Below are 288358 nucleotides of genomic sequence, written 5' to 3'. Positions count from 1 at the left end.
ATGATAAACCCGTGAAAGTTGACCTAACCACAATTGCTTCTCCGATTATCGTCTTTTCTATTTACCCGCGAAAATGACGACAAAATGATAAAAACGAAACAGTCGCTCAGCAGATACTTTTCCAAATGAAATAATTCTAGAATGTAACCGAACCTAATGCGATTTAAAATGCTAAACAAAAGATCTAACCATACCTCTAATTTATGCAAAGTTAAATATCGATTCGCCACCTCAGCCTGGATATTATATGTGTATTTGAGAATTTGGATGAGTTCGTGATTACTCTTGGCGAGTCATTACTAGACATTTTCATTAATCTTATGACATAACAAACGAACAACTGGTTACCTGCTGTCAACGTGACTACTGTAACTGTTTATTCACTTTGCATATTGCCATGCCCGACATGTAGGCTACTGACGATTGGACAAAAGAATGTTGTTCGCCATTTATTCAAACAGTCTTGTCTCATTCTCTCTCCTATGAAACACATAACGTATCCTACCATGGGTAATAAAATCTGCGATCTCTACAGTTCACGATACTAAAATAGTGATTTATGTCGGAGGGCAGTATCGCAGAGCTTAGGTTTAGCCCGATTGGGTCGAATCAGACTACTGCAGTACTGTGTCTCGAAACATAGCTAATTTTAATAACAACCAAATCTCTTCTGTCATTCCTCACTACATATACCAGTGCGAGACAATCACTTCAACCACTTTCCGTTTCGAACCAACCACCGTCGCCTGAAAATAAAATCAGGTGTGCTTTTACTCACAATCAACGACCTTAGAATCAATTTTGAAAAAGTTTTAATAAGTAGTTCATGGACGAGGTTGTTACCAAATTTGCGGATGCGAACGGTAAATGCATGGGTATAAATTGAGCTGATAATGAACCTTCGACAATATTAGCAATTTCACGTTTCTTATATAAAAATCTCGCGAATTTGTTCTGGATTTAATATTATCGGAAAACATAAAATTTTGGAAACTCTGCAATATATTTTGATACCAGACTGTAAAATGACCTAATTGCTTACTTGGTCGAACAAAATTTTAAAAGTTTTTACAAATTTTCATGACCATGCTGCAACCAGAAATACTAAACGAATGTTTAATGCATCCTAATGCCATATTTTCTACCTTTATGGACATTTAAAACATTTGTTTTCCCGGTCACTAGTGATCGTCTACTCACTGACTCATGGTCTGTCATTTAAGTAGTCGCCTCATGCTTAATATGGAGTCAAAATCAACCCTTTTTCTGGGAAACCGTAATACACGAGCGAAGATTGTAGTGGATTTCTCAAGTTACGTGAATAGAATTTACTTATTTGTCCCCGAGTAGAGGAAAGTCAATAAGATGGCTCAATCAATTGATCGAAGGAGCTGTAACTAACCAGCGCTTTCAGCAATATTTTTGAACAAAAGTATCCATTAGATTTGATCCTGCTGAGCTGGGCAGTGATTTCTTAACCCCCCCCCTCCTCTCTGAACCATAAACTGGAACGATTATCTGGTTAGCTATACCTATACACCCAGATTGGAAACCGTTTACTCCTGTAGTGTGTTTACCAGGTTAGGGCATAATTTGGACCTCCTGAAGTATGCGCAAAATGGCGCACAACACGAACTCAGGTTGTGTACTAGGTTAGGAGTCAGGTTGTGTGACATCTTGGTGTGCATACTTCAGGAGTACCCATAATTTTATCCCGATTTTAGTTCTATATACCCCATGGCCATAGATTTCAGTTATTTTACACAACTTGATGTAAAGTAGGCAAACAAAATGAACTACCTACATATTGGTACACACGCTTTTGGAGCGCTTCCGAACAACAGACTTTGATTCATGGTATAAACAAGCTGTTTTATTATAAATCTCTGAAAAAACATCTCTAAGTCTGGCCCTTCCCATACAAATTCTTTTTACCACAATTACAGAACTGAAAGCGACAAGGGAATCATTTAATATCAAAATGCATCAAATCACTACCAGCTAATATGAGAATACACACACTAAAATATTTACAATTTTAGTAAAAACTTACAAAAATGGTTAAGAAGAGTAAAAAATTACAGACACCATTACAGATATGGAAGGTTTGTTGAGAGGCAACAATAGACGGATTGGCTTCTCTTGCAGTGTTAACTTGTAGCATCGAAATTATATAAATCAAATGAAAGCATCAAAATTAACATAGTGGCATAGATTGATAACTAACGAGTTCACAGTGCATGAGAAAACAGAAATTCAAATACCCACCAGGGCTAGGTAGTTATACGCATAGTAATATTCCCAAATTAGCTATGAGCAAAGCCTGCCATGTAAATAAAAGGTACTATTGTATTAGATAGATAGATAGTTTATTTCGAAAACTCCATAACAAACCTAAATTTAAAATGGAGAATTCTGGAGGGCAAGCAAAACCTACAAAAAAGTTTAAAACATGAAGTATCTCATGTGCCTGCCCACCAGCACGCACACAAAAACACAAGCCCAATTAAATGAGGCTTGGGCCAAACTTAAAAAACAAAATACACGATAGTGATAAACTTTCGGGCTGTTGTACTCTCTTTCAACAATTATTATCAACAAGTATTATCTTAAACAGGGCTATAACGCAATAGATCGTACAAATGAGACTTTGCCTGTCGAACCAAGTAAAGCAGACATGCATCAAGCTGAACCATTCTATCTGATTGACTGAAATAAAGTTAGTCTTGAATAGTGCGACCCCGTCCTTAGTGTATTCGAACAATTTGTATAATCAACAGCATGGGTTTTCCGTATTTAAACATCAGTTAATGTTTCAGCATATGGCTTAATCTGTTGTATATGACAAAATTTCTCACAATCATCTGAAAGGAAAGTCAAAGAGACAGCTTATACGAATGACAGCCGGTTCATTTTTTTACATTTCGCTTTCCCAACTTTTTTCACCAAACGAGGCCCGTCTAGGTGTCGCTATCTTTGAAAGGTCCAGAACCTCTCAGATTCAGCCCCAGCCCCCCCTCCCCCAATTCATTACACATTGGGTTAGGTGGGAGGCATGGGATTCTAACCCAGATGTGTAACCTGTGTTTGCCAACACAGCCCAGTCGTTGCTCCAGAAGTACCAAGATGGTGGACACCGGAACGTAGTATGTGTACCAGGGAAGAGTTAGGCCATAATTTGATTTCAAATATTAGTTTTATTACGAGTTCGGGGACTAGCCAAGTGACTCCCGTAGTATTTGTACCTGAAACTATGCCCTAACCCCAACCTGGTACACATATTATGTTCCGATATCTGCCATCACGACCAGTTAACCAGGTTATTGGTGAGGAGCATATGCATATGTTGTTTCATACAAGAGATTTTTTTCATTGATAATCAGTTGTGTTGTACATTTGGATTGCTACAGTAGATCAAGGAAAATGCATATAGGGTGTGTTAAAAAACTAATTTTGTCAGAATAAAACATTTGGTGAACTCATGAATTAAAAAATACAGTGAAATAATAATGAATTGTCAAAAATTCTATGAAAATGGAAGATAATAGGTGAATTAAACAATGTTATAAAAATATTAAAGATCGGGGAAATTTACTATTTTAATCCAATTCATAACCAGTGGGCACACTAGTAGGACATGCATAGATATCTCCAGATTAAAGATTAAGCTGGGAAAGATTACTGGCATAGAATGGTTTACTTCACTGAGGATACTTTATACAAGCCACACAAGCCCACTCTTTTACCAATTTTACCTATTCAGATTATTGAGCTTTTGGCCACGGGGAATTCTTTATACCAGGGGTGTGCAAGGAAAAATTGTGTAGAAGTGCCAATTTTGAATGATATGCGGCCTGCAAAATGCCTTTCGCTTCAAACAAGGCACTATACATGCAGTCACTGATATTTAGCAGATATTTGTGGAATGAAATGTGAGGAAGTTACTTGTTATTTGAATGACAGTAATCTTTTATGTTCAGAATTTTCTACCCGATTTGAGAGAAAAATTTGATATCGGATGCTGTCTTGACCTCTCAGCATAAATTGGTAAGGGGTTAAGTATTATGGGCTCAAGAATATTCAACTAAAAAAGTTTTCTTTATTTCTTCACATATCTTCAACCTTTTTCCCTGTAATTAAAAAGAAGTAATTAATTTCCTCTCGCGGCGCAGGCGCAGCACTTGACCAAAAACTTGACTATTGCAGCTCGGTCGAAATCAGGTAAATTCAAAGAGCACAATAAAACTACAACCACGGCCAATTAAAAAACATGCTGTGAAATAAATGTACCACCAGGGTGATCTCAAATAAAACCGAACCCATATATTTCATAATCACTTCGACAAATATTTAACACTTGAACTTCTGTTTGTGTATGATTGTAACCTAGGACGCTTTGAACAAAAGTTATGTTCTCTCTAGAATGTAATTAATCACAAAACCCGATGAAAAGTTCAGTCAACTCACTTCAATAATACTAGTCAGAATCGTCAGAATCCTCATCTCCTGTACAATATGAAGATATAGATAAAGGCAACTTTAAAAAAAATAATAGTAAAATAGGTGTCTAGGAGTCACTGATTTTTCGAATGTAAAGAAGAAAGAGGATTATTGGAACCATGAATATCTGACTCATGTCTAGTTGTGGCAAAAAAACTATTAAAATTGGAAAATGTTTTTGAGCAGCGAAGTTCATTATTTTCTGACAATGAAATTAAAAAGCACCAACAATTTCACCACCAAAGGAGATGACTCGTCATGAAGGGAATGAATAGCAGTCGTAGAAGTTTATTTGAATGTATCAAGTTGAAACATTTGAATACAATCTCCTTAATAATATCTATATATTACGATAATCAATATTTCTGAATTACGATCAACTTTACGAACTAAATATAAATTGCTACAGTCCTTCATGACATTTTAGTCATCTGGAATACGACCCAAAAATTTAAAGGGAACACCGCCTAAGCGTATTTGCTCAGAGGTGTGGCGATCGATCAAACTTGCACCTGGTCGGAAATTGTAGCTATATGCTATTTTGTGAAATTATTATGTGGTTTCCAATTTTATTTTGTATGATCGAAAATGGAAGTATCCACTATGTCAGGGTTTCCCAAACTTTTTGGGCAGCGGACCCCTATTTGTGAATGTTAGTTTTGACGGAGACCCATTCTATGCCTTTCACTGCATAATTCTGGGAGCCATTTGTGACAAGCAATCTCGTAGGTATGACTCTACAGGCAAGTCCCGAGCTGTATTTTGTCATCATATTGACAAAAACTGAATAAGCTGCCTCTCGCATGTGGGTCGTTGCGAAAGGCAATGAAATTTCAATTGCCTTTTCTGACAATAATAGATATTCGTCCGCAATGCTCAACAAAAAAATGAAATGGTTTTTTATTAATTGAATCAATCATTAGAGATCGATCAGACTCTTTTCATTTCGTTTTTTTCAGAATGCCTAATACTTTTGATAGCAATGGGAGTTTTGCCAAAACCATGATGTATTTGTACACCCTTACAGACATTTCCTAATTTGTCAATTTTTTCTTTATGGAGCAAAAAGATGGAATCACTTAATTGGAGAGAATCTGAAAAATAAAAATATTGTTAACCATTCGTCAATTTGCATTATTTATTGGGTGAATATTTTTTTATATACAAGACGCTTGTGTACATTATTTGCTCCAAACCAGACCCAGTACAACATCCACTGATATATAGTTCTGCAATTCCAAGGTGTCCCGACATTCAGGTTAAACAATTCACTATACCCTGAGTGGCCGTGGTGGGCAGGGAATTTGAACAGAGACGCGTAACTTGCGATATCAACAAATTACAGGCCACCATGAAATTCAGAAACCAAAGTAACCAACTCAGACACTAGATCGGTGGTGGCAACTTACGGCCCGCGACGAATTTTGACCGGCCCGCCGACTGTATCCAACCACACTCTGTAATGTGGTCCGACGCATCATTCCTGAAAGATGCCGATCGCTCTACTCTCATCGCACTGTCAGTGCCAGCTGGGGAGCGTTGTAAACATTCCCCACTACTGTTATCAGGTATATTTATATTCTAAATATAAATAGATTTTAGAAATTAGATTTTATATCAGTATTAGGTTTTATTAACCATGAAATATCCCAAGAAACTGGCCCGCCGACTATAGAAGTTGCCCACCCCTTCACTAAATCAAACTTTGAAACCAGAAATATACTAAAAGGAAACCTGGGATTTGATTTGGATCGTCGGTTTTAGAGTCTGCTTCTGTTGAACCCTCTTGATTCACAACCTTGATGTCGGAGGAACGTGATATATAATTCCTTGCTGTTACTTGATCTGAAATAGAGGAACAGGCAGGCTTAATAAGATCGAAAATAAAATTGGAAGTTGTTTAAATATTCTCATCCTAAAACAAATCTACTTCTGCCCCTACATGGGGGAGGCCATGGACACTAATGAACGCACCTTTTGTCAAATAAAAGTACATAAAGTTAATAAACTGCAGCTATTTTTCACATCACCTGTTTGCAGTTCAGATGAGGATAAAAGTATGAGTAAATGTAGGGTTAACCTCCCAGAGAACCCTAAAAGTAGTAAATATGGCTGAGTGATGATGTTATGAACGTTCATTATACTGCTGTACCGCCAATCAGGTCCTATCGAACGTTCAAATTTCGGATCTGATATAGTTTTGTAAAATTACATCACTATGATGTCACAATCACGTCATAAAGCTTGCCAAAGTATAGTTACAATCCCCCTATCCCTGCTATGAACCTTTCCCCAACCTTTAACCCACGAAAAATTCTTCCTATACTTTACCATTGCAAAATTTTCGTGGCTTACTTTCAAAGAGTAGTTTCGCGAGTTGGCGCCTGTAACATGGGGTATGTGTTTCAAACAATCATTATGATTCATCGCATACAACAATCTATTTTTAAAATTACCGGTACAAAATAGTAGCCTAGGGTATCACAGCTATTTCTACACTAATTTTTTATAACTGCAATTAAATTAAAACTCCCAAGTAGACAGAGTGACCATTGAATTATCTGATTTATATTCAAATTTCCGAAACATAACTGAAAACTAACGAATAGAGTTCAAAAACGCGAAATCGAGGTAATGTTTACGACCGCGCCTGAAAATCTGTCTGAGTGAGAAAAGTGTCCGAGCGGATGCGAAAAGGGAGCATTGTTACGTCACTTTTTGCATCTTGCTGATTGGCCAATGTCACGAAGTAAACAAGGAAGTCGATGCTCGGGGAAAGGTCCATTGCAGATGATCTCTCTCATATTGTGATCATTGCAACAAGAGAAATAGCTTGCTCAATTTCAAGTGATCGGTCGCATTTGGGACAACCATCCGCATACTTTGGAGGGCCTTATTACACCACTGTAATGTCGCAATGACAGACTTTTACAGTTTTATGATGACATACCAGCATACCGGTACCGGTAGTCAGGTGGGGATGAGGAATGAGTGACATAGGCTATTCAAATATTTTTAAGCCAGGCAAACTAGAAGTGCATGCGATACTAATCTATACGAGGCCCCAAATTTCAAACATGAAAATGAACGTTTATTATAGCCTACTGCTGTACCGGTACCGTAAAACCGGCTAACTTCGGATGCCTTGTAACTTCGGATGAAATTTTCAATCATTCATATCTCAACTAAATTTCGTCGTATTGCGCTTCTGTCGGTTTCTATAGTAAGGCCTTACATATCTGAATCTGCCGTAGCCTCCAATCGCTCGATTTGATTTTTTATCATTCAAGAAATCATATTTTACCAAAAAAATGACACCGTTTTTTCGAGCGGCTCAAATCGTGACTTCTACAGACGCTACCTTCGTCAAATCACCGCCAAGCGCTAGAGAGCGTACACAATGTATACAAAAAAATACAGTGATCACAAGGTGTCGTACGAGATTCGAGTGAAATCGATTATTTTGATTTAAAAATTACATCAAAATATCGACGTTTTGATGATTACGTACAGCGTGACGTCAACGACGCAAATCCCGTTCTCTCTCTTCGTAGCCGACGTCACTTTGCGTAGCTCGTGCGTTACTCGCTGCGACATTTGAACGCCAGACATCGCGGCGCCCAGTTTTGTGAAATTTAAAAATTATGCTTATCCATGATCCTAGTCACTAAATCCTACAAAAACATCACTATCGTCTCAGTCATATGTTGTTTATTTAAAAATATGGGTATGCATACGCTTAATGCATATGAAATTTGTCGATTTTTGTTTTTGCATACTTCCTCGGACACCGATAGATACCGTAGCAATTGGTAATACGTTAGGCCTGAAACATGTATCTATACGATCATAATGATTAGATATGTCTGTTTACGATCAGCAGATGATAATAATATCTTTAACAGGTGAGCGTAGAACTCTACATACATGCACACAGCAGGAGGTTGGACCACATACAGGTGAGGCGCAAAATGAAAAAAAGTGGCAAAGTTTCTTTTTGCCGTTTTTATCCGTTTATTGTCATTTGACTTTATTAAGTGAAACGAAAGCGAGGATCGAAAGTCACACCGGGCAGGAACCTCTGCCGAGCCGATAAACGGGGAGCTCTGAGAAAATCAGAAAATATGAAAAGTGATAATCAAGACGAAACCTGCTCTGCTTGTGGATTATGGAATGATCCAAATGGAAGTACGGAAATTGAGGATGAATGGGTCGGTTGCGAAAGCTGCAGCGAAACACATTGGTTCCACAAGAACTGTTGCAAAGACCCGTCTAACCCATGTGGAAATGATTACAATTCTTGATTTTGCCAGCGTTTCCTTCAATTCATCTGTTTATTTTTAACTGTCGATTTTTTGTTTATACCTTACTTGTTCCATATTGCTTTTTGATTTCAATTTTTACTTTTGCCAGTGTTTCATTCGATTCATCCGTTTTTTTTTTTGTTAATCCTTTTCTTGCATTGAAAATAAACGATCATAAAAGAATGAACTAGCATTTTGCAATAGATTAGGAGTAGTTAGTGAAATATATACGAGTTATAATAAAGGACACAAGAATAAATAGTTAAGCTTCGCGAAGCGGCAAGAGTAACGTCACGTAGTAACGTCACGTACAAACGTCAGTATTCAACACGCAAGACAGGTCGTGGCGGCGTAAGGTCTATTCAGCGACGTTGTCACGCGTCATTGCTTACGCAGACATTTCTCTCTCACGACGAGTTGACGCAAAGAGAAAAGTGGCCATCCGAAGTTAGATAATTTTAGAATAGACGAATAAAGACAATAATTTCAATGAAAAAAGGCTTTGATGGATATGGAACCGACTTTATCAAGACGAGAATAGCCACAATGTATTATATTCCAAATTTGGCTTCAGTTGAACAACATGCGGCGGAGATATTGTTCAAAATATAGTGAAATCATCCGAAGTTAGCCGGTTTTACGGTACCGTACTGCTATATACATTCCAAACATAAAAAACTGACTCCCACCTCCTTTGTTGACAACGACAAGATTTTGCTTAACAAATGTTACATTAGCTCCTTTCATGCTCGAAGCTGGTAAAGACTGAAGAGCTTTTTCGTCAATATTTTGCAATGCTTCAAAGACTGCAAGTGCGCCTTGGGCATTCTCACCCGATGTCCCCGCCTTTGCCGGCCTGTCTGGCCCTTCTGACAAATTCTCGTCACTTGGTTTTCTCTTTCTGGATTCATCCATTAGGTATATCGAGTTATTAATCTATTCTAAAGCATTTGAAAAATGAAAACAGCAATCACTGCATTAAAACTCATTAACAATACCGTACAGCACCCGATTAACGTACCCAAATAGAGGAAGTAAAGGGCTAGGTTATACTTCATGACCTATAACCCCTGCCAACGGCTACCACGTCCGTCAAATCCGTTCCGTATGGGGCAAAAGTAAATTATGTATTACCGGTATTACGCAATTTCCTAAAAAAGGGAAATCTTTAATAAAAATAAAAAAGGTTATTTTAAATAAATGCCTTAGCAAGATCGCGCACGTAAGAACTGAAGGGCGTCGATTTGTGCATGGTGTTAAACCAAACCGTAAATATATACTACTACGTTAAACCGTAAATATATACTGTTGAACGTTAGGTAGGACCACGCTTGCTATCGCACCCCTCAGTAGTTCCGTGGTTCGGCATATTATTAAGCCTTCTTAACGGTTTTCCTCTTGCCACGGATAAATATGTAAAATCGTATCATAAAAATGCAAAGAGCTATTGAATCAATCCATAATTGCAGCAGTGTATCAGAGACTTTAAACACCTCAAACCAATACGATCGGGAAAACAGGTTTCAATCGGTAAGTTTTCCGTTCTTTCACGCTGGACTTTCAATTGACAACCTCCAAGCTGCATTACTACACAATGATGTGACATAAAAACTCATAATAAATGGCAGCAAGTATTACCTTGACCGTACAAGGACAATTTTTGAAGCCAGGGTATGTGGTATACTGCCTGGACCGGAGGAAGTTAGGGAAGTTAATCTCTGTTTTCACGGAAGCTCAAACGGAATTGCAGAGAGAATGCCTTTATTGCGCCAATTGCGGTAATAGTGAAGAGAGAGTTGTCTTAACCAGGTGTGTCCAACCAGCGGGCCGCATGCAGCCCAGTTATAGTTTTCATACAAATACGGATGTATAAACATGTTGAACATAAAAATTTGCTGGTGTGATATACGCGGCTCTGGCTTGAGAAAAGCGTTGTAAAGCGCCACAGACTCTTTTATTCAAGTGAAAGACAACGCTGTGTATGCCTAACAGAATGTATGTCTGCTCAGAAATCCGCAAAGGTGTTGTGCGTTCCAGGAGTTTGATTCAACGACGCTCAAATTCTAACGTAAATTGGAACTAGGCTGGTATTTAGGTTTGGTAAAAACGTTTGCGGCCCGCAACGAATTTTCTATGGTGAAATTGGTCCGCAACACTAAAAAGGTTGGACATGCCTGGTCTTAACCACAGTTGCCTCTACGATTATTTTATTTTCTATTTTCCCGCAAAACAATAACAAATTAAACAGTCGCTTAAACACTATTTCAAAAAAAAAAAACACTCTATAAAGATATCTATTCCTACGTCGAAATAAAAGTTGAAAGTCGATTAGCCGCCTTAGCCTAGCCCTAGATAACGGTGACAGCACATTTGAACCTACGTACATTTGAACCCGTACATCTGAACCCGTAATTTGAACCCAGGACAATTGCACCTGTATACTATTGCACCTATGGACATTTGCACCTACGGACATTTGAACCCATACATTTCCACCCATGGATTTTAGCACTCGCATATAGATTGAACCCGCGGACATTTGAACCCGTGTACGTTTGCACCCGCGTACATTTGAACCCATGTACATTTGAACCCGCGTACATTTGAACCTACATACATTTACACCAGCGTACTTTTACACCCGCGTACAATTGTACCCACAGACATTCGCACCCATGAACATCTACGCCCATGGGCATTTGCATTTAGAATATTAGCGTCTTTACATATACAGCCTTATCCTTCCATGCTATATACCAGGGCTACTCAACTGGCGGACCGCGGTCCGAATCCGGACTTTCCAAGTATTCGATTCGGACCGCGTATGATATTTTTATTCCGGAAGATTGTCTCCACCTAATTTTGGATATGTATAAGGATGTGGAATATTTCGCGGTTACTCAGTTTTCCACAACTCGCTTTTCCTTGACTTTGTAACCGAAAAGATCGAGTCACTAAAATATTGTTGGGCGCAGTATGAAGTACATTATTTGGCCAGACCGGACCCCAGGAATTTTCAAGTTTTGTATATGGACCTTTAGCAAAGATAGTTGAGTAGCCCTGCTATATACTATAGTATATAGGATTGGAAGGTACACTTAGGATTCTTTCTCCAAATGCATACGTTGTGAAAACACCATGGAATTCTCGATTATATACTCGAAGGCTTTATTACAACTATTTTCTATATATTTAAATTATATTATATATTTATATTATACTCCGTCTGTCATTGTCATCGCAATTGTCGATATCATAAGACTCAATGGACAAAATGTTCCGCTGTAGAATGCGAGCCAAAATCGGGGAGTATGATTTGTGCTTTGAACGGTCGACGACTCTTGAAGAGCGCGATCAAGAATTTTAATTGATGTGTTAGTTCGATCCCGCGCAATGTTTTTCCTCGCATCAATGCCATTTTCCCTCGCAGATAGTTCGATCCCGCGAAAAGTTTTTCCTTGCATCAATGACCTTTTTCCCTCGCAGACAATTCCAAACTGTTTCTTCAGGACGTTGCAGCTGCGAAGATGACAAGTCCCTTTGCGAAAATAAGTTGGAAACATGGCGCCTACATTTTCCAAGACCACAAGAGGAAACGACTTACTGATTTACAAAGTCCACGAATATTGTAAGCGAAATGATTGGGTTTCAGATGCTACTCATTGGCGATGCCGTCAGTTTAGGAAATTTCGATGTAAATTGACTGTTGTTACGATCGGTGAAAATGTAATAAAAGAACTAGGAAATCACAGTCATTCTGGCGACAGCATTAAGACTGAAGTTGGGATCATCCGTGCAACATTAAAAGAAGCAGCATCAACACCATCAAATACATCGACAAGATATATTTTAGGTGAAGTATTGAATAATAGATCAACAGATGTACTAATGCTCTTGCCAGGCAAGTCGACTCTGGAGGCCGATATATGCAGAGTAAGGCGACAGAAAAATTGGTTACGTACGAATCCTACAAGTGCAAGCTTTGATATTCCGAGCCAATATTTAGATATCATTTTGCATGGCACTGGCCCGGAGGATCGTCATCGGATAATGGCCATTGGAGATCGATCACTACTTGCACATCTAGATAGTGACACATATCTTTACGACGGTACATTTGATGTGGGCCCGATATTTTCTTCCAGTTGTATACAATTCACTGTAAAGTGGGAGCATCCTATCTACCATGCGTATATTTCCTATTACGAGACAAGCGACAAGAAACATACGTTCAGATGTTGGAAGTGTTGAAAATCATTTTCCCAAATGCTAACCCCACCAAAATCATTGTTGATTTTGAAATAGCAGCTATCAATGCATTCCATGCACAATTTCCTCTGGCCGATATTAAAGGTTGTTATTTTCACCTGTCACAAGCTATAATTCGAAATGTTGGTTCTATCGGATTAAAAGAGAAGTTTGAATGTTTACCCTCTTTCAATCTGAAAATTAGAAGTTTGGCAGCTCTGGCTTTTGTTCCCATTAACGAGGTTGCCGAAGTCTTCCCCTTGCTTTGCGACACCTTCGACGATGCGCCCGAAGCCCCGAATGCAATCAACTTTTGCAATATTTTGAATCTACCTACATTCGTGGACCTCAAGTGGGTTCACGTCCAAGAGAAGCAAGATTTCCCCCTCGATTGTGGAACTATGCCAAAGAGATTGAAATCATGCCTTCGGCCCCAAGAACAACAAACGCTGTAGAAGGATTTCACAACGCCTTACAAGAATGTTCCGATGCAAACATCCGAGTATATGGGGTTTGCTGAATGGCCTACGAAAAGACATTGCAGTCCACAAACTGACTGCGGCAAATGCTCATGTAGGAGTTACGGCCCACCAAAGATCAAAGTATGTACAACTTGCTGTTAGGTTGTCAGTTAAAGTTTTTCATATGGAACTGAAACCGACAAGCCTTAGGTATCTCCACTCAATAGCTCAAATGCAGTCTATTTGATTTTGACTTTGATCGTGATATCGTAAAATTTCGTTTATCGTCATTATTTTGATTTGTTGTTTAACTATTGTATCATAATTGATAAATTCCTATTTGTAAAACGTCAATAGCTACTCTATCTCAAAATTGATCGCCCATTCGACACAAATTTGTGAGTGATAACTTTATTGATATATTAAAATAAATGTAATCCGTAACTTATGACGTCGTTTGTAAATTGCAATATCATATTTAACAGACCTGACCTGATATGCTGAATATGTTCGATTTACTCTAAATAGTGTAAACAGCAAAAACCATTTTTGGCCACGATAATGATTTTAAAACTTCTTCACTTTCGAATATTCAACATATTTACATGACTTACGATTTCTATGTATAGTTTTGTTCTGACATTCTAACGAAACAATACTTCAATAAAACTGGCATTTGGCTATGAACATGTTGTTACAAAAATGGCATAGTTTCATTATCTTAATTTCATATTTTCTTAGAAACGAAGAATCTGTGCGTTTATTTATTTATATACAGACAATAGTATTCAATTTATAGATTGATTTTAGGAAAAATGGCAAAACCTGATTTGAGACAACACTCATTTTCAACAGTAAAGCGTGGTCGTGTATGCATACATATAACAATTTTGTAAACATGCTAGCAAGAAAACATGAAGTGGCCACAGAGCTCCCAAATCTCATGCTGGGCGGGATATCATAGTAGGCGTTTTCGGTGCAATAATTTCAGAACAAATTTATAGGAGTTGACCACTAAAAATATTACTGTAAAGCTAGTTTTAGTAAGACCCTCATTTAAGACTTCATTGGTCTGTGAGATATTTGTTCCGTATTAGCCCTGGTTTCAGGTATTCCAAAGAAGTACCGCTTTCTAGGTCATCGTCTGTTTTGGAGATCGCGGCTAACGAATGAGATAAGGATTTACAAATGTCAATGTAAAAAAAACAGCAAAAGAAAAAAGACCTTGGCAGAACAATGTTGTTTATATCGTTAAGAGACGTTTATCCCTCGGACTACAATGACACTCAAAAATGCTTGCTTCGTAGAAGCGGGTAAATGCATACACACCAAAACTAACTATAAGGGAAACAGTGTTGAAATTTAGAATATTGAGCTTGCGCCTGTAACATGAAAATTATTTGCGACTGGAAATTGCCGTTGGGGCAAACATTTTTTGTGAAAATGTACGTGGGTTCAAATGTACGCGGGTTCAAATGTACGCGAGTTCAAATATAATATACGTTGGTTCAAATATACGTGGGTTCAAATGTCCGCGGGTGCAAATGTTCGTGGGTTCAAATGTCTGCAGGTGCAAATGTACATGGGTTTAAATGTACGCGGGTGCAAACGTACACGCGTTCAAATGTCCGCGGGTGCAAATGTACATGGGTTCAGATGTACGCGGGTGCAAACGTACACGGGTTCAAATGTCCGCGGGTTCAATCTATATGCGGGTGCTAAAATCCATGGGTGGAAATGTATGGGTTCAAATGTCCGTAGGTGCAAATGTCCATAGGTGCAATAGTATACAGGTGCAATTGTTCGGGGTTCAAATTACGGGTTCAAATGTACGCGGGTTCAAAGATAATGGAACCCTAGATAACATATGTCTATTTCAGAATTTGAATGCGTTCGCGAAGACTCTTGACGAGTTAATACTGGACATTTTTTAATAATTTTATGACGTGACAGACGAACAACTGGTTGATTATTGCCATGCTCGACATGTACTGACAACCTAACGGCAGAATGCTGTTCGCCGTATGGCTACAACGTCTTATCGTATTTCCTCTCCTGGGGATAAAAATGAAACTCATTATCTAGAATAGATGATCATGGGTAAGAATATGCGATCTTTACCATTCACGATACTATAATAGTTATTTATGTCGGAGGACAGTATCGCAGAGCTTAGATTTAGCCACACATTCTGTTGAATCAGACCACTGTGTTTCAGCACATTTAGTTAATCTTAATTACAGTAAATTCTCCTATATCATTTCCAAATACATATATCAGTGCGGGACAATTTCTTCAACAGAATGTGGCTAATAATCAATCAACTATTCGTTTTGAACCGTCGCCTGAAAACAAAATCCGATGTGCTTTTACTTGCAGTCAATTTTGAAAAAACTTCAAGAAGTTCATGGACGAGGTTGTTACCAAATTTGCGAATGCAAAAGGTTAATGTTAAGCTGATAATACACCTTCGACATTATTAGCAATTTCACATTTCTTATATAAAAATCTCGTGAATTTGTTTTGGTATCAATATTAAGAGTTTGGGAAACGCAGTATCAAATTTTTCTACCAGAGTGCAATGGCCTAATTGCTACCGTGTTTCCCCGAAAATAAGCCTTCCCCTTCAAATAAGACCTAGTGAATACCGCGATTTTTTTTTACCTAGTCGATAGCAGGAATCTTTCCTAATCGTTTTAAATGATTGATAATCTATGTTTTGCAGTTGTTTTCAATAAAAAAAAACATCATCACATTTTGTATATTTGAAAATCTCGTAATTCTCTACTTTGTGATTTCGTTTTTTGATAAAGGAAAATATAAGACATCCCCCGAAAATAAGCTCTAGAGTTAAATTTCGGAAGAAAATTCTTATTATTCCAGTCTTATTTTCGGGAAAACACACTACTTGGTCGAACAAACGGTTATAATTTTGGTCATAAACACGTTCATGCAGGGCCTGCTTTAGGCCACTGAAACCTCCATACACCACGCTCATTCTGACTTCTATTTTAAACTATTATAAGTTATAATTACTTTAATCACCATGCTCAACAAAGTGAAAACGTCCCGTGAAAATACTTTATCAAGCAATGCAATAGGAAGAAGGACGAGTTTTTTGTAAAGGGAAAAGTAAAATGAGTGGCCCGCCTCAAATGCTATGTGGACTCCTTAGGGCAGGGGTCGGGAACCTATGGCTCGCGAGCCATATATGGCTCTTTTGGTGACGGAATATGGCTCTCAGAACAATCTAATATCCCAAGACTAAGCTTACTATTGTTACGAGATTTCAAACTCTTTTATAGCCAAATTTGGCAGGAAATTCCCAATACGTTTGAGAACGCGCGTCCAGCACATGTCTATGTTATGTAAGATAATTACCAGACAGGCATTGTGACAAACAAGGGGATTCTGGAACATATATTGTGACATCACAGAGCGATAGAGTTTTAAAAACACTATGGAGATGCCTAAACGAAAAAGGGTGATGAGTATCGTAGATTTCAACTTGGGCTGCATGTGAGCAACCGTTCAAGGCCCGCAGCGACAACATGCAGCATCAGAAATCACATTAAACGTATATTGACATTGTATGTGTTGACTTTTGAGTGAACATTTCAGGCCTGATTAACTGAAGAAATGTGATATGGCTCGCACGGAAATGCAATTGAAAATATGTATATTTTATGGCTCTCTTGACCAAAAAGGTTCCCGACCCCTGCCTTAGGGGATCGGGAACAGCTGGCTTATAGCTTCGAAATATTTTGAGTATGGGTTTCATGCTAAATATTTCGGTGAACGACACTTTACTAATAATATTTCAGTTTTACGACAAAGTTGGAAATAGAGAAATGTAAAATTCAGGCTTTTGAAATTCACTGAATGTTAGAATTAATGGAAAAGAATATTTCAGGGCTAAAAATTGTAATCACCCGTCGTGGAAGACGTTAATATGGCATTTCGGGGTATTCTACTTCAAAATTTCAATTTTTGCTCTGTAAGATTTTTTCCTTTTCCACCCGCATAACCCATATACAACAAAAAAACTTCTTTCTGTCGCCAATGCCATTGTGGCACAACAATGGTCGTTCCGTCACAATGTATTGGAATCTAAGATTACGCCATAATGGTCATTGTGGTTCTTAGTTTGTTCGAAAACCCCCGAATATTTGCGAGCATATTTCAAAAGATATATCAACTAAGAAATGAACTCCCTCGGATATCTATGTACAGTTACGTTACAATTCATGTTGTTATACCCAATGGTCACTAAGTGGATTGGGCTTGATAGTCCTCGAAAAGCATGTCCTTCAAATAAAAATCCATTCTATGTTTAACAGTGGATCTCCAGAAGTATGTGTACCAATATGGAGGTAACTATATTGGTTTGCCTATTGAACATCAAGTTGTGTAAAATGACTCAATCCTACAGGCCTAACACTAACCTAGTACACATACTACGGGAGTACTTTAACAGTAACGCAACGAATTCATACTCATACATCAATTGAACACTGTTGCAATTTCTATCACCTTGCAAAAATAAGCTTCCTCTGTATAATGTTTTATTTGCGCCCTTTGTGTCAATAGTTTCAAGCATTGAGGTTCCCCGGAAGCTTGCAGAATTGCGGAAGAACTCGTACAGTTTGAACACCCTAACTAGACTAGGCCGCGCACAATCCGTTTTACGTATTGCCCGCGATAGTTAAGGTCGACCGTGTATACATCATAACTTGGAGATAGCCATGTTGGAAAAAATCGTCAGATCCTTGAATACAGAGCGCAGAATGTCTTTGTTAAGTATATTGTAGGCCTACCTGCAACTCAACGACGAGTTTTTAATTACTAATAAATACCGAACTCACAATGCTCATAAAATTTTTGCTATAGGTTGCTTCGTCAAGGTAGGCACGAAAATTAGAATTTGTATTTTTGTCAGTTTTTGTAGAATTCTAAGGCGCCAACCGACTAAGAACAACTTTATTGATCTTTGCTGGGACAACTGAATGATTCTTTTCGGAGATTGTTTTGGTTGGTTTGATATATTGTGACAAAACAACGATTGCTTTTATTGAATCATAATGTTATTTCGAGGCCTTGAACTGAAAGGGTCGAAACATTAAAAAAAAAACGTGTAGAGAAAATGAGGTGGACATACGTTTTTAATTTTTAAACTCCTTCAACTTATATACTTTACTATATATACTCTGGTAAATATTGCTAACAATATTGTCTAACAATATCTTAAAGATCGTATCGAAAAACTTACTTCGCTGTCGGAGTTATCCAAGCTAAATAAGCGCGCAATTTCATCTATCTTGGTTCAAATGGAGAAAGAACTTTGTTAGTAAATCAGGAAACGTTCGGTTTTTAGTAAATCATTCGAGAATCGAGCAAAATAGTTTCAAAAAAGACGTAAAAATTTATGTACCACTGCAAATGCGCAAAATTTAACTTCTAAAAAATAAAACGTTGGGAATTTGGGGGCCACGGCGTCTCAGGCTACGCCTGTGGGACTATCGCGTCGACGAGTCAACAATTCTAGGTGACTAAATTTACTGTAAGATATACATGTCATAATTTCGCAAATGTATCTAACAACGCAACTAGAATATTTACCACAAGACTCCATATATATATTTTCGTTGATGCTAACCTCGGGGAGAAAAGTTGGGTGCTCCCGTAGTATGTGTGACAAGATGGCGCCCAGCCTGTATATAGAATGTGTACCAGGTTAGGGTTATCAGGTTGTGCGCCATCCTGGTACACATACCACGGGAGCGCCAAAAAATGGCCTGTCGGGCGGTACTAAGATGCCGATATCGCCGTTATTTCTTGACCGTTTTTCACTAACTTGGTTTCCCTTTAGATCCATCCACTGGCTCAATTTTTGTTTAAATCGGATGGACTTCAGTTCTTTGTAACAGACCAATTCCCGGCGTTTGAGCAAGACAACTTGAGTTTTGCGGGCTAAAAGTTAGAACTAATTTTTTTTTAAATCAATGATGTGGGTAATACGAAATATTTGCCCAATGCATTAACGTTATAGCATATTTTATCTATCCAGAACATAACAATTTTAGTCGTGGCTGTGATCGCTGGGTTGCCTTAACGCAAATGGACGGCGCGATCGTCTAGTTCCTAGTACAGTAGTTCTGAAATTTTTTAAACGCGCCCCCTTTTTAGTATATATTTGTCAAGTCTCGCGCCTCACCTCAAAAATAACCAGCTGACAATAACTACAAGTAACAGATAATAGGGCGAAAGCGTGTTTTAATCAAAAATCAAAATACGTGGATGAAACGTAAATAATAACTGAGAGAGATGTAAATATCCAAGATAAAATTAAACAAATATTTTTATTTTTGATTAGCTTCACGCCTCCACAAAAAATGTTTACGCCCTTTCTGTGGGGCGCCCCACCGTTTGAGAACCACTGGTATAGACCAGTGCCCCGCAACCGGTGTGCCGCGAGACGATGCCAGGTGTGCCGCACAGGAATTGCAACTTTTCTCTTCTTTTTACAAATTATTTTTTTATCTTTTGTCAATTTTGCGTTAGTCCACTACTCTGCTCTACTAACATAAAGTTAACTTGCTTTTACGTTGGCTGAGCGACACCAATTCAAATTCCTGACACCCATCTCTCATTGTTATATGAACATAAAACAAAGTTACACCTTGTATTGTTCGTTTGTTGTGGTGTGCCGTCAAATTTGGCAAATTTTATAAGTGTGGCCGAATGTTAAAAAAGGTTGCGGAGCACTGGTATAGACTCTAGCTTGACTGGAGGTTAAACTGTTAGACTTAACTGTGTTAGAATCGCAGATTTCACGTCTCAGAATTAAATGCCTGGTCGCGCACATAAAAAGTAACTCCTCACATATCGTGCATTGGCTTCTTGTATATATATGAGATTGTTCGTGACAAAGGCTTGAACGGCGTCTTCTTGGTGTTCCACATTTCGCGAACGATATTGGAAGATGATACTGGTAACAAACCACTATGATATGTAATGAATGATGTATCCTCAAATGTAAGCTTTAATAATTTAACTAATGTTTTGCGGTGCGCTGTAATTCGCTGCAATTTTGCCGCGAATGACACAAATTTTTATAATCTTATACAGGGGTGTGCAACCTTTTTCGCAGGCGGGCCAAATATCAATAACCGGGTTAAACCGCGGACCGCACCTTCATTTCACATAGGCTTTCTATAGTTGCAGGCATAAAATGGTGTCTTTTTGTTGTTGATCTCATGGTCTTTACAGAAATGATGAGGTAAAACGCATTAAGTTCTTAGAACTGTAATTTAAAGATATATATATATTGTTGCACCCAATTTAAACGAATTCAGTGAGAAATTTGCTGCTGGATTCTTTTCCCGACTACTTTTATCCAAATTTGCTTAAATGGAAGTGCTAGCAATTCGATGCGACGCCCATTTTAGAACAAAAATATATTACCGAAAAGTACCATATTTGAAGCCATAACTTTTTCAAATGTGGGAAGTAACTTGATTGAGAAGTTTTCAGTAAAATGCGCCAAGTTTCATTTCCAAATAATTTGCTGTCAAATCTTATTCTAGGTTCGATTTAGACAACATCAACTGATAGGCTGGAACCAAAACTCATTTAGCTATTTTATCTTATATGTATATATTGTATTTATTGTCTCATTTAATGGGATTCCCATTGAAATACAATTCAATAAAAATTACTAAATTTATGGAAATTCAGGTTTAGTGCACTGTCTATAAATATGACAAGGCCTACATGCAAAACGACAAAATTCATTGACTTTGTTAACTTTATAATTCCGAAGTATTGTCTAACTGTGGAAACTCATCATCATTTTCTTGACCTATAGTTGATAAAGAAAATTTGTTATTTATAGGTAAAGGTGTAATTTATAAGTAAATGAATATCCTTTTTCATATTTTGTATATTTGAAAATCTTGTTATTCTATACTTTGTTATTTTGTTCTCGTTAGAGAAAAATGAAAAAAACATCGCCCCCAAATAATCCCTAATGTTATTTTTCAAGAGAAATTCAATTAGGACACAGTCTTATTTTCGGTAACACGGTACGGTATATACGATTGGCCCAATTGTTTTTAGAGGGCCCACTTGTCCCATGAGTCGACTTGTCCCACCTGTCTCATGGGAAATACAAAATTCTATCGTTTTAACCCGTTTGCCCTTCACATTTGAGGTGGTAACTACATAGTAACGGAATATCGGCTTTTTTGAGATGTCGGTGTATTGATATCGGCGTTTTGGTTGGTATCGGTATCAGCCTTGGTTATAATTATGCCATCTTATCCGCTCGTCCCTCCTCCGGATAAATATGTAAATCCTAATCCTAAACGTCCATGGTTGAAGAAGGCGGAACGGTGGCGAGCGTATTCGATGCGCCAGACGCCGAGCCCATGGACCTTTCCCCGACCTTTGACTCCCGAAAAATTCTTCCTATACTTTACCACTGCAAAATTTTCGGGGCTATTTTAAGAGTGCTTTTGCGAGTTGGCGCCTGTAAAATGGGGTATGTGTTTCAAACCATCATTATGATTCATCGCATACAACAATCTCTTTTTTAAAAGTACCGGTAAAGAATTTCAGGCTAGTCTATTACAGCTATTTCAACACTAATTTTTATTACTGCAATTAAATTAAAACTCCTAGGAAGACAGAGTGATTATTGAATTATCTGATTTATATTTAAGTTTCCGAAACACAACTGAAAACTAACGAATAGAGTTCCAAAACGCGAAAACGAGGTAATGTTTACAACCACGCTTGAAAATCTGTCTGAGTGAGAAAAATGTCTGAGCGGATGCGAAAAGGGGGCATTGTTACGTCACGTTTTGCATCTTGGGGATTGGCCAATGTCACGAAGTAAACAAGGAAGTCGATGCTCGGGGAAAGGTCCATACGAAACGCATGAATGATTATTGTAAATCGTCGCCAAGCAACCAACGCCGTTTTCCCGCCAACGCCTGTATCATGCCTTGGCTTACGGGTACTTCACTGGTCGCCTTTATTATTGTCCTGTTGCTATTTCTGTTTTGTTAGATTTTAAATACACTGCCAAATATTGCAGTCAATGTTCAGTTCCGTAACCTACGCTACTGCCGTATGATGGTTCGCGTAATCGCTGGGACGGTCACGGCTCCCGTTATCATCAAGTTCATGAATTCGAAACAGTTACGGTAACTGACGAACTAATCCCATACCTACCCGACATATCACATAGGCCAGTAGACTGGTAACCGTACAAGAGGCCGTGGTTCTCCATGATATGATTAAGCCCTCTTTGAGTATGTAAATTATATTTTATGGACCACCAGACTTGTTAAACAAACAAACTCAACCTGCTATTAAATTTTACAATATTTTCTGAAGCCTAGCCACCGCCATAGTAAAATATTTTTTTTCAATGTCAGAATTTCGGGATAATTTCAGTAAATTGACAGTCAAGTTAAGCATCAAAATGCAGACAATTTCATAAACACTATTTGGATTTAACTTAATAATCATCATCTGGAACCGTGACACCTAGAAGACTCTAAGGTGATTCTTTATTTTCATATTCTATCTCTGGAATTTACTATAGCTAGAATTTGATTGTATACCAGTATGTATATGTGTTCTTGGTTACGAAGTTTTTGGTCACTTTTTAAGTCACTAGTGCTAGATTCAAACATTTGGCCCAAGCACCAAGTCACCTCTATTTTTTTTTCAGTCAGTAAATAAAAAACAGAACAAATGAAAATCACACAGTATTACAGGGGAAAGGAAGTCTCATATTTTCTGGTGTTCTATTGATATTTCTTTTTTTTTCTGGTCGATAAAAATATTGATATTGAATTAATAGATCTAATAAGATTAGCCATAACACGAATAAGGACGAAATCTTTTAAATTACAATGTACTATTTACATTGCAACATAACTTAAAGTTATAAGGTGGCTACAATTTAATATTTTATTACCATTATTACAAATAAAATTACTATTTTAGCGAGAAGTCCAGTGATCCTCTGGCACATACGATCCCCCACGTAAGTTTATCAGCGAATAACGGTTGTTATGAAGTGCAAACCACCATGCCATACCATATTTATATGATTTTCGTCGATGGAGAGAAATCCAAACTAACAAGTAACAGCAGGAAAGTAGAGCAGTTTGGGTATGGACAAAACCTCAAATAATTTGTGTGCTCACTATATTTTTAAGAAGTATGCGCATCAAGATGGCGCACAACCTGAACATAGTATGTGTTTATCGGTTAGTATCAAGGTTATGCGACATCTTGGTGCGCATACTTCTGGAGCACTCTTTTTTAATTTACTGGTCATTTACTGCGAGTACTTTTATAACAGGGCACTCTATTTCTTTGGTGTAACTTAGGGTTGTGAAGTTGAAGTGAAGCTCCTTCTAAGTGTGACTTTTTTATATAACACTTATTCTCATTTTTTGCTACGAAGAAGGCAGCCAGTAATATCTCACTATATTTACTTCCTGATTGGCATTTCGTACCCAATTTATTACATCCTGTTTTAGTTGTGACAATTTGAACCTGAGATTTTTGAACTGTGAAGCCAACAAAGTTAAGTCTAAGCTGTACCTTCTAGGCCAGTGGTTGTCAAACTCTTTAAGCCACGCCCTCGTTTTTCAAAATTTGTCAGGTCTCGCGTCCCACCTCACAAATAATTAGTTAACAATATACTACAAATAACACATTTTAGCGCGAAAGCATGTTTTATTCAAAAAATAAGGGGATTGAACAAAAATGTTCAAAATAAGGAGGCAAGATCAAATCTAACAAATATTTTTATTTCATACTAGCTTTACGTCCCCTCAAAAAATTGGCTAGGCCCCCAAGTGGGGTGCGCCCAGCCTTTTGAAAACCACTGCTCTTGATTGAAAAATTAAATCTTCTCGATAAAAATGTGGTCATTGCAAGACTCTTCTTAGATTACCCCGGGGGTATGAAAAGAGACTCTGGCTGCAGTTTTTTGTATAAAAAGCGAACTCCAACTTCACAGCCATTAGACTTTAAAACTATTTATTGTACAATGAGATGATTTGATTATTTGAGGCAATTTATTTTTAGTATAAGACTAATAAGACTATATCTATTCTTGGCTGTAGTGTTTTAAGAAAATTACACTACATTTGTGGTTGTTTTGAAATGCTTAAATATATGATGTGGGAAGAAGGGATATTATACGCATATTTTTATGAATCCATAAGAAATTTGTTAAGATTAAAAATCTAATTTTCATAGAAAACTTAGGAAAATTTTGGAGACTGTTTTTGTGTGTGTGTGAGTGATTTAATAATTTGATTCAAATAAGGTTCTTTTCTTGTAGCCATGAATACATACTATTCCTGTAGGTAGTACCAGAATGGTATGATCTTTTTCAGTTAAGATGAACTTGTTGTTTGAAAAATGAGCTCTTGGGAAGTATAGTACCATGTACCACCCAAGATGTTTCCTCCAAAAAGGCTTTGCATAAGCAGTCTGTGTTTCATAGAGAGTTACTAGGTTTTTTTCAAGGGCAGAATATGTCAGGTTAGGCACAGTTTATAACAACATGGAAGATATCATCATGGACTTGAAACTAAATTTAAAAAATGACTGAGATACACACTTGAATTAGATATAAACAAATATGCTTTAGAACAGGGCTGTGCAACAATGTGGCCCGCAAGGAAAGTTTTGTGTCCCGCGGAAAAGTGCTAATTTTAAATAGTGTGCGGTCCGCGAAACTAGTTTTTAATTTAGTATAATATGGTATGTGCGAGTAATCCCAATCCCTTTGCGGTGCAAAGTCTATACCTGAATCCAATTTATTATCTACGCCTGTGACGTTACAATGCCCTGCAACTGCTCGAAGGCCTATGTTGAATGAAGGTGCGGCCCGCAGTTTCACCCAGTTATTTGTATCTGGCCCTCTCGTAATAAAAGGTTGCACACCCCTGATCTAGAAGATAATATTTCAGCCTTTTCAAAAAAACTAGCACCACTAAAAATAGAGCATGGAGAAATAATTGTAATACATAAGCAAAGGCATGTTGTGGAAATATCATAATACTATTTTGTGAATTATAGATATAGACATTAGTACATTATGTACTCCATTGTCAATTGGTAACCTGTATACTTTAACTTGAAATTTTAAATCAGAAGACTTGCCAGTAGCCTCATCCAAATGGTTGTATTAGTTCAGTTACTTAATCTGTGGTTGGTTCAACCCTTATTAAAACTCAGTGAATTTTAGTTCACGAATGTTCGTATCTACAAAGCTTGTTTTGAGCAAAGTTGTATACATTACATGACAATTGGATACACATGAGAATTAATGTGGAGCTGGTAAAAAAAGCTGGAGACCATAATACAGAAAACAGTTTTGACTCTGAGGAAATTATGAGCGCGTAGATGCCTTTAAACCAAAACAACTACGAGAGTGCCTTGGTTGTTTTCAACAAGATAGTGCCTTACCTCTCGTTTTAATAACACTTTTTAAATATTATAGGCGTACGAAAAAGCGCTCAACTCGTTAAACCTAGAACATCTTGAAAGTTGTGACCAGGGTCAGCGAAAAGTGGTGTGACTCATGATGCCATAGCATAGGGGCCCTTCCGTTTAAAGAGGTAAAAATGCTTGTTGTTAAATACCCCAGTTTAACTCATTAGTCACTCAAGAAAATTTACACAAATCATTCTTAATAATACAATGAAAAAAATCAAGATTACCAAAATTGAACCATACTCAAGTATATAACCTTCTAAAAACATAAAACACAGAATTATGAAATATTAAAATTAAAGAATGAAAATATACATATATATATATAAAAGTATTACAGCTTGTGTAAAAATTGGGCTGAAGTGAGTTATTCTAGGAGCCAAAATTTTCAAATAAAACTCTTGCATATGCCGATGCTAAAATTTTATGGCATATATCTAAAGTTGGGACCTCAAGCCTTTCCTTTGAAATTAATTGGAAGTCATCACAAAATAAACCAAGTCAAATCAACTTGTGTACAAGACACATATTATCAGGAGCTGGAAATGATGTCATAAATGGGCTTATGTATGGACTTTCCTCCCCACCAGGGTTATATATGACAATTTATTTTTCATCTTTTTTCATGGATATATGTCGACTTACTCACTCAGGGATTGAAGTATACATATTTTTATATTATTAAAAACCTAACAATAACCAAAATTTAAACGAATTTTTTCAGAAATATAGAACTTGATTTAAATTTGGTGATGTTTAATACTTAATAATTTTTTTGTGAATAAGTTATCTGATATATTTTTTATTTATGGTAAATATTAAATTTATTCGAAACACCAGCCTTGCAAAAAATCTCCAAGATCAACAAATACTGTTATATCCAAAATTGCCACAAACGGTAGATATGAACATTTCTATGCTGCACAAAAAAAAAGATTTTTTATGTTATTATGATTACCAGAAAAGATTTTTATTTTCAGTTGAAATTTGAAAAAATTAGATCAATCAACAGAATTTTATAAAGGTTGAAGACAGGGATGGCCAATACCGAATAGTTCACTATTTCGAATACATTCAAAATTATTATTTTCGAATATGAAATTTCGAATACATTCCAAAATAAATTCCAAGTAAAAAAGCATATTTTAGGGCATGAAGGAATTTGCATACAATAAACAAGGGAATAACTGTTATCTACAACCTGCCTATTTACTAGACATTTTATTTATTTTTTTGCAAGTAGGAAAATGCGAAACAAAGATTAGGTATAATCGGGCAGTTTACCACACATTTTATGCCCACAGATTGTCATGATACTTTAGTATACGATAGCAATGCTTTTATTTTTTCATAAGTCAAAGCAACCACAGGTTATGTTAAACAGAATTAAATTAATACGGCAAGGTATTTTTATTGCTAGTATCTAAATATTTTCTGGACTTTTAACTATCATAATTAAAATCGGTTGCCAAAAAGCGAAAAAAAATATAAACTGCTTTTCTTAATAATTCCGACTAATTTATTGGGTATCATAACAATTGTGGCTTTGAATAATTTTAAATTTTTCGACGTAAAGGAAATAAATGTATAAATTAGAAGCCTTGCAGCGCAGGGTAATACCGTCGATGCCAATCACGCAATTGTGCAACAGTATGAGGCGCACGCTCGCACAGAAGATCACAAATAAATATAGTGCCGATTCTATTTTATTGTGATTACAATATGTTATAAAGTGCGTAGAATCGTTGGTAGATTTTGCTTAGAAGCGAAACACCTTGCTGACGGCGAAAAGTAGCTACTATTCGGAATTATTCGAAAATCAGCCAAAAAGGTATTCGAATAGTTTGATATTCGAATGTTTTCGAATATTCGATTCGTTTTGGACAACCCTGGTTGAAGAATATGGAAGATATGTTATAAGGCAGTCTCACTCATTTGCGCAACAAAGCTTCATTTTTTTTCAAATTGTTTCTGGTGATTTCAATAGATTCATTCTTTTCTTTATCACTCCGATAATCTTCAGCTTTCATCTTTGCTTCCAACGCCATTTTATACAATTCAACAGTTTTCTCTATATTTCCCATTCTCTTGTGAGCGATTCCCGCATGATTAAGACAATGTCCATAAATTCGATACATTTGCGCTTCTTCTTTAAACTCTGTTCTTGAGTTTGACCACAAGTTGGTTTAGGTTCGCATATTCATGATATTCATTGCAGTAAGAGTAACAACGGTCGATGTGACATAAGCACCAAGCCTCATTTTCTACTCTAACTTTATGACTCGAAGCCTTAATTGATTGAAGATAACTCACCATCTCCTGCATGAGTGGTATCACAGTGTTTTTAATGATTTTTCTCATTTTTTCTGATAATCCAGTTCTAATTGATCTCACAACAATTTTTATTTTAAAAACACACCCACTTATACTCTCAACTGAGATAGGCCTATCGATGTTGAGTTCGTAAATTTTTGCTATGGTGTAAAATGAAACAATGGCATGTAAGCTCTGGCCATTTTCCTTCAACTTATTACCCAAATTTTGCATCTTCCCAAGTTTTGGGATACAGGATATTAATGTAGATAAATCATTTTTTGATAAGTTAAGCTTTGCCAAATCTTGGAAACTTTTAACACACATTGCTTCTGTGTTTTCAACATTAGGGAGAAGTTGTTCACAGACAGTAACAACCGATCGGTTGACTATACGCTGCCATGAGTTTTCGACCAGATCAAGCATATCCTTGTATTCTCTCCGAAAATCTTCCGAAATGAGGGATTCTGAAACGATAAGATAAAATAGTGAATCAATATTTGATCTCATATAAACACTAAATGCAATTTTATGGAAATTATGTTTAATCGGTAATTTATTTGGCTTCCTCCTTTTAAACGGGGCTCTGTACAGGCAGCCACTGACAGGTAAAAAAGCTTCTATTTCTGGGAAGGATGGAATCTTTCCAATCTGGGTTTCTTGATTTGGAATAGGATCTACATATTTATCCAGGGGAGAAGAAAACCGGCTTCTCGATCGGTTACCAGTCCATGTTGGGTATGGGGTCAGTAAGCCAGTTATTTGTTTTGATAAGCATGGATTTGACAATTTGGTCAATCTTATGGTATTATTACAGTTTTTCAGTTTGATCTCGAATTCAATTGATGTGTTCAATAATTTGTTTAAAATGTTGGTAATCATTACCTTCTTTTTTATATTCTGCTATCAGATCAGCTGGAAAAATCAGTGATGAAATATCTTCTGTTTTGTCTGTTTGTGTTCCATCTTCTGCTATTTCTTTTGGATCGGTTTGGAATTCATTTTCAGCAAAAGTTTTAATGGTGGTTTGGGTTGGGGCGTGCGATAATTGTTTCTCCTCTGTTTGGATCTCATTTTCAATAACATCTGGCTCGGCCATTTGAGAAAAGTCTTGGACTATTTTTCTATCTGGTTGAGGGAGAATGCTTGGTTCATCCGGTGAAGTTTGGGTGTCAATGTCAGTTGTGAAATCAGCTTGGCAGCGTCTGTTTCTTCGTTCCGGCTTCTCAGTTTGCACTTCCATCTCATATGTTCGTTCTTCTTCTGTTTGAATTGTTCGTTCCCGTTTCAGCAAGACATTTGTCTGTGATTCCGTGTTACAAGTAGCTGCAGTTTCAGTTTGGCTCAGGGCAGCTGATAAAAGCATTTTATAATAATTAAAAATAGGTTTTGTAAAGCCGAAGTAGCTTGCTGAGGTTACTTTCACAGAGCCCAGAGAGAATTTTTCATGTGACGCCTTGCTCTCTGAATAGGGCCCTATATAAGCAGCCACTAATACATTTATCAAAAAAACAACAATAAACACCTCTGAAATACGCTGCTCGTCTTCTATGAGGAGAAGTTCGCTTTTTGTGGCTTCGTTGCCTTCTTCTTTGAGATTTTGAGTCATTTTCCTCATCACTGCTTCCTAGAAAACCAGAAAAAATATTCCTCCTTCTAATTAGAACTGATTCAACATGCATATGAAATACATCATAATGAGCTGGATTGTGTTTACCAAGTAACACATGACTTTATTGGCTTCACAATGCAAATGCATGAGCTATGTGGAACCAATCTTTTGAAAAATAGTAGCTTCCATTTCAGAGGCTGCTTTGATACATTTTTAAAGTTTCAAGAGTGGAAATCTCCTGCTTATTCCTCAATCTCATAACAATTATCAATCCTTCTCAATTAACATGGTGCGTAAATAAAGTTGAATCATTTCCTTTTTCGAAGAACAAAATGTCACCTGAAGTTTTCGAAGCTTCGCTTCCAAACCTTTGATATCCAGAGGCCTCTCCTTCACTTTCATGCTCTCCTCCAACTTGTCTTGAAGGCACTGAAAAATTAGGAATTTTGTATTTGTTCAACAATGTACCGTACTTATGCTTCCTTGTCTATCTATGCAACGGTGAATATTCGATGACAGTTGACTGCGATAAGACCAGCCAAATTACCAAATTTTGACACTGTAGAATCCTATTTTTCACTCATTTCACCATTCTCAAAATCATTTGTTTGTTTTAAAGAAGATACTGTATATAACTGAGTATAACATGAATTTCAAACTTGCTATTTATTTTTACTGAGGTCAACCCTTTATGGTCAACTTTATTGTCCATATTTAATTATTAAAAAAAAATTTTTGACCATTTGTTTCATCTGCGGACGACACATCAATAAAATTTGAGGAATTGTCACATCAAGAGCAATCATCTCAGAAGCTTTTTTATGTCGGTTGCAATTGAAGATTTTGATGAGTTTTTGGAATTTATAGAAAAATGTGACTCATGCCTAGAAGAGGCATGGAGCGTTTTTAGGGTCATTTATGAGTTAAGTTAGGGTGGCCCATCGCTTTTCATCACATCTCTGATTACCCTGAGCAAGTTCGAGTCCTATGGGGAATATTTCGGTGAGGATTCTGAGAGGATTGTTGGATTTCCACCACTATTGGGTGTAACCACTGGTCAGTTACATCAAGTACGAACATCTAAAACAAATACCTGATTACCTACGATAATTCCCTACCCGGCATAAACTGGTATCCGGACGAGATGCTGATGATTAAACCGTCGTATTGACTTTCCTCTCCCATGGGATAAAAGTGATACCTTATCCTTGAATTACCTGAATCTCGAATATTTTGTTCACCGGTCAGTGTTCCAGTTAACATCGTGTCTTCTGGTATGCTACCGCTTGTGAAGGGCTCTACTTCAATGGTTGCCAAATCTAAAAATGTTGTTAGTTAATGAGTAATCATTCCAGATTTTGCTCAGTAAACAGGTAAAATAATACTTTTCCATACATTTAGATTGAAGGGAAGGGAAGCTGAGTGGCCTAATTGTGTGATAGGCCTTCTTATCAGATGAGTCGTCCTTCTAAATTTTACCCCAGGGGCGCATCCAGGAATTTATAAAGGGGGGTTCTGACTGTGACAGCTCACATGGGTTTCAAGAGTCTTGAGAGTCTGAAGAACGTTCCAAGCTACGAACATTGGCATAAGTAGGCCTTGTCTTGTGTAACTGTTTTAAATTTGTTTTATATCTTTGGATACACAGCACTTATACCAAGTTTACTGCCTTATACTAGATCACTGAGTCATGCCCAAAAAATCTTGCATTGAAATATTTTTTGGGTGTATGTGGGCCATCTCAAGATTCCCATAATATTATTTATCCCTTCTTTTTTCAGTATTTTATGACTTGCAACTGGAATTGGGAGTTCAGATATTTCTTGGTTTGTAGGCTCAGTTATACTGCAAAAATTTACATATGAATTTTTTGTTTACAGTTTTCAGATAACTAGTAATAGTATATTCAAATTGAACATGCCACTTGAATTTCAATTGAAAAATACAACGAGATATATTCTTTTTTCTATTTCAAAAAGGGGCTTCCGACCCATAACTAACGACTATTCCCCTGCTTCAGTAATTAGTAAAAATTATATACCTTCATTATGATCTAAATCTTCTTCACTTCCCAAATCCGCAAAACTGTAAGTAGTATCATCAAAACTGTCTTCATCGCTGAGCATCACATCTTCATTATCTTTCGACGATGTGCCTAGAAGTTTTGTTTTAATCGTTTAAATCAGGGTTCCCAAATTCTCTTGTGTACCACCAAAATTCTCTCATATTTTTGACTATTAAACTCAGCTTGCTCTGATACATCCTATATCAGCAGTTTTTATCGCATGCTGTGATTGGACGAAATTTGTCACATGTGACTGTGGAAGCAGAATTGGTAGTTTCTGTAGTTAAAGGTAAATCTTTTACTGGGATGAAATTTGACCCTTAAAAAGTCAAAATGTACCTCTGGAGTCTGGGGTTACATGTACATCACATTTACCCCAATTTTGGGGACCCCTGGTTTAAATAAAATTTTGAATATTGAAAATATTGAATGTACTCCTTTGGAGCAGAATATTTGTTAGAGAGCAAAACTCAGCAGAGAAAATATATTTTTTTAGTTGAAATTTCGATTAGTCATTTCGAATCTCAATATACCATCACGTTCATTACGTAGTTATTCACACATTTTGCTCTAAACATGGTCGTGTGCAATCAGCCGCGGATATGAAAAAATTTAGGCTACTAGTATTTTGCAAGGACCAACATCTCTATAGTTGGTAGTTGGTACGATTATGAATGAAGAGGGAGTGGGCGGATTTAGGGGCATTGAACTCAAGATGTGACATCTGTGAAGCTAATACAGTTGAATCTACTGCTTCTACCGCTTTAGACTCTATGGTGATGTATCATAAGAACTCGTTTGCCATGGCACTGTTAATACCATAGTGGAGTCTGTGGTCAAATTCTTGTCAGAAATTTATTATATGTAAGAGTAAAGCTGGGTTCCCCTCGATCACAAGGTAAATCACCATCTTTCTCTATGAAACTAGAATCATTAAACAGACCAGGGTCTCCGAAACTGAGGGTCGCTACTTCGCAGGGAGGCACACAACAGATTTTAGGGTTCGCAAAGAGTACACCAATTTCACACAAAGCCTACTACTGTATATCTATTATACTTTTTTTAGTTGTTGGATTCGAAGCACAATTACAGTATTAAAACTAGTGCAAAATATGAATCTCGCGATTTGGAGAGAATACGCGACCGGGTCGCGACCTTAAAGTTTGAAAAGTCATGAAATAGACTTACACCTGACGTGGACTGGTGACCCTATGGAAAGTTGTGATGAATCCACTTGATTGACTTTTCTCTTCCATGAAAACAATGCTATCCTAAATCATAGCCTTCTTACTCACCAATACTTTTTGGAGTTGTTTCTTCATCACTTGCTTGACTGAATGCACGATTCGAGACAGATTGGTTCTGAGTGCTCCCTGTACTTCCAGCTCGTCTTGGCCTTGGCTCATTTGGCCCTGTTTTTGAAGTACAAATTTGTTATGGTGTAACTTGGTTAAGAAAAAGTAGTTTATAGGTTTCTCATATAAGGGAGATTCTGCTATTTTGACAATTAGTGTGATATAATATCTTAAATAACAATTGAGTCATTCTCAACTCTCTGTCAATGTGTAATAGATTGTGTTGCTTGCGCATGACTTTAATGCTTCAAGGGTTTACAGATACAAACTCTGAAAATAACCCCGTTGAAGCAAATTCATTCTTCCAAAAATGCTTAAATTCATCTTTGAAATTGCAGCATTGCATACAAAATTCACTGTGTCGCTTTTTATGTCACACCAACTTTGTCCTGCGCTCATTCGAATTTATATTTGTTATACTAACCAATGCTTTCAAATGTTGTCTTGAGCCTCCCTGGAGTTACTGAACTTCCAGTTTCTCTGTCTTGTGGTGTGCCGACACTGACTGCTCTTCTTGTCTTTCTTCTTGTTGATAGCTGATATGGTTCTGAAGAATGAATGTCACGATGCTCTGAAAGAGATAATTAAGAAGTTAGGAATGGTTACTGTAAAATTACAGTATATTTTATCTTTTTTCACAATAATTTATTGTTGAAGAGTTTGTACTTTTTAAAGATTTTGGCAGGGTAAAAATTACAGATTCCTGCTCAGTTACTTCCTAAGCATGAGTGAACTTATTTTTTCCATAGTGCCTGAGATATTATAGGTCATAGATTACACATGATAATAAACTGGAGGATTGCTGGACTCCTCGTCACTGTAGGATGGTTCATGTAACTGCTGGTTGGATACCGCTTCCTCCGCCACCAAATCCATGCTTCCGGATAAAAAACAAGAACTGGTAACCAGACGAGAGGCCGTGGTTCGCCATATGATTAAGCTGTCTTATCGGTTTTGCTCTCCTACTGAGATAAATATGTAAATCCTATCCTGACTGTAGATTATGCTCACCAATGTCTTCTGGTGTTGCCTCAATCCTTCTGGGTGAGATTGAAATATGTTCTGTTGATGTTTGTGGTCTTCCAGTTTGAACTTGTGTTGTCTTTCTTCTTGTTGAAGCTTGATAGGGTTCTGTAACAGTTTTGCAAATTTTTCATACTTGGGTGTGAATTGAGCAAATTTGAAAACTATGTCAAATTTGAAAACTATGTATGTCGATTCTTGACTTTGTCAATATTTCTGTGACAAGCTATTTTCACTACAAATCTAATTTCAAAAACGTAGTATTGTATGTAAGTAATTATGCTAGCCTCTGTCCTTTCATTCATAGTTTTATGTAGAACTACTACTGGATACTTGTCTAGAGCTTTGTTGGGAATAAATATGGACTGAGTTACAGAACTCAGTACTCCTGAAGTATGCGTACCAAGATGGCGGTCACCGGAGCATAGTATGTATATCTGGTTAGGGTTAGGCTGTAATTTTATTACAATTTTCCTTATTTTAGTTCTATTACGAGTTCGGGGACTAGCCAAATGACTCTTGTAGTATTTGTACCTGAAATTCTGGCCTAACCCTAACCTGGTACAAAAAACACATTCAGGTGCTCGCCATCTTGGTACATATACTTCATGAGCGCCAAAAATATTAGTAATATAGATCGAAATAAGTTCCACATAGCATTTCTTGGTAAGCCAGCTACAATGGCTTAGGTGTGGCCAACGCATTTGGCAGAATTAACTAAGAAGACATTGCAGGTCAAAGATCAAAAGTTATTCCCACCACTTCACCTAGGTTCTGATTAAGTTATTATGTGTTTAGAGCCTTGTTCAGAGTCAGGGCATGAAAGTATTTTCAAATCAGTGATATAATTTTTGGTGTTTGTACAAGGCTTATAGCAAGGCAGATGTATATGGCATTTTGTTTGGAAAATAATTTGTTGCCTGCTAGCATATCGGTCATTATTACTGAGGTATTTTTTGTAGCCATATCAGCTCTACATATCAGTGATCAAAACACAGCTCGGTCTATCTCACCTGAACTCTGTCGTGTAATGTTTCTATCTTCTGCTACTTGATCCCGAGATTCGGTCATTGATGACAAAGCTGATGCTTGTACTGGTTCATTTGCTGAAGAACCTGGCAGACATGTAAATGTGAAAGTGTAAATACTGGTGCTATGTCTTAGTCTCAAGCTTTGTCACACTTTTCAAGTCTTGTTACTATATTTCTCAATTAGGTCATTATTTGTCTGATTGTAAATATCCTAGAAATTATTACAATCTGAGTGGAAGGGCATAATTTTGTGTATAGATTGTTTCAGTTATGTTTTCTTGTCTGCCAGACTGTCTCAACTAATTTTTGAATTGAATTGTGAATACCTGCTTGATTTGATCCATTGTCGATATCTCCTGTTTGTTGAGTTTCAGCTGGCAGAGGTGGAGCTGGCAAAGCAATAGGAATATTTGTTGGTTGTTCCTCACTTAGTTCCTCTCTTGGCTGGTGAGCTGGAATTTAATAAATATAGTTATTTGATAATGGGCATCCAGTATACCTCACTTACAGATTTCCATGTATGTTCTGTCTGTTTCCCAATTAATTCAAATGTCATAATAATTACATAGTGCATATACCGTAGTAATTCTTTGATATCAAAGTATTCATCAAAACTGGTATTGCCGGTATCACCACACTTAGGGCTCTATTACTCTGCTCTATTGAAATTAAATCCACAATTAATGGGAAACTAAGGGTCCCCATACAACAGGGGTCGACAACCTCTGGCCCACTGGTCGCATCCGGCGCTTCGCTGAATCATAGTATTAGTAATAAAACAACTATTTTCATGATTATATTCTTTACGTCACAGAATTTATAGTGAGAAACGGGTAGACTAAATTATATTATAATCTATCAAGTATAAAATTCACAATTACTTGTTTAAGGAGCCTATAAGCTATAATTCAATTATAATTAGACTAATGGCAACAAAACTCAGAAAAGTTGATGCTAAGTGCAAAGGGTTCAATGGCGCCGGTAATATTCGAATGGAATTTTTTGAGATGCAATGCAGCGAGGAAATATATCTATATTCAATTCGAGAAATGTATCACTGCTTGAGTTTTATTATAAAAAATGTGATCCGTTTGGTTTTCAACTTTCTGAAAATATGTGCGACCCGCCAATGACTTGCAACCCTTAATTTTGGCCCGCAAGCGACAAAAGGTCGCCGACTCCTGCCATAAAAGAACATTGCCAAATGTTGGCCTCTTGTTTCACAATGTAACATCAGAGAGGAAGACCAAAAATAGAACTATTTTGTGATTATCATTGATAAGTGGCATTATTTGTAGGTTTTCTCACTTTGTTCATTCGTCGCTCCCGGATCCCCTGGCCACTCCAGGGCTGCTGGTACACGTGATGCAGGCAACATTGGCATTCCAAATCCTGAAAGATCAAATACATCCAATTATAGACATAGATTTTGTAGAGACATTTCAATAAGAAAATATATATGCAGCTTGTCCAAAACATCATTGGAACAAAAGCCCCGTTGGTAGATGGTTCTAGTGTAATTCCATTAGTTCTGAATTGTTTTATTCTCTAGTTCTCAATATATTTTACTTTTGAACGATTCACAGTATTAGAAAACTTTGCACTTAAAAACTTAAAATTTATTTCTGATTTGCTCACTTTGCATTGGAGACTGTTGACCTGGCCATGGTAAAGCCATTTGCTGAGCAGCTGCCCCCAGAGCTGGAAATCGGATTGGTGGCGTTGGCATCGGTGTTTGTGAAGCACCTTCAAAATTTATCACAATATGAACACAATTGTATTTTGATCTATAACAAAATACATAAACTAAACAGCACAAACAAAGCTGTCGGGAGATTGGAAACAAAGGCATAACAAATAGGATGTTTTAATACTGCGCTAATACTCCTCCATGCACACAAGTCAAAAACTACAACAATCTAATTGTGAATAATAAGTCATGAAAAACACACATAAACACAAGAATATCAATATTACTGGAGGTTTACTTGTATGTTGGTAACACTGGCAAGTGCAAAATGTAAGCTTCTGGTAAATTTCTCACAGAAGAAATCAATGCCTTACCCAGTGCCTTGCGCAAAGCCGAAAAATTCTTTAAACAATTGATACCAGACTATAAAAAACGGCATGTATCATAATTTATCTCCTGTTACTGAAGCTTCGGTATTATGTAAGAATTTCGTTGACATTTCAGCATTTTCACAACTTACCTTCAATATTACGAAACTTTGAATCTTTTATTTCATGCTTTGATCTAAAAGTAGATTAAATACCAAATATCAAAATTAGAGTTTCCTTTATAATGGCAGTGTGATGTTGTTTTTTCACGTTCATAATATTAGCGATCTTCGCTTGCAACATTTTCTATCAGTAATCATTCCATTTTGGCTTATTATGATTGCTTCATACCGTCTTTTCTGCATTGTCAGTTTGCATATTAACACGTGAAGTAATGATTTGTCGCATAATGAGACAATTCGTGGTTCGGGTATAACTTATTCACACATATATGTTTAAAGCGATGCTATTTCAAAAACATAATTTCATGTTGGTTACGTTTAACAATATTGTAGATCAAAGCAACACTTACGTCATCACGTCCCCCTTTACTGTCCCGGTATAAACTGGCGCATAGTAAAAGTTGTATGTAACGCTTTTACTTAGGACAACTTCTTCTTGGGAAGCTGCACTGCTGGTTTGCTGATTTGGGTTATTTGCCTGGGACGCTATTGGTTGATTTTGTGCAAGTCCTTCCGCCCCTCCCTGCTGGGCTTGCGCGTGCTCTTCCCCTTCTTGTTCTTGTTGTTGATGCGGTTGCCTCTCATTGTCATCATCTCCCGACTCCGGCGGGCCATCTTTCTCCATTATGAAAATTATTCACTGTAAGTCTGTAACGCTTTTTTTTTTATCTTCGACTGCGTCGTCAATCACAAGGCAACTAACTAGTTTAATTGAAATAACTGGTAAAATCCGTACGTGTATTCGGTTAGGATATTTCACGAGTTAATTTATATTACTGTATCAGAGAAATTTGTAGTGGACTGACAAATCATCTCTTTATCTGATAAACCAGTTCGTTCGTCGGTTATCATGGGTTCACTGTACTGTCAACACAATATTCAACCGATCGCTAGCACCTATAACCTGCTTTAAATTTTATGGCGTCGCGAATATTCGCGATGTTTGTAAAAATAAAATTTCATTTGTCAATAACCGCGCAAGGATATTTATTTGCTAGTGCTATGAATTATGCGCCAAAACGAGTATTGATAGTATCACTTTTCCATATTCTTACTTGGTTGCTTCCTTATGTTACCCTTGCCTGAAGTATCTAACTGAAGCGTCTACGCCCTAAATAAAAATGCGTTGTATGGCTTGTTACTAGACAAGTTGCATCGTACATATAACGAGTCGTTACAAGTTAATCTTTAACTCAGTGCCAGGCAGTGTAAAAGTTTTGAGTTGGCGAAATTGATAGCATCGGCTGATAAAATATTGGCTTAGCAGAGACCTGTTGAATTCATTTACGCATCAAGTATGACTACTTGTCTAATTCGAACTCTGCTAAACTATTTTAGTTCAGCCCTAACATAATTCACGAATCAAATTGTGTTCCTCGTACAATATCAAAATGGTTTATTTTATGTGCATTTTTATCCAATAGATTATAGTAAAAGGACAGAAGCCTATGGCAGGGGGTGTATTCACTTATCTAACACAGACAGTCCCCGAACTCGTAATAGAACTAAAATAAGAAAAATCGGAATAAAATTATGGCCTAACGCTAACCTGGTACACATACTACGGGAGTACCTAACCGATAGAGTCAGAATACTGTTTAACGTGTATTTGATAAACCTATTTGTGAAATTCAGAGTCTAAATCGATACTGTTTTGTTTGTATGGAGGGAGCTTGTTATATTAAATCCAAACTTTGGATGTAATATAATGGATGTTCCATGTAATACTACTAAATCATCAGAAAGGTAAATTCTGATCTTTCACCTAGATTATGCGAGGATTATGCAAGGTGAATAGTTGATCATTAAAACAACTTGTTCAAAAGTTCGTAATACTGTCATGCAGTCTCTTTTTCTCCCATGAATTCGCTGTTCCTTATATATTATATACCGATATGTATTTTACATGCGCCCTCCCCAGACGCGGTTTATCACTGAGTAAATTTTCTAGTTATGGTTGTTTACATGTTCGTAATTACTTTTAGGGCTATTTTTCTAAGCCTCGCACTGATATTTTATTTTCTTTCTCTGAAAATATCATCCCAATCGAAGGGCCTCGGCTTTATATTCTTCAATAGTGTGGTGTTTTTCAAAATATCAGGTAATTTTTGTCGTCAATCTTAAATTTAGAGTTGTCGTGAATGACGCGTGATTGCATTTTGCACATCGTTAAGGCTCGCCTGGTCTGTGCCATGATCGAGGCAAAGTACAGAAATTACGTGGTGGTGCCAAAGAGCTGTAAATTATTGAATTGCTGAAATGCTACCATCAGCAACGAGTCGCCACGCCAGCACGGTTTAGTAACTCAGAAAATAAATGAATTGTGGACGGAAACATCTAATGCGAGACAAGCATTTCGTGAACAATGTCGCGATTTTTGATTAATTTTTAATCCAATCAGAGGAATTCCAATATTACCGCTGTTGAAAAAATGCCAGAAGAATAGTCAGTCATTGCCAATTAGGTTAACTTTATATAAATACAAATTTTAATTTAACTAGACATCGTGCGTGCTGAACATTCGATACACTCCATCAGGGATGGTCAATACCAAATAATTCAAAGCGGGAAATGTATAAATTTATGTCCGTAATAAATCATCTCGTTTTTTTTTCGAGATGAAATAATTTGTTGATTATCGTAGTAAAGCTCAGGAACACAACTTATTTATTATCTGAGCTTGGAACCGCCTCCATGTTCGAATTACTCCCACTAAGTGAGGAAGTGACTATGGATCATGTCGTCGTTGGATATATTTGTTATCAGTTATATCAATTATTATTTTCAACATATAAATACTATTCAATACTAGTACGTATATCAGCACATTGTGGGGCAAAAACATTTGATTTAAAATGTGGCATTTTTTTGCCTCACTCTATATATACACTACTACCCATTAGATTGATTCAAATCCAATATATTAATCACCTCAGCGTGTTTTTCCCCCTATTTTCATACGCGAGCGTTTGGGGGAAATTGTTTGATATCTAAACACAAAACTTAGCGCTACACGATCTCATATAATGAATGTTTATCATACTCCGTTGTATATTAAAAAGTTAAAGTTAGAATATTGTATAGGTTAAAAATGGTATTTTGTACTGTTGTTATTTTTCGAGAAAAAGGTTTCCTCTGTCGTTAAACGACATTGAATAGCAACGGTCGACTGCGGTTATTTGAATTTATAATGTGCAGCGCGAAAACAAGTTTTGGTGGTTTCGAATTTTAAGAAAGTCTTATTAACAGGTTGGACTTGGTAAAATTCCTAATAATTCGTGGGAACATATTGTTACCTTTGTCGAAATTCATAAAAACCGCGGTACTTCTTCACGTGCCTATCAGTTGGGATTTCGCGATACTAACTTTTTATCTATGATCTCACGCATATGTGCTTGCGGATCTGTATGCAATTATGCTTCATCGGGAATAAACATAACTATACTTAAGTAAGTTCTTTCTATATGGGCTATTCCAAGTGACACTACAGGACAATTCCAGAAATTTTGCATGTTGTTAAATTCAATATATTTTCACATTTTCAGCTACATGTTTTGTTTCATTGTCCAATCAGTTGCTTTATTGCATATGTAAAAAATTGCACCAAAAGTTACACCTAACCTTACTTAGTAGATAAAAAAAATATAGTGAAATATAGCGTGACACTACAGGACGGCAAATCCACCATGCACTAACATACGTTGTGTTGAGCTGTAAATTTTTGCGATGGTACAGTAGGAGACCATAATATTTTCTGGTGCAGTAGCTGAACTACCCCTCTATGTGTTGCTCAAGTTACTCAATGTAACACTGAAAATCCATGCAAATAATGTGCATATTGTATGTGACACTACACGACGTGACACTACAGGACATTTTTCCACTTCGGAATAGCGGCCTCTATCATCTCTTAAAATTCTGGTAATAAATCGTTAAATGGGTGAAGAAATGTCCTACAGCACCGCAAACATTCAAACTTTATTAACTTAAATCCAGTGCGTCAATTTCATATGAAATAACTGTTCCACACAATCAAACACTTTGTGTCAGAAATCATCACAAAATATGTCAATTATACTAAAATTTCTACATTTCAGGCCATTTTTTATAAACCATCAAAATCCTGGGTGAAATTTTAAATTGTTCGATGAAATGAATGCAGTCCAATAAAATTCCAAAGCCTTTGATATCAAAAATAAAAATAAATTACTTTCACTACACTTTTTAAAAAATTGATGGAATTCAACTTTTGCTTGGAATGGCCCATATTTGCACGTTATTTGTTGAATATTTATTTACATGGTTGGCTGTGGGACACAATAGTGATAATCCGTAATATATTGACTTTTGTTAAAACCAATAACAATTTTGTTTTAGTATTTGTATCTATTGTACGGTATAGTAATTTAGATTGGAACCCGCTTACAGATTACAATTGCTGTACTTTGTGATATCGCTTGTTTAGTAACTACGCATATTGAGTAAACTTTCTTCGAAAGGTTAATCGCATTTACTGCTATCCGGCGAGTTGTCTGTCGTCCAGACATTACGGCGCCATGGATACCGGTATGTGCAACCAATATTTATTCTGTTACCGAGTTCATATAACATTTGTTATTTATTTCGATGTACCGGTATATATAATTATCTGCTCGTTAAATTGGAATTTTTTTATGACATAATATCTGGTCTGTATGCTATACATTATGAAGCCAATCGCCTTTTGAATAATCTCAATCTATTGGGCTGCCATGGAGTACAGGTTAGTTGTAGTATGTATGGATATAATGTCCCAAATGCCATTTGAATAACTCTCCTCCTCGTTATCCCATAATTTTCTTTATTTACTGCTATAAAAATGAAGAAAATCTATTTCGCACTTGAACTTTATTTTTTAAAATTATACAAATATATTCCACCGCGCGAGTAGTGAGGTTTGCGTGAATAATTGTTTCTTTGTCACGATCACATTACGAAATTAAAGTATATTTCAAAAATCGTCCATTCAAATTTAGCAGACAAATATTTTCTTCAGTATGACACATCGTGAAATAAATATTTTCCTTTATATTCGAAGGATAATTTTAACGTCATTTCGTTATTTGAAAGCTTTATGGACTTGATAATTCATTCGCTCCATCAGGAATTATACATTCATTCTGTTGCACCAATTTGATATCATTGCAGGAGGCCACAGATAATACAAACAGAAATGCGGCAATAATTCAAGTGAATCTATTTTGCCCTAAAATCATGTTGTTAATTTGACACCAAAAATAGTAATCTTGATAGTCTGAATTTTTGAAACACCTTGTCAGTTCGCAAATAAATTGAATTCCGACTAAATTCTCCTCATTCCTCATTAAAATTCCCAATATTGAGGTTTAAATTAGAACATATTTCATCTTTGCCTATATTATTCTCATTATATATTTCATATATGATTATCCCAAATGCGTTTTTAGGACAACGATGTAACGCAATTGTATTGTATATGCCGCCCCCACATTTTAAAAGCAATTTTATCAAATTGACACCCAGACTTTGTAGCGTCATGGTTATTAGGCTTACCATATTTCTGGAGCAAAACACCGGGACGCCGCGGATTGTACAAGCTAACCTTGGTCGGATTCCAGGGGCTTAGTAATAGTTTAAACGTTTTCCATACCAATGTGGGAAGATTACGGGCATCAAAATTAGCTGTAAATCCTGTTCAAATATTCATTGGTCTTTGCTTCAAATAATGAAAATCGTTCAACTCATCAGAAAACTTGCACTTCGTTTCCGGCATTTTGATGATTCAACGAGAGTACAGTTGGGTGTTGAATTACCGCATGAGTCATACTTCAGTTAGTTGGGATCAGGAATGATTTGAATATTTTGAATTTCTAGCGCGATCTAACCCTAACTAAGATAATTACTAGTTTTTATTTTCTTTTGATCGGCGGAGAAGGTGTTTTTTTTCGCCGGGGGCTTTCTACTATAGACAATTGGGTGCTCCCGAAGTATGCGAACCAAGATGGCGGTCATCGGAACGTAACATGGGTAACAGGTTAGGGTTAGGCGATAATTTTTTTCCATTTTTCCTTATTTTAGTCCTATTATCAGTTCGAAGACTAGCCAAGGGCCTCCCGTAGTATTTATACCTAAAATTATGGCCTAACCCTAACCTAGTACACATATTACATTCCGATGTCCGCCATTTTGGTTCGCATACTTCGGGAGCCCCATTTTTTAAAATCCAAACTGACAGCCAGACGGCATGGCGCCATCGACTAAGGCGTCGTGTTCATGTTGTTTGTTCAGTATTTTCTTTGTTCGATGTTTAAACCTGATACCACGTGGAGGAAGGATTATGTTGTTATTTTTTACCGAGTACGAGGTGATCTTTCGGCCCGGTTTATAACAAATAGCTTACCAAATTGACGCCTGTCAATTTGTGTTATGGTTGCCTAGCAACGTAGCTGATTTACTATGGAAAGTCATTTACTGGTTGGATAACATTTTTGGATTTTGTAAAAAAAAAACGCCACAAAAATGTGAGGTTTGGGACCCCCCCCCCCCCCCTCGTCACATTTTAAAACTAGTAATTATCCAGTTAGCATTAGGAATGATTTGAAAATTTGAATTTCCAGCGCAATCTACATTCTCAGCACTAACTGGATAAATACTATTTTTTTTCGGCGGGGAATTTCTACAAAATATCCAATTGTGTTTACTTCTTCGGGGGCGTAGCCAGGGGTTAGGGGCCGAAATCCCCGAAAATGTAAAATCCCCCCCCCCCCTTTTTTTACGAATCAGAATTAAAATCCCCCTTTTGAAATGTAAAAAAAGCATTTTTCTGTATAACAGAGAGCACGTATTCGTAGCTTTAAATATGCCTATGGCTTTTAGACCCGAAACCCGTAGCTGTTACGGTCTAACTTATTACAAATTTCGGTCCACTTACAAATTTCAGCTCCCCTCCCCCCCACCCCTTTTTGAAATTGGTTTTCTAAACTGGCAGCCAGACGGTATGGCGCCGTCGACTGAGACGTGTTCATGTTGGTTGTATTTGCTTTGTATAGTGTGTAAAACAGGTACAACAATGCCGCCCTTTTCAAGTAAATAGTAACTATAGTAGTTTGATATATCGATTGATTATGGCGACCGCAGTATAACTAAATCAACATGGCATGACTCCGCATTATGTTGGTATTTCCGCCGAGTTTGAGGTGATCTTTGGGTCGCGTTCAAAATTAAAGCCTCTCCAAATCCCGTTGACAAAGTCAGCTTTTAAATAATTATCCTGCCTTTCGCCGTCCCATGAAGTCCACAAACGAACAAAAATTTTTTTTTCAATCAGCATAATTTTTAATCTCGTATCAATTAGTTGTATTGATTAAACTTTTAACCCTAATACATTTTATGCATAAAAGTAAAACATTAGTGAAATAACATGATTGATGGAACTGTCATTGGAATTCCGTCGTTTTCGAACTTTGGTCCACTGGTTTTTGGTCTTAAGAATGGCAAATTTGCTAGGCCAAATCAGTGTTACAAATACTTGAGTCCTACAAATACTGAAAAATAGTTTCAGATGAAAAGGGAAAGTCGTCAGACAAATATAAATATCTCATGAATTAGGATTCATTGTAAAGTTGTCGCAAAGATTTTCCCTCTAATAGCGCTGATGATAATGAAATACTAACATGTATGTGGCTAAATAATAAATAATCGCTAGGGATGGGCAAATATGCGCAAATTAAAATACAGTATTCGAATGGAACTTTGCTATTTGCATATTTGATGACCTTCGATTCACTTTGACACGAACTTACACGATGGTTGATTCAAACACTTGAACAGCGCGAAATTTTTCCCACGCGAAGAGACCAGCTGTCAAAATCGAGAAGTCGCCAAATTTGTGGAATTCCCATTTGAAAATTTTTTGTTGCCTGCTTTGTGAATTAAGAAACACCACACAAGGGCATTCGCTATTCTAATTACAGGGAATATATAAATATATCCGAGGCTTTTTCACGTAAAAGATCATTATGGCTTTGTAAAAAATCATCATTGTCGATTTAATCACTATTTAAATTTTAAACAGAGATGTCGTAGGACGTGGTAATTGCGAACTTTGCCGTGAGTCTTGCGTAACGCCCACTTTCAAGTATTAAATAGAAAATAAAGTTTGATGTCCACGAAGCGCGGGAATTAATTAATACTTTTGAAACTGGCCAAAGGATATATCCAGAGGAAATATTGAAATCTTACCATTGCTGTGTATGAACACAAGGTATCGACCCTCAAAGTCCGAAGTACGGCTCTCATTATATATTAAAAGTTTAGAACTATTCGCATTCGTTAAAAAAAATTTTAATTACTCGATTCGATGAAAATATTTATTTTGCCCATCCCTAGTAATACAGGATGACTCATAAAAACAGACCCAAGGCAATTTGGAACATATTCTATGGGTTTCGTTTTTTGGGGTCTTGATATAGTTTATAATGCAATGGATATATAATAAAAAGTTCGAGGCAACTTCTGTATTGGCAGACTTGGAAGTTGGAAGAATTCAAATGTTGTCTAATTAGATACGATGAGCTGTATCCCAATCTGAAAAGAGAGTATATATTGTCAAACTCGTAAATGTGGGGTCATAGACTATAAGTTTTCTTTAACATAACGGAGTTCTTTCAAATTTCAGTGTCAGTGAGTAGAAATTCGTCACTATGACGGTGACGAAATCCATCTTGAGTGCTTTTGAGAAGATGAAGGGGGTTTCGACATCACCGGAAAATTCCTATTTGTGGCCTAAATTGAGACTCGAGGTCTGAATGTGCTAATTAATTTACAGTATTTACCACAATGAGATACATGGTAAATCTATTATGCGGAAAACTCTTTTTTCAGTCTTGCCGGCGTCTTACTCACATAGATTTATATATATTTCACTATCAACAAATATATTCATGAAATATTTTGAAATACTTACCCCGAGTGGCCTTTGGTTTGCCTCGCGAATATGTCTTGTGATTGGCGGTGCCGCGGATCCATTTTCCCCGTAACGAAGTCTCGGAAGAATCCGAACGCTTTTAAAAAACGGTATTACCATTAGCAATCAATTCAGTATTGTGAAGTAAAAGTTGTGTCGTTATTAGTGGTTGTGAGGCCGCAGCCGTATCTCGCAGTAACTATTTTTGTTTTTCAGACGTAATTTTTAATGAGAAAGAAGGACAATTACAAAGTTTTTGTTGTCAAAATATGGTTTTCTCTGTGGTCAAAATTTAGATTTTGTCCGCTTCGAGTCCGTTTTCCCCGACGTCACAGCTATACTTAGTTAGAATATCATCGTTAGTGAAGGTTAAAAACTAATTATTAATTTTTCAAATTTATTGAGCAGTTATCATCTCGATCTGGTTATAGTTACTATTTATTATCGCCCACATGCATTTAGATTTATTCATAATCAAGGAGGAACCTTGGGTGTCTGATCAGGTTATGAAATGTCCTAGTTTTTTATACACCACCAAGACTTGACCTTACAAACCTTTTGATTACATGTCTGGACCCCATTAAAACCCAATTTGTTGGATTTAACTGTTTTGGTCAGTTTGCTTTTGCATATTCGCCCTGTATGATATGGTCAATATAGTATGAACGAGAAATTTTCTAAGCAGAAATGCAGTTTACCTTAACAGATCGATAGTCACCGTCTCTATACCATCATCGTCCTGAAAAATAAAAACATTTTTTATTGGTAAGCTTTACCTTTTATAGCTTGTTCTTACTAATAAATACGGGGTTTGACCAATTGGGTTATCTATACCAACTGGGAACTTTGCCGTTTAAAAAAAAAGAAATATAACAGTCAAGTATAGATCTGGACACTTGTTGTAAAGTAGCGCTAATACAGATGTAGAAATAGCAATTTTGGTATAATAATTACCCATTCAACATTCATCCGAATATATTCATCTCTTGAAAGCTCAGTCGGACCATATATGTGGTAGCCAGATTCCACCCTATTGTTGCGCGGATTATCGTCGTCAACAGGCGAAGATAAAACTGTCTCGCGACGTTGCACCTGTGATGAATTATTGGATGGTTTTTTTCACTAGTATAGAAAATACACCTGTGATTATTGTTTTGCATGTTTCCGTATAAAGTTTATGATTCATTTGATTAAAAGTTACACTCTCAATTGAATTACATTCGAAGTTTTGTTTTTTTTGTTACTAGGATTAGCTTATAAGCTTATTTGACGGGTTTCTGTTTTACGGATAATATTCCTGACATTAAGGCAATGAAGTGCGAATGGATTCGGTTAATGTTACAACCAATATGTCAAATCGCCTTCACAAAAAGAATCAGCGATTGTGACAAATTGTATGAAACACTATCCTAATTCATTCACATACCATTTCCTTGATGTCAGGGATATTATCCGTAAAACAGAAACCCTGTTAACAAAAACGTGTATCAACCACTGCCTTCTGGACTGTTGTGCCATATATTAAAAATATTAGGTATTTGGTATTCGTTAAAAATATTTGAATTGTTTGCTTTGATAAAAATGTCTGATTTTTCCAATCCCTAATTATAAGTTGCATCGGATGGTACGTTGAAGCACGTCTGACTTGAGTAATAGGTTGTCGCAAATACCAATTTTTATTTATCCGCATTGGATTGTTGTTTGAATAAATACTGACACGATGGAATTCCCGCTATTAATTTGTGCTGCCTCAAATACGACAAGAAAAATATCGAAATTAGAATCATTCTCTCACCATTGAAATAATTAACACGCTCATTCGTGATATGCTGTTATGTGCCGTTGATTTTAAAACTTTCCCATGAAATATTAATGGCTGAACAATTTGATATTGGTGCCAAACAATTTGTATTATTGTTCATCATATTCGTGGATTCGGGTATCTTTCCGCCATTTAAATATATATATTTTAATACAGTGTCCGCACTTTACAGTGCACTTTATCACCAACTAAGCGGCACCGACATGAAAATCGGGTCATCTTAGTTGTTAGTGCTTCCATCTTTGGTATAAACATAATTATGAGTTTCATCGCAAGATCTTCGCGCAGAAGTTTGGTCATTTCAAGATCGGTTTTGTAACCGAAGAATTTTATGAAAGTCTCGTTATGTACACATAAATGAAGAATGAATGGAAAGAAAGAAAGAATGCGATGGAAATTCAATTAGTGTTGGGGACTTTGTACAAAAGATGCATTTGGATTACCACTAGCTATAGTTAATTGAAGTAATTATAGGAATACTTTGGATATCTACTAGGAACTTTGATATCGCTGAATTTTGCCATTAAAATCGGGTTGGCCCGAACGCGTCCAATGGAATTCCAAGATAATCTGCGAACTGTGCTGGACTGCTGGTTAGCTTTTGTTTTGTTTTAGCTGCCAAAACTCGCTCGAATACAATAAATTTTTAGATAACACTAAAATATGATTACGCATCTATTCAAAAATTTTGATACAAAATGATGACAGTTATCATTAGAAAGAATACTAGATAAGTCTTCTCATGATATATTTCAGACCGTCTGATATATATAAGGGTTTAGATTCAGAGGTTACATTAATTAATTTCTAACGCGTCAAATCGATGCGATGTCTGTGGGAGTTCAATGTGAGAGAGAAGCGTTGTTCAAAGAGGTAAAAACTTAAAGTTATATTTGGCGTTTTGATATTTATGTTTTATATTTATGTATTTAATTTATTTATTGACATACGATAGTACATATGATATTTGAGTTGTACTTATCATGTAATCATATGATACGTTCTTGTTTTGTTACAGAGTATACATTAGTAAATATGAAGTTTGAGTTGTTCCTATCATGAAATCTTATCTTATGCTGAGGTTATGTAGTGTGTTAGATTCATGTAATCGGTAAACCACAAAATCGGTACATATAAAAATTGTTATCATGTAATTACGTTATTGTACTGTATTGTTCATTCAAAGTTCCGAATGGTTTTCTGGAATAAGAGAACCTGTTGTTAGTGAGTTCGATTCGAAACTGATCTTGAAGTTTGAATCATGTCGCTGTTTATATAAAAAACGCTTACTTGATCGTTATCTTCGTCCTGTCCGAATGCGCCTCCAAACTCTTGGTCCAACTCTTGAACAGCTATTACTTCTTGAATCAGTGGCCGAGAAATGTTTTGTCTGACAACAGGTTGCGATGCAACTTCAGGCGCTGCAGGAGTTTCATTGATTATTTGCTCCAATTCGGACGAATTACCCTGGTCAACCGGACTCTCCCTATTTCTGATAAATGTAATAGTAGAGTTAATGGATGACAGAGGTTATTTTGATCTTAGCGTGGTTTAAATTGTAGTTGTTGGAATTAAGGTAACATAATGTCTTCGATCAGAGTTATGCTCGTATAAGCCGCAGTTGAAGTTTTTAAACTTCGCTTATATTCGGAAATATACGGCTTGTATAGACTAGATCACTAGAGTGTCTTTAACATATCTTGTCCATTGTCCAGGTAAAGTTTTATTGTAATTGGTATCTGAAACTTTCAATAAAACAATTCAACAATGTATCCTCAACCTACTGCCAATACCAGGTGGTTTTTGGATGGCTTGGAGAAGATTCATTGTAATTTATACTCCACGGACCTCACTCTAAATCAGCGTCTGGCGACTGTAGTTTTACTAAATAGAGTGTTTTGATTTTTCCAACATATCTGAGGTGCACATTTAAATGCCCCATTACGCTACAGCTGAAAGCTCTTGTGTAAGAGACGCTATGGTTTTCTTTGGAATATTTCACATTACTTCGAAATAAGTTTGTAATAATGCGGTGGAAGTTAAAATACACTTACGCTTGACTTGAGCTTGCTTGTTCCTCGTTGTCTCGGAAAGGAACACGGCGAAAGTTCTGTCGGGCCTTCTTTTGTTCATGCCATGACAGTTTCTTGTTCTTTTTTGATCTTCTGCTGCTTCGTTTTCTGGGCTTCGTATGCTCCGGCTGCATAGGAAGTACTTGGCCAGAGTCATCAGTTGACCCACGGGCAGCCGCCACGTTTGCATTATCTGCAACACTGTTGCCAGATTCTCTAGACTTTCCTCCATTGCCCACGACGTTAGAACTTTCTACCCTAGGTTCCCCAGTCAAAGGTTCTGTCAAAGCACCGTTGTCCACTGACACCGAGGCCATCAGTGACTGATTACCATTCACCGTACTGGTAGCGTTACTGTCACTAAATGCTCCAGCCATTTTAAATAGGTTTAGTGATTCTGTGAAGTGCAAATGAAAACAACATGAAACTACTTCGTTCCGAAATGAAATAGACTACCAGGAAAATTGACAATACTTCATTTCTATATTGAGTTTTGACAATGTCTCGAAACGACATTAATATCAATATTGCCAAATAAAACTACACCCTAAGTATTTTTAAGTGACTGTCCGGTATATTCAATCGACAACAAATTTTATCTCTGCATCCGGATACATACAGAATGAATCGCAGAAGAGTCTCTTCAGTGAAATATTCGTGATTATCGTAAAATTCACTTCCTCGTAATTTGTATTATCATATATATGAAAATCCAACACTATTGAAGTATGTTAGTGTCCCGCCAGTATCTAAGGTCAGTCCAGAATATCATAGATTAATTAAGTTTAGTGAAAGGTCGTACATTTGCTTAACTTGTCTCAAAATAAACAGAATCAGACAACTCAGATAAAACAATAAGTGATAAGGGCAATATTATAATAGTACAATCAATCTAACGAAAGTATAAAAACTATCTTCACAAGTAAACTACGCCATTTAAAAACAAAGATAACCCGTGCCCAATAAACGTCTTTTGTCCATGCGAAACTGCCCGTGACCAGTTCATATTTTTGCGTGATTCAAGAGTCTCACTGCGCACTGACACAAATGTATTTCTGTAATGTTTTGTCTGATCGAGGTCAGAAATTTTTAATTTGGCAAGTTAGATCGAAACAGCTAGCGGGTCCAATCGAATGCAGGAATACGCGTGTTTTCATTAGTCTTGAGGTCTAAAAATCATTTCAAGCTACGAAAAATTGTTATCTATGATACAGTAAAATGATTTTATTTTTTTACATTTCAAAAAGGGGGGGTTTCGACCCGCAAAACCACCCCCCTGACCAGTGTTCCCTCTAAGGTGTGCGCGTGTGCACGCGCACACAGCTTTCAGAGGCCGCGCACACGCATAGATTTACTGCGCACAGACGTATTTGGATGTAATCTATCAATGTTCTCGATTGGCAGGTTGAGAAAGTTTGTTATTGGATTTGCTAAAAGGATGCATTTCTTTGAAAGTTAAGATGGCATCATGTGCGAAGAAGGTACCAGCAGTAACTGTAGCGGCCATGATCATGGGCATTGACCGCTGTTATAGTAACTTAACTGGCAACGATATCATGGGGTCATTGAACCTTGACCATTTTGGCATTGGCGGGATCTCTTTCGGCGTGAGTCGCTTGGAGGTAGGACGTATAAATTTGTATCCTATTCAATCGGAGGGGTTTTAGCATTATTAATTAGGCGTCGTTGAAATTTACATCATATAATTCTGTTTTTCCTATTTTGTATAGTTATTATTGGTCCCTCCTGTGTAATAGCACTGTATTTTACCGGATTTGTGTTTGACAACTATTTCATCATTATTTGACTCATATTTCACCAACTTTTAACTCAGCAATAAACGTATTTGGACAATCATTTCGAGACTTTGAAAGAAACTCAGACAGAACCGCGTCATCAAAAATAAAGTGCCTGTACAACTATTTATTCCAGTCGCCCTAACGAGCACGTCGCCATCGTATGGTTCTGAGCCGTTATAGTAACATAATCAATAGCTGCCATAACCTAGCTGCTGTATCTATTGCATGTTTGTCCACTTATGCTGTAGTTGAAATAAGCTTGAGATAGCCTACTAACAGAACTGTTACTACTAATTGTATTGTTAAGTAGCCTGAGGTTGTAGGCTACATTGAAATCCGTTAATTTGTCCGTTACTCATTGAGCCATTTTTCAACCAGGTTAGTTTTATTAGGCTGTTAGTTACCGTGAATCCTGCAACAGAATAGGCTAGAAAAAACCAGCTTACGTTTAAAAGAGGCTAAGTAAACAGTTCTGAGCCTCGCTTATGCTTTTTGGGAACTGATGCGATTGTGCTGTATTCTGCACATTGCATTACTTTAAGCAAAATGTCAACTTTGATTAAAAAAACCTGTGAGATGTTTTTCTATTCATTCAATTGAATACTTAGATCAACGAAGCCAATAAAAAACTGTCATATCTGAATCATTTTCACAGAATATTACTTTTTGTTTCATGGCTCAACATACTGATAAAGTATTATCCTGTAGCTGTAAAGACTAACTTTTCTGCTCTGTATGTCAGCCGAACCAAAACGTAAAAGGACTGCTAACTCGTTCAAAAAAGATTGGTTGGATGAAGCAGTGATAACGGCAACTCCCACGGCTCATGATGATCAACGTGTATATTTACGTGATGTATTTGTATATGATGAAAATGAAGGCATTATTACATGTCTTTATTGTCATGATGCCATGGTTTCTGGTGAATTTTCAAATGGCAAAAAGTGGTACAATAATGTATGGAAGCTTGACTTTTTAAAACGGCATTTAAAAAGTAAGACCCACCTATATGGTGTACAAAAGCTCAGAAACAAGAATCCTTTATTACCAGCCCATGGAATATTAAAAATGCTAAGTGAAACCCCAGAGGAACGTAATCGGAAGCGTGCATGTAAGGAAGAGATTGTAATTCTTATTGACAACATTCTATTGGCAGTAAAGATGAACAGTTCTTTACTTTCTGTACAAGATATCAACGACCACATGGCTAAGTATGTTCGAATACCTGAAAGTTGGCGAAGCAAAAATTACGCTTTTGAATTTTTGGAATCTATTGATGTGGTTATTAGCCAGGAAATAATGGAAGAAATAGCTTCTGCCGATTTTCACACTCTAACTGTAGATGAAAGTACAGATATATCCGTAAGCAAATGTCTGATTTTATATTTTAAATACAGAGTCTCTTTTGAATATAAAACTAGATTTGGTGGAATCATACAACTAAAGTCGTGTGATGCTCCATCTATTGTCACTGCAATTGAAGAGTTTTACAAAAAATATAGACTGGAGCTGGATAAAATGGTTATGTTTACATCCGATGGTGCAGCAGTAATGCTAGGTAGAAGAAATGGTGTGGCGGCGAAGCTCAAAGAGCGTATACCACATTTAGTACAACAACACTGCGTTGCACATCGGGAAGATTTGGGCATAGCTGATACATGGAAAGAAGTGAAGCTATTGCAAGATATCGAAACGTTAATGCGAACTATTTATTCCATGTTTTCTCGTTCTACAATCAACCGCTGTAAATTTCAAAATATTGCTGCAGCTTGTGAAAACGAAGCGATTGCTTTTAAACCACTTAATGAAGTTCGATGGTTGTCACGTCACTTTGCTCTGCAGGCCATCATTAAAAACTATGATAGCTTGATTGCATATTTTGAAGAGATGAAATCTAATGACCCAATTTCTAAATATTGTTTTAAAAAATTGAAAAGTAATGGAGTTCGTATAGCTTTGGAAGTTTTAAATGCGGTTTTTGAGCAACTAGCTGCTTTGTGTAAAATTTTCCAAAGACAAGGATTGACACCGATTGATGCACAGAATTTTGCACATGCAAAAATAAATAAACTACGGCAGAAGTATCTTGGTGACACAACATTTTGGGGTGAAAGAGTGGATAATTTGTTAGCTAGAATATCGGAAGAAGAAATTGCCACTTTTGACTCTGAAGGACTGCTGGATTTTATAAAGCTTTTATGTGATCATCTGATAGAAAGATTCCCAGAAGGAGAGGTACAAGACTGGGTAGCTTTTGATTGTGCTGCATTGAAATCCCCTTGCTATACTTTTGTTATCACCGAAATTAAAGCTCTGTGTTCTAAATATGAGTTTGTTTTGCCAGAACGAAGTATAAATAATTATTGATCAATACACAGATTTTAAATACGCAATAGCTGAAAAAATTAAGGCTGGAGTTGTTAGCACTTTTGCTGATTTGATAAACTTTATGTTTCAGCATGAACAGTTTAGAGAATTGGCAAAGCTTGTAGATATCGGTGGGACTTTTCTTGCATCCAGCGTTGAATGTGAGCGCGGGTTTAGTTTGATGAATTCCATCAAAACCAAGCTAAGGAACAGACTGGGAGAAAGGCATTTGGACATGATAATGAGGATCAAGTCTTATCAGCGAGATGGATGTGTTATAGACAAGATGAAGGTTTATGAAGAATGGGTCAGCAATAAGGATAGACGTGAGAAAGTTGGTCAATGAAAGTAAAGAAATACTGTAAAACATAGATCCTCGACTCTTTATAGCATATTGTCCCCTGACACGAGATAGAGCTAACGTTTCTTTTTGAAAAACATTGCTCCAATTGTTTCGTTTTCTTTTGTTCTTTTTTCACTCTTTATTTGAATTCAAATAAAACCATCTTTTACAATCAATTTCATTTGTTATTTTCCATGTATGATAACATATAGCCTTCACTAAAGCATTTACAATCTATAGAAAAACTTATTAAGCTTAATAAGCCCACTTATTACCCGGTTAAAGCGCCAAAATTTCTTCATTGTTTTTTTTGCACAAATATTAGTCATTTCCAAAAAAGTGCGCACACACCAAAATTTCTGCGCACACATACTACAAAAAATTAGAGGGAACATTGCCCCTGACTACGCCACTGTGACATATCTCCGGTCTCGGGTATTTTATGGCATCGCCAGCCCTACTTCTTTTTTTGCTACAAATTCTGGTAAAACAGCTCTTTCAACTTGATTAAAGCAGGCACGAACCTACAACATGCTTGAAGACTTTTACGGAAATAGTTATCTTAATATCACCAGTGAAGCTGAAGTCTGATGCGTAATCCTAAAATATGATTTACTACGCCAATACACACTTATACTTGTATATCGCCTTGACCGTGTATTTTTGTACCGTCCATTTCCGTCAAGGATTAGGTCACTCAGATTATTAATGTTGCAATATCTACTCATTTTATTCATTGCCCGCCCGTCATTCACACTTTACTATCTGAATTCATCTCTCCAACAAAAAGCTAAGCTGCTGGATCTATCGTCTGAGAATATAGTACGCCGACCTCACGCACTGGGTTTTTCTGTGTTTAATGTACAGCAGCGTCGATGTAAGAATAGACGAGCGATTCAACTGATATTTGAAAATAAGCATTGACGTAACTTGGAGAGAGGAAGCGATGATTGACAATGTTGGCCAAGTATGTTATGGCCTGAATAAGATATGGTTTTGTACTATATTGGTATTTCAGAATTATAAATTAAGACGATTTAATCACATAACGAACCACCTCTTGTCTGGTTCTACTGTTATTAAATCATTCACATAAATTAAGTTTTAACATATATGGAATTAGATATTTGAGCGCGTATTCAGGCGTAGCAACTCCCGAAGAAAGTTGGTAAACAACCTGGATAAATCTTTAATATGTAAAACTGAACTTTATAACATGTTAAAAGCGATTAGTAAACAAAGTTTTTTTTTTGTTTCGATAAAATTTGCCGAGCGTATGACAAATTTAACCGAGCGTCGGAATTCGATATTGCTCTGGAATAGAACGACAATATTTTTATTCGATTTATATGAAATTATTGCAAAGGGCTCTAACTATCTATCTAATATATATATATATATACGCCAGACAATGTTTCTTGCAAGCCCTGTAGCGCGAGGCCGCACGTAAGATAAACGCTTGTGGCGTTTGCTTCATTACTATCTGAATGTATCTCTCCATACATTAATGATTCCGCGTGCCATAAATACGGCCACATCACGAGAAGAAGTATTTGAACTTTAACAGTTAATATTATAGTCCTAGTACACAGAGTCTCAGTATACGGATAATGTTGTTATTTTGGTAAGATTTTACTGTTCTTTATATTAATCGGAGTCAAACTAGTTAATTTAGATTTCTTAAAGTTATAAACCGCCATAACGTTTTTTACTGGACATAATCGAGTTAAATAGCACCAAGCCATCTCTTAATGACTAACTAGTTTAATACAATATATCTTTGTAACAGACTTGATTAGGGTATTCCGTGCATGCTATTTTACCATGTAAGATACACTATTATTTACTATTTGATTAACCTTTCGGATCATATCGTACTGCGGTCGCATTGTACTGTACTGGTAAACTGACAATAAAGACATTATCTTGTTGAAGTGTGTCTGACAGACTGGGAAATTGGTGCAGGGGCTACGGTTGGAATTCGTCGTCATCTGACGTGAGAGGAAACGCCCTCCAACAAACGAAAATAAGCCACGAGATACTTTCCTGGCTGTACAAGTACTACCCTTCCGCGTTTACGTGGATCTTTCGTTAATTCTTTTCTATTGTATTCTGTAAACTGTATATAATGTAACACACAAATGTATGTAAAATTAGTTGAATAAATAATTAGTTGCAGTTGACAAAAGAATCGCTACAATTGGCGACCCCGTGTAAAGGTAGCAAAGAGGTTGGAAAGTTCCGTGACGTTGTTATGCGGATTTTAAAACGTTACTGAAGGATTTTGTTTCCTTCAAATTTGTCTCCTTTGTATATCGAGACAATCCAGACAATCAACATATTGTATCGTAATATAGACTGTAAGTGGTTTGGTACTTCTTTTGTTTGAAACAACAATCAGATTTGAAAGTGATACAGGTTGGCGACAATCCCCGTTGATGAATAAAGCTGAATACGCTAAATATAAAAACGTGCCCCCCCTTTATTTTCAGAAACGATAATAAACATTTCTTTTAAGCAATTTCCTATTTTCTATGCTTGTATTCGGTTGTTCACGATACATTGTTTGGCCAACCTGAGCCTTCATTATAATTCGACATGGGTTGTTCGTTTTGTGTGGCGGGGGTGATTCTTTATTGTTGAAGCGTGTGTTATTTGTTGTTTAACGCCTTGAAATAATAATCAGATTTGAATGAGATACAATATTGGCAACAATCCATATTTCATTGGTTTTGTAGTAAAAACACTTAGATTATTTACACACGATGAACTAAAAAAACATAAAGTTCTTTATTACTTCTACGAAAATGAAGGAAATTTTTCTCAACATTTCAACACCTCTGTTTATGTATGGTTGTAACCAAAAGTTTCAGTAATCTAAAACGCTTTGCACAAAATTATGTTTTTTTCTAGAATACGTTAACCTTAGTTTTTTATTCATCTGCCAATTCGTACGATCGTAATTCAACTAACTTTTATACCCCGTCGAGCGCACTTGATCATATATATTCGTATCTTTTACATTTAAATCGAAATACACTCACTATTTCTTCATTATTCCTTCCAGCCTGAGTATAAAAAACACCGTGTACATCTAAAACGAACGCTTTATAGTCCTAGTGCTTGTACACTGCGCGCTTTTCGCGGTTGCATTGATTTCTTTTGTATTCTGTAAATTGTATCTAATATAACACACCATTGTATTTTGAATTACTGTAGTTGAATAATTGAAATTGACACCAATTTGCGACCACGCTTATGTAATGTAAGCAAAGGGGTTGAATGGTTCCGTGGATTTTCAAAACGTTGATAAAAGATTTTGTTTCTTTAAATTCGACTCTTTTGTATGTCGAGACGACTCAGATAATCAACTTAACATATTGTTTTGTCGGATTCGAAAGTGATACATATTGACAACAATTTCCCTTGTCAACCTTCGGGTGAGCAGAATCAATCTGCCCATGTAAGGAGGCGGACTAAAAAATCCTTTAAACCCTTTGAAAATCCGCATAACAGTCAGGGAACCTTTCGGCCTCTCTGCTTACATTACATATCGCAAATTGTAACCTATATAATATGACAATTCTTTTGTCAATTTCAACTATGCAACTACAGTAATAAGGGCTGTACGTCGTTTGTTTGAAACAATAGTCCCATTTGAAAGTGATACATATTGGAAACAATCCCCGTTGCCAAGCCGTGATGAACACAGCCGATGTACGCTAGATTATATATTTGTTTTATAAACATTCCCTTTTAGTAACTCCGTTCTATTAACTCCGGTATTTGTATTGGGTTGCTTACGATGTATTGTTTGGCCAACCTGAGCGTTCATTATAATTCTATATGGGTTGTTCGTTTTGTGTGGGGTGATACTTTATTGTTGCAGCATGTATTATTTGCTGTTCAACGCCTTGAAATAATAATCAGATTTAAAAGGGAAACAATATTGACAACAACTTATATTTCATTCGTTAGGTTGTAAAAACACTGTTTTTTTTACACAGTGAACTAAAAAACATACGGTAAAGTTCTTTTTACTTCTACGAATTTTTTCAACATTTCAACACTTCTGTTCATGTATGGTTGTAACCAAAAGTTTCAGTAATCTAGGACACTTTATCCATCGAATCCACAAAGGTTCGGCTCGCCCGAATCCCGAGTATTTGCGCTGGACTCGTGGACTCACCGAAATAAATACCTAAAGTGATGCTGTTGTTCGCGTATATTCATTCTGTATGATAAGACTATGTAATTAAAAACGTTGCACATAAACACTATTGCTTTCGAGACAATCATTCGCTGAGCGGCTAGTTTAAATTAGTATATAAATAGGTCCTATTCCCCGTCGAAGGAATAAATACTTTGTTACGTAACTCTAATCTACCGCCGCGTCGACTGCTGACGACGCCGCGCTCGTGTCCTGTCACGATAAATATGGGACATAACCCACACGTTTGAAACAAATTTTTTATGGGAAATTTTTACTTATATGTTATCTTTTTTAGTCGGCACTGATACAGACGCCCATCTCCGTGATAATTGAGATATTAATAAAGAATTGCCAACTGTGGAAACATCGAATATATGTATCTTATAAATATATCGTAACAAAATAGCTAGCTATTCTTCGTTTGAAAACCATCAATAGCGATTGTCGAATCCGCGGAATTTAGGAATGTGTAATTGTTGATTATAATTCAATAAGAGAGACGCAAAAGGCGAAATGTGTTATATGCTAAGTTACGGCTGTCTGTTCAAACTCGTGGTCATAACGCAATCATTTTCATTAATACAAATAACGGCGCTTTGAAAAGCAAAACCGAATTTATTAACATTAATTCAGAAGTAAAAGTTACGAGTAAGATTTAAGCCACAATAGGTATTGTTCGCTTAAAATAGGGACCGTAATTTACAAACTGTGATATGGAAGATCAAATCCAGAAGATGAGACCAGAATAAAATTAATATGTTTATGAATTCACTAATTAATAGCTGTCTTTTATATCTTCGCCGATTTGTACTCACACTTCTGCCTGAAATATAAAAACGAAACTTCGATGTCCGGCGTTGCGTGAGAGCTGATGGTGAAAAAAGTGCTTTAAAAATATAGTTTACTAACAATAATTAGGATGTCGGTCGCCGAAACAATCGCGGTGACAAAAAAACAATTCGCGATTGTGATAAAATTACGGATAAGAAGTAAAGGCGCCGCTTTTTTATCGAGATTCAGTCTTCTAGTAATTTTCTACTATCGGTAAATAAAAAGAAATAGTCAAATTATTCGATCAGGAAAAATTCGATTTTGCCCGTCACTAATCGCGGTGTATGTAAATACTTGTTGAATAAAAATAAAAAGTCGGCCCGATTAACATCTAATTACCACGAGTAATAGTTTCCAAATTTATGCACATTTATGGTGGCCCATCGTTGTCACGCGTAAAATTAAAAAAAAAAATTAAAAATAAAAACGAAAAAAAAAAAAATTTGAAAAAAAAAAATTGGATAAAAAGAAAATAAAAAGTTTGACAACGATGGCCCGCCTCGTGGCCCATCGTTGTCACGCGTTTTTTATTTTTAGAAAATTTGATGCTGCTTGGGACCAACGTTGTCAGGCTTAATCCTACACGCACAAATGTGTTTCCTGGGTTTCTAACTCACTACTGATTTTCATGAGCAATATCCAATAAATTCAAAACGAAAATGTTCTATAAATTCTCCATGCTACAAGTTCAACCACAAGCAATATATTTATAATAATTATAAGAGAATATAGAATTGAATACGAAAATTTGTTTTTACGTGTAGAAGCCATAGCTTGAGAAATCCTTTAGTTAGGGAATAATGAGTGACGTTTATTGCGTCATTATTCTATTGACTTCAATGAAACTACAGCAATTGCTGCATTAGAAGCCTTATTATGCTTGGAGTTGGAGAAGGCATAATAACTTTCATTTGGTTTTGTTTGAGTCATATTATGCTGAAAGTAATCTAGAACTTGAGATTCTGTGGAGTAATGCAATATTAAATCTTATAAATATAAATTTGCCAAGATCAGGCCTTCGGCCTTTCGTCCAGTTATTTCATTCATAGTTTTGGGTTTGTCCCGGATTATGCCCAAGAAATTATGGTAAGTCTATCTATACATGTATTAAATATCACCTTTATTTCACTATCAATTATCTTTTAATTTTGCTTGCCCTTTTGTCTCTCTCTAACACACTGTTTTTATCCACATGTTCGTTTTTCACGTTACTTTCTAGAAATCCTCGCACCTTGAATAACTAACTGCTTGATATACCTGAAGTTCACCACATTATAAAGTCGTTCATTAACTCCCAGCGCTATATTGTGAACAGTGAGAATCTACCCGAGTCATATTAATCTGTTAACTTGAATTTCTTATTCGCCTTTCTGTTGCAATTGAACCTGCCCGACCCGCTTACCAAAGCGTTTAAGCGATATCTGAATCATGATGTGTATTAGAATCAGAAAACCAGTTTGTTTCCCCACCCGAGTCCGTGGTCTCAAATGAGTCCGCGGAGCGTTTGAATGAGTCCGCAACGAGCTGGAATTCACTGCGGGTCGCAAACGTTTTTGCGAAACTTAACCATCAGCCACGATTTACGTTAAAATCTACACAAAACATAAAAAGCAAGTTTATTCATATAACATTAATCGAGTCAATAATTTCCGGATACTGAATGAGTAGGGCTTGGCATATATTCGAATATTCAATTATTAGAATAGCAATTTATTATTCGAAAATTTGGTAACAAGTGACGCGACAGGTCACTTGCGCGTCGTTTAATCAAACGATTGGATTTAGTCGTTATTGTTCGAGGAATAATTTTTCTGGTAGGTGTCAATAGTGGCAACCTAAATTTTCTAAATTGAATAGCGGCAATACAAAATACTGAAAAAATAAATCTAAAAACGCTTTTTTAGATAAGTTGCAAATTGCAAAATTTCGGGTGCTAATCTAGTATTCGTATCAGGGCATTTCCCTCAGAATTCTTTGCTTTACTGCAGTGTCTGCAACCCACGGCCAGCGGAGCAATATAATCAGGCCCGCGACGTTTCTCTGAATTATAGTTACAAAACAGCTGTTTTTTGCGATTATATTCTTTACGTGACAGAATTTATTTTGTGGCACGTTTAGACTAAATTATATTATAACCTAACAAGTATTTAATTCACAATTACACGTTGAATGAGCCTATAATTCAATTATAATTAGGCATTCAATGGCAACAAAACGCAGAAAAGTTGAACGCTAAGTGCAATTGGTTCAATATTCAAATGGCCAGTCTTTGGGCGCTGCTTAAAATTTAACTTCTGATCTGTATGAAAATATGTGATTCATTGGCCATACGCCCGGCTTTTAACTTTCTAAAAATATGCGCGGCCCACTAATGACTTGCAACCTTTAATTTTGGCCTGCGAGCGACAAAATGTTGCCGACTCCTGGCTCTACTGTTGTACGAACAGCTCATATTTGTCGAATTCACAAAGAAACGAATCGCAGAGTAAAATGATCACAATTGAATTAATATTAAAGCAAGGCGATGAATATTTTTTATTTTTATTTACTAATATACTAATTATATTTTTAATAAGTACTAAATCAAGTTGTACTTTCTAGAAATTTATAGCAGATAGTAGGATTTTTCTAACGGCGATAACAAATTCGCAGGATCGCAAATAATTTAAATCAAAACTAAATATAACCGGGCAATACATTCTCACATTATTATGTTGGAAGATTGCCGTGGCATTTAAAAGAAGTAATGCTTTCATCTTGTCATAAGTCAACGCAACCGCGAGTGACCATGAACACAATTAAATAAAAATTCTATTGTGTTAGGTTTTATTACTTCTTCACACAGAGTACGGTTGCAAAAAACTCACGTTGAGTCCGCAAAGGTTTTCGCCAGTGAGAAAATAGTCCGCGACCAAAAAAAGTTGGGAAACGCTGACTTAATCGTATGAAAAATCGCGGCCTCTCACCATGTCCGGATATGGGGGAAGTCAGTCTTTACAAAATTAAATGCTCCATGGGCATGAACTTAGATAAGGGTGATAATTATGAATATTATCGAGTTGGTTAGTGTTAGGAATGATATGGAGCATTTGAATTCCCTGCGCAATCTGCATTCCTAACCGCGGCCCTAATTCTGACTGGTTCTTAATTTGAGTGTTGGCGGGACTTATAGCTTACCCCGTAGTAACCTATATCTTAAAACTTGAAGGAAATTTGAAAAAAAAAGAAACCCTATTCCTAACCAATAATGAACAATAATTTAGCAAAACAGTATGTATACTTCGCGTGTCTAATAATATATTGCAGAAGCGATAGGTAAACGGTGAATTCTCTCACTGTTTAAAACGTTGCCAAGAAAATTCATTCCCAATCTTTATGCTTCTCTGATCCTATATATTCTATCGAAATTGTGAGATTTATGTTTTGCACTAGTTTTAGTTATTGTGTCTCGAATCAAAAGTCTAAAAATGTACACTATGTTTAGTACTATGTGATAGACTTTGTACCTTGGTGTACTCTTTGCGACCCCTAAAATTTGTTGCGCGTTTGGAAAGAACTGCTCTGAGTAATATTGAAACCATTTAGTAAATTAAATAACCATCGTTTCAAAAGGTCACATTGTTGTGATATCAGAAAATAGATTATATTTTATTTCCACAAACTCGTGATCTGACGCCGGAAATTGGAGTGAAATATGCCGCTTATGACTTCCAAGTTGTTTTTAGAAGTCGGCACATTCTGATAAACAAACAATGTATTTTATGTTTGCGATATTTTAACGTCAAAGATTTGTTACCACTGAGTTTTTCTGTCTCATTTACAATGCGAAATCGGGAGTTACCAGTTGTTGGATTTATTTTTTGAACTCGCTCTTTCTCGTTCGACGACTACGGCATCTCACATCTAGCGTTATGTTTAGCATTTTGAAAGTTATGCATTGAACCGTTTCCCAACCTTTTTTGGTCGCGGACTAATTTCTCATCGGCGAAAACCTTTGCGGACTCAAAGTTCGTTTATTGCAACCGTACTCTGTGTGAAGAAGTAATATAACCAAACACAACGGAATTTGAACGAATTTCGCACTATATTCAATCTAATACAACGACGAAAATTTAAAATGTCTTTCTATTTTAATTGTGTTCATGGTAACTCGCGATTGCGTCGACTTACGACAAGATGATAGCAATACTTCTTTAAAATGCCACAGCAATCTGCTAAAATATTGCCCGATTATATTAAGTTTTGAAACGTATTTTTAGAAATCTTGCAAATTTGTTATCGTCGTTAGAAAAATCCCAGTATCTGCTATAAATTTCCAGAAAGTACAACTTGATTTAGTACTTATTAAAAATATATTTGAAGTATATTAGTAAATCAAAAATACATATTCCCGGCCTTGCCTCATTATTAATTTAATGGTGATTATTTTAATCTGCGGTTGTGTTGACGAAATAAAAGCAATACTAATCAGAAAATATCATGACAATCCGTCGACACAAAAATGCGAGGTAAAGTGCCCGATTATATTTTGTTCTGATTCGTATTTTTGTGAATTTGACAAATCTGAGCTGTTCGTACAACACGTTCGGCGCTACATTACTACTGTACGTACCAATGTGGAGGCAGTGAAGCAAAGAATCCTGAAGGAAAATGCCCTGGTATGTATACTACGATAGCACTTGAAATTTTGCGAAAACGTCTTTAATCGGTCGCGGACCGCTTTTCAATTTAAAAAATTTGGGTCGCCGCCATTTACACCTACCAGAAAAAAAATCTATTCCTCGTTGTTCGAACTCGCGAAAAACACCTATTACGTATCTATCGGAGCATGTACATTGTACAGACTCTTGTTTTGGTCAGAAATCCGCAAGTGAGTTGTGAAATCCAATCGTTTGTTTAAGCGACTCGCAAGTGACCTGTCGCGTCACGTGTTACCAAATTTTCGAATAGTAAACCGCTATTCTAATAGTTGAAAATTCGAATGTATGCCAAGCCCTACTCAGTAACCAGTAATTATTGACTCGATTAATGTTATGTGAATAAACTGGCTTGTTATGTTTTATGTAAATTCTAACGTAAATTGTAACTTGGCTGATAGTTATTTAAGTTTCACAAAAACGTTTACGGCCCGCCGTGAATTTATGGTCTAACTCTTTTGTAAACACCGCTCACGCACCTTAGATACCTGGCGAACAAAATGTACCACATTGCGTCAGTCCTATAAATAAATATAGATGAAATATACATGTCGCATAGCCGGCCTCACTATTTTTGCTTTGTGATAGTAATCAATTACTTTGACAAAGCGTATGCGCGTAAGATCGTAAGTCAACTGACTTTTATACTTTGCCGAGCGCGCTTCATCATAAATTCGTATCTCTTTCATTTAAATCGAAATACACTAACGACTTATACTCAATATTTCCTTAATATTCCTTCCAAGCCAAGTAAAAAACAAACCGCGAACATCTGAATCAAACGCGGAATACAGAGAGGGCTCTTCAGTATTGCGATTTCACGAATAGACAAAATAATGACGCGAAGCAAGTGTTAACATCGAAAGCAGACACTTGGAATCGGAAAATCGGAAACCAAATTAATGATTCTTAGAAAATATACCAAATGCGAATTGGTAAAATAATGTGGTTTACGTTGTGCAATATCACTAAAATTAAATAGTTCGAAGTGTTTTTCATTATATTTCAGTCACATATTTTCTAAAATCCAGCACGAAATGGTATTTTGCAAAGTGCTTTGTAATTCTCATAATGTTAGAAAAATTGCCAAATGACAAAGTAAGAACATCATATGATACAAGTCACAAGTTGATTTCATGAAAAAAAACTCATTCATTTCATGACTTTAATCGAGTTGGAAAAAATTTCCATAGCTTTCTACAAAAGCCGGGACCGTATTTTGTCTGTTATTTTTGCCTATCTTGCTTATCTATAAATTTAAATGCTGTCTTACTGCGGTAATTATTCTAAAGTACACTTGATATTCACACGTATTTACTCAGAGCGCACTTTCTAAAGAAGTGGGACTTCTGCCAACAATAGAATTATTGCAGAACAAATAAACGATTTTAAAGCAAGTGTGATGTCATATTACTATATAAATGACAGGTGTTTTAAGAATTTTAAACTGAGAAATGTTATGGACTTTCAACATTGTGATATACAATTCACAGTTAATTTTACGCTTCTCACTCCGGAAAAGTGGAACACTACGAGTAGTACAAACGCATAGTTTGGTTTCGTGGTATCACCGTTAACGTAGCGCATAACATTCTTGTTGCCAATTAGTTATCGGAAGGCAAACAAAGACAATAGCAATATGCATGGAAATTATATTATATGGGGTATACTAGAATATTAGTTTTTTAGTAGAAGATTTTTCGCCTCGTTTGCTTCCCACTTCGGATGCGTTATGTGTTACAAGGATGCTTGAACGAGATAGAAAAATAAAAATAGCATAATCTCGTTCCATGAAATATTCTTCACTGGGATATTGTGCGCTAAACTGCAAGTCCTATCTCTTTGTCTGTTTCCTCTACTTCCTACTTCGGATCCGTATGTGTTAGTTGCCACAAGGATGCTTGAACGAGGTAAATTAAAAAAGATAAATAGGAATAACATAATCTCTTTCTACAAAATATTTCGTGGGAAGAGATTATGCTATTCTTATAAAAATATATTATGATTAAAATAAATACAATTTTTGATTTATGATGATAAATTGGTTTCCGACATGACTCACCACTGCCACTGCGTATATTCATGCCAAGGGTAATTAAAAGACGACGGCTGTATAGCAAAGCGTTGTAATTTGCGACGTTCCGAATTTCCATCCAGAAAATATATCGTATATATATATAGACACTTTTTAGATTTTACGCCGTGATATGTTTCTCCCTTTTCTTTCTCTGCTTTTGTTCGATAGTATGCTTTTCATGCCCAGATCAGGTTTTTCTGCATAGAAATTCGAAACGTTTACACCGGTTGTGCTTTATTTATCCTTGAATTGACTGACCTGTTGTTCGTAATATCTTGCCCAGCCGTCTAAATGAAATTTCAGGTTCTATTAACGCAGCAAACTAGTGTAGTGGAGTCGCTAAACGTTTCATACACGCTGCGACAAAATATATATTTATTTTTGACCTCCTTGAATTCTAGTTCTAGAAAAATAAGTCATCAACTCTGAGTTAAAAGTAAATTTCCCTCTGGGACAGAACATTTAGGTTTAGGGATAGCAAAGGTGCGACCGACTACGTATTCGTATTTTGCATTGCAGATCTTCCCGTCCTTTTATTTCATAAAAAATCATGATTGAATATACCAATGTTGCGCAGTCGTGTCCGACTTATTGTAGTTGCCCTGTTTAGTAAAATTTGCAGACAAGTGATAGATGGCTCTGACATAGTATACCGGTATCTTTCCATACATAGAGGTATAAATAAGACTTGACACAACTGAGTACCTAGTCGGTCATGTGGCATATTACCTACTTAGTCAAGTAAGGGTGAGAAATAAATGATATCCATTAGAGATGGGAAATGCAGCGGTAGACGATGTAACACAAGCTTGAGTTGGATCTGACGCTGCCGTACTATTTCGTGGTAGATCTCACTCTATAACAGGGGTCGGCAACCTTTCGGACGCCGAGTGCCAGTTTATGAATAATAAGCAACTTTGCGTGCCAAACATTTCTATGTGTTTGACTTGCATAGTCAACTACCTGATTTGAATAGTAAGCGGATAAAGGACAAATTTATTTTATCGGATGATGTCTAATACAGTCAAAATACTCGCTTTTAATGAGACTCTTAACCATGAAATCCGAAATTTGTCGTACAGGATTCCTTGAAATATATGATTTAATTTAAATATCATAAGAGAGGCCTACAACGATAAAGTTAGTCCGACTCATATGGAAATTAGCCTACGAAAGATTTCGGCATACAGCATTTCTACCTTTGACCTCTCTTTGCACGACTCCATTTACAGGTGAACGTTTCCCCAAGCTTTGACCCCTGAGAGATTCTCCCTATACCTCATCCTAGCGAAACTTTCCACACTGATTTTGAGAATGGTTTGGAAAGTTGACGCTTACAAACTGGCTCACATGTTCAAAACTATCATTTTTATTCAAAACAATAAACAAAGTGTCGCTTATAGGCACTGATAGCTAATTTTAGGCTAGTCTATCGCAGCCTTTGCGTTACCAATTTTTGAATATTGTAAGTAAACCAAAGGTCTTCAGAAGACACAATGACGATGTGGGTATTTTATTTACAACTATTTTTTTGAAAACACAACTGAAAACCGAAAAATAACACGCAAAATTACCAAAATGAGGTCGCTTGAATACTTCTGAACGGCAGCATAAAATCCAATTGTTACGTCATTGTTAACTTATTGCTGATTTGTAATTGTTATGGAAATAAACAAGAAAATCAATGATCGGAGAAACATTCATACGAAGGCCACTTGCAATTAGTTTTGTAGCCAGAAACAACGTGAACACAATGTGAGCGCATCAAATCACTTGGCGTGCCATGAAAAATACTCTCGCGTGCCAAGAGTGGCACGCGTGCCGGGGGTTGCCAACCCCTGCTCTATAAGGTACTCGCAAAGTATGTGAACCAAGATGGCGGGCATTGGAACGTAGTATGTGTACCAGGTTAGGGTCAGACCATAATTTTATTCAAATTTCCTTATTTGAGTTCTATTACGATTTCGGAGACTAGCCAAGTGACTCCCGTAGTATTTGTACCTTAAATTATGGCCTAACTCCAACCTGGTACACATACTACGTTCCGGTGTCCGCCATCTTGGTTCACATACTTCGGGAGTACCCTCAATTCTAGCCTTTACCTAAAGCTTTTGATTGCCGCAAATACGAATATAAAATCCGGCATACACGCGCGCGATTATGTCAGGGCTTGATGATTGTCGTTATGTATACACGTAATAAAGATCACCTTTATTTTATTTTTAAGTATCTTTTAATTTTTCTTTTTCTTTTGTCCCTCTCAAACAAACTGATTTTATCCATGAGTTAGTTCTCCACGTTACTTTCTCGAAATGCTCACACCTTGAATAACTAACTACTTGCACTTGGTATACCTGAGGTTCACCACATGATCAAGTCATTCATTAACTTCCAGCGCTACATTGTGAACTTTGGGAATCCACCACAAGACATATTATTCTGTTGACTTAAATTTGTAAATTCTCCAGTTGCAATTGGACCTGTCAGACCCGCACGCCAATGCGTTCCTGAGCTATCTGAGCGCGATGTGTATTAGAGTAAGAGTATCGATGTATAAAAATTCTTTTCTCTCGCGTATTCTCTCGTTGGTAACAAGAGCTCACGCACAATCGTATCATATTTACTTACACTTATCATACGAGAAATCGCTGGCGAAAAAATTTATGCTCGAAAATTTCATGTCGGCATGTGCATACGGTATGGCATACCGTACAGCCGTAACGTACCGATCCAGACGAATGATGAATCGCGCGGGCTCAACCATTTATTCTTCGAAATTTATTCTTCGAACAAAATGTACCACATTGCGTCAGTCCTATAAATAAATATAGATGAAGGTATTAATGTATGGCAAAGTATTCCACAGAGTATGAAACAGTGTTCCCCACAATTATTTGATCGCAAACTAAAACAATATTTATTAGCGAATTATAATGTGATGCAGTGACGTTCAAATCTCAGTGTATGCTATCAGATTCATAAAATCAGATTCATAAAATGGATAGGAAATCACCATTTTATAGATGTATGTCTCTGTGAAAATTATTGAAGATACTATTATATATAGTCTGAAGTGTTCATATGTACTATATGTCTATATAGCTTTGGAAATATGGTATTTTAAATTTTTCACCCATTCATAGAAACTGCCTCATTTCCTCATTTTCACTATTTGATTTTTGTCGAACATAAAGTAAAATTAAACTTGAGGAAATTATAATTGGGCTTACGCCCTTCTTAATTTTTCACTTCTCTTCGCATTTTATTTACTATTAAAAAAAAGTATAACCTGCATAATCATGCGATGTTCTTTTTTCTTGTAATTTTCAATCTTTGATTGATACCACCCTATTTGCAAATTAAAACAGCATTTCAGCGGATCATAATATGATGCAATATCATGCAAATCTCAGTGTATGCTATCAGATTTATAAAATGGATAGAAATTCACAATCTTATATATGGATTCTTCATATGTCTCTGTGAAAATTATTGAAGATACTATTATATATAGTCTGAAGTAATAATTATATGTACTATATAGCTTGGGAAGTATGGTATTTTTAATTTTTCACCGATTCATAGAAATTGCCTCATTCTCACGATTTGATTCTTGTTTAACATAAAGTATAATTAATTGTAATTAGCCCGACGCCCTTCTTATTCTTTCTCGCATTTTTAATTACTATTAAAAACATGATCTGCGTAATCATGTGATGTTCTTGTTCCTTGTAATTTTTATTTCTATTCCAATACTTTCGGGGAATTGATTTCTGGGGCCTCTTAACCGGGCTTAAAACTCAAAAATTTATATTTCTTCTATTGTAATTATGATGCCTGCTTTAGAGTGTCCTGTCTTGGTAGAATCTTACCTCAGGGGTCGGTCGACCTTGTTGACCTTGGAAGTCTTGCCCGTCCCCTTCCGTATACATTTTTATGCTTATTGTTATTTGCTCATGCTTATTGTATTATGTACTTGTATCGGAAATAAATCATTATCTATCTATCTATGAAATATACATGTCGCATAGCCGGCCTCACTATTTTTGCTTTGTGACAGTAATCAATTACTTTGACAAAGCGTATGCGCGTAATATCGTAAGTCAACTGACTTTTATACTTTGCCGAGCGCGCTTCATCATAAATTCGTATCTCTTTCATTTAAATCGAAATACACTAACGACTCATACTCACTATTTCTTCAATATTCCTTCCAAGCCAAGTATAAAACAAACCGCGAACATCTGAATCAAATATTTAGCTGCACTTATGCTCAATATGACTCAACAAAACGCAACCTGTATCGGCATAGAATTTCACGCAAGAAATTCTAACAATATGATCCCTTTCAGAGACGACTTATTATCTCATATGATTTTGAATAATTTTGCGATGTACCATAAAAATACGACCTCCTCTAAAGCCTTCATTCGAGGTAGAGCTCGGTTTCAACCACTTTTCTTTATAGATAGATAATATAATCTGCCAATAATATCACGAATATTGCCCAAACAAAATACATTATTACTACAACAATTTTATAACATAAACCTTGGCATAACATTGCTTAGAATACCGAAGAAATGTCTTTCTTCGCGTGCGCAAATAACCGCGCACAAATAGTGAGTATTTATCCCACACATCAATCAGTTATTTTTTTTGACAGACAGTGCAAAAGCAATATTATCGCACACGAAAAAGTGCGCCGATACGTCGAACAATGTGCCACTCCCTCATCCACCTCCTATCACACGGCGTATTTAGTTAAGTGACTTAAAAAGAAACATGAAACACGTGCCTCGATCCGACGAAGCAGAAATTTGTTGATCACCAGCGCCCTCAATACCGGTACCAGTTGAACAAAATATACAGTGGATGTGGAAGATCGGTTGTTTTGGACACGGACAATTTTTATCATAAAATATTATCAAACCAAGATGGCACATAAACAATCATCTCGGAGCAATAGTCAGGCAACGATAGAAATATCAAAAGCGATCGAAACTATATAGAACAGGGTGGTCCAAGATTACGAGGTTGAAGAACCGCAAAAACTTTTGATGAGGTCTCGCGGGCCGGCCGCATTCGGAAAAAAAAAAGAATTTGATCAAAATATCGCGAATTTATGTACTTTAAATATATCAAAGAATGAGAGTTTACCGTTCTAATCATTATGTTGCATGGATGGCGTTTTTAAAGGAAGATATATAAAGCAGATACTTGTTTTTAAAAGGCTTCTCGAGAAGCACCATAGTATTTTCGGTATCTTTTTTCGTGTTTGGCTTTGTAATGTCCACTGTGGTTTTCCGTTGTGATGGGCATAGAAATACGTTTCCTCCCAGTTTTCCTCTGTCACCTTTCTTTTGACACTCATTCTATGATGAATTGTTATATTTACCAACATTAATAACGTGCAGCGTGAGGACGGCTTAGTGCGGGGTCGTCTAACCCGTGGCCCGCCAAAAGTTTTCGAGTGGCCGGCGCGGTATTATTCGAACCCAAATTTTTTTTACAAATCTGGACCATTATTGAAGGCTCTAATAAAAAAATTATTCCTCGTCATTCAAACGCGCGAGAAGCACCGCCCAGCTATAGAAAGCTTATTTATGTCCCATTGTGAGCGTTATTGCTGGAGAGAGATGTTTGAATTTATTTTTATCGTCTGCCATGTATTTCAATCTGTTTTCTGTATTTTTTCTGTGAAGCTAGAAGAGGCAATATTTATGACCTCAATATTTGACAGCATTTAGTCTACTGTACGAACAAGGCTTTTCGCGGCTGAACCATGTCAAATCCTCCGTGAGATCACTTATTTCTGACAGTCATATGAAAAATTCGTTAGGCATTGCTACATCGTACTGAATATTGACAAACTTATTGGATAAAAGCGGTGTCATACTTGACCTTAAAATATCTATGTGTGGTAAAAACTTTTGACTTAACTGTAAATTCGTATTTTCATTGTTTTTATAATTTTGGTATGAAGGTTTATTTTTTATTTTTATTAATCTGTAGTCGGTGTAGTGAAAACTAGAACGTAACTACCATGTCAGGTGGCCCGCGCAATCATTCGTAAACTAAATGTGACCAAAAAGAGTGGACAACCCTAGCTTAGTGCTATCGTTAAAGAACAACCAAGTCCGTCTAAGTTGGGATTCCGGTACCTAACTAAAAAAAAACTGAGGAGCTCTGCGTTTTGTCACTTCTGTAACATGGCCCAAAATAGAGGAGTGTTTTCACTAAAATATAGGCACAAAACTTCTTTCCAAATAAGAAGTTCCTTGATGCAAGCTTGAGGTGCGAAGTTGAGGTGAAAAGCGCGACTCATCTCATCGGCTGGGTCTTGTCTGCATAAGACAATTCATTCTCTTTGTACCAATAAGAGGACATCATTTCCCTATTGGCACCGCCTCGAACTTTATAGATGCAAGATTGAAATTCCGTTATTGGACACGTAGTGGACATAGCGATCGTTTCAATATTATGTTGTTATTGTTATTTGTCTCCGTCATTTTTAAAAAATTGCTTTTCTCTTCGAAAACTGGACCAATTGCTTTGAAATTTTCAGTGGTTAAAGATAAAATTTTTCTCCAGAAGGCTATTACTTTTTTTTCGCTATGACGTCATCAAAATTATTGCCATTGGGTGGCGTGTCCATATATTTGAGCATAGCTCTCTTGTTTTAACGAACATCATTCCCGACATCGCGTGCCAGGCTTTGGATCACCCTGATATAGAATGATGGGGCATTACGCAATAATAAATGGCCGAGAATCGAATTTCTCAATGAAGTCTGGCGGACCATTTCTTCGAATCCGTAAAAAATGTTGGGAAAGCAGGCCTGTGGTTTTTTTTGGATCGTATTTGATAGAAATTTAATTGAATTGAAACCTTATTTTAGATACGAATCAAATTACTTCTGCTTTGCATTCGAAATCAGTTATAAGCAGTGGTGGGATTGATAGAACCGGTGCGAACCGGCTGAATCCCACCACTGGTTATAAGTAGTAAAATGCTATGTCAATAATGGCTGATATAAATAATATCTCTGTATGCTTATTTACCGGTATCGGCGGTATCGTTGCTCATTTATTATTTTATATTTCTGAATTTTGATTTGTCACGGTTTGTCATTATAATATATATGTCATTAAGTCAACTCTGAAACTTTGGTAAAATTGCTGGGAGTCATTGGGGCATGGGTGTTTGTAATCTGATCCTAACTGCTGAACTGACTGTCTCAAGTCATTCATCGCTTTTCAGCTTTTTTGGATGGCTGAATTGAAGTCTTTCTCAATTCTTGCAGTCTTCAGGTCTTGAATTTTGCTGAAAAATGACTGCCAGCTATTCAACGGCGCTGCGCTTCGCTACTACTGAAGTTATTCTTTTTAAAATACCATCATTCGGTAGAGGACGTTAACAATGTGTGAAATGTGAATGTACATAGTTTATTAGAGTAATTGCATGATTTTGTACGAGATTTAAGTAAAACCTCAAATTCTGCTTTGACGATTTCGTACAATTTTTGAGATATTAGCTGCGTTAATAGTTGTGTCAACCTCACAGTCACATAGATCATTTTTCGCTAAATTCAGTGAAGACTTCACACTTTGCCTCGGAAGTAAATTTGACACCCCACACCACCTTAAAAATTTCTTTGGATAAAGATGGTGTTCCAGTGCAATATCTTTGGCATATTTCAATATTTTGTTTGATCTAAATATAGGTGAATAATATATAACGAGATTACGTTCATGAACATACGTGTCTTACCTAATCAATGACGTCAAAAAACAATTTTACAAATAAATGGCCGATGATAAAATCACTAGATCTTGACGATTTTAAAATTGAACCTGTTTCTGAAATTAGTTTTCATCATATTCAAAATACACTTCATACTAACAATGTAACGAAGAATTGTAAACACAGTATTTCAGGGTAAAGCGAGGCGCGTTAAGTCAATACACATATATATTTATATATTATTTATTATCCATCTTATGCCATCTCACGATCAAGGTAACAATCGAAAAATTGTCAAAATTTATACTAATCTGATGTCTCGAATTTTCATGATATCAATTAAAAAACAAGATTCTGGTATATTTGAATTTTTACCATTGAATTCCGGTCTTTGTTATTTGCAGATGAAAAAAGGAGCCGATTGGGTGTATAGTTCAGTTTTAGTAGTCGAAATTAGTATACCTTGATTCTTGCCTCCTATTGCAATATGGAGAACTGGACGTACACGCGCTCGCATCTATGTCTTTCATATTAATCCCTAGGACTAGTTGTTCGATAAGGCGACTCGTTTGCATATTGCCCAATTACTGATGATGTCGGCAATATGCGCCCTGAGTAACCCAATAGTGCGCACCTTTTTTTCGCATGGAGTCATATCTACGCCGGGTAAGCAGACGTGTAATACCACACGCATTTCTAATCTATTACATGACATTTGATAAGAAAACTGATGGACGACTTAGTCGTATGGCAAAATTTATTATCCGGGAAATTTGGATGGCGAGGAAGCCGTGACCGACCAGCGATACGTGAGGCGGCGAAGAGTCCGTCGATATTCTTCTACATATTATTTATCCCTCACGACAAGAATAACCAGCAGCGATGTCGGTGTTTGACTGGGCCAATGTTATATTTTCAAATTCCTTAAAGTCGGAATTTTATACCTTTAAAAGTCGTCAATATTTTCGTCAGAAAATCACAAATCATTTAGTTTACTATAATTTCTTTAAACGACGCTAGCATACGCCAGATTTTTTGTTATCAAAATTAGATTCTCGAGGTTTGGGATCGGAATCGATTGTAAATTATCCCCGACCCCAGGATCTCTGGTGCGATAGCAAGTATGTATCTTTATTCTTTATACGATGAGCATAGAGCGCCAGCCACCGGGCACGTTTTACAGTATAGTTTAATAGAGTATCGCATGCTACGCGTTTGAACGTATCATTTTTTTGTTCAATGCACTACGAGCCCCCACCTTTTGCCTAATAAAGTAATGACGCAACGTGATCTCGACAATACTGTACCTACCTTGTTTTCGCTGTAGGGGATTCCCCCAATGTGCGTAATTACTCTTCCGCAATCGTCCTGTGTCGTAATAATAATAATAAGTCACTTCGTCTTCTGCGTTCGTCGTCGAGGTTGTCTGTTATGAAAGACGCTGATTTTACGTTTGCAATGAGCCTTATTATTAATAATAATTTATATGGCAGAATTCATTAGTTAGTTAGTTAAAGAGAATTTACTGGCTACATACCTAAATCTACTATTGTATTGTATAATATACAGATCTAATTATTCTATGAAATTGGTGAATCAGTTAGGTTTCAAATTAATATTACTGTACCGCTTCTGAATAGTTTCTGATTAGTTTTGCATAGTGATCCTTAGTATTGAAACTAATAAATTTTTTATGTTTTCATGATTATAATTAATGCTAATGAAGAAATATTGTACTAATGATTAATGTCTGGATATACCAATGGACTATTATATGGAAAAATGGACTATTATGGAACAACTACTCTGCTGATGATGTATTTGTTTTGTCCCTGTATACACTTATTTATTGATATTCCTATATTATTTTATTTATTCTTTAATTATTGATTAATCCACATTGTGGAAACATTAAAAAAATATATATATATATTACTGTATTACTGTACCAGTATTATGATGAAAATGTACTCCTAATTGACTGTATTTACAAAAAAAAATTAGATAGTTCCAGTTGAAATATCTATAGTGTATTTATATAAGTTTATTAGTATAACAGTAGAATCAGAGGTAATAGAACAGAAAATAAGTACTTATTGAAACAGTTACTTTATTTTTCCTGGTTTAGCATGTAGTTATATTTTATGCTTCCATGGCTGTCCATATGCAGTTTTTCATCTTTCATGTGTTACTTTTATGCTGTATATCATAGTGCTGAAATAAGCTTACTTGCTTGACAAACAGTATTTGGGTGATGGAGATAAGATTGGATGGGGACATTTAATGCAAATGTGATGAATATTATTGTTTTAACACAAAAAAACAGCATTTGGTTCATCAGGTAGTGATAAATATCATTGTCAAAAAATGAAATTAATAAATATTAAATTCTTATCCTACAAGTTCTGACTTTGAACCGGAGTGGTAATCATAGAGATGAGAGGCTGCCACAAGATTGAGCTAGCTTATTGACTTTCGATTCTTCAAGAGGGTTAGGTTCATGTACAAACATCTCACATGTTTTTGAGTATTGCCCAAACCTCTGACTTGAAAAATTCTGGAGTTTATTTTTACGGAATTTGTACTTGGAATTCAGTCATTTATATGTAATGAAATAATATGTTCAAGATATAAATTTGGAAATATTGTGCTTTTGGATATAATGGCAGAATCTAAAGAAGAATCTCTTGGTGAAATATATGGTGAGATATAATGAAAAGGCTTGTAAATTAGTGGTGTTTGTAGGCATGCGAATATTGGACGTGGAATTTTATGTCTGATAGATCCGTGCAAGTTAGAATAACCACAAATAATACATAGGCTATAAGTTATGATCTTGTTCAAAGTATAGAATCTTTGAATAAAACATGCGCTACTTCTTTCTGCAATGCCATTCAATTCAAATGCTTGATTTCAATGTTTGAACCTTTACTTAGGATTTTGTTTGCTCTGCCGATTCTGTGATCTGTTTTTTTATTTTTATCAATTATTTTATCGCTTGCTATGCTGATTATGGAATCAGAATGAACTAAAAACAGTACTTAAAATCAATACTAATGAATTTATGTAACAAATCGATGCTACTTTAATGAGAGGTCAACTGCTTGTCACCCCAGTTAGGGTTAGAAATATGTGATACCCGGAAAGAATGGAAAACACATTAGACCTTATGCTCCAGCACTAGCATATGGTATATCTCATGCTATCTTATCACTAGGGCAGGGCATTTCGAATCGAATAGTAAATTATTCGAATTTGTTCGGATGGGAATTTTGAATTGTCATCATGTTGGTTTTTTTATCCACCTGTAGTTCGAGATCAATCCCTCCCTTCTTTTAATTCATGACAAATTTTTGAAATGCAATTGTAGCATATGACTTTTTTCTTCCGAGTGAGTTATTGGTAAAACATGTTTCTTACTGTCAGTCAGTCAACTGAGTGATAAATTATGTGTTTTCACTAATTTATGTGTCTGGAGGACCCATTATGATAAAACAATGCAACTACATATCTTCCAAGTATTCGATATACGATTCGAAAAAAATAGTTGATTAGATTCTGAAATCATAAGATATTCGAAAATGATTTGGTACTTATCACCAAGAAATCATTCTCATGTAGTAGTTATTGTGACGTTGAACTAACCAAATTCCTTAGATAACACTAGTCATTCGCCTTGTATTTCCTGATAATTTCATTTGCTTGTTCGATTCGCTTTTGTTACTTTCATTCTGCATCAAGGATCTGCATTTATTATTTTCTTATATCTATAAGTTTCTGAGCAAATTCAAAACTCTTAGTTGATATTAGCAAGTTTTTTGCTTTGACTTCAATTGGCTTCTGCTTTTTGCATGGTAAACTTTTATGATAATTTATATTCACATCATCCTTTACTTGATTTTTATTAGCTGGTTGTATTTTAATCTGCATGAAGTGTAGAATTGGGATCGCTTGGTCATCAACAATACTTAATTTCCAATATTTTATGCATAACATTTATTGTTATCCTAACAATCACTAAATTTATTTTAGCATGCGACTTAACCTAAATTAATCGTAAAAAGCATGAAAAATTATGATTGTTGAATACCTTCGAATAATTTATTCAATATGTGCTTCGTTAATCGCTGGTTCTATAAAAGTTCAGGTCAAATTCAGCGGGATTCAGAAGGATGAACTGGATTGTACTGGAAAGGTTTTGCAAATCGGTAAATTAAAGGTGAGTTTCCTCTGGATTCTGTGTTCTGAATTGCTCATCCCTAAACATAAATTCTCTTGCATTCTTTTGCCATTTTCTCGCTTCTTGTTCAATGAGAAAAACATGAATGAGTGACATTTAAAAATTACTCTGCAGGTTCCAATATCTAGATTTGGATCATGGGTTTTCCATTTCATCTCGGATCAGAATGAGATTGATGGTTTGTTGGAGACTGGGATTCCTGCTGTTCTCTTCATCTGGGCCTTGTACAAGTCTTATCCAGAGGTAAGCACAATGGTTGGACTTCATACACAGAATAAACTTGAATACCTACAATGGCGGTTGATGCTTTCCATTCCATCTCTTTTTATGATGCGGGGTCCCCAGTTTCAAATCCTGTATGGAATAATTAATTACAAAAGTATTGCTATACGCTACTTCTTTTCCCTGAATACCTACAATGACGGTTGGTGCATTCCATTCTGCACCAGTTTACGATATCTTTCGGGGGGATATTCATTTACGAAAGAATTGCTGGACTCTTCGACGTAGACTCTTGGACTCCTCGGTTCATGTAACCACTAGTCAGTTACGACTTCCTCCACCATCAAGTCCAGGCGCGCAGCTAGAATTTTTAAAAGGGGGAGGTTTCAAAATCGGAAATTACTAATTCCGTCTGTAACTGTCACAGCGATCACGCGCTCGTTAATAGAGCCGCCTTTTCAGCTTCTATCGCGTAAAATATTCAATTCATGACAACTACGAGATTCTAAAATGTCCTTACGTATATATTAATTTTATTGTTCCCCACGCAACTCGCGGTCTCGACTTTCTACGTCAAAATAAAAACATTACTGCCCTGGACATAAAACAATGAGATAAGCTGCCTGATATATTTAATTTTGATACGTATTTTTGCAATCTTGTGACCTCGTTATCGCCGTTAGTAAAATCTCGATATCTGATATAAAATCACGTTTAGTACAATTTTACTTCATACAATGAAAATAGATATAAAGTATACCAATAAATCAAAAATACAAATTCACCGCCTCGAAATTCACGCCGAACAGTCGCCGCGATTACGTCACTTGTTAAAAGAGCCGACTTTTCTAACGAAAAATGATTTTTCTCTTGCGCAAGGTAACCAATCCATGACCGATAAGGGCATATTTAAAATGTCCTGCTTTATTAATTTAATTGTCTTCAATTTAACCTGCGGTTGCGCCGACAAAACAAGAGCCACTCTAAAACACCACGGAATTCCGCATAAAATTGTGTGGTAAACTGCCCTATTATATATTGTGTGGTAAACTGCCCTATTATATATTGTTTTGATCCGTATTTTTTATATTTTGCGAATTCGACAAATTTGAGATGTGCTTGTAACATTGACTCCGTTCAATCGCAATGCTGCTACTCTGATTATTTTTAAAGATAAAAGCTTTCGAAAAATCCGTAAATCTGCTGTAAATTCTCATGGAGTAAAATTTATTTCAGTAGAATAAAAATTGATGGATATACTTCCGATTAATTATCTTATACATCATCACTAACAGGGAAAAAAATCGCGTTTTCAACCTTGTTTAATGATAACACTAAAATTTTCGACGACAATTTTAAAGTAATGGATCCCACCCACAATTAACCGTGTTTCGATTTTAATGGCGGTATGTTCCTAAACAGCGAGGAAATATAATGTGTGCCGTGGGCACACGAAATTTTGCGATTTTCAAAAGCGTTTTTAGACTAGAAAAGCGTTTTTAGACTGTCGCGGGACTCAACAAATCTTATAGCCTATTGTTTACGGTTTTGTTTTCAGTATTTTATATTGTCGATTTTCAGTCAAATTTAGATCGCGGGTTTACTCCTTCATTTGTCTTTAGAACCTCGCCGCCGATGAACGTATAATAACTCTCACCGAATTCACAATTCCTTGCAAAGTACAAAAATAATCATCATGTTTATCGTGGCACAAATTTGTGATTTAGAGAGAATAAATACCGACGTAAAGGCGTTTACGGCCTAAATAACACACTGATGAAAACAATCGGCGATTTTAGCAGAAGGCAATTGCACGCTTTTTCAGTTTTCACAATTCCATGTGAGTACAAAAATAAAATAATTATAATTGTTCCCGTGGCACAAATTTGTGATTTAGAGAGAATAAATACCAACGAGAAGGCGTTTACGGCCTAAATAACACGCCGCCTTGATGAAAACATACGGCGATTTTAGCAGAAAGCAATTGCACGCGTTATCGGCGACTTTTTCTGTTTTCAAAAAAATTCAAAAGGGGGGGTTTCGACCCCGAACCCCCCCCCCCCTGGCTGCGCCACTGATCAAGTCCATGCATCTGAAACAAATACCTGCTTAACTATTCCCATATCTAACATAAACTAGTAACTGGATGAGAGGGAGTTGGGAAAGCGACTCTTTCCCCCAGGGATAAACGTGTGAACTTCATCTTCGACTGAAACATCCAATTTTCAGATCACAGCCTGGGTTTTGGATCCTAAAGATTGTTCCTTTGTATTTGATGTTGAAAGGAAAGATAAACGAAGAATTTTGGATGAAATTATTGGAAAAATGAAGGAAAATATTCAGAAATTCCTCCCAGAAATTCAGGGAAAGAACTTGAAAATTACTCTGATCAGACTATTGTGAGTTTTGTTTTATAAATGTTAAATAAACAGACGCCTAGTGGAGCATGTACAGCTGTTGAGATAGTAATTGACTGATTTATTTAGCTCCTCAACCGTAATGCATATATCGAATTCTTTTGCCTTTTTTTTGTTGGCTTTGTTAAACATTGAGAGCTGACTCTGATGAGCGTATCGCTCCCCCCAGTCTATACCGAATTAACTTGTGTATTTTGTATAAATTTTATTGTCCTATTGCTTGTTTTCTTGTTGACGAAATAATTAATCTCTCCCTCTCTGTTAGTATTAAGAAACCAGGCGCATAAAATGGCTGAAACCCAATAAAAGTAATGATGGTCATCCCAGCCATTTAAAATTTTATACTTTAATCATTTTATTTGTACTACCACTTATGGTGCATAGGCATGTAGATAGTTGATTCCATTTCTTATACAATCAGTACAAGTAAGACTCTTATCACAGGTGTCGCTGCTCGATAACCAACTTTGGTTTTTCGCGTTCACCATGAAATGTCATTTTCAACTTTTTTTAAGTTTATGTTCACTGTGAGTGCATTTTCATTTTGGTAAAAAATAAACTACTGACTGAGTTCACTCTATCCTGTGACTGAACTGGCTGTTTTATCCACCAGAACACAGAAACCAGCCCTACTTTCATCACCTGCTATCTCAACTTCTTCTTCCAGCATGAAATCAAAATCTAATAAAAAGAAGAAAAAATCGGACAGAGCTAATGGAAATCTGGCAACAGGTAAAATTCTCAGCCATTGGGTGTTATTGGTGAGACTGTGATAAATTTTTCGATAAATATCCAGGGGAAAAAAAATGCCGACAAGACGGTCTAACCACTTCGTGAACCCCCAACAGTTGGGTTGCTATAAACTTGGGGGGACTTAGGATAGAATTTACATATTTATCCCGGAGAAGAGAAAAGCCAGTAAGAGGGCGAACCGTGGCCTCTTGCCCGCTTATCAGTCAAGGCTGGGTATGGGATTAGTTGGCCAGTTATTTGTTTTCGGAAGCATGGACTTGATGGTGGAGGAAGCCGTACGGCGGCGAGGAGTCCATCAATCCTCTCGCGCATAAACTTGGTTGTGGTAAAAGATGCTGTTACTAACCTGTAGTTGCTATATGAACCACTCTGTGGCGGTTGGGAGTCCAGCAATCATCTGCCCATGGTATTTGTATCATCATACTCCAAGAAAAACTTTGGCATTTGCTAGCTTTCTGTTTCTTGAAAATATCAGCTACAAGTGCAGAGGTTGAGGTCACACCCTTGCTTTGGGAAGCCCTGGCCTAGGGCATCCAGCTGATCCAAACAAAATCGTTAAGTAATTAATTAGTGATGTATGATAAGCTAGTTTCTAACATTAAACGTAAGGAGCCAACATGAGGCCATATCATAGCTGAAGACATTTTTTTTCAAATGGCTTATAGTTTAGGGCAGCGGTTCCCAAACTATGGGTCGCAAAAGGAATCTTAGTGTGTCGTGAAAAGATGTAGGAAGCTTTGGTTAATTATACTGGTTATTAGGATCGGTAGCGACTCGAATACCTAAATCTTCAAAAAAAAACAAAATAAATTAAATTGAATCTGAATTCTAATCTGTGAAAGTTTCCTTTTTACGATCTTCTCAAAGGAACAAAAATTTGCTACACAAAGAATGACCATGTGTCATTTTTACGCATAGCAGTTTTGTACACTGTATAGCACTTCTTACCGTGTTTCCCCAAAATTTAGACAGGATTTAGATTTATTTTCTTTTGAAGAATAATATTATGGTTTTTTTGGAAGAGGTCTTTTGTGTTCCTTTTTTCAAAAATAAAATTACATTGTAGAAAATCACAAGATTTTTTACTAAACATTATATAAAAACCGACATCCATTGTTTTTATTTATACAAAAATCAAGTGACAAATATCATCATTGTGATATCACACAATCTTGAATAGTGGTGTGAACCGTGTGATCTTCACCTTACCTCAGGCCAATGAACCTTTCCTCTCCCACACATTTCAAATTGATTTTAAGGGTAGGGTTTAATTAAAATCATTTTGAAAATTCAAATCGTTATCTTATTATTTATCAGGCCAGGTCTTCATTTCGAGGAAGCACGGTAGTTGAATTTAAGTGGGTTGCCATAAGCTGTGGTAATAAATAGTGGGTCCCAACTCTGAAAAGTTTGAAAACCACTGGTTTAGGATTTAACGTTCCAGAAGTTCTCTCTCCCCCCCAAACTTCAAAACTTTGAAACTTAGGGGAGTAGTTAAAGGTTTATGTTTTTTTATACCTTTCTAGGTCCCTGCTCTAAAAGCACTGAAACATGGAGGCTGATAAAACTGCGGAATGAAATCCAAACTTCAGCAGACAACAACGCAAAGCTGTGGAAGCTTCTTGAGTTCTGTGTTTCTGCTTATGAGATGAAGGAATTTGATCAAGGTTTGTTATGTATAACTGTTATATACTTTTGTGTTGAATTTGCTTGGAAATTGATGGTAGAAATTCTTTCTCATTGTTTACTCGATCTGTTTGTGCTGTACCACATGGATCCTTAAACGAGATAGTATTCTAAAGATAATTAAGAATAGCATATAATCTTCACAAAATAGCAAGTACCATAATTGGAAAGAATTGCGATTTCATTGCAGCATTTGCAGTGAGACCCAAATTCTTACGCTTTTTCCAACACTATTTTGTTCTATTCTTGAACAATTTACTGAAAACTGACTTTTCATGGCCTGCTATCAATAATCCTTACACCAAATGAACCAACCAATATGAAAATGCGCTCTTGTATACCTTGGATAACTTCCACAGCGGAGTGAGTCTCTTGAGAGATCTTCAAGATATTCTTAGGTATCATTCAGTTTTCAGAGCAGAAGTCCTGAGTAAGCGTAATATTACGTAATTATACAAAAAAAAATTTGGTCTTCCTTAAAGTTCTGGGCTGGCTATGTTCATAGTCAGAGGTCATCAGACACTCGTGTGGAGTTTGAATCAGAAATAGAGTGGCAACCTTGATAAATGGTGAATTATTGACTTCGTCAACTCTCTTAACTGCAAAGTTTGTGTTTTTTCTCATTCAGCTGAAGAATTTCTGACAGAATTGAATCAATTGTTGCCAAATGTACAGATTCCGTCAGAAGATGTACCAACTTTACTACAGGAAATTAAGTGAGTGTTTTTAGATGCATCTAAATTCAACGGAGTGTGTCTGAATAGTCCTATCCTGTTTTGATAAGATTGTTGATATGTAGGTCTGAGGAATAAAAGCAAAATGTCAACTCTTCTTCCTCATCTCTGCCTGATTTTTCTTTGAAATACTAACAAATCACTCATGTTTGCTAAGCTGGCAAATTTGTAGCAAGTAGGTCGATCTTTATTGTTATGTAACAATAAAGGCGGATACTATGTAACAGAAAGTAAGATCTAAGATATTTTCCCATCTATATTTTTGAAATCAATGAAGCGTGACTGTGCAGAATTATCTTATATTTATTCGTGTCCCATAATTTGTTCGCTTTTCATTATTAAACTTGGCGCTTGAATTAACTGATGAAAACACACTCAAAGTAAAGGTATTTTAAATCTAAAGTATTCACACAGGAAACTTCAGCAACAACTCTTTGACGACTCAAATTTTACTCGTTCCGTTGAATTGATCATTGCATCAGCAGAATTTGTGAAGGAGATCAAAAATGAGGATGAACGATTAGAAAATATAAATTTTGATTTGAGAAAAGTTTGTGATGGTGTTGCAAGGACTTACGGAGTGAAATCAAGCTGTTTTGAGGTCTCAGTAGGGTGAGTGATTTTTCAGGAAGTGTTCACATCCCGTGCAAGACTCTGAACAAGCAGCTTTCTTCTCGCCGACTCCAAGATTTTTCCTTATTTTATTCTGTGTGTAAAAGAAATCTAATAAGACGGCCTAATCTTATGGCGAACCACGGCCTCTTATCCGGTTACCAGTCCATGTCGAGTATGGGATTATTTGACCAGTTAATTGCTTTAGATGTAGTGGATTATTATTAGCATTGTGCATTTCTTTATGTACCGTATATAATTATTAGTATTCATAAATTTCCTTTCACATAGTGGGTAATTTATTGTTTAATAATTAACTAATATCCTAACGAGAATATCGGTCAGAGATTGAAGACTTATCGATCGAAAGTTAGGGGATCCCCCAAAACAGCGCTTTAACTCCATAGTGACACCGTGTGTCCCATCACTAATTAATTAATAACTCGCTAATTATACGACATAATTCATCGAAAATCAATAGGCTACTGATCCGAGCTATGATAAATGCAAAATTTGGAGCGGATTCGACCTCGCTTTCGTGAGATATCGCGTGCATCTAACAGACAAACATACAGACAAATACCTATCAACATACTTACCGATCTTAAGATCGATAAGTAATTAGCAAATAGTGATTTTTACTCATCTAAGATGCATGTACTTGATGGTGTACCCCAGGGCGGTCCAAACCCAGGCCCACCGCTTCATTATCTGTGGCCCGCGTCAAATTCGGAGAGTAATCAATAAATAACATTCCGTGTTGTTTCGTAATAAAATTATTCAGGAAAATCTTTTGACATATTGTTACATCACTAATGTCACTGGATTGACTAGTGTTATGGCTGGCTGAGGCAACTAGCGAAGTTGAATGATGTGCTTGGCAACCTAAATTATTATCTGGCTTTCTATCTTTGGTCAGGAATATATGCTAATAATATAGGCATCATAGAGAACTAAAAATCGAATGCGGATTCTATTAGCCTAGAATGGTCATGTCTGATAACTATGGTTTTGCACAATAAAAGTGTTGTTTTTCATTGCACTATTTACCTATTCTTGGCACTATTGTAACCCGCGAACAATGCAAAAACAATTTTGTGGCCCGCGGAGCTGACAGCCTTGGACCCCCCTGGTGTACCCTATAGCAGGGCTACTCAACTGGCGGACCGCGGGCCTGAATCTGGCCCTTTCGACTATTTAATTTGGACCGCGTCTGCTTGTTTGTTTTGGCAGCAAAAGCCCCGTTAGGTACTTTCAGATGATTTTGATACAATTTATATACACAGCTATACAGTTTGTCGTACTGGTGCTAATATGCGACATTTGTGTTTATATTTGCGAGCCATTATTTAACGTTTCGTTTATTTAATGGAAAAATATTCTGTAATGTCCGGACCCCATTCACTTCAATTCTCCCCCACAAAGTTGAATCCTACTAACCCGCGCAGGATAATAAAAGCGTCGAGCTTGAATAAATCTATTTTTTTGATTAACAGTGTCAACGATGAAGTTGGAAGATCGAGGCCAGATAGAGGATCACAGACACTCTATGCCCAGGTAGTTATCATTGTCAATCTAATCTAATTTCTCTCATTTTGGCGCTATCAGAAGGCAGACCAATATGCTCCCTAGCTCACTTTAGGGCGCACCAGAAGTATGTGTACCAATATGGAGGTAACTAGCTAACTTTAGTTTGCCTTCTTTACATCAAGTTGTGTAAAGGGTCCGAAACCTATGGGCATGAATATATTCACTTGGCTAACATAGACAGTCCCCGAGCTCATAATAGAACTTAATAAGGAAAATCGGGATAAAATTATGACCTAACCCTAACCTGGTACACATACTACAGGAGTATCCATTATTTTAAAGGGTGGTAGTTATTGTGCTATTAGCGATGAAACTATTTGTAACTTATGAATATATGTTATGTAATTGATTGATCAGCTTCACTGGTATATTCACTAATTTATGAATATTCAAATACAATTATATTCAAGTTAGGAATTTAAAGTGTGGTGTCGCACCTCAAGATTCGTGGATGAGGGATGTTTGAAATTTTAGGGGGTGGAGAGGTGTGGGTGAAATCACGGAGGCAGACTTTAGCCATATGGCCAGGCCTTCATATATACAGCACTCAGTAAGTCATCAATGAATTTTAATTTATGGCTGTAAAATACACCAATTACATACATGCCTGCCACATACTAGCGGATAATTATTGCTGCATTCTCACATAGATAAAGCTGGCTGTGATTGTGTTTCTACCTACGACGTAACACCCAAACCTGTGTTTTTATAGGCAACGAAAGTTCAACAATCTGGAAAACGTGCATTCAAGCGTTACGAGTTCGGTGATGCATTGCGATGCTATGAGTCGGCGATAAAACTTGAGCCAAAGAAAATGCTGTATCATCTTGACATAGCTGAGGTTTTCTTCGCACAAGGAGAGTTAGAAAAATGCAAAGCAGAGTGCAATGAAGCGTTACGACTGGCAGAGGAAGGAGAGGAAAGACTCAAATCAAGGTAAGCTTGCGAGATCTTAATAAAAGTCAATTTCGACTTTTTTTGAAAGAGCTTTGTTTCCCATCTTCATGTCAAACCAACCAGGACTTGTCTGAATCTTTGGGAAGTAAGAAATTTCATCACTGTATAGATCAGGGTTTCCCAAACCAGGTGTCGCGACCCCAAATTGGGTCGGAGTGATAAGTAGGTAGGGTCGCAAACAGGTCATGACTCATGGGGTCGGTGGTGTCGCTGAGGTATGGTAGAGGATGGATGTACAAATCATCTAAGATTTGACAAACTATGTTAAATTTAGCAGTTTGTACCATGGCTTACTGTAAAACAGGCCCATAGGCATCGCTCTATGCTTAAGCTATAGAAAATGTAGGTGCTTATTGTGACATCACTGTTTGATTGTACATTATGGAATGGCACGGTCAGACGTCGTTGATTTGCAGAGTAGAATTGTTTGTACTCTGCAGTAAAGATATTTTGTTATCAGTTAATGGTGTTCATTAAAAATGATTATCGGTACCACATACCAAACATTAACTTGTAAAATTCTTTGGTATGTGGTTAGATATCATATATCCCCAGATACAGGAAATTGATTAAAATTAAACAGTGACCATTCCCAATAAAAGAATTTTTAAACAGTTTTTGTTTTGTTTTGTAATTTCTTTATTTTTCAATTAAATATATATCGATCTGTGTAATGCATGAGAAATGTAGTATATAAGGTTTTATTGAACTTAAATCTAAAGCACACTTAGAATGAATCTAAATTCAAATATAACACAAGTAAATGTTATTAAACAAGAAAATTCACAGAGAATTGTTAAATGAATAAAGTTGAAAGAATTTTTGGTGCTCCCGAAGTATGCGAACCAAGATGGCGGACATCGGAACGTAACAGGTTAGGGTTAGGCGATAATTTTTTTCAAATTTTCCTTATTTTAGTCCTATTATCAGTTCGAAGACTAGCCAAGAGCCTCCCGTAGTATTTATACCTAAAATTATGGCCTAACCCTAACCTAGTACACATATTACATTCCGATGTCCGCCATCTTGGTTCGCATACTTCGGGAGCCCCGAATTTACACTACATCTACAGCACAGCAATGATTGATGTCTGATTCAAAACGCTCTAGCAATCATCGCTGGTCTGTAGCTGTATGAACAAATAGATGCATTGAGTTACGTTTACAAGTTATTACAATCTGGAGTCGCACTGGATACTTGAAAGTTGTCTTTGGGTTCGTCCTGAGAAAAGCTTGGGAACCCCTGGTATAGATATTGACTGCTGGTCTGTTTCCCTATAGGGGAAGTTTCAGGGGTGGTTCAGGGTATACTTGCAAACCGTAAATAGCATGAGTGATGTTAATGTGGACTACGGTACTTGGAAATGTCAAAACTTCAGGAGTACTATCTTTGAACGAGAGTATATATATACCTTACATAGGAAAACTACAGCCCGTTATGTAATTCAATCTGGCCCGCTTGATGCTGCCACAGCCATATTTTGATGTTTAGCTTTGATGACTTGTTGGCTATGAAATCTATAACCGACTGCAGGTTTCATAAACACCCTACAATGCGTAGGAATCCAGTAATCCTCTCGCACTTAATTATCCTCCATGGGATTCGAACCTATGAAGGGGAGGTGCAGTGGCAAGCGTGTGATCCTAACTCCAATCAATATTTTGTCCTAAACAAACATAATTCTATATTTTCAGAGCATTTGCACAGCTGGGAGAAGTCGAATTACGAATGTGCCGACCAGTAGAAGCATTATGGTGTTTTGGAGAATCTCAGAAACTGAAGCACAACCAAGATATTACCAACAAGATATCCAAACTCCGAGCTGAGTTCGACCGAGGTTGCAACAACATGATGCGAAATCGTAATGAAGTAAATGGCAATTCACAGCTACAAACTGTTCCCAACCTATTTGCTCCTTTCTTTCAGCCTCATTTACCTCTGCCCCTGCTAGGGTTAGATAATGGGTTTGGGGGCTTGATGTATGACGATGATGATGATTATGATGATGATGATGATACTAGTGATGATGGCTATTTAGATGAGTAAATTATTTGTTCCCTCGTCCCCCCTATTTGGGCAACTATGCAGAACTATCCCATTTAGGGGGGTGGATGATGATGATGTCTATTTAGATGAGTAAATTATTTGTTCCCCCGTCCCCCCTTTTTGGGCCACTTTGCGGAGTTATCCTATTTAGAGGGTGGATGATGGCTATTTAGAAGAGTAAATCATTTAACTAGTCCCCCCCCCCCCTTTTTTTCGGGCCTGCCTCTATGCAGAATTATCCTATTTAGAGGGTGGATGATGATGACGATGGCTATTTGGATGAGTAAATTATTTGTTCCCTCGTCCCCCCTTTTCGAATCACTATGCAGAATTATCCCATTTAGGGGGTTGGATGATAATGATGGCTATTTAGATGAGTAAATTATTTGTCCCCTCGTCCCCCATTTTTGAGCCACTGTGCAGAATTATCCCATTTATTGGGGGGTGGATGATGATGATGGCTATTTAGATGAGTAAATCATTCAACTAGTTCCCCCCTTTTTTTTCGGGCCTGCCTCTATGCAGAATTATCCTATTTAGAGGGTGGATGATGGCTATTTAGATGAGTAAATCATTTAACTAGTTCCTCCTCTTTTTTTCGGGCCTGCCTCTATGCAGAATTATACTATTTCTAGACCTATCTGTTTTTCATATACATGCACAATACCTGTACCAACTTTATAATCAATAATCAATTATAAATCAATCCTTGTTCTATGAAGGTGTTACCATTCATGGCTATTTATAAAAGTAAAACTAATTTTTCCGCGTATTACCCACTCACAAGGCTGTTGGTTATAAATCCAGTTTAAAGTGAACCTATGGATCGATTTGTTCTTGCATCCTCCCCAACCAATGGATCAATTACTACGTTAAAGCTTGTTGTTGTCGCTAGATGGCCATTACTTTTATTTATTTCAAAAATATCTGTGATCTCCATGTAATTCGTTTTTCACTTCAAAGTTTTGTGTGATGACGTCATCCTAAGTTACCTGCCGCGGTTCCATCACATGGTCTGACTGCTGGTACTGTGAAAGATATCCATACAACTTCGTTTTGGCCTTCTTGATCACCAATCTCTTGTTTATATATTATATGACAACATTTATCGGACCTCCAGAAGTATGCCCACCAAGATGGCACACAACCTGAATATAGTATGTGTGTACAGGTTAGGATTCAGGTTGTGCGACATCTTGCACATACTTCCGGAGCACCCATTTATCATTAGTTTCTGATGAAGACAGACTCGGGGCCCAGGAGAGTCTTCTATTATGCTACCATTGATTGAACTAATAATTTATCTTCAGATCATGTTCCCTATGCAATATTATCCTGCTCCTTAGACCTGCCTATACTGAGGATGAATTTTGTATGATTACATTAATACAGGGTGCCCCAAGTTAAATAAAACCCTTCACTTAGATTTGGGTGGGTTTCACTTATTTTTGGACACCCTGTACGCTGTACTATTATGGGCGACGGTTACTAGGGCTTGTCTATTATACGAATTAACTCTTGAACAATACCTATTTATACCTTGATTTTTAATTAAAATGAGTTCCCGTCCTGTGACATCCTTTTTCAGTGGCTATTTAGGTGAATATAGCCACTGTGCACTTTAGGGCTTATTTATCATAGATTTGCTATTGATAATAATGGTTGTTTGGGAAATCTGGGCCTAATATTGAAAAAACAAGCTTTTGTATGTACGTGGAGTACAAACTGACTTTCGATTATGAACCTACTATGTCCTGGTCGTCAAAAGGCCTATGGGGACAGCAATGACTAGTTAATTCCCTCCCTCATTATGCCGTCTAAAGATGAATGCCTCTTCATATGAATAAATTTTATTTCAATTTGAGCAACAGTAACTATAGCTATTTTTGATTAACGCTATAGTGCATTGAAGCCTCCCAGTAAACCTAATGAATCAACGGGGCTGCAGAACTGTGAATGAATTTTTCGCGAATGCGTACTTCATAATAGCAAATTACTCACTTTTTTGCCTCTTCGAGACGTCTCACTAACTCTGCGGACCTGTGTGATCTGCTCAATCACTCAAAACTCGCTCAACAAAGTAATAATAATGCAGGTGATCAAATATCTGGGCTTTATTAATAATTGAATTAGATACAACAAACTTTCACAATTAGCTAGCTGGCGATCAAGGCCGTTTGATGCAAATCCAGGGTCACAGTTGAAAGTCATTTAGCTTGATAGTGTAATAAGTCTCAGACTACACTGAGGCGCGAAGTATAAAAAATTAAACCAAAGCTGTACCGGTTTCAGTTTTGGATAATCTGGAAATTACAAGAATAATTTTCCCAGTTGAGGGCGCTCAACATCTAAACTTAGATACGGCACATTGTATAAAAATTGTCATTTTCCTTTCCCATTTGAGCTCTTTTCTTAGTCGAAATGTTGGGGTCGAGTGTATGAGATTCTCTAAGAAATTACATATATATGCACAATTACTGGATGACCCACATAGTCTAAATTAGTTTGTCTCTTAGATGGTACACGCACAGTATAAAAATTGTCTTCCGATATTTTGAACTTTGTTTGTCCCGTATGACCTCATCGAATTGTTAGCAATCCAACATCCATCAGTTTTTGGATTCGTTTCCTGATCTCTGGATTCTTCAGATGCCTGCGAATAGAATCAATTTTGGTTTGGGTCTTGCATGCCTGTGGCAAACTAATGAATGATAATAATGACTAACAAACTTGGAAATGCAAAAAATTTATTTAACACCTTTTAATTTCTGTTTCTGTATGATTGCATCCAACAAGTTTTAGTAATTAAGGAAGCTAGAATGATTATGAATGTGGTTGTTTTTTGGGGTAACCCTGTAAAATATAGCTGATGCTATCTTACTTCTCTATTAATGCTGATGGCAACTAAACAGTTATACTACCTTGGTGTACCTTTGCAAATTTAATTATTTACTATTCTTATTGGCTTGATGCAAAATTATTGTATTTAATCTACAGCAGCGGCCACAGAGCACAAAACTCCTCGTTCTTCCTAGTTTCATTGCTTGATAAGGTTATTTCACAGGGTGTTTTCAACTTTGTTGAGCACGAATTGTTTGAACATAATGGTATTTGAAATCTACCAATCAAAACAACACTGGAATGAAACCAGATTTAGAATTCTACTTTTTCCAGTTCGTTAAGATGTGCTGTGCCCCCAGCCCACACTCTGGATTAGGCTGATAATGAATGGCATTGTTAGAATCATCTGAATGCTCTCACACAAGTGGCTTTATCGGCTTTTCTATCCTAATCATTAAACTGCTTGCTTAATTCCATTATCCCTATAATCCTTTAGGAACTTACTCTGATGCAGCAGTTGGGTCGTTTTGCATTTGGTCCAAAATCATCTTCATGGCCGGATCAGACATGATTTCTTGAACTTCAGGATCGGCCATCGCTCGTCGGCGAACTGATTCTGGGTCATGTCGAGTCTGCATGTCATTCTGAAAATTAGAATTATATTTTAAATGATCGCTAGTACCTGCTAGAAATGATAGGGGTGACAATTTTTTTTTGATACTCCCGTAGTTAGGGGTATGCCATAATTTTTTTCAGATTTACCTTATTTTAGTCCTATTACGCGAGTTCGGGAACTGTCTCTGTTAATCAAGTGAATATACCTCCTGCCCACAGGTTTCAGTCCCTTTACACAACTCGATGTCGAGTAGGTGAACAAAATTAGTTACCTCCATATTGGTACACATACTTCTGGAGCGCTCTTTTTTGTACCTTTGCTTCTAACAAGTATGAGCATGTTGTGATATGAGCTTTATTCGGATAGACAAGAATGTTTGCGGTTCGGATTTGAAACAGAGATTTTGATTGCGATGCGATTTAAGGCCATCTTGCCCACTGATCGAATTGTTTTTTTCACATTTATAATACTTATTTTATTACAAATAATGAAATATATCCTTTTGAGTAATTATTTTCTTCTTCAATTTCTATTATTAATATCAATGTTCAGAGTATTTATTAATACTCTAAATAGTAGATGTGGGCTCAGTAAAAATTTTCATCAGACATTTTGAGATATCTGTAATAGAATTTGATCCTAGATGAAATTTTCCTGGTTTTCTGTCCTGATTTTTGACTTTTTTTGATATATATTCATACCTTTACCATTAGACCTTTACCAGTTTTGAATTCACTCACTAAATATAGAACTCCTTATTAAAGAAGACTTGGCTGGAAGCTGTAACGAAGTCTCTGCTCAATTACTAATCATTTGCCATGGTGCCTCTATTGCATATGCCACCACTGTCATTAATTTCTAATGTATTTCAACTATGCACGCCCTGTATGTATACTCACTGCATATGTGACAAATATATATATCCCCTCCACCCATGTTAAGAGCTTTGAGGGACCCAAGAACTATTTGGAGTAAATGAGGAAAACGCATAGTTTTTTTTTATTTTTGAACTCCTGTTAACTTTTAATTGAATAACTTGGGTGAATTTTACTTCCAACTATGATTAGATAAGAGCAACTATTTTTCCAAGTAATTTTTTTGTCTTAGAATTTTGTACTGTACTGTAATTTTATGCACTTACCAATATATATTCTTGTTTTTTCACCGTAGCAATAATATATATCTCATATGATTAGTGTATCACTACCAACATAAAATGTTTATTATTCTGGTAGGTTGAGGAGCCATTTTATTAACCTTCACCCCCGCAGAGATAAATATGAATTTCCTACACCATGATTAAGTCGTCTCAATGGCTCTCCTCTTCTCAGTACAAATATACAAATCTTACTCCGTGATTAAGCCATTTTATTGGCTCTCCTTCTCTCTAAATATGGAGATCCTATCCGATATAGGCCCACATTACCCAGCTATTCCTATACAAAAAAGATGATTCAATTGTTTCAATGTCTTTACTCACTCTATGATTAAGCCATTTTATCAGCTTCCCTCTCTTGACATGAATAACTTACCCTATAAAGCAGGGCTACTCAACTGGCGAACCGCGGCCCGAATCCGGACTTTTCGGGTATTCGATTCGAACCGCGCATAATTCTTTATTTTGGATCATTAGCCCCAATTTTGAAGCTTCCTTTTATTAAATCACTTTTATAGATCTCAAAATATATATGAAAACTATAACACCATAACAAACAATCTTGATTAGCTAATAATCATTAGTCGGCCGAGGAATTACGTGTTTAGGAGAGGCCGAAATATAATTTCTGGAAAGTCCGCACCTAAATATTTTTGAATTTTTATGTGCGGACCTTCGGTAAAAATAGTTGAGTAGCTCTGCTATAAAGGCCCACATAACTTTCACATTACCCAGGACCAGGTATTCCTTTACCAAAGGGGTTTGGTCCACAATATGATTGACCCATCTTATCATTTTTCCTCTCTCAAATACAAAAACGCTACTTACATTCAAGCATCTGATATATCCCTCTGAAGCCTCCTTAGCATTAGGATCCAGATCTGTAGCTTTCTGATAAGCATCCATCGCCTTGGTTGTCTCCTTCATTGCTTCCAGTGCAGCTCCTTTTCGAATGTGACCTTTGACTGGGGAAGAAAAGTAGGAAGTGGTGATAATTAAATTTTAAATTTTCGGTCTTGTAAATGAGACTCTCAGGGATTAGAAATAATTTGGAATACTATATTCATTTTAAGCAATTCACGTTGCAGATTAGAAGCAAAATGGCCTTCATTCATTAGTGCTAATTAAATGGATATAACAATAATAATTATATATATTTTATAGTAATACCAAAGAAAAAATCATTTGTCTTTGTTTATAAATAGTTCTTATTGTACTTGTAGTTCTCATTTATCATACAATGAAATTTAAACTTACAATTGTTATTACCATAAAATCGGGAGAAATATTTTGGACACCACTATTTGGTTTCGGCTGTTATTGAGTCCGAGTGCTTTTTAACTGCCCGGAGGTGGAAATTAGAGTTTTATATTACAGAAACGCACTAAGTTTGTGAAATGTTCTTGGCAGTTTATTAAAGAAAGCTTGCGTACGCAGGTACGCTGTTATAGGAATTTGATTTCCTCAACAAAATTTTTCTCGGTTTTTCCGCTATGACTGGTAACCAAATAAGAGGTGGTCGATATGAGATAACATCAATAAATTTTATCCCATTTCCACAAATTGGCAAGTATAAATTACCAAAAGTTGGATCCTTCTTGATGCATTCTTCACTGTCTTTCAATGCCAGACTGAATTCCATCAATTTCATGTAGGCTGCGGCGCGATTCGAGTATAACTTAGCATCGTCAGGGTTACGCTTGACTGCCTCTGTGTAAAATTTAACGGCATCCGGGAATTTACCTGAAAAGAAAACAAAGATATGTGAATCCTTTGAGGCAGTGGTTTCTAAATCCTGTGCCCCAGTTTAGGCCCTGCATAACAATTTATATGGCCCGCCGGAATTGAGTTGAATTAGAAATTTCGTAACCCCTCTTCAATATTACCTGACCGCCGCCCCTTGTGTGGAATTGGAAATTTCTGCCCCTGCGTTCCTATTTAATTTATTACAACCTGGGTGAGGTGGGGGGGCATGCAATTCGGAAACTGTGTTGCCAACACAGTCCAGTCTTAACCAGTGATGACCATCGGAACGCAACTAATTCGCGAAAATTAATTTATATCTATCCTCGAAATTATATTTACATGATTTGTCTGCTGCGATGTATAAACAATTATGACGTTACAAAAGGAACAGTTGTTCTTTAAGTTCACCGGAGAAACTAAACTTTCCATAACAAATTTTATTTGAACAACATGAACGCAGTTGCAATGCAATATTTATCAACCGGAACGTCGTTCCGGCTACGGCCTACCACTGGTCTCAACGCTTTAACTGGTAGGACACTCCGTCTTACATAGAACAGCAGGCAGTAAGATCTGCTCTAGTGTCAATTCCCACCTTTCTGGAAAGCTTCATTTCCTTTAGTCTTCTCTTCGAGGGATAAATCAGGATTAATATACGCCAATCTTTCCGCTTCCTTGACGGCTTTTTGACAAGCTTGTAGTTTTTCTAACGTATCCTTGGTTCTGTGCTCAGTTAAAGACTTGTTCAAGTACTTTATGGCTTCGGAAAAATTCTTCTCTTTCATGTGAGAGGTTCCAATCCTTGCGAACGCTCTGGAAAACAGTAATATAAACATTATAGTGCTGCAGGTTTTGGTCCAGCCCCGTGCTATAACGGAAAGATTCTGGTCTTTCCGGAAATGATAGCACATTAGACCAAGGGCGTGGCCATTATTTTTAAATGGGGAAGTCCTTAAATTTCTTCTTAAATTGCCAAGTTTGGCCGGAGACAGAAACCTAGGTTTTCAAGAGTCCCGATCATCTAAAAAGCGTTTAAATTCTGAAAATTGCTTGTTATGTATGATACAGAGAGATGATTATTATTTTTTACATTTTAAATGGGGGGCTACGCTACTGCCCCAGACACAAGATGCTGTCTGTTTATAGCCTTGATCAAATTGTGGGAATGGAATATGCTTTCGGGATCTCTGAGAAATTATAAGCCATTGTACTCGTTTGGCTGTGAGCTCGGTTTACTGTCAGTAAACCCTCTGAGAGAATGCTTAGCAATAGAGGCAATTGGGCAAAAGACAGAAGATTTTATGCAGCAACAAGAGCAAAAAAAAAACATTTTTAACCATGTGAATGACTTTTTAAACATAAACTGTCTTATTACTATTTTATACTTGATGTGGAAAAATCTGATTGATGTGAAAAAAACTGAGTGTTTAAAAGGGTCACACTAAATGACTTGGTGGGCCAGGTTGGGGCCCGGGGGCCGTCTATTGCACTCCCCTGCTCTAATAACTCACTTTGCCACAAGTTTATAATCAGCTCTGTGGTCTCGTCCAACATCAACGGCCTTGAAACAGGTTTCGCGACATTTATCATAATCTCCTTGTTCAAAATAGACAGCAGCTTTGTTTGTGTAAAAGGTTATGTTTGTGCCGTCCAATTCGATCGCTTTATCGTAATGCTCCAGTGCTTTTTCAAATTCCTTTTTCTTGTAGAACGAATTTCCAAGAGCTTTTTCTTCTAATGACTGAAAAACAAAAAATCCTTGTTATACAAATAAACCAGGGCTTCAAAAATTTTCCGCAACCCCTGTTAAATCGGCATTGTTACGCAAGCGCTTTTAGATTATTACGATAGTACAGAAATTGACATACTCTTTACGACCCCTAAAATTCGCTGCGCGTCCTCTGGGAAGGTCGTGACCCACAGTTTGGGGAACCCTGAAATAAACGCCATGCGGTGTCAGACGAGTGAATTCCTTGGGATAGGTTCGTATTGTCAACCCCGCCACCCAACCTAAACTGAGCATTGCCAAACTGGAGAAATTATTCTTTCCAAAAATAGAGGCCCCATTCACCCATTTATTACTTGTCTATACCTTTCTCTCAACCTTTTTTTCATGCAACCCTAGGATGCTGCTTTTATAATCGTAAACAAATTACTGATACAAAAGAATTAATTTTACCAGAAATTATCTTAAAATATTTTACGCTGCGATATTACCCCACATACAATTACTAATATGTAACACTTCAATATAAAACAAGTGACCCAGTTTTAAGCTCGTGACCAGTTGGTTGGGAAACACTAGTACAGACTCCTGGTCAAAGTGAAATTATAAATCGAACGCAAACACTTACTTTTTTAACTTCATCGGATTCCTCCGTTTCCATACTTTCTTGTTTTTGTTCCGGTTCAGCGGGTTTTGACGTCGATTCGCTTGGTGTTGACATATTCGGTTGTGGTGGTTGAAACGCATCGGGGCTCATTATATCAACCCCCAAAATAACCCCGATTGTTTCAGTCATTCTGGGGTCTGTCAGGTACCTGGGGATAAAATTATTATTTATTCAAGCGGGAGGAGTAAGCATTTAATCACGGTTGGCCAAAACTGAATTAGTATTTTTCAAAAACTTCGTATACCTTACAATTACCAATGTATATTTAAGGCTTAAATAAACATTAAATTTCAAGCACATATTGTATTGCAATATCATCATGCAATCTAATAGGCTATGACATTTTATATTTCATGTGCGCCACGTTTGCATTGTCTCCGCTTGAATATTTTATAATTTATTATATTAGAGTTTAGAATCCCTGATTTAGGCTGCCTACCCTCCGTATACCCTTTATCAGTTGTATACTTGGGTATACCGTATACCCGGTTGAAGAGCACTGATTGAAACTATATATGTAATATACTATTCATTTTTAACAAAGAACCAATGGACGTCAATATATAGGCTATTTAATGAGAATGAATCTTGAATTGCAGATAGTTTATTACATTCGGTATCATCACATCACCAAAAGTGTAATAAATTGGGTAGTTTATGCATAAATGGAAAGATTCTGATCCTTATAACTCTTTACATGTCGTTAGATATCAATGGATGTCATTACATGCTTTTTTCAGAGAAAAATAGGTGAATAGGCATTCGCTATATAAAAAAGGTAAATTTTGGGTCCAGTAACAATATTATACCTTAAATTCTGTTTATTCAAAGGGTAGGGGAAGGTCACCAACGCCCGGGCCTATACAGCTCGCTTAAATAGAAAAACAGAACAATATATTATACTCACCTTGTTAAAGACTTTGGATTGGCTTCTAAATCTTTTAGCATCGCCATGTAAGTCGGGTCGGACAAATGTTTCGCTGTTTTTGGATTTGCCCGAAGTCTCGGAAGTATGGAGCTGATATTCGCAAAAGGATTTCCAATCGGACTGCTTTGGTCAAAGTTTTTTCCTGAAAAATGGAAAATGTTATTTTGTATACGGTCTTTCAAAATAATAAACATGACCTGGTTCTAATCATATTAGCGCTTACTAACTGACCAACAGAGAAACAACTTTTCTCTGCATCTCTGCTGTCTTATTCAAGGTTTATATGAAAAAAAAAACTTAGTGATAAAAATAATCTTCCTATTTTACGGGTTGACCTTTTAGTCGGTGGATACGTTAATAATAAACCTGAAACACTTGACATGAAAATGGCATTCCATGGTGAAAGGTGAGGGGAAAAACCATATGTTGGTTATTGAGCAGCTAAACCTGTGATAAATGTCTAACTATGAATACAGGTTGAAAAGAAAGAAAGTTTAACAAATATATGTGATTATAAAGATCAATGTCCAAAAACCAAAACCGTTACAAGTGAAAGGCACTTCAGGCACTGGCGGTGAAGTAGCCATGGGCAACTGTGCATAGCAACGCACAGTAAACTGAGTACACTCAGCATAGGATAGCTATTCAGGAACAAAATAAACTGCAATTCAATCTTACAACACACTGTTACTCACTAGAAATTTCATCTTCACATTCCTTCAGTCCTTTCTTTAGTTGTTCATTGTTTGAATCAATTTTCAAACCTTCTTCGAAAGTATTCTTGGCTTCGTCATATCTTGTAAGAAATTGTAATGCTGATCCCTTACGTGAGTAGCCCTGGAAATTAAAAGATTTGAAAATGTGTATATACTTTATTTGAAAAATTCCTAAATGCGAGCCCGTCGTAATAAAGTAAGCTAAATGAAATAATATCTAATCCACTGTCTATCCTTAGTCATAGAGTGGTTCACGTAATTACTGCCTCCTTCCACACTCGACATGGACTGGTAACCGTACAAGAGGTCATGGTTCGTCATATGATTAGGCCGTCCTATCGGCTTCTCCCTTCCCATTATAAATCCTATCCTGAATCCAATCATCATTACTTATCGACTTCAATCGATAAGTATGTTGATAGGTATCTGTCTGTTAGATACACGCGATATCTCACGAAATCGAGGTTGAATCTGCTCCAAATTTTGCATGTGCATTCATCATAGCTCGGATCAGAAGCCTATTGATTTTCGATGAATTATGTCGTATAATTGGCGAGTTATCATTTAATTAGTAATAGGACACACGGTGTCACTATGGAGTAAGAGCGCTGTTTTGGGGGATCCCCTAACCTTCGATCGATGAGTCTTCGGTCTCCGACCGATATTCTCGTTTTACCTTTGGCCATTTAGGCTGCAGTTCAATAACTTTCTCTGCATCAGTCAATGCTTCCGAATATTTTTCATCCTTGGCATAAGCTGCTGAGCGATTACTGTACAGTATATGATTGTCTTTATCAATTTCAATTCCCTGAAATTAAATCAACACATTCAAGATTAATTATATTTGATATTATTTGCACTGCACTCTGAACGAGGCCCTGTGCAAGCATTTACTGGTATAAAAGGAGCTAGTATTTATTGAAAGCCTGGAATCATCCATTGTCAGAATCATTCCACTGCAGACCCCATTTATTACACCCATAGTGAGGGAGTTGGAAAGGAATATTTTTTTAATATTCCCATTTGCTGTCAAGTTCACTTCCTTATAATGCATGGGTAGTTTAAAATAACTCTGATGCAAACTTCGTACCAAATGTCAGAATGTTTGCCATATAAATTTGAGCATATGCCTTTTTCGATTGTCTGTTTAAAATGATTAATCAATTTAGGGTGCTCCCGAAGTATGCGAACCAAGATGGCGGACATCGGAGCGTAACAGGTTAGGGTTAGGCGATAATTTTTATCCAATTTTCCTTATTTTAGTCCTATTATCAGTTTGAAGACTAGCCAAGAGCCTCCCGTAGTATTTATACCTAAAATTATGGCCCAACCCTAACCTAGTACACATATTACATTCCAATGTCCGCCATCTTGGTTTGCATACTTCGGGAGCCCCCAATTTAGTGCTTTTTGGATTATCACAAGTTGAAGTCTGAGATTGCTTTTCAGAGCCTTAACGGCAGCTCCAAGAAATTAAGAAATTTTTGCATATGTACGGTAGGCTGTTAATGAGTTAGCCTATCAACTTGTCCTGTTAGCACATCTTTGCTCAGAAAGTCATCATGCAAGCAATACTACAAATACAAAAGCTTCGAAACTAGGAAAGTAATTTCACTTTTGTATAAGCTTCGATTGCGTCCGCTATTCTTCCTTCTGTTAATGCTTTGTTTCCTGTGGCTTTGAATTCGTCAGACATTGTCTGAACAGAAAACAAATGCAATAAAAACTCACAAAACAGCTAAGTGTTTTTCAATATTTAAGCATTTTGAAAAATATAATAAAAAAGGAGCCAAACCAAATAGTCTACTATGAAACATATTCAGAATACTGGAATGCATGTTCAGATGTTACCGTGCTTTTTGACGCCTAAAATTTGTTAAAAATAACTGTATGTTGGTTTACTTGGCTTACATATACATTTTAATATTTCGGCAGAAAAGAAAAGATGAAAACACGGCTAATCATGATATATTGTCAAGCTAACCAATAAAACCAGTTGATTCAGTAATTGTCCCATACAACGAGTGGGAGTGGTGACTCTTCTACGGCCCATGAGCCGGGGCCACGGCCCATCGAAATGGGCCTCGGCCCATCAGGCTATGGGCCGCGGCCCATCAAGTTGTGTAATGGGGTGAAATAATAAAGACTAACAAATATGTAGTTCCTACCTAAATCCTACCCACACCCCGAACTTGTAATAGAACTATAATGTGAAAAATCTGAACAAAGTTTTGTCCTAACCCTAACCTGGTACACATACTTCAGGTGTATCATTTTCTGTAGCTTAGTGTTTTTCTTTATTTTTATGTAAAGGCTTTTCATAAGAAAAAGCTTTGGTGGCATCCCGCGATTTTTTTTGGTTCGAAAATTGACAATTTTGTAAGAATTGAAAATTTTGGCAAGATAATTGAATTTTTTTCTGATGGGCCACGGCCCATGTGGCCCAATTAGATGGGCCGTGGCCCCGGCCCATGGGCCTTACAGGAGTCACCACCCCTGTACTGCTGTAGCATACAACTGTCAGACTGTAGTCTACAACCATATGCATGGCAGCTCAGACTCAATTGTTGAAACTAAGTTCCGAAATAACCAGCGGTTGTAGACTATCAGTCAAACAGTATTCAATGCCGATCTAGACAATAAATTTTTCTTAGAATAGTTACCTTATTTTCGGCCATTTCCACTTCCCAACAAACAAAGATGGGATGTTACACCTTTATTTCTCAACCAGTTTGTCTTCAAGTCGACTCTACCGGACACAGCTTGCAATTAAGAAATTATACACAGATTTATATGTTTAAAATACCTAATTTGATCTCTAAAAATTGAAATTTAATACAAAATATAGATGAAAGACCAAATTCACTTCTAATGACCAGACTTTCTTTAGAAAATTCCCGAATTCACACATGTGAATACGCTTGACTGCACTTCATTCGAGAAGGATCATTCTGGCTGTGGTTCCGTGATTTCTTTTGTTGCAAATTTATATCCGCGATATAGGATTTTATATTTATCCCGAGGGAGAAATGAGCTGAAGAGTCCACCTAATTATATGGAAAACCAGCAATTCTTTTGCACATAATTATCAACTACGGGATTCGACCCCGCGAGCCGAAGCAGGGTAATTATAGATGCGCCATAAGCGCGGCGCGGTTCTTGGGGTCAACTTTAGTCTTCAACTAAATTGAAAACTCGTTTTGCGCGCCGTACTATTTTTCCTTTCCACTAGTTTCAGCAGCGGTGCATGAAGCCTATTCTTTGAGGTCATCTAACCGAGAAGTGAGCCCATACTGGTGGGCCATGTAGGCTATGTATATATGACATAATAAGTTACATTTCAGGAACAATATTTACAGCGAAAGTGTGAAACAATAAGCCTTGTGTCAAAACTACTTTAGTGGTTCGCTCGTAATTTCTTCGTAAGAGATCACGTCCTCTGCTTCTGAGTAAGATGAACTAAGTAAATAGCTGACACCAAGTTAAATAAGCGACTTCCATCTGATGGGGTTATTTGGGTCTCTTTTCTGATCCTAGTCACCGTACACCATCATTTCGCGTTCCTCTCTTTGCCTGGGCCTGACAACACCTTTCTTTCAACCATTCTAGCCAGCTCCTGCATATGACCCCTTTTCGGGTCTCTTTCCCGACCCCAGTCACCCTGTGCTCGACTTGTCTGCACCTCTCTTGCAACCAGATCAGGCTGACTTCTGCCTATCTTTCTTTCCCCTTTCTGCCTGTACCTTTTTTTCTTGACTTATCCTCTTAATTAACCCTGTTTACGCTCTAGATAACTTTCTACACATGAATCCAGTGGAATTCGAACCCAATCTTGTACCTGGTCTTATGTTTACAACACCTCTACGCTTCCTTTACGTCACGGATATTTACGATGACCAAAAGGTTTAAAATCTTATTTAATTAACAACCTGACATGGACCGGTAACCGGAAGAGAGGTCATGGTACGTCATATGATTTTTTATTCGTGTCGGCACCCCTCTCCTCGAGAATAATATTAAAAGATTTTGTCTTATCCCTAAATTTGGTTTTGAAATTCTGGGTATCTTTCAAAGCGTGAGGAATATTTTTAAAGAACCACAACTACATGGTCGCCAGTCGGATGAACAGCCTTCTCCTACTGGGCTCTGAATTGGTATCATTCTTCCAGAGACAGAACTGTGTTTGTAGAACAGGGGTTCCCAAACTGGGGTACATGTAGTGGTGGGATTCAGCCGGTACAGTTAGCATTATTGGTTACTGGCAATGACTATTGTGAAGGAACCGGCTGGCAAAATATTTGAATCCCACCACTTAGAGGTAGGCTACAATGAGACTTTTCAACAGTTTCATTTTATAAAGTAGAGACCAATATGTTTTCCGGCTTTTCAAATTTAGAGGGGTGTTTCCAAATTTGGGGATGGTAGATGTTCTACATATTTTGGTAGATATCGGCGTATATTGTAATCCACTTTCTGAATAATCAAATACAATTTTATTTAAGTTAGGAATTAAAGTGTGATGTCACGTCTGAAAATTAGGAGATTGTTTAAAATTTTTAGCGGGAGTGTTCATCCCCTATATATGGGCATGTAGTTAGATCAATGGTCGAGAGTGCTAAGCATAAGAGATGCACGCTCGCCACCGCAGGCGGGATAAATATGTAAATCCTAGTCGTTATCGAGTGCTGTGATGGAACATTTTTAATTGCAGAGCCATCGCTGTGTATTCAGATTGTCCACATTCCATTTACTTCGGGAAAAGTCAAAGTTTTTGTTGCACGCTAACACAGCAATCACTTTGGTAATTGACTCCTCTTTAATCATCTTTACAGTGCACGGCCAAAACCGTCTATGTATGAGATCAGGGCTTCCCGAAATTTCGCGCCCGATCCCTTCCAATATATTGAATCTTCTGCGACCCCTGTTAAGTCGGCATTGTAATGCAAGCGCGCCACTTCTCTAATCCTATATTTTCTCTCGAAATCGTGAGATTTATGTTTTGAACTGGTTTCAATAATTATGTTTCGGGTTAAAAGCCTAAAATGGTGCAATAGATATAGTACTGTGTTTGAAATTGGTGTACCCTTTGCGACCCCTAAGATTCATTGCGTGCTCTGTAGTTTGTGAATCATACTGTTTTGTGATCGTTAGGTTTCGTTTTAACATTTGAGTGTTTTATTTTGTGACTAATTGTTATTACTAGTTGTTTGACAAATGCGTCCATATACGGTGTGGCTCCGAAGTAGGCTAGATTTTTTTCAAACTTTGGGCATGGTATTCTTTTAACATTTGACTTTTTTTAATATACTAGTTGTTTGACTAGGTGTGGCTAAGAAGGCTGCATTTTTTTATGGATTTGGTTTTATAATTGAATGACGGTGATCCTGAGTTTACGCCACCTTGTATGTAAAAATACAGGGTGTCCATAAAGTCGCTTTGATATTTCAATTTTGTTATGAAGTCAGTTCTCAATATACAGGGTGTCCAATCACATAATCGTCCGCACAAGATTCAAAAGCGCGCACGGTAATTAAGAGATGCGGTGGCTATCGCGCTCTTAACATTTATCACGGTGCGTCGACCGCCAGAGTTAAAGAACACCAAGTAACATGCAGTTTGGGCCGAAGTGAGGTATTATTGGAAATACTATTTATTGCAACAAATCGGTTAGTTAAACTCGCTTAGATTACTATTTATTTATTCAAGAGTAGGCCTCGATCCACCGATACTTTTTTTATATTCACATGTTGCAGAGAAGATTTAAAGATCTGGTTTCCTTTATGTGAGAAAGCAAAAGGCAAAATAAAAACACCAAGAGAGAACAGATGTCTAGACTTGACGAACATTTCCGTGATGAAAGATGATTTGGAATAACGCACCTTGCTGTAGGCTACACACGTGGCTTTTGCTTGGTAAGCTAAGTATTCATTACATTCGAAAATAGTAGATCCTACCATATCCATGACTGCTTTTAATCAGTGGCGTAAATACATAAAATAGTGCCCATGGCAAAGCAAAAAGATTCGCTGCTTGATCGTTGACTGGCAACCTTCAAATATCGTTTTTGAATTGAGATATGTGTACGTCGGTGACCGTACATTTGAACCCACGTACATTTGAACCTATGTGTATATCCACGGGTTCAATCTATATGCGGGTGCTAAAACCCATGGGTTAGGGTTAGTGGGGGTTTAACTATTCGTTAAACAAAAAAAATTCCGTAGGTGCAATAGCATACAGGTGCAATTGTCATGGGTTCAAATGTACGTGGGTTCAAATGTAATGGAACCGTGTACGTCAGTATCTAAGTAAAAAGGTGAGTTTCAATAATTTCCAATTTGAGATTATTTTGATGTCTATTGCTTGAGAAGCTAAGTATTTATTTCCTTTATAAATAGTAGATCGTTGAATAAAACAGGCCGATATAAATGCACAGGTTTGTCGTTTATTCTTATTTGTTGGGTCGTCGAATCGGGTCCGTTAATTTAAGTTAGCCCGCATGATGCTGCAACCACCAAACTAAAACCAAATTTGAATGTTTAAGATAAATAATATAGCTCAAAAAATTTGTTGAAATTGAAATAAAATTTAGTTCCACTTTTGCTTTTGTAACACTGTAAATATTGTTCATAAAATGTAACTTTTCCCGCTACACTCTAGGTCAGGGGTGACGAACCTGCGGCCCGCGGGCCACATGCTGCCCGTCAAGGAATTTCGTGCGGCCCGCGAAGCATTCAGGCGATTTAGTGTATTTAGTGGCGTGAAGTCATAAATTCTTATGAATACATATCTGATGATTTGCCATGAAATTTCCATGAAACTGTCCGCGCAATTAGACAGGCCACTTGTGAAAAAAAGTATTCAATTGACAACTAATCCCAGTCTATTTATATTCCTAGCGTTATCAATTTAAAGGTGTGCTTAATGTAACCTGCGGCTGCGTCGACAAAATGACACAATACTATGAAATATCACGGCGATCCACGACCATAAAAAGTGTTTCCAACCGCCCGAATATATTTAGTTTTTATTCGTATTTTTGCAAAGTTACTAATTATACAAATTTGATTGGTTCTATCAATACTGAGTACTGACTTCGTTTTGTCACAATGCTACCACCCAAGTTTTATTTCGAGATATCAACGTTAGGACGATCCTTTGATCCGCGATAAAATATCAAAGACTACAATTTATTTTGGTACAATATAAATTGGTTGTACAGTGATGCCTCAGTAGTCGATCAAAACATTCAAGAGTAAAAATGCTGCGGAACGGAAATTCGGATCCCGAACCGGAACTCGCGGTCCAGTGAAGTGACGATTGTATGCGGTTGAAAGTTTCCCAAATCGTCAATTCGTCCTAATATGAAGCGCTTGGTAAAGCATAAAAGTTGCCAAATATCTCACTAAGAAAAACATGCATTAGTTGTTCTTTTATTTTATGCTGTAATATATCATCAAATAACTACAGCTGTATGGATGCAGTTGTTCGCTTTCGTTGATGAAAATTAAAAGGTATAGTATGACTCAAAAGTTGTGTGGCCCGTTTACTCAGCGGTGACTGATAAATGGCCCGCGATAGCAAATGGGTTCGTCATCCCTGCTCTAGGTGGACAAAATTGTTGGCCCCTGATCCAAAAACCCGAATAGCGCAGTACGGCTTCTTGTACACGTTACATGTAAACCCCCAGAAGAATCTTTTAATCTGAATAATTTACTGCTGTGAAGTTTAGTAGAGTTATTAAAAAATTAAAACATTCAAATAATGGAAGTGCTGATTTTTATAATAGTGTTTGCGAGTACGAAAACGGTCAAATGCCATTTAAAAAGAAACGTCTGCCACTTTTTAACAGTGTGCATTGATTTGAAATGGGGCTAAATACTGGTAATGATAGTTAACGATTAACGTATAAAAGAATGTTCAATCGGTTTACCGTTGTTAGATAGAGAAAGATCACAAATAGGGCCACAATCGAATGTGTGAAATGACTAACAACATGTCACCGTACATTAGACTAGTCTTACTTTCCGATAAATAACGGTAGACCCGTTTTCAATTGGAAGAGTCTATCATGAATGTACAATCACCGAATACAAATCAATTCGCATATTTTAAGCGGCTGACCGTTTTTTTATTCATGAAACAGCGCGAAATAAATCAGAAATACCGTTAACAAGTCGGTCGCTTACGTGAACCTCTGTGTGTGGGCTTTATACCACACGATTATCTTTACCGTTTAAGTTTTAACCGTTGTTGTATAGTTAACGGTTTCCAAACAACCGTGATTGATTAAACCAGTATTACTTTATTTCCTCTGTATTCTTTCGCTTAAAGATGGGCGACCGCAGTGCCGAGATATTCGATCTCCATTTCTTCGAATTATAAAAGTTTCTGAGTATTTTCATAACTTTATACCCCGATGTTGCAGGACCATAAGTGCTCAGAAAAGTGGCGCGGATACGGGGGAGGAGTATGGTGTGAAGACGGTTTTGCACCAGAGTCAAATTTGGCAAATTTTTGTTTGAAGTGCAAGAAAACACGTTCTACCGTTGCATCAATATATAAATGCCTTTAGCCTTGCGTACAGTTATTGTAATATGTACTTGTATATCAATATGCATATATATATGGATTGATTCGCTTGCCGATGCGCGACCGTAGTGTTGAGTTATTAGACAAGCACGTTCAAAATTCCATGATACGGAGTATTTGCATAACCTTTATATTCTGATGTTGCAGGACCATGAGTCTCCACCATGAAAATGACGTGATACTACAACATCTTGACACCTTGGTGATGGAAAGGTAACTCTACTAAACTTCACAGCAGTAAATTATTCAGAAATTTTGTTGTTGTCAAGTTTTTGGTGGTTTTCTGTTTTTATCTTTGCACCAGAGTCGAATTCACTTTTCTTCTTTCGATTTTTTTTATTAAAGTGCGAGAAAACACGTAGTACCACTGCATTAATATATGAATGCCTTTAGCATTTGTACGGTTATTATAAAATGTACTTGTATACAGATTCGCACCACTTCATTGTTTTGTATTAGTTAGTGAGTATTTGCATAACTAATATCCCCCGTAATGTTGCAGGATCGTGAATCTTAAGACAAATGGCCTGGAGACGAAAGAGGATGGTTATGGTGGCCTTTGGTTGGACTATTGGGAGGTGAGTCTACGTTACCGAACTACGTTATTCCGGTACTTTGCTGATCAAAAAATGATGAGTCTACGTTACTTTAAAAATGATGGGTCTTTAAGCGAATTCTGTTTGAAAAAAATAAAAATAACGCGTGTTAGTACCATCACAATTTTTAAATGCTTTCGCTTTACGTACTGGTCGCTAGAAAAATAGAATTTGCCAAACAGCTTTATTTTTACAAAAATAACTTTCGTTTATATTCGTGATCGTAACTTTTTATTTGTGATCTTGGACCTTCAAATTTAACTTTTCTGCTTTTCTAACGACCATCCTGTATCACTGCAAAATGTACTCCTAGATCGATTTGTACATGTATAGATCTTTTTGTTGGATAGAAGGGGTTATTCTATCTGGCCCATCTGCGGATATAACCGGACTCTTATCGAATAAATAGCTTGAAAATTTTGTAAAGATTGCGATTAAATTTAGGTATTGTTTTTCACTCTCATTGTATTGTCGGTTACTGTTTAAAACTTCTCACGAGTGTCGCGACTCGATAAAAAGTATTGTTTTCTCGCGATCTTTTTCACCCCGAATTATCCGTTTTTGATTTTCGTATTTGCAGTGACACGTTCCGTAATGAGGTTTAACATTGAATCTCTTAATAACTGCGACGCTGACTTCCAAACTAGTTTCGGAATGCCCATGAAAGTTCAAGCACGACCCATCATCCCAAATTTCCCTCAGTTTCCGAACGTTATTATATTTTTGAAATTTAAAATAAACTCCACCAACATCAAGTAAACGAGAAACAACTGATGCCACTCACTACAAAAAACCTCTTTACATCAGCACTTGTTAGCACGTACATTCGTGTCGAGACAATATTAATTTTATAATCAAATTTTTGTTTTGTACATTAAAGTCTGGACGTTCGAGAGCCGCAAAAATTAGTTCGCGAGCCGCATTTAGCTCGCGGGCCGCAGTTTGCGACTCCCTTCTTTAACTGGTATACCGATGTGCAACATTTGTGTTGTTATATTTCTAGATAGTTCTCTTGTTTAAATAATTAAATTAACAAACTATGTTGCCATGTAATGTTTCGGGCCATGAATGGGCGAATGATGCAGAAGCGGAGGAAGGTGTGTGGGCTATTCGTAGCTGGACATCCAAGACGATGTAAAAAATAAGCAGGCGCTCCAGAGGTATGTAACGATATGGAGATACTAATTCTGTTCGCCTATTTTACATAAAGTTGTGTAAAGAGACTGAAGCCTATGGGCAGGGTGCATATTCACTTGGCTAACACAGACAGTTCCCGAACTCGTAATAGAACCAAAATGAGGGAAAATCGGAACAATAATATGGCCTGAACCTAACCTGGTGCTACAGGGGCGCAGCCAGATTTTTTCAACGTAGGGGGTTAGGGTAAAATAAAACAGTGCACCTAAAGGGCAATTCACGACGACGTGACGCGTTTAATAAACTAAAAAGTATAAGTCGTTCACATCGAAATTCGTCAGTTACGCGTAGCCCGCCTCTCTTTGCTTGACGGTTTTGGTGAATAATTTGCAAGTCCTATTTCAAACACTTAGTAATTAAACATCGATAACTAATCCGTAGTCAAGGGCTACCCGCATTTAAAATAAATAAATAAAAATCGTGAAAATTAATTTTGAAGAGCAGTATAACTCGCGAATGTCAGTGGCGTTGTAATCGTTTATATGTACAAAAACACGCTCGCATGTAGCGCCGACCAAATGCATGAAATGTGAAACTATTACTTGTAATTTAATGTTAATCGAGTCGATTTTTATTACCATTCACCATTCAATGAGTATTTGTACCATGTACCATGATTAGTCAAAATCGATTTTTTCCCAATCGACTTATTCGAATTGTTTTAACGATCACCAAATAATGAGTATTGTCAATGTTACTTACCAACATTAATTGGGATGTCGGCCGCCGAAACGATAGCCATGAAGAAAAAAATTTTTTCCGGAATTTCGCTAGACTAACTGGAAGACTGAAAACTCTGTAACAATGATGCGTCTTTTATTTCATAATTTTTTTATATATAATCGAAACCCGCAGAATTTTTTTTGCCACCGCTATCGTTTCGGCGGCCGACATTCTAATTAATGTTGGTGCATTTTTTTATTCACTAGTAAATATTGATTCTCGCGCAACTGCGGACATCGTAGTTTGATTTTTATATTTCGTGAAGAATTGTGAGTTCACGTCGGCGAAGATGTTAAAGACAGCTATTTAAGGAGTGAATTCACAACACAAATTAATTTTATTTTAATTTTTATCTTCTGTGTAGGGTATATCATATATATATATATATTTATATCACAATTTACAAATTGCGATCCCAGTTTTAAGCGAACAATATTATCATTACTGACTCCGGGATGCGATATTTGTGAAGCTCAGTTGATTTATTATGCTTTTACTTTTATATCGTGACCGTGTTACTTTCATATTAAATAATAATGTATAGCTCTGCATATTGGTAATCTCTTGAATACTCGGTGTTAAGTATTCCCGTAACTCAGCTTTGGCTTAAACTGATATTAAAAAATTTATTAAAAGAACTTAAATAAATAGGCAAAAATGGCATTTTTACGTGATCGAAACAAAAATAATATTTCTCTCTAAAATCTCGGATAATTTTCATAAAATACATTATTCACTTGTCTTATATGGATTAACGTTTTTAACCACTTTCAGGCCGCAAAACACAATCTACAACCTATTCCAAGATATGTCACCACCTAGTGGAGAAAGTGAACGGGATTCCCTTGTGGTAAGTACATTATATCATACTATCTATTATTTTTCCAAATTATCTTCAAAATTGCTACAGATGCGTCAGAAGTTATTATTTTTCTGAAAGTATGATGCGAATCAGTCTAGATTCGTCAAGTGAATTTTCAATTAATACAAGAAAATAACTTTACTTGTACCTCTGTCACTCTTCAAAAATCGAATAGTCTGAAAGAATATCTAATCTTTGTTAAAATTATCTTGGGAATTGTCAACTGTAAGACATATGTTGAAAGACAAACAGCGCGATGTTTCCGATCGTTAAACCTCATAGTAGCATTCCAAGTTTCAATGGATTCCAATTTCAATGAATTCCCCCGAAGTATATTGGGTGGAATGGATTAGATGAAACTAGCCCTTCTTATAGCTGGTTATTAATTTATCATAGAAACAAATTTCAGATTTACAAATGATTATTAATCTAATATGAAATAATTCTGTTCTATTAGGAAATTCTACAAATATATCAAGTCGCGGAAAACAAATTGTTAAAAAATTATACGGAATAATTGTAACGAAAATATTTATTTTTAAAATCTTGGAAACATCTGATGAAAATATCAAATCCCGTGTTTTTTAGCTCAACGGGCGGAGAACGAACCTTGACGTACGTTATTGGACTAAAAAAACGGCACATTATTAAACTTAAAAAAAACAAACTACAAATTAATTATTATAAATAATTACCACGTAAATAATAAACGGTAAAAATGTGAAAAATATCTGAAAACCGCGCAATAACCGTGTAAAGCAAATTTTCATTCCTGGACTGGCATCATTATTTGCGAGGGGCGTGTTTGGGGAGGTGGCCGCCACTTGGCAGGACGTTATAGGGGTGAGTTTGAGGATTTCAGTAATGGAAAAATTCGCTATTTTCACCTTTAATTACTATGAACATCTATAATTCGTTTATCCCCAAATAATTCTCGAAGTTGTGTATAAGGGAATAATATTCTGTTTGAGATAATAAATCAAATGGATATGACAAACTAATGTTGACCTTTGATTCCAGACACTAAGAACCAGGTCTTCAATCCACGGTCTGTATTTTTAAATGTTTCCCTTGAAGTGTTTGATTTGGAAATTTCTGAAGTCTGTTCTGTTCTGAAATCTATTTGTTCCATTTCAAGTTTCTTTTTTGCACAAGAGCAAGTGTCATTCATATATATACCTATTTTATTTTGTGAAATGAATATTAAAAAGTTAAATTGTTCTAAACTGAAACAGGACCGGTTTATAAAGTTAAGAATTAGAAGCGCAGACGACATGCGTGGTCGACATGGTGGAAGAACCCTGTATCACAATAGCGATAACTAAATGCGAGAGAAACGTAAATACTAAAAATATACGCCCATTTTCCCAGAAAGGTATGATAAAATAAATTTCGAATTGAAAAACAAATATTGGCCTCGAAAAAAAATGTTATTATGTTTTGAAATTATTGAATTGACAAAAGCGCTTTCATGTTCGGAGATCGGTTACGGTATGACACTCGCACTACGCAGTCCACCTATATACGTATACACAACACAGTCTGCAGATAGATACAGTTTGTAGTTGCATATATACAGCGCAGTGTATTATTAAGATCACATAGAAAGTACACACATAATATACAACACATTACGACGCCGCGTTTCGAACAGCTCATAATCGCGACACGATAGCCCGCACATTATCGCTACTTTCACATTTGATCGTATTAACTATTCGTTTTGATCTCTGATATCTCTTGATTACTCCGAAACAACTGGAAAAGTAATCTTTTCATTTAATAAATACCAAAATTAAATCGCCGAGCGTTGCACGGTGCAATGGCGCATCGGACTAAACGCCGTCAAGTTGCGCCGAACGTTACAGGTTCGATTACAACATGCAGTGGATCTCGAGAGTCCACGGATTCGTAGTAGTTAAAGTTATTTTTCGTATAAAAGTTCAGCTCCTCGTGAGATGAATACCCGGGTTACATCACCGTGTTCGAGATGGTGCGGTGGCGCACTGCGTTAGGCGTGAGAAGATTGCGCCGAAGACCAGAAGGCTCGAATCCACCAAGCGATAGCTCTTCACGCAAGACGCAAAGAGAGTGCGCCAACAGAACAGAGGCACAGTGTAAAATATCGATCGGCTCGATACATCCTTCACGCAGGCAAAGAGAGTGCGCCAAGAGAACAGAGGCACAATCTAAAATATCGTTCGACTCGAAACATAAAATCCTCCCGGCTTTTTACTGTTGCTAATAATATTATATATTTCACAAAAAGACCACCCGTTGCGTCCATCGCACTGACTCTGCAGGATCATTGGGGTTTGGGGAGTCACATTTGAATGGCAACTACCCCGAGTTCCGTACATCGCCGTCTCTCTCCCGGACCACGAGACAAGTCCCGTAGGTCAAAGTAGAGGACGCCTTCATCGGCAACTCGGACCTGGGTTTTGAGCCCAAGTCCAGGTGAACACCTCACCTGCGTCATTATCAATGCGCCACGCTAGTGGTCGGGGAATATGTTCTAACCTCTAATACTTATCTCTCGATTACTCCAAGACAACTGAAAAAGAAGTGCATGAGGCCGGCTTTGAACTTGGGCGATGAGATCACTTAGAAGCGACAGATTCCCTGCGCCACAGCGGTCGATGAAGGTAAGGTTCTAGCCTCTGATACTTATCTTACGATTATTCCAAAACAACTGAAGAAAAAAGTGCATGGGTCTGGTATTGAACTCAAACGACAGGATTACTTCTTGGTCGTCTTACTGACTACGCCATATCGGATGACGAAAGAATAATTCGTAGTAGTTAAAGTTATTTTTCGTATACAAGTTCAGCTCATCGTGAGATGAATACCCGGGTTAAATCTCTGTGTTTGAGATGGTGCGGTGGCGCACTGGGTTAGGCGTGAGAAGATTGCACCGAAGACTAGAAGGTTCGAATCCCCCAAGCTACAGCTCTTCACGCAAGGCGCAAAGGGAGTGCGCCAACAGAACAGAGGCACAGTGTAAAATATCGATCGGCTCGAAACATCCTTCACGCAGGCAAAGAGAGTGTGCCAAGAGAACAGAGGCACAATCTAAAATATCGTTCGACTCGAAACATAAAATCCTCCCGGCTTTTTACTGTTGCTAATAATATTAAATATTTCACAAAAAGACCACCCGTTGCGTCCATCGCACTGACTCTGCAGGATCATTGGGGTTTGGGGAGTCACCGATACATCACCGTCCTCCCCGGACCACGAGACAAGTCCCGTAGGTCAAAGTAGAGGACGCCTTCATCGGCAACTCGGACCTGGGTTTTGAGCCCAAGTCCAGGTGAACACCTCACCTGCGTCATTGTCAGTGCGCCACGCTAGTGGTCGGGGAATATGTTCTAACCTCTAATACTTATCTCTCGATTACTCCAAGACAACTGAAAAAGAAGTGCATGAGGCCGGCTTTGAACTTGGGCGATGAGATCACTTAGAAGCGACAGATTCCCTGCGCCACAGCGGCCGATGAAGGTAAGGTTCTAGCCTCTGATACTTATCTTTCGATTACTCCAAAACAACTGAAGAAAAAAGTGCATGGGTCTGGTATTGAACTCAAACGACAGGATTACTTCTTGGTCGTCTTACTGACTACGCCATATCGGATGACGAAAGAATAATTCGTAGTAGTTAAAGTTATTTTTCGTATACAAGTTCAGCTCATCGTGTGATGAATACCCGGGTTAAATCTCTGTGTTTGAGATGGTGCGGTGGCGCACTGGGTTAGGCGTGAGAAGATTGCGCCGAAGACTAGAAGGTTCGAATCCCCCAAGCTACAGCTCTTCACGCAAGGCGCAAAGGGAGTGCGCCAACAGAACAGAGGCACAGTGTAAAATATCGATCGGCTCGAAACATCCTTCACGCAGGCAAAGAGAGTGTGCCAAGAGAACAGTGGCACAATCTAAAATATCGTTCGACTCGAAACATAAAATCCTCCCGGCTTTTTACTGTTGCTAATAATATTAAATATTTCACAAAAAGACCACCCGTTGCGTCCATTGCACTGACTCTGCAGGATCATTGGGGTTTGGGGAGTCACCGATACATCACCGTCCTCCCCGGACCACGAGACAAGTCCCGTAGGTCAAAGTAGAGGACGCCTTCATCGGCAACTCGGACCTGGGTTTTGAGCCCAAGTCCAGGTGAACACCTCACCTGCGTCATTGTCAGTGCGCCACGCTAGTGGTCGGGGAATATGTTCTAACCTCTAATACTTATCTCTCGATTACTCCAAGACAACTGAAAAAGAAGTGCATGAGGCCGGCTTTGAACTTGGGCGATGAGATCACTTAGAAGCGACAGATTCCCTGCGCCACAGCGGCCGATGAAGGTAAGGTTCTAGCCTCTGATACTTATCTTTCGATTACTCCAAAACAACTGAAGAAAAAAGTGCATGGGTCTGGTATTGAACTCAAACGACAGGATTACTTCTTGGTCGTCTTACTGACTACGCCATATCGGATGACGAAAGAATAATTCGTAGTAGTTAAAGTTATTTTTCGTATACAAGTTCAGCTCATCGTGAGATGAATACCCGGGTTAAATCTCTGTGTTTGAGATGGTGCGGTGGCGCACTGGGTTAGGCGTGAGAAGATTGCGCCGAAGACTAGAAGGTTCGAATCCCCCAAGCTACAGCTCTTCACGCAAGGCGCAAAGGGAGTGCGCCAACAGAACAGAGGCACAATCTAAAATATCGTTCGACTCGAAACATAAAATCCTCCCGGCTTTTTACTGTTGCTAATAATATTAAATACTTCACAAAAAGACCACCCGTTGCGTCCATCGCACTGACTCTGCAGGATCATTGGGGTTTGGGGAGTCACCGATACATCACCGTCCTCCCCAGACCACGAGACAAGTCCCGTAGGTCAAAGTAGAGGACGCCTTCATCGGCAACTCGGACCTGGGTTTTGAGCCCAAGTCCAGGTGAACACCTCACCTGCGTCATTGTCAGTGCGCCACGCTAGTGGTCGGGGAATATGTTCTAACCTCTAATACTTATCTCTCGATTACTCCAAGACAACTGAAAAAGAAGCGTATGTGGCCGGCTTTTAACTTGGGCGATGAGATCACTTAGAAGCGACAGATTCCCTGCGCCACAGCGGCCTATGAAGGTAAGGTTCTAGCCTCTGATACTTATCTTTCGATTACTCCAAAACAACTGAAGAAAAAAGTGCATGGGTCTGGTATTGAACTCAAACGACAGGATTACTTCTTGGTCGTCTTACTGACTACGCCATATCGGATGACGAAGGAATAATTCGTAGTAGTTAAAGTTATTTTTCGTATACAAGTTCAGCTCATCGTGAGATGAATACCCGGGTTAAATCTCTGTGTTTGAGATGGTGCGGTGGCGCACTGGGTTAGGCGTGAGAAGATTGCGCCGAAGACTAGAAGGTTCGAATCCCCCAAGCTACAGCTCTTCACGCAAGGCGCAAAGGGAGTGCGCCTACAGAACAGAGGCACAGTGTAAAATATCGATCGGCTCGAAACATCCTTCACGCAGGCAAAGAGAGTGTGCCAAGAGAACAAAGGCACAATCTAAAATATCGTTCGACTCGAAACATAAAATCCTCCCGGCTTTTTACTGTTGCTAATAATATTAAATATTTCACAAAAAGACCACCCGTTGCGTCCATCGCACTGACTCTGCAGGATCATTGGGGTTTGGGGAGTCACCGATACATCACCGTCCTCCCCGGACCACGGGACAAGTCCCGTAGGTCAAAGTAGAGGACGCCTTCATCGGCAACTCGGACCTGGGTTTTGAGCCCAAGTCCAGGTGAACACCTCACCTGCGTCATTGTCAGTGCGCCACGCTAGTGGTCGGGGAATATGTTCTAACCTCTAATACTTATCTCTCGATTACTCCAAGACAACTGAAAAAGAAGCGTATGGGGCCGGCTTTGAACTTGGGCGATGAGATCACTTAGAAGCGACAGATTCCCTGCGCCACAGCGGCCGATGAAGGTAAGGTTCTAGCCTCTGATACTTATCTTCGATTACTCCAAAACAACTGAAGAAAAAAGTGCATGGGTCTGGTATTGAACTCAAACGACAGGATTACTTCTTGGTCGTCTTACTGACTACGCCATATTGGATGACGAAGGAATAATTCGTAGTAGTTAAAGTTATTTTTAGTATACAAGTTCAGCTCATCGTGAGATGAATACCCGGGTTAAATCTCTGTTTTTGAGATGGTGCGGTGGCGCACTGGGTTAGGCGTGAGAAGATTGCGCCGAAGACTAGAAGGTTCGAATCCCCCAAGCTACAGCTCTTCACGCAAGGCGCAAAGGGAGTGCGCCTACAGAACAGAGGCACAGTGTAAAATATCGATCGGCTCGAAACATCCTTCACGCAGGCAAAGAGAGTGTGCCAAGAGAACAAAGGCACAATCTAAAATATCGTTCGACTCGAAACATAAAATCCTCCCGGCTTTTTACTGTTGCTAATAATATTAAATATTTCACAAAAAGACCACCCGTTGCGTCCATCGCACTGACTCTGCAGGATCATTGGGGTTTGGGGAGTCACCGATACATCACCGTCCTCCCTGGACCACGAGACAAGTCCCGTAGGTCAAAGTAGAGGACGCCTTCATCGGCAACTCGGACCTGGGTTTTGAGCCCAAGTCCAGGTGAACACCTCACCTGCGTCATTGTCAGTGCGCCACGCTAGTGGTCGGGGAATATGTTCTAACCTCTAATACTTATCTCTCGATTACTCCAAGACAACTGAAAAAGAAGTGCATGAGGCCGGCTTTGAACTTGGGCGATGAGATCACTTAGAAGCGACAGATTCCCTGCGCCACAGCGGCCGATGAAGGTAAGGTTCTAGCCTCTGATACTTATCTTTCGATTACTCCAAAACAACTGAAGAAAAAAGTGCATGGGTCTGGTATTGAACTCAAACGACAGGATTACTTCTTGGTCGTCTTACTGACTACGCCATATCGGATGACGAAAGAATAATTCGTAGTAGTTAAAGTTATTTTTCGTATACAAGTTCAGCTCATCGTGAGATGAATACCCGGGTTAAATCTCTGTGTTTGAGATGGTGCGGTGGCGCACTGGGTTAGGCGTGAGAAGATTGCGCCGAAGACTAGAAGGTTCGAATCCCCCAAGCTACAGCTCTTCACGCAAGGCGCAAAGGGAGTGCGCCTACAGAACAGAGGCACAGTGTAAAATATCGATCGGCTCGAAACATCCTTCACGCAGGCAAAGAGAGTGTGCCAAGAGAACAAAGGCACAATCTAAAATATCGTTCGACTCGAAACATAAAATCCTCCCGGCTTTTTACTGTTGCTAATAATATTAAATATTTCACAAAAAGACCACCCGTTGCGTCCATCGCACTGACTCTGCAGGATCATTGGGGTTTGGGGAGTCACCGATACATCACCGTCCTCCCCGGACCACGGGACAAGTCCCGTAGGTCAAAGTAGAGGACGCCTTCATCGGCAACTCGGACCTGGGTTTTGAGCCCAAGTCCAGGTGAACACCTCACCTGCGTCATTGTCAGTGCGCCACGCTAGTGGTCGGGGAATATGTTCTAACCTCTAATACTTATCTCTCGATTACTCCAAGACAACTGAAAAAGAAGCGTATGGGGCCGGCTTTGAACTTGGGCGATGAGATCACTTAGAAGCGACAGATTCCCTGCGCCACAGCGGCCGATGAAGGTAAGGTTCTAGCCTCTGATACTTATCTTCGATTACTCCAAAACAACTGAAGAAAAAAGTGCATGGGTCTGGTATTGAACTCAAACGACAGGATTACTTCTTGGTCGTCTTACTGACTACGCCATATTGGATGACGAAGGAATAATTCGTAGTAGTTAAAGTTATTTTTAGTATACAAGTTCAGCTCATCGTGAGATGAATACCCGGGTTAAATCTCTGTTTTTGAGATGGTGCGGTGGCGCACTGGGTTAGGCGTGAGAAGATTGCGCCGAAGACTAGAAGGTTCGAATCCCCCAAGCTACAGCTCTTCACGCAAGGCGCAAAGGGAGTGCGCCTACAGAACAGAGGCACAGTGTAAAATATCGATCGGCTCGAAACATCCTTCACGCAGGCAAAGAGAGTGTGCCAAGAGAACAAAGGCACAATCTAAAATATCGTTCGACTCGAAACATAAAATCCTCCCGGCTTTTTACTGTTGCTAATAATATTAAATATTTCACAAAAAGACCACCCGTTGCGTCCATCGCACTGACTCTGCAGGATCATTGGGGTTTGGGGAGTCACCGATACATCACCGTCCTCCCTGGACCACGAGACAAGTCCCGTAGGTCAAAGTAGAGGACGCCTTCATCGGCAACTCGGACCTGGGTTTTGAGCCCAAGTCCAGGTGAACACCTCACCTGCGTCATTGTCAGTGCGCCACGCTAGTGGTCGGGGAATATGTTCTAACCTCTAATACTTATCTCTCGATTACTCCAAGACAACTGAAAAAGAAGTGCATGAGGCCGGCTTTGAACTTGGGCGATGAGATCACTTAGAAGCGACAGATTCCCTGCGCCACAGCGGCCGATGAAGGTAAGGTTCTAGCCTCTGATACTTATCTTTCGATTACTCCAAAACAACTGAAGAAAAAAGTGCATGGGTCTGGTATTGAACTCAAACGACAGGATTACTTCTTGGTCGTCTTACTGACTACGCCATATCGGATGACGAAAGAATAATTCGTAGTAGTTAAAGGTATTTTTCGTATACAAGTTCAGCTCATCGTGAGATGAATACCCGGGTTAAATCTCTGTGTTTGAGATGGTGCGGTGGCGCACTGGGTTAGGCGTGAGAAGATTGCGCCGAAGACTAGAAGGTTCGAATCCCCCAAGCTACAGCTCTTCACGCAAGGCGCAAAGGGAGTGCGCCAACAGAACAGAGGCACAGTGTAAAATATCGATCGGCTCGAAACATCCTTCACGCAGGCAAAGAGAGTGCGCCAAGAGAACAGAGGCACAATGTAAAATATCATTCGACTCGAAACATAAAATCCTCCCGGCTTTTTACTGTTGCTAATAATATTAAATATTTCCCAAAAAGACCACCCGTTGCGTCCATCGCACTGACTCTGCAGGATCATTGGGGTTTGGGGAGTCACCGATACATCACCGTCCTCCCCGGACCACGAGACAAGTCACGTAGGTCAAAGTAGAGGACGCCTTCATCGGCAACTCGGACCTGGGTTTTGAGCCCAAGTCCAGGTGAACACCTCACCTGCGTCATTGTCAGTGCGCCACGCTAGTGGTCGGGGAATATGTTCTAACCTCTAATACTTATCTCTCGATTACTCCAAGACAACTGAAAAAGAAGCGTATGGGGCCGGCTTTGAACTCGGGCGATGAGATCACTTAGAAGCGACAGATTCCCTGCGCCACAGCGGCCGATGAAGGTAAGGTTCTAGCCTCTGATACTTATCTTTCGATTACTCCAAAACAACTGAAGAAAAAAGTGCATGGGTCTGGTATTGAACTCAAACGACAGGATTACTTCTTGGTCGTCTTACTGACTACGCCATATCGGATGACGATGGAATAATTCGTAGTAGGTAAAGTTATTTTTCGTATACAAGTTCAGCTCATCGTGAGATGAATACCCGGGTTAAATCTCAGTGTTTGAGATGGTGCGGTGGCGCACTGGGTTAGGCGTAAGAAGATTGCGCCGAAGACTTGAAGGTTCGAATCCCCCAAGCTACAGCTCTTCACGCAAGGCGCAAAGAGAGTGTGCCAAGAGAACAGAGGCACAATCTAAAATATCGTTCGACTCGAAACATAAAATCCTCCCGGCTTTTTACTGTTGCTAATAATATTAAATATTTCACAAAAAGACCACCCGTTGCGTCCATCGCACTGACTCTGCAGGATCATTGGGGTTTGGGGAGTCACCGATACATCACCGTCCTCCCCGGACCACGAGACAAGTCCCGTAGGTCAAAGTAGAGGACGCCTTCATCGGCAACTCGGACCTGGGTTTTGAGCCCAAGTCCAGGTGAACACCTCACCTGCGTCATTGTCAGTGCGCCACGCTAGTGGTCGGGGAATATGTTCTAACCTCTAATACTTATCTCTCGATTACTCCAAGACAACTGAAAAAGAAGCGTATGGGGCCGGCTTTGAACTCGGGCGATGAGATCACTTAGAAGCGACAGATTCCCTGCGCCACAGCGACCGATGAAGGTAAGGTTCTAGCCTCTGATACTTAACTTTCGATTACTCCAAAACAACTGAAGAAAAAAGTGCATGGGTCTGGTATTGAACTCAAACGACAGGATTACTTCTTGGTCGTCTTACTGACTACGCCATATCGGATGACGAAAGAATAATTCGTAGTAGTTAAAGTTATTTTTCGTATACAAGTTCAGCTCATCGTGAGATGAATACCCGGGTTAAATCTCCGTGTTTGAGATGGTGCGGTGGCGCACTGGGTTAGGCGTGAGAAGATTGCGCCGAAGACTAGAAGGTTCGAATCCCCCAAGCTACAGCTCTTCACGCAAGGCGCAAAGGGAGTGCGCCAACAGAACAGAGGCACAGTGTAAAATATCGATCGGCTCGAAACATCCTTCACGCAGGCAGAGAGAGTGCGCCAAGAGAACAGAGGCACAATGTAAAATATCATTCGACTCGAAACATAAAATCCTCCCGGCTTTTTACTGTTGCTAATAATATTAAATATTTCACAAAAAGACCATCCGTTGCGTCCATCGCACTGACTCTGCAGGATCATTGGGGTTTGGGGAGTCACCGATACATCACCGTCCTCCCCGGACCACGAGACAAGTCCCGTAGGTCAAAGTAGAGGACGCCTTCATCGGCAACTCGGACCTGGGTTTTGAGCCCAAGTCCAGGTGAACACCTCACCTGCGTCATTGTCAGTGCGCCACGCTAGTGGTCGGGGAATATGTTCTAACCTCTAATACTTATCTCTCGATTACTCCAAGACAACTGAAAAAGAAGCGTATGGGGCCGGCTTTGAACTCGGGCGATGAGATCACTTAGAAGCGACAGATTCCCTGCGACACAGCGGCCGATGAAGGTAAGGTTCTAGCCTCTGATACTTATCTTTCGATTACTCCAAAACAACTGAAGAAAAAAGTGCATGGGTCTGGTATTGAACTCAAACGACAGGATTACTTCTTGGTCGTCTTACTGACTACGCCATATCGGATGACGATGGAATAATTCGTAGTAGGTAAAGTTATTTTTCGTATACAAGTTCAGCTCATCGTGAGATGAATACCCGGGTTAAATCTCAGTGTTTGAGATGGTGCGGTGGCGCACTGGGTTAGGCGTAAGAAGATTGCGCCGAAGACTTGAAGGTTCGAATCCCCCAAGCTACAGCTCTTCATGCAAGGCGCAAAGAGAGTGTGCCAAGAGAACAGAGGCACAATCTAAAATATCGTTCGACTCGAAACATAAAATCCTCCCGGCTTTTTACTGTTGCTAATAATATTAAATATTTCACAAAAAGACCACCCGTTGCGTCCATCGCACTGACTCTGCAGGATCATTGGGGTTTGGGGAGTCACCGATACATCACCGTCCTCCCCGGACCACGAGACAAGTCCCGTAGGTCAAAGTAGAGGACGCCTTCATCGGCAACTCGGACCTGGGTTTTGAGCCCAAGTCCAGGTGAACACCTCACCTGCGTCATTGTCAGTGCGCCACGCTAGTGGTCGGGGAATATGTTCTAACCTCTAATACTTATCTCTCGATTACTCCAAGACAACTGAAAAAGAAGCGTATGGGGCCGGCTTTGAACTCGGGCGATGAGATCACTTAGAAGCGACAGATTCCCTGCGCCACAGCGACCGATGAAGGTAAGGTTCTAGCCTCTGATACTTAACTTTCGATTACTCCAAAACAACTGAAGAAAAAAGTGCATGGGTCTGGTATTGAACTCAAACGACAGGATTACTTCTTGGTCGTCTTACTGACTACGCCATATCGGATGACGAAAGAATAATTCGTAGTAGTTAAAGTTATTTTTCGTATACAAGTTCAGCTCATCGTGAGATGAATACCCGGGTTAAATCTCCGTGTTTGAGATGGTGCGGTGGCGCACTGGGTTAGGCGTGAGAAGATTGCGCCGAAGACTAGAAGGTTCGAATCCCCCAAGCTACAGCTCTTCACGCAAGGCGCAAAGGGAGTGCGCCAACAGAACAGAGGCACAGTGTAAAATATCGATCGGCTCGAAACATCCTTCACGCAGGCAGAGAGAGTGCGCCAAGAGAACAGAGGCACAATGTAAAATATCATTCGACTCGAAACATAAAATCCTCCCGGCTTTTTACTGTTGCTAATAATATTAAATATTTCACAAAAAGACCATCCGTTGCGTCCATCGCACTGACTCTGCAGGATCATTGGGGTTTGGGGAGTCACCGATACATCACCGTCCTCCCCGGACCACGAGACAAGTCCCGTAGGTCAAAGTAGAGGACGCCTTCATCGGCAACTCGGACCTGGGTTTTGAGCCCAAGTCCAGGTGAACACCTCACCTGCGTCATTGTCAGTGCGCCACGCTAGTGGTCGGGGAATATGTTCTAACCTCTAATACTTATCTCTCGATTACTCCAAGACAACTGAAAAAGAAGCGTATGGGGCCGGCTTTGAACTCGGGCGATGAGATCACTTAGAAGCGACAGATTCCCTGCGACACAGCGGCCGATGAAGGTAAGGTTCTAGCCTCTGATACTTATCTTTCGATTACTCCAAAACAACTGAAGAAAAAAGTGCATGGGTCTGGTATTGAACTCAAACGACAGGATTACTTCTTGGTCGTCTTACTGACTACGCCATATCGGATGACGATGGAATAATTCGTAGTAGGTAAAGTTATTTTTCGTATACAAGTTCAGCTCATCGTGAGATGAATACCCGGGTTAAATCTCCGTGTTTGAGATGGTGCGGTGGCGCACTGGGTTAGGCGTAAGAAGATTGCGCCGAAGACTAGAAGGTTCGAATCCCCCAAGCTACAGCTCTTCACGCAAGGCGCAAAGAGAGTGTGCCAAGAGAACAGAGGCACAATCTAAAATATCGTTCGACTCGAAACATAAAATCCTCCCGGCTTTTTACTGTTGCTAATAATATTAAATATTTCACAAAAAGACCACCCGTTGCGTCCATCGCACTGACTCTGCAGGATCATTGGGGTTTGGGGAGTCACCGATACATCACCGTCCTCCCCGGACCACGAGACAAGTCCCGTAGGTCAAAGTAGAGGACGCCTTCATCGGCAACTCGGACCTGGGTTTTGAGCCCAAGTCCAGGTGAACACCTCACCTGCGTCATTGTCAGTGCGCCACGCTAGTGGTCGGGGAATATGTTCTAACCTCTAATACTTATCTCTCGATTACTCCAAGACAACTGAAAAAGAAGCGTATGGGGCCGGCTTTGAACTCGGGCGATGAGATCACTTAGAAGCGACAGATTCCCTGCGCCACAGCGGCCGATGAAGGTAAGGTTCTAGCCTCTGATACTTATCTTTCGATTACTCCAAAACAACTGAAGAAAAAAGTGCATGGGTCTGGTATTGAACTCAAACGACAGGATTACTTCTTGGTCGTCTTACTGACTACGCCATATCGGATGACGAAAGAATAATTCGTAGTAGTTAAAGTTATTTTTCGTATACAAGTTCAGCTCATCGTGAGATGAATACCCGGGTTAAATCTCTGTGTTTGAGATGGTGCGGTGGCGCACTGGGTTAGGCGTGAGAAGATTGCGCCGAAGACTAGAAGGTTCGAATCCCCCAAGCTACAGCTCTTCACGCAAGGCGCAAAGGGAGTGCGCCAACAGAACAGAGGCACAGTGTAAAATATCGATCGGCTCGAAACATCCTTCACGCAGGCAAAGAGAGTGCGCCAAGAGAACAGAGGCACAATGTAAAATATCATTCGACTCGAAACATAAAATCCTCCCGGCTTTTTACTGTTGCTAATAATATTAAATATTTCCCAAAAAGACCACCCGTTGCGTCCATCGCACTGACTCTGCAGGATCATTGGGGTTTGGGGAGTCACCGATACATCACCGTCCTCCCCGGACCACGAGACAAGTCACGTAGGTCAAAGTAGAGGACGCCTTCATCGGCAACTCGGACCTGGGTTTTGAGCCCAAGTCCAGGTGAACACCTCACCTGCGTCATTGTCAGTGCGCCACGCTAGTGGTCGGGGAATATGTTCTAACCTCTAATACTTATCTCTCGATTACTCCAAGACAACTGAAAAAGAAGCGTATGGGGCCGGCTTTGAACTTGGGCGATGAGATCACTTAGAAGCGACAGAATCCCTGCGCCACAGCGGCCAATGAAGGTAAGGTTCTAGCCTCTGATACTTATCTTTCGATTACTCCAAAACAACTGAAGAAAAAAGTGCACGGGTCTGGTATTGAACTCAAACGACAGGATTACTTCTTGGTCGTCTTACTGACTACGCCATATCGGATGACGAAAGAATAATTCGTAGTAGTTAAAGTTATTTTTCGTATACAAGTTCAGCTCATCGTGAGATGAATACCCGGGTTAAATCTCTGTGTTTGAGATGGTGCGGTGGCGCACTGGGTTAGGCGTGAGAAGATTGCGCCGAAGACTAGAAGGTTCGAATCCACCAAGCGATAGCTCTTCACGCAAGGCGCATAGGGAGTGCGCCAAAAGAACAGTGACACAATTGTAAAATATCGTTCCGTTCGAAACATACTTCACGCAAGCAAAGACCGTGCGCCAAGAGAACAGAGGCACAATGTAAAATATCGTTCGGCTCGAAACATAAAATCCTCCCGGCTTTTTACTGTTGCTAATAATATTAAATATTTCACAAAATGACCACCCGTTACGTCCATCGCACTGACTCTGCAGGATCATTGGGGTTTGGGGAGTCACATTTGAATGGCGACTACCCCGAGTTCCGTACATCGCCGTCTCTCTCCCGGACCGCGAGACAAGTCCCGTAGGTCAAAGTAGAGGACGCCTTCATCGGCAACTCGGACCTGGGTTTTGAGCCCATGTCTAGGTGAACACCTCACCTGCGTCATTGTCAGTGCGCCACGCTAGTGGTCGGGGAATATGTTCTAACCTCTAATACTTATCTCTCGATTATTCCAAGACAACTGAAAAAGAAGCGTATGGGGCCGGCGTTGAACTCGGGCGACGAGATTACTCGGAAGCGACAGATTCCCTGCGCTACAGCGGTCGACGAAGATAGTGTTCTAACCTCTGATACTTATCTTTCGATTACTCCAAAACAACTGAGGAAAAGAGTGCATGGGTCTGGTATCGAACTCGAACGACAGGATTACTTCTTGGTCGTCTTACTGACTACGCCAGATCGGAAGACGAGAATCTTCGTCTTTGTCCTTGTACTTGTTTCAAGAATTTCAACTTTGTATGTTATAGCTTCGTGTGCTATTTCAATTGGCTCAGAGTTATCCAATGAGAAAATTTCAAAGCCATGTGACATGCCAGACTTCTAGAATCCATTTTCAAAAATATCTGGCAACGATCGTTTTTCAAGAAATCTTGCGCATGGCAAGTAGATGGCCGGTAATCTACTGCGCATGTTGCGAAATTTTAAATTGGCCAATCAAATCTCGGTATTTTCTTGCGCATGGCAAGTAGATGGCTGGTGATCTACTGCGCAGGTTGAGAAATATTCAATCAGCCAATCAAATCTCGTTTTTTTTGCGCATGGCAAGTAGAACTTCCGGTTAGGATGTCTGTCTGCGCATGGCAGCAACATGGCAGATGCCATTCTGCGCAGATCACGTGATCAGGTATTCGAGATATGATTGGCTGTCAGTTTGGCAGGTTTTATTTGGTCATTATTATGTCCGTAAGATATTTATGTTTTGTTCTCATAATGGCGGCAGTATTATGCTCAACTTCCTAATTGGAACTAATTGCTGAAATGGACTTTATTTCTTTTACAATGATAGTTGTTCTCCTAGCTTCTCCCTTGTGTTCACCATGCTTCCTTATACGCGAACATTGAAACATCTACTCGCAGATTGTTTTTTTAGCTTTACAACGACCAAAAACTTACACTCAAAACCTCGATTCATACATCCTTGGCTAAACGCCTAGTAATTAATACTCTATGCAAAAACCCGCAACAGATACCTGTACACATTACATATAACAATAATTATCGTTCCTAGTATCCACGGCAACGAATTAACCGATAATTATGAATATATTGACAACGAATCTAAAAATAGTTTCGTCATAAAATATTGGAAATTCTAGGGCTTTCTTTTATTGCATTTCGACGCCAGCCGTAACAAATTGAATAATTCCCTACGATTATTAGCGCTGTGACTTATTCATCCTGTTTTACATGAATTTTTTCGTCATGAGAATTGTCTGGAAATAATTGAGCAGGAGCAAAATCCCACTTTTTTGAAACGAATGTTTCTAAGATAAAGAAGAGAAAGACGATTTTAACGAGTGATGTGAAATATGTGTGCACTTTTTCAAGGTGATTATCGAGAAAGAATTGTTCAATCTATGCTTATAATTTCAACTGTCAATAATAATAACTTGGAAGTGTGACTTTGTTAATATGAAGCATTGCTCAAACTCAAAAATAATAACTTTTCTTAGAAATAAGCACATCTTCACTTAATATGATGCAGGCTAGAAATAAGCACGAATCTTGAAACAAGCATGATATGAGCACTCAAGCACTCGGCCTATAGCCCTCAATTTAACCATGGACCCAGGTCATCTTATCAGACACAAACAAAAGCATATGTTGATATTTTCTTATTTTTCACTCATTTATACAAAACGTTGTGATGTCACAATAATACATTGCAGATTTAATTATGATGTAACAACAAACACTAATCTCAGTACAAAGATTTTTACAAAAATGACATTTTCAAAAAAATCTATTTTTTTTGCTCAAAAATTCCGCATAATCTTAGCATGCTGTGTGGCAACATTTAAAAAGCACTATAATTCTATAAAAAGATGACAATTTTTAAATACTCATTGAAAATACTTTTTAGTATGGATCGGCATTAATCAGAAATTGGGATGGGATCAAAGGTCAAAATATTTTCTTGGAAACAAAATGGCAACACTGACAAGGTCGAGATGGATATTTTAGACACTAATTGAACTCGAAATTGGGTCTTTTCAGCAGTGATTCTCAAACGGTGTGGCGCACCGCTTAATTTTTTGAGGGGGCAATAAGCTGATTAAAAATATTTGCTGAATTTTGCTTGTTTTGAAAACTTTTATTTATTTTATTATTACATTCCATCAAGTAATTTCGACTTTTTTGAATAAAACATACTTTCGTTTACTATCTGTTATTTGTAGCTTATCGTTAGCTAGCCGGCGAGGCGCTAGATTAGACAAATTCTCAAAAAAGGGGCGTGGCTCAAACAGTTTGAGGAAGGTATTACTTGGCTAATTCATTACCTGGGTAAGATATTGGACACAGGGTTAAATTTAAAACTTTATTTAACCGGGAAACTGAACGTAGCTGAGTCCAATACACATTTATTATCGGGTCATCTAATTCCCACAAATATATATAGTTCGAATTTCCAGTAAATATAATAAATAAATAAACAGACACATTACATTAGTACAATAGATACATGATTGTGGTTAATTACGACAAAAAAACATTTTTCAAAACTGGACGAAGACAAAATCAACGCAGAGAGTTAGATTATTGGTGAAAATAATGTTAAAACAAAGTAAAACTATACAGCAGTGGTTGCCAACCGGGGGGCCTGTGGCCCTCCAAATGGGCCACAGAGCAGTTAGAAGGGGCCACCATGCCAGGAGAAAACTGATTTTACTTTTCCCTTTCTTCCTAGTTTCATTTCCTGATAAGGTTATGTTATTCCAAAGGATTTTTCACTTTGTTGAGCATGAATTGTTTGAACATAATGGGATTTGGAATCTACCAATCAAAATAACACTATAAATACCACTGGAAAGATAAACGGGGGCCATGACTACTAAAATCCTTTCAAGGGGGCACGAGGCGTAAAAGGTTGGGAACCACTGCTATACAGCAATTATACGGCTCATTGGAAAGCCCCCTCCCTATCATGAATATTTTACATGAATAGACATTAAATTTCTATATCAAAAGCCAGCGCAAATATTCTTTACACTTTTTGAACAACCAACATCTTTTTCTGACGCTAAATGTTTGATGCATTGCCACAATTTCAATTATTTCACATTCCATACTTCAAAGTTCCGTAACAGTTTGAGATTTCAATACTCTGAATGGCAACTAATTTAATTTCTCATAAATTTATCACTGTAGTGTTGAACTTTGAACTTCCTCAAAATTTATAAAACTCACTACAAAGCTAAAAAATTGGTATCAAAAAGCAGAAATAGTTCTCAGAAAAATTGTAGACTAACGGAACTCACAAAACTATGACAGAAAAATCAATATTTAATTATGAGGAGATTCTCAAAAATTGGAAGAAAGTTTAGTTACAATATAGTGCATTGTAGTCATTTTGTTTATTTGTGATTCAACAATAGTTTTTGTTTTATCACAATATTTGTTTTGTGTCATCACAAACCAACATTAATTGATTCTCTGCCAATAGTACTGCACAAAATAGTGTGACATCATACTGCTTGATTGTTACATCACATTGGTTGATTATGACATCATAAGTGCTGATTATGACACAACAATCTTAAACATTACTTGTCTTCTTCATCATCCGTTTCAGCTTCCCGAAGCCAGGCTAACCATTTATTCACCTGAAAATAGAAATTAAAAGATTGAATGTTTAATCAAAATGAAGCTTTCAACCAGAAGTGGGAGGATTGAACAAAATTGTGTGACATGGGTAACAGTATTAAGGCACCAACCTCACACAGTATGGCATGTGTTGAAAAGTTAAGCACCAAACTGAAACAAACCATGACATATAATAGAAAAGCAAGTCAACAACCTGACACACACCATGCCACAAACCATGGTATATGCCACCAAACCGAAACAAACCATGTCATACACCTGACGAACCATGACATATGTCAAATACAAGGCATCGATCAGACATACCATGGCATACATCTAAGAAACTGAAATGTTCCAAAAAGCAAGACAATAAAAAGACGAAAACCATGGCATATGCCAAATAAAACAGGGCACCAACTCAATGAAACTGATGGTACATGCCAAAAAACTAGGCACTGACGGGTCTAAACAGAAATAAACTAAGACATGTGTTTAAAAAAAATGAAGCACCTCAAACAACGTGACATATGCCACAAGTACAAGGCACCAACCGCACTTAACATGGCATATACCACAAATACAAGACACCAACCTCACATAACAAGACATATGTCACACATACAAGGCACCAACCTGAAACAATGCCTTTCCTTTTCCACAATACTTTTCATTGACATCTTCCTTCCACACATAGTAAGTCTCCTCGTCAACAACATCTTCTTCATACAAACCATTGAACAATCGGAGCAGAAGACCTTAAATCACAAGAAAAGGTTTCAGTTAAAGTAGGGATACCATATTTTCGTGACCCCAAAGCGGGACGCCTCCAAAGACCTGTGATTCATCTTTGAATTTACTGATTTTACATAAGAGGCCTAAATTTAAAACTATCCCGGCTGTCTTCATTGACAATATTGTCATCGTGAGTTCATGCGATGTCTGTCTAAATATCGGTTTCAGTTTGAAAAATAGAAAGAAATTTACATTAACGTTAAGCACCCTTTTGGCGTACAGGGCTTACGTGTAACAAATTGTAGCAATTATCCTCTAACAATAAACTATGCATCCACCTTCAGTAAGTAGGCTATCGGTACGCTACACAGCAACAACAGTATCGAGAACATGATAATTGGTGAATGTCTGTGTATTAAGTCGGCTGCAGGGACAAGACGCTAAAATGTGGGACTGTCCCGTCTAAAACGGAACGTATGGTAAGCCTAAGTTAAAGGCTTCTCAAACTGGGCCCTCGACCCTCTATACAGGGTCACAGATTAGTTCCTCTGGGCATACTTTTACTTTAATAGTGAGGTCACACAGAGCTACAAATTTTTGGAACCTGTAACCACAAGAAAAGGTCTCAGTTCAGGACTTCTCAAACTGAGCACAGATTAATTCCTCTGGGGAAACAAGCAAATGCCTTCACTGGGGCTTTAAACTTTAATTTCGCTTTCATACAGTAGTAGGGGCCATTGAACAATTTAAGCAGGAGACCTTGGAATCACAAGGAAGGTTTTTAGCCGTTATTTCCTGACATATTTCATATTTTTGCTATCAACAAGATACTGAGCAACTGTTTACTAGTTGGGAATGCTTTGAACAAGGCTAAGAGGTAACAAGAGACCTGGAATAACAAGAAAGATTTTCAATTCCCACGTCTTGGCTCAAAACAAGGCTGTTAACAAGTGGTAACTAATATGCAAAGGGATACTATTTTCGAAAATATCGAATATTTCAAATTAAGCCGTTTTTGATATAGGCTTCACTTCCCTCCATCACAATGTGCTCACTTTTCCGGGGCCGTGAGTCGATATTCTAGGGGTCACAAGCAAGAGCACAAGCAAAAGACCTTGCAAAGTTATATAAAAAAGTCGCATACCTTTCGGAAACTCTTTGTTACAGCAGAAGACTTGAGCAGCATACAAAGCATGCAATTGTAACTTAGGCTTGTCGTGAAGAAATTTCTGCAAAACTGGTTTTATTTCGACCAGTAGTTGGCGCTCTTTCTCTTTAATCTCTCTCAATGGATTTTGTGTTCGTTCTACGCCCTCTGCCAGACTGCTATGCTTGGTGATATGATCAAGAGAGCTAAAATAAGTAAAATTATTATTTATTGCTTTGTCTTCAAGACCCGAATGTGAAGAGTTCGCAGAAAGTTCTGGAATACGCCTGGTAATTAAAGTGTTACTACATTGGCACATCTATCAGTTCATCTTGGGAGTAATGGCAGGGCAAAGTGGAATCCGAAAAATTCAAGTTCTTCTAAAAAAAAACAGAAAAACAGAACAAGCTCGACGGTGTTACACATCGTGCCAAGAGTTAGAAATACGCTCGTCCCATACCCTCGCTCGTATGTGAACCAAGATGGCGGACACCGGAACGTACTATTTGTGCCAGGTTAGGGTCAGGCAATAATTTAATTCCAATTTTCCTTATTTTAGTTCTATTACGAGTTCGGGGACTAGCCAAGTGTCTCCCGTAGTATTTGTAACTGAAATCATGGTCTAACCCTAGCCTAGTACACATACTACGGGAGTACTCGCCACAGCACTCCTGATCATCCTGCATAGGTACAAAAGGATTTCTGGACTCCTCGCGATGTAGGATGAAAACGTAAGAAATACCTACCATGAAACAAGAACGTTGATGAACCCAGGGTCAGTGTAGAGGTCAAGGGTCACATTTTCTTTTATCCATTTGTAGATAGAGGAAGGGTTTGGATTCTCTGCAATCTGATTGGATAGTTTGGATTCAATATGGACCAATGGGAACAGGAATTGCAGTTGTTTTCCTTCTAGGATTGTAATCATTGCTGATTTTGTCTGGGAGGCTTCTGAAAAGGGAAAAATAACCAAAGTAATGGTAAGAAAATGGAAGAGTACAGATAATTATATCATATGAGCATTATGACACTTAGGTCAGGGTTTACCAAACTTTTTTGGGCCATGGAACCCCCTATTCGTAAATCTTGGTTTTTACGAACCCCCATCCTATGCCGTATCAATTTCTGTGGCAAACCAACGAGGAAGGATGATGTTTCATTTACTCTACAAGATGCAATGGCTATTTGATTGAAATCAATTATTAAAGATCGATCAGACTCTTTTCATATTGTTGCAGACTTTCTGTGTAGTCATCACGATCCCCCAAAGGACTCCAGTTGACCTTGGTAACAGCTTGACAGTTGGCACATCATTCCAAGAATTTAAATCTCATAGGGGATAAGAGAAGACTTCTGGACATCCAACACAGAATGGTTTAGGTTACCTCTGGTCAGATACTGTCCCATCCACAATTAAGCCCAATGATGGAGTAACTTGCCAACTATTCGGCGCTCCAGAAGTGTGTGTACCAATATGGCGGTAACTAATTTTGTTCGCCTAGTTTACATCAAGTTGTGTAAAGGGACTGAAGCCTATGGGCAGGTGGTATATTCACTTGGATAACACAGACAGTCCCCGAACTCGTAATAGGACTAAAATAAGGAAAATCGGAATAAAATTATGGCCTAACCCTAACCTGGCACATATTCTATGGAAGTGCCCTAAATATTACATGTAACCTCTGGCCAGTAACAGTCTCATACACAATTATGTGCCCAACTTGCTAACTATTCCCCATATCCAAGGTAGACAGACTGGTGACAGAAAGGTCTACCACATAATTTACTGGTCTTCTCCTCTTTTCCTTCCACAAGGTAAATATTTAAATTTCATCATAAACTGAAAACCCAAGTAACATACCTGGAAGCATTTCAATCATTTTGATTTTACTTTCTTGAAACTCATGAGTGATCCGATCTTCACCCTTGACCTTCGACAATTGTTGAAGGGTCAACAGAAAGAGAGGAAAATGGTAGCCTCCGACCAGCATCTCTCCAAGATCAGACAAGGCTAAAAGCTCGAATATTACTACTTTTGAGAGAAGGTTCCCCATTGAGGATTTAATCAGGGGGATTTCTGACTCAAGATCTGAGAGTTTCTCCAATGTTGTCTGCATACCCTGCAACGAAAAAATGTTTAAATTGGAGTATTTAGGGGGCGCTTTCACTCAGAACAAGGCTCCAAAAAAGCAGTCACAGATTTATAACTAACAGTTTTTGATGAGCCAGTCTAATATATTATCTATGACTATGACGTTACAATGTCCTAATAGCTAGCTTGTGCGAAGCAAACAACACATGTCCTAGGATCAATAACCAAAATTTTTCTGAATAAGAATCTGCAACTACCAGAAAGCCTATGTTAAATAAAGGTGCGGCCAGCGATTTCACCCAGTTATTTGTATCTGGCTTCCTTGAATTAGGAGGTACACACCCCTGACTTAGACGACCAACAGTTACGCGAACCAAAATGCCATGTTGCCACCCGTCTGGCCATCAAACCATGGCGCGTATAAGAACAGTTACTTAGTTTCAGATTCATGGACTTCATAACAGAAGAAGCTTTATTTGTGATGATAACTTGACACACACTAGTCCATGACTTCAATTCATCTCAACAAGAAAACACTAAATAAGAAGCAACAAACCTGCAAGACAAGCTCCTTAGTGAAGATTTTCATCTCGATAAGATAGAGCAATAATTTGCATATTCTGTCCTTATCATGATCTGATTTGTTTAGTGATTTTATCAGTAGTTTACTGATAAAGACTGGGATGAGTCTGTGGAAAATAAGATTAGGCAATGCAATGAAAGAGAAGAATTATTGCAAATTCTATATTAATACAAAATTTTGATAATCTCGGTGAGATGTTGCGCATCAGGTGTTTCATGGTCATAGGCTTACTTCGCTAACTTACGACACCGGGCTAACGATAGAACCTGCTATTGTATATTGCAAGTACAGGTTATCAAACCAGTAACAGAGATATTACAATCTTGATTGCAATGTGATCATAAGTTAGTCTAACTCTCTTAACTAAAATCCTACTTTCTCTGCAGCTTCAATTCATTCACAATTTTCCCAATCTGATCTTTATTTTTGATTTTCGCAAAATATTTCTCCGCTGTATCGTCAGAGATTTTCTCCACCTCAGATTTACTCATGGAAGATTTTTTTGGTTTTGTTTTTTCAGCGACCACTGGATTCTTTTTGCTGAGTGGTACCTAGAAATTTATAGAATAAGGATTAGCTGAAACGAGGACAGTATTAGTAGCTAGTGCTACAGCCTTATATGGATAGGTCAGAAGTGGGCAAGTTACAGCCCACCAAAGGGTTTCATCCTGCCCTATTGTGTCTGCTGAAATTATGACTATAGTTTTTATGAATATGCCTTTCGTATTTAGAAACATCTTTCATTGTTCGGAGAAATAGTTATACGAAAAAAATAGGATTTACATATTTATCCCCGGGAAGAGGAAAGCCGATAAAACGACATAACCATATGGCGAACCGCGGCCTCTCTCCGGTTACCATTCCATGTTGGGTATGGGATTAGTTAGTTATTTGTTTTCATAAGCATGGACTTGATGGTGGAGAGAGCCGAAAGCGACCAGTGGTTACGTGAACCACCCTACGGTGACGAGGAGTCCAGCAATCCTCTCGCACATAACCATCCCCGCATGGGATTCGAACCTGCGAACCCACGCAGAATAATCAGAGGTGCGGTGGAGAGCGAATTCCTAACGCTTAACACAATGAGCCACACTGTTGCGCCAAAGACGTTTTGTAACCTAAAAATTTTGTATCCAAGGTCTTTCGTTAGTGGAGGTCTGACTGGACTTCAATATCAGTGACTACCTATTCAGTAACATGATGGGAGAAAAAGACGTTAAGAAGTGTCTTTTGAGAAACAAACATCCCACCTGCTGGCTAGCATTGTCAATAGCATGTTGGAACGGAGCCTGTATCGCGTCAATGTTGGTCTCATGTATAGTGGGAGAAGGATGGCGCTGGTTTTGTGTCGGGCGACGCTGAGAAGGGAGTCCAGCGTTCGAAGTTGGATGATTTCTGTAAAAAAATAAAGTTTTATAAATAATCGTGATTACGGTGACCGTCGCTTTGGCAAGCTCTATTTCGTGATTGTGACTCTTGCAGTGACGTAATTTTTGGATGACATAGTTAGATAGGGGTCAGGAATGATATATGCAAAAATCGTTACGCCACGCCCACTAGAAGTTATTGAGGTAAGAAACTACACGAGATCCAAGGGGCATTTGGAAACTTTTTTTATGTGACACTAATGAGACAACATTTCAGGAATTATTCATGAAATTATAATTGTATTATTTATGCCCTTCCTGACGGTACCAACTTAAATAAACAAGGTGTACTCAAAGTCCCTTCAATATATCAATTTTGTTATGAAGTTCTCAATATATCTTAACCAGGTTTGTTGTTTTTAATCAGTAATTGTTTAAGTATTTTTACTTCATTTATTACATCTGTCATAATTGCATTGAAAAAAGATGGCTCCGATGAATAAAGTTAAGAAATTCACGTAGACCATTGGCGGTAAGAAAAAAAACAAGATGGCGGCGATTCAAAATATTGCTCTGAATCGATTCGAGTAATTTACTATTCGATTTGAAATGCCCAGCCCTACTTCTAAGTATCCGAGATTCGATTCGAAAAAAATATTCGATTCGATTCTGAAATCAGAAATCCCTAGCTACATTCCTTTCTGAAGTATCAATTTATAACAAAATTTGGTGCTCCCGAAGTATGCGTACCAACATGGCGGACATCGGAACGTAACATGGGTAACAGGTTAGGGTGAGGCGATAATTTTTTTCCAATTTTCCTTATTTTAGTCCTATTATCAGTTCGAAGACTAGCCAAGAGCCTCCCGTAGTATTTATACCTAAAATTATGGCCTAACCCTAACCTAGTACACATATTACATTCCGATGTCCGCCATCTTGGTTCGCATACTTCGGGAGCCCCCAAAATTTCATACCTTGGAGATTTGGCTACTGCTTGTACCGGTGTCTTCAATCCTTTACTCACTGCCCCAAGTGGGGTACCTTGGGTGAATTGGACGGTAGGTTGGGGGTAAGGTCTTGATTGTGGGGGCTCAGTTTGGCGATGTATAATTGGGGGTTCAGGATTACTGTTTAGAGCTGTGAACACTGGGGGTTTCCTGGGTCTAGTAGATGCGTTTCCGGTACCGTTGCGTTGAGAATGGATAGGCTTAGTACCAGTAGCTTGCTCTGAAATAGTAATAATATTATTTTAGTTGGTTATGTTTATTCTGCTAATCTACAACAGTGGTGGTTCCTACATTAAAAGCTCTAACACTTGTGTCTATATGTTCTTTTAAAAATATATCGTATTTGCTCGTTTTGTAGCCCGGGCCCATATTTTTTTTAATTAAACTCACTAACCGGGCCCTTATTCAAGCACGGGCACTTGTTATTTTTAAAGTAAAGTTATACACAAAATCTTCTTATTTCCCATTGTTCTCTACCACAGGAAAATCAGCTTTTACATCGGGCGGGTATTCAAGCACCGGCCCTTTTTTATTTTTATGTTCTGTTCACACGGGGGCTATTCAAACGGGCTCTTAATCGAGATCGGGCGGTAAAACGAGCATATACGGTACTTAGTTCTGCTTTTAACAGGTCACCATTAGTTATTTTATGTGCCACATTTAAAAATGAAAAATCCAACAAATGAAGGAAAAAGAGTAAATGCATTCAAATTCAAACCGAAGAAATAAATCAATGTGGTTATAATGGAATGTATCTTGTGAAGGTCTTCCATCATAGCCCATAGAGAACCGTTTTATGGCCCCGTAAGGAGGACAAGAGCCAAAGTGTATGAAGTCGTGCCCAACAGTCCAGCCCTTCCTTACTTACCTGTATTTTGATTCTCAGCAGCTGCCATTTCCATTTTCTGTTGCTTTTGTTTCTGGAATCGAGGAGGTATTTCTTTGGCTGGTTCTGGAAAAGAAAGAATTTCATATTTATCTGAAGAAAATGCCGCTCCAGAGGTGTGTGTACCAATATGAAGTGACTAATTTTGTTCGCCTACTTTACATCAAGTTGTGTAAAGGGACTGAAACCTATGGACGGGGGATATTCACTTGGCTAACACAGACAGTCCCCGAACTTGTAATTGAACTAAAATAAAGAAAATCTAAATAAAATAAAGGCCTAATCCTAACCTAATTATGTGGAGAAAACAGCGCTCCTGAAGTATATGTACCACTATGAAGATAACTTATTTTTTTAGCCTACTTTACATTAAGTTGCGTAAAGGGACTGAAACCTATAGGCAGTGGGCATATTCACTTGGCTAACACAGACAGTCCCCGAACTTGTAAATTATGTTCTAACCCTAACCTGGTACACACACTACTGAAGTACAGAGAAAAGTATTCATTCTACTTTTGTTGTGAGTTATAAACCTTGCTTCGACCAAACTTTAAAAAAACTGATTATTAAATTTGAAACTCTGGTTCAAATAGTAAATACCATATAACCAAATTTATTCCTGCAGAACTGAGCGCATATTTTCAGTCGCCTGAACTCATGACATCACAGGAAGTAAAAAAGAAACTTGACTGTGACTGTGATTATGCTCAGCTATCTGGGGAAACACCAGTTGCCAGAAATACAAAATGAAAATACAATTGATAGCGAGACCTCGCTTCAAGCTAACTTGGGTTATAAAAAAAAAAAATAGAAATACTAACATTAAATTATCACTCACTCTGGTCAGATTTGTGATTCCCTTGTTTCGCAGACGAATCTCTTTGAGGCGGCTGAGAATCTTGAATACGCTGGGCAGGTTGGGGGCTATTGGGGTCCTGCATGGGGCTATGGTACCCAGGGCTCATTTGAGAAGGCCTAGGGGGCCGGTACATGGGGTTTGGAGCAGTTGGGTAACCATTGTACATATGTGGAGGTGGGGCAAACCTTGCCTGCTGGCCTGGGTACATGGGTCTTGTCGGGGGTAAACTCTGGGCCAAATTAGGGGTGGGTTTTGGGGCAGCCGGTCGAATTGGTTGAGGCTTGACTGGCCCAAAGAAATCGAAAGCCTGTGAATTGCTTGTCTTGTCACTAGAGGTAGCATTGAGCACTGAAGGAGGTGAAGTACCTGAAAAGCCACCTGGAATGAATAAACTGAATGTTAAAAATGGTGTAATTTAAATTTAATAAAAAATTAATTTATTACTATTAGTAAAAAACAGGAATGGTCAAAGTTTGCCAATTTTGAGAAAATAAAATTTGATTCGTCAGAAAATCCTAAAATAAAGTAATACCCTCATACTTGTAATCATTACAGTTTTTGGCCCTTCAAGTCTTTCTTAGTCCATTTTGTTATTTTTTTTCTATTTATTATTTTTTTACGGTCATCATATCAAACTTTCAGGAGACTTGCTTTGCACGTAAATAACGGCATGTGATTTTTAACAGCTGGTGTTACTTGAAACTAATTACCTTTTCTTGTTCTATGCCTATATGCTGGTGGATCAGCATACGTATAGCGCAAGCATGCTGTAGCAGGAATAAACATGACCATATTATTCAATTCAAGAGTCCAGCTGCACACTAACACAAATATATTTCTGTAATGTTTCAACTGACCAAATTCAGACTGCCTCAGACAAGCAGTTTACAACTGCGGCAAGAAACGTAATGCACATAAATAATGATATCAAATGTTGGGTTTGTTTATGATAGAGAAAAATAAATAAGATCGGGACAGTGCCAGGCAAGTTTGAATTACAATCAATAAATATCCCACAGTGTAGTGAGTGACAATTAAAAAGTAAACGAAACATTTCATGCTGTTATCCCTTAACACCATCCTTGGTTAAGTTCAGAAACATTACAGAAATACATCTGTGTTATTGTGCAGCAAGACTCTTGAATTAAATATAATAATATTTATTTCATTTAACCTGGATATTGTGGTGACTGAGAAAAACGACTGCTTCCAGGATAATTCATCTGAAATCCAGAATTTGAACCGAATCCTGTAGTCGATGTCTGAAATCGTGGATTTCCACCTATTAGGAAATATCAATGCAAAAATGTCATTTAGGTATGTCAAAACTTTGGCACTCTGAAAGTATGTGTAGCAAGATGACGCACAACCTGAACCCAACCTGGTACACATACTATGTTCAGGTTGTGCGCCATCTTGGTACACATACCTCGAGAGCGCCAAAACATCTCCACTAACAGTAAAATATCAAACACGCTAGCTTATAACCAGCATAAAAAAGAAAAACATTTGAAGAAGATTTTTATGAGACAATGGGCATTAATAACGTAATGCAAAAGTATGCCAGAAGAATTAAATACTGCAACCCCTCTGTAAGTTTAGTAGTCTGTTTAGGACATATATTTTTTCTGTCAGACTTTTGGAAATCTATAAATATGACTTTCTCCACTTTTGCGGTCTGTATAAAACTCGGGGGTGCTACTGACACATAATACTAGCTAAATTTCCATTAAAGATTGAATAAATAATTACGTTTTATGCGTAGTGAAAGAGGCATAAAGAGTTCCAGAATAGGCGAAGAAAGAAATTATTTATATACCTAATTTCAGAAATGTACAAAGGAAAAATGGCATCAGATTTAACACAGCGACAAGGGCAAAAAAACAATGTCTTTTTACCCATGTGAGCGACTTTTTAAACAAAAGTGTAGGATTCAGATTTTATGCTTGACATGGAAAAATCGAAGTGTTGGTAAGGGCCACACTGAATGGCTTGGTGGGCCAGGTTGTGGCCCGTGGGCAGTCTGTCTAAAGAGGGTACTCCTGTAGTATGTGTACTAAATTAGGGTTAGGCCATAACTTTATTCTGATTTTTCTTATTTCAGTTCTTTTACAAGTTTGGGACTGTCTGTGTTAGCCAAGTGGATATACCCCCTGCCCATAGGTTTCAATCTGAAGAGTACATCAACATTGAGTTTGGAAACCCTTCATTAGATGATTCAACTTACCAAATCCTTCACCGTTACTCTGATTATATATGGCTGATGGTGAGAGATATAGTTCTTCAATTTCCTTTCTGATCTGACGTAAAGGCCGAGGTCCAGTATCCCTCTGTGCCCGTCGTGGGAACCACTAGCGAAAGAATAAAGGTTAGATCAGCAGTTCTCAAACTTTTTAGGTCGCGCCCACTTTTTACAATTTGTCAAGTCTTGTGCCCAAGCTCAAATATAACTAGCTAACAATAAGCTACAAATACCAGATAGGGACCTCCTGAAGTATGCGCACCAAGATGGCGCACAACCAGGTTGTGTACCAGGTTAGGGTTCAGGTTGTGTGACATCTCGGTGCGCATACTTCAGGAGTACCACAGATAGTAAGGCGAAAGTGTGTTTTAATCAAAAACACATTGAAAATTTGTGGATGGGACGTGAATATCCAAATGAGTACGTTGATAGGTATTTGTCTGTCTGTCTGTTAATTTGTCTGTTAGATACACGCGATATCTCACGAAAGCGAGATTGAATCTGCTGCAGATTTTGCATGTGCATTCATCATATGTCGTACCAGAAGCCTATTGATTTTGGATGAATTATATCGTATAATTAGCGAGTTATTAATTAATTAGTGATGGAACACAAGGTGTCACTTTGAAGTAAGAGCACTGTTTTGGGGATCCCCTAACTTTCGATCGATAAGTCTTCGGTCTCTGACCGATATTCTCGTTTTTATTCTTAATTAGCTTCACGACTTCTCAAAAATTTTCCTACTTACATTATTCCCTCTTAGCTCAGCGACGTCCTGCAGTTTGAATCTTATTCTCGATGGAAGCTCTGTGTGTTTCCGACGCAACACTTCCATACGTTCAAAATATTGATCCATTAGAGACTGAATTATGAAGTAAATAATGAGAAATTAAATGAATATACAACATTGATTTTCAGAAAATGCGAAAATTAATTGAATATTTCAACACATTTAGAAACAAAAATGTTCAAAACGTATCGAATAATCTAATCAAGTCGTTAGTGTATGTGACAATACAATTCACCGTGGTATGTTACTATTGACAAAAATCTTATTGTATTCGATTGCTGTTACTGGCGGTAAAAGTTAAACTTAACTGTAACAGTTCAAAGCAGATGATTCATGTTTTAATGAATCAGCAATATTGCTTGTATAAATGCTGCTTAGTTAAATCATCAACTATTGTGATTCACAATTATAGGAAACTGACTCAAAGGCTGGTAATCTCATTTATAGGCTGAAACAGACATGATCCAGCGAACAACATAAATTAGTTATGGGATATAAAATAAACCAAAGACCAAAAGTCAAAGGCATTTAATAATGTACAACAAATTACAAAGTTATTCAGGTAATGGAACTACCGAGAACAAAGTATTTTCTTTTAAAGGGATAAGTATGCAAACAAAATATGGAGCTCCAGAAGTATGTGCACCAAGATGGCGCACAACCTGAACACAGTATGTGTGTACTGGTTAGGATGCAGGTTGTGCAACATCTTGGTGCACATACTTCTGGAGCACCCAAAATATCATTGAGAATCAATTTGTCATATAGTATTGTGCCACCCCTACGACTGCCACAGGCCCCCAGTTGGGAGCTACTGGTCTATAATAAATATCATTACAATCATACAAAACAGTCTACTGCACTGAATACGATGCTCCCGTAGTATGTAAACCAAGATCGCGGACACCGGAACGTAGTATGTGTACCAGATTAGGGTTAGGCCATAATTTTATTCCAATTTTATTTATTTTAGTTCTATTATGAATTTGGGGACTAGCCAAGTGACTCTCGTAGTATTTGTACCTGAAATTACAACCTAACCCTAACCTGGTACACATACTACGTTCCGCTGTCCGCCATCTTGGGTTACATACTACGGAAGTACCCTGAATACAAATAATAGTTCTGTATGTCATATCCAAAAACAACAAATCCCAGCATGGATAGAAAACGCAGCACTAACCTTAGCCTTTGGATGGTCGAGTCTCTTCCCGCAAGTTGTCATGATTTGACTGAGGCATTCCAAGTCTTCCGCCATGTCGTCCAACGTACCTTTCTTCTTTTTATTAATGAGTTGTTTAATGCATTTATGCATGATGCTCTCCTGGAGAATTCCGAGGCTGTAGAGTTCACCTAGTGGCGAAAAAAGTATGCCCGTATTAGCCGTGCTTGCAATTAAGGCAATAAAAAAACTAGTGATCTCCTGAAGTATGTGCACCAAAATGTTGCACAACCTGAACATAGTAATGTATCAGGTTTGACTTATCAGGGTGTGCGCCATCTTGGTGCACATACTTCAGGAGCACCATCGATTAAATATTCAATAGTTTGGACAGCCATTACATAAAAAATCATGAAAAAATGAGAGTTACAAAAATTACTTGTCCAACCAATTATTTGATATGTTATCAATTATTTGATACATTAATGAGGTTTTTTACAGACTACCTCAAAACGAAAATTGGTAAAATTTATTGCTTCTTACATATCAGAGTTCAAATCAGAGATTTTTATCAAAGTGAAATCAATCGAAAGTGAAAAAATATTTCAATAAGGACACCCTAATGGCCCCCTCATAAAACAGAAAAATAATATGAATTCTGATAATTTATTTCCTTACCAATAAATTTGATATTCCCGAGCATGTGATGTTTCGAAAGTAATCTTTGCTCCTCTTCGTCGGCATCGAGTGGCCCAACTTTCGAATCGAACGCCTCAAGTTTACAATTCCGATTCTCGAACTCATCTTGGAGTTTTGCGATCAACAAACGGCGAAAAGTCTGGAAAAAAAATAATATTAGTAGACGCTGAACAAGTCCATTTTTCGGTAACAAATAACTGGTCAACTGATCCCATATTGTACTTGTGCCAGGACAAGAGGCTGTGGTTGGTCATATGATAGAGCCATCTTATTGTCTTCCTTACTCAAATAGTATATCCTGTATCAGCTACTGCTTGTAATTGTACAAAGTCTAAATGTCTACACCAGTGGTTCCCAAACTTTCTATGGCACATGGTCCCCTTATAATACCCCCCTGTTCATCATTCCAGTGTTGTTTTGATTGGTAAATTTCAAATCCCATTATGTTCAAACAATTCATGCTCAATAAAGTGAAAACATCCCGTGAAATAACCTTATCGAGCAACGAAACTAGAAAGAACGAGTTTTTTTGTAAAGTGAAAAGTAAAATCAGTTTTGCGCCGTGGTGGCCCCCATCCAACTGCTCTGTGACCCATTTAGGAGGTCAGAAGCCCCCAGTTGGAAACACTGGTCTACATAGACACACTACTTGAAGAATCCAAACCCTAGGTTAATATCTTTTTGGCACTAGTCGGGCTTGTTCTACTATGAATGAACTTTTGCTACTCTGCAGATTGTAAATTTAAAAGCTACAACTGAAGCTTAACAATACATGGTATCAATAAATTCCCTTTGCAATTTAAAATTTTGGGACTTTATGGACATCCCATATCGCTTATCGCTTGCTTTTTAATAATTGTGTGTATTTCATAATGGAAAAAGACAAAACTAATCCATATGGTTTCCACATTTTTTGTAGTTTCCAGAAATAACATCAAGACCACTTGCTACTTACGTTAGGTCTTAGTGTTGATCCGTGTGGTGCTTTTATTGGTTGAGAAGGAGGAGGGTCAAAGTTCGGGGCCTCATGATAAAGACGATAACATAGGTTTGCATATAATGTGCTGTATCTCGGCTCGTCAATAGATTTGTCGAAAATCTGGAGAAAAATTTGCAAGTTATCTTTTTTCAACCAGTAAAGAAAATGAAATGAGAAAATGATAATTACAGTTTTGCTCAGTAGGGAACCAAAGCCGGTTTTGCAACTAAAATAAAGCTCCTCAGAGAACAAAATGGCAATTAAGTTATTTGGTTCACAACTAATTTCCGGAATCACAACTGAAAACTGGCAAATATCACACAAAACAACAAAAACGAGGCAATGTTTACAACCATGATTGAATATCTGTCGGAGCGAAAGAAGTGTATGAGAAGCCATAAATTCCAATTGTTATGTCATTATTGATATATCGCTGATTGGCCATTGTTACGGAAATAAACAAGGAAATCGATGCTTTGGAAAACATCCATTATTCGATGATCGCTGAATTCCAATCATTCAAATATTTGATTTGTTATTGGCATTACTTGGAACAAAACAAGCCCCCCCCTCCAAAAAAAAAACTTTAAAATCTTACCAAAATAACAATTCCTTTTAAAATAACTTTTGAAGTGATTCCAACATTGAGTAGACTGGTACTGAGTGTGCTGAAGTTTTCTGGTGTGAGTTTGTTCAGAATGCTGAAAATAAAGGTATGTTTAGACTAGAGGTTTGAATATCAGATTAATTATATTATATATCGCTATCAAACTTTTAAGAGGCCATTTTAGAATTTGTCAACTCTAGGTCTCACCTAAAAAATAACTAGCTATGAGCTACAAATGAGGCGAAAGATGAATGTTTTATTCAAATAACATGTTAAGAATGTAAATATTTGAATAAATATCCAAATATAAATAACAATCAATAATAACAAATATAAATATCCGAAATAAGGCACACAAAATCAAATCAAACAAATATTTTTGTTTTTTTATTAGCTTCACACTCTCTCAAGAAATCATGACCTCCTGAAGTATGGGCACCAAGATGGCGCACAACCTGAACTCAGGTTGTGTACCAGGTTAGGGTTCAGGTTGTGCGACATCTTGGTGCGCATACTTCAGGAGTACCGAAAATTGTTTGAAAACAACCGATATAGTAGGATGTGGCCTATTGTTCCGTGTAGCGGTAGGTAATCATCTAATAATGCCAGATGCATGAGATCACTAATGAAAGAAGTTGCGCACATGTCAACAACCTATTGCAGGTGTGGGCAACCCCTGGAAACCATGTTTAATTTTCGTCGGCACGCGGAAGAATTTTGTCGTTCAATTCAGCCGATTTTGGCCCGCGAGCCGAAAAAGGTTGCCCACCTCTGACCTATTGAGATTGAGTTCAGCAGTACTATTGCACCAAATATCCCTGCACAAGACTCTAACACTTGTGCTCAATTAGCAAACCGTTTGAAAACGACTTCTTTTCGATGCTATTTATGTCAAAAGAAAAGCACTTTTTCCGCCCCAACAATAACAGCAATTTCTTTGAGCATCGACTCCATGTCAAAAACTAGGTGGTATGTACACACATTTAATCCAAAAGTTAAAAATGACGAGACACCCACCTTCTAACAGTTCTAAATATAATCTCTGTTCTGTCATGGCCTGATTTTCCTGCATCTCGTTGTAATTTACTCGAAGGAATCCATCTCTGCTGGCTGGAATGCAGACCAACTGTGGGGCTGATAAAAAATATATAACAACATAAAAAATAGAACAATTTTATGATGTGGATCAAATATCACTGAAACATGATGGGATTTACATATTCGTATGGCGAACCACGGATACCAGTCCATGTCAGGTATGGGATTAGTTAGCCAATTATATGTTTCCGGAAGCATGAACTTGATAGTGAAGGAAGAGTCCCCCATCAGATTCCAGCTTTTCCCGTTACCCCTCACTAATTTTAACCCACATTATTTTTTTGGGTGAGCTAACACCTACTACTTCTTTTATCAATAACTTCCCATCTAAAATCTGTAGGTTATAACTGGAAAAGGCCCCTCTTATCGTTACAGAGTCGAAACATATGTGATGTATCTCACTGCAAATTCTCTTAAAACGTAATTCGGAGGAATTTTGATAAAGCACTGTGTAATGTGGTTGTATTATGGTGGTATATGTGATGTAATACCACTAGGTGAAGTTATAATACAGAAGAAAACATTACCAACCTGGAATTTCCTGCAGCCGATGATGGGCTGTTTCTACCTTCTTTTATCCGAGACGACGACAAGCCGACGTTGATTGTTGATTCTGCGTGTCCGTCCACTTTGTCCGACTCATTCAATGAATATGGAGGAAAAATCGTGAATGTAGGAAAAGAAAAAGAGGAAAGAAAGATTTTTGCTGAAAATAAAACAACAAAAAGTTAAATAGTCGTCGATTCACATTTTTATATTGATTTTGGGAGAAAAAAAATTGACCTTTTGTATGTATGTTTATTCGTCTCGTAAAAGCAATATAAAAGAATTGGTAATTATTAATACTGAAGACGAGATGTATGCACAAAACCATACTGGCCTTAAACACGAATGTGCGGCATACACCCCTTTTGATATGTATAAATTATAATAAGGTAAATCAAATATAGTTATCCACTAATTCCGGTTATCCACCCAGTAATATTACCCGGCATGATTCAAAATACCAAATAAGTAATCATTCGGTTAGGGCTTGGATTAGCGTTAGGAATGATTTGAAATTTGGATTTCCAGCCTAATCTGCATTTCTAACCCTAATTGGATAATGTGAGTATTATTATATTAGTGGGGGGAAGGGGAGTAGATAACTGGTAAAGGTCCGAAAATCCAATGTAATGACATGAGATAGATAGAAGTTTATTCATAATTCAGTCATTACTGCATTATTCAACAAATCAAACAAAAAACACAAATAATAACTCTAATTAGGTAAAATATACAACTAACAACGGAATTGATGAGGCTGAAAGGACTATGCCGTCAATAAACCAAAATATACCAGGTCTCATGTAGTTTCGTACCTAACATACTTCTAGTGGGCGTAGCATGACAATTTTTTCACGTATCAATCCTAACCCCCACTTGACTACACCATTCAAAAATTACGTCAACACAACGTCACAGTGCGTAATAGAGCCCTTCAAACTATACAAACTGCCATCTAAGACGTGCAATGAGCACCTGAAATCGAACAGTTATTTCGCTCGTTGTCTCGTCGCAACGATTCCAATAGGAGAGAGATCGATAATGTCAGTCAGTTCTTTATCTTTGACGCACCAATGCCATTTCGGGCGATTGTACGTATATTTAGCAAGCGCTATGACGTGATTGTGATGTCGTAGTGACGTAATTTTTGGATGGCGTAGTCAGATGGGGGTTAGGATTGACATATCAAAAAATTTTTATGCTACGCCCACTAGAACTACGTAGAAGGTACGAAACTACACGAGACCCAAAAAATCTCCCGGCATGAATAACATTTGGTATTACACCAATTATAAATCATGTCAATTTGTTGTAACTAACAACCAAGAATAATGTGATACTTATAAGACAAAATTTAAAGCAATGGCAGAATGGTAGCAAGGAAAGGCGTTTTCTATCCTTCAAACTGTCAAATAAAAACGCTTTAATTTTTGGATGGCGTAGTCAGATGGGGGTTAGAATTGACATATCAAAAAATTGTTATGCTACGCCCACTAGAAGTACGTTAGGTACGAAACTACATGAGTGGGGCCACTGTGACAACGGAATGACGTAATTTTTCGGTGACGTAGTCAGGTGGGGGTTAGGATTGACATTTGCAAAAATTGTTGAGCCAGGCCAACTAGAAGTTGATGTGGTAATAAACTATACCAGACGCTGGGTTTTAATAAAACTGTAAAGCTCTAAGAAAATAAAAGGGGGTGGGTGACACACCCTCCCTTCTGCAATTACGCAACTTTACTACCGGTACTGTACGGTACAGCGGTACGTCTGTTGTATTCCTATTACTGTATTAACAGTTCTTTCTACATTTAGAATCAACAAAACTAACACAAACACCCTTTAATTTGAGGTTAGTTTAGAGTTTAAGATATTACAGTATTAAATTATCAAAATTCTAAAAATTGATTTTCCTGTTTCCGTTATTCCTGTATATTTACTTCTGTACTTCAAAACTTAGGTACCAAACTATAATTGTAATAAATTGAATTTTCACATAAATTGGCATAAATATAACTAATTAAAACACCTACCTTTAGTCCAGTTTTGTCGGAAATAATAAGCAGAATACACAAAGAGAAAACAAATTTACAAAGCTAACGATCAAGTGAAATTCAACGATCGATTCTTGAACTACTGATGCATGAAATAATGACGTCAATTGTCACGAGAATGGCTCTTTATCCTGAAACGACGTTTTTATATAAGAAAAAATCTCTTATGCTTGGTATTTTCTAAGTATGGAAGAACTGTGGAATTTTATCTTATATATTCGTTATTTATCGCGATATCCTGTTAAGTTATAACCCGGCGAGGTGAGATTTCACATCGGCTCTTTATTTTTTCAATGTCTTCTCTACTAACTTGTTTGAAACTAGCGATTAAATAATTTTCCTCGCCGTATCCCGTGGATATACTTAATCTACGGATGCAGGACATTATGATATTGGTATTGTTTTATACCAGCATGTAATAAATCATCTTTTCGAATTCCATAACCGAGTTGTGGAATTCGTGGCCTAATTACCGTACTTGAATGAACTACGAACCTCAAAATCGCGATTTGGGCCAAAAAGCAAGAAAATTGAACACCCAAAAGTTGACCCTTGAATACATGCATTTTAACGAACCCACAAATAAGAAAATTGGGACCTCCTTAAGTATGTGCACCAAGATGGCGCACAACCTGAACATTGTACGTGTACCAGGTTAGGGTTCAGGTTGTGCGCCATCTTGGTGAACACACTTCGGGAACGACGCTTCCGAAAACAAACAATATAACTAATCCCATACCCGACTTGGAATGGTAACCGGACGAGAGGTCGTGGTTCGCCATATGGATAAGCCGTCTTATCGGCTTTCCTCTCCCCCGGGATAAATATGTAAATCCTATCCTATCCTAGGTATCAGTGAATGTTTGTCTAGGGCCATGACTCATAGAGAAGGCGCATAAAAACACTTTTGGTAAACTGCATGAACCCCATATTGGATCTCCTCTCTTTAAAATTGACATGGAATCTCCCCCAACATGCCAAATTATCTCCTCACCTCCAAATCACTCCCTAGGTACATAAAACCCAAACACCAAATTTCCTGTACATGTTTTATATTTCTTCATCATTCTGTACAAAAATTGGTGGAAAGCATAATTAATCTTAAAATTCATCTAAAATTATAGCCCACAAAAAATTGAAACCATGATCATCAGAAGTAATATTAGTCATGCTGTAATGTAAACTAACACAAAATTACTTCAATATTCTCATATAATTAAACTATCTTAATATCTAAACAATTTTTCTCTCCGCCAGGAAGTAAATGAAAGTGGCGACTCGTACCATATTATCTGGTACAAAAACAAAACAAAAAATATCCATTTTTGACAACCTTTTATCTGCACTTTGATCAAACTTTGGCAAATTAAAAAAAAAATTAAAAACAATGGCTCCAGTAAAATAAGATTGTTTGAAACTATTTTGACAATTATATTTGGTTTGGAACTTTAAATTGAGGAACTTTATGACTTGAAATTAATTGTATTAATTAATAATTGTAGAGCAGTAGAGCAAGGTTTCAAAATCGGGGAAGAATTTCTGATTAGTACATTGTTTATTTTTTCACCATATTGAAAGCACACTTGATATACAAATTACAATAAATAATGAAAAAGCTTTCCATGGTGGGGGGAGGCCATGGAACCAAATTTGAAAAAAAGAGTTTCATTAGGCACTCAAGGTAAAATGTATGTCAGCTGCCAATTAATAGACTCAGTTTTTTTATTGTTTTCATCAATTATGTTATTGCTTATTATGGAGTTGAAATAACCTAAAAAAATTGTTGAAAACAACTCGGAAATCAGTATTATATTGATATCAGTATATGCTATACCAGGAGACGGCCAATACAGAATAACTTTAATTTTACAAAACATTTTTGCATATTAAATATTGAGTATATTATTTTATTATAATCAGTGTTTTCTCAAGCTTTTTGATTTTGTCTCATTTATTAATCTCTGTTATGTCCACCTCTAGTAGTATGAAGCATATCAAAGTTCTTTTTACATAGTGGCTTTATGAATCGTGTAACACCACACCTTTACCAAATGCTGAGGTTATTTATATCTATAAAAAAATTATAGAAAATAGTTAGTAATTTTTGTTTTTTTTGTTTGAAAATATATCCAATATAGAAAATAGAACTTCATATTTGATTTGTCGTTAAAAAAAAAATTCACTCTTGATTTTTTTTTTTCAAAAACAATTATATCTATAAAATGAACTTATAGATAGGTTTTTTCATTTCATTTGCAACAAGTAAACGATTGAACTTGTTATCAGATTGCACACACCTTGGAGGCGATCAAATTTTCAGACAAAAAAATTTTTTTTTACAATAATCTAAATATAAGGACGTGAACCAATTTTCATTTGAAATAATCATAAGGAGGCCCCTCGGAAAAGCATATCATATGGCTAGAATATCATTATTTTTTGCCCGAATGGGGTCTATGACTGGAACAGGTCTACGACCTATTTCACCTTCTTGCTAAGTGAGATGAAAGCTGGTTAACGGATAAAATGACAAATAAATAAAAAAACATGCAAGATTTTTTTTACAGGGAAAGGCAAGTTGACAGATGGGACCTAAATCTATCAAGTAACTCTATCTAAAAGGTTAAATTTAGCACTATGCACGTCAATAGACACATAAAATGAGCATAAGAATTTCTAATTGTCAAATTAGACCGTAACAGCTAGTCTTGAGGGTCTAAAAAGCGTTTCAAGCTATGGATGATACAAAATAATGTTTGTTTTCTACATTTCAAATGGGGTTCTGACCCTCAAACTCCACCCCTTTTCGTCTACACCCATGGCTAAAGGCAAGGTTACTAAAGGGTCTTAGCTGGGACTATGTTTAAGGTAACTCCAATGTAGGTATAACAGAACCTAGGTAAAAAAAATTTGGACAAACTAGGTATATATAAGGACATAAACTCTGACTCGTTTCAACTAAATGGTGGACGTATTTGTGAGCAACGTTACCTCTAAGAGCTTGCTTAGTTGCGCGGAATAGAAGGCCATGTGAGCTCCAAACAAAAAGGTCTGCGTGGAAAATTAGAAAAAAAAACAATATTTTGAACGACACAGTGCGTGGCGAAACGAAAGTACTGCGCGGGGTTCCTCGGCCAGCTGCGCAGCTTAGAGGAAACATTGTTTGTGAGTATACTGAACCTAAGTGTATGATGGGCTTTATACAAAAATTTAAATTAGAGGGGAGGGTAAATGGGTGTACAATGATTACGAAAGAACGTAAAAATAATGAATAAAAACTACGAAGGTATGTTTGTTCACCTTTTGTGGTGGTCAGGCCACAATTTTATTCCAATTTTCCCTATTTTAGTTCTATTACGAGTTTCGGGACTAGCCAAATGACATCCGTAGTATTGATACCTGAAATTATGGCCTAACTTTAAACTGGTACACATACTACGTTCAGATGTCCGCCATCTTTGTGCACGGAAGTATCATTTCAACAAGTGGCAAAAGCAAAAATATACTTCAATGGAGACATATAACTGTGAAGTAAAAAGCAGTTCAAATTGAAGAACTTGAACTAATGACAAAAAAAATACAGAGGCTATGTAAAGATATAATATATATACAAAGCACAGGAGCGCAGTCAGGATTTTATAAAGGGGGGATCTAAAATTCAGACAGCATTAAAAAAAATTAGTTTGTGAAAATCACACACATTATTAGCGAATATTTAAAGTTAGGAGATCCAGAAAATTCTAAAAGTTAGGAGGGACCAAAACCTTCCTGACTACGCAACTGACAAAGCACAACAGTTCTTTTTATAAAAGTTTATGAAATTAAAATCCCAAGCACCTATTTAAGATGAGACATTTCATGATGAACCACTCAACAATGAAAGCTGCAAAAAAGATACAGAGGCATAACATACATACGAATACAGATATATATATATATAGCACAAATTATTTTTAATAATATCTGCTGAAATTAAAGTCCCAAGAATTCGCTTAAAATAGCAAAATAGTTGATTTTTAGAAAACCAAACAGCACAGAAATAGCTGATATGTCTGGATAGTTACTGTGGACAGTTATTGAGTTCTGTTTTATCTTCCTATCTTCAGCCTAATATGCCTTCTGAAAATGATATAAAAAGAAAATGTTATAAATAAGATGTATCTTTTTAAAACATCGTATTTATACGCCTTTGGGTCTGAATAAGGGTTTGCTCAAGCAGTAGGTAAAAAGGTACTATAGAACGTATTATAAGTTGGGCTTCGTGAGACTAACTCCCAATCCTTTGGCACAATGAAACAAATAAAATTGAGTCCTGAAATTTCACCAGGAGAGCATTTTGCTGTGAAACAAGTATTTGTGATAAAAACAGTCAGGTTTATAGGGTTAGGGTATGCTCTCAAATAGGGCTGGGCAAAATATTCGAATATCGAATCGAATATCAAAATATTCGAATGGCATTTTACTATTCGAATACCCAGTACCACGTGACCTGCGTCGCTTTGCTTTAACACGGAATTCGTGCGTCGATAAAAAAAAATCGTGAATTGCGCGAGAGTTCATGAACAGCGCTCGCTAACCGACAAAAGCGACAAATTTTTATTGCGTTATAATGTTTTTTGTTTTCTTTTCACATCTAACGTCTCGTTTCATTTCCTTATTTTGCAAAATACGCAACCACCATTCCGTAAATTTATGAACGTTTTGTAAATTATAAACGTATGAGATTTTGTACTCCGTATGCCCAGTGAAATGTTGTTAGCCATAACTCCATCCTTGGACAAGTTGTGTTTCGAAAATGTGAACATTTTACTCGACCATGCATGGCCGGGAGGGTGTTGAATTGTAAACAAGAGTAGAACGTAAATTCAATAGTGAATTTCGCCCCCAACAATGCTTACTAGCTCGTTTACGAATTGTTGCGCCTATTATCATCTTAAATTATTACATGTGTTGTATTTTGAAGCGTGAATTACTCGGTAACGATTTTGGCTATAATAATCGTCGGGGTATTGTTTTGTTGAAAAAAAAAAAACGTTGAAACTTGAGAGAATTAGGTATAATTAGCGTCTGAACCTATATCAGGCCCAAAAGCCTTATGAACATGTATAAATGCCCATTTAATATAGTCAAACGTAACTCGCGGTTGCTTCTTAAGTCGAAATTAAAACATTACTTCTCTGAAATGCCATTCCGATCTGTGGACATGAAAATATGAGATAAATTGCCGGGTGTATTTAATTTTAATACGTATATTTGAAATCTTGCGAACTCGTTATCGCCGTTAGAAAAATCTCAATACCTGATATGAAATCCCGTGGAGTACAATTTTATTTCGTACAATGAAAATACATCGTTAAATCAAAATACATATTCATCGCCGCGATTGGGCCACCTGTTAAAAGAGCTTACAATGAATAATGAGGTTTCTGTTGTGCAAAGTAATCAATTCGTGACCGATAAGGGCATATTTATATTGCCTTGCTTTATTATTGTCTTCAATGTAACCAGCGGTTGAGTCAACAAAATAAAACCTTCACAATTTTGAAATACCACGGCAATCTGCGATCATAAAGTGTGGTAAACTGCCCGAATATATAAAGCTTTGATTCTTATTTTCAGGACTTGTAACATCAAAAAAATCCGTAAATCTGCCGTAAAATCTCAGGTTAAAATTTATTTTAGCACAATAATTCTGATTGAATATACATTAGACTGATTATCTTATATATATCATCACAACCCGGGGAAAATTGTCCCGTTTCAAACCTTGTATAATGTTGAAAAGGGAATTTTCGACGGCAATTTGAAGTAATGGATAATAAGGCTAATCCTGCCCACAATTAACAGTGCTTCGATTCCAGTGACGATATGTTCTAAAAGCCGACCCAACATAATGTGTGCGAGAGGCACAGGAGATTTTGCGATTTTCAATGTCTAAAAATTTGTTTTTAAATTGACGCAGGCCTCAATAAAACTCATATTGTTTTATTTTCAGTATTTTATATTGCCGCTTTTCAATCAAAAAATTTGCGTTGTCTTCAGAAACTCGCCGCCGATGAACGTATATTGATTAAACTATCGCCGGATTCGCAATTCAGTGCGTGTACACAAATAAAATAATTACAATCGTTAACGTCCCAAAACGTTGTGGAAAATTTTTGATTTAGAGAAAATAAAACCAACGTAAAGTTGTTTACGGCCTAATTACCACGTACCGCTGATAAGAACAATCGGCGATTATAGCAAAATGCTATTGCACGCATTATTGGCGACTTTTTCAGTTTTAAAAAAATTTCAAAGGCAACGCACGGGTATACCTAATATAGAAAACTTGACGATGTCCGCCGACCCGCAAGAATTAATACTTTCAAAAAAATCATTCGGGCGGGAATACAGATTACGAACTTTAGGATCACAGCGACAAAAACAATTAGCGATTTCGATGAATTTAACCAGTAAAAAAAAACGCTTTGTTGCCGACTTTTCAAAGTTTCTTCTAATTTTCGAAGTGAGTATCGATTTACGAAGGTCCCCCGTTGTATTTAAAAAAACATATTCGTTATTCAACTATTCGGTATTTGTAAAAAATATTCGAACTATTCGATTCAAAAAAAATATTCGATTTTGCCCACCCCTACTCTTAATAAATGACGAATCCTTTTTAAATAAAAAGGTACAAATACTTGTTTTACAGCAAAATGCTCTTGCGGAAATGTGCGAAATTTCCTGGAACCAAATAAAATTACCCTGGATCTGATATGAAATATCAATAGGCCAGTGGTGTCCAGCCTTTTATAGCTAGTGTACCCCTTCGAGAGAGCACTCACATGCCCCTGTTTATCATTCTAGTAGTATTTATAGCGCTATTATGATTGGTAGATTCCAAATCCCATTATGTTCAAACAATTCATGCATAACAAAGCGAAAACACCCTTTGAATTAACCTTATTAATGCAATAAAACCAGGAAGAACAGAGAGTTTTCTTGTAAAGTGAAATCAGTTTTTCGCCTGACATTGTGGCACCCCTCCGATTGGGAATGACTTCTATAGCTTCTAACGCTCTCCTCATAACAAACAAATTGTTTCTAATATCTCACCCGTTGAGGAGGCCCATCCAAACAAAACGCACGACAGGTATGTCCATTAAGGCATTCAGGTGAACAGCAATGAAAATCACAAAGTTCACAAACGACGAATGGATTAGCTATGAACACTCCGCCACATCCAGGGCAATGGCTGTTAAGTAAAAGAAAGTAAAATGGTTACAGACGGCCACTAGAATCCCAAGAGGCCGTTCCCGAAGTATGTGTACCAAGATGGCACACAACCTGAGAACCCCAACCTGTTACATATACTATGTTCAGGTTGTGTGCCATCATGGTACACATACTTCGGGAGCACCCCCAAGAGTTGTATGTATGTATGTTAATTTGCCTCAAAAATGGAACAGTATCTGCATAATAAATAAACAATATAACAGTGGCGGAATACATGTTGAAATTTTCGAGACCTCAAGATATTAATGTGCGACTTGCATCCCTAACAAGTATAACAGCAGTTTTGGACCGCTGCGTTATAGTAGGACAACAGACAAAAAATATACAAATAAAACTCCAGTGCATTATACAAGACAATTCGGTATGGCACAACGACGATATGTACAATAGTCAGTTTATGACAGTCATGTCCTAAGTTCCGGTGTTAGGATGGAAATATTGACAGTATAAAAAATTTTGGTACTCCCGAAGTATGCGTACCAGGTTGGGTTAGCTCATAATTTTATTCCGATTTTCATTATTTTGGTTCTATTACAAGTTCGGGGACTGTCTGTGTTAGCCTAGTGAATATACCCCTGTCCATAGGTTTCAGTCCCTTTATACAAATTGATGTAAAATACCCGTACAAAATTAGTTAGCGCTATATTGATACTCATACTTTGGGAGCGCCAAAATTTTAGCAAAGAATCACAGGTTAGTAATTAGCGATCGATGCAAGACTTGAAGAAGGATCCTCAACTAAAGGGGGGGGAAAAAAGCTGTAAAAGAGTTGCAATTTTGGCTTGAAGCAAGTAATAATGGTAAGAGGTGCAAGTTTGCTCAAAGTGAAGTCTTGAGTCCTCGCAGCGGCGTAGTCAGGGGGTTGAAACCCCCCCCCCCCCCCCCTATTTGAAATGTGAAAAATATAAAAGCAAATTAATAGCAATTTATCGTAGCTTGAAATGGTTTTTAAACCCCAAGACTCACGAAAACACACATGTTCTGGCTACACTACTGGGCCCTCGTTTGAATATGGGAAAGAAAGATGATGAAAGAGTTGAAAGTAAGTTTTTTTAAAGCTGATCAAATGAGTTTATAAAAACGTACTTCTGTATTCTTCCGGAGTCCCCAGGAATATGCTGAAAAGTTCTATGTTGTATAGCACCAATCTAAAATAAGAAAGGAAATTTAAGAAAAAGCTGCTGTCGCATCGTGCTAAGCGTTAGGAACACGCTTGTGTCGACTTGACTTGCCATCGTAGGGTGGTTCACGTAACCGCTGGTTTGTTACGGCTTCCTTCACCATCAAGTCCATGCTTTCGAAAACAATTAACAACTAATCCCATACCCGACTTGGACTTGCAACCGGACGAGAGGCCGTGGTTCTCCATATGATTGAGCCGTCTTATCATCTTTCTCTCCCTCAGAATAAATATGTAAATCCTATCCTTATTGTTACATTACCTCATGAAGCAGTCTACGAAGTGGGTTATCTTGTCTTGGTCGAAAGTTAGGATCTTCTACACGGCTGGAAAAGAAAGTTTCATGAACACTTTGACACTTAACCCTGAACAAGGCTCTATACAAGCAGCAACTATTTTCGCAACCATTGGGATCTGTTTTGTAAAAATATTAATTTGCTGTAAACTTGACATTTAAAAAATTAGGCCAAAAGTTAATAACAATATTGAATGGTTAAAAAAACTTCCATGCTTCCCAGACTGGCACGAGGCTTGTCCACCTGTTTGTCACCAGTTGGGAGACAAATTTACGACCCAGAGTAGAGATCGCCATGGCGACCAATTAATTTCCTGTAGTGGAACGCTAAGAAGAAGCTCACAAGAACAGCAGTTTGAGAAATGTTGCTTTAATCATTCGGCTACAGCAATATCTCACCAATGCAGACCAGCTACTGGCCAGAATTGGCGCTGGGAATATATAACCAGTTCAATGCTGTTCAGTAGGAGGTCAGAATCGAGAATGGATTAGCTAATTAATTCAATGCCGCCCAGCTACTGGTCAGAATCGGCTATATGAATAGCTTATCATTTCAAAGCCGTCCAGGTACTGGTTAGAATCAGCTACCTAAAAATCCAAGCAATTCCATGCTTTCCAGTTACTAGTCAGATTAGCCATATAGTTTAATGCCTTCAAGCTACAGTACTGGCTAATTATTCCAATGCTGTCTAGTTTCCGGACAGAATTGACTACAATACTAGCAAACCAGTTTGATGCTGCTCAGATACTGGTCCGAAACGGTTTTATTAACGGCTAATCAGTCCATGTCAAAATTGACTACGGAAAATACCCTGATAACCGGTTCAAAGTTCATCAAGTTTGGCCTTTTCATGTTTGTGACAATAACATATTAAACTGTATAAAGATAAAAATTAAATATTTAAATTCATTTTTGATCGGGTTTATTCGGTATTCACACTTCAGATTTCAGGCATAATTTACCCTATATTCTCGCATCTAAGCTTTTAAAACTCAAAAAGATTTCCAAACCAAGGTGTCGGCTGATACTCGTAACTAAGATCACACTCACTAAAAATACGGCTCATATGCGCATACACCATATTCAGGGATTACTTATATGCGAGTATATACCGTAGTTTATTTTCATTAGAAAATTTGACATTTTGAGTGTCAATATCTGACGATTGGACTTAATTTATCTTTTGACAAACCCATGATATCTCTCATATCGGGATGAGGAAATGAGAGGAATAGCTTTCTCGACTTTGGTTAATTGTTCGTGCATTTTGCACGACTTTATGATGTCACTGTGACGTCGTAATGACACAATTTTTGGATAGTCAGGTGTAGGGGTTAGGAATGACATATGGAAAAAATTGTTGCACCACACCCACTAGAAGTTATTGTGTTATGAAACTACACAAGACCCATAAATCTACCATTTTTACAATGCCCCGAGTCATTCTTAACTTGCTTACCTGTTTTGAGGATGGAAATGAACTTCTTCACTATATGGTTCAGTATATGGAGAAATGGATGTCATGATCTGATACCTGTGAAGTTCAGTAACTTTTAGTTTATTGCCATAGTAAAAAAATACATAGGAACGTGCCAAGCCTTGGGAATATGTTCGCCACCATGTCTTTGATTACCCTGCGTTTGCAGGTCCAAATCTCATGGGATAGTTATGTGCAGAAAGGTCTTGGACATAACTTGGATAGGGTGGTTCACATAACCGCTGGTCCAATACAGCTTCCTCCAATATCAAGTTGTGGGGGCATGAATTAGTAACCAGACGAGAGTCCTTGGTTTGCCATATGATTAAGTCCATGTCAGTTATGGGATTAGTTAGCCAGTTATTTGATTTCAGACTTGAAGCTGTAATCAACCAACAGTTATGTCAATTACCCTACAGTGGCGTGAATTCTAGAAATCCTCTCGCACATAATTATCTCCACTGGAAACCGTAACCGATGGTCAGATACGTTTTCCTCCAAGATCGAGTACACGCATCTGGAAACAAATAACTTGCTGAAGAATCCCATACCCAACATGAACTGATACCGAACAAGAGGCTGCGGTTCTCCATATGATTATGCCATTATATCGACTTCACCCTCAATAGGATAAAAATATTAAAAGCTATCCTGTAGGCAAGTTGGTGTAACGCAAAATAGCACAGTAAAATATAAAAAAATGATGAAAAAGTGTCGGAGTTGGTTTCATTAAAAGTGACATACTTGGCAAAGCCTAGCACAGTGGTTCTCAACCTGTGGTACATGAGAGCATTTCTAGTGATATATGGCCTAACCCGAACTTGGTACACATACTACGTTCCGGTGTCCGCCATCTTGGTTCACATACTTCTGGAGTACCATGTTCCACTGTTCCCCACCAAAAATGAAGGTGATACGCGAGTTGTAAATGATTGGACCACTGGTCTAGTAGAATGCAATGGTAAATGGAGATATATGGAACTAGATGAAAAAAAAAACGAGAATATCGGTCAGAGACCGAATACTTATCGATCGGAAGTTAGGGGATCCCCCAAAACAGCGCTCTCATTCCATAGTGACACCTTGTGTCCCATCACTAATTAATCAATAACTCGCTAATTATACGACAGAATTCATCCAAAATCAATAGGCTTCTGGTACTACATATGATGAATGCACATGCAAAATCTGGAGCAGATTCAATCTTTCGTGAGATATCGCGTAAATCTAACAGACAAACAAACAGACAGACAAATACCTATCAACATACCAATTAAAATCGATAAGTAATAATTATATTTACCTTCCTTCGTGAGCAGTCTGCGCTTGGCCATGAGCCTAAAAAAAAAATACATTTTCATTCATATGAAAAACTAAATTTGGGTCTAGTGTAGTTTAGTTTAGTACCACAAGTACTTTTAGGGGGCTTAGTATAATCATTTTTGCATATATTATTCCTGAACCCAACTGACTATGTCATCCAAAAATTAGGTCCATAGGAATATGAAACTATTTTTATATGGAAGCCATACATAATTGAGCAAATGAGTTTGCCAACTCAAAGCAAACATAGAAATAGAAAACAAGACAGAGAGTGAGAGAGAGAGAATAAGAGAGCATCATAGGCAGACAGGTTTGGGCAAGTTCAGACTGGATTGGGCTTGTCCAGGACATGTCTGTGCTTGCCTGGGTGTTTGCACAAATGAAGAAGGGATACATCTTGTTCATGCCTTAACACTCATGGTTATGACTAACTAAGCTGTGAGCCTGTGACCAACATCAATTCACTAAAACTAGATTCATAGTAATGGCACCCAAAGTTGACAAAATTGAATAAGTATCTTTGAAAATTAATTCAAATTTATGGCGCTCCATAAACCTGTGACCAACATTAATTTCACTGACACTAAATACATAGTAGTGACGGTTCCATTACATTTGAACCCACGTACATTTGAACCCATGACAATTGCACCTGTATGCTATTGCACCTATGGAATTTTTTTTGTTTCACGGATAGTTAAACCCATACTAACCCTAACCCATGGGTTTTAGCACCCGCATATAGATTGAACCCGTGGATATACGCATGGGTTCAAATGTACATGGGTTCAAATGTACTATAAACTTATAAACTATACTTTTAATCGCACTAAAAATTTGGCTTATACGCTTATAAATCTGGACTGGAACGATCTCTTCGGGGAGTTTAGCAGTGATAGCGAGGATGAATTTGAAGGATTTTCAGACACTTCTTACTGTCATTAATAAAAGTAAAACATAAAAATAAGGACCTCTTGAAGTATGCGCACCAAGATGGTGCACAACCTGAACTCATGTTGTGTATCAGGTTAGGGTTCAGGTTATGCGACATCTTGGTGCGCATACTTCAAGAGCACCAACAATAATGGTTATCATTTTCATTCATTCTCTTCTGCAACCATTTGCTGTTGATGGGTGTTACGGCATGTTACAATTGGTAGGGTCAGCTTATATGCAAATTTTTATAATTTCATCGTTTTAGGGCCGTTTTTGGGGGTCGACTTGTAAGAGAGGAAATACATACAAATTCATTTCGCTGGAAGGAAATTCCTCATATATACATAGGAACAAACTTAAGAAGCCTTACCCAAAGTTCGAAACATAGGACTCCATATATACAGGTTCAAATTCCTCCTCATTTCATTGTGATAACAATTTCAAGTTTAAATAAATTTCATTCAATGATAAATGGGAACTACAAGCACAATAAGATCTATTAATAAACAAAGACAAAGAAATTGTTTATTGTTTAATTCTATACACGGTGCATACATACAAGGTGTCCATAAAGTTCCTTTACGATTTCAATTTTGTTATAAAATCAGTTCTCAATATATCTTAACCAGGTTTGTTGTTTTTAATCAGTAATTGTTCAAGTATTTTTTCTTCATTTAATACATTTTTGAAAACCAAAATAATATATGGTATCGATAAATTTCCTTTGCCATTTTGAAAATTTTAAGACTTTATGGATACCCTATTTAATCATGCATACAAGTGGCAGTGCTCAACATATCTATAACCAACAACCATTATATTCGGTTAACCATCCAACCGGTAAACCATTTAACCGGTTAAATCTTTACCATCCCACAAATTAAAAAGACTGTATGTGGGGTTTTCTCTATAATATTCAGAGATAAAATATACTTTTATTTCAAAACATTATGTTTTTTAATGATCTTCTCTAGTGAAAACAAAGCAAAGTTGATTTACAACCCTGTATTTACTTTCTTTGGGGTTGTAATATTGCACCATCATAATAAAATTAAATGAACACTGATATTTAGTAAGAATGACACCCAATGTTATTCGAATAGTACAGTACCACTTCTTTTGACAACACCTTTCAATCTAAAATCTGTACGTTTTAAACCTTACTTGAGATTTTGTTCGTTTTCCTGATTCTATAATTAGCTTAATTTATTTTGTTTTTATCGATTATTATACGTCTATTTTGCAGATTATGGAGTCAAAATAATCTTATACTTATACTTGTCAATATCAAATTAGACTTGGGATAGCTGCAACTTCACATTTATAGATGTGATTGTAAACGGCCAATGAAATTCCTACCGGAAATCCATTATTATAGGATTATCAAATACCCATTCAAACTTTCACCAGCCCCCAAATTAAATGGGTTAAATATGTTGTTGTCTCTCTCCCTTATGGCCTTAATATTAACAGAATAAATTCAGAGATGGAATGAACTTTTAATTTCTAATTATTCTGTAATCATGTACTCAAAACACATTGTACAATATAACATGTTGATTTACAACCCTGTACTAGATATCTGTTTAAGATTGCACCATAATAGCGTAAGTTACACAGAATAAATTCAGAGATGGAATGAACTTTTAATTTCTAATTATTCTGTAATCATGTACTCAAAACACATTGTACAATATAACATGTTGATTTACAACCCTGTACTGGATATTTGTCTAAGATTGCACCATAATAGCATAAGTTACACCTGTCTGGTTTATATTTAAGCAAACAAATATAGGAGATAACAGGGTTAATGGCCAAAGAAGCCATGAAGCAACCTAGTTTAAATGAATTTGAATTCAAAACTAATTGCAAAACAACAAAAAGGTGCAAACTGTAAAGGCTGTTTTGAGAAGATTTTTTATTCTCAAACTCCTGTAAGTTTATTGAAATACTTTGATTTGGTTTGGACATTGCCTCAAACAATGATTAATACCAGCTTGAAGAGCACATATTTTGGCGCTCCAGAAGTGTGTGTACCAGTATGGAAGTAATTCAATTTTTTTAGCCTACTTTACATTGAGTTGTGTAAATGGACAGAAACCTATGAGCAGGGGTATATCCACTTGGCTAACACAGATAGTCCCTGAACTCGTGATAAAACTAAAATAAGGAAAATCCGGACTAAATTATCGACTAATCTGGTACACATATTTCTTTGTGATATTTTCAATATTGAAATTTTTTAAACTTTAACATTAGCCTTTTAGCATGAAAAGTTTGAAACACCCGAAATGCTATTTGAAAAAGCTGTTTACAAATTCGTATACTCGAAATAACTATTTTTATGCAAAATATTCAATTTTTGCCTTAATACAATGAGTTTTGTTGAATTAATTGAAATCAGTTATGGCATGATAATATAAATACAAGATCGATCTTCCGCAAAAAAAAATAGGAATTAATTAATTAATTGATTAATTAATTGATTAATTAATTAATGCTTCGCTAATCATAATAAAAAAAATGAATAAAAATTAGTTATTTAATTAATTAATAACTCGCTGATTATACGAGATAATTCACCTAAAATCAATAGGCTTCTGGTCCGAGATATGATGAATGCACATGCAAAACTTGGAGCAGATTCAACCTCGCTTTCATGAGATATCGCGTAAAATACAAAAGTGTCTAACAGACAAACAAATAGCTATCAACATACTTAACGATCAAGATCGATAAGTGAAAATATGAGGAGTTCCGTATCTGCAACAGAACCCCCATCTGTATTTTAAACAATGTAAAAAAACATTTTTCATGTAGTTACCCCTGATCCACACCCACCTCGACTAGGGTAACACCTCCTTCCTGTCGGCGAAGAGGCAGCTCCGATTCTCGACGGACATGCTCTAGTGGAGAAATTGAACGCTCACTCTGAGTGCCTTGAACACCAAGATGGGGCCGAGCCTCTCGAACACTTGCAACCTGAAAAGCAAACAAAACAGGGGTTAAGATTATTATTTTAACATTTCTTCCCAGTTTTACAAGGCAATATTTACGACTCGTCCTTTTCACTGTTTAGACAGGATAGGATTTGCATATTTATTCCTGAGAAGAGGATAAATGATAAAACAACAATTTCTCGTTTGGTTACCAGTCCATGTCAGGTATGGGGTCAGGTATAATAAGTCTAGAACTAATTTTGTTTTGGCGGTAAAAGGCAAGCCGCTCAAGGGTCACAATAAAGTTGTTTGCAGCCGCAGGATGATTCACTTTACCGAAGGTCGGTTATGGTTTCCTCCAACATCGAAAAAAACTGGCAAACTAATCCCATACCCGACATGGACTGGTAACCTGACACAAGGCCGTGGCTCGCCATATAATTAGGCCTCTTATCTGCTTTGTAAATCCCATCCTACTTCAAGGAATAAACGAGAATATCGGTCGGAGACCGAAGACTTATCGATCTTAGATCGGTAATTAGTTAATAACTCGCTAATTATACGACATAATTAACCCAAAATCTATAGGCTACTGGTCCGAGGTAAGATGCATGCACATGCAAAATTTGGAGCAGATTCAACCACGCGTTCGTGAGATATCGCGTTCATCTAACAGACACACACACAGACAGACAGACATACATACAGACAAATACCTATCAATATACTGACCGATCTTAAGATCGATAAGTAATAACTTACGCTGTTATTTTCTTCATTGCCCTCAGGTTGATGCGAAGTATTTCCCAAACTCTGAACAGGAATCTCTGGGATTGCAATTTGTTCCTGAAATAATGAAGCACATGGTAACCCAACTTCCACTCAAAGACTTTTTGTTATATTTGATAATGTTCAGAGAAATTTATGGCAGACTTTGTCTTTATTTTGTGTGCCAGCGGTTCACAAGAGGTAAGCCTAATTTTGTTGTTAGGTGCGCCGCACGAATTAACATAATTGTGAAAATAAAAACATAAACATCAACTAAAATATATAATTATTAAATATATAGTATATTTCACATATTGACTTCATCATAAATGTTTTATTGTTTCATACTTTAAAAGCTGTGTACATGTATCAATGAATTCATTTCATTTAGCTTTCTATGTCTTTTACTTTCTGTTACATAGTGTCTGTTTGACTCTATCATTACGTAACAATAGATATAGACACCTTGCTGCAATTTATTTATTCTTTATGTTTACTAGTTCTAGAACTGCTGCTCTATGCAATAAAGATTTTCAGAATTTCAGTTAGTTTTGATCGCTGCACTTAGAGGTGACATGAAAAATAACTGACCTGAGACCTAACCACTGTAATAGTACTGCTAACACGACTTTGCTCGATAGATATCTCGTCCGATCTCTGTCAGAGATCAGGATCTATGCCTCGGTCCCAGGGAAATTATTCTCGTTTTTAAAACTTTTCATTCATTTCATTAGTTACCTTCCATCTATGTATTTTTGAATAAAAAATACTTTCTTCTTGCTATTTGTTATTTAAAACTTATTGTTAGCTACCGAAGTTATTTTCGAGGTGAGACGAGACTTGAGAAATTCTAAAAAGGAGCGAGGCTTAAAAAGTTTGAGAACCACTGAAATCGAAAAAGTTCAATCAATATTTAAAACGAGAATATCGGTTGGAAACCGAATACTTATCGATCGATAGTTAGGGGATCCCCCAAAACAGAAACTGCAGTTTCGATTCATCCGCTCGTGTAACTTGCGCACTGCGCATCGCACACACACACTCGGCGGGTCTCAAAATTCTCTCGCTTTACAAAAATCTAGATCACTTAATCAATAATTGATTGATAACTCGCTAATTATACGACATAATTCGCCCAAAATCAATAGGAATCTGGTCCGAGATAAGATGAATGCACATGCAAAATCTGGAGCAGATTCAATCTCGCTTTCGTGAGATATCGCGTGCATCTAACAGACACACACACACACAGACATACATACAAATACCTATCAATATACTTACCGATCTTAAGATCGATAAGTAAAAATGATTCTTGTGAAAAATTTGTCAGTGAAATTGAGCTTTGTGCGGTCAATGACATTCGGATATATTTAAAAAAGATAATTAAAATCCTATTTTTCTAAATATTCAAAGACCGACTTACACTTTTTAACAAGTATCATGATCCCTTAACATATTTTATCTAACTAACATTTTTGACAGCATCTTCCTGCCCGGTATCCAATGTTATCTGTGGTTGTCCGTCTCTAGCACGGTTCTCTATGTTTTGCCTGAAATAAGAATACATAATGGGATAAATGATAATTATTATTATCAAATATTAAAATACACCTGGCAATTTAATATATTATTATCAATTAATCAAAATAATATTATTTTCAAAACAGAATCCTGAACTATTCGGATAAATACTTCCCAACTCTAAACACAACAAAACCTGTTACCTGGGATCGATCAGGTTTTGCACGGTTACTATTGGCGATGGTCTAACTCTAATTTTGGTTTCTCCAGTGGCTCCACCTAGTGGCTCCGGATTAGCAGGAAAATGTTTCGGATTGTTGGGAACACCGAGTGGCAGTGCAAAATCGACAACTTCATTCTGCACATCCCCAAGTTTTTGAGTTCCGGACGTTTCCGCTATATTCCCTGAATGTTCCCGTTCCAGTATCTCAAATCCTTGATTCGAACTGTCTAGCCTTGAGTCACCAGTGGGGGATATAGGATTTCGCACATCATCAGGAGGTGATAACTCCGCAGTAGGAATTGCAAGCTGGTGCAAAGAACTTGGGCGAGCAAGTCTTTTTCTTGGAATTGTGGAAGTTAAACTCGTCAAATTTGGAGGATTTACTGTTGTCTCTCCATTCTCAAAAGGGGTTGTCTTGACTTCCTTAGGCCGTGCACCCTGGTTTTCCTGACTGTTTCCACAGCCCCCTATTCTATCTGTTTTTGGCTTCCTATTTGGCTCATTAGGATCTTCCCCGTCCCCAGTTGGGTGGTTTTGATTCGGACCAGAGGGTATATTATTTCCACCAGTTCCGAGACGAACACCATTTTCTTCGCCTTGTTGGCCATTGTTTTTCTTTTTTGCTCCCCCATTATTCCCCTCATTTCCATTGCAATCAACGCAAGGATCAAGCCAATACCAATCCGAAGTTAGGTTGGACGAAAATTTCCAGGTGATCGAAAACAATTTTCCATCCCAATTTTTCATCTCTAGATAATATTTCATTCTCAATTCACTCAATTTCTGATCATATTCAGCGAGACAACGTAGCAGACCTATTTCCGCATAAAATTCAAGGACATGTGAATTGCCAAGGTCACACAGAGCATCAGGATGAAGATTGAATGCCCATTCAAGGTCATGTGAAGCCTTAGGGTTGTGACATGAAGATCCAAGGACACAAGTTTCTTCCAAATTTTCAACCGTGACCTCAGGGTTGTGACATGAAGATCCAAGGACACAAGTTTCTTCCAAATTTTCAACCGTGACCTCGGCGTTGTCACATGAAGATCCAAGGTCACAAGTTTCTTCCAAATTTTCAACCGTGACCTCGGCGTTGTCACATGAAGACCCAAGGTCACAAGTTTCTTCCAAATTTTTAACCGTGACCTCGGCGTTGTCACAGGAAGACCCAAGGTCACAAGTTTCTTCTAAATTTTCAACCGTGACCTCAGGGTTGTGACATGAAGACCCAATGTCACAAGTTTCTTCCAAATTTTCAACCGTGACCTTGGCGTTGTCACATGAAGACCCAAGGTCACAAGTTTCTTCCAAATTTTCAACCGTGACCTTGGCGTTGTCACATGAAGACCCAGGGTCACAAGTTTCTTCCAAATTTTCAACCGTGACCTCGGCATTGTCACATGAAGACCCAAGGTCACAAGTTTCTTCCAAATTTTCAACCGTGACCTCGGCATTGTCACATGAAGACCCAAGGTCACAAGTTTTTTCCAAATTTTCAATCCTTACTTGATAGTTTTCATTGACAGTTTCACTTTGCTCTATGGAGCATTCGGTGCCCTTTTTCATGCTTTCTTCATAACAGCTAGCTTCACAATCTATGTTTTCAATATCCGCTTTATCCAGATCCGAATCCTCTAAAAATTCGTCAACGCCGCTACTTCCTCCCACCAAGTGTTCAATTTCGTCCAATGCCTCGGTAATATTCTGATCTTCAACATTTATACGCAAGTCCTTGTCACAGGATTTCATGTCCACGTCTTCATTTGGGAGAGAAAAGTTGTCATCTTCAAATTTTAGCCCCATAGAACTTTTGCTGTTTGTTCCAATTTTTTCCGTTGCGAAATGATCGAGAAGTGTATCGATGTTAAACTTTTCAATGTGTAAATCAGATTTGTTACAATTTTTTTCTGTAGTCTCCACTTCGGGTGTTTTAAGAAAGCTTATTTCCAATTTATTGTATTCGATTTGTTCATTACTCTCAACTTCAGAGTTAGTATTTATTTGCAACTCTTTGCAACCCGATTCCATTTTGACATTAGAGGTATAATTATCCACTATTTTAGCTTCCTTGTGCTGTGAGGCCTCTTCTGAATAATAAAGAAAATTACATACATAAGTGATTGCTTGTTCCAATTCCAGCATTCCTTTCGGTACGTATTCTTCCCCTTCTACCAGTTGTTGTAAAAATGCCTGAAGTTCGAGTAACTTTGTCATCGCAACGAGTTTGTCACCAATTTTGAGTGCTAGGTGCAACTCTGTTACTAGTTTACTGAGAGCATTTTGAGACCTTTTATCCAGGTTCAGAATAAAATCCAAGTTCAAATTTCGAGAGTTTTCGATTTCCTCTTTCGTACAGCCATCTTTGTGATTTTTCGACTTGTAACCCCCTGTTTTATATTTATCTTTGGAAGCAAAATTACTCCCATGGTCCAGTCCAAAAATACTCAGCATAGTGCCGTCTGATGGTTGATCATTCTCTGTAGAATTGATCAAAGGAGCAAGCTCACACAACTCTTTTTTGAGTTTGTAAACGACTGTTGTAGGCACGGTCATTAATGCCTTTAATCCCCCGCTTATTTTCTGAGATAAACATATTTTCAAATACATCATGTTTGAAATTAAAAAACTCTAAAAATTAAATGCTAAATCAATGGCAGTCTGTTAAAATAAAAAAACAATATTAAGAATATACCAACAAAATTCACTACGTACTAGGCTTTAGACAAGAAGATACTGATACATGCCATGTTTCCTCAAAAATACTACCTCAATTTTCTCTCGAAAAATAGCAGTAGGGCACTATATAACAGTTTTTCGGGGGATGTCTTTTATTTCCATTTATCAAACAAAATAACAAAGTAGAGAATTACGATATTTTCAAATATGGAAGCCAATATCCATTTAATTATTTTATGTCCTATTTTAAGTGGGGGGATTATACTAGAATCGTTTTTTAAAATTCAGGTTAGAGATTACTATTATTAGAAAGAAACTAGAATATTTTCATTGCTGAACTCCTCTCTGTTTTAATGTGGTAACACTGTTCGGATATGGCTTCCTCCATCGCCATTAAGTCAATTCATCTGAAAACAAATGACTGGTTGACTAAGGCTATATTCGATACGGACTGGTAACCATATTTATGATTGCTGAATTGAGCCATCTTTACGACTTTCTATGCAAATCCAACAGTGTTTTTCAAGAAAAGAAAATCAAATCTTTCTAAAATCTCTACAAAATTTGTTATGAATTAGGCAGGCATAGAAATTTTCACTGAAGGCAGTTCACTTGCATACGAAGGGGTTGTCGTGGTTCGCTACCAGTATCTGATATAGTCATATCAGCTTTCCTCTCCCAGTCTCTCCTGGCATAGGATAGGATTTACATATTTATCCGGCCGATAAGACGGCTCCATCCCATGGCAAACTACAACTCCTTGTCCGGTTAACAGTCCATGTCCAATAGCCTAAGCCAGTGGTTCCTAAACTTTTTAGAGTTGCGACCCACTATTTATTACCACAGCTTATGGCGACCCATTTAACTTTTTATGACATAACACAGAAGCCAGCAATGGCTAATCATCGTAAAACTACTGTGTTACCTCGAAAATAAGACCTGGCCTGAAAATAAGACTTAATTTGAATTTTAAAAATGATTTTAATTAAACCCTACCATTGAAATAAATTTAAAATGTGTGGAAAAGAAAAAGTTCATTGGCCTGAGGTAAGGTGAAGATCACACTACTATTCAAGATTGTGTGATGTCACAATCACAATATTTGTCACTTGATTTTTGTATAGGAATTACAAATAAAAACAAAGGATGTCGGTTTTTGTATAATGTTTATTAAAAAATCTCGTGATTTTCTACAATGTAATTTTATTTTTGATAAATGAACTCAAAAGACATCTTTTAAAAAAACACCATAGTGTTATTCTTCAGAAGAAAATAAATCTAAATCCTGTCTAAATTTCTAGGAAACAAGATTGCTGTACAGTGTACAAAAACTGCTATGTGTAAAAAAGCCGCATGGTTAGTCTTTGTGTAGCAAATTTTTGTTCCTTTGAGAAGATCGTAAAAAGGAAACTTTGACAGATTAGAATTTAAATTCAATTTAATTTCTTTGGTTTTTTTGAAGATTTACGTATTCGAGTCGCCACCGATCCTAATAACTAGTATAATTAATCAAAGCTTTCTACATCTATTCACGACCCACTAAGATACCTTTTGCGACCCACCAGTGGGTCGCGACCCATAGTTTGGGAACTGCTCGCTTAAGCGATTAGTCAAACAGTTATTGGAATTGAAGGCGGGGAAGCCATAATGATAACCCTACACTGCCATAAAATTTCAAACACCCCCCTTCAGTACAGCACACTATCCAAATTCCAAGAATTGCCCTCCATTTGGCTCAATAAAACAAACACTCTATGTGTCTCACAAACAGGGGACGTCTGGACCATGTCAGATGCTTCATATCGCGCCATGCTTGTCTCAATAATAATCTTAATTAATCGCGGCCGGCACCTGACCAAAGTTGCCGTTTTTTGCTAAAAACTCTCGAATGCTACGGTAAATTTCTTCGGTAAATCGGTTTATTTTTTCTCGAGGAATTCAATGATGACTTTATTAGATTGCGCTTTTTTGTAGTATTTTGCGCAACTTCATTATACTGTATTATTACCGATATTGAGGGACAACAATGTCCAGACGTCTCCCAAAGGAGGGGTGTCTGATCATCTGTAATATGGGTTTCTCTGAAACGGGACAATGTCATTCGATTTGTATAGTGTGCCTTACTGCCCTTTTTTTAGGTGTGACACCATACTTACCTAACTTCTAAACTTGAATAAAAAAGTTTTTAAATATTCAGAGAGTGGCTCATATGCCTGTATGCCTCTAACAGTTTGAAGACAGGAAGATGATCAGTCAAATACGTAACACATTTCTATAGGGTACAAAATATTTACCACCCCTAAATTCAAAAATTTACAATTTTCTGCGATCATTTCTAAAACAGTGAAACTCTCACCTTCCACTTCAACTCTTTCTATTTAATTAGAATTTTTTATCGTCCTGACTCTCTTAGCAACACTTTTAATCATGTTATTACAGTATCAGAGACAAACTGAGATGACCGGATGCCGAAATAAGCTTTCTTTGTTATGAATCTGTACTTCGACCCTCGATTAGTTCCTCATTTACTCAACCGAATTTAGGTATACCTAATCGTTTATAGTTAGCGCCAAGGATTGCCGCCTATTATTGCCGCACATAAAACTTAGCAACCGGTATAATAATCCGTGTTAAACATTCCAGAAACGAATAATTTAACGGTGAATCCTTACAGGGAAAGTGGCGAAACCGATCATTATCGACGTACTAGCATCATGTGATAGCGAAAATGACGTATGTTTACACAAGTTTACCAAAAAACATAGCCACCGACGGCCACCTAGCTTCTAAGTATTCGCAGCAGGGGTGTTCAACCTGCGGCCCTACAAAAGTCTTATACGGCACACGGAGAAGTGCCAATTTTAGGATAGGATTAACATATTTATCCCGGGAGAGAGGAAAGTTTTTCTTTTTTTTTTCTCTATTATATGATTTTAGTAAAGTTGCGTTTGCTGCGAATTTTTTCAATGATTCAAAATATTTCATCATAACGACTATTGCATAGTCGATGTTTGTAGCAAATGTAGTTATTTTTTTTACACTGAACCAGTAACAGCGCTTTAGGTGTCGCTGCTTGAAGACCTAATATGGTCCCTCGCGACTCCTGTCGCAGAAATATCATTATTATAATATTTATTTATTGTACCAATTTTTTGTGCATTTGATGTTTTTGTGACGACGAATAAATGATTGATTGATTGATTGATTGAAAGCCGATAAGATTATCCGTATGGCGAACCACGGCCTCTCGTCTGGTTATCATTCCAAGTCGGGTATGGGATTAGTTATATTGTTTGTTTTCGGAAGCATGGACTTGGTGGTAGAGGAAGCCGTAACCGACCAGCGGTCACGTGAATCACCCAACGACGGCGAGGAGTCCTGCAATCCTCTCGAACATAACCATCCCTGAATGGGATTCAAACCTGCGAACCCACGCAGAGTAATTAGAGAAGCGGTGGCGAGCGTATTCCTTAACGCTTAGCCCATTGAGCCACACCGACGCGCCGCCAATTTTGAATGATGTGCGGCCCGTGAAACGAATTATTAACTTAATTTGGTACGTCCGAGTATTTCCAATCCTTTGCGTTGCGAAGCCTATACCTAAGCCAAATTTATTATCCATGCCCATGACTTTACAATGCCTTAACAGCTATCCTGTGCGAAGCGAACAACTACTGTAATAAGATCTATACCCAAAGTTTTTGTGCCTGTAAGTACTAGAAAGCTTATGGTAAGAAAAGGTGCAGCCCGCGCTGTATTAAAGGTTGCACACCAATGATTTCCAGTACAAAAGACCTTAGCCTACATAGCTCCACAAATCACGAGTTTGGATTTTTATTATATTTACGCTAATCGAGGAGGTCAGATATTTTCTAATTACCCCGGAGGAGAGAAAATATGTTAAGCCGGCTTTTTTTATTATATGGCAAGCCACGGCCGCTCGTCCGATTTTTGTTTTACTAGATTTATTATTATTTTTGGTTTACAATGTTTCATGCACGGCGGAGATGAAATATCTTAATTTTAACCATTCGGGTGTGGTAGTAGTTGACCATTCATTTGTTTTAGAATTAGATGCATGGACTTGTTGGTAAGGAAAGCCGTAACCGACCAGCGGTCACATGAACCACTCGGCGGCGGCGAGGAGTCCAGCAATCTTCTCGCAATTAGTCATTAAACATAGGATTTGAACCTGGAAATCCACGCAGGGTAATCAAAACTTTATAAGCAAGCAAAAGGAAGAAGAATAAGTACGGCTATCTCTGATAATAATGAGTACCGCGACACCCGTTGAGCCCCTTCTAGCAAAACATAGAAGAATAATATATTAGAATCCTCTTATAGCGAGAGTTTCCGGTTGAATATGGAGACAGGATGTGAGCCAAGGGTCGGCAAACTACGGCCCGCGGAACAGTATAATCCGGCCCGCGACGCTCCACTGAATTATATTAACAAAACAAATGTATTGACGATTATATTCTACGTAACAGAATTCGTTTTGAGACGCAAAATTGTATTATAACCTAACAAGTATACAATTCACAATCACTTGTTTAATGAGCCTATAAATTGACCATGACCAAACAAATGGCAGCAGAACGTAAAAAGTTGATGCTGAGTGCAAATGGTTTGATGGCGCAGAAAATATTCAAATGATCAGTCTTCGCGCGCTGCTTGAAATTTAACTGAAATCCGAGTGAAAAAATGTTATTCATTGGCCATTCCCTCGGTTTTTAACTTTCTCAAAATATGTGCGTCCCGGCAATGACTTGCAACCTTTAATCCATAAAAGCCCGCGAACGACAAAAGTGTGCCGACCCATGATGTAAGCACAAGATACAATGGTGATCTGCAATAAAGTTGTGCGCGATGCTCCCTCGAATAAATAACGTACAGAATGAAATACATATAGCACTGTCATTTGTGCAGTCTGGCCGCAAATTTTGAACCTGACTGTTGGATTCTTTCTATATCAAAGGGCTTTTCGCCATAAATAATCTATCGAAAAGTAAACGAGAATATCGGTCGGAGACCGGAGACTTCTGATAATGACGTAAAAAAGTAAATTTTAGTTCGGTGGGGCATATTAAATTGTTACGCGGGTCGTAATCGGCCCGTGGTTCGCGATTTGGGAACCACTGAATTAAATTACAATAAAATATATGACCAACCTGTACATCGATCAGTTGCGGCCAACAACAGATACGACACATCAAAAAATCGGTCTGTTTTTATCATTTTTTCTCCGCTGTTTAGCGCTGTAACAAGATTTGAGCGTGACAAATACTCGGGGAATTTATTAGCAAATAATGAGTAATGCTTTTGTATGAAAGACCCGACCCCGTGGATATGAGAGAAATTTTGAAAAATAAAAAGTAACGCCGTTCTGGCGATTCTTCGACTATTCTAATTATTGAAAATTTGAACTTTATTCGCCCTCCAGTTTCGTTGACAAAACGAAACAAGAATCGGTCAGAGACCGAAGACTTATCGATCGAAAGTTAGGGGATCCCCCAAAACAGCGCTCTTACTCCATAGTGACACCTTGTGTCCCATCACTAATTTATTAATAACTCACTAATTACACGACATAATTCATCCAAAATCAATAGACGTCTGGTACGACATATGATGAATGCACATGCAAAATCTGGAGCAGATGCAATCTCGCTTTCGTGAGATATCGCGTGCATCTAACAGACAAACAGACAGACAAATACATATCAACATACTTACCGGTTAAAATCGATAAGTAACAATCCATAGAATCACATCCAATCAAATTATAATAAATATATAAAACATGAAACAACCGACCTACTCGCACATTCACATCGACTAGCGCGGCCACCACCCAGCTGTCTCAATACCTGAGATCGAAGTTCTCTTCGCTTTCTTCTCCGCCCTTTGAGTCTTATAATTAGATTTCTGAAGTTCATTAACTTACTCTTTTACAGTGTTTATATCACGGTTATTTGCTCCTTTCGCTCTGAACAAGGAAAAAAAGTCTTATTCAGTGCGAAAGACTATAAATAAAGGGAGTCGGGAGGTCGTAAGGTCTAAAAATTGCGAAGGTAATTTATCGATACCATATATTATTTTGACCCTCACAGATGTATTAGATGAAGTAAAAATGTTTGAGCAATTACTGACTAAAAAACAACAAACCTAGAGATATATCGAAAACTGATTTCATACCAAAATTGAAACTGTAAAGGAACTTCATGGACACCCTGCATAAAAAATTTAGAATAATCTGAGAGAGATACATTCACTGGTTTGATGTTGCTCGAAAACGAAAAATAGTAATATTACCTTACTTCAATATTAGATTGCATGTTTTTGCTCACCATTCAGACAATGGCTCCCATGCCAGAGAAAATGATCTATTAAAATTAAATCAATCAAATACATAACACATTTTTATTAGTTACAAATAGTTTCATCACCAATACCAAAATTTCTCCCCCCCCCCTCAATTTGGACACCCCCTTCCTCCTAAAATAAAAAGCTGTGAGACATATCGTTCCACTCTTCCGTCTACTACCCTACTCGATGTCCACTATGCGCCGCAGATAACCCAAAAAGCTCTTCGCCGACTTACTTTGCTGTCGAAGTTATCCAAGCATTCGCTCGAAGGAAGAATTGATGGTAAGATAAAAAATGGCAGGGTGTCAGTTGATTAATAACAAACAGAGCAAAATGTTGTTGAAAAGGACCTCCTGAAGTATGTGCACCAAGATGGCGCACAACCTAAGCATAGCATGTATAACAGGTTAGGGTTCAGGTTATGCGACATCCTGGTGCACATACTTCAGGAGCAACGTTGAAAAAGCCCCCAACCCCCCCGGCTCAAACTAAAATGCGATGTGCGCCATGTTGCTAACAGGGGCGACTAATAATTGACGCTACAAAACAAACACCCTACAAAATCCATTGTTACCTCCTTTTAATGTAAAATCAATCATTTTATTTCGATATTCTGACATAAAACAGAACAAAACAAAAAATAAACGGACAAAAAAAATGCAGAGATACCTGGAAGGCAAACATAACCCAAAATGAAGGTAAAAAAGTACAAATACGCGCCCAACCAGTTATTAGTTTTTGAAAGTATCGACTTGGTGGTGGATGAAGCCCTAACCGATCGACCAGCGGTGGCAGCAAACCTGCTTGAGCGCGATTCTGCAATTCCTAAATCCATAAAAAGTTGCCCAAAATACAAGTTCGTGGACTACAAAAAATAAAAAAGAATGCCGTGCAAAATCGGGCAATACTTTAACTCAATTAAAAAAAATAAAATAAAGTTGGATCAAAATTAAATGTAATAAACTTCTACCAGTCTCTGTTCGTATCTAATTATGGTTTATTGAGGAATCACTAGAATTAGTATCACATCCAACCAAACCAGACTAAGATGCAGTTGAAAGGAATAACTAGTTAACTAGCTGGAACATTGACTGGAAACAAGATGGAGGGGGGTTCGCCATATGAATAAGCCACCATACTGCCATTAATCTTGAATAGGATGAATATGTCGACCAGAAACAAAGAAAAACCAAGGTTAATATACTAACACAGTGGTTCCAACCTTTTTTTAAGCGACCCAAATATTAAAAAAATAATATTCAAAAAATTCATAAAACAATGAAAACTCCCCAGAAAACTTGTAAAGTCACTGGAAAAGACGTGAAAAACTTACAGAAACAGCGAAAACCATTAGAAATCTTGCAAAAACAATGAAAATACATGAAAAACCACAAAAATCATTGTTAACCTTTTTTTTTGATCAAAAATGCTAATTTTTCTTGAGGCTTCATATACCTTTTATTAGTCTATGAAAATTTTATTTGCCCTCAAAACTGACACATTTACAGGTCTTTCAGCGAGCCTGTCACAAACTGTAATGCACCATCAACAAAGCAGCACCTTCAAACAAACATGTAAACAAATAAAAATATCTGAGTAACAATGAGTATTGGCAGAATGACAAGTGTGTGGTAAAGATAGATAGTTTATTTCGAAAACTCCAGAATAGGATACAAATAAAATAAAAAATGGAGAATTCTGGAAAGCGATCGAAACCTTTAAAAAAAGTTTAAAACATGATGAGTATCATGTGCCCGATCACCAACACGCATTCACAACAAAAAACACAAATCTTGTTAAACAAGGCTTGGGCCAAAAATGACAGAACATTCAAAGATGACAAACAATTCTAAATTAGGAGGCCCACTTCCCATATCTTAAAGTCCGTTGCATAACCTTTGGCAGGGAACAATTGGCGATTGTCTGTCTCATATATATTTACAGTTGCATATTAAACTCAATCATCGATGCTCCCGAAGTATTTGTACCAAAATGAACTTGAACATTGTATGTGTACTAGGTTACAGTTCAGGTTGTGCGTCATCTTGGTATGAATACTTTGGAGCGCCCAATCATATAGCAAAACATTAGAAGGCACAAATTAATAAAAAAAACTGTGAAATGGACAAACTTTCCCAAACTGGGCCCCCCAACGGGGCACTATTCTCGATGGTGGGGCGTGTAAAACAACTGATAGAAACCTGATGAAAAGAAATTAGCTATTACTATTCGAGCCCAGAGGGCCACTGAGTGTCAGGTTTGGGAACAACTGGGATATGGCTTTTAAAATTGTTCATTCTATGAATACAAAAAATAGAACAACCATGGGATCTAATATTACTTGTTCACTAAAACCAGCAATTTCAACAAGACCAAAGAATTTACTATTTTATTTGGTCACATATTGTTTTGTCTAAAGAAATTAAAGTTATCGTCTAGCGATATGACGAAGGAAAAATACTTCATGAATTAGAACTGAATGCTGGAACTTAATTATATACTGCAATCATGCTGAACTAATAACATTGATTTAAAATAAATTAATAAAAAAATTAAATAAATTGATTTAAAATAAAAAATTATAATTTCTAACTATGAACAGTGAGTAAAATGTTCCGCTTATTTTTATTCATTCGCTCGAAAACTGGCTTTCTAAAAAAACAGTAATCTTATGATATGTAAAAAGTTGATATTTTTTAAAGGACCGAAAAATATTTGCAGTACGGCACTGCCAACTAACTTTTACACTTTGGGTAAGGTGAGATTTGAACAATGAGTCAAGATGGAACATTGTAGGTCAGGTGTGGGCGAGGTTCTTGAATCAGGGGCCAAAAATGTTACCCACCTACACCCGCATGCCATGTATGTGTGATGTGAGACGATGAACAATATTAGCAATGTTGCAAAGGTGGAAAACCATAAGCTTCGTACCCAAACTAAATATAATCGACCCTCTATGTTAAAAATCTAAATTTGGTTTTAGTTTGATTGTGGCAGCATCAGGCGGAAATGACCCAACGGGCCGAATTTGGCTATTTTATAAACCCCCGTTATATGACGATATGAAAAGAGCTACCATCGTTTGGAAGGCCGGAATCTTTGAAGTTTGGCATCAAGACCGTGAGGTGAGGGGAATGAGATTCGAACAGGGGAATGTTTTAGGTTGTTTGCACTTATTGGTAATTAAAACAAAACGTTTGAGAATTGAGAGTTCACTGGTTCAATAGTTGCTCTTTTTTCGGCGCTTCTGATGTATGATTACCAATATGGAGGTAACTGATTTTGTCTCCGTGATTCGAAATGTTTTATAGAATGATTTGAAGTGAATAGATATTTGCATAAATTTCATTTGAAGAAGTCCAAGTAACAGACTACTACAGTGGACAGAATATTTGATTTAAAATTTCAAATTGCACCAAAAATTCGTATAAAATATATACCTGTGCATAAATTTTTGGTGAGTTAAAAAAAATTCACAATGGACATATTAAGGCAACGCTTTCTAGTCAGGGAAAAATTTTGTTGTTTTTGGCTTTGTTTTTGCTGTAGTATTACTGAACAACTCATTAGTAAACACATTTTAAACTACATCAACTAGGTAACGGGATGTATATAAAGCAGGAATGTGACTTTCTACCAGATAGGTTACAGAACTTTTTACCGCTTATGTCCATTCATGTGGAACATGGGCAGAATATTTTACACATTTTCTATAGCACCAAAAATGAAAAATGTGCAACATATTACTGAAGCTACTTGAAAATTATCGTTTTTGTTGTCTATTTTTTGTTCAAATTTTTCAAATTCATGTTAGTCTTGATCTTCCTCCTGTCCCTCAATTTCTGCATTTTCTTCTCCACCTTCCATTGCTTGCTGTTCATCATTTATTGGGGGATCATCGAAAACCCGCTGGAAAAAACAACATAGTATCATATCATACAACAAGTACTTTGTGTACATATACTGTTGGTTTGTGGCTTTATTCTGATATTTCTATTGAAGCTTATCTCCTATTTTACTGGGATTTAATAAACTAAAACAAAAATGTGTTATGTCTGATTTTAGAATGTATTCGGAATAGTTTGGTATTTGGAAATGGCTATCCCTGCCTAACCCTAACCAGGTATACATACTACATTCCGATGTCCGCCATCTTGGCTCGCACACTACAGGAGTACCTTCCCACGCTGCTTGTAAATGGCTTTGTTCCAAGTCATAATGGCCAAAGGAAGGTTTGTATGAAAATATTATTGCTTAATTTCTACTCACATCATATATGCATCGATGTTGTTGTCTGATATGTTCTTCGCACAGAAAAACTCCGCATACAGGACAGAACTGAGGGGCATCGGGATGTTCCGGAATTCCGCACTGTCCGCAGATCCTGAAATAAATTTACAATTCAACTGATGGATCTGACAACATTAAAATTTGTACTTACTTATCTATTCGCTGGTGGATCCGTAAGTTATAAAGAAAGAATGCTGTGGTAAGAGAGAAAACGAGATAGCAATCGGAGACCGCCAACTTATCGATCCAACGACGTGTAAGCAAAACACCGAAACGCTCCACATCGCAGACAGGGCATTGTTACGCACACAATTGTTCGCAGCGACGAAACTTAGGGGATCCCCCAAAACAGAAACTGCAGTTTCGATTCCTTCGCTCTGACTCAATAGCGACACCATGTGTCCCATCACTAATTAATTAATAACTCGCTAATTATACAACATAATTCATCCAAAAGTAATAGGCTTTTGGTCCACGATATGATGAATGCACATGCCAAATTTGGAGCAGATTCAACCTCGATTTCATGAGATATTGCGTAACATACAAAAGTGTCTAACAGACAAAAACCTATCAAAGTACTTACCGATCAAGATCGATAAGTAATGACTATTTTGAGTGATTGGAGACTCTTGCCACAGACTAACACAAATGTATATTTTGTATATAATGAATCAACTGACGTTACAGAAATACATTGATGTTAGTGTGCAGCAAGACTCTTCAACCGCATAGAAAAGGGGTGTGCATCCTGCGGTCCATGAACCAAAAGAAAAAATTGTGCAGTGTTTGGAGAAGTGCCAATATAGGGTGCGGCCCGCACAACGAGTTTATAATTTTGTTTGATCTGATATGTGCAAGTAATCCCAATCCCATTGCGTTGCGAAGCCTATATCTGAGTCCAATTTAGTTTTATGCCTATGGCAATGCCTCAACAGTTAGCTTGTGCAAAGCGAACAACGCATGAGATTAATAACCGAAGACACAAGATCCTCAACTTACCAGGGCATTCCTTCTCTGGGACTTGCGGGATGACTGAGTGTACGATCCTGCCTTGGTTGATCGTAGGCAATCTAAAGATAATGGGGCAAATATCACTTTTTCAGAACCGAGGGTTTATTATTTTGATCATATCAGCATTCCAGGATCGGTTATGAAATGAACCGCGTTCCCAAATATGGGGAGTGTCGGGGAATCTAAAAAATTATCTGCGTCCCTCGATCAGGGAGGAAATTTAACTTTGCACTCAGTATCACTATTCCCTAGATATTTATTATTATTGTAATAAATATTTATAAACATATTATAGACCAGGGGTTGCAATATTTTTTGCCGGTGGGCCGTATAACCAACTTAAGATATCACATGGGCCACACAAAAATGCGGAATGTGGCCATCGCTTAGCCTTACAGTAATAAAAGCAGTGATTCTCAAAGTTGATTGACAGAGGGCCAAAATTGGAAGCGAAAAGATATTCGTGGGCCAAGAGGGGGGATCGCCTGCAAGGGCCAATGACAGGCAGCAGAACTCGATAAAATAAAAACGAGAATATCGGTCAAGACTGAAGACTTATCGATTGAAAGTTAGGGGATCCCCCAAAACAGCGCGCTTACTCCATAGTGACACCTTGTGTCCCATCACTAACTAATTAATAACTCGCTAATTATACAACATAATTCATCCAAAATCAATAGGCTTCTGGTTTGACATATGATGAATGCACATGCAAAATTTGGAGCAGATTCAATCTCGCTTTCGAGAGATATCGCGTGCATCTAACAGACAGACAGAGAGATAAATACCTATCAACATACTTCACGATTAAAATCGATAACTAATAAAAGTTTTACCAGATTTCCATCATAGTCATCCAAATCACGAACTTCCGGGCGACGCCGCGAAGCGGCTTGTTGTTCTTCATTCAGCGGAAAGTCTTGAAAAATTCTGAAATAAAATTTGAATAGTCTCATTTTTGATTGATTTTCAACTCTTTTTGGTCAAACCATAAAACTTCAATTGCTCAAAATGATAGTTTTCAAATGGGAGAAACAAATATAATGAATTCAGATTTATTTCAAGATACTCAAATCTAACGAATTTAAATTTTCCTGATAAATTAAACAGGGTGGAAAATTTGAATGTCTGATGAAGCCACTCCCGAAGCATGTGTACAAATATGGAGGTAAATAATTTTGTTGCCTACTTTACATCAAGTTGTGTGAAGGGAATGAAACTTGGCTAACACAGATAATTTCCGGAATCGTAATAGAAGTAAAACGAGAATATCGGTCCATTCGTTCGGAGAGCGAAGACTTATCGATCAAAGGTAAAAGGATCCCCAAAACAGCGCTCTTACTCCATAGTGACACCTTGTGTCCTATCACTAATTAATTGATAACTCGCTAATTATATGACATAATTCATCGAAAATCAATAGGCTTCTGATCCGAGCTATGATGAATGCACATGCAAAATTTGGAGCAGAATCAACTTCGCTTCCTTGTGAGATATCGCGTGCATCTAACAGACAGACAAACAGACAAATACCTATCAACATACTTACCGATTAAAATCGATAAGTAATAAAGAAAATCGGAATAAAAGTATGACCTAACCCGATACACACTCTACGGGAGTACCCAGATGAATATGATGGATGAGAAAAATAGCTGTTTGATAAATTTTCTGTTTTTTTAGTGATCATCTTGTATTTAATTCCGAAATGATAATTCCCGTTACTCACCCATAACTTTCTATCCTAGAACTTTGAAGTGGATGCTGCTGAATCGTCACGGGGCTTGCAGCAATGTCCCTAATGGTAAAAAAATTAGGAAATTCAAAACTATCCTGAAATATTCCAACACAATACAAACACCACTTGCAAAATTAAACCATACCTGAAGTTGAATGTTTCGTAAGTAGGAATGCATTTTATTCTATAAATAACCTAAATCCATTCTAAGACCCAACAAAACTTGGACATGGTAATTTCATAAATTATAAGTACCGTAATGTTAAACCTGAAACAAACACAAGTTAGAATTAGATTACTGCATAATAAATATGAAAGGTAAACATGGAAATAAAGAACAGAGGGGGCTCCCGAAGTATGCGAACCAAGATGGCGGACATCGGAACGTAACATGTGTACTAGGTTAAGGTTAGGCCATAATTTTAGGTATAAATACTACGGGAGGCTCTTGGCTAGTCTTCGAACTGATAACAGGACTAAAATAAGAAAATTGGAAAAAAATTATCGCCTAACCCTAACCTGTTACCCATGTTACGTTCCGATGTCCGCCATCTTGGTTCGCATACTTCGGGAGCACCGAACAGAGAAATAATGAATAAAAACTACTAACGATAAAGGGTTCGCAGGAATGTAACTAATGGTGTAAAAAATATAATTCTACAAGATTTCAAATTTTTTCTGATGGTTGGGGCACCATCATGATTGGTTCACAACCTTCAAATCAGGGACAAATAGAGCAGGTGCCTAGCCAGGTGTATAAAATTTCTAATTGCCAAGATTAGAATGTAACGGTAGATGGGTCCGTCCAGAGACCAGAAAACGTGTTTTCAAAAGTCTCAAGGGTTTAAAAAGTGTTTTTAAGCTACAGAAAATTGCTATTTATGATACAAAAAAAAAAAAAATTTTTTCATATTTCAAAAAGGTGGGATTCAGCATACAAACTTCAGCAGGACATGATATGATGACTTTTGCTAAATTATCTATTTAAATCATTTATCCTGTTTTCAGATTACACTGGGTGTTAAAAAAGTTTCGCAAAAATAAAGTAAAATTTTCTGTCATGGTAACTTAAAAAAGTAACTGTTAATGCGTCAGTCATGAAATGTTTAAATGGCATTTCACTATAATTCAGCACTGTTAAAAAAATCAGTGATTAAATGTTTTAAGTAGCATTTCATCTTAACTTCTGTTAATTTTGCGTTACTTTTCTATCACTGTGTATTCTACACCTTGATAATTGTCTTCATTAAATATATAAGATCTGGAGATCTTTCCAGTATCTCCGACCCAATTTATAACCCCCTGAGTGAGGTTTCAATGGGGTAAAAAACCAAGATCTTTAACTCACCTCCCTTCTCTGAGAATCTCTGGAGGATGGTAGAAAGTACGATCGGGTCGTTGTGGCTCGTAGGCAATCTAAAGATAATGAGACATGCTTATTTCATTCGCTCGTACCCAACCAAACCGAAATATTTGATATTTTGAGTATATCAGCGTTATCTAATCAGTGAGGAAATTTACAGCTGCCTTGATCGAGGAAAAATGTTGTATTTGCAACCAAGATTTCTATTGCTTAGTTATTTGTTATTATTGTAATACATATATATACACATAATTGAGACCAAAGGTTGCAACTTTTTTGCCATATAACCAACTTGTGATATCACCCGTGCAACACACACCCTATTATGAATTACTGACTTACATTATTTGTAGGATCTTCATCATCAAGCCTTCGACCGTTGGAATAAAGCAAGCGTAGAGCAATATCACGGCGATTATTCGGACATCGTTCTGGGCCAAGACGTGGACGATTTCTGACCTAAAAACAAAAGAAATGTTCAAATATATTAATGCTGTCAAGTGTCAATGTCACGGTTCATCGAGGATATTTTAAAAATTGTTCAGGGCATATCTTAAAATATTCTGCAGGAATTTAATTCAAAAATCCCAAATTTGAAAGAAAACGGTTTTGCCAATGCGCCATATAACCAACTTGTGACACCACCTGCGTCACACAAACCCTACTATGTGATTCATTTTCCCCAATATGTCCAATAAGATATTTGGGCGCTCCAAAAATATGTGAACCAAGATGGCGGACACCGGAACATAGTATGTGTACCAGGTTAGGGTCAAGCCATAATTCTATTCCAATCTACCCTATTTTAGTTCTATTACAAGATCGGGACTAGCCAAGTGACTACGATCGGGACGTTGTGACTCCTAGCCAATCTAAAGTTAATGTGACATTCTTATTTCGTTTGCTCATACCAAAATAGTCAATATTTTGATTATTCCAGCAGTCCCCAATCAGAGAGGAAATTTAACGGCGTCTTTTGATCGAGGAGGAAATATCCACGTCGCCCGATCAGGGAGAAATGCTATATTTGCATCCAGTATTTCTATTTCTTAGTCTTTTATTATTATTGGAATGCATATTTATAGGCCTACACATATTATAGACCGATGGTTGCAACTTTTTTGTCGGTGGGCCATATAACCAACTTGCGATATCACCTGCACCACACAAACTCTACTATGACGCACTAACTTACATTAATCGTAGGATCTTCATCAACATGTCTTTGATCAACACGACTGGAACGAAGGTTATTTGGACATTGTTCGAGGTCGAGACGTGGACGATTTCTCACCTAAAAACAAAAGAAATGTTCAAATATATTAATGCTGTCAACGTCACATTTCATTGAGCATATTTTAACAAATTGTTCTTCATTAAAATATTCAGCAGAAATAACCAACTTATGTAATCACTTGCGCCACACAAACCCACTATGTGGTCTATCCTCCCCAATCTGTCAAAAAAGATGCTTTGTCGCTCCAGAAGTATGTGAAACAAGATGGCGGACACCAGAACGTTGTATGTGTACCAGGTTAGGGTTAGGCCATAATTCTATTCCTTATTTTAGTTTTATTATGAGTTCGGGGACTGGCCAAGTGACTCCCATAGTATTTGTAACTGAAATTAAGGCCTAACCCTAACCTGTTACACATACTACATTCCAGTGTCCGCATATTGGTTGACATACTTCGGGAGTACAGATGTTTGAACCTAGGATGTCACTGCTCGATAACTTCTAGGCCTATTTGGTTCCCCGTGACTCCCCCCCCCCCCCAGTAAATTAAAATTTTTTCCCTTTATTTTTTGCATGATTTTTGTATTTTTACTGGTTGGAAAAAATAAACTTGACTTTATATCCAGCTCATCCATATTCATGTTAACTGTAAGCACTATCATGTGACATCCAGATGCCAAAGTGAGCACAAACATATGACAACCAGATATAAGGGTGAGCAATACTATATGACATCCGCTTTACCATGGCTATATTATAAAGGTTAACACTATTATATGACATCTGGACATCAGCGTGAAGCTATAATATGACATCTAGCACAAGATGAATTACTGACGTACATTATTCGTAGGATCTTCATCACCAAGCCTTCGATCAACGACGCTGGAACGAGGCATACGTGGAACAAAGTCATGTTGGTTATTCGGACATTGTTCTGGGCCGAGACGTGGACGTTTTCTGACCTAAACACGAAAGAAATAATCAAATTTTTCGATGCGGGCAAGATCAAATTTGACAAATATTAATTTTTTCAAATAGCCCCCTTAAAAAATTGTCTACGCTTCCCTTATGGAGCGTGCCCCAACGTTTGAAAACTACTATTCTAGGAAAACACATTGAAACTCAACACCTACAATAGGCTGGTGTTCTCCTTGTCCCGTATCAGTAAATGCTGGTTCTGGAAGTCTTCGTTTATGTGGAATTGTTCTGTTGAAGAAAAAAATTCTCATAGTTATTCCAGGGAAAGGAAATACGATAAAACAGCCTAATCATATGAAGAACCACAGTCTGCAAACCCATGCAGGTTAATAATCAAAGTGGCTACAGCAGTATCTTGATGGAGCATTTAAGTCATAGGCATAAAGTCGATTACTACTCACTAATTACTCATCACAGCAGGTATAAGTCGAGAGCAGCAAAACAGGTTGTGATTGTCAAAACATGCACTCTCTTTTCATTTTCTTATGGCCTCCCTCTCAGAGCCATTCAAAATCCCGGTTACTACAATAAAACATGAAATCAAACCTTCTATGGTTTTCATTTCCAGACGTGCCTTGAGTGCTGCTTCCCTCGCCGGGTGATAAAGCTGGATCATAAACACGACGCTCGATAAATTGTTTTCCACTAGGAGGCGAAACCACCCCATTTCTTTCTGGTCTGACTGGTATATCCATCTGTTGGTTATCGTGATTAATTCCGTGACCAGGCCCTATGCTTATGTCTAAGTGTTCTTGTCCCCTGCGATTGGGTTTCGTTCGATCACCTCTGTTCGTACCATGTGAAGGCGAAAACGCTTGCTGAATTTGCTCTTGTTGGGTGGGGTGTGTTATTGAAGTTCGCCTTTGATTAATTTCAGCGATATCGTTTTGTTCACTCTCCACATTTCTTTCATTTCTGTCCGTCCGTCCGCTATTTCCTGCTGTTGCTATAGAAGAGTGTCCTCCGCGATTGTGTTCCAAAATTGTGTTCCCTTCATTTTCATATGAGTTTTCTCTATTTTCATCGTGGTTCCCGTTGTTTTCATCCTGGTTTTCCCTGACTGAAATTCCATTATCATTTGCGCATCCCGAAACGATTTTCCGATTTCGCCGATTTTTTTCAGGGTCACCATCCCCGTCTCCCGTTCCATAAGAACCTTGACTCGAAATTCCCTCACTTGCGGAATTCCCGCCTGACGTAATTTGAGCGGTCTGCTGAGGATTGGAATTTGTCGACGCACCCGCACTCTTTTTCTTATCGTCATTGTTTCCATCAACACATTCCTGAGGGCAGCCTGGTTGAAACGTTTGTTTTTGCCCATGTTCTTCAGAGCATTTTAAAGCACTCACACCCGAAGATAAATCACTGCATTTACATTGGGAATACTCAGCTTTCCTCTCCAGCTCATTACATTTAGTGTAATCGTTTTGAGGACCAAATTTATGTTTCTTGATGGTAATTTTTCCAGACACAAGCTCACGGATCTCAGAATATGTTTCATATTGCTTCCAGACCTCAAGTAAGACCAGAATAAAGAAAATCCCTTGAAACAATCTCAGAAGAACAAAAGTTAGTGTCGTTTTTTTCCTTGTTTTTCCAACACGATACATAGCTGTTAAATTAATAACTCTTTTTTTCCTTAGTGTCGTTTTTTTCCTTGTTTTTCCAAAAAGATACATAGCTATTAAATTAATGACTCTGCAACTATGACTGCGATAAGTGCCTTTCTGTCTTCACACAAACGAAGCACAATGACTTGAAACGAAAAAACTTCAATACAAGACAACTTATATTCAACGTGAGTTGAACAGCATAAATTCTAGCCAGCAAACAACAGTATAATAATACACCATACTATCCTGAAAGGGAAAAAAATCATATTTATTGGACTTTATAGAATGCTTTTCCATGCCTTTCCCCCAAGTTTAACAGTTATTGAATTTATTTATTAAGAAATTGTATAGTTTATTTTATATAGGATAGGATTTACATATTTATCCCGGTGAGAGGAAAGCTGATAAGATGGCTTAATCATATGGCAAACTACGGCCTCTCGTCCAGTTACCAGTCCAAGTCGGGTATGGAATTGGTTAGCCTAGTATTTGTTTTCGGAAGCATGGACTTGATGGTGGAGGAAGCCGCAAGCGATCAGCGGTTACGGGAACCACCCTACAGCGGCGAGCAGTCCAGCAATCCTCTCGCACACATTTGGGGTCATCAGAGTCTGTTGTCATCCATACAGTTATATTATTAGTAATTAAATGATTCGACAGGTTGTTCTGTCGTTTAAAAAAAATTGAAAACCACTGATTCAGGTAATGTAATATTGGTATGATTCCTGTAAATCATACCGGTACCGTACCGTATACCGGCCTACAGATCGGTACCGGTAACCTACCAGCAGTTATGTGAATCACCCTATGGCGGTGAAGAATCCGCTCGCACATACCGTTAACCATTCCCGCATGGGATTCGAACCTGCGAAGCCACGCAGAGTACCGTACCTACGGTAATCAGAGGTGCGGTGGTGAGCGTATTTCAAACGCTTACTGTTGTACCGGTACTGGCTTAGCGGCTACCGGTATGGTACCGATTTAATTGGCCGGTAGTAGTAGTACATTAGTACCGGTACATTATTAGTGAACTGTGTCGGCTTAAAGTACTCGAATACTAAGTACTCGAGTACTAACGATACCCTGCTTGACCAAAAATTCAGGTAAACACAGAAACATAATAGATAAATTCTCATACGAAGGTACACGTGCTCACTCACGTGACCAAAATAAAACTGGCCAGCTGACTTTTGGAATATGAGCCGGTATGACGCAGAGAATAAAAAAAATAGCCCGCGATGACTCATTCGCCGATTCTAATGTTTTTTTTTATACGGAACATCGACTTTTTTGTTTACTTCCGCAACACTGGCTAATAACAGAATAACCAAAATTACAACAATCCTGACAGTTTTCATTGAAGTACAAGCGGAACAGAAAAACGCGATTTTGAATCGGGCATTTCTCTGAAAGCAATGTAACAAAACCAGCAAATTGAAGTAGATAATTGAATGTAGTAAACTTCTAACAACTTCTTCAGTCTTTGATTGATGTGGTTCAAATTTTCATCAATTAAAGACTGAAGAAGTTGTCAGAAGTTTACTACATTCAATTATCTACTTCAATTTGTTGTTTTTGTTAAATTGCTTTAAAAATACTGCCCGATTCTAAATCGCGTTCTTCCTTTTCTTTTTTTTTTAGTGGGCGGGCGGGCACGTACATTGTACGCTTCTTAATTTTATTTTAAGGTATGCCCGTCTCTCAGGTATCTTTGCATTTTGTTTTGTCCATTTACTTTTTGTATTGTTTATGTCAGAGAATCAAAATAAATGATTGATTGATTGATCTGAAACAACTAGCTGAGAGAGAGATGACTGATCCATCTCATAAAGACAGAATTTACATATTTATCCCGCAAGAAAGGAAAATCAATAAAACGGATTAACCATATGGCGAACAATGTCCTCTCGTCCGGTTACCATTCCATGTCGGGTATGGTTTTAGTTAGTTATTTTGTTCACGGAAGCATCAAGCATGGACTTGATGACGGAGGAAGATTTAACCGACCAGCGGTTACGTGAACCACCCTACGGCGGCGAGTAGTTCTGCAATGTGCCACTGGGCCCGTCTTATTTCAATTTTCCTTCGAAAAACAAACACTACGGCTAATTTTGGGGGGATGTCTTTCATTTTCATTTAGAGAATTACGAGATTTCAAATATACAAAATATCAAAAACGATATTCAGTTACTTATACATAACAAGTTTTTCTTTAAAATAACAGCTAAACATAGATTATTGATCCTTTAAAACGAGTAGGACAGATTTCTTGCTATCGACCCAATCAAAAAAAAAATATTTGCGTTTTCCCGCTTCAATAATTTCCCGCCATTTCTGTATAACAGCAATATTACCCCATAATATTTACTATGAGTCAACAAACTCACGTGACTTACTGTAAATGATTCACTGCCCTATTTGACTAGCGCCATAGAGAAAGAAAATAGCCCTGTAGCTTTGCGGGTGCCTCTCCTACTTCGTTGCCGAACTCATAGGCAGCTTACTTCTAGGCACCTTACCACATAGGCACCTTACTCTAGGTTTTGTTCGCTTCCCCGATTCTATAATCAGTTACTTTTACTTTTGTTTTTATCTATTTTTTTATCGTCTATTGCTGATTATGGAGTCGAAATAAACTTATAACTTATAAAACGATACTCAAATTCACCTTTCTCGTCATTCAGCCGTTTGCTGTCGTGCAGTCGGCGTCGGACACTTTGGAACGCGTGTTTTTGTGACCAAAGTTGCCAAACTGGGTCCACCCTCTCCTTGTTCCCTATTTATATTTGACCAAGTTTCAAGATTGGCATTGCATTCATCTATCAACTAACAGGCTAACTAATCCCATACCCGACATGAAACCCGCAACAGGACGAGCGGCCGTGGTCCGCCATATCATTACGTCGTCTTATATGTATGCGCCCACTTTCTCGCTATAATCATTGAAATCATACCCTAGCTGCCTTCACAAAACGTTGTCTTATCATATTTAGACCTACTTCTGAATAAGTTTTCCATTTTTATATTTGAAATTCAGCAGCGAATGATTCCATAAAAAAGCGACTTCGCTCTTTGTAGAACATACGCCGGATTATTTCATTGTTGACGAATGACTTTCCTACCGAATGCCTAACTGCTCCAAACTGAACCGCGATCTAAAATTGAATTCGGCATAGAATATATATATATAAAAAAACGAGAGAACTGGCTTCATTCACGTCATCGATGTCCCATTACTGCGAGCTAAGTAAATTCAGTTTGAACCGGGTATTTACTTGGCAAACAGCTTACATATGATTGTTTGAGGGTGGTAATACCTTTGTATTCGTACTTAGACAAATATTCGAATAACAAGTCACTGAACACACATATGCAGTTTAAGTAGACAAACATTCAGACAGTTCCCATTTTTCCAAAATTGAACACGCCATGTGTCATGAAATGATCGCAAATAAAGTGGACAGTTCTCGTGAATTTAGTTAATTGCGACAAGATGGATGCAATCAATGAGGCGATTTTCCCCTTTTATTAATCAAAGAGAGACGTGAAACATCATAAAATAAAAAATGATTGAAACTGCACATTTTTTCTGGGTAAAATGAATACCTGCTTAGCAGATATAAATTTGCCCTCATTATTGACAAAATCGTCAATTTAACCGAGTTAAAGCCTAATTTATGTGAGAAATAATTTTTTTTTATCCAATTCGTGAACACAATATCTTCGGTGGAGATATATAAAACACATATTAGGCCCTAATTTCAGGTACAAATACTACGGGGGTCACTTGGCTAGTCCCCGAACTCGTAACAGAACTAAAATAAGGAAAATTGGAATAAAATTATGGCCTAACCCTAACCTGGTATATACTACGTTCCGGTGTCCGCCATCTTGGTTCACATACTTCTGGAGCGCCCAAATGTGTGTTGTCCTATCCCATGGGACGTTTTCCATGGACAAGCCTGTGGATTTCAAAGGGGTGCAAACGAAAAAAAAATGAAAATCACAGCTCAATTGAATATATAAATTAAATTTGCATAAAAATATTTCGCACAATTTTTCCGAAACTCACAAGTCACAATATATCAAAACGAGAATATCGGTCAGAGACCGAAGACTTATCGATTGAAAGTTAGGGGATCACCCAAAACAGCGCTCTTACTCCATAGTTATACCTTGTGCCCCGTCACTATGTAATTAACAACTCGCTAATTATACGACATAATTAGCCCAAAATCAATAGGCTCCTGGTCCAAGATATGATGAATGCACATGCAGATTCAATCTCGCTTTCGTGAGATATGGCGTGCATCTAACAGACAGACAGACAAATACTTATCAACATACTTACCGATTAAAATCGATAAGTAATAACTAGAGTCTTTAGTTAGCCCCAGAGCTCCGTGCATATTCTCGGATCACCTTATCTCTAGAATGAATAGTATAGAACAGTGGTTCTCAAACGTTTTAAGCCGCGCCCTCTTATAATTTGTCAAGGTTCGCGCCCGAATTCAAAAATAACTGGCCAACAATAAGCTACAAATACCAGATAGCAAGGCGTAGTTATTCAAAGACCCCGTTGAAAATATGTGGATGGAACGTTAATAATGAAACAAACATGAATATTCAAAATAAGGCGGGCAAGATGAAACCTAACAAATGTTTTTATTTTTAACTAGCTTCCCGCCCCCCCCCCCCCCAAAAAAAAATTTGTCCACTTACGCCATCTTTGTGGTGCGCGCCTCATCGTTTGAGAAACACTGGTCTATCGTAACCGCCACTGACATAATTAACTTATTTTCCCTTAACACACTTACCACATCTCTCTTTAATTAACATTTTTGTCCCCTCTGTCCTGAAACCCTCAATATATTAAAATAACTAGACTACATAGTCAACCAAGGCTACACGCATCTGACATCTGCCTGTTCATCCTTCCCAGAAGGGATGAGCTAGCATTAAAAAGCCATATAATTGCGCATTTATATCGACTCCCGTCTCCCTCTGGGATATGAATGAATATTCTCGATATGGTGTTTGTTATAAAAGAGGCAATGGCGTAACAGGAAAATACCCATTCTTTCGACAATAGTAGCACCATACATATCATTGTATATCAGTGGCTTCTCGTACGGTGCTTATTTTAGAGGGAACGACGTTAATCTTATCCTAAATATGAATAGTCTATCGCATTGGTTCTCAAACTTTTTAAGCCGTGCCCCATTTTTATGATTTGTGAAGTTTCGTGCCCTAATTTAAAAAATAACTAGCTAACAATAGGCTACAATATCAGATAGTAATAAGTAGCAACATTATCTAACAGGGTTTCTTGTACTGTAACCATTTTAAGAACGAACGGCGTTAATCTTATCTTAAAGATGAATTGTCAGCCCACTCAGTGGTTACAAACTTTTTAAGCCGTGTCCCATTTTTATAATTTCTCAATTCCCGGATTCAAAATAACTAGCTAACAAGAGACCGAATTATCAAATTATTGATTACGTATGTATAGGTGGACACAACGAGAGAATAGAATATATATATAAAAAAAAAACGAGAGAACTGGCTTCATTCACGTCATCGATGTCCCATTACTGCGAGCTAAGTAAATTCAGTTTTAACCGGGTATTTACTTGGCAAACAGCTTACATATGATTGTTTGAGGTGGTAATACCTTTGTATTCGTACTTAGACAAATATTCGAATAACGAGTCACTGAACACGCATATTAAGTTTAAGTAGACAAACATTCAGACAGTTCCCATTTTTCCAAAATTGAACACGCCATGTGTCATGAAATGATCGCAAATAAAGTGGACAGTTCTCGTGAATTTAGTTAATTGCGACAAGATGGATGCAATCAATGAGGCGATTTTCCCCTTTTATTAATCAAAGAGAGACGTGAAACATCATGAAATAAAAAATGATTGAAACAGCACATTTTTTCTGGGTAAAATGAATACCTGCCTAGCAGATATAAATTTGCCCTCATTATTGACAAAATCGTCAATTTAACCGAGTTAAAGCCTAATTTATACAAGAAATAATTTTTTTTATCCAATTCGTGAACACAATATCTTCGGTGGAGATATATAAAACACATATTAGGCCATAATTTCAGGTACAAATACTACGGGAGTCACTTGGCTAGTCCCCGAACTTATAATAGAACTAAAATAAGGAAAATTGGAATAAAATTATGGCCTAACCCTAACCTGGTATATACTACGTTCCGGTGTCCGCCATCTTGGTTCACATACTTCTGGAGCGCCCAAATGTGTGTTGTCCCATCCCATGGGTCGTTTTCCATGGACAAGCCTGTGGATTTCAAAGGGGTGCAAACGAAAAAAAAATGAAAATCACAGCTCAATTGAATATATAAATTAAATTTGCATAAAAATATTTCGCACAATTTTTCCGAAACTCACAAGTCACAATATATCAAAACGAGAATATCGGTCAGAGACCGAAGACTTATCGATTGAAAGTTAGAGGATCACCCAAAACAGCGCTCTTACTCCATAGTTATACCTTGTGTCCCGTCACTATGTAATTAACAACTCGCTAATTATACGACATAATTAGCCCAAAATCAATAGGCTCCTGGTCCAAGATATGATGAATGCACATGCAGATTCAATCTCGCTTTCGTGAGATATGGCGTGCATCTAACAGACAGACAGACAAATACTTATCAACATACTTACCGATTAAAATCGATAAGTAATAACTAGAGTCTTTTGTTAGCCCCAGAGCTCCGTGCATATTCTCGGATCACCTTATCTCAAGAATGAATAGTATAGAACAGTGGTTCTCAAACGTTTTAAGCCGCGCCCTCTTATAATTTGTCAAGGTTCGCGCCCGAATTCAAAAATAACTGGCCAACAATAAGCTACAAATACCAGATAGCAAGGCGTAGTTATTCAAGACCCCGTTGAAAATATGTGGATGTAACGTTAATAATGAAACAAACATAAATATTCAAAATAAGGCGGGTAAGATGAAACCTAACAAATGTTTTTATTTTTAACTAGCTTCCCGCCCCCTCAAAATTTGTCCACTTACGCCATCTTTGTGGAGCGCGCCTCATCGTTTGAGAAACACTGGTCTATCGTAACCGCCACTGACATAATTAACTTATTTTCCCTTAACACACTTACCACATCTCTCTTTAATTAACATTTTTGTCCCCTCTGTCCTGAAACCCTCAATATATCAAAATAACTAGACTACATAGTCAACCAAGGCTACACGCATCTGACATCTGCCTGTTCATCCTTCCCAGAAGGGATGAGCTAGAATTAAATGAGAAGCCATATGATTACGCATTTATATCGACTCCCGTCTCCCTCTGGGATATGAATGAATATTCTCGATATGGTGTTTGTTATAAAAGAGGCAATGGCGTAACAGGAAAATGCCCATTCTTTCGACAATAGTAGCACCATACATATCGTTGTATATCAGGGGCTTCTCGTACGGTGCTTATTTTAGAGCGAACGACGTTAATCTTATCCTAAAGATGAATAGTCTATCGCATTGGTTCTCAAACTTTTTAAGCCACGCCCCATTTTTATGATTTGTGAAGTGTCGTGCCCTAGTTTAAAAAATAACTAGCTAACAATAGGCTACAAATATTAGATAGTAAGTAGTGACATTATATAACAGGACAGGGGTTTCTTGTACGGTGCCTATTTTAGAGCGAACGACGTTAATCTTATCTTAAAGATGAATAGTCAGCCCACTCAGTGGTTACAAACTTTTCAAGCCGTGTCCCTTTTTTATAATTTCTCAATTCCGAATTCAAAATAACTAGCTAACAATAAGCTACAAAAAACATATAGTAAGGCGAAAGTATGTTTTATCAAAAAAACAAGTTGAAAATACGTGGATGAAATCACAATCTATAAAGAAATGTAAATATTTAAAATACAGAGGGCAAGATCAAACCTAACAATTATTTTCATTTTTAATTAGCCCCACTCCCCCTCAAAAATTGTCTGCAGTCCCTAGTGGCGCGCTTCGCCGTTTGAGGACCACTGGTCTACCGTAACCACCACTGACACTGTATATACAAAGCCATAGCTGACATATCGTTACTTATTTTCGAATTTGCACATTTACCGCATCTCACTACTTTCGCAGTAACACTGAAATGAATTTATCAACCATTAGGCCTTCGTTTTATAAGTAATCCTCAAGGATTATGAAAAATTGAAGAAAAAATAATATTACGGAAACAGCATTATGGACATGCCATTTATTGCTTAAGCACGCAGGGCTAAATGTACTTATTATTTAGTGAATTTTCTTTATATATTCCTCATTATGCCTATGTCATCGATAATTAGAGTCTTGGTTTAGGAAATCAAATATTTACCAACGTTGAGTCAGGCTAACCTAAGTTTATAAACGAGAGAATCTAGAAAAAAGGAGAAAAAGAAACCAAATTTGTGATACATATACACGTGGTGTATTAAATCCTCGCTCACATTATTCGTAAGCAGGGGCTTCAGTGTGGACGCGCCGTTTTGGCCAAGTTCTCTACTTTACATTCAATGGTACTTCCCGAAGTATGCGAACCAGGATGGCGGACACCGAAACGTAGTATGTGTAGCATCTCACTACTTTTACAGTAACACTGAAATGAATTTATCAACCATCAAGCTTTTGTTTAATAAGTAAGACTTAGGCCTTATAAAGTAATATGTTCTGCCTAGAGAAAAAATGTTTTAACAGGATTATGGACGCGCCATTAGTGGTTCAGAACGCAGGGCTAAATGAACTTGTACGTTTACTAGATTGGTGAATTTTCTTCATCTATTCCTCATTATGCATACACCATCTATAATTAGAGTCTTTGTGCATGAAATCAAATATTTGCCAACGCCGACTCATGCTAACTTAGGTATACAAAAACGAGAGAATTTAAAGGAAAGAAAAATCCGTGATATTTATACGCGGTGTATTGAAGCTTCACAGTCACATTACTCGTAAGCGGGGGGCTTCACTACGTTGGGTACGGCCGTTCCGGATTAGCGAAGTCTTCGACATTACATATAATTACACTGATTGGGCGCACACTTACCTATGTTATCACATGTAAGCATGTAAAACGATGAATTCATAAAAATTCGAATATAATCCGACCCTAGAAATCGTATCACGCCTACGCACCTATCACAGCAAATGGGACTCGCAGAAGAGAACTAATGAAAATGATAACCGAATGAGAGTTATGCGCGTATAGGTCGACCTTTTTCAAACTTTAAACTCGCGGTACTCCAAGTTTTGTTAACAAAATTAGTTTTTTTCGAATCTGAGTGAATTTTTAAAGCAGAGTCGATTGTAAATTTGCTCGACCCATTTGCCTTCTTACTGAATAAATGAATTCTCGTCATTTTGCCACTTCAAGCAGAACGGCAGAATTAAGGTTTATTCTTCCATGATGGCTTCTGTAAAAGCCGTCAAAATGATGATTCATCGCCTTTATAAGTCCCAATAAACTGTGACGTTCGCAAACGGTGTCAAATGAGTTCGAGGGGTCGAAAAACAATCTGCCTATTGTGTCTAATATCGTTTCTAACGATAAATGACGCAGAAGTGATTTTGTTTCGGTAATTGTGTTTAGTGAACGTTTTGTATAAAGCAACTATACCCCTTATTATAAACAATTGTGCTAGACAGCCATAGGGATTCCCCGAACCCAGAAAAAATCCACCCATACTTAACCATTCAACTATTTCTATGCTCTTATTTTTGCATTAGCAGTGTTTAGGAGGAGTTGGTGTTAATCAGCTTTAAAAAAATATAAATACATTTTTAGACAAGACGCTTTAGTATGACATATTTTAGCACCAGTAAATTTTCCCTATTTCCCTATCCTAATACATACCTCTGTACCTCGTCAACGACAACGCAAAATACCAAAAGTTCTACAACAACCCAACACATAGACCCGGCATTTATGAATATCATCGATGACTACATCATAATATTGCGATTGTATTGAATGGCGTTCTATTCTATTAGTGCTATGGAGCTAGTTTTATAGCTGTGCGTTTCTCTCCTATTTTTTCTACAAATTCATTTGTCGTCCGTCAATCTGGGGTATCAAAGGAGACGCTACTAGTCCACCACCCCTCTCACGCGGCCGGCGGCAGACAAAACCAACAATTGAGTCACGCATTTCTGTCAACCAACCTGAAGTTCGTCCTTGTTGTTTATCTCCTCATTCTGCCTGAGATAAAAAGAAAATTTATTTCTCGCAACTAATAGCGGTTTGCTATATGATTTGGCCGATTAAATTCCTCTAGCTAATGGCACAAAAGAGATGCCAAACGTCAGGACATATATAAAACATTGAGCTTATTCTGCAGTATTTTTGTAAATTTTAGGTCTAAATATTTAGCTTAAGTTATTTTTAGTGTATGTATTATTCTTTCCTTATCAAAATTATTATTAACATGACACGCTTTGCTTAAATCTAAAACAATACTTTCGAAACGCCAAATATAACGCTAGAATAAGGTCGTGGTTTTTACAGGAAAATCTGCTCAAAGTACAGCCACAAGACTTCACTCAGAAACATGGATATTGATCCCTATATACCATACAGAATAGTCATCTTTACTCTTAAGGGTTAACTCAAGATTATTCGCATCTATCTTGAAAAGAAAAAAAGCCGGTCGGATTCCCAAACTGCAACGTTTTTTTTTGCCAAAAGTGTAGATTGTAGATTATTACATTGTGTAATTATGCCTCGGTAAACAAGCGTGTGGCGCGGGTACACGTACACGGCGGTTGCGGTTGTATTTTTCCATCGTTCTTGAAGGTGTTTTTGAAATTTTATATCTTGCCCTGAAAAACTGCCCCAGTGAAGGCTAACAATTCTTGAATTGAAGAATTGATTCTATTTAAAAGTATCAGATTACTTTCGCTTTCTACCTTATGTTTGCCCTCAACTTCTTTCGGCTTAATGTGTTTTCGGCTCTGTGAGAGAAGTTACTGAGATAATGAGATCATGTAATAGATTCGTTACCGTGGAACAAATTTGTGGAATACTTGCGTTTTAGAGAAAATAACACAAGCGTAAAGGCGTTTACGGCCTGAATAATACGTCCACTGATAAAGCAATCGCGCGTAAGTTTCTATCGAGAATGTTTTCATTCAACGAAAACGTCTTGAGAGCGGCGTCGAAAATGTGTGACGTCAGATATTCGAATACTTTGAATTTATTTGTGGAACAAACAGTCTAATGCAATGATCCTCAAACGGCGAGGCGCGTCCCACAACGGGGACGGCAGGCAATTTTTAAGGGGGCGTGAAACTAATTAAAAATAAAAAAAATTATTAAATTTGATATTGCCCGTTTATTTCCGATATCGGTATATATTTTTTTTATTTTGGATGTTTACATCTCATCCACGTATTTTCAACATGCTTTTTTTAAATAACACGTACCTCCGACTTACTATTTGTAATTTATTGTTAGCTATTTATTTTTGAGGTGGGGCGCGAAACTTGACAAATTCTAAAAATGGGGTGCGGTCTAAAGAGTTTAAGAATCACTGGTCTAAAGATATAAAAATGCGAACAAATTTAGTGCGTATTTTAATTTAAAACCATTTAAAATTTCGTCTTGTGTGATTTACTGTGTAAGCTGTAAATCTAAAGCAATGTTTTCAAAACGCCAAATATAACGCTAGTGTCATCAGTCGCGGTGCACATAACCTATTTGTTATGTGCACCTAACGAAATAACAAAATAAAAAACCGAACGGGTTCTCTGATTCTCCCGAAATGTCCATTCGAACTATTATAAAACTACAATGTAAAATACTAATCCTCGCCAAACAAAAAAAAATACCAAACCTCGCCATGCTGACTGCACTAACTTCGCGAAAAGCGTCTACTCTCCTCGACTTTGCGAAACGGTTTGAATGTCGACTTTTAACGTTTAATATATGTCCCGCAACTGTGCGTAAGCGAACGAGAGCACCTACACCGAGATAGATAAATGGGGAAGTACCCGCCACGCACAGTTTAAACGCGGTTACAATCTACGGTGCGTCATTCGTTACACGTCTAAAACCCTGATATACGATCGCCTCCACACATACACTACAATAATACAATAATTGTAATTAGCTATAAGTCCGACATGAAATGAGCGAACCTTGTTGAAAACTTCAATTCAAGCAGAAGCGGTTCGGTGATGCTCATTTAATATTTTATTGCCATATATTATGACGATGTACGGCGTTCTAAGGCTCAGAAATATGGCAACGTTTTCACCGGCGATGCCACGGGGGCAACATAACAAACGCGCGAATCGAATGACATGCTGTAACTCGCGATACAATTACTATATATATATATATATAACTAACAGTTGAGGTTACGTGAAACTAACTACCTTTCCTTGCTCTCTATGCCTTTGCGCAGATGGGTCCGTATGCGTATTAATGTGTAAGGATGCTGTAGCAAGAGTGAAAATGACTATTCTATTTAATTCAAGAGTCTTGCTACACACTAACACAAATATATTTCTGTAACGTTTCATCTGAGCGAGGTCAGACTTCTTCAGACAAGCATTTTACAACTATCTGTAAAATGCAACTGTAAAATACAACTGTAAAATACAACTATCCGTAAAATACAACTGTAAAATGCTTGTCTGAACAAGTCTGACCTCGGTCAGACGAAACGTTACAGAAATATATTTGTGTTCGTGTGCAGCAAGACACTTGAATATATATATATAAACCTTCCCAACAATTGCGCTTACTTATTCTCGGTTCGACCCTGACGAGAGACGTGGAACATGGCATGAGTAAGCGTCCTTGTTGTTTATATCCTCATTCTCCCTGAGATAAAAATTCTCTTCTCGCAACCAGTAGAGGTTTGCTATATGATTGGGCCGATTAAATTCCTCTAGATAAATACGAAAATCTATTTTATACCGAATATTAACATCTCTCCCCTTCTGTCTCTCTCTCACCAACCAGTCCGCCGCTTCCTCTCACGCGGTCGGCGGCAGACTGAAACAACACGTATTTCTGTTATCCAACCTGAAATTCGTCCTTTTCTCGATCCTTTTCAATTTCTGACTCGATGCCAAATGAACGTCGTATTCTTTTATCGTTCACGTCTTTCTATGTACTGAATTTAGTTCATATATCTGAAACAGTTAACTAATCCCATACCCGACATGAAATCCGCAACTGGACGATAGGCCGTGGTTCTCCATATGAAAATCTTGCCCTATATACCATCACACAGGGACGTTTCCAGAATTTTCTAAGGGAGGGGGGCTGAAATTTATAATTGCCAAATTAGGCTGTAACAGCTAGGCTAAGTGGTCTGGCCGGAGGCTCAACATTGATGGATAAAGATTCGTAAATTGCTTTAAATACCATATGATAACAAATGAATTATCTGAACGAATTATTGCGTTGCCAAAAAAGCATAAAAAATATAATATTAGCTATTGCTTTTGCTAAAAGAAAGGTTGCTAAAATTTGTGGAAGACCTTCTTATTACAAAAATTCCGGGAACAAATTCGTTGATTGAACATCAATTGAACGCGGAATGTTACAAGTCCTTAAAAGCAATACAGTCTCGTGAAAGTCTGACGTAAAAACAATTTATGAAGTGATAAACAAATTTGTTATTCGGAGAATCCCCTTGTTACATTCCCATACATACATTGTTTATTATAATCAAATATCTGGTATGTTTGCCGCCAATATTAAACTTGATATACTTCAAATATCATTTTTCTTTGCAAGTAGTAGGTTTACTTTTATATATATAAATATTTATGATAATTCAGATAAATAATTGAATACAATTAAACTATTGCTCAGAGGTTGTCCGAGCCTCTAGAATGTTTCATCGGGGTTACGCTCCACCAAAAAGGTTAGAAAGTTCTGAATCAAAACACAATCAGGCTAGAATGTTAGCGTCAATAGAATTCTTCTTTACGATGAGTAAAAAATCATATTACTCTCGCTGTTCATAGTGTTCTCGCTGAATGAATGAATGTATATTGTTTAACATAATCAAATACCTATTAGATTTGTCGCTATTATCAAACTTGCGATACTTCAAATATCATTTTGTTTTGCCAGTATTAGGTTTATTTTTATATATATTTATAGTTTAATAATTCAGATAATCAAATTCTTATACAGGAGTCACTCGAGCATCTGGAATGTTTAGGGTTCCGATCTACCAAAAAGATCACAAAGGGAAGCTTCAAAATACAACCATTCTAAGTTACCGTCAATAAAATTCTTCTCTACAATGAGTAATGTATCATATTACACTCGCTGTTCATAATTTGAATTCCAATGTCTGTTTTTTTGATAAGAATTCAGTACAATTAAGATAAAAACAAAAACACTTTTTGTTACAGCAAAAATTATGACGTCGCAATGTAAATTTTCACACATTTACGTAAAATCTAGATATGACGTCACATTATGACGTCATTTTTAAATATTGAATGTACTCTACAAATCTCCACCATCAAACGGAGCCTAAATATAATACAATTGCGCGTTCATATCAGATATATATGAGTTAAATAAAGTTTATTTTCGCATTCCATTTGCTCAAGTGATAAGTGAACACCTCGCATCTGACACCGAAATTGAGAAAATCGTAACTTTGCCGCCCCTGGCACAAACCTTGCCGCATACGTCATGAGCCACATGTAAAAACCACGTATCATGTGCGAACCACGAGTCATGAATTATTTTGAGAATTTCTCGAAAATAGGGGGAGAAGTATACCCGAGGTTTCTACAATTATTCCAATGTTATGCCAAGTCAATTTACTGAGCTACTGAAACTATAGCGAATCATTATAGAAAATGGTGCTTTAGTAAATACCGGTTGACTCTAGAACAGTTTCTCAAATGACGGAATACGCACCACAAAGGGGGCTTAAAGATAAAAATATTTGTTAGATGTGATCTTGCCCGCCTTATTTTGGATATTTACATTTTTTATTTTAGATATTTACTTTCCATCCAGGTATTTTCGAAGTGTGTTTTGAAGAAACATACTTTCGCCTTACAATCTGGTATTTGTAGGTTTGTTAACTAGTTATTACTTGTCGATCTTAAGATCGGTAAGTATGTTGATAGGTATTTGTCTGTCTGTATGTCTGTGTGTTAGATGCATGCGATATCTCACGAAAGCGAGGTTGAATGAAATTTTGCATGTGCATTCATCACAGTTCGGAACAGAAGCCCATTGATTTTGGATGGATTATGTGTTATAATTAGCGAATTATTAATAAATTAGTGATGGGACACACGGTGTCACTATGGAGTAAGACCACTATTTTGGGGATCCCCTAACCTTCGATCGATAAGTCTTCGGTTTCTAACCGATATTCTAGTTTTATAGCTTGGGCGCGAGACTTTGACCTGAAAAGTTCAAGAACCACTGCTCTAGAAGTTGCTCATTAAAAGACGACCGTTAAAAGTAAAGGTATGAAGTACTGAACTACTAACAATAAAACGATCCACAGGTCCAGTCTGTGTCCAATAACAAATACTGTATTTGCAAAATATAAAGCAATGCCGCGCACTCACTATGCTTTTTAATAAACAAGAGACACTTTAAAAAACATTTCACATGAATAAAACTTTCAAATAATGTACCGGCCCAAAATTGAAAATGGATGGAAAGTAAAATAATAACATATATTTGCGTAATATAATGCAATGTCGGGCACTCACTATGCTTTTTGATACAAAAGAGATACCTTAAAAAACATTTCACATGAATAAAACTTTTAAATATGGTACCGGCCAAAAATTGAAACGAATGGAACATAAAATATATTTGTGTGATAAATTTTATTCCCTTACTTCTTCAAAAATTCATGGCCACGCCCATGCGGTGAACTACGTGTTATAGCCTAATTTTAATCAACAAACTTAACGCTAGTATGTGATAGGGAACACATATCGAAAACTCATAATTACAAGCACTTTTTCAAATAGAATTTCGGTTATAACACACCTATATAGGGAAACACGCCTTGTCAGCTAATCAATCGATTGCCAAATACCAGACATATATTTCTAAGTTGGACAAAAAATGTCGAAGTTGGACATAAAATGGCGTCACGATTTTGACATTTCGATGACAGTGTCACGAGATCATTCGAAGAACTAATAAATATATTGACAATAAAACAATCAGCTAATTGTGGACCAGCGATAAATCATGTCAAAAAAGGCAATTTTAATATATTTTTAGCCTGTGTGGTATAGATGCAAAATTTTGTATAATTTAGATGCATTTTCCAGTATTTGAGCAACTACAAAATCGGTAAAATGCCTTTTCATTTGATATCTTTTTTCATGTATGACCACGGATATTCTTATAGTTCATCATCTTTGGCGCATGCTTGGTAAAATTACAGTCTGTTGCGAAATTACGATAACTATAGTATGGTAGTGAATTTGCCATTTTTACATCATAGTTTCGTGAAAAAATGGAAACGTTTAATACCAAATTTGCTTAAAAATAAAAACCATGGACAGTTCGGATCAGTTAGCGTTTAAGGCGACCAGTTGGTGGATGACATATACAAGGCGACATATAGAATAGGCAGCCATGAGAATTCAGTTAGTATTGGTCGTGATTTTGGTGACAAAGTTGGCAAGCTCGGCTACTTCTAAGAAACGTAAGTGACCTTGGGGTAGTATTTTCATACTCCTTGAGAGAGGAAAGTTGATACACTCATCGGTCTATAGATTAGATGCGAACCGCGGACTTTTGTCCGGGTAATCGATAGCCGATCGGTCATATTATCATTAAACCATATTATCGACATTCTTCCTGTCTGAAAATCATCCAAGTTTTGTTAGAAGATAGGATTCCCTCTCAAAAAAAAAAAAGGATATTTCAATTATTTCGAAGAGAATAATCACTCAAAATTCTTTTAGCGAAAGGCGTTGTGGGACGATGTGGATTGGACGACGAGGGAAAGGCGGGGCTTATCGCTTCACCGAATTTCCCCCATGCTAATTATCCGCCAGATTCCGTCTGCAATTACACAGTGACCGTGGCAGAGAATTCTGTGATCAAAGTAAGTTTATGAACGAAATATGTAAACTATAAGCTTTTTTTACAATATCTCAGTCGGCTTTTTCAAGACCTGGGGGCAGTAATTTCGGTGCTCCCGTAGTATGTGCACTAAGATGGCGCACAACCTGAACATAGTATGTGTATCAGGTTAGGGTTATCAGGTTGTGCGCCATCTTGGTGCACACACTACGAGAGCACCGTAATTTCCCCACACCACCCCCGCCTCAAATTTTAAAAACCCTCCTAATTTTGAGGTGGGATACCACATTGTAATTTATAACTTAAGTTTAATTGTATTTGAATATTCCGAAAAGGGCATTATTTATCGGTCTAAATGGTCTGCCAAAACATACCAGTTTTTTTTTATAAGTTACCACTAGTTTTATCGCTGATAGCAAAAGATTCACCATCCCCTAAATTTCGAAACACCCCCCTAATATGAAAAGCTTGGGAACTTACTGGCTGGGGGCCGCACAAATAATTTGTTGAACCGCTTGAGCCTTTCAACTTCAACAACGAAAAACGGCAAACTTTCGATCTTTCTTACATATAGAACTTTTTATAGTTCGAGTTCTTATACATGGACATGGAAGACGGGCCCACGCAGAAGCTAAGCGGTTGCTATGCGGACTATGTCGTCATAACTGAAGATGACAATGAAGAATCAACAATGGTCGGTAACCAGAGGTGAGCATTTAGACATCATAATACACCTCCCACACAGTCTAGATTTGCAGGGTAATCATATGTAAATAGCCAAACCATAATTTTTCAACCTAACCTAACGATTCCACTATTTCGTAGCTGGATTAGCTGCATTACGTTCCAATTTGGCAATTAGAATTCAGACCCCTCCCCCTCCTTTGAAAATTCTTGGATACGTCCCAGCGGTGAATCACGCGTTAGTAGCCCTACTTCAAAATTCTAAATAAGTTTAATAATTTTTCAGATTCTGTGGTTACGACACTCCGTTCAATCCAGTGTTAACCAAAGGCAACAAAGCTTACATTTGGTTTCGATCTGACGATACTATAGAAAAGGAAGGATTCGTCATCAGATGGAAAGCTGTTCAAGCGCCAAGTATGTTCCTGTTTGAATTTTTACCCAATGTTTCAGACCTGTGTCCAGTGTTCACCAATTTAGACCGACTTTTTTAGACTCAAAACACAAAAATTAGAAGTATTGCAAAGAACAGATTGTTGTATGCGATGAATTACAATGATGGTTTGAAACACATACCCCATTTTACAGGCGCCAACTCGCGAAAACAATCTTAAAATAACCCCCAAAAAATTTACAATGGTAAAGTATAGGAAGAATTTTTCGGGAGTCAAAGGTCGGGGAAATGTCCATATATTATAAGGGTCTCAAACTTAAAAGTTTAGTAAGTCATGGTTTAAATGAGTCGAGCCTTTTTAAACATTGGTAACTTATATTACAGGGGAAACATTCGCCTGCGATTTCGAATCTAGGAATGGTTACTGCAGCGGATGGCGACAATTAGAACCGAGAAGCACGATTCGTTGGAAGGTGAACCGAGGTCAAACAAGGTCAAGCAGACGTCACTGGGTCACTGGACCGTGGTACGACCACACCAAGAATAACATAGGTACGTACATGGAATCCCAAAGCTCTCGGAACTTTGCAACCTACTGCTAATGTTGCCTATGTTAAGTTACATAAACGTTTTCCGATCGGGTATAGAGAGAAATTTGTCAACCAGAAAACAAGCAATTGTACAATAAAATATATACAAAATACACAAGTTAATTGGGTATAACCTGGATGGAGCGATACGACCATAAGGTCATCAGAGTCAGCTCCCCTAAATTGACTATTGAGATTCACACTTAATTCATATATATGAACAATGTAGAGTGTGAATAAGCCACTTGTTGGAGGGTTAATTAACCGAAATTTTTAGAAAGCAGGAGCTGGATTTCCGAAATCCTAAACTGCAATCTCCGATTTTTAGTAACAAATATTTAACATATACCTTATCTCATAGGTGGATCCTACGTCTTCGCCGAAGCGACTGGTATGAGGCAAGGCGACGTAACCACTCTGATATCTCCTTACTTTTCAATGATGAAAACGGAAAGATACTGCTTGTCATTCTGGTGAGATATACACCAGTTATGTGATATATATTTTAGGTGACCGTACATTTGAACCCATGTGTATATCCGCGGGTTCAATCTATATGCGGGTGCTAAAACCCATGGGTTAGGGTTAGTATGGGTTCGAATATCCTTAAAACAAACAAAAAATCAATAGTTGTAATAGTATGCAGGTGCAATTGTCGTGGGTTTAAATGTACGTGGATTTAAATGTAATGGAACCCTTTTCTAGTTCGATTTTGAGGATGTAACACCTAGTTTTTGAAAGACTAATTACTTTAGAACTTGTATTTGCGCTGCCAGTGTGTGACACATGCATTATTTCGCGAAAAGTAGCTCTCCTTCGCTTTTTAAAGCGATAGTCGCATGGAAACTACTTTCGACTCGACCTCGAAGGGCGATCGAGAACTTTAAGTTTGGAAAACCACAAAAGGTCTCCTATTAATGGCACAAGTGATTCACTGTGACATACATATCTTGTATGGTATTCTATTGTGATTTGAGTTGATGTAACACCTAAAAGATCGTAATTATCATTAAAAAACTGTATTCTCACAATGTATCACGCTTCTGTTTATGTGTGATATATTAGTCTGACTGTGAGGCAATGTAAGCTGAATAGCCTTTTTGAACACGAATTGTACATATGAGTCGTTTTCCAAAATTCTTGTTTGTTTGGGAAAACACGCTACACTAATATATTTATCAATTTAAAATTTTCACTACTTTAAAACGAAAGAATAGCAAGAATGCCAGAATCGTTTTGTACAAATCGACTTTAATTTTCAGTTGCCTATTGTTCTTTGTTCCCACAATCTAAGCATTCAAGGAAATTTCTGAGACTTCTACATCAAAAAGCGTGACAATTTCTTCCATGCAAATGTCATTTCTTGCCAGCAATAATTCAAATGACTTGTTAAAGGAAGAAGAACGATCGAACTACATATCAAATCGATCTGAATGCAATCTCGACCAGGTCGCACCACAAACTGGTTGTCGTCAAAATTTAAAAAGCGTTACTGAGCTGAAAAACATTATTGATTGAACAAGAAATTAACATAAAGAAGCTTGGGAAACATTTTTGTTGTTAAAAAAGAGTTTGCCCTGCAACGAATCGAACACTCGCCTTTGAATTCGCCGATCCGCGAACAATTTGTTATTGGTCAAAAAATAGCTTGGATCTTTTGTAGAAATCCCCCATAAAAAAAAAAACGCCAACGCTCCAACGCTCAAATTAAGAATATATATAACTATATATTGTATTGATAATTATGCGCTGGAAGTTCAAATTTTCAACTTATTTCTAAACCTAACTCTAACTGGATAATTATTAATTTGTTATTTTAAAACGTGGTGTTTTTCTCAGAATCTCACATATTTTTGTTAGTGGCTTTGTACAACAGATCAAAGCTATTTTTTTTTATATAGTCTTTTCCCACGATTACCTGACCGACCAATCGACTTTAATTTTCATAGGCCTATTGTTCTTTGTTCCCACAATTTAAGCTTTCAAGGAAAATTCGTTTCTGAGACATTTACAACATAAAGCGTGACAATTTCTTCCATGCAAATGTCATTTCTTGCCAGCAATAATTTAAATGACTTGTTAAAGGAAGAAGAACGTTTGAACTACATATCAAATCGATCTGAATGCAATGTCGACCAGGTCGCGCCACAAACTATTGCTCGCCATTTCTTTCCATTGATATTTTAAATGACTCAAGAAGTAAGAAAACGTTTGAACTGACTATCAAATTGGCCTGAAATGTCATATTGACCTGAGCAATTCCGCTTCTTCTATCACGACATATTGCATAATAGTTAATCGAGGAATAAAGACTTGCACGATTTCCGTTGCATAAATGTCGGCATTTCAAGATCTAACGGGCCAATGAATGAAAAATTGTTTATATGCATTTTCTATGAACAGGCGATCATATTAACGGTTTAGCGTTTCATGGATTTTTTTCTAGCCACTAGCCGCTTTGTGCAAGGCTTCCCTTTTTGTTTACCCACTTCCCTCCAATTGTACTGCCGATCAAATTGATCTGGCATATTTTGCCATATCGTCCTGGCCCCGTCTTCGAAATGTATGTCGTCAGAATTTAGAAAGCGTTTCTAGTCTAAAAGACTTTATCAGACACAGGAAGCACATTAAGGGATTAATGACTTCGAAGGAGTATTTATATCAGTGTTTCTCAAACTTAGTAAGCCGCGCCACTTTTTGAGAATTTCTCAAGTCTCTCGCCCACCCCAAAAATAACCGGCTGACAATGAGCAACAAATAACAGATAGTAAGGCGAAAGTATGTTTTATTGAAAAAACGTTGGGAGATGCGTGGATAGAACGTAAATAATAAACTAAACGAAAATTTTCTCTGAACAGGCGGCCATATTTACGGTTCCACATTTTTTCGTCGCTTAGTGTATGGCTTCTCTTTACGTTTGGCCATTTCTCTCCACTATCGTGGCCCTAAATACGTTATTTATAAACTATGAGCCAATAAGAATTGAAAAAATGTTAATATATATTCATTTTCTATCAACAGGCGATCACATCTACGGTTTTGCGTTTCCATGGATTATTTTTTAGTCGGTTTGTGTATGACTTTCATTTGCCCATTTCCCTCCATTATCGGGTCCCAAATACCCTCCCAATTCAGTGGCTCCCAATCTCTTTCTTAGATTAAACGCGTCAGTTTTATTTGTATATTTTATTGCCTCATTTTATCGACGCCCCAAATATGCCAAAGCTTTGTTAGCTGACTGACCAATATTAAAAATTATTTTGTACACCTCAATATATAATGCATAGGGGGTGTCTATGGAACTTTACAATTTTTTTTCAAATTACGAAGGAAATTTATCGATACCATATATTGTTTTGGCCCTCACATATGTATTGAATGAGATGAAAATACTTGAATAATTACTGATTAAAAAATAACAAACCTGGTTAAGATATATTGAAAACTTACTTCATAACAAAATTAAAATTGCAAAGGAAATTTATCGATACCATAAATTGTTTTGGCCTACACAGATGTATTGAATGAAATAAAAATACTTAAACAATTACTGTTTAAAAAACGACAAACCTGGTTATGATTTATTAAGACCTCATTACAAAATTGTGGACGGACTTTATGGACACCCTTATTTCACAGGTATCACATGTACGGTTCCGGCATCGGGACTTTTGCTATTTATGAGGTGCAAACGGATGGAGCTCAGGACCCTCGATTCCCGCTTCGTGGGATAAACATTTTCCTTGAAGCTGGGGAGAAAGGCAAAAGTTGGCAGGAAGGAAAACTTACATTAAACAGAAGGGCTGTGCCGATGAGGGTGGGTTGAATATTACACAAATCTTGTTTTAGAAAATTTGCTTAACGCTGGGTCATGCGCACTCCTGCAGAGATAAACGAAAGGTATATGAGAAGGGAGTTACACTCACTTACTCTGAAGTGGGGGAACTCATCTCAGAGGCGGGCAACAAAATAAAACTAAAAAAGTTGCTCAACCCCAAGTAAAACGTACTCACACAGAGATAAAGAAGACTTATCTCCAACGAAAGTCACTCAATTACTCGGAAGTAAAGGAGACTCACTTCTCAGCAAAGTTACGGGCAACCTAGAAAACATAGAATTGGCTCAATGCAAGATTCCACGCGTTCACTCAAAATGAGAATCATCTCCGAACGCATCTCCACCGATACGCTAAGTGCCAATAAAATTATATAGAATTATAGTGCGATAAGCGTCAGTAATTGCTAAGATTGTGCGAAGCGGACAACACATGTCAGAAAATTAATAACCTAGATTTTTGTGCCTGTAACTACTAGGAAGCGTATGATAAATAAAGGTGCGGCCGCGGTTTCATCCAATTATTTGTATCTGACCCTCCTGCATTAAAGGTTGCACACCCCTGTTCTAGTCTGGTGATTCGCCATATTACTAAGCTGTCTCATCTGCCCACCAGGGAGAAAATAAAATAAATACTATTCTATATTTTGACGCTCAATATTGTATATTTAGTTTATCTTCGAAGCGACAAGAGGAAATTCATACAAGGGCGATATCGCCATTGATGACATCACAATCACAGAAGACGAATGCCAAGAACCGAAATAAGCTGGCTGGTGGCGACCACAGCATTTCAGAAGAAAATTACGTTTTCACGATATTAGTTCGAATGCTTCAATAAAAGTTTCCTTCATTTCAAACGTCACTATTTTTTGAATTTATTCAAAGTATGGTTTGGGAGGAATATTTTAGATCACATTTTTATTCTGCCATTGCTAAAAACGATCCGAATTGAGGATCGATACATATTTATCTCAGAGGAAAGGGAAGCCAATAAGTCGGCTTAACCATATGACGAACCATGGTCTCTCTTCCGATTACCAGTTCATGTCGGTTATGGGATTAGTTAGCCAGTTACTTGTTTTTAGATGTATGGACTTAATGGCGGAAGTTGTAGCCGACCAGCGTTCTGTGAGCCACCCTACGGTGGCTAAGAACACAGCAATCAATAACCATCTTGGCATACGTTACTCCTAACCCCCACCTGACTACGTCATCCACGAAAAGTCAAATATTACGAAATGGCATCTGCGCCGACGATAACGAACTCACTAAATCCAGCCATCTCTCCCAGTCGCGATCATTATGACAAGAAAATAGCTTTCTCGATTTCGGGTGAACGTCCGCACATTTTGGACGACTGTCTGTATTACGTGACGGTGGCGCAATTTATTCATGGCGTAGGCAGGTGAGGAATGACATATGCAAAAATTATTGAGACACGCTCACTAGAACTACTGGTGGTATTAAGCTATGCTAGACCCCAAAATTTAATTTGACTTGGATACAAGGTACCCATGCTGCTATTTTACGCTCCAATAATTTGGGAAAGTCGTATGAACAAGATATTAGAATATGGTCGTTCAACCCGTGGCCCGGGCGGTATTTTTCGAATCCCAATGTCTTTCACAAATCTGGGTGGGCCAATATTGAAACCTTTAATAAAAAAATGGTGCTCCTGAAGTATGCGAACCAAGATGGCGGACATCGGAACGTAACATGGATAACAGGTTAGGGTTAGGCGATAATTTTTTTCCAATTTTCCTTATTTTAGTCCTATTATCAGTTCGAGGACTAGCCAAGAGCCTCCCGTAGTATTTATAGATAAAATTATGGCCTAACCCTAACCTGGTACACATATTACATTCCGATGTCCGCCATCTTGGTTCGCATACTTCGGGAGCCCCAAAAAAATTCCTCATTTAATTCCGCGAGAAGCACCACCCAGCTATTGAAAGCTTCTTACTTATCGATCTTAAGACCGGTAAGTATGTTGATAGGTATTTGTCTGTCTGTTAGATGAACACGATATCTCACGAAAGCGAGGTTGAATCTGCTCTAAATTTGCATGTGCATTCATCATATCTCGGATCAGAAGCCTATAGATTTTGAATGAATTATGTCGTATAATTAGCGAGTTATTAATTGATTAGTGATGGGACACGCGGTGTCACTATAGGATCAGAGTGGATGAATGGGGATCCCCTAACTTTCAATCACAAGTCTTCGGTCTCCGACCGATATTCTCGTTCATGTATTTATTTTTGTGAGCGTTATTTCTGGAGAGAGATGTTTGAATTTATTTTTATCGTCTGCCATGTGTTTCAATCTGCTTTCCTGTGGATCTAGAAGAGGCAGTTTCTATGAACTCAATATTTGACAGCATTTAGTCTACTCGTACCAACAAGGCTTTTCGCAGATAAACCATGTCAAACTAATTTCTGACAGTCATATGACAAACCCAAAAACCTAAAGTTGACAGAGCATTTTCCAACAGACAATTGCTAAGGCTTGCACACAGTCAAAATTCCTGAGTAAGGATCAAATTTTCCTCGACTTGTGGTCTTTTTTGGGCGCTTCAGAAATATGTGCACCAAGATAGTGCACAACCTGATAACCCTAACCTGGTACACATACTATTTTCAGGTTGTGCGCCCATACTTCGGAAGCACCCTTTTTTAAATTCATTGGGGAAATTGGGGGCGGTATCAGTTTTTTGAGACTTCTAAGCACAATACCATAACCGAATGAAATTTAGATTCATCACATAACACATGTAGTACAAACTAAAAGTTTAATAATAATTAGGAACTTGACAGCAGATTCATTAGTATCAACAAGTGAAAGATATTCCGTAAAAAAATTTGAACCAATTTGAGTTTACAATAGCAGCTGACTTAATAAGTTGAATATTGAAGCGAATTATAAATATTAGAACGTTAAATATTATTGAGAAAATTTTGCTTAAGGCGAGGCCATTCGCGCTCTCACAAATAAAGAATTATTTCTGAGCAATGTTAAAAAGCACTTACTCCAAAAAAAAAATCATCTCTGAGCAAAGTTATGTGCCCTCACTCAAATTAAGGAGACTGGGGCACTCACTCAGAAGTAACAACATTTCATAAATCCCACTAAATATGCTTACTTTACCATTTCTCTAAAATTTCATATTTACCCCAACCAAGAATATTATTATTAATATAATCACATGCTTCCTCCAATAAACGTCCCAATCATGCCATGAATCCCACTTCATATGCTTACTCCAGACTATTTGCCTCAATACCCTAACGCAGAGAATATTACAAAATCCCTTTATTTAAAAGTGCTATGCATCAAATGAGCTTGTCAAAATGGATAAGTTTGAATCCCAGATTGAGCACGAGGACAACATACCATGAATCACACTTCATTTGGTGCTCCCGAAGTATGCGAACCAAGATGGCGGACATCGGAATGTAATATGTGTTCTAAGTTGGGGTTAGGCCATAATTTTAGGTATAAATACTACGGGAGGCTCTTGGCTAGTCTTCGAACTGATAATAGGACTAAAATAAGGAAAATTGGAAAAAAATTATCGCCTAACCCTAACCTGTTACCCATGTTACATTCCGATGTCCGCCATCTTGGTTCGCATACTTCGGGAGCACCGTTTGAAAATATATGACCCCAACCCAGTACCATATCAGGAATCCCTATTTATCATCAAGCACTATGCCCCAAATCAGCCGGTCATAAAAGAAGTACTTCAAAAAATGGTAACCATGCGTAAGTACTCTACGAAAATGACATCAGATGCTTCTATGGTGATCCTGGTGTATTGCTTGGACTAAAAATGGCCGCTCAGATCAAACCAATCCGGCCATTCTCATGAGTGAATTTGCATACTGCATTGGTTTGGCTTCTGGGTGAGGCTGAAAATAATGGATTTGAGATTTTGTGAGACTTCGATCACTCAAAATGATAAAATTAATGATAAATCAAATAAAAATATTCCTAAAACTAAAAATTGAATAAAATAAAGTTGAATGAGTGTTTTCGGAATCATTTTGGACATTGTGGGATATTTGAATAGATCTGAAAGTACCGTTAAGTTATATTGCATATTTACTTTTTAGATATATTTAAAATTAGTTTTCAGAAAAGCATTCTGGGCGATTGGTATTGAAAAACATCCTAAATACACGCCAAATTAATCCTAAAATTAGGAATCCTAATACAGTGTTTCCCAAACTTTTTTGGCCGCGGAACACTGTTTCAAAATCTTATTTTTGAAGGACCCCCTTTCTATGCCGTATCAATTCCTGTGTCTAACCAACGAGAAATGGTAATGTTTCATTTACATCACAATAACACAAACGATAATAATGTGTTGGATGAAATTGGTTTCGACTGCACAATTTATTAATTATCGTATCGTCGTCTCTTTTCATATCATCGCGCAACCCCTGTGCAGTCATCACGGACCCCCAGTGGGTTGGGGCCCCCAGTTTGGGAAACCCAGTCCTAATATGATTGTTTCGTACTATGAAAAGTGAATCCTTACCACGGCTTCAAATTGTGTAAACTCAGGTTTGAGATCTGGCGCCTTCAAGTGTATGAAAGCACCTTTATTACCCATCTGATCACAGTAATTCGGTGCCGAAAATATCGTTATACATTTTCCGTTGTGTGAGACTTCATAACCGTCATGCTGGAAATATTGAAATGATGAAACTATTATATTTATCTCATATCGAGGGTTTTATACAGTGGCATAGCCAAGAAGGGGTTTGAAGGGAGCCCTCCCCCCCCCCCCCCAACTAATAAAATGTAAAAAAAGAAATTCTGTACCATAATGACTGGCTATCTGTTACGGCCAAACTTGGCAATCAGAAATTTCCGACCATCAACCCTGTGGCTAGGCCCCTAGATGGAAGCCATCAAAGTGGCTTTACGATGGGGCATATGGCGGCCTCTCATCCGGTTAACAGTCAATGTCGGGTATGAGAAAAGCTATTACTTATCGATTTTAATCGATAAGTATGTTAATAGGTATTTGTCTGTCTGTTTGTTAAATTTGTTTGATGTTAATAGGTATTTATCTGTCTGTCTGTTAGATGCACGCGGTATCTCACAAAAGCGAGATTGAATCTACTCCAGATTTTGAATGTGCATTCATCATATGTCGTACCAGAAGCCTATTGATTTTGGATGAATTATGTCGTATAATTAGCGAGTTATTAATTAATTAGTGATGGGACACAAGGTGTCACTATGAAGTAAGAGCGCTGTTTTGGGGGATCCCCTAACTTTTGATTGACAAGTCTTCGGTCTCTGACCGATATTCTCGTTCAGTTATTTGTTCAAGATAAGTATAATAAGTGTGAGTTTATTTTCACTCCATAATCAGCATAACAGAAGATAAAATAATTGATAAAACAACAAAATAAACGAGAATATCGGTTGGAAACCGAAGACTTATCGATCGATAGTTAGGGGATCTCCCAAAACAGAAAACTGCAGTTTCGATTCATCCGCTCTTGTAACTTGCGCACTGCGCATCGCACACACACACTCGGCGGGTCTCAAAATTCTCTCGCTTTACAAAAATCTAGATCACTATATCAATAATTGATTGATAACTCGCTAATTATACGACATAATTCGCCCAAAATCAATAGGTTTCTGGTCCGAGATAAAATGAATGCACATGCAAAATTTGGAGCAGATTCAACCTCGCATTCGCGAGATATCGCGTTCATCTAACAGACACACACACAGACAGACATACATACAGACAAATACCTATCAATATACTTACCGATCTTAAGATCGATAAGTAAAAACTGATTATAGAATCGGGAGACAAACAAAACTTCAAGTAAGGTTTGAAGCGTACAGATTTTAGATGGAAAGGTATTGTTAAAAGAAGTAGTACGTGTTCGCTCACCCAAAAGTATTAAAATTAAATAAGGCACGCACACGCACAATCACAGAGACATGACAAGATCGCAAGATAGAAAGCTAGACATAAAATTGATGGATGGATTCCACAACCCTGTAAAAACCTACCTTAACTTCATGGCTTCTGATAATATAATCCAAATTATTCGATTTCAAGAACTTCTCCGTGACATCAGGACCAAACTGGAAACTGACTCCTCGTTTACTGGCTCCCTGACCAAGCTGAAATGAAAAGAACAGAAATTAGAATTAGGGAGAAAGGATGACAATATGAATAATGAGTTGACAAAATATGGTCTCATGTCTTGATCGAGTTTCATGAGCTTAAATAAACCAACATGCATGGTGGTATCAAGTTCATGCTACTGAAAACAAATAACTAATCCCATACGAGGCATTGAATGGTAACCGGATGAGAGGCCGTGGTTCGCCATATGGTTAAGCCGTCTTATCGGCTTTCTTCTCCCTCTGGATAAATATGTAAATCCTATCCCATGAAGCAGGACTCTTTAAATTGCATAGTATGGTCATGTTTATTCCTGCTACAGCAGACATGGGCAAACCACAGCCTGCGGGCCAAATCCTGTCGGTTGGATAGTTCAATCTGGCCTGCCTGAAGCTGCCACAACTAAACTAAAACAAAATTTCAATGTTAACCTATGAAATAGCGAAATAAATTTGTTGAGATTGCGATTAAATAGTTTTGCCACGAGGCTCATTGTCTTTCACTTAGGCTTTTGTAACACTGTAAAGATTTTTCATAAAATGTGACTTTTACGTCACACATACATGGCCCGCCAGTCTAGATGGGCAAAATTTTTGGCCCCTAATCCAAAAACCCTGCCCACTCCTGTGCTACAGCATCCTTGCATTATTCATGTATGGATACACTAGCATAGAGGATGGGGAGTTAGTCTCGCGCAAGCTATACTAATCGTGACAATAACAAGACTCGCGCATAGAATGAGCAGACACTTGGAATGGTCACCATCACTCCTGCCACAGCATCCTTGCATTATACGCATAAGGTCCCACCAATGTAAAAGTATTGAGAGTAAGGCTTGCGTAACCTCTACTGATAGTTATATGGACAAATACCTGTTACCTATATTTGACATGTACACAAAAGGCTCTATTGACCTATTTACATCAATTTTAATTACCTGAATTTCTAAATTTTTAATTCTCAAACAAATTAATTACAAAAATCTTGATTCATGTGTTTTTGCGTTTTAGATAATGCCAATTGTTATGTCATTATCACAGTTTAGTCAATCAAGTTTGGGAATCCCTGATCTAAAGGCATTAATATGGAAGGATTGGCAGTTAGTCTCGTGTAACCTCTAGTGAGAGCTACATAGACCAGGGGTTCCCAAGCTTTTTTCAGGACGACCCCAAAGACAACTTCCAAGTGTCCAGTGCGAGCCCAGGTCAATATATATTTTTTCACAAAACTTCAGAGCTTCTTTCACTGGACTTTTGAGTTTGGTCATGTAGTGGTATTAAGTAAAATAAGCCAAAACCAAACCTAGAGAGATGCCTATAGGCCTGTTTAACAGTATGCCATGGTACAAACTGCTAAATTTAACATGGTTTTTTAAATCTTAGATGTTTTGTACATCCATCCTCTGACATACCTCAGCGACCCCACCGACCACATGACCTGTTTTCGACCCTACCTACTTATCACTTCGACCAAATTTGGGGTCGCGACCCCTGGTTTGGAAACCCCCGATATAGACATATATATGTTGTTTATATTTGACATGTACACTATAGCCTCTATCAAAAATTCACATAAATTTTAATTATCTGGATTCATAATGAAATTATTTATAATTCTTCATAAAAAACTACTTACTGCAGTCTGTGGATCTGACCATAATAAATCACACATGGGACCCGACTCTGGAGGTTGTTTGTTGCGTTCAATTTTCCGAAGATCATCAAGTGTAACTGTATCTTGACATAAACCACCATGCATTACCTTTGAAATATGGCAAAAAAAGAAATTCAGGTGGTTGGATAGTATTACTGCATACTAGCATAAATGTATTTCTGTAATGTTTCGTGCACAAAGTGCTCTGTTTATTTTATAATCTCAAGAGCATGGTTATGAACCATCATCTAAAAGAAAGAGCTACAGGTAGCCATCATCAAATTCAAAAAGCAAATTCTGGTTTTTCTCAAACAAATTTCATTAAGACAACTGCTTGTCCATAGCTCTATTCTCTTAAGCAAATTGGTAAAACAACTCCCAAAAAATAGCGAAAAGACAATTTCTTACCAAAACTTTATTATTAATACAATACGCCAGAGGTAAGAAATTGAAAACTTCACTGAAGAGTTCCATCATTTGTGGAGTGTATTTAGCTTTCACTTCTCCTTCAAACCCGTACATTTGGTTCATGTTATCAGTTTCATGGTTCCCTGTTGGAAACAGAACGAGTTTAAGCAAAGCCAAAAATTTTCAAAGCGAGGGTGAAATTTATAACTCAGACCCTATCAGCTAGCAGGCCGTAAAATATGGGTTCACAATAGTTTCAAGCTACAAAAAATGCTATGTGTGATAAAGAAAAATGCTTCCTTTTCTACATTTCAAAAGGGGGGTTCGAGGGTTGACCTTTGAACCCAACCCATTGGGTATGTCATTGTAAGCAATGGTTCCCAACCTCTTTCAATATATTTCTCTCTTCGTCTATTTTTGATATTTTTTGGCCAAGAATTTTCTAAGGGTGGGTTTTCGAAATTCCGAATTGCTAAGTTGGTGCTCCCGAAGTATGCGAACCAAGATGGCGGACATCGGAACGTAACATGGGTAACAGGTTAGGGGCAAGCGATAATTTTTTTCCAATTTTCCTTATTTTAGTCTTATTATCAGTTCGAAGACTAGCCAAGAGCCTCCTGTAGTATTTATACCTAAAATTATGGCCTAACTCTAACCTGGTACACATATTACATTCCGATGTCCGCCATCTTGGTTCGCATACTTCGGGAGCCCCGACCGTAACAAATAGCGGGTCTGAACAGAGTCTTAGCTGAGTTTTTTTCAATACCAAATAAACTATTTTTATTCCAGGTAACACTACTGGTCTGCAGAAGAGGAACTAGCTACAACGAAAATTCCTACGAGGCTCCATTGTTTTGAGCGATGCAAAAATTGCGAACAGAATATTAATTTAAATAAAAAATTATCAACAACAAACTCTCACTCACCTCTTACAAGGTGAAAATGCTTAGGATAAAGAACTTTGAAACCGAATAAAACAAGAATAACTTCGACAGACCACGAGCCACGATCGACAAAATCTCCATTGAATAACTGACAGAACATGGAAGTTGAGGAAAATGTTCTGCAAGATTATCCCATTCGTGTTTTTAGACTTCAAGCAAACATCAAACGAGAATATCGGTTGGAAACCGAAGACTTATCGATCGAGAGTTAGGGGATCCCCCAAAACAGAAACTGCGGTTTCGATTCATCCGCTCTTGTAACTCGCGCACTGCGCATCGCACACACGGCGGATCTCAAAATTCTCTCGCTTTACAAATATCTAGATCACTTGATCACTAATTAATAAATAACTCGCTAATTATACGACATAATTCATCCAAAATCAATAGGCTTTTGGTCCGCCATATGATGAATGCACATGCAAAATCTGGAGCAGATTCAATTTCTCTTCCGTGAGATATCGCGTGCATCTAACAGACAGACATACAGACAAATACCTATCAACATACTTACCGATTAATATCGATAGGTAACAAGTATTTCAAATCCATTGCGTCGCAAAGCCTGTACCCGGGTAGGCTACATTTTATTATCATGTCTATGATGTTACAATGCCCTAAAAGCTAGCTTGTGCAAAGCGAACAACGTATGTCACAAGATAGAAGTCCAAATTTTTTTACCTGCTACTAGAAAGTCTATGTTAATCGAAGCAACCAAGTTATTCGAATCTACCTTCCTATATTAAAGGTTGCATGCCCTTGTTCTCAACAATATACCGTATTTCACCGTGTATATTACGCACCCACGTATAATACGCAGGGCTCTTTTAGGATGTGAATTGTATGAAAATACCAAGGTCCGTGCATAATACGCACGGTCGAATTCAGTCACTCACTTCGGTCACTTGCGTCGACCGCATTTGGTATTTTTAAGAAGCCAGCTTAGTAAGTTTCACTGTGAATTTAATAATATGTTTCAAGTGTTTATGACATCTACAGGTCTGTGTCTGTTAATCTCGGAGTGCTGTTACCCGGCTTTAAATTATCGTGCTGTTACTTATCTTGGAGCATTTCGAAAATGGTTGAGAAAAAAAGATTTGTGAGCGTTTTGTGTCGTTTGCCGATTACTCGCGATTAGTCAAAACGAGAGAAATGAAACAAGCCGCAATCAAAGTGAGAAAAAAATGATTTAGGAACATTTAGTTTTGCCGATACGGCAAAACAGAACTGAGGGACGCCAGACTGGCCGACAACAACAATCAAACTATCGCTTTAAAGTGACGTTTTTATCACTTGACACTTATATACACTGGTTATCAAAATAGATGCGTTGTCCTTTGTTAGACAAGATAGTCTATTCTGTGGGTGTGATTCTACTAGCATGATCTGGTTATTAGTTATTACGGACTTTGTCACATAAAATTAATAGAAGACGGAAAAGAAACATGTGTATTTGGCAATTGCGTGTAAAATATCGATCAGGATTTTTTGAAAATTTTCTACACCAATGTATAATACGCACCCCCTAATTTCGAATATGAAATTCGGAACCGAAAGTGCTTATGATACACGGAGAAATACGGTAATTGAAAATATAATATCAAAGGATACATAAGGATTTTCTTCTGACGGCAAACCATTGAGTTCAAATATATGACAAAGATCGTAGTATTGACCATGGATGTCTCCACATACTGTTAGTTGGTTGCTCTGTTAAAATAAAAATAGCAAGAATTCGAAATGTATAAGACAGTGTGTGCAACATTTAAGCAACTTCAGACATCTATTGCAACATTTAAGCAACTTCAGACATCTATTGCAACATTTAAGCAACTTCAGACATCTATTGCAACATTTAAGCAACTTCAGACATCTATTGCAACATTTAAGCAACTTCAGACATCTATCTAGGCCAGTAGTCGGCTACCTTTTTTTGGCGACGGACCGGTAAAGCTTGACCAAAATTTTGGCGAACCACCTTGTACAGACGAAATAAGCTTAAATTATATGTGAAAGGAAAAATAGGTTGATATTAAATTCAGAGAATAAAGGTGATGTTATTCAAGTAATGTGTTTTCTTACGTTCAGGCTACTGCGATTTTGTAGTTGTCAATTTTAAAAACCTGACTTCACTTAGATGTAAAAATGCTTGTAAAGTTTTTTTGCAATGCCGGGGTATTCAGTTAGTAGTATTGCCCAAAAGACTGCGAAGTACCCTATAAATCGCAAAGACTCTTTTCAACTAATTATTGTTTGAGTTGTTAATCAACTAAACATGTTATTAGGACATTGTCCGTCGTTTGTGCCACGCTTCTGCGGTCCGATAGTAACCTTTCCGCGAACCGGCGATGGGCCGCGGCCCGGTGGTTGCCGACCACTGATCTAGGCCACAAAAATTGGTTTTTCCATGTACACAAAAAATTTAAAAATCAGCAACTTCCAGAGTGCCACAGGAAAGGCAAGATAAAAAAATAGGGGCATTTCTTAGCTTTCTAGTAATAGAGCACCGAGCAAAATAGATTTATCAATTCTTGGAACAATTTGTGGCTAGCAAACTTGTAAGTCGACTCTGCGGCAAATCTCGATCTGTATTTTGTCATCCTATTGGTGAGAGATGTGAATTCTGTCTCACACATATAAGTCGTTACAAAAGACAAATAAATTTGAATTGCTTTTTCTGACAGAAATGCATATTTGTCCAAAACGCTCAACCAAAGAAACGAATGGTTTTTAATTGAAATCAATCATTAAAGATCGATCAGACTCCTCACATCGTTACAGACCTCCTGTGCAGTCATCAATGACCCTCAGGAGTCTGCGGACTCCAGTTTGGGAAACCCTGAGGTAGAGAATTCTCTCAGTATCAAACCGAGTCATTCCATCCAGATTCTCAAGTCCAAGTCGAATCAATCCTCCCAGCACTGCCTCAATAAATGTGTACAAATTTTGGCGCTCTAGAAGTATGTGTACCAAGATGGCGCCTAACCTGGTACACACATTATGTTTAGGATGTGCGCCATTTTGGTGCACATACGGCTGAAGCTCCCAAATTCTTGGGTAACTTTACCCCATTTTTACTCATTTTCAAAAATACCTCTTCTATAGTGATGTCCACCATTGATGGCAACTCTTCTAAAACTTTCTTTACTTCGAGAACAATGTAGTACGCATCCCTGAATATTTTAAAAATTATTTAGTTGGTGTTAGTGTTTAAAGCAGTGGTTCATGGGTTACATCATTTTTTGAAGTGAATTTGATTTATTGAAGTGATATGATTAATTCTTTGACTATAATGCATTTATTCTTATACTTTCAATTGTAGACTATTCCTATAATTATACGTGGCAAATAAAATAAATGATGGAAGATTGTTAAAAGCAAAATTAAGATTTTAAAATGAAAAGTAAGGGACTATTGATCATAAAAAATTGAGGACCCCTTAGCTCAACGACAACTATTCAAGCGAGTGCAGTTTTTTGCGGCATTTGAAGCAGCTGCAAAACCATGGCGAGATGCTGGTATCAGGGCAGCAAATTGAAGACCATTGGTGGGTAAAATTTTGCTGCCACAAACCAAGGCATGTCGGCTGTAATGGCAGGGCTGCCCCTGATGGAGACAAATATTGGGTAAGTTGGAACATTTATCCCATGAATACAGTTTTGATAGATTTGGGGTTAGGTTTCAGGTTTAGGTAAATGTAATTCCGCATGATAAACTAACATCTGGTACATGACTTTGTGAATATACCAATAATAGCGCCATAAAACCAGGGCAAGAGACACTGTGGTTCGTTCGTGGCAGGAGCTGCCATTAAGTGGTAGGAACTGCACCTCCCTTTCAGAGCTACTTATTGTTATGACATAGTAGTCCCAGATATCGCCTACTGGCTGCTTCCCCAAAGACTTATTAAGAGTAAAGAAACAATTCATTTAATGATAATTCGACTGAAAAAGGGCCTTCCGGAAGGCCCCATTTTAGGTCATGTTTACGATAAATTTTCACAATCCTATATAGCAGAAAAACTTCTTAGTTTTTCAGCTTTGAATAGTTCATTAAAGGTTATTTACAGACACTTAACAGCTACTGCACATATATAGATTTTATTTGTCTGCTCAACTATTGAAAATAAGAACTTTTTGTCACCTATGAAAATTTTTATATATTTTTCAAAAATCGCAATTATGGCAACCCAGGTATTAATTGAGGCACTTTTTTTTACTGTTTTGCAAGTTTCTATAGATTTACAACAATTGCAATGTGATTGGAATGAACTGCTACCACTCGATAATGTCGTAAATTTTGTATAAACATGTAGACAAAAGGGCCTTCCGGAAGGCCCTATGTTTTTTTTACACCATTCAACTATTTTGACCAAATTGAAGAGTACATGGCTTTAAATGAAAGCAATAAAAGTTGTAGTTGCAAGCCTGGCGATTACCAGATGACATAGTCAATATTTTGTCTCCATATCTCCAATTATAAGCAAGTTACCTAGTTTATTGATCAGAATATTAGATTAATTTTTGTTGTTCCGGTGTCAAAAAATATTTTCTTCGTAATTGCAGGTACTTTTTTTTGCACGAGGCATGATTTCATGTTGGTTACTTGATTTATTGAGAAACAAAATGCAATACAGAATGTTTAATGATATATAAAAGTTGGACATTACTATAGAAAATGTTAGGGCCTTCCGGAAGGCCCTACAAAAATAATCAGTTATATGTGTCGATGTGGACCCTTAATATTGAGAGGAAAGCCTGTTTTTTCGAAGGGAAGCCAAAATTAAACACAAATTATCATTTTATGTTATTGATTAACATAATAAATATATTTAGGTTAAGTTTAAGCTATACAGAAGAATATTTCAAATTTAAAAATTGATTGCTACTATATACAGTATCATTATAATTTGTGCTTGGATGTGGTTTCTGGGTTGATACTTTTCAAGTTTTTAGAGAAAGCTAGAGTGAAATTTTATGATATTACATTGTGAATTGTGATATAATATTGCAGTGTGTGAAATAGACTATAAAGATTTAAGACCTGGAGTTTCAGATGAAGAGAACATAGAAAGAACTTAAGAAAGATTCGAGTTAGGAAATTACTTTGAGCGCAATGCAGAGAGTAGCTTTGGTTTGAATGAATGAAGAACAACCAAACAGCAGTTTTAGGTAGCAACCAAAAAAGACTGAGAGTTAGGATTCTGAAGTTGAGAAAGAGAGGGAAGTTAGTGAATGTGCTGAGTGCTTTCTTAGCATGCAGCATAGACAGTGAACTAACAGAGATGAATGTATTTTCATTCTCAGACGAAGAAAGTGACAAGAGTCTGATTAATAAGACATAGAGTCTGATTAAGACATGGATACAATCCCCTTACAGCAGAGAATGATAGGCAAAGGGGAGACAGAGCCTTAGGATGAATTATTAATGGTATAGTAAGTTGCCCATCAAAACTTCCAATTTTTTTTGCAGATAGATTTGATAAAAGATAACTTTAACTAGCTAGAAACAAAATGAGAATGGCACTCTGGAAATATCCCTAGACTGCAAGTAGCAGAAACTTATTTGAAATTTGTTACTGTCATCATTATAATGTGGGTACTGGATCCTTTGGTTTCTAAGATGCGTAACTAATGCGTTCTTGTGACCACTGTCAATTTAGAGCAACATGGGTTTTCTACTAATAAATGCTCATCTTTGGATGTTATATTTTATTAATAAAGACAACATATCAACCAAATCTTGCATGATATTCTTTACATGATGAGCAAACATTTCAAATTCAAAAGTTTTATTATCCAAGTAGGCGCTGACTTTGAATGAGTGATCGTCTTTCATTTACTGAAAATTAATGCCCAGCTGTCATTTGGGGAACACCTTCCCTAACATTAAAAACGAAAAATGTAACTTTCTTTTCAGATAACATGGCTTAAAATAATATTACTTATTTATTTGATAGTGGTACATTCTCTAATTACTGAAAATAGAAGTTTTTGAGGGTTCCCAGATACCGGGTCTTAGGGCCTTCCGGAAGGCCCTTTTCAAGAAAAATTTTGAAAGGGTCTCCCATCCATCATGTTGTTTATGTTAGTATTAATTTTTGAAGTTTTTTTTGGTATTAGGTATTTGTGTTCTGGGTTTTTAGAGAAAAAAATGTACCTAACTGAATATAGTTAAACAATAATCCCTCTTATAAAACTGATCGTTTAAAATTTTTGATGAAAAATTTATAATTTACAAAAAAAATTGTATTTGCGCTTTTTTCTGTTAGCAACTTTAGTTTTTCAGTGCAACAACATGATACAAGAAATTCATAAACATGAAAAAATTAGATCACAAAGGTTTTTTTATCTGAGAAATGAGGATTTTAAAAAATTGATTTTTTTCAAATTTTTCAAAAAATTGAAATTTTTATTAAAAGTAAATAGGTCAGTGATAAAAAACGAAAATGTTTTATAGAAATTGTAACCCATGATTGTGTTCATGAGTAACTGGCAATCAATTAATACCATAAGCTAAAGAAAATTCAAAATCAAACTACACGAAATCAGGTTTCAAAACTATTTGATTAAAAGGGCCTTCCGGAAGGCCAAAAGACCTTCCGGAAGGCCTTTTGTCGAATTATCAAAATACGCCGCAGTCGTCCTATGATTACCATAGAATGCTACCCAAACCTCTCCAAAGAGATAGAGGAGAACATCAGTGCTTCAGTATATTCAATATCTAAACTGCAGGGTGGCAAGGAATGAATTATAGTGGGAAACTATAGTTGAGGTGGTATATAAAAAAACAGACCATTTGGAACATATTCTATAGAGAACATAACTTTTGTGCAAAGCTTCCTAGGTTACAATCATACATAAACAGAAGTTTGAATTTTAAATAAATTTTCGGTGCTCCCGAAGTATGCGAACCAAGATGGCGGACATCGGAACGTAACATGGGTAACAGGTTAGGGTTAGGCGATAATTTTTTTCTAATTTTAGTCCTATTATCAGTTCGAAGACTAGCCAAGAGCCTCCCGTAGTATTCATACCTAAAATTATGGCCTAACCCTAACCTAGTATAATGTTACATTCCGATGTCCGCCATCTTGGTTCGCATACTTCGGGAGCCCCAAATTTTCTTTATTTTCACAGAAGTAATTAGAATTTCAGGTCGGTCGGGTTTCAAAGAGGCTGATGCTACTAGTCTAGAGCTTGATACAGAGATGAGAATTCCTACCTTTTACTTAATCTCATGTCTTTCCCTGATTTATAATATTGGATCAATTCCGACATGAATTCCTTCGTCATGCCTTCGTCAGCGATTCGAGGACCTTTGTAACTGTCGTCAATTGCTGAAATAAATCAAATGAGAAATGAGGAAACAAAAGTACAAAATAAGAATTTTGATATGAGGTAATCTTTAAATATAAAAATAATTATAATTTAGAATAAATAAACTAGAAGAAATAGGTCTCTTGCATACGACTGACAGCACAAGAAGTGGATCATTGCCAGCAAAGTAACCTCTGCTAAAGGCTATTGTAGTATTTTGCCTCTGTCTGCAACTGCAAGTTCCTATGCTTTCGCAAAGTAACTGATTACATCTCTGATCACCCACGTTCAAAGATTTGCATCCCGTGCGGTGATAACTATATGTGAGAAGATTGCCGGGCAATCCACCAATGTGAATCTACAGATCGGTTACAGCTGCCTCCACCATCAAGTCCATGCAAAAAAATAATATTCTATTCCCATACCAGTTTGGGGTCGTAAAAACATACTGAATAGTTTAGGCCTATTTTTTTGTGACGAGGTTATCAATTTTCGCAGATATTGTTAGTCGCTTGTTCAAACCTTGTTTGAAGCAAAGACAAAAAAGTACCAAAACTTACTCATAGCTTCAAGATGAATTGTTTCTGAAACAATCTTCTTAACTTCATCACAAGCGATCGCTTTCTCAAACGCTTGTCTTTTAACAATTTTACTACATTCAGTGTATTTAACTTTCGCATCTGCATCATTAGGCTTTGATTTTACGACCTGAAAAGTTAGAAAATATATTTTAAGGGAGATTTAAAGATTCTTTACTCTTGTTACAAGTGCTTCTTTGCTTATTCATAGTAAGACATTGCAATACATGAAAAAATTGAATTATGAAAGTTTTGCGAGAATTGGCATGTTTTAACTTTTAACTGGAGTTAGGAGTGCTCATCAGAATCATATTTTTAAACTCCTCAGAGTGGGGGGTTGGAAACAAAATTTGAATTCCCTGAAGTCTTCGGAGTTAAAATTTCAAATTTTTTGTGGTGATAATCAAAGTCAGAAATTATCTACAGAAAATATACAGAATCAAAGCTTGTCAAGTGTTCTTAGCAGTCTATTAAATAAGGCCAAAGTTCGGAAACTTTGATCAAAAGATCCAATTAGACCAGCTAATGAAATCTGACCGTTTCATAATCTTTCATTGCTGCCTTGAATTTTCCCATTGCCATGTTAGCTGATGCTCGCCTGTAATATCCCTGTGAAAAGGTGTAATTACAGTTATTTGTCAAGCTGTATTATTGCATGGGAATATATATCTCTTACAGCAGGAAGGGAGGCGACCCTTGGGCCACAAACCGACACGCCAAGCCATTTAGTGTGGCCCTCAGATTTTTCTTCATTAAATAAAATCTGGCCAGATTCCAAATCCGAAATTTTATGTTTAAAAAGACACTCAAATGGGTAAAAATGTTTTTGCACTTGTCGCAGCTAGATGTCTTAAGTTGGTTATATGACCCACCGATAAAAAAATTGCAAACCCCTGTCCTGCATTTTAGAGCATTTCCAGTAATTCCTGTTTTACCGCAATTTAGGGTTGCCAAGATCACAATATCAACTGGGCAAACTATGCAATATCTCAAGAGTGAGACAACAAATTTCTGTAGTGTAAACTCACTTTAAGATATCTTCGATCAAGAGCAATAGCTTTACTCGCATCCTCGAGTGCGTAGCCATAATTTTCAAGTTTTAAATTCGCAAAACTTCTGTTTCCAAAATACGCAGCTACAGAGGGATTGAGTTCGATAGCTTCCGAGTAAAGGAGAATCGCTTGTTCGTAGTTCTTTTCTGAAGGAGTAAATTTCGAAGGTCATTAGTTAAAGTAAGCTTTATTATATTGATAAAAAAGAAAAATCATAAAAACTACTATGCAGAAAGAACATAGCCACAAATACAGACTTTTCAGATCACAGACTTTCGGACCAGGAGGTGGTTTGTTTGAGGTAAGATTCGAGATTGGAATCTAAGGTCTAGCGAAGTAAACGCTGTAATTGTTTGAATAACAGCGATCAAAAATGTGATGTCAAATTGTAATGTATCTGTACGACGCAGTAAGGATTCTTGAAACAGGTATTTAGTTTAAATCCAATTCAATCAATTCTGCAATTTTCAACTAAGCAGGGATGTCTCATGCCAACTAGCAGAATAGAATATCTGAATATTGTGTTCGAGCAATCGATTTTTTATTTTGAAGAAATGATAAACTTGGGTTGTTTTTTGTCTTTTCACATCATGTTTTCTTGTTTGCCATTATTCAAGCAGTTACGACGTTTACTTTATGAGACCCTATGTCTGTATGTGTAAACAGAAAATAATTGCAGAAATTGTATCAATTTTACTACAGTATCAATGTATCATGCAAAACACCGGCAAAATACTTCAGTCAGTCAGTGCTCTAGACCAGAGCTACTCAACTATTTTTACCGGTCTTTCCAAAAATTATATTTCGGCATCTTTAAATACACACTTCCTCGGTCGACTAATGATTATTAGCTAATCAAGATTGTTTATTATGGCGTTACAGTTCCTCCCCATATATATTTAAATCTATAAAAGTGATTTTATAAAAGGAAACTTCAAAAGTGGGGCTAATGATCCAAAATAAAGAGGCGGTCCGAATAATAAATTAGAGGCGGTCCGAATTGAATACCCGAAAGGTCCGGATTCGGACCGCGGTCCGCCAGTTGAGTAGCCCTGCTCTAGACTACTTGTTTTAATAAATAAAATGATATTATTACTGTTATTTATATATTCGGATACAGACTAATTCGGTTTGTAAAAGCACAAATTTAGCTTGTCTATTCCTACAATATTTTCAAAGTTTAAATAAATTTAAGTTAGTTATACTAAACTTCAAAAATATTTTATCAGTGCCCTATTTTTTAATGATTAAAATAATAATATTTCTGTTATTCAGGCGTTAAGATACACCAATTTGGACCTGTAAAAACATAAATTTAGCTTGTCAGTTTGTCCATTCCTAGCAATTTTTTCCAAGTTCACAGTAAGCAATTTACGAAAGAGTAGAGATATTTACCTTTGAAAAATACATTTGCTTGTTCTTTAACCTTGTCGGCCTTTTCCACATTCGGATCCACCGAATCCACACTAGATTCTGTTACTTCCGACATAATATAATTCATTCAAGCAATCCTCAAAATTCCAAACCGCCAAAGTCTTTGTAATGACACCACGTGAGCATTTTGTGGCGTCGAAACAATGCCATAGATTATTTTACGAAAGCCGACTGCAGCCTTTTGCAAAAAAAAAATTAAAAATTGAACTTATTGTATTCACCTGAATTTGAAGAATAAAAAATTGTTTTAATATCATTTATTTTAGGCAAATTTTTATTCAAGATAACAAAGTTACTACGGTAAATTTGAGGAAATAGGAATTTTCAAATGCCACGCAAAAACTCATCTGTGGTACCCAGGGATTTTCTTCCTTTCATTCCCCAGATACAATAATAATAACAAGATTCGTCGAAAGCCACTATTTCATCTATGTAGTGTTTGTTCATCATCAGTTTCATAAGAATTCAATTTAATCAATAGCAAACCCCCATGCCCGACATGGAATGGTATCCGGACGAGAGGCCGTGGCTTGCCTCTTCCCGGGATTAATATGTAAATCGGAATCCTAAACATGCCAGTTCAAGTGCCTGCAACAATCATCTGCCGTGACAGACAGTCAAAAAACATCAGTTACGGATATCGGGATAAGTATGAAAATCTTATCCATCTAATGAACATCCGATTTTCGTTCTTCTATTGTGCACCTATTTCCCCACATCACAACTGAACCAGTAACATAATCAGGGAACATTGACCTAAACTGGCATATGGCAAACTCTCATCCAGTTACCAGTCCATGTCGGGAATGGGATTAGTTAGCCAAATTTGGTTTTCGAAAGCATGGACTTGATTGTGGAGGAAGCCGTAATCAACCGGCAGTCAAATGAACCACCCTACGGTAAGAGGGGTCCAGCACTCCTCTCGCACATAATTAACTCTGCATGGGATTCGAACCCACTCACGGTAATCAGAGATGCGGTCGCGAGCGTATTCCTAACACCTAGCAAGATGAGCCACATCACCAAGCCAAGTAAAAGCATAAAAGGAAATGGACAGCACCCATAAAATGTGTTGTATTATATTATTGTCTCAAACATACAGAAACGGCAAATGTTCTTCATAAAAAATTTCATGCGGCAAATGAGGCATGCAGTGGATATAAAATGAAACGATATACAGGGTGTCCATAAAGTCCCTTTACAATTTCAATTTGTTATGAAGTCAATTATATCTAAACCAGGTTTGTTATTTTTTAATCATAATCACTAATTGTTAAGTATTTTTAATTCATTTGATAACACTTGTGAGGGCCAAATTAATATATAGTATCGATAAATTTCCTTTATATGTTTAAAAAAAATTTAAGACTTTATGGACACACCCTATAAATATGCTGACAGTGCCTTCCTTATTAGGCAAAACGAATAGAATTACAGAAATCGGTATAAAAAGTACTATAACAATGTCAAAGGCTTTCACCCAGAAGGGATGAAATGGAATATCTGTTTCAATTTTTTCATCCTGTAGCCTTTCATTGGAATAGTTTGGTGAATATTTCTTCAAACTAGGATTAGAAAAGCACCAATTTCATTATAGTAATACTGCTGTTATTTTTTACTGCATTGATGATTTTTGAATTTGAATTATCTATAACGTTGTTCAGCTAAGGAAAAACTAAAATTATTGTTATTATTTTAATTGTTTAATTTGTTATTGTTAATTATTGTTTTTTCAAGTATTTACTAAAAGCATGATCAAAGTGCGCACTTGAAAGATGTCAAGAAAGACTTGTCCCTGAGCCAAGCTACAGGCAAACCAATTGAAGATTCAAATTTCAAGGTCAGGCTAGTGGTGCCCAACCTACTGGGGTCGTTGCGTCCTACCAGAGGCGTTCAGCGCTCCGGGCCTCTGTTTATCTTTCCGGTAGTATTTATAGTGTTAATTTGATTGGTGGATTTCAAAAATTGTTTCAGATGTATGAACTTGCTAACATGCATTGATTATGACAAGATGATTGGTATTGGTAAAGAAGTTTGAAGTTTAAAGATCAAAATACCTCATAATGCTTCAATAATTGCTTTATATAATAATAAGTTCAAAGGCTACACTTCCTCATGATGTTCCAATAATTGCTTTCCGTAATAAGTTCAAAGGTCAGGGGCTAAACTTCCTAATGATGCTCCAAGAATTATTTCCCATATTAAGTTCAAAGGTCAGGGGTTAAAGTTCCTCATGATGCTTCAATAACTGTCTCCCATAATCTGTGGCATCAGAATCTACCCAGTCCACATAATTATTCAAAATTTCTTCGACTGATAATTTATCGTCGTGATCTGAGTCTGATTCTTCCATTAAATGTTCGGCTTCCTCACGTGCTAGTATGGAGTTGTCTGGCGCCATCCAGAGGACGATCTCCTCACCTGTTAGTAGAAACAGTGAAAAAATTGAAAGTTGCAAAAAATAATGATTAGTCTGCTTCCAATTAATTGCCAATAATAACCTTGTTTTGTCTGATTAAGTTAGAATAAGAACTAACAAAAGCTTACAGATATACTTCTATATACTGCTATTTCGTAAAAAAAGCTTCTGTTTTTTATTTCATTGTTTTTTAAGTAAATATGCCCAGCGATGCGATATATAGCGACAAATTGACAATGAAATTACAATAATTCGTCAATATTACAATACTTCATTTGTTCAGTGCAGGGGTGCACATTTTCATTGACGAGACATTATAACGAAATTTTGACATCTAGCTGGGCCATCCAAAAATGTGAAATGCGACTATTGCTTAACCTCACAGTAATAAACCCACTGGGCAAAAAAATTCAATGCAGCGAGAAGAATAAAAAATTCATTATTCATTTTTACCCTATGAGCTGAGTATTAAACAAGGGCCACACTAAAAGGCTTGGCCTGTTGCACACCCCTTGTTTAGTGCTTTATTTAAAGCAAATATAAAACACTTTAAAAAACAGTCATCAGTTCACTAGGGGTCTTACCCTTCAAAAGTCCATCCTTGTTGGTGTCGAATTCATGTTGAAACTTTTCCTTTTCAAAAACTGCCCATTCTGGGTCGCCTTCATCTGCTTTCTTCCTGTGAAAGGTTGAAAAATATTGAAATTGTGAATCTAATATTACCACATATGGTAGAGCAACTATTATTATGATATGAGAATAAAAAAATTTGTTGGGTGCTCGTTTGTTACCGGGCTCTGAAGTTGATATTTTGTGATAATTTTACCAAAAACTCATCACGAACAAAATCTTATAAATTAAGAATACGAGAAAATTTGTCTCTCTGAGAAAAGTTTGATATGAACGCTGAAAATAACTAGCAATAAGCTACAAATAACAGATAGTAAGACAAAAATACGTGGATATATAATTTTTTATGTATTTTTTATTTTTAATCAGCTCCATGACACCACTGCTCTACAGGCTTGAATTAAAAACTTACTGATAATCTCCGAGGAATTCTTCTAGGTCTATTGCACCATCTCTGTTCGAATCTGATGAATCTAGTACTTCTTCGATCACGATATCCCGGGTTTTTTCATGAAGTCTTGGATGTTTGAAATATTGAAACTCTTGTAAATCTAATCCTCCACTTTGGTCAAGATCAGCCACTTCAAATCTGAAAAGAAATAAGAGAGCGGTGCTTAAATAGGCTATATGGACACAAAGTCCGAAACAAAGTACTTTTCGTTCTGGTATAAATTAATCTCAAAGTTTCGTGCAGTGTCGCGTCAAATCGGAAACAAACACCACGTTTGGAGAATTAAGAACTGTGTTCCAATGAAAAAAAAAACGAACTGAAACTGTCAAGAAATTTTAGATAAGAAACTCTGGCTTGGCATAAGATTTAGCAATCTTATCAGCCTTCAGTCCATGCATAACTATTCCCATACTCGACATGGACTGGTAACCGAACGAGAGGCTGTGGTTTGCCATATGATTAAGACGTCTTATGGGCTTTGCTCTTCCCCGGGATAAATATGTAAATCCTATCTTGTCCTTTCCCAAAATATACACATAAAAATTCCATTCTAGATATTTCAAATAAAACCCACTTTCTTCTTTCCTTTTTATACGTTGCAACAAAGTCTGACCATTCATCGGATGGAGGATTGATAAAATCCGGCGAATCTTCGTTGAAATCATCTCCGTAGGAGTCGAGAGCATATTCTGACCACTGGATGGCATTGTCATTGTTTGTATCAATACCAGAGAAGGAGTTTCTTGTGTCTTCTGTTTCGAATAAATCGTAGGATCGAACCGCCCACGCTACTAGTTCATCTATTGAAACATATCTAAGAAAATGAATTAGAATTTTGAAAAGTGTTAGAATCAAGCTTGCCAACAGGGGATTCAATTTCAAAAATGTTTTGTGAACGAATTGCTGATCACAGCAAGAGCATGGCCACGGAAGAGGGGCAATTTTTTCTTATAATGACGTAATACGATGCACACTCGTGCCTTTTGCTCCGAACGAAGTAAGATAAAAGGAGTCACTGATATCCAACAATATCTTGAAGAACAGCTCTACAGACGTACCTCGCCGTCGAAGCATATCAGCGCGGATTTTCATCTATCTCGTTTGGGTTATTTCGTGAAAGAATTAATATTAGCAAGCAAGGAAATGTCCGGTTTTCAGTAAATCGATCAAAAATAGAGCAAAATGGTGTTGAAAAAGGAGTATGAATTCATGTTTTACTGCAAATGTCGCAAAATGGCATTTAAATTGTTGAAAACTTGAGGGAGGGATGGACATGTTCCCTCAGACCCCCCTGGCTACGCCTATGAATCACAGGTACCAGTAAAAAAAGTCAAGGCCCAGTACTAGCCACCACCAACAAATATGGAGCCAGTATATAATGTTTTTACACGTCTGCAAAACTTTTTTACAAATTCTTTATAGTCCTTAGTTTAGCTAATTCATAAGATATACCTATCCAACACAGAAAAATTGAAAATAACACAATAAAAAGAATTTAACATCAACTTCATTCTGCTCATGCCACTTTTATTTTTCCTGTTTGGGATGACTTTTAAATGAATAACGGAATGGAACTGCAAAACCCTGCTTTTTACAAATGCTATAAATTTTATGTTCATTTACCCATCTTTATCCGTATCAATCCTGTTTTCCACCAATTTTCTCAATTTTTCTTTTTGTTCGAGGGGGGACATATTTTCAACTGCGTCATCGTCGTCAATATCATTTTTTTCATCCCCCCATATGACATCACGGTCAAAATCTACGTTATGTTCTCCGTCCTGGAATTGAACGAAAAACTGAGAATAAAAGCCTTGTCCAGTCAATGTCCACCCATACCAGTATGGCACAGTTCCCCGATTCCAAGAATAGCCCCCACATTAAAAGACATTAATTATAACAGTGCCGACCCCTCCTTTATGAGACATTCTGGGCCTACATATTGGCATTTGAGTCGAATTCTATAAAACTGTTCATAAACATTCAACTCTAATTCCAGAGTTAAGAATGACAAAATATAAATTAACGTTATAATACTCTATTGAAAAAAGCAGAATAATTTAATGTAATATGTTTGATGAAGATGCTGCCAAGTTATGGTTCAGTACTCAAAAAAAAATTAAAATTTCTAAATTTGTACATCTATACCCCTTACCTTAATGTGACTTTCCTTTACTTTGTTGACAAATTCGTCATGATTGTCTTCACGTTTGGTTACGGTCGCTTGAATTGTAATAAGAGATACAAACAGTATGACTAAATGAAGACCTGCCATAGGTCTAATACCGGTAACTGAAAGGAGAATAGTAACAAGTTAATGGAAGAAGTTACCGTAGTATACCGGTCTCCCGGTAGGCTTATAGAAGAACAAGGATAGGATTTACATATTTATCCCGGGAGAGAGGAAAGCCGATAGGACGGCTTATCCCTATGGCGATCCACGGCCTCTCGTCCGGTTACCATTCCAAGTCGGGTATGGGATTAGTTTTTACTGTATTGTTTGTTTTCGGAAGCATGGACTTGGTGGTGGAGGAAGCCGTAACCGACCAGCGGTTACGTGAACCACCCAACGACGGCGAGGAGTCCAGCAATCCTCTCGCACATAACCATCCCTGCATGGGATTCGAACCTGCGAACCCACGCAGAGTAATTAGAGGTGCGGTGGCGAGCGTATTCCTAACGCTTAGCCCGTTGAGCCACACCGCCGCGCCTAAAGTTAATGGAAGAAGTTACCGTAGTATACCGGTCTGCCGGTAGGCTTATAGAAGTTTATTTTTTTTAATATGTGTAAAAACACAAAGGTCACCATGCAATATAATTCCCATCACATAAATGTACAATCTGACAATAGTTACGCGAAAGTGAAAATGGCAATTAGCAAATGAATATTTTACACCATTCTTCCATTACAGCATTATTGAAACATTGGCATAATACAGTAATAATTCATTAACATGTTTGCTATCATTCCTATGCCTTTCTAAATTAAGTCTGTGTTTCAAACCCCTTTTAATTTGTGCCCCCTCCTAAAAAAAAAATAAATAAACAGTTACATGATTTGTAAATAAAAATTATGCAAGTCATCAAAAAAATTTTTTTTTTAATTTTACACCTTTGCAAGGTGCTGCGTATACTGGTATATATTAATTAAATGTAGCATGTAGGATCAGACAGGATAATACGGCTTAACCATATCCATATGGCGAATCACGGCATTTGATACAGAAGCACCGGTAGGCTATGTTAGTCGTTGAGAAGCACACACGACGCTAGCTAAAAATAGAATTTCTTGATGACCTTTAACCCTAACTGATAGTTGCCATTAGGACTGGGAATGGTTACCCGGTCAACTGACATGTCTGGCATAAATCATCTTTAGAATGTACAATTCCTTTCAAAAATGATTAGTTCATCGCAAATTTATTTTCCGTGGCATTTAATTCAAATATAACTGATTATGAACATTTAATAAACGATAAAATCAGTTTTTTGGTCAAAATATATTATCCACGATTTTATTTCAAAAGCGTCTATTCAATGTCACCCAACAAGTGCGCAGTCGGTGCTGTTTTTCTTTATGATATTTCAAAGTAGAATTTGCACATACAGCACTGAAAATTTGTCACGTAAATGACATTTAATAACGGAATCAGGGTTTGCTGAAATACTTCCATGTCCGAAGCACGCAGCATATCTTACAGAAAACAGATCATGACACTATCACGATTTGTGAATAATTTCGAACGATACCATTGTGACGTAACAAGCTCAAATTATATCGCGATGCAGTTAGTTAACCGGTTATTCTGTACGTTTTAAACCTTATCCAAGGTTTTGTTTGCTCTCCTAATTTTATAATCAGTTTTTATCAATTTTTAATCGCCTTTTATGCTGATTATGGAGTCGAAATAAACTTATCTATTTTATTTCACAGGATCGCCTGATCAGACCGTCGGGTGTGGAAGTGATATTGGACGATGGAATACTGGAACAAGAAATATTTGGACTAAAATTTGGAAAGCAGGACAAACATAGATCCTTATGAGAAGATACATACAAACTTAAATCAAAACGATGCTGGTAAATTTGCCAGTAACCTTGGCCTCCCCCACGCAGGAGGGCTAAAACAGTATTTATAAAAAATAAATACAAATGATATTTAATCTAAATAAGAAATAAATTGAACATGTAATAAAATAACACATGCCAATATAAAAGTTAATAATGCGGCTCATTTAACTGGGTCAGCCGCCCCAAATTATGATAGGTTCCACTCGCCTTTTACTATCATCCAAATTAAGTGACGAGAAGGTGTGAAGTGGTAGTCGGATACAGTACCGATACCATATAGATCAGTTCACATCAGATCATGCTGGCCTTCGCGGAGTTTATCATGAAAAACTGATCGAAGCTGAGGATAATATGAACAGTCAACTGAAGGATCAACTGAAGAATCTCCCTCCCCCCGGACCCGCCTGGGTTTTTTATGTATATGTATGCCGTTCCCGAGATTCGGGCAACCCTAAAATGCGGGAAACGGGAACGACGGGAAATGCACTAAAATGCGGGAACTGCGGGAACGACGGGAAATTGCAAAAACTAAAATGCGGGAACTACGGGAATGACGGGAGCTACGGGAAATTTCACTAAAAAGCGGGAAATTTCACAAAAAGCGGGAATGACGGGAAATCGCTTTAAGGTACGGGAAATATTCCTTTTGGAGTATGTTTAGGGGAAATTGTTCTAGAAAGCGAAAGCCATGGTATATATAGGCTTGTGGGTGTATGTACGTGAAAATTTATCTAAAATGCGGGAACGACGGCAAATCGCGTTAAAGTACGGGAAATACTCATTTCAGAGTATGTTCAGAAGAAATTGCACTAGAAAATGGAAGCAATGGGAAATATACGCTTGGGTTGTGTGGATACGGAAATTTCACTAAAAGATTCTAATAATATTCGGATTCGGATAATATGTATTTGGATAATATGTATGTTAGTACAATTACTCCGTACATGCACACTCAAGTATAAACGGCACTCCGGAAGTATGTGCAACAAGATGACGCACAACTTGAACTCTAACCTGGTATACATACTATGTTCAGGTTGTGCGTCATCTTGTTGCACATACTTTGGGAGCACCCTATAAACTTGCCGTTGCTTTTGCTATTCAATGCATATTTACCCCACACATACTCTAAAATACACATTTCCCATACCCTAAAGCAAATTCCCGTCATTCCCGTCTTTTGTGAAATTTCCCGTAGTTCCCGCAATTTCAAATTGACAAATTCCCGTCGTTCCCGCAGTTCCCGCTTTTTAGTGCATTTCCCGTCGTTCCCGCAGTTCCCGCATTTTAGGGCCCTAAAATGCGGGAAACGGGAATGACAGGAAAAGTTAATAACAAGCGGGAAAATGTTACAAAAAGCGGGAATGACGGAAAATCGCTCGAAGATAAAGGAAATATGTATTATAGTACGATTACTACGTACATGCACACTTAAGAATAAACGGCACTTCGGAAGTATTTGCAACAAAATGGCGCACATCCTGAGCTTTAACCTGTTACACATACTTGGTTCAGGTTGTGCGCCATCTTGATGAACATACTTGAGAGCACTGTATAAACTTGCCGTTGCTTTCGTCCTTGAGTGAAAATTTACCTCACACATACGCTAAAATACATATTAGGGCCTATACATTCAGGGCCCTAAAATGCGGGAAACGGGAAAATTTACTAATAAGCGGGAGAATGTTACGAAATGCGTGAAAGAGGGGAAATTGCTCTCAGATAGGGAAAATATGCATTTTAGAGTGTATGTAGGGGAAATTTCACTTAATAGCGGGGAATTTCACACAAAGTGGGAATGACGGGAAATTGCTCTAAGATGGGGGAAATGGGCATTTTATTGTGTATGTACGGGAAATTGTACTAGAAGGCGAGAGCAACCGGAAATATACACTTGAATGTGTAGGTACAAGAAATTGTATTAAAAAGCGGAAATTACGGAAAATATTACTCATGAGTAGGAACTATGTGATATTTTGGGAAATTTTACTGAAAATCAAGCGGGTATAAGGGAAATTCTCTAAATAAGCGGCGATGACGGGAACAACGGTAATTGATGGCGATGACGGCAATGAAAAGCGAACGTATTGACAAATGACGGGGAGAGTCGGAAGAGTAAGAGCATCGCGTAAAAAATAAATAATATGTATTTAGCTGTTTTTTAGCTGGCGATCTAAACCGTCTTCCATTGTTTTACGTAATTTATTACGAGTGTTACTTGTAAATTTTTGTTATTCAGTGAATTGATATTTCCTGTTAACTTAGCATCATTACAGTGCTGTTTTATTTGTGTGAAGGGTGTTGCCCAATATTTTCTTATGCAAGTATAGGTTTAATGCTCCCTATAATCTGAATCTTCCTTCTGATTCTCTTTAAAGGTATTTTAGTGGAATTAACCGAATACCCTCAGAGATCAAATAGGAACGCAATGGATTGTAATGCAAAATTTTCATATAGTGTAAAGTTGTACGATCGAATTGAATTGTTCCGAACAACAGATAGTGAAATACACTTAAATCAATGATGCAACTATATGTGATGAAACGAAATTCCATGGGCCCCTCCCAAAACTTTCAACATTTTTTGAAATGCAATTTGGCGACATTTGCAGTGAGACATAAATTCTTACGACTTTGTCAACGTCAATGTGCTATATTCTTGAACGATTTACTGAAAACCGGACGTTCCCCGGCTTGCTATCAATAATCCCTTTTTCAAACGAATCAACCGATGAACCAACTTTTAACATCACACATGCATGATCTCTGTTTCTATTTGGGCGGTGTAATACCTTATGAGGGTTGTAGACGGTATAGTTTAGCTCCTGTACCTCCTATTGTAATTAGGCGACCAGTAGAGATATATTGGATTATCCCCTTGGTTTTAATTTGTTGTGGTATTCTATGATTTGTCTTGTGTGTATACAAAATTTTATTCTAGGTTAAGGTTCTGCTGTGAAATGAACGTGAAGGCCAACAGAGAGAGAGAGATTTTATTTCGCGCACCAGAAAAAACATTCATAACAATAAATGATGGCTAAAGAAAAAATACACTTCTTTCGGTATAGACTGGAAGGAGTGATACGATCATGCAGTCATCGGAGTCAGCTCCCTCCAAGTTTACGCTGATAAGTTCACAGTAAAATATGAGTATTAGAAGTGGTTAAAGTTCACGAAACATGCAAATGGTTAGTGTGGTTTGAGAGTTTTTGCATGGTTTGCGAGAAATTCACTCTGTATCCCAACCAGAATTCAACTCATGCCTTTCAACTAGCGTTTTAAAGATAAATAACTAATGATCAATATCTACTCAAAATAATAATTTCTTCTCAACAAAAGTGTAGGTAGGGTAGTGTTGTTTCCTAATATGTAACCCTTGAATATTCTATTACTCGCAGATTTATTTTCCGTTTTTCAGGTCGTTTCGTGATGATCAATTCATTGGCTAGCTTATTGAATATAAATGGTGTCTACATCAACAAAATTCGCTAATGTCTCATCCACGATAAATTTGAATTGACATCAATTGCGTCATAATAACTTAATGAAGAAATGATCCTGTTAAGTAACAATCCTAATTCCGTTATCCTTGCAGAAGTCAATATCTAAAAATTAAAAAAACCTTGGTAACCAATATATTCCTTTACCCTATCGCCCTACCCTAAATTAAATATAACAAGAGAGCTGTGCTCAAATATATGGACACGTCACAAGGTGTCGCTATTTTTATTCTGACACATAAAAAACGAATCTCTTGAAGTCCACAGAAATTTTTGAAATAAGTAAAAGTGATAGCCTTCTGGCGATAAAATTAATCTTTAACCACTGAAAATTTCAAAACAATTAGTCAAGTATTCGAAGAGAAAAGCGATTTTATCATGAATGATCAAGCAAAAGAAAAATAATAATATAATATTGAAACGATCGTTATGTCCACAAAAGTGTACAATAATCAGCTTGGCGATATATTTTTCATAAAAATTCATCTTTACTGTTCACTCCTATTTATAGAATCGATCAATTCGGCAGTGGAAAACAATATAAATTTATTAATATGGTGTGGCCAGTGATTTTTCATTTATTCATATATATTTTTTAACTACCAGTATGTAATTTATCATGTTCTTCTTACTTTATAACTTCTGTATGGTTGTGTGTGTGAGCGTGTGTGAAATATTTTAGGTGAGTGAACACGTACCACTTCTTCTTGGCAAAACCCTCCATCTTATATTCTGTGCGTTTTCAACCTTATCTAAGATTTTGTTTGCTCTCCTGATATCATAATCGGTTTTTATTTATTGATGAGGTCGGAATAAACTTATATTTATTAATCGTGATAGATGAAACGCGCGCTACATAGCTTGGACAATTTCGAAAGCGCAGCCTGCCATGTCTTAGCAGGCTACATATGAATTGACTTTATAAGATGCTTTTCTTGCTGTTGTGGAAATAAAAACGATTTCCGCAGGAATCTTATGCTGTACATAGATTTCTTGTTCTTCCCGAATCTCGCATTTTATTGTAATGTCCTGTATAAAAACACCTAAATATAAACTTCCTGTTTTACAGCGATTTTCTCAATCTTCCCGCCTTTTCCGTTCTTCCCACCATTTTCAATACTTACGTATTTTGTTGCAATTTTCTATATAAAACACCTAAATACTTATTTTCCGCATTCCCGAGATATTCTTACTCTTCCCGCCTTTTCCGCCATTTTCAATACTTACGTATTTTGTTTCGATTTTCTATATAAAACACCTGAATACTTATTTTCCGCATTCCCGCGATATTCTTACTCTTCCCGCATTTCTCCGCTCTTCCCGCTATTTTCAATACTTACGTATTTTTTGCCCTTTTCTATATAAAACACCTGAATACTTATTTTCCGCATTCCCGCCATATTCTCACTCTTCCCGTCTTTTCCGCAATTTTCCGCTCTTCCCACCATTTTCAAGACTTACGTATTTTGTTGCAATTTTCTATATAAAACAACTAAATACCTATTTTCCGCATTCCCGAGATATTCTTACTCTTCCCGCCTTTTCCGCAATTTTCCGCTCTTCCCGCCATTTTCAATACTTACATATTTTGTTGTAATTTTCTATATAAAACAGCTAAATACATATTATTTATTTTTTACGCGATGCTCTTACTCTTCCGACTCTCCCCGTCATTTGTCAATACGTTCGCTTTTCATTGCCGTCATCGCCATCAATTACCGTTGTTCCCGTCATCGCCGCTTATTTAGAGAATTTCCCTTATACCCACCCAATTTTCAGTGAAATTTCCCAAAATATCACATAGTTCCTACTCATGAGTATTATTTTCCGTAATTTCCGCTTTTCAATACAATTTCTTGTACCTACACATTCAAGTGTATATTTCCCGTTGCTCTCGCCTTCTAGTACAATTTCCCGTACATACACAATAAAATGCCCATTTCCCCAATCTTAGAGCTATTTCCCGTCGTTCCCACTTTGTGTGAAATTCCCCGCTATTTAGTGAAATTTCCCCTACATACACTCTAAAATGCATATTCTCCCTATCTGAGAGCAATTTCCCCTCTTTCCCGTATTTCATAACATTCTCCCGCTTATTAGTAAATTTTCCCGTCATTAGGGCCCTAAAATGCGGGAAACGGGAACGACGGGAAATGCACTAAAAAACGGGACCTGCGGGAACGACGGGAATTTGTCAATTTGAAATTGCGGGAACTACGGGAAATTTCACAAAAGACGGGAATGACGGGAATTTGCTGTAGGGTATGGGAAATATGTATTTTAGAGTATGTGTGAGGTAAATTTTCACTGAAGGGCGAAAGTAACGGCAAGTTTATACAGTGCTCCCGAGTATGTTCATCAAGATGGCGCACAACCTGAACCAAGTATGTGTACCAGGTTAAAGCTCAGGCTGTGCGCCATTTTGTTGCAAATACTTCCGAAGTGCCGTTTATTCTTAAGTGTGCATGTACGTAGTAATCGTACTATAATACATATTTCCTTTATCTTCGAGCGATTTTCCGTCATTCCCGTTTTTTGTAACATTTTTTCGCTTGTTATTAACGTTTCCCGTCATTCCCGTTTCCCGCATTTTAGGGCCCTAAAATGCGGGAACTGCGGGAACGACTGGAAATGCACTAAAAAGCGGGAACTGCGGGAACGACGGGAGTTTGTCAATTTGAAATTGCGGGAACTACGGGAAATTTCACAAAAGACGGGAATGACGGGAATTTGCTTTAGGGTATGGGAAATATGTATTTTAGAGTATGTGTGGGGTAATTTTGCATTGAATAGCAAAAGCAACGGCAAGTTTATACGGCGCTCCCGAAGTATGTGCAACAAGATGACGCACAACCTGAACATAGTATGTATACCAGGTTAGGGTTCAGGTTGTGCGTCATCTTGTTGCACATACTTCCGGAGTGCCGTTTATACTTGAGTGTGCATGTACGGGGTAATTGTACTAACATACATATTATCCGAATACATATTATCCGAATCTGAATATTATTAGAATCCTTTAGTGAAATTTCCGTATCCACACAACCCAAGCGTATATTTCCCGTTGCTTCCATTTTCTAGTGCAATTTCTTCTAAACATACTCTGAAATGAGTATTTCCCGTACTTTAACGCGATTTGCCGTCGTTCCCGCATTTTGATAAATTTTCACGTACATACACCCCCAAACGTATATTAACCATTGCTTTCGTTTTCTAGAACAATTTCCCCTAAACATACCCAAAATGAATATTTCCCGTACCTTAAAGCGATTTCCCGTCATTCCCGCTTTTTGTGAATTTTCCCGCTTTTTAGTGAAATTTCCCGTAGTTCCCGCATTTTAGTTTTTGCAATTTCCCGTCGTTCCCGCAGTTCCCGCATTTTAGTGCATTTCCCGTAGTTCCCGTCGTTCCCGTTTCCCGCATTTTAGGGTTGCCCCCGAGATTCGTCGGACCCAAAAAGGCGTCCGATATGCATCATTGCACAAGGTGTCTCCACTTGGTTTATAGTCACTTTGGTATTTAGTTCTGCAAATCTAAGTCTTTGTTTCAAAGGGCTTTCCGGGTATTAGTACCGGTACCGGTGTTTTATTTTACAATTTGCATAAGATAGATAGTTAAACTAATAAATTTTTTATGTTTTCATGATTATAATTAATGCTAATGAATAAATATTGTATTAACGATTAATGTTCAATATACGGTACATACTGGATATACCAATGGACTACCGGTATTATATGGAAAAATGGACTATTATGGAACAACTAGGCTACTCTGCTGATGATGTATTTGTTTTGTCACTTGTATACACTTATTTATTGATATCCCTATATTATTTTATTTATTCTTTAATTATTGATTAATCCACATTGTGGAAACATTAAAAAAAAAAAAAAGATAGATAGATTTTGAGTTGTAATGTTTTGTTTTGTCATAGTTGGTTTTGCTCTTGGGTTGGCTTTATCCGACTGTAAACTTAGTCAGCTTTAAATTCGATTTGAATATCATAAATTCACGTCTGCAAATAAAAGTGGGGTCTAGTATAGTTTAGTACCACAGGTACTTTCAGTCCAGTCTGGATTTCATGGCCTTTTTGAACGAGAAATCGGGCGTGCAATCAGAAATTCCCGCGTGCAAATAAGAATTCCTGGCGTGCAATTATAGCTCACGACGTGCAAAACAACTGCACTCGCGTGCAACTGACTTTGACATCAGATACCTCTCAATACATCCGCGTAAAATTACCGATATCGGATAAAAAATACGTTGAATCAGAGAAAAAATGGACGTTTGACCTTTGACCCCAAACATTATTTCTACAGTTTGTCGCTAATTTTGAGAGTGTTTGTGCGACTTTGGATACCGGTACTGTTCAGTACATCCGCGTAAAATTATTGGATAAAAAATACGTTGAACCAGAGCAAAATGGACATACTTTGTCATTAATTTTGGTAGTGTTTTTACGTAGAATTAATGGATAAAAAATACGTCAAATTAGAGCAAAATGGACGTTTGACCTTTGACCCCAAACATTATTTTCATACTTTGTCACTAATTTTGGGAGTGTTTGAGCAACTTTAGATACCGGTACTGTTCAGTACATTCGTGTAAAATTATTGTATGAAAAATACGCTGAATCAGAGCCGTACTTGGCCATTGGTGCGGAGGCGATCTTTTCGTCCATAACTATTCTCACGGGATTCCTATTTCCTATCATTCAACACGATATGGACCTTTCCCCGAGCATCGACTTCCTTGTTTACTTCGTGACATTGGCCAATCAGCAAGATGCAAAAAAGGACGTAACAATGAGAGGAATTTTTCGCGGGTCAAAGGTTGGGGAAAGGTCCATGGTCTTTTTGCTTCGCAATATTTCGATCAGACCAAATCTTGCAGGCTGGTATTTGTCGACAATTGTGGAGTTATAATATTTTGGCATCTTTATATTACTGGATTATTGATTTTAAAACCATTTAAACCGATTTACATTGGTGAGCAGTTGCAAATTTTCGGCGTGCAAAATTGATTTCGCTCGCGTGCATTTTTGCGGAGCGCTGGCGCCCTCGGGCGTGCACCTGCCATGGAATCCAGTCTGGCTTTCAGTGGGCGTAGCATAACGAATTTTGCATATGTTATTCCTAACCCCCACCTGACTATGCCATCCGAAAATTACGTCACTACGACGTCGCCATCACATCATAGGTCTCGCCAAAGTATAATTACGATCGCCCAAAATGACATCTGCGCCGCCGATAACGAACTCGTTAAAGCCGGCGATCTCTCTCCTATCGTGATCGTTGTGACGAGAAACCGAGAGTCATAGCTTGCTCCATTTCTAATGCTCTTCTGCGCGTTTTGGACGACCATTCGCATACCTAGTGGGCATTATTACGCCACTGTGACGTCGAAATGACGTATTTTTTGGGTAACGTAGTCAGGTGAGGGTTAGGATTGACATATGCAAAAATTGTTGAGCCAGGCCAACTAGAAGTGCATGTGGTACTAAACTATACCAGACCCTAAAAGAGTACCGTAACTCACGATGTTGTGGGTGCCAATTCCGCTAAATATAAAAATTCTGTCTTAAATTGTATTTGGGATAGTGAATACAGAAATAATTTACTATACCCACTTCTAATGTTTACAATCTGACAATGCAATTAATATTGTTTACTATGCAATTAGTTTTTAGCGTTTTTATTTGTGGATATGCGAGTGAATTAATTTAATAATTTCAGGTGAGTGAGCACGTACCAATCCTTTTTGGCAAAACCTTCCGTCTCGTATTTTGTATGTTACCGTACGTTTCAAACCTTATCTAAGGTTTTGTTCGCTCTCCTGATTTCATAATCATTTTTATTTGTTTTTTATATATTATTTTATTGCAATATTATTTAAACTTATACCGGTACCTACCATCCACAGTAACGTAGGTACCGTACCTCTGCACCTAGATTATAAGACGAATTATTTTGATTTTCAGATTTAAGTTTATGAAATCATGTACCAGTGGCGGTAGGCTACCGGTATACCAGTACCAATATGTTCCTGTTCCAAAGTCTCATTTTCATAGTTCCCGGTTAACTAATTGCTCGAAATATGGAATCACAAACAGGCACATCTGGGACTATAGAACCAGGATATAGAGAAGTGAGTGAGTTATTATATTCAATTGTGTAATTTTAGATGAATCGACTCGGCGGTGTAGTGCACCATTCTAATACGCTTGCCATCACACCTCTGATTAGTGATTACCCAGCGTGGGTTCGTAGGTTCGAATTCTATGGGGGAAAAGAGTTTAAAATATGAAACATATTATCTCACCATCACACACAAACACAAAGAATTACGCAAAACACCAATCTAGTTAAACAAGGCTAGTACTATCTTGCAACTACCTGCCATTGATTCAATGGTATAGAAACATTGGGGTATAATCAAGGCTAGTTAAAACATTTCTGTTTTACAGGAAAAAAAGGAAATTAACCAGAAAATTGGAAATGTTCAAGCAGGAATATTTGTTGGCCATCAAGTCAACAACTATGCACCAACACAGAACTCACTAAGTCACGAAGGTATAGTTCTGCTTTTTCAGGCACTCGTTTTATTCAGATGAAAACTAGTTACTTTTTATTATTTATGGACACATTTTTATATTTCCTTCGATATCGTTCTTTTCTACTTTGGCTTGAAATTTGCTCATGTGTTCGTATAATTGAGTATTGCTCTCTTGTTTATCACAGGGCAAAGGTCAAGTAGCAATGATGAAAATGTTCAAAGTGACAATCCTGTGCCGGGTAGGATGGAATTTACATATTCATTCCTGGGAAGACAAAAGTCGATAAGACGGCTTAACTATACATATGGCGAACCATGACCTCTCGTCCGGTTACCAGTCCTAGTCGGGTATGGGATTTGTTAGCGCGTTATTAGTATTCAGAGCAAGAATTTGAATGGGGGTTTATTCTTTAAAAAATGTTTTATTCCCAAATTTTGAGCTTTTTTGTGCCATGAGCAAAGCTTTGTACAGCCAGTCACTGATATGTGGGAATTGTTAATTTCAAAAAAGGAATTGTGTAACCGCTGGTGTGTCATGGGCGTAGCCAGGAATCTTTGAAAGGGGATTCTGAAATTTGTAATTGCCAAGTTGTAACTTAATAGCTATCAGGTCCACGGGAAGCTGGAAAACATGCAATTTTCAAGAATCTAAAAAAACATTTCAAGCTAAGAAAAATTGTTATGTATGATATAGAAAAATGCTTGGTGTTGAATCCGAGACGGTATGCCACTCTTACAATGAAATGTGCATGATTTGCCAACTACGACGCAAAAAACAAACAATTTTCACGAAACTAAAATATTTTATGCCAATCTTACAATGAAATTTGCATGATTTGCCAACTACGATGCAAAAAACAAACAATTTTCACAAAATTGAAAAAAAAATTTTCATTTCAGATTCAATCAAACTGGCAGATTCCATCTTTCTTCTTCACAAGGAGTCAATTTCTCGCTATGGGACCGTTTTCAGGGGGGTAAAAATTTTCAAAAACTCTGAAAAACAAAAAATAGCTATAAAAACTCTCAAATTTAATGAGCAAAACGATAAAGAAGCAAAAATACTTGTAAAACTTTGTCCCCATTCTAACGTTGCTAATATTATAGAATCTGGAGTTTATTGCTTGGGACCTATTAAGCACAATTTCATTGCAATGGAATTGTGCGGCTCTCAAAATTTGGCCGAATATATAAAAGAAAAAAAAAGTCAAAGTTCGAAAGTAAAATCTCGACAAACACAACAACTTGTGGACGGTATTGCTCACATTCATAAAAACGAAGTTATTCATCGTGATTTAAAACCTGACAACGTGCTTCTATCTCCTGACGGAAACTATCTCAAAATTATCGACTTTGGTCTCAGTAAAGAACTAAGTAGCGGTCATTCTGTGACAAATTTAAGCACTTTACGTGTTGGCACTGATGGCTGGAGGGCCCCAGAAACATACAACTCAAACGTAATTTCTAAAGCAACTGATGTTTACTCCCTGGCCCTTGTTATATATTACATTGAGACTGATGGGCATCACCCATTTGGTGATGACCCAGATGATTGGAATGCTAATATCAAGAAGAATCGTGGGTTGGATTTAAGCAAACTACAAGATAAGACCGAGATTGTGGACTTACTAAGATGGATGCTGAGGTTTAAGCAACGAGAAAGACCGACAATAGAGCAAGTCCAGAAGCATAAATACTTGGGCGGATCTATATCAGCTCCTGGTAAGCAATGCGGAGGCTGTAATTTGAGTGTCGACTTATTAAAATCTCTAACCAGTGGTGGGAACCCTTTGAAGAGTCATGATAATCAACGATGTCTCTCAATCGAAAATGGCAAGAAAATAAGAAACGATTGTAAACTTACGAACAAGGCCCTGTAAAAGCACTCACATATAAGTAAAGAGCTTTTATGGGAAAAACCAAACGCTTTCTGGTTCCCAATCGCCTACCTAATTTATCACAACCTGGCAGGCCGCAACCAGCGGGAAAATTTTTTTTAATATAAGTGATTACCTTCTGCTATGAAGAAACAATAACTCATTACACTTTCACTTCTAAAATATATTTTGGGCAATATTTATGCCGCTAGACTTTTAATTGTGTTGAGGATGCGATCTTTAAAAATGTGATGTGAAAACATGCCAAGACTATAGACTAGGAATAATCCGGCCCATGACTGAATTATAGTAACAAAACAGCTGTTTTGACGATTATTTACGTAACAGAATTTATTGTGAGACCCATGTAGGCTGAATTATATTTCAACATGGCAAGTATATAATTAGACAAATGGCTACAAAACGCAGAAAACTTAATGCTAAGTGCAAAGGGTTCAATGGCGCCGAAAATATCAAATGTATTTTTTTGAGATGCAATGCAATGAGGAAATAAATCTATATTCTATGTAAGAGATGTATCAATGCTTGATTTTAAAAAGTATCATCCATTTAGATTGCAACTTTCTCAAAATTTGTGCGGCCTGCCAATGACTTGCAACCCTTAATTTTGGCCCGCGAGCGACAAAAGGTTGCCGACCACTGCCATAGACTCAAATTTTCGATTTGCTTTATCAAGAATTAACCGAGTGAAAATTTCAAATTTGTAGATTTTGGGAAGAGTCTTCAAAGCCGAAAATCACTGGAGATAGAAAACAAAGAATTGCAAGAAAAATTAAAACAAGCGGAGATGGAGATAAAGGTGTCGGAAATGAAAAGACGAGGTGGGTAAATTAAATGGAGCACATTTGAATTCACTGGTTACTTTTTGTTATAAAAAATTCACTCAAAATATGCTCATCTCAGAGTAAGGTCACTGATAACTGCTGAGACGTAAAGGAGACCCATTTATGAATTATGGGTGACAGCAGAAATGCCGGCACTTCCGTACGATGTGAATTGTAAATCAAGATGGTGTACACTGGAACATAGTATTTGTACCAGGTTAGGGTTAGGCCATTATTTTATTCCAATTTTCCTTATTTTAGTTCAATTATAGGTTCGGTGACTACCTAAGTGAATCCCGTAGTATTTGTACCTGAAAGTACGGCCTAACCCTAACCTGGTACACATACTACATTTCGGTGTTCACCATCTTAGTTCACACACTACGATAGTACTGAAATGCCAAAATCTACCGAGACTATACTGATATAAATGGCTAAATAAAAGTGAAAATAACTCATTTCTGGGTGCACTATATAAATTGATGGTGTAATTAATTACTGATTGGCATTCAAGTGAATACATTTGCAACTGTTTACACAGCCGATCGCTCAAAATTCTCTCACAATCATTAAACGGTTGAAGAGCTGACAGACAATACAAACGGTAAGTTTTATTTTGCAAAATTTTGTGGAAATTTAAAAGCCTGGATTCGAAAGCTGAGGTAAAATCATATTGCCTACGTTATTCGCATGTTGCGCCGTTATTGTTAGATGCAACACTCAAATCAGTGGGTCTTTGTTAGATCTTTAGCTAATGTCACAACTCACAGTTTGATACAGTTTGAATAGTTTATAATTAAGACGTGAATATGTATCACAATATTTTCTAATAAGTACAGAATATCACACACAATTACAGGGTTGTAATTGCCTCCTATAACAATTTTAATATCTGGACAGTAAAAAATAATGTAACATTTTTTCTCCAAAACTATCAAATTCTCTCTGGTCAGGAAACTTTACACACTTTTATGGGAATCCTCTAAAGCGGGGCTGCTATGCAAGAATTCCTTTCTAAGTTACCACATTCAATTTTCCGCGCTCTCGAAGTAAGCGATCGAAGATGGCGGGAATTGGAATGTAGTATGTGTACCAGGTTAGAGTTAGGCCATAATTTCAGGTACAAATATTACGGTAGTCATTATACTGGTGAAATTGGAACAAAATTATGGCCTAACCCTAACCTGGTACACGTACTTCGGCATTACCCAATTTTCTAACACAATTATATTTTCAGATGACAATGAAGACTTCCGATACATAAACGAAGTTTCGTCATCATCCTCATTTCCCCAAAAATAATACCAACTTGAGCTAACCCAAAAAATTAGTGGTGAACCTTTAAAGTAGGAGTGTGCTACCTGCGGCCCACAAGGAAAAATTGTGCGGCCCACGGAGAACTGCCAATCTTGAATGGTGTGTGGTTCTCGAAACGAGTATTTAAATTAGTTTAATCTGGTTTGTGCGAGTAATACCAATCCCTTAGCGTTTCGTGCCTGCAACTACTAGAAAGCCCATGTTAAATAAAGGTGCGGCCCGCGGCTTCACTTCATTATTAGCTTTAAAGAATAACTTAAATCCGTGTGACATATTGTGCCGGGCTTGAGATATCGTTCAACATGTCACAAATCAAACAATTGAGCAATTTTAACTTTCTAAGTTTGTTTAATAAATCACAATTTTATACTTTCATGTAATATACTTTTTTTGATTTTTGCAATTTCAAGTTGCTGCTGTAATTTCATGACTGAAGAGCAATCCAATTTTTTATGAATTCTAGCTAAAAAAAAAATTTTTGATTTACTATAATTTACTTCAAATATTGCTGCATTTATATTTTTTTGCACTTTCATACATATTCCAGTATATTAATTTCATATTATTCCATATTATTGCAGTAACCTTAGTTTTTACTTTTTGCTAATCTATGTCGTTTTGTGTGTGTTCTTGTTGAAGTTGTTGCGAACTCCCCCTATTGGTGCATCGTCTAAGCCAGTGGTCCGCAACCTTTTTTTCAAATAAATTCTTCACTTTACCTATTGGGATCTTTTAATTCCGTCAGTCCTCGTTACTCAGAAAAAAAAATCTTTCCGTTATTTTCCGTTGTTAGTTCAATTATGAAGGGATTTTCACGTAGTAAATACAAGCACAATAAATGTTTTTCGTTATTTGCTCGGGTATTGATACGCACACAATAAATTCCCCCATTACCTATTTCGATTACTTAATTCCGTCCGTCCTCATTATGCATAAAAAAAATTACCCGTAGTGTATGCACCAAGTCAGGGTTAGGCCATAATTTTATTCCAATTTCCCTTGTTGAATGAAGTATGAATAGCTCTCAAAGTGTGCTATATTTAAATAATATTCGAGTATTGAATTAATTACCATATTACTTTCCCAGGTGGGAAACACAGGTATGCATTAGGGATGGGCAAAATTTTTTCTCGAGACCGAATAATCGGGGCTCCCGAAGTATGCGAACCAAGATGGCGGACATCGGAATGTAATATGTGTACTAGGTTAGAGTTAGGCCATAATTTTAGGTATAAATACTACGGGAGGCTCTTGGCTAGTCTTCGAACTGATAATAGGACTAAAATTAGAAAGAAATTATCGCCTTACCCATGTTACGTTCCGATGTCCGCCATCTTGGTTCGCATACTTCGGGAGCACCCAATAATCAGTATTGCACCAACCAACTTATTCAAATAACTTTCAGCATTCCTATGTAACATTATAGTTCATGTAAAAAAAATTTAGACTGCAATTTCTACGTTATTAAATTTTGTTACTCTATGCTATTTTCTGTGTGTTCTTCAAGTGGTGGGTATCGATTTCGTACTTGTGTTTGCCCTCTTTGTGAAAGGTGTTAAGGAGCAATGTAATTATCTCTATACTCTGAATTTTTCTACACAGCATATTTATGTGCCTTTCTCTCTAAAGAAGGCAACACACAAGCTTGCTTACCAAAATTATACATTCATGGCAAGAAGGCGGGCTTGGAACTAAAAATCTCAAAAAACGTGCTATTCCTAAGTGCCTTATGTGTTAAGGTTGGCTTGGTATTTTTAGCGTAATGTCAACGCATTCAAGTGTTCCCATTAATTTTTATTACAGTAATTATATAAAAAATTGCAAAAATATATCATTATTATTTTAAACATGACATATTGTATTTTTTGCTTTTTGGTGATTGCCTTATATTTTATTCATTTGACAAATGTACTTTAGAAGGAATCTGCGAATAAATGTTGAAAATAACCATTTTTAAGATTTCGTGCTGTTTTATACAAATATTAGAGGACACCATGTTTTACCTATGTCCCCCAATAAGGTTTAGTAGTGAAAAGGGTTATTTCGGGGAGAGGCTCCCATAGTATGTGTACAGGTTAGGGTTAATTTTATGCCGATTTTCCCTTTTTTAGTTTTTTCAGGAGTTCGGGACAGTCTGTGTTAGCCAAGTGAATATACCCCCTGCAGTCCCTTTACACAACTTGACGTAAAGTAGGCGAACAAAATTAGTTTCCTCCATATTGGTACAAACACTTCTGGAGGCGAAGATAGGCTCCATAACACTGGGTCATAAAATATACTTCGTTTAACTTCTGACAAGAAAAAATATAAAATCAAACAACTATCCTGCATTACTGAATTCTACTTACAATGATTTCTACAAATTCTTCCTTCAGCATATTCTGCTTCATAGGTTTGTAGATCAAGGTCTGAAGCAGGGTTTCCCAAAGCGAAGTCTGTGATAAATGCACTGAGGGTCCGCAACGATATGAAAAGAGTCTGAAATATATACAAATAGATCATCAGCTTATCGAATTGCCGTTAGCCTGCCAGTATTCAACGTTAATACGTATTGATCCAGACTTTCGTGAGTTTTAATTCATCAAAGGAAACATTATTCTTCCTCGAGGGTTAGGCACATAAATTGATTCGGCATAAGTTCGGGGGTTCGTCAAAAATAAGATTGATAAACAGTAGTCCGCATCCCAAAAAGTTTGAGAAACCCTGGTGTTGAGGTTGTTATTAAACGCTTTGATAACAACTGAGCAATTTTCAAAAATATGGAAAAGAAAGCCAAATTTCAAAATAATGTTTCCAGAAATTAAATTAAACAAGAATAGCCAAATTTTTGGGTGGAGTATCAGGTCCCAAAGGCATCAGAAAAATTTGAAAGAGTTAGAGCATTCCATCTAACAACTTCTTCAGTTATTAAAATACTAATCTGGATTCTGAAATCTATTGAAAATATGGATGTAGATGACTTTGGCCCAGAGCTGTATCTTTCAACTTTGTTCAAAAATTCTAATTTTTTGCTGTTAGAAGTTTAGAAATAAAGATGTAGATAAAATTGGACGATGATCTACAATACATTACATCTTTATATTATTGGAGACGATGTCGTTTTTTCAAAGTCGTCTGAGCTGAAATCTTTAATTCTCTGAAGTCCAGAGATTAAAGAAAGCTTGCAAATGATGAATTTTAGAGACCAATTTTAGTTTAAAATTTCAGACAATTATTGATTGCACATACAAAAGTTTTTGTTATCAAAAATTAGTTTTTGTGAATTCAGAGCTGGAGATTCGTACATAACAATCATCTTCTAAACAATTCTGAATTGCCAAATTCAATGCCTTCAAATTTACAAGGTAAGATTGTCTATGTCAGTATGTAGTACCTTTAAGTCGAATTTTTCATCTCATACTGTCATATGAAGTTTCGGTAAACTTCTTGAATTTATATCTTTTATGGGGTCTCGTGAAGTTTGTACCTAACGTACTTCTAGTGAGCAAATCGCAATAATTTTTCGACATATCAATCCTAACCCTCACCTGACTACGACGTCAAAATCCCGTCATAGAGCTTGCCAAATACTCGTACGATCGTCCGAAATGGCATCGGCGCTGACGATGAGGAACTGACTAACGTCAGCGATTTAAACGAGAGAAATGGCTGTTCGATTTCGGGTTCTTGTATTCGCGTCTTGGATGACAGTTCGCATAGTTTGAAGGGCTCTATTACGTCACTGTGACGTTGTAGTGACGTAATTTTTTGATGGTGTGGTCAGGATTGACACGTGAAAAAATTGTTATGCTACGCCTACTAGAAGTACGTTAGGTACGAAACTACATGAGACCCCGAAACTACACGAGACTCCTTTTCTGTTCTCTTTTTTGTTCAACAGTAGAGTTTAAAATAAATCATCTCATTTAAATACCAAAAACCTGGAAGCAAAAAAGACAACAATTAAAAAACATAGAAAAAAAAGGGTTGGGAGTTATGAAGTAAAAATTGCAAGTGTGGTGGAAAGCGTCAAGAACTATACCACAGTCCAGATATGGTCCGAAGTTGCATAGGTAAACTAGGATGGAATATGTGCCCCAGCTTTTAATTTTAAGGGAGTGTTTTCAATTTAGGGGGTGCCAGATATTTTGTTATTAGTGTCAAACTATTTGTAACATGGTAAAATGTTGCTAATGTCTTAGAAATTGATGCACTATTAAGCCACAAGTCTATCATAGTATAACATTTTATTCTATGTTGACAACATTCACATGGGCATCATAGTGAACTTTTTTTTTTTTCAATGCATTTATAGCCAACCTATTTCTATTTATCAGACTATCATATATATTACTGTGCTAAGATGAGAGGAAACAGCGATCAATAGAAGGAAATGGGCGGATATTAATATAATAAATATAACATATGCGTTCAAGCGTGGCGAATTGCTATACCGGTACTTTACTCAAACGACCAAACTCGACACAGCGATCTGCATCGAAGCACCTCGATAGATTTTTTAGGTGATTCCCCCGGATGCAAAACCATATTTAGCCGCAGAAAGTTAGATGAGTTTGAAGCAGCTGTTTCAATTATGCGTGCAGTAGCATTGTATCTGAATTTAGTGCAGTTACTAAATCCAGAAATCGCAGAGTGCAGAGGGGCTTACGTATGTTACATTATTATCTGAATGTTGCACTCAAACTCTGCTTCGTTCACCTATCATTTAATCACGGCTTATACAAGATCTCCACTGGGTAGAAATGGGGTCTCGTGTAGTTTCGTACCTAACATATTTCTAGTGGGCGTAGCATCACAATTTTTTGACATATCAATCCTAACCCCCACGTGACTATGCCATCCAAAAATTACGTCACTACGACATCACAATCATGTCATAGAGCTTGCCTAATGTGTTCGTTTAGTTTAAGGGGCTCTATTACGTCACTGTGACGTCGTAGAGACATAATTTGTGGAGACATAATTTGTGGATGGCGTAGTCAGGTGAGGGTTAGGATTGACACATGCAAATATTGTTATTCTACGCCACCAGAAGTATGTTAGGTACGAAACTACATGAGACCCTAGAAATGAATGCAATACCTTGTAAAGCCAACGTTTGCATAAGGGATTCTATCATAATGGCGATTTTCCAACTGACCACATTTTCACGAGCACAGCTCCGGAGTAGAAGTCCAGCAATCATTGCCTGCATTGATGAGGAAGTCGGGGTCATTTTTGTAATTATTCGGATGGCGAGAATTTATGCCAGTATGGAGATCTCGAACTTGCCAGAACTTCAGAGTCAGTTCTTTAGAATTTTTTGAATGTCAACATTTTTGGCATAAAAAAGGCGTTAAGTTAGCCCAAAGTTTTAAAAAGGCTGCTTCCATAAACATAAAACTCTTAAGGTCAGGCGCCTCAGCCGAATATGTTTTTGAACCAAAAAAAACAGGAAAGTACGAGTAGTTTATATTTTATGTTATTTTGCGCTTATGTAATAGCAATCCTGGAACAAATGTGGTTGATCATATTTGTCTTTGCATGATTAATTCTTAGTTAGAGTGTATATATGGAACATTTTGCTTGTTGGGGTTGTGAAAATTCCTCTGCAACCAATGAACCAAACAATTTAATTTCTTCGTTATAAAAGATGAGAGAAGTCGCTCGAAAAAGGCTATTACTACGGGGCCCCGTCAGGACCTCTTAGCGGCCCTAAGCCCCTACGATTTTGCTACCTTGTGTTTAAAAATAATAATATTGAAACTTTTGTTATGTCTTATGTTAAATTGAATAAGCAAGTTTTAGTATTCATTGCTATTCTATGTTACGACCAATTTGCATTTGGTTATTTGGAAACAGACCTCATACCTACATTTATAGAGAAGTTGACGATAATACTTTAGAACTTTATTTCAGCCGGGCGTGAATTGCGGTCTGTTGCAACTCAATTTATTTCATTAAACTCCTAGGTACTGTTGAAATTTCGGCTATGGAAATTTCTGTGGTGCCCTAAGCACGCGCCTATTTTGCGTAATAATTTATCCAGCATTGGGCCCCATATTTCACTCAACACTTTGCTTTTTTTTTTATTTATTTTTGTTAATTATTTTAAACATTCAGCTGTAACTTTGCTAACGTTTCGATGCATTTCATATTAGTCATTTGGCCTTCATACTCATGTATTAGAACATTGCTCGCTTATTTCTCATGATCAAATAGGATGTCATTGCAGCATGTAACGGAAATGATTCACATGTTTTAATATTATACGATACAATAACGACTTTGTTAGACCGGAGCATGTGTTTGCAAGACACTTCTTTTATTTTCGCCTATTTGATAATACCGTGTTTCCCCGAAAATAAGACCTAGCCTGAATTTTAAAAAGGATTCTAATATAAGCCCTTCCCTTAAAATAGGACCTAGTCGATAGCGCGAATTTTTTTTTACTTATGATTTATGAATCTAGTGACTTGCAAGACATTCCAGAAGATGATGATATGGTCATTTTCGAATAATCTATGTTTAGCAGTTTTTTTAAATAAAAACGTGTTTTATAAATCTCGTAATTCTCCACTTTGTAATTTCATTTTTGATAAATTAAAATAAAAGACACCCCCCCCCCCCCCCCATAGGCACTAGTATTATTCTTAGAATGATAATTGAAATAAGAACCAGTCATATTTTCGGGAAAACACGGTATTTTATAATCAAATGTCATTTTTTTTAATTATAAAAAAGTTTAATAGGCAGCCTGTATATAATTGGATGTTATAGATGTTGGATGTTATAGTCCCCATTTATTATACAACAAAATTTATTCAAATTTGCGATTGGTATTGCTAAGAAATAAGGCGAAACTTTTTGGACACCCTGCCCTGTTTGCCCAGAGAAATAGGAGGTATCTGGCCATACGAGTGTTGGGCAGAAGTTCCTAAACCCCAGTCACGAGTCAGTCGCGTTAATCGCGGGTAGTTAGTATAGCTCGAGTCCGAGTTCTGCTATTTAGCAGGGCTGGGCATTTTCGAATATCTCTTGATTTCAGAATCGAATATTTTTTTCGAATGGAATCGAATCTAGAATACTTGGAAAATATGTAATTGTATGTGACTTTTTATTGTGATGGGTCCTTCAGACACATTAATCAGTGGAAACACATAATCTATCAATCAGACAGTTCGCTGAGTGCACACACACAGCAAGCAACACGTTTCACCAATAGGAAGGAAAGAGTCATATGTCAGAATTGCATTTATAAAATATGATTTGATAAAAAATATGAGGAATTCACCTCGACCTGCAGGCGGAAAATAGAAAACAAGATGGCGTCGATTCGAAATTCACGATTGAACCGATTCGAATATTTTGCTATTCGATTCGAAATGCCCAGCCCTATTAGACAAGGTGTTAGCAAATTACGGGCCGGATCCGCCCACAGAAGTTTTTTTTTATCTGACCCACTTGTGTCTGGTAAAATTACGACTATAGTTCTAATGAATATAAGTTTCCGTTGAAAATATCAATGAAAATAACGTCATAATGAAACCATATTGTAACATTGTACATATTATTACTATATATATAAACGTTAGTCCAGCTGTTGGATTAGCTTCTGTAAATAAACTGTTTATAATCATAGTTTATGAGCAAGTCTATTGCCTGTAACTGCCTCAAGTAATTGCCCCATCCCTAATTTAGATTCACTGCCCCTCCGTGGCTTCAACTATCATGAAGTCACGTATTTTTATGACGTCACATGTTCCGTTTTTGTTTCATTCCAATACCACTCTCCTAATCAAGGACCAATTGTATTAATGCATGTATTCATTACCGCGTGTTTACGATCACTCTGATATGCAGATAGAAATGGGCAAGGCAGTAGGCATGTGTGAGAGGAGTGTCATTATATTAGCTTCGAGTTTATGTCAAATAGTGATTCGATTAAATCGAGCTTCTCAACATTGGGCCAGACCGTCCTCCATCGAAATATATTATAACTTCACATATTTTTATGACGTCACATGTACAGTTTATATAAATTTCAGTTCTAACGCCACTCCCTAATCGACGACCAACTGATATCAATTACTCCGCACTCCCAAGATTTTAAGTGGATTTGAAAACGGGCGTTGTCGGTGGAGTGTTCGAGGGGCGTGCCCGACAGCTTATTGCGAAACTCGATATACGATTGCAACAAGGTTTCATAATTGGAGTGGAAGGAATTTATTACTTTTTTCAGATTAGACTGGCGAGTATGGGCAGGGCATACTGATAGGGTTACCGTATTTTTGTGACTTCAGAACGGGACACCTCAAAAGACAAATACCCATTAGCTGTGAATTTGTAACTTCACATTTTCCTATTTTACTACATAGGCCTACATTCTTACATTTATAGCTGTCCCGGCTGTCTTTATTGACCATATTGTTATCAAAATTCCAAGCGCATATTCACTGTACAAATATCGGGTTCAGTTCGAAAAATAGAAAGGAATTGACGTTAACGATACCGGTACAAATAAATCGATATTAGACTAATTAGTATGGATTAGCATGCGATACGTCTGCTAATAATGGGAATCGGCAGGAAACAAACGCCATTCACCATCAGTAAGTAGGCTAGCGCTGCGCTACACAGAAACAACAGTAACGAGAACATGTTCGTGTATTATGCTGGATGGCTGAACGCAAAAGCGGGACTTCTGGCTTACTTGTCGGGACGGCGAGGCAAGACGCTAAAAAGCGGGACGTATGGTAAGCTTACATACAGATAGCATTTCGCACTCGGTGAATGAGGCTTGTACAGGAATTTTTAAAGGGGGTCTGATAGTTTTGATTGCCAAGGTAGACACAAATAACTAGCGGAAAACCGGACGAGTCTTGACATTCTAAAAAGCGTTTCGAGCTACGTAAGTCGTTGAAAGTAAAAATAAAAATAGTTTCATATATTGAAAAATGGGTGTTTTATTATTTCTTTTTTATGCGATTTTTATTTTAATAATGATGAAAAATGATTTTTCATAGACTCCATGGATTAGGCATAAATACAATTGCATTTACAATTATTAATTCGAGCTAATTTTTCTCATGAAATAGTAGTTGAAAGATAAAGTATCAATAGATTATTTTTACTTTCATAAATGTATTGTAGGGCCTCGTAAATAATAGTTAACTTCTTCACAGGCTCCATAACACCAAAAGTTCAAGACATAACAAATATTAATTCACGCGAACAGGAAAAGGCATGTGCAGCAGCCGAGTATGCCTAGGGAACTAAGTTTATAGTGCCATCAAATTTAGTGAACAGGATGTATTATCCAGCACAGGGTGGTCCAAGGTTGTTGGCTCCGCGGGCCACAAAATTATTTTTGCATTGTTCGCGGGCCACAATAGTGCCAAGAATAGGTAAACAGTGCATTACAAAACAAGATCTTTTATTGTGCAAACACATAGTCATCAGGAATAGCCATCCCAGGCTAATAGAATCCGCATTCGATTTTTTAGTTTTCTATGATGCCTATATTGTTAGCGTATATTCCCGACCAAAGATAGAAAGCCAGATTACAATTTAGACTGCCAAGCACATCATTCAACTTCGCTAGTTGTCCCAGCCAGCCATAAAACTAGTCAATTCAGTGACATTAGTGATGATAATATGTCAAAAGATTTTTCTGAATAATTTTATGACGAAACAACACAAAATGCGATTTTTTGATTACTCTTCGAATGTGACGGTGGGTCACATGTGGCCCGCGGGCCTGGGTTTGGACCACCCTGATCTAGCACATAGTCGGTTGTAAAAGTCTGCTGATGACGTGAACGTCGTTACGCAATCACACAAATAAATCTCGAAATTGGTGATCGGTGGTTTGCCCCAACAGGAACGAACAATTGCGAAATTGAATTGTCGTACTCGTCACAATGAGAATCTAGTTGAATATAGGGGTGTTTCCCCAGGAGGGAATGTGGGTGTGTGCATTGTCGATTGTATAGAATATCGGAGTCAATCACACTATGGCCTGAGGTACACTACACCAAAGTGTGAGATCCGCCTCAAGCTTACACTAAAGAGTGATTTACGCCACTATATTTTTTTATTGGTTTATTGTTTTCCACTTTTGCTTTTATGACACTGTAAATATTTCTTATAAAACGAAACTTTGAACATCACACTAACATGGCCCGCCAGTCATTGTAGGCACAATTTTTGGCCCCTGGTTCTGTTCCAGACCCACCCCTGCTGTAACACGAGGTTATCTATACAATTTCCATCCCTAATGGCCTAAAGACGACTGCAAGCTATGCATCCCCATTTATATTGCCCTGGAGCTAATTTTGATTAACGCAAACAGGATCCACGCGAACAGGAAAAGGGTTAGTTAACCAAAGGTATGTTCGCTGTTCAAGTTTAAAGTGTCGTCAAATTTATTGAACAGAATGTCGCAATTGTCGGTTAGAAGGTTTGCTGACGTCGTGAATGACGTTACGCAATCGCGGAAACAAATTTTGAAATTGGCGATCGGTGATTTTCCCCCAATCGGAACAATTGTTAAACTGAATTGCCATACTATTCCCTCACGATAAGAATCCAAATAAGAGACCACCACAAGTTTACGCTATACTAGAAGATCTACCACACTATAGTGTGAAAACTACCACAGAGCTAACATTATATTGTGATATCTATCCCAAACTGACACTGTAGCATGAAACCTACCTATATGCATTTCCATCTCTGACAGTTATCACTTATTTCTAACCAAAACTATAGGCAGGTGGAATATGGCCGTCTCTAAAGGGCCGATCTCAGACCATTGCAACCTATGCAGCCCCATTTTTATAGTCCCCGATCTAATTCTGAGTTTAAATGTTTAAGCCAGTTGCTAGTCTCATGAAGTGACTTCAATAATAAAGTATTGTACATATATCTTGAAATTTTATATTTTTGATCATGTTTTTTGCCATATTTATATGCCATGTACCGTTCTGTAGTGAATAGTGACCGTACTGGCACCATTGTAGTCACTTAGCGGAGACAAAACTTGAAAGGTTTATTATAGCTTATCTAACTTTTACTGTTTGCTTCACAAAAGCAAGGTCACACGCAGTCGCCCAGAAATAAATACGCTCAGATCAAGAGCGTAGATAGCCCAAAATAGCAATTTTTGTATATATTATTTGTATATAACATCTTTTTGTAATACGACGCCCACTCGTTTCCTTATTGAAGCTTGTCGGTGTAGGTAATACGATTGATTTGAAATGCCGGCGAAATATACCGTATAAATGAAACCTGCGCCCACAAGGGAAAATTGTGAGACTCACGGAGAAGTCCAACTTATTTTCTATGCCTATGACGTTACAATCTCTTACTTAATAGCTAGCTAGTGCAACGCATGTCATAAGATCAATGACCAAAATGTTTGTTCATGCATCTACTAGAAAGCCGAAACGAAGGCACGGCTGGCGGTTTCACCCAGTTATTTGTATCTGACCCTCTTGTAATGGACCTTCCCTCGAAAACGAGGTAATGTTTACAACCACGCTTGAAAATTTGTCTGAGTGAGAAAAGTGTCTGAGCGGATGCGAAAAGGGGGCATTGTTACGTCACTTTTTGCATCTTGCTGATTGGCCAATGTCACGAAGTAAACAAGGAAGTCGATGCTCGGGGAAAGGTCCATAAAGGTTACAAACCATGAGTTTTGTGTCGAAATCTTCAATTAAACCCAAAGACGCAAATTAAGTCGAGTCACAAGTAATCCGCGTCGAGTCGACCACTGAGTTGAGTCTCACTGACGGTCAATTGATGACAGGCATTTCATTTGGATGATACTAATCGCTACTAGTATTTGTAAAAGCGACTCGATCAAATCAAGCCACTGCGTGCTTGGCCAGACCCCCCCCCCCCCCCCCCCCCCCCCTCGAAAAGTATTTTAACGTCACGTATTTTTTATGACGTCACATTTTTGTTCATATAAATTGCCGTCCTAATGCCACTCCCCTAATCGATGACCAACTAATATCAATTACCGCGCCTTCCAAAGATTTAAGTGGATTTGAAACGGGCGTTGTCAGCGGAGTGTCCGAGGGGCGTGTCTCATTACGAAACGCGAAACAGAACCGCAGCAAGGTCACATAAAAGGAAAATGAAGTGGAATGACTTCATAACGTCTCTAGATTAGACTGGCGACTGGTAGGGCATACAAAGAGCCTTTCGGAGGCGAGGCCAGGATTTTTTAAAGAGATGTGTCTGATATTTCTAATTAGACAGAATAGCTTGCGGGTCAAACCGGAAAACCGGGGGAGTCTTGACGGTGGTGACCGTACATGTGAACCCATGTGTATATCCGCGGGTTCAATCTATATGCGGGTGCTAAAAACCCATGGGTTAGGGTTAGTATGGGTTCAAATATCCGTAAAACAAAAAAAATTCCATAGGTGCAATTGTCGTGGGTTTAAACTACGGGTTCAAATGTAATGAAACCTTTGACGGTCTATAAAGCGTTTCGAGCTACGAAAGCCGTTGAAAATAAATTGAAGACGAGGGTCTGCGTGGTACTTTGAATTTTTTTTTATGCGATATTCATTTTAATAATGATGAAATATTACTTTTCTTTGACTCCATAGATTAGGCATAAATAAAATTGCATTTATATGAATTAATTAGAGATAATTGTTCTTTTGAACTAGCTGTTAAATGTAAAGTTTCAATAGATTATTTTTACTTTTATAAATTTATCGTGGGGCCTCGTAAATAATAGTCATCTTTTTACGGGCTTCATAACACCAAAAGTTTAAGACATGACAAATATTAATTTACGCGAGCAGGAAAAGGGTTAGTTAAACAAAGATATGTATGTACAGGTAACCACACATGGCCGTGGAGCTATCAAGTTTACAGTGTCATCAAATTTATTGAACATTGCAAAATCTCTGGCTCATTGTGATCGCACCTGTCGGTGACGACTGATGACGTAGATCCCGTTACGCAATCACTCAAATTGTAATTACCGATCAGAGATTGCCCCCGACCGGAACAATTGCAAAATTTAATTGCGTACTATTTCCTCACGATAAGAATCCAAATAAGAGACCACAAGTTTGCACTATACCGCGAGATCTACCACAAAAAGCGTAAAAATTAGTAGTAAAAGCTAACACTATATTGTGAGATCTGCCTCAAACTGGCACTGTATCATGAGCTCCACCTGTATTTTATGAGTTCAGCGAACCGGTTAGCATTACTGGTTTATTTGCTAAATAAATATGACTTTTTGTAACAGAGCCGGCTGAAAAATATGACTTTTGGTGATGGAACCGGCTGACAAAAAATTTGAATCCCACCACTGGTTATCACTCATTTCTTACTTAAACTTGTGTCGTTGAAATATGGCGGCCTCCCAAGATCGATCTCAGACCATTGCAACCTATGTATGCAGGTGCGATTGTCGTGGGTTCAGATGTATGTGGGCTCAAATGTACACGGGTTCAAATGTAATGGAACCAAATTATTAAACTTAACCATTGTAAATTATTATCATATATATATATGCGGTAAGTCAGCGTGTTTATCTTTTGCATACAAGATTCGCGAAGTGAATTTGCTTCAGTCGTGATTTTGTACTTGGCTAAAAACTGTAACATATAAAGTTTATATTTCTATTTCAAAATCATTTGGTCATACTTTTGTGTCTTGTCCAACTTAGCCCGCTCAATCTGCTTTTGTTCGTTATTTGTCAGCTTTCAATTTATTCTTCGGTTAGTCTTCCGAAGAGTTTTAGTTTAGTTGCAGCAATTCAAAAGCAGTCTCCAAAAAGTTGCGGACTGCAGTCTATCGTCTTAGGTGAGATATCAGAACTTTGGTGTGTTTCAAATGAAAATGACAGTTCTGTACATGTAAACCAGTTTGTATGAGCCAAGTTGCCAAAACATTTCTGAAATATATATTCATACTGAATGTCGCAAGGATGAAGTATTGGGAGAATTTCTATGGCGCCACGGGCCGAGGAAACATGTATGTACCAGGTTAGTGAATCGAAAATCATGTAAAAAGGAAGTGTTTTACATATCGCGGTGTCAATCAGTACGATTGTGGCCTAGATTTATTCTGAAGCTCATAATTGTAATATGACAGGAGAATTTCCTCAATATAACATTGCGTGCGCTCATTTAAAATAAAAGAGACTCCTCTATGGAAAAGTTACGAGCGAACATAGATACACTAAGCCTAAGGTACCTAGCGTAGGTGTATGATTGCAGCCTTATCTTGCACATCAGAATGAAATTATGATGTCACATTTGTATTATTGCGTACGATAATATAGATTTCCGCCTCAACGGGCATTGATTAAGTCGTTGACCTGAACTGAGTCGACAGCAATCGTAGGTTATGGTTTTAGAATTTAACTAGCGGGTGTGGTTTATTGAGAGATAGAGGGAGCGTGTTTGGTTGACGCTTCAAAATGACTCTCTCGGCATTTTAATGGCTATTGCGGTCCTAGGTGGCTATAAAAAGGGAGAAAAGCTATAACACGGAGTCATAATGGAAATTTTATCCGCTAATTTTCAGAAATTTACTCCCAATATCTGATTTATCTGCACCCCGTAAATGCAGAACGCATCTTGTTTAATATTTATCACTTCCAATCTCTTATTAGTCATTCAGTAAGACGTACGAATTACGTATGATTGTCTCTTTTTTTATTCTTGCAATAGCTAGGCTTTATATATATATTATGAAGCAAAAAAACGGGACAGTGCGGACTGGACAAACCTTGCTTCGATTCCGAGTCTTAGTAATATTCAACCCATATGAATATTAATAACGTTCATAAATATAATAGATAAATAAAAAAAAAATTTTGTATTAATATTGAATGAATCAAATTCTTTATGACTGCCATACCGGGACATTTGAGTATATGGGACGTATGGTAAGCCTAGCTATAGCATCCTTTTATATATGTAGCACAGGGGTCGGCAACCTTTTGTCGCTCGCGGGCCAAAATAAAGGTTGCACGTCATTGGCGGCCGCACATATTTTTAGAAAGTTAAAAACCGAGCAGATGGCCGATGAATGAAATTTTTTCACGCAGATCAGAAGTTAAATTTTAATCAGCGCGCGAAGACTGACTATTTGAATATTTTTTGCGCCATCAAATCATTTGTACTTAGCATCAACTTTGCCGCGTTTTGTTGCCATTTGTCTAGTTATAATTAAATTATAGGCCCATTAGGCGAGTAATTGTGAAATATATACTTGTTAGATCATAATATAATTTAGACTACACGTGTCTCAAAATAAATTCTGCTACGTAAAGAATATAATCGTCAGGACAGCAGTTTTGTTACTATAATCCAGTGAAGCTTCGCGGGCCGGATTATATCGCTCCGCGGGCCGGATCCGGGCCGTAGGTTGCCAACCTCTGATGTAGCACGAAGGCATAGAGCAGGGGTGGGCAAGGTTTTTGGGACTAGGGGGCGTAAAAAGTTACATTTTATGAACAATAATTACAGTATTACGAAAGCAAAGTTAGACAATATGCCCCATGCCAAAATTGAATTTCCTTAATTAAACAATTTTCTAGCTAAACATCAAAATTTAAGTTATTCGCATCCCCAAGTGCAAAAGTGTAGAGTAATTGTAGACAGTGTTAGGTGATATATACCGTAATCTTTTAATTATGGAATCAACATATATATATATATGTTGATATATGTTGACGTAAATTTCTATGCTGGGCGTTACGTTTGTACAACGGACGAGCTATATTGTTGATTACACGCTTGCTATTTCCGTAACATTTTGGATGGGTGACCTGTAAAAGGGCGTTTCTCCATATGCACACACGCCTCCGCTGTTATTGCATGGGATTACTTTACAAACCTTAAAGATCATATTTGACGGTTGCTATGGGCGTTGCTACTAACAAAAATAAAAATATAAAAACGCCTCGGAAATGGACAATTCCATCAAAAGTATAAATAATATCACAAGTATTTTTTTAGCCTTTCAAAAGAGAATATTTGGAACAAGAAATGACCTGAAACAGACCCAGTGCAATTTAAAAATAAATAAAGATTTTATACAGGTATATATATATTGAATAATACCGAATGCCTTGGCCGGGATTTCGTAATAGATTCATCAATAGAACGTAATTCGTAATAGAGAAATCAATAGAACATTTAAATGCTAATAGACGTACCTGCATGGTGACTACGGGCTTTTATATTTAAAAACAAATAAAAAATGAATGCTAGTTCATTCTGCGTTCCCTCAAAGTCTTATGCGAAGCATTATAATCTGTATCTTTAAATTATAGTTACTCCGAGAAATCGGAATTTTGGGCTATACTATATTTTATGTTGTTTAGGTTATATATAAAGAATGGGAATATATTTTAGAATGTTCGTTGGTGCGTACGTGATGATCTAAACCAGTGCTTCTCAACCGGTGGTCCGCGGCCCACTGGTGGGCCGCCAAGCATCTACTGGTGGGCCGCAAACTCGTTGCCAAATTATTCGTATTTTTCTGTATTTTGTGTTAGAATTGGAATTATTTCAACTTTTTAATATAACAGCAATACTTTCTAATGAGGATCCCAGTCGATTCCAACAATTCAGGCGCTCTATCGGATGCTTTTGCGGCCATACATGTCATTTATACGACGGTGGTGTGTGAAATGGTAATGTTTTTATTTTTCCGTATGAAAGTATGAAAATACGGATAAAAAATTCAATATAATCGAGAAGTTTCCTTCATTTTCCCGCAAGGATACGAAAATACGAATCACAAATCAAATATAATCAGGCAGCTTCCCACACACTCTATGTCCACAAATTGTCATGGTATTTTAGGTAGGCTTTTATCGGCGCAACCATAGTTACGTTGAACACAATTAAATTAATATACCGTCAGCATTTTAAAAGCAGGTATCGGTCATGAATTTGAATATTTTATGCAACAGAAAATCATCCTTATATGAGTCGATATTTCTAACTATCATTATCAAAGTTATATGCCAAAAAACGGGTTAACAAAACAAAAGTAGATAACAATCAATCAAATTGGCGATTCCGTTTTAACGTAGAAAATCGTTTAAAGATTTCTCTCGAATACGAACACCTAGCTGACGGCGAAAAGTGCCTATTGTCTGAAAATTTGTCGAAAAATATATTTGAATGCTTCAAACTTACTTTTATATTTGAATATATTCAAATAGTCTATTTGTTTTGGACGACGCTGTCTCGACTTATTTTAGCCTAAAAAACTTTTGAGGTGGGCCGCGAAGTAAAAGTCTTGGTAAAACTGGGCCGCGACGTGAAAAAGGTTGAGAAGCACTGATCTAAACTGTGCGCGTCTTTGTACAGTATTTCTTTACTAGGCTTTGACAAACGTCCAGTCGAATGACAGAAACATATGTATTTTTAATATACCGTTTTACACACGACTTATGTGCTTTCTATATTTAAAAACGGATAAAAAAGAATGTTAGTTTAAAATCAAATGCTACATCGCGAGAAAACATTGCGTAATTGTCCGCACCTTCCAAAGAACATATGTCGCAATAGCTACAGGCGTCGAAGATCATCAAAGGTTAAAGTATAAATATATATGTTGAAATGATATCGTTTTAACCATGTTAAAATCGCGATGGCTGTGGTATAAGAAATCACATTAGGATGCTGTGAGGTTGGCTGCGCAGCTGAATTTTTATGCTTAGCATTGAATTCGTAATTTCAAGTCTAAGAATTCGGAATTTTATACTATATTTTAAGAAGTTTAACGGTCCTGCCGAGATGACAAGATATTTTAGACCTCAGTCTATATTTCAAAAAGTTTATCGGTGCGATATGACGAGAACGTGCTTGTCTTTTGTTTTCGTGGCATTGAGCCCAAAGTCCGTTTTTTTTCTAAGGCATTGCACTTCTTCTGTCAACAGCCTACGAGTGATAGATAGATACTGATAGATTTTAGCTGTATTTTGTTATATGCATGGAAAGGGGGAAGAGCTTTTCTTGAACTTCTCGTTTCTTTGGGTTTCAGTTCTCGAGATAGAGTTGCTACAATACAGAGAGTTAGTGCAGTCAGTAGTGTATGGTACGAGTGACGGAAACATACGTATTTTAAATATACCGTTTTAGCGATGCGGACATAGTTGAAGTACATCGCTATAGCCATGGCTACTAAATACAGGGTTTCTGTGTCCACAAAATGGGCCACAAATAGAAACGGGTTGAGAACCACAGCGAAACATCGAAACTTTCCGCTTCGGCACGCTGGTCGAAGTTGTGGGAGTGGGTTTTAACAAGGAATGTGGTGTATATACAAAATATTTGTGATGTCAAAAGGGCGAGACCACCACGCCCATTCCAGTTTGAGTGACATATTTATTCTGTGGGCTTTGTTTGAATCTACCTTTGATTATTTTATAGAATTGCGCCACTATGTTTGTAAATTAACTTTAGTTTAGCGTTCACATCGAATTAACACTTAAAAAGGCAATGAACCCCTAGACGTTTTATAATAATGCTATTGTAGGCTATGAACAATGGAATATATACAATAGTTTTTTTTTTATCTAGCACGAGTTGTGCAATTATAATCCAATACAGGAAAGATGTTATGAAATCACACGTAGATGATGTAACAATGCCTACTTCATGAAATATGATTTAAATTGAATTGTTATTTTGCGTACTTTGTTTGAACTATTGATATTTCATATTGTACCACCATTTTTTATGTGTTATAATAATACTATGGACAAAGAATTATTTAAGTTTTTTATAGCATTCCACTTTATTGTTACAACTGTTATTCAATACATCACACACACTCACGAAAGAAATTGACACGCCCCTTTTGGACTTTAAATATTCTTATGTCATCACAGAGTGATGTAAAACTCCTGGCAAAAACCAATGACCACATCGCAATGTCAAACACACTTACTTAGAAATAAGGAAACTACTCTCTGAACAAAGTTACGGGTGACCACTGAAAATGCGAAAACGGTCACCGAAACTGTACATTATAGAATTATGATATAGAATTACGTGCCGTGCATTCACATAGAATTTAAGGAGACTCGTTTTAATGTAAAGTCGCATGCACTCACATATGAGTACGGCGGAACACTCATTCTGAGTGAAATTAATTGTGGTTGTGCAATATGTGCGCTCCCTCAGAAGTAATTGAGAGTCATCTCTGAGTAACGTTACATGCACTCATGAGTGAATAATTACGGGCGGCCACAGAAATGCCACTGAGAATATCGGGGTGGCACTTTGCGTGCGCTTACTCAGAAGTAATTGAGATTAATCTTTGAGTGAAGTTATATGTGTCCTATGAAACTATTTTGGAATTGTGGTTGTGCATTACGTGCGATCACTACGAACTAATAGAGAGTCATCTCGGAGTAACGTTACATGCGCTCGATTATGAGTACAGAAAACTCACTTCTGAATGAAGTTATTGGTGGCCACTTGAATGCGAATAGCTACTGAAACTATATATGGCGATACACTACGTGACAGTAAATGCTGAGTGACAAGGTACTTAAATATATCGATAAGATTAAGACCTATGAGGTAATGTCTGCTTAACTTCTGACTGAACTTGATTTAAAAAAAAAGAAAAAACAAACGAAAAAAAGAAAAACTCGATATACTGTGTCATACATTGCTGAAATCGCCTCTAACTCCGCCGGGGGTCGCAAAAGGTATTTTCAGGGGTCTTGGGGTTCTAAAACGCTTTTAAGCGACAAAAAATTGCTATGTATGATACAGAAAAATGTTTTTATTTTACATTCCCCCACCTTCGGACATAAGAGGCACCGAAGACTTGGTCGCTCGCCAGGTGACCGCCCACTTGAACGCACCTTAATGAGCGCATAATGAGGAAATAATTATAGCTTTGTTGCGTCATCCTATACTTTTGCTATATATATATATAACAGTGCAATATAGTTTAGGTTTATTGTGTAACTGGGTGATCCACTTGTATATGCAACTCACACTTTTGATAGGAATGGATAGTAATCGTAATTTGAAATAGCCTTCGGAAACAGGCAGGTGCTCCCGAAGTATGTGAACCAAGATGGCAGACACCGGAATGTAGTATGTGTACCAGGTTAGGAACTCACACGAGGAGTTTTTCACATGGGTATGGTGTGACTTTGAAATAGCGCTCGTACAGAGAGCTTTTGGGCATATTAAGCAAGGGGAGGACATTTAGAAATAGGGCGATTCGACACTGCGATTCAATTCCGTCTACAGTACTGTGACGACCAATAGGCGAACAAAAATTAGTTACCTCCATATTGGTACGCACACTTCTGGAGAGCCGAAATAAATAGGCACGGGGAGACATGTATAAAAAAGGAGAAAACCGATGATTTCTTACGTTTTTAGAAATCATGAATTTGATGCGTGAATATATTTTGCACAATTTCCACTTTCCGCACAGTCATTCATTAGGAGACTAATAAATAGCTACATTTCTGTTGCATATCAGAACACGCTTAGAGCATGGTAAGATTTTGATGAAAGACGAATGTTCGAATTTTAAAAAAGTTTTACTCAAAAAATACAGGTACATGAAATCCCTTACAATTTCAATTTTGTTCAGTTCTCAATATCTCAGTCAGTTCTCAATATATCTTAACTTATATATCTATATATATAGTATCGATAAATTCCCTTGACAATTTAAAAAAATTTCAACACCTTATATTATAAAGAATTGAGTGTTCTCTCAACTACTATCTAATCATAGTTTGAAGCAATATTTTCCAATGTTTGAACTACAAGTTACATAAGTTATAGACTTAAATTAAACGCATTATTCATTTCTTGAATCAGGATTTTTATGGTTTACCTCTTAGGGTTAAACCTCTCGATTTATTTAAAAAAAAAGCTGATGAGAAATCATATGGTACCAGTGCATTTTAAGTAAGGAAATATTCAACCATTTTAATTCATTCCAAATATCCGAGCTAAAATAAAATTGATTTTTTAATTAGAAAACATGTAGATTTTCCCTCTGTCGTGAAAGTTATATTTAAAAATATAAATATTTTTATAATATAATTATAAATATTTATGAATAAATATAATTTATGAATATGTATATTTTTCAGGAATGTTTAATTATTTTTTTTATAATATTTACAATATTTCTTACATTGTTCACTTTGCGACAGGATAAGGTTTCACGTTTTCTATTATTATTATCCAGATAAATATAGGTTACCTGTCTATTGCGTGAGAATATGCTGGCCCATCCCAGCTTATTCACCCGATGAAATAAATATAAAGAATGTTTGAGTTGCAAAGAAAGCTCGAGTTGTGACACACAATCTTGCGCAATCGACCAAATCAATTCCGGCTTCGGAAGTTCGTTGCACGTTAACGCTGAGAGCAATTTTTGTTCGAATAATCGAATAAACTTTTGGTACTGTTAATTTTTCGCATCTGGGAATCACATGTTGTGCTCAAATATTTCGTTTTTTTCTGTAAAAAAAACTTAAAATGGCTAACATTTTATTGAAATATTTGAATATGATTTCAAACTTTGATTGGGAAATCTCAAAAAGCAAGTTTTTTTTTTATTCTTTCAACTATAATATTCAAAATTTTCAACATCGGACTTTTTGTTATTAAACCTCAACCCTCAACAAAAAGTATTAGTTTTTCGCGTCTCTCTTCACCTTGACAGAAATTTTTACTTTATTTTGTATTCTGAGGTACAAAGTGTATTTCCACTATTGTGAACGAATAAACTACTAATTTAGAAACACCTTTTTCTCGAATGGTTACACCCCTATTGAGCAAATTTGTGCTTGAATATTCTAAATGTCAACGACTCTTATTTTTAAAAATTATGCAGCGTCACCATTAGGGGGGTGTTTGTTTAAAATATGTGTTAAGTCATCATCGCGTCATCATCATAAGTAGCTATTACTCAGCTAAAAGTAGTTTGTTCTCATACTTAATCATAGATAGCGCGTAGATAACCGTTCTCTAAAATATTGGTAACCAGGTGAATCCCCTGGTGTTGTGTGGAAAAGAATTTGCCAGACGAGAGATCACGTGATTGTTCCGCTAATGTAATTCTCTCGTTCTTCCAACTTCTCAACGACTCTCGTTCTTTTGTCAAAGGAAAAAAGTGTGAGATAATTTTTTTAAATTCGACATGGTCGTGAATAATTACAAGACACAAAATATTTTACCTGTCTCAGGGCTCCTCTTGAGACAATATATGTGGTGTGCTTTGTTTTATTCTAGTGTGTATAATAACGTTTCAATCTGTAAAAAAGCCGCGCCAATTTCACCATTGTTTTTGTGAGATGCTGACTGTAAACCAGAGAAAAGTTCCAGTCTTAGTATTCCTCCACTGACTGTTAGAAATTCAGAAAAGTTGCAAAAACTTCATTTGAGGTTCAAAACATGCGACTTAACTAGAAAGGACAGGTTAGCGTAATCTAAGCCAATAATTCACGAAAGATTGAAGTTTGAGTATATTTGGAATCAGGTTAATTCTAAAATATTAAACAATTTTTTATATTAATATACCAAAATGCCAGAAATTCGAGAATTTATCCCGACGACCTCTAAAAGTCACTCATGACCCCGGAATGTTTTGAGAAAAGACTGCTGTCTCTACTCTAATGCCATTGAAAGACACTAACTTTGCAGCGCTGTCTATTCGTTGTCAAAAAATGATCTTTAACAATATTATTCGACGATAACGTTATCTATGGCGTAGGAAACATTGACGTCGGAATTAAATATTTTTATTTTGCTAATTTTGCAACCCAAGTATTATACAATAGGCTTGTTACGATTTACGTCAATCTGAACCTATATGTGCCTTGTCATCCATTTCTTTGTTTGTTCAGCGAGTCTTTTGTTTACGAAGCTATCCTATTGCCATTTGCCTCAGGCTTTTGTCAATACAGCTTGATTGATACAAAAACGAACTATAAGTGATTTTTAACGAATTTAAAATCAGTGCTGGATTGAGAACGTTTTTTGAGCTCCCGAAGTATGTGCACCGAGATGGCGCACAACCTAAACATGCTACGTGTACCAGGTTAGGGTTCAGGTTGTGCGATATCTTGGTGTACATACTATATATATATACAGAATGATCGCTAAAAATACAGAAAGTTTGTCAAACAGAATTCTATTTTTTACAAAGAATAACTTTAACAAAATTTTTTAAAGGCATATGTTATATTACACACAATGTTACAGTAATCAAATAGAACCTAAAAAGTATCAACCTAAAACAACTTAGAACCTAAAAGAAATAAAAACGTATCGAAAAAGAGATGAGTGACCACGCATTTCATTTGTGATCTCATATGACCTTCAAATTTTATTCTTTTCTAGCGACCACCCTGTATAATTAAAGTAGCAAAGACGCGAGGCATTGTTCAAATCAGCAATATTCATATTTTTATATGCGCCAGCCAGGTGATGGAATTAAATGGCCATCCATATATTTAAGAGAGAATGATTCATAAAACTATTGGACTGGATTTCAGACTTGTCTTCGTGATTCGTAAAAAAAGATAAAAAAAAATTCGATTTTCAATTTTTTTTTCATTTCTAGTAACATTTAATCAGTATACCGTAGTAATTTTGGTATAAACCGTCTTAACATTGCGAGTTTAGTAGAAAATTTACAGAGAAAGGCGGTAAAATATTCTTAATGCAAATATTACATCGTCGTCGATGCGATGGACCGCTATTAAAAATCTGAAGATATTTAGTATGACTGGTTATAGTTACTTAGCTACGCTGCGCACACAAGAGTAATTACAATCAAATAGTGATTGTTTGAACAGGCATTCCTTATGACCTATATCAGGGCTACTCAACTGACGTACCGCGGTCCGAATCCAGACCTACTTTCGACCATTCAAATTGGACCCCGTCTGTCTGTTTATTTTGGCAGCATATGCATCGTTTTATAGTTTTATATGATTTTTATACAATTTAAATACACAGCTATACAGTTTGTCGTACTGGTACCGATGTGCGACATTTGTGCCTATATTTGCAAGCCATTCATTGCTCTTGTTTAATTTAATATTGCATTTGAAGTTTCGTTTATTTAAGGATATAAATTTTCTGTAATGTCCGGATCCCTGTAATTTTGAAGTTTTGTAAACAGACCTTTGATGAAAATAGTTGAGTAGTCCTGGCCTAGATAATCTTACATTCATCAGTCAGCTTAGTTAAGGGTGGTATGGACATTTGCTCATAATCTCCATTTGAACTCCCTCTTTTGTAGAGGGCTATCAGGATACCATATGGACAGCAGGTCAGAAATAGGTATATATGTTGTCAATTACCGTTTGATCTGAACCTATTACAGGTAGACTAGTGGCGGGGCGTAAAGCTTCCTTTAATGCCCATTTCAATGCACGAATCATTACGCGTAACACGATACTCAGAGCTAAGTTGGTACTAATATAAACGCTGCATACGTATATATATATATATATACCCTCTTCATATTTACCGAACTGGGTAGACAAACGCAACTACTTTCGGCATTAATAGACAAATAAATAAATCAATGAAAGAGAATGAAAGTTGTTCGTTCGTTTATTTTATTTAGCTGCCATGGCAATCTTTATAATATTGAGACACGACTTCGCATTATCCCCTCATTTTCGCTTTCGCGTGATAAGGTAGATTAAATTAGAAATTGCAATTTGATATGTATTCTTTGCTTACTTTATGATTAGCAATTAGTGCAATTAGAGGCAGGTATTGTGGTGTTGGTCGTCATTTGAAATGTATTTTACATACAGGGCACTGAAGAGATATATTGGGCTGCAATGTGGAAGAAAGTTGGGAATATAGGAGTGGATATATGGTCTAAATAGTCATTTAAATGACCTCTTCCACAGAGGGCAGCCATATAGACAATAGGTTAGAAATAGCGATAGATAGACTTGGCCTCTTACACAGAGGGGGCTGACAGGTAGACAACAGGTTAGGAATAAAGATGGATATACGGTCCCAATCGCCATTTGAATTGCCTCCCACGCAGAGAGGGCCATTGGCGTGGTTATATGGCCCCCATTTCCGTTTCGAATGGCCTTCTTCGTGAAGGAAGGTGTTGGAGTGCCATGTGAAAAGCGATTTAGGAATAGGTATAGACATATGCTATAAATCTCGATTTGAATGGCCTCCGTACAGGGCTATCGGACTGTCATAAAGAGAGAGCAGGTTAGGGATGAATATATGGCCCCAATCGTCATTTAAATGGCCTTCCCGTCAGAGAGGGCTGATCGGCTGTCATGTAGAGAGCAGGTTAGGAGTAAGGATGGATATGCGGTCCCCAATATTCATTCAAATGGCCTCCGTCGTATAAGGCTGACATATAGATGTTTGATTTTTTTTCGCAAATCTTATGTTTTTTTATTACCGGCGGAGGCTTTGTACAGAAGATCCGGGGCCGTAGGGAAAAACCAATGTTCAAGAGTCTTGCTGCACACTAATGCCATTGTTTTTTTTCGCGACGTGCCGACTGACCAACGTCAGACTTCCTCAGACAAACAGAATTCAGGATTCGTTCCAACCACGTCTGTTTTTATTCAGAATCAACGCTTATCGGTAATCTGAATCATACAAACGCAAGCATGACTTTTAGTCGTTATCACGAAACCGAATTGTTTGAATTTTTCCTTCACGACTTCCGTATTTATTTCCTTATTTGGGTCCAATCATACATAAGCAAACAGTGAGGTAACAATCAAAATTTGGCAACCTCAGTGACGCAACTCAGATATTTTCATTCCATAATTATAAAAATGCGTCCAACTTTTCCTCGCTCAGAACTTGGCAAATAAAAAGAAAATTAGTTAAAATTGAAGTTGATAGAATACGCCTGGCATTATCGATCGAGAAAACACTTTGAATAAATTTTTGTTGGAATGAATATCATGTAAAAATGACTGCTTTGGGAACAACTGGCGCAGTCGTGTTCATATTTTTAAGAATTACTGTCTTGTATTGTTAGGCGATTTAAGGTAAATGGTCTAATTTTGGACGCTTTTATTTGCCTTGCCTTAATTGTAAATTACCTATCGAGAGAACTAGATCTATTCTCGGGTAAACTACCCATTTTTTTCTTTGTCAGTGAAATTTTAAATAATGTGAAATGATGTAATCGAGCATCTGGAAGCCATGATATGCGATTTAAATTTAGCTTCCGTCTATATTATTCCATTTATTACTTATCGATGTCGAAAAGTATGTGGTTAGGTATTTGTCTGTCTGTTTGTTTGTTTGTCTGTTAGAGGCACGCGATATCTCACGAAAACGAGGCTGAATCTGCTCCAAATTTTGCATGTGCATTTGTCATATCTCGGACCAGAAGCCTATTGATTTTGGATGAAATATGTCGCTTAGATTTTTAAGGGCGAGAGCGCGCATGTGCTAAGTGTGTGTGCACCGCTAGGTCGCTATGTCGGTGGTCTATGATTGCTATCTCGTTTATAATCGTTATCTGGCTCTATTTCGATTTCCCACAATAACCAGATGCCATTCCGATGCATAGTATCTGTTTTTGTTTGCGTATTTTATTCTATAAAATTGCCAATACAAACATTTATATATATAGGCGACTTTTAAGGTAAACGAAACCTTTCATCCATTTTCTAAATGCGCTGCTGGTTTCAGTATGCTATACGTTTTTAGTTCTAATCGACCCACTTTCTTCCATGTTAGACTAAACCAGGTTTTATGAATCAAGGGCCAACAATTTTGCCCATCTAGACTGGCGGTCCACGTAAGTGTGACGTAAAAAGTTATATTTTATGAATGATATTTACAGTGTTACAAAGCAAAGGTGGAAAACAACATGCTTCGTACCAAAACCAAATTTGACCGTAATCTCAACAAATTTCTTGATTACTTATCGATCTTAAGATCGGTAAGTATGTTGATAGGTATTTGTCTGTTTGTCTGTTTGTATGTTTGTCTGTTTGTCTGTTAGATGAACGCGATATCTCACGAACGCGTGGTTGAATCTGCTCCAAATTTTGCATGTGCATGCATCTTACCTCGGACCAGAAGCCTATAGATTTTGGGTTAATTATGTCGTATAATTAGCGAGTTATTAACTAATTACCGATCTAAGATCGATAAGTCTTCGGTCTCCAACCGATATTCTCGTTCATTTTTTAGCTAAAACATCAAAATTTGATTTCATTTTGGTTGTGTCAGCGGGCCGTATCTTGCCCATGTCTGCTATAGACTTTATTTTTTTAAACGTGACAAATTGCCAATTTTAAATTTCACGCTAAGATAAATGAAAGTATACGTTTTTATTTATAGACGCCTGTCCATATAAAAATTAAACAGATGAATTTAAGATAGCAAAACCTTTATATATTTTCTGTTTGTAAATCTTCAGAATTTTACGGGGAAAGCTTCTGGTTATATCGAGACAAGATACCAGTTTTTATTCAATTATCAGTTTAATTTGAGGTTATTTATGTAATTTCTCTTTCTTCAGGGTGTCTATATAAATATTGTGCAAGCAGACAGACATGTTTAAAGATGGCGAAAGCATTCACCTTATTTAGGTGCTCCCGTAGTAGTATAGAGTATAGTAGCCATCTTGGTGCGCAACCTGAACATAGTATGTGTACCAGGTTAGGGTTATCAGGTTGTGCGGCATCTTGGTGGACATAATACGGGAGCGCCCTGGTACTCCCGAAGTATGTGAACCAAGATGGCGGACAATGGAACGTAGTATGTGTGCCAGGTTAGGGCTAGGCCACTATGCTACGAGAGTCACTTAGTTCCCGAACTCGTAATAGAAATAAAAAAGAAAAACTTGAATAAAATTATGGCCTAACCCTCACCTGGTACATATACTACAGGAGTATCCTATATTTATATAGACACATTTAAATATAGCGAAAGCTTTTACTTTATTTATGTTATTAGAAATACGAAAATTGGGGTTTCGAAGTGATATCCGTTGTTAGTTCTCAATTTTCTTTCAGACGGGAAGGGAACGTCTAGCCATATGGATCCAAAATCTGTTTTTATTCAATTACCAAGTTTATTTTTGACCTTGACAGATGTCTGCACTTACTCAATTATTCATTTAATTCTATTTTAAGATAATTGAATCTTCTCTTTGGGCATCAATATAAATATTTATTTAGGCGAATTTAAGGTTTCCGGGAACCATTTAATTTGATATTTGTTCTCAAATTTTCGGATTTTTTAGGGGAAAGAAGACCGCAACTTCAAGGCAATATACCTGTTTTTATTCCACTGATTTTCCTTTTACGCCAGTATCATTAAGATATATTTTATGATAGGGAACCCAATTTTCCCATTTATTACCCATTACAGTGACTTCAGAGACTATAATAGCGCATAATTATCACTACTATATGCGCTTGTTGAAGTTTTCTTATAGGATAGAATTTACGTATTTATCCCGGTGGGTCGGAAAGAGGCTTTATCATATGGCGAACTCGTCCGGTTACCAGTCCACGGCGGGTTTGGGCTTATTTAGCCAGTTATTTGTTTTCAGCTGCATGGACTTGCTGGTGGGGGGAGCTACAACCGACCAGCGGTTACGTGAACCACCCTGCTGCGTCGAGGAGGTCAGCGATAGAAATTCGTCTGCAAATGACATCATTTTGCTAACATCGATTGAGATTTATATGTAAATCTTTCAAAAAGTGATGTCAGGAAAAACCAATTAGTCTACGTCATATTTTAGAGTTTTGAGAAATCTCGTTTTTTAATAGTTAAGTTTTAACAGCCAGGCTTGAAAAGACTATAAAGCATTGCTATAATCAAATTAAATCAGGTTTAGCTTAGAAACCCAAACCAAAACATGGCTTTTGGACCGTTAATAACAAAAGATCAAAAAAGTCCATTCCTGGAAGATGTGACATAGTCGAATTCAATCAGCCTTCATTGCTAAGCCGCGATTTTGTTTGCGATATACTCCTCTATTTGAACATCATTACTTTGTCGTCGCAAGCACCGAACGCAACGAATTTCGAACACACGTTCTACGGAACACTATGCTAACGCACCAACCACTACACTATACCCGACTACTGATGTACGCCGCCTTAATTACTTACCGATCTTGATCGTTAAGTATGTTGATGGTATTTGTCTGTTTGTTTGTGTGTCTGTCTGTTTCTCTGTTAGATAAATAGATACACGCGATATCTCACAAAGGCGAACGATTATGTGCGTAAAAATGCCCTGTCTGCGATGTGGAGCGTTTAGGTATTTTGGTTACATGCGGATCGATACGTCGGCGGTCTCCGATTGCTATCTATTTTATATGTTGCTCGTTGTTCCTCTGAATAATTTATTTCATTTATATCTTGCCCCGATAATTAATTATTTACTTGTTTTGTTTGTATCCAGATTATCCAATTTCGCTTTCTTCAAAAACTTTAACGTTTTACTTAAAGCGAACACTTCACGAATAAGCTTAAAACGAATACTCAAATTCTAGGATAGGTAGAATAAAATTTTTCATATTTACCACGGCGATAAGGAAAATTGCTGAGACGAATTAAATATGTGGGAGTAAAGTAATACGCCCCCAGGGGAAGTACCGGGTGCTCGCGAGAGAACGTATAACGTGATCGTTCCGCTTGCCTTAATTTCTCTTGTTTTTTTTTACCAATATTTCTAGTAGAGTAGACTCTGCCGTACCCTTGCAATACCCACCCCCTTCCGAGGGTCTTTAATTCTGCCAAGTGACTATAAAGCACTTTGGTGTAAATTAAGCTTACTCAGCGCGCAGTAAGGGGACATCAATGAAGCGAGTTCTCTCGTTTTTTTTTTTATATTATGTCCTCTCTCTTTTCCCGTGGCCACCTTGATATACATATATATATAGTTCGGTCTCTCTTCGGAGTCTCAGAACCGTCGCTGCAGCACCAGTAGTCTACAATATACAAAATCAGTATTTTGTACGGTTTAAGTTTGCGCCGAGGTGATAGACATCATGTACTAGGGGTGTACATAACATTTTTATAGATCTGCCGGCTTTGCGTTTGAGTAAAAAGAGTATGAAAGACAATTTGATTAATGTATTTTTGCGAGCTACGTTATTAGGCTGTTGAGAAAGCTTAGTAAAACTAATGCTCCCTCCCTTATATAATGACAGGAAACCGAAAACGCGACATATTTTTTTTATTTTTGGTTTTATAAAGTGACGACACGACGTAAAAGCACTTATCTCAATGAGTTTTTTACGTTCAAACCTTTTAAATGTCATTTTTTCTATTTACAGTATATGTATAGGCAATGACGTAATGTATGAGGTTTGGGATAGGCTGTGTAATACATAAATATACAGTACTCTGACACTTATATGAATGCTAGTTCTTGTTTTACCTAATTTGGGCGCTTTCAGTATGTAATATGACTCTTTACGTATTAGTGGACGTCGAAGTTAAAGTATCTGAAAAGCCTTGCAGTAAAAGAAAAATGTACCTATAGATATACAATTTAGGCATTGATACGTGACTGCGTGCCTGTGACGTAATACTGTCACATCAATGGGTGTTTACATTCAAATATATGGGTTTCGCTTAATTTTGAATTCCCAATACGATATGGAGCTTCTTGTGTATCAGCGAATCCTCAGAGCGAAGGTGCGTACAAGACATTGATTGACGTGCTTCCGAAGTATGTGTACCAAGATGGCGCACAGCCTGAACTTAGTATGCGTACCAGGTTATGGTTCAGGTTGTGCGTCATCTTGGTGCACATATTCGTGAAGGCCAATAATGAGGCATGGGCTTATTTGGTTCTACTGTGCTGACATGACGTAAATGCTCAGAGGTTAACCAGATGTTAGCATAGACACCTCTTTTGATAAGAGTACATAGGGCGCCAATGCTTTTATCTCAATGACCTTGTTTATATTGAAATGCTCCTAGCGTAACATTCTATTTATACAAGCAATGACGCAAGATGTGTTTTCTGGGACAAAATGTTGTTTGCCAACTATGGAATCCTTTTTAGAGAGTCATTCAATAGAAACGAATCATATAAGGTGGCCCAAAAACAGGAACCCATAAATTTCCCAATTATTTTTATGAAAATGAAGAAAATCTGTTTAACATTTGAAATTCTGTTTGTGTACGATTGTACCCAAAAGTTTCAATAATCTTGGACGCTTTGCACAATTTGTGTTCTCTTTGGAATATGTTCCAAATGACCTGGTTTTGTAATGTGGTGGAGGGGTCCACACATTATAGGGCGCTCCAGAAGTGTGCGAAGCCAATATGGAGGTAACTAATTTTGGATGCCTACTTTACATCAAGTTGTGTAACGGTACTGAAACCTATGGGCAGGGGCAGGGGATATATTCACTTGGCTAACACATACAAGCATAATTTTTGTTCCAATTTTTCTTTATTTTAGTTCTATTACAAGTCGGGGACTAGCCAAGTGACTCCCGTAGTATTTGAAACTAAAATTATGGCCCAACCTGGTGCACATACTGCGCTCCGGTGTCCGACATCTTGGTTCACATACTTCGGGAATACCCCTGATTTGATTCTGAAATCATCAGATATTCGGAAATGCCCAGCCCTAGTCAACGCCGCGTCAGATACGGTAGGTTGAGGATGGGCATATCATCCCAATCGGTATTTATATTTTCTACTTCACAAAAATGCGCGATATCACCGTAAGTATATCTGCGCAGACAAAGTCAAACACTTGATAAACATAAGGTGTGTCGGAAATGACTTTGCAATTGAGGAATTTGTATTTATAAAAAAGCTTTCAAAGGGAGTGGGGGATTACCCACTCAGCAATTACTGTATTTCTATTTATAAGACTAGTCGTAATATACAGCGTGTTCATAAAATCCTGTTACAATTTCAGAATACGATTTAACATGGTTTTACAAACTCCCTTCAAATTACCTCATGTGAAAATGAAACACATTTGGAGGAATCATTATTCCGGTCATTAGGTTTAATTGCTTTCTATTTCGACCTGATACTAAGAACAATAAATTATCCGAACAATTTCTTTCACTTTGAAATAAAAGTAAATGTTTCACGACTTTCGAGTTTATTTTTGCAATGTCGTAGGCAGTGTCAGTCTGCTGGGAATGAATTTGACTTTGTATTTGCCGTAGTGTTACTATTATTCTTTAGCTCTTTATTATTACTATTATACTTATTTAGCTACTCTCGTAGCGTGTGTTCCAGGTTAGGGTTGGGCCATAATTTTATTCCGATTTTCCGTATTTTAGTTCTATTACGAGTTCGGGGACTGTCTGTGTTAGTCAAGTGAATATACCCCCTGTCACTCTCACTCTCTCTCCCTCTTTGTTTCTTTTTTTATCGTCGATTGGTTTTAGTAGAAATTCCCTCTTCATAAGAAACACGTCCACGTTAACGTGGCAATTAATTTGATCACTGAACATCGAGTGTGTTATGCGCTTTTCGTCGCGTCTCAGCGCTTAATTTCTGGCCATTTTACAAAGATCCACCGGGCCATCGTCTTCTAGGGTCATCCTTATTGTCCATATTCGATCGTTGTCCATCCTACACATTGATGATGATCGCTTGAACAATTTGTGCAGAATCTTTCATTGCATCGGTGACAATCTAATCCTTAGGGCACTTTCTCCGTTGTGAAAAGTTTGAAATCTTACACTAAATGTAGATATAGTAAGATTTTTGGAAGTTTTAGTGAGGCCGGTACCTTAGTATTCGTCGCGACCGCTGCATTCGTCTTATACAGCGTACGTGACCTCCGTTATTGGTATGTGGGTTTGCTGAAAGTGACGCAGTGGTGATGATCGAGACACATTGATGATTATCGCTGGAACATTTCGGGCAGAATCTTCCATTGCATTCTCCACGATGTCGTTCTCTGAGATTTGTCCGTTGCAAACATAACATTGTCTGTCGGTAAGGTTGTGTGTAAGATATTCGACATGTATTGTAAGATTCTACATTCATTATTCAACTGCTTGTATAGAGCCCAAATCGTAACGTATAAGATGAGGGCTAGGAATGCAGATTGCGTTGGAAATTCAAATTTGTAATCATTGCTAACCCTAATGTTTCATTTTAAAACGTGGCGTGGGTGTTAGTGACGTCATTAGTGACGGGGCTTTGTACAAAAAATCCTCTTAAGAAGAAGTTGCCTAAAAGCGTGCTTTTTGTGTCGTAATCCAGGAGAATATATTTGACGCTAATAAAAATGTATAAAGGGGATTTCATGTATAGTTTTGGCGCTCCCAAATATGAAGGTATAAGACCATCTTAAACAACCGTATGTTAGCTGTTTGCCAAGTAAATACTCAGTTCAAACGAAGTCTACTTAGCTCGCAGTAATGTCTATGTCATAGAATGACATAAATGCCAGTTCTCCCATAATGCATATATATAGCAAAGTCGCAGTTAGGTTGAATTATATCTAGTCTAGTAGTCAATACGTTAAGATAGTGTTCCGTTGGATTCGTGTTTGAAACGCGGCGTGTTCGGCTCTTCTGTAGGCAAAGCAATGAGATCGAATAGGCCATGCTGGCGACTGGTGGAGTGGCGCAATATAACAAAACAGGCGAATGCGAGAGAAGTCTGAAAAGAAAGAGTAGCGAATACGAGAGAGATAAAAAAAAACTTCTGTCAACAAATGAGAGAATATGACGCGCGGAGCGAGGCGTTCTTGTCAGTTCGCAAAGTGATAAAATCGAACAGGCGTCATAGCTGGTGCGTAGCGCAATAGAACAGACGAATGCGAGAAAGGGCTGAAGAATTAAACCATTTCAACAAGGTTTTATTTATTCTGTATTTTGTAATTAATTTTCTCTATGACTCCATACTTTCATACGCATGAGTTTTACTGTTTTATTTCAATTATAGAATTTTTAGTTTCAGAGCACTGTTAATATCAGTGAGTATGGTATGCCAGTTTTACCAAGCAACATACCGCACTAGAGTACTTATATTAAATTGCCACACAAGCTACTAGACCGCAGGGCATACATAATTTTACGTGAAAATACGTAGGTAATTCTAAACCAGAAGCTTCCAGTCAAAGTTAAGTTTATCTGATAATATTTCGTAATTTTGCACCTCATTGTAACCAGACTTTGAAATTTTTGATTGCTAAGTCAGCGGGCCAGGGGTTTTCAAGAGACATGAGGGCCTGAAAGCGCTTCAAACTAGGAAAAATTGATATGTATGATACAGAAAAATGCTTTACATTTCGAAGGGGGTTCCGCCGATCTAGGGTGTATCCGCCCACCTGGCCCTTCTACACCAAAAACTTCATATACTCTATTGAAAACTAATTACGTAATCGTTCTGCATAGTGACGGAATGTCGAAAATTTGTAAAGAGCTTTTTAAACAAAATCTTAGCAGCCTACGCTGGCAATTTAATAAATGTAATAATAGTACGTAACTGGAATACCATTCCTTCACACTCACGCAAAACAGCCATTGGAATTTAAATTATGAACAGCGGGAGTAATATGATACATTACTCATTGTAAAGAAGAATTCCATTGACGGTAATATTCTAGCGTAGTTGAATTATAAATCAGAGTCCTTTGTAATCTTCTTGGTAGAGCGGAACCCTAAACATTCCAGAGGCTACCTGTGCAACAGTTTAATTATCTGAGGCTTTAAACTATAAATATATATAAAAGCAAACCCAATACTGGCAAAACAAAATGATCTTTGAAGTGTAGGAATTTCAAAATACTGTAGTGACAAACATACTAGACGTTTGGTTTTATAAAATTTATTATAAGTACCGATTTATAAAAATAAGGAGATTCCCCGAATAACAAAGTTGTGTATCACTTCCTAAATTGTTTTTACGAGACTCTTGAATTGAATAGAATACTTTCCCGAAACTGCCTTTTACGGTCATGTATCCGCCCGTGTTCAATCGATGTTCAATAAACGAATTCACCTCCGGAATGTTTTATTTCAACAAAAGTAACATTTCATTTTGGTGTTTTTTGCCCACCTAATTCATTTGTTATCATATGGTATTTAAAGCAAATCACGATTCTGAATCGATCGAAGTTGAGAATATCAGGATGCAAGAGCGTAGCCAGCCCCAAATTGTTTAAATAGGGGGGAACAATTTTTTTGTGTAATGTTTTTTGCGACGATTTCTCGTGCTTTTTGCTCCGAACCAGACTAGATAAAAGCATTTGTTGATATTTAACAATATCTCAGAGAATCTCTCTACAGACTTAGTTTGCTTTAGAAGTTATCTGAGGTATATAAACGGGCATTTTTGTCTATCTCGGTTGATTCATTTGGTGAAAGGATTATTGATATAGCAAGCTAGGAAAGGTCAGTTTTCAGTAAATCGTTCATGAATAGAATAAAATGGTGTTGGGAAGACGCAAGAATTTATGTCCC

General features: G+C 37.3%; 13 protein-coding genes across 20 annotated transcripts; 4 read left to right on the top strand and 9 right to left on the bottom strand.

Moving 5' to 3' along the window:
• Window positions 1-1953: 1953 nt before the first annotated feature.
• LOC120334027 (uncharacterized) lies at window positions 1954-9793 on the bottom strand. Of its 2 annotated transcripts, XM_078109503.1 has the most exons (4): window positions 9494-9793; window positions 6235-6345; window positions 4468-4506; window positions 1954-4130 (listed from the first exon to the last, which is right to left on the bottom strand). In XM_078109503.1, exons 1-3 carry the CDS (start codon window positions 9717-9719, stop codon window positions 4478-4480), a joined length of 366 nt encoding a protein of 121 aa, XP_077965629.1. In that variant the 5' UTR covers window positions 9720-9793; the 3' UTR covers window positions 1954-4130; window positions 4468-4477. The 2 variants fall into 2 exon arrangements, with proteins under 2 accessions (XP_077965629.1, XP_077965628.1); XM_078109502.1 differs by lacking the exons at window positions 1954-4130; window positions 4468-4506 and adding an exon at window positions 4514-5594.
• An 18405-nt stretch (window positions 9794-28198) lies between these two features.
• LOC120334151 (uncharacterized) lies at window positions 28199-38326 on the bottom strand. The gene is made up of 15 exons (XM_078109478.1): window positions 38037-38326; window positions 37657-37700; window positions 37085-37192; window positions 36755-36838; window positions 35773-35898; window positions 35429-35530; window positions 34404-34523; window positions 33817-33963; window positions 33333-33449; window positions 32014-32127; window positions 31190-31291; window positions 30312-30401; window positions 29886-29987; window positions 29246-29713; window positions 28199-28827 (listed from the first exon to the last, which is right to left on the bottom strand). The coding sequence occupies exons 1-15, from the start codon at window positions 38309-38311 to the stop codon at window positions 28199-28201; spliced, it is 2628 nt and encodes an 875-aa protein (XP_077965604.1). The 5' UTR covers window positions 38312-38326.
• A 6701-nt stretch (window positions 38327-45027) lies between these two features.
• LOC120334010 (uncharacterized) lies at window positions 45028-50956 on the bottom strand. The gene is made up of 6 exons (XM_039401450.2): window positions 50546-50956; window positions 49782-49983; window positions 47624-47761; window positions 47368-47408; window positions 46670-46766; window positions 45028-46290 (listed from the first exon to the last, which is right to left on the bottom strand). Exons 1-6 carry the CDS (start codon window positions 50938-50940, stop codon window positions 46261-46263), a joined length of 903 nt encoding a protein of 300 aa, XP_039257384.2. The 5' UTR covers window positions 50941-50956; the 3' UTR covers window positions 45028-46260.
• A 2141-nt stretch (window positions 50957-53097) lies between these two features.
• LOC144411853 (zinc finger protein 862-like) lies at window positions 53098-55075 on the top strand. Its single transcript, XM_078109477.1, has 2 exons — window positions 53098-54597; window positions 54821-55075. Exons 1-2 carry the CDS (start codon window positions 53098-53100, stop codon window positions 55073-55075), a joined length of 1755 nt encoding a protein of 584 aa, XP_077965603.1.
• Window positions 55076-76604: 21529 nt separating this feature from the next.
• On the top strand, window positions 76605-91319 carry LOC120333979 (uncharacterized). 2 transcript variants are annotated; one of them, XM_039401409.2, is made up of 11 exons: window positions 76605-77338; window positions 78779-78855; window positions 78991-79119; window positions 81328-81497; window positions 82129-82247; window positions 83795-83935; window positions 84583-84670; window positions 85103-85300; window positions 86797-86857; window positions 87603-87826; window positions 89542-91319. In XM_039401409.2, the coding sequence occupies exons 1-11, from the start codon at window positions 77299-77301 to the stop codon at window positions 89891-89893; spliced, it is 1599 nt and encodes a 532-aa protein (XP_039257343.2). In that variant the 5' UTR covers window positions 76605-77298; the 3' UTR covers window positions 89894-91319. The 2 variants fall into 2 exon arrangements, with proteins under 2 accessions (XP_039257343.2, XP_039257342.2); XM_039401408.2 differs by lacking the exon at window positions 76605-77338 and having other exon boundaries at window positions 78222-78855.
• A 676-nt stretch (window positions 91320-91995) lies between these two features.
• On the bottom strand, window positions 91996-103178 carry LOC120333978 (stress-induced-phosphoprotein 1-like). Of its 2 annotated transcripts, XM_039401407.2 has the most exons (12): window positions 102953-103177; window positions 101905-101988; window positions 100966-101097; window positions 100269-100410; window positions 99553-99715; window positions 98607-98793; window positions 97764-97993; window positions 96848-97065; window positions 96088-96249; window positions 95335-95471; window positions 93239-93378; window positions 91996-92546 (listed from the first exon to the last, which is right to left on the bottom strand). In XM_039401407.2, exons 1-12 carry the CDS (start codon window positions 102965-102967, stop codon window positions 92474-92476), a joined length of 1683 nt encoding a protein of 560 aa, XP_039257341.1. In that variant the 5' UTR covers window positions 102968-103177; the 3' UTR covers window positions 91996-92473. The 2 variants fall into 2 exon arrangements, with proteins under 2 accessions (XP_039257341.1, XP_077976542.1); XM_078120416.1 differs by lacking the exon at window positions 101905-101988 and having other exon boundaries at window positions 102953-103178.
• A 25852-nt stretch (window positions 103179-129030) lies between these two features.
• On the bottom strand, window positions 129031-147975 carry LOC120333774 (eukaryotic translation initiation factor 4 gamma 2-like). Of its 2 annotated transcripts, none has more exons than XM_078120530.1 (20): window positions 147802-147975; window positions 147190-147306; window positions 146164-146266; window positions 145542-145685; window positions 144566-144725; window positions 143909-144078; window positions 142684-142797; window positions 141921-142044; window positions 140868-140975; window positions 139673-140071; window positions 138817-138900; window positions 137916-138168; window positions 136822-136966; window positions 135947-136122; window positions 135545-135677; window positions 134758-135016; window positions 133643-133847; window positions 132894-133102; window positions 131651-131772; window positions 129031-131034 (listed from the first exon to the last, which is right to left on the bottom strand). In XM_078120530.1, the coding sequence occupies exons 5-20, from the start codon at window positions 144588-144590 to the stop codon at window positions 130975-130977; spliced, it is 2586 nt and encodes an 861-aa protein (XP_077976656.1). In that variant the 5' UTR covers window positions 144591-144725; window positions 145542-145685; window positions 146164-146266; window positions 147190-147306; window positions 147802-147975; the 3' UTR covers window positions 129031-130974. The 2 variants fall into 2 exon arrangements, with proteins under 2 accessions (XP_077976656.1, XP_077976657.1); XM_078120531.1 differs by having other exon boundaries at window positions 137916-138150.
• A 2938-nt stretch (window positions 147976-150913) lies between these two features.
• On the bottom strand, window positions 150914-170474 carry LOC120334308 (uncharacterized). Of its 2 annotated transcripts, XM_078120667.1 has the most exons (10): window positions 167798-170474; window positions 167545-167623; window positions 166065-166148; window positions 165205-165345; window positions 161405-161439; window positions 160084-160158; window positions 158591-158654; window positions 158235-158296; window positions 156969-157107; window positions 150914-153989 (listed from the first exon to the last, which is right to left on the bottom strand). In XM_078120667.1, exons 1-10 carry the CDS (start codon window positions 170428-170430, stop codon window positions 153978-153980), a joined length of 3324 nt encoding a protein of 1107 aa, XP_077976793.1. In that variant the 5' UTR covers window positions 170431-170474; the 3' UTR covers window positions 150914-153977. The 2 variants fall into 2 exon arrangements, with proteins under 2 accessions (XP_077976793.1, XP_077976794.1); XM_078120668.1 differs by lacking the exons at window positions 150914-153989; window positions 156969-157107; window positions 158235-158296; ... (2 more) ...; window positions 161405-161439; window positions 165205-165345 and having other exon boundaries at window positions 167497-167623.
• A 6950-nt stretch (window positions 170475-177424) lies between these two features.
• LOC120334293 (uncharacterized) lies at window positions 177425-189346 on the bottom strand. Of its 3 annotated transcripts, XM_078120650.1 has the most exons (12): window positions 188226-189346; window positions 188035-188072; window positions 187644-187716; window positions 187350-187472; window positions 186466-186564; window positions 185613-185729; window positions 185256-185323; window positions 183899-183967; window positions 183006-183099; window positions 182158-182228; window positions 181135-181249; window positions 177425-180774 (listed from the first exon to the last, which is right to left on the bottom strand). In XM_078120650.1, the coding sequence occupies exons 1-12, from the start codon at window positions 189165-189167 to the stop codon at window positions 180676-180678; spliced, it is 1908 nt and encodes a 635-aa protein (XP_077976776.1). In that variant the 5' UTR covers window positions 189168-189346; the 3' UTR covers window positions 177425-180675. The 3 variants fall into 3 exon arrangements, 2 of the variants coding, with proteins under 2 accessions (XP_077976776.1, XP_077976775.1); XM_078120649.1 differs by having other exon boundaries at window positions 188035-189346; XR_013480720.1 differs by lacking the exons at window positions 177425-180774; window positions 181135-181249; window positions 182158-182228 and adding an exon at window positions 184053-184175 and having other exon boundaries at window positions 183031-183099; window positions 188035-189346.
• A 16321-nt stretch (window positions 189347-205667) lies between these two features.
• LOC120334209 (MAM domain-containing glycosylphosphatidylinositol anchor protein 2-like) lies at window positions 205668-213917 on the top strand. Its single transcript, XM_039401676.2, has 8 exons — window positions 205668-205813; window positions 206076-206218; window positions 206783-206904; window positions 207167-207297; window positions 207659-207826; window positions 208226-208337; window positions 211504-211681; window positions 212371-213917. Exons 1-8 carry the CDS (start codon window positions 205744-205746, stop codon window positions 212464-212466), a joined length of 1020 nt encoding a protein of 339 aa, XP_039257610.2. The 5' UTR covers window positions 205668-205743; the 3' UTR covers window positions 212467-213917.
• A 561-nt stretch (window positions 213918-214478) lies between these two features.
• Window positions 214479-231449, bottom strand: LOC120333667 (serine/threonine-protein phosphatase 5-like). The gene is made up of 13 exons (XM_039401000.2): window positions 231223-231449; window positions 229804-229973; window positions 229313-229384; window positions 228758-228905; window positions 228103-228217; window positions 223973-224051; window positions 222490-222588; window positions 220861-220966; window positions 219932-220074; window positions 219506-219631; window positions 217753-217866; window positions 216245-216391; window positions 214479-215612 (listed from the first exon to the last, which is right to left on the bottom strand). The coding sequence occupies exons 1-13, from the start codon at window positions 231326-231328 to the stop codon at window positions 215547-215549; spliced, it is 1491 nt and encodes a 496-aa protein (XP_039256934.2). The 5' UTR covers window positions 231329-231449; the 3' UTR covers window positions 214479-215546.
• An 875-nt stretch (window positions 231450-232324) lies between these two features.
• LOC120333670 (reticulocalbin-2-like) lies at window positions 232325-255445 on the bottom strand. The gene is made up of 7 exons (XM_078120383.1): window positions 255277-255445; window positions 236917-237053; window positions 236385-236542; window positions 235336-235575; window positions 234723-234899; window positions 234265-234359; window positions 232325-233682 (listed from the first exon to the last, which is right to left on the bottom strand). Exons 1-7 carry the CDS (start codon window positions 255428-255430, stop codon window positions 233483-233485), a joined length of 1161 nt encoding a protein of 386 aa, XP_077976509.1. The 5' UTR covers window positions 255431-255445; the 3' UTR covers window positions 232325-233482.
• Window positions 248295-254883, top strand: LOC120333668 (putative myosin light chain kinase DDB_G0282429). The gene is made up of 7 exons (XM_039401001.2): window positions 248295-248481; window positions 248801-248906; window positions 249075-249128; window positions 249790-250611; window positions 251495-251608; window positions 252153-252215; window positions 252849-254883. The coding sequence occupies exons 1-6, from the start codon at window positions 248431-248433 to the stop codon at window positions 252182-252184; spliced, it is 1179 nt and encodes a 392-aa protein (XP_039256935.2). The 5' UTR covers window positions 248295-248430; the 3' UTR covers window positions 252185-252215; window positions 252849-254883.
• Window positions 255446-288358: the final 32913 nt, after the last annotated feature.

Source organism: Styela clava, chromosome 15, assembly GCF_964204865.1.
Source record: "Styela clava chromosome 15, kaStyClav1.hap1.2, whole genome shotgun sequence".
Lineage (NCBI taxonomy): Eukaryota > Metazoa > Chordata > Ascidiacea > Stolidobranchia > Styelidae > Styela > Styela clava.
Note: the sequence above shows the minus strand (reverse complement) of the source record. Positions and strands in the feature narration are given on the sequence as shown.

Coding starts and splice junctions, on each gene's coding strand:
- LOC120334027 (XM_078109502.1), bottom strand. CDS start 9,719: ATGGATGAATCCAGAAAGAGAAAACCAAGTGACGAGAATTTGTCAGAA. Junction 6,346..9,493: donor TGTCGTTGTCAACAAAGGAG/GTGGGAGTCAGT, acceptor CCTCTATTTCAG/ATCAAGTAACAGCAAGGAAT. Junction 5,595..6,234: donor CGATCCAAATCAAATCCCAG/GTTTCCTTTTAG, acceptor TTTATTTTTCAG/ATTCTCTCCAATTAAGTGAT.
- LOC120334151 (XM_078109478.1), bottom strand. CDS start 38,311: ATGGAGAAAGATGGCCCGCCGGAGTCGGGAGATGATGACAATGAGAGG. Junction 37,193..37,656: donor AAAGTTTCGTAATATTGAAG/GTAAGTTGTGAA, acceptor TAAATTTTGAAG/GTGCTTCACAAACACCGATG. Junction 32,128..33,332: donor AACAACTCCAAAAAGTATTG/GTGAGTAAGAAG, acceptor CAAAACTTCTAG/GCACATCGTCGAAAGATAAT.
- LOC120334010 (XM_039401450.2), bottom strand. CDS start 50,940: ATGGCTGGAGCATTTAGTGACAGTAACGCTACCAGTACGGTGAATGGT. Junction 49,984..50,545: donor CAAGCAAGCTCAAGTCAAGC/GTAAGTGTATTT, acceptor TACATTTATCAG/AAATAGGGAGAGTCCGGTTG. Junction 47,762..49,781: donor AGGACGAAGATAACGATCAA/GTAAGCGTTTTT, acceptor AATTCATCACAG/GTGCAACGTCGCGAGACAGT.
- LOC144411853 (XM_078109477.1), top strand. CDS start 53,098: ATGTCAGCCGAACCAAAACGTAAAAGGACTGCTAACTCGTTCAAAAAA. Junction 54,598..54,820: donor AAAGATTCCCAGAAGGAGAG/GTACAAGACTGG, acceptor TTTATGTTTCAG/CATGAACAGTTTAGAGAATT.
- LOC120333979 (XM_039401408.2), top strand. CDS start 78,712: ATGATTGTTGAATACCTTCGAATAATTTATTCAATATGTGCTTCGTTA. Junction 79,120..81,327: donor TGTACAAGTCTTATCCAGAG/GTAAGCACAATG, acceptor TCCAATTTTCAG/ATCACAGCCTGGGTTTTGGA. Junction 87,827..89,541: donor GAGGAAAGACTCAAATCAAG/GTAAGCTTGCGA, acceptor CTATATTTTCAG/AGCATTTGCACAGCTGGGAG.
- LOC120333978 (XM_039401407.2), bottom strand. Junction 101,098..101,904: donor CAATCGAAGCTTATACAAAA/GTGAAATTACTT, acceptor ATTTAATTTCAG/GGAATTGAAATTGATAAAGA. Junction 97,994..98,606: donor AATCCGATGAAGTTAAAAAA/GTAAGTGTTTGC, acceptor TTTGTTTTTCAG/TCATTAGAAGAAAAAGCTCT.
- LOC120333774 (XM_078120530.1), bottom strand. CDS start 144,590: ATGCTCGGGAATATCAAATTTATTG. Junction 138,169..138,816: donor TGCTGAGAATCAAAATACAG/GTAAGTAAGGAA, acceptor TTACTATTTCAG/AGCAAGCTACTGGTACTAAG. Junction 133,848..134,757: donor AATGATTGAAATGCTTCCAG/GTATGTTACTTG, acceptor TTCCCTTTTCAG/AAGCCTCCCAGACAAAATCA.
- LOC120334308 (XM_078120667.1), bottom strand. CDS start 170,430: ATGATGTATTTGAAAATATGTTTATCTCAGAAAATAAGCGGGGGATTA. Junction 167,624..167,797: donor CAAAACCTGATCGATCCCAG/GTAACAGGTTTT, acceptor TTCTTATTTCAG/GCAAAACATAGAGAACCGTG. Junction 158,297..158,590: donor TTCGTAGACTGCTTCATGAG/GTAATGTAACAA, acceptor TTCTTATTTTAG/ATTGGTGCTATACAACATAG.
- LOC120334293 (XM_078120649.1), bottom strand. CDS start 189,167: ATGTATCTTTTTGGAAAAACAAGGAAAAAAACGACACTAAGGAAAAAA. Junction 186,565..187,349: donor ATGAAGATCCTACGAATAAT/GTACGTCAGTAA, acceptor TTTTGTTTTTAG/GTGAGAAATCGTCCACGTCT. Junction 185,730..186,465: donor ATGAAGATCCTACGATTAAT/GTAAGTTAGTGC, acceptor TTTTGTTTTTAG/GTCAGAAATCGTCCACGTCT.
- LOC120334209 (XM_039401676.2), top strand. CDS start 205,744: ATGAGAATTCAGTTAGTATTGGTCGTGATTTTGGTGACAAAGTTGGCA. Junction 205,814..206,075: donor CTCGGCTACTTCTAAGAAAC/GTAAGTGACCTT, acceptor AAATTCTTTTAG/CGAAAGGCGTTGTGGGACGA. Junction 208,338..211,503: donor AGATACTGCTTGTCATTCTG/GTGAGATATACA, acceptor CTTATTTCACAG/GTATCACATGTACGGTTCCG.
- LOC120333667 (XM_039401000.2), bottom strand. CDS start 231,328: ATGAATTATATTATGTCGGAAGTAACAGAATCTAGTGTGGATTCGGTG. Junction 229,974..231,222: donor AGCAAATGTATTTTTCAAAG/GTAAATATCTCT, acceptor TTACTCCTTCAG/AAAAGAACTACGAACAAGCG. Junction 228,906..229,312: donor CAATGAAAGATTATGAAACG/GTCAGATTTCAT, acceptor CTAACTTTTCAG/GTCGTAAAATCAAAGCCTAA.
- LOC120333668 (XM_039401001.2), top strand. CDS start 248,431: ATGGAATCACAAACAGGCACATCTGGGACTATAGAACCAGGATATAGA. Junction 248,482..248,800: donor TAGAACCAGGATATAGAGAA/GTGAGTGAGTTA, acceptor TCTGTTTTACAG/GAAAAAAAGGAAATTAACCA. Junction 250,612..251,494: donor CGGATCTATATCAGCTCCTG/GTAAGCAATGCG, acceptor TCAAATTTGTAG/ATTTTGGGAAGAGTCTTCAA.
- LOC120333670 (XM_078120383.1), bottom strand. CDS start 255,430: ATGATCTATTTGTATATATTTCAGACTCTTTTCATATCGTTGCGGACC. Junction 235,576..236,384: donor ATTGATACGGATAAAGATGG/GTAAATGAACAT, acceptor TCATTTTCTTAG/ATATGTTTCAATAGATGAAC. Junction 234,360..234,722: donor GAATTCCTCGGAGATTATCA/GTAAGTTTTTAA, acceptor AACCTTTCACAG/GAAGAAAGCAGATGAAGGCG.